This window comes from Coloeus monedula, assembly GCF_965178545.1.
Source record: "Coloeus monedula genome assembly, chromosome: Z".
Taxonomy (NCBI): Eukaryota; Metazoa; Chordata; class Aves; order Passeriformes; family Corvidae; genus Coloeus; species Coloeus monedula.
Window position 1 is genome coordinate 32,989,325 of NC_138822.1, and position 225,812 is coordinate 33,215,136.

The 225,812-nt window shown below is 41.0% G+C and overlaps 3 protein-coding genes across 7 annotated transcripts; 1 reads left to right on the forward strand and 2 right to left on the reverse strand.

The window, feature by feature from the left end:
- Window positions 1–89,247: 89,247 nt before the first annotated feature.
- TMEM252 (transmembrane protein 252) lies at window positions 89,248–93,057 on the forward strand (the record flags this gene model as incomplete). Its single annotated transcript, XM_082301311.1, has 2 exons — window positions 89,248–89,594; window positions 92,763–93,057. The coding sequence occupies 2 exons, from the start codon at window positions 89,248–89,250 to the stop codon at window positions 93,055–93,057; spliced, it is 642 nt and encodes a 213-aa protein (XP_082157437.1).
- Window positions 93,058–100,817: 7,760 nt separating this feature from the next.
- Window positions 100,818–182,407, reverse strand: PGM5 (phosphoglucomutase 5). Of its 2 annotated transcripts, XM_082301273.1 has the most exons (11): window positions 182,048–182,404; window positions 175,310–175,472; window positions 172,618–172,764; window positions 169,140–169,265; window positions 166,418–166,608; window positions 165,366–165,520; window positions 133,408–133,523; window positions 124,550–124,685; window positions 123,412–123,595; window positions 119,908–120,042; window positions 100,818–102,346 (listed from the first exon to the last, which is right to left on the reverse strand). In XM_082301273.1, the coding sequence occupies exons 1-11, from the start codon at window positions 182,306–182,308 to the stop codon at window positions 102,257–102,259; spliced, it is 1,704 nt and encodes a 567-aa protein (XP_082157399.1). In that variant the 5' UTR covers window positions 182,309–182,404; the 3' UTR covers window positions 100,818–102,256. The 2 variants fall into 2 exon arrangements, with proteins under 2 accessions (XP_082157399.1, XP_082157400.1); XM_082301274.1 differs by lacking the exon at window positions 169,140–169,265 and having other exon boundaries at window positions 182,048–182,407.
- A 13,810-nt stretch (window positions 182,408–196,217) lies between these two features.
- Window positions 196,218–218,018, reverse strand: LOC309585291 (zinc-regulated GTPase metalloprotein activator 1A-like). 4 transcript variants are annotated; one of them, XR_014227286.1, is made up of 15 exons: window positions 217,887–218,018; window positions 216,701–216,787; window positions 215,736–215,832; window positions 214,445–214,536; window positions 213,316–213,375; window positions 212,225–212,262; window positions 209,048–209,094; window positions 208,202–208,288; window positions 207,379–207,423; window positions 204,827–204,883; window positions 201,404–201,455; window positions 199,486–199,554; window positions 199,320–199,385; window positions 197,411–197,521; window positions 196,218–196,743 (listed from the first exon to the last, which is right to left on the reverse strand). XR_014227286.1 is itself a non-coding variant. In XM_082301933.1 (15 exons), the coding sequence occupies exons 1-15, from the start codon at window positions 217,996–217,998 to the stop codon at window positions 196,670–196,672; spliced, it is 1,113 nt and encodes a 370-aa protein (XP_082158059.1). In that variant the 5' UTR covers window positions 217,999–218,018; the 3' UTR covers window positions 196,218–196,669. The 4 variants fall into 4 exon arrangements, 3 of the variants coding, with proteins under 3 accessions (XP_082158059.1, XP_082158060.1, XP_082158061.1); XM_082301933.1 differs by having other exon boundaries at window positions 197,411–197,540; XM_082301934.1 differs by lacking the exon at window positions 208,202–208,288 and having other exon boundaries at window positions 197,411–197,540.
- Window positions 218,019–225,812: the final 7,794 nt, after the last annotated feature.

Below are 225,812 nucleotides of genomic sequence, written 5' to 3' on the forward strand. Positions count from 1 at the left end.
CCTGGCACATCTGCATTTTTGTGTAAAAACAGCAAGCATGGGCATTTTTTAAATTTTGGTTATTTCACTCCTTGTAATGAGGAGCATTTTTAGTTCCTTGGCAGTTTTGTTGTTGTTAGAGAAATAACAAGGAAATTCTCAAATAGTAATCTGCCATTTGGGGTCTGTGTCTTGCTCAGGACAAAACACTGCTCATTACCTTGGAGATAAGATGGTTATGAAAATTTGCACACATTTCTAAACCACAGCAAGAGATGACAATTCAGTTCAGGTGGTGACTAGTTGGTTTATTTGATCTCTTCTGTAAAGGGGAGGTCACAGACCAGGGGACAAGCACTGGCCTTGTGCTTCTTCCAGACTTTCATGTAGGTTTTTCAAGGCTGGGTGTACCATGGGCCTGAACCTTCTTGGTCTGGTGGAATTAACCCCATCATTTCACTGGCTGGGCTACATACCATCTTTGACTGGAAGCTTGTAGCTCTATTTTGCTCAAAAGACTCAGGCCAGATACACAGACAAATGATACTGAGCAACCCGAGCATGCGGCTCATCAGTGGTTATCCATCACCCAGCTGCACATTCTTACTGCTTGCTCTAAGTGCTAGGTGGCTTACAGCTACCACAGGCAAGCCATTACATGTGCCTGTGACTGTTAAAATCTCTCTGAGGTTTCTATTCATTTCTAAAGGATCTATTTATAGGTGAAAAATAATCTCCATATTTTTAGAGACACATTTGCTGGACCCTTTTAGTGACAGCAGCCAGATCTAAAATAGCCATCCACTTTAAAAGGTAAGAGAGTTTTTTCCATACCCTTCAAGTGAGATGGTGTTTTTTTGCACGTATTGAAATTCCATCTTAGGAGCATACACTATGCAGAAAATTCAGGTCTCTCATTGCAATCACACCCCTGTAACAGCTGTGCAGACTCCCACCGTGAAGGTAGGGATACACAAGAAGTGTAACCAAAAGCCAGAGAGAAAATTATCTAGTGGGGAGAGAATAACTTAAGGTAAAAACAAGGTTAAAGCTAAGGTGTCCTTGTGTCACATCTGGGGTACTTTTACTTAGGAACAAATGGCAGTAAATTTTGTAGCAAAAGCCTGATGCTGTGAATGCACATGTATCAATCTGTGAAAGGTAATAGGATGACTTTTCTGAGAAAGGTATGAGGTCTAAGCAGCAGTCTAGAATTTTCTTTGTTTCAGAGCTAATAATAAGGAGAAAAAGACAAGAGAATCTCTTTTTACAGAGATAAAGTATGGAAAAATTGATTTTTAAAAATGTCTTCTGGAATTTCCTTTACAAATAGCTGACATTTGTGATGACAGTTACATGTTTAAATGCAGATGGAGTTGTAAAAGCTCATATGTGTTATGCATGAAAAATGTATAGATAATTATCACAATGGGTTATTGTTTCCTTCCATTATGAGGTGCCTGCTGCTTTTAGGTTAAGTCCTAGAGAAAAAGTATTGGATTTGAATGTACTGCTACTGGAAAGGATGAAAGGCAATAGGTCACCTGGATTTAATTTGAAACCTTTGTGTTTATTAAAAATTATTTTTTTAAAAAGAAATTATAATAAAGAAGATATAAACTGAAAACACTAGCAAACCAGAAGGGAAGCAAACAACCACATCAGTTTGGGAGGTAACTGAAAAGCATCATGAAAAATATAATCTAAGGAAGATTAGGGATTCTTAACTGATAATAAATGACTTTAGGAGGCTGCACAGTGACAATCTTAAAGGCAGGTTGGACCCAAACACTTTTCTGAAGGGCCGCTTTTTAATTCCTATATCTTTGCCACTACGTTCTTCTCCTCTCTCTCATCACTGCTGTGCTAATGAGAGACCATCTCCTGTGAATTTGCTCCTATCACTGACCCTGACTTCTATGCTTGTGTACCATATATCTAATGTAATTGAATTAATCTCCTTTTACTGTAGAAAACTGAAATACTGCCCACTGGTGATTACTTCCATTTTCCCTCTGTCTACACTGTAAACTTAGCTAACGTGTCTTCACAGAGGACTCTCCCATGGAAAGAAAACCCATAAAAGTTATGAAAATAAATGAACAAGCAGGCAGATGCAGAGATTCACATGTGGATAACCACCATGGCTTGTTTTCATTAAGGGATTCATGCTGGTGGTAGTTGCAAAAGCTGATTAATTGAAGTGAGAGTGATTTTTAGCAGTCAGGTACAGGCATTAGATGGGCTGCAAATCTGACGTTGCTATGAAAGCATCATGGTGAGATGATTGACAGATAAATAGACATATAAACAAACATACAGATAGTCTCTCTGTGCTCATATTTATGGTATTTCCATCTGTGGCTTGGTGTGATCTTGCTTCATCACTTTCCCTGTAGATTAATTTCTGCATCTCAGAAAACTTGTGCAAACTGGTTTGTGAGAAGTTAAAGAGAGACATGCTTCTCCCTATTTCATAATGTCCTCTTTCCTTACTCTCCTCTTCCCCAGAACACACAAAATATTCATTCCTGCTTGAGAAACTTGTGTCACAGCCCGATGAACTCTCAGACTGAATTCTGCTGCTGAGACATCTAGCTGCAGATATCTCACTGTACTGACGAAAAATTACACCTCTGCTGTATTGTGATTTGTCTTCAGATGCATTCAGAGTGTTAAAATCCAGCTCCACAACTATCACCTGACAGATCAGAGAGAGAGGGCGAGCCTTAAAAGGACAGCAAGCCTCCCTGGCAGGGACATGTGTTGGAACACACACAGTCCTGAGAAGGGGCAGAAGGATCAGTTTGCTGTACACGTCCTGCACTGAGGACTGTAGAAAACATCCCCGAATTTAGGCAGAAAAATATGTCAATTTAACTTTTAAATAAGAAAGTGAAATACATTGTACATTTAGGTCTGAAGCATGGTAGCATGGTTCATACAATCACATAGAGAATCACAGAAATGTTACCTGGGATGGCACCCTGGACATCTTTGCTCTGATCTTCTGTCTGAGGCAGGACTTTCTCCATATCTCTGACAGGTTGGTGGGGCTGTGCCTAGCCAAGCCTTTAAAGCCTGTAAGGTTGGAGACCCTTCTGTGGAGTACTGCATCACCTCCTGAGGAGTAGGATATCTGTCCTGAGCTTGCAAGCTGCAACGCTGAGGCCTGATCTCACCAGCTGCTCCCACCCCACTGCCTTGGCAGTCACCCTTTGCACAACTGCAGGCAACTCTGAGACTGTACTGCAGACTCCTTTTTTCACACCAAGCCACCTCACCTCCTTCAGTCCTTCCATGTGTCTTAGGACCTGAAGTCCCAGCTAGACCCTCAGAGATGCCTCTTGTCCCCCTTGAATAGGAGGCTAGATGCCTTGTACAGCACCCTCAGTGCAGCCTCACCAGGGCCATAGAAACAGGATTCATAACTCTCCATGGTGCTCTGGCTATAATATCCAGTATGTGATGTGCCTTCATCATATAATGCCCACTGGAAAGGACAGTAGGAAAAATCTGAGAATGGAATTTATTTAGCACAATTACAAGTTATTTTCATACAAGCAGTACTTGCTGGCAAGCATGTTTTCTGCTGCTGTTCCTTCCTTCCTAAAGTTCATCAGACACAGGACAAAGACAAAAAACTGCTTTTGCAGAAATGATTAGTAGTGTGGGAACATACATGGTCCTCTATAACTTGTTAGGAACATAGATAAAACCATTCACAGTTATCTTTCTCTTGTATTTTTAAATCAACACGGATCATGTATTGACATGACTCCTAAAAACCAAAATTCTTTAGCCAGGCAGTGGTCAGGGGAGTCCATATTTCATGGGCATGGGACTTTCAAAAGCCACAGCTGAAGTAAGGCTAATACCTACAATTGTTTTTGAAGATTTGGTATGAGAAGGTATTGATAAAATTTTACTAGTGAATGATCCCTAACTGATTAATTACTTCAATTTCAAAAACTGGGAGCTTTGGAAAAGACTAGAAAGAGCTTGGAAAGTACTGTTTGAAATGCACAGTCACAGGGCTGCTGAAGGTGCAGGAGACTGTTGTTCGCAGAGGCAGAACTAGGCTATTGCATGCATTGGACATGCTTACAACTTTGTGAAATCTCAGCATCTTTCCAACTAATATGGCACACATTATAGGAAAAGATCATGGTGTTTCTTTATCTTCAACAAGAGCTCATGAAGATTTCTATAACAATTGTGCAACTCCTGTGCACTGCTGATTGACCTTTGTGTTTGCTTGGCAGAAACAGCAGCCCTTATTGAGGTGGAGGTGCTGTTCAAATGAGAGGTAATCACAGTATTTGTGTTTATGGAAAACCTGAGCACCAGCAGCAAGATACAAAACACTTGATAGTAGTTTTCAGACATGAACTCATGCTAGATGTTACAGACTGTGCACATGATCCCAGTGGAGAAAAGCCTTCCCATAAAAAAAAAATTCAAGACAGAAAAAAAATCATTTCATTCCTCATTCCAGCAGAATGTGAATGTCATGTCAGCTGCCTGGACCTGCATGCCAGATGTGAGCATGTCACTACTGCTCTGTATCCAGTTTGATATTGCCTGTCAGAAACGAAAGGCTGTCAGGTACTGATTTGAGCAGGTATGTGTCAGTGTGTGCAGTGTGTGTATGCACACATATGCAAAGTTTTGCTGGATACATGCACATATCGCATTTGTAAGTCCACCAGAAATGTTTCCAGTGCAGAAAGAAAGCAAGCCACTTTCACTTGAAATCCTCATCTTCATCTGTGTTCATCTTTCTGAATGAAATGTAATTTTGTGAATGTTTCATGGTCAGAACCTCATATCAGTGGTTTTCTTTCCTCCAGACATGTTAGTAAGATACCACACAGTTCAGAAAATGAGACTGCAACACTTAAACAGTCTCTTCAGATGATTCTTCCTGTTGACTTCAGCTAAATTTAGATTGTAATTTCTAAAAAATGAATGTAACTTTGTCATTGAGGATGAATTAGGGCTTATCAATGCTTCTATACATCAGGGTTCCAGCCCCTTTGAGGAGGTTACAACAGATTCCCTGAATTCAGTGCTTATTAAATAAATGCATTTGTTGCTAAGGAAAGAACACTGAAAAACATGAAAGAAAAGAAAATAGGGGCAGCAATGCAGAAAGGACATCCACAAGTCATGGCCAGTGCTCAGGAACTTCCACTGTCACCTGCCGTGGGAAATTGGAAATACGGGGTGCCTCTCTGTAGACACACCTAGAGATATGTGAAAGTGATGATTTGCTCGAAAGAAGTGCATGATTAGAGTAGAATATACCAGGGTTTTTAAAAATAGTTTTAGGCTGGGATTTTCATGGCTCAAGGGAAATAGACCAGTGCACACTAGGTCTTGTGATTCTGGTAGCGTAAATTTAAAAAAAAGGAATTATAACATATGTGCTTTTTTGAAAAGAGAATTCCACGTAGCCACTCATTAGTTTTGTGAACCTTCATTCTGAATTCACGATATTTTCAGCTTAGAAGACGCCACATGCTAGTGTAAAATACGTTGCTAATCAGTCTGTCCTTGGCATCATTTATGTATCAGTTGTGGACTCTACATCATGCAGTTGACCTCTCAGATACCATGGCTTTACCAATCTATGTGGATAATTGCAGCCTTTTAGCTCCTCTGACAGGCATTATGTTGTCAGGCCAGGGAGAAGCTTGCTGGTGAACTCACAAAAGAGCAACAGTGTGTAGTCTCAGACAGCTGTAAGATCTAACCCCCCACGCATTGCCAAGCATTATTCAATAGACTGTTAAACACATTTTAAATTTTAGCTAGAACTGTGACTTAAATTTTATTTTACAAGTACATTTTTGTTGCTAGACTTTCAACTAAGACCTTCAATTTTTGTTTCATGAAGAAAAGGACCCGCACTCCTATCTGAGGTTTCCGGAGAAAGGTGTACCAAGGTGCAAGGAGCACACTCTGCATACACTGCCTCCGTCAGGACAGTGAAGCTACATGATGCCCAATATGGTTTCAGGGTATGGAAGGGCTGGGGCCTGAGATCTGGTCCGGAGCAAAGGACTGGAGGAGGAATACCTGCAGGCACTGATTTTTCGGCAGGATATTCCCCAGGCAAGCATCCATCTTACTGGAAGCAAATAGCCAAGAGACACACCATGACTCCAGGCAAGAACTGAAATATCACACCTGGGTTCTAGTTTCTCCATAATGAATAAAATATGCTCTCTGGTCTAATCTAAACATACACATAAATGTATCAGTAAAATTCAGATGATTGAAGTGGGTGTAATCTCCTTAATTCAAATGAGAGCTACCATTCTCTGTGCAAAGCCAAACGTCACTGTCATGCTGCAGTTATGCAAGGTTTACCTCAGAGTTGGTGGGGGGTGAGAGGGGAGAGCATGTATGAGAGCTATCTATGAAAAAAATTAGACATTTTGTCTGAGTCAAATAAATCATAGCCCAATCCTACAGAATGGAGTATGCCTAACAAGCTATCAGAATACTAGTTAAAAACAAAAGTCAGCGAAATAGTACTATATTTCACAATAAAAAATGGCATAAATCTCATTTGTTTTAAATAATAAAGTATATTTATGAATAATACCCTTTTAGCTGCCTGCTGTGCCTATGCACTCTCATATCAGTGATCATGAAGCTATTTTCCCAGGAGGTTACTTTTCAGTAAGTCACTTCTGTGTGAAACATCACTTGTAAATGAGGAATGGGATCTATATAACCACAAATTTGATGGGAGACGAACTGCTGGGGGTGTTATTTTGGTGGTTGCTCTCTCTACACAGCCCAGGAAGGAGACGATGCATGACACATTATTTATAGACTCAGTGCAATAAAGTGTAAATAATCAAAAGCTTTTTGATATTATCCTGCCTTCTTTTAGAGCACATCTTCAATAGTTCAATTTTTTTTTTCTCTCTGAAGTGTTTTGTTACACATCTTTAGTAATTTCCATTGTTTTCTTGATTAACCTCAGGAGAGAATGATTTACTCTTTACATGCCTTTTCATTGTTGTGTTAGTGTTTGCATGCTCTGGGAATTTTCCTTCCCATACTCATCATTTTCCACTTCACATGTGAATTGTCACACATTCTGCCTCTAGTAATCACTGTTAGCAACAACAGGTAACACAATTACAGCATTCAGTGTTTTAAGTAGTATTATGACTTAAAACCTACAGTTTCTTCCTTCTTTTTACTGAATGTGTCCTTGCTGTCCCTGGAAAATTCAGCCTGATCCTCTGGGTGCCACAGAACATCACTTCCCTGATGCTCAGGCGACATATGATACAGGTAACATCCTTCATGAGACCAGACTGCCCCTGATTTATTAACCTCACTTTATATTTTATGACCTATTAAAAACAAAACCAAACCAAACCAAAATCAGAAAACTACACCACTGCCCCCCACCCCACCCCCAACTTTAAAAAGGTTTATTGCTCTGCTTGTAAGATGCTATCACTTTTTAAAGTTACAGATTTTGAGGGAGTGCTTTTTTAGACTAAAAAAACTCATTTCTGGCTAAAAATGTTTCATGTATGATCTGCAGAAATATGTATTTCCTTCACTCATCTTTGTGATTTGATTTCTATGCTTGTTTCTGCTCTTACTTCAGTCACCAAAATCTACTGCTTAAACAAATAAGGCTGGGCTCAATCCCTGAAAGTTTCATTTGAAACACTTTTAATTTTTAGGCTATTTTTACCGTGTTTTCCATGCCCATTAATTGATTCCCTTTCGTGTTTCTTTGGATAGAAATATTTTGTTGCTTTAGTACTTCAGAATGAGTTTCTTTGTTTCTTAGTCTTAAAAGACTGTTTCCAAAAACCATGAAGGAACAATACTGAAGAGGAGGCTCAGAGTAAGAATGGTTTCAAAATAAAATCTGTTAGGAAATTGATTGCTCCTCACACTTTTTAATTCGCACTTCACTAACCTTTGGGAAAAACAGACCCAGAGCAAGGCAGGATTCATCTTCCAAAGACAAAAATAGAAAGCATTAATGATTTTTCTATAATGTCTCATTTACATTTTTGCTGTGTTTCATAACATGCATTGGATATTTCTGTAATAGTAAGCCATTGAGATCATTCTGCCATATTATATTTGGTAATAACTTCTCATAATATAAATAATATATTATATTTATCTACCTAGATCTCTGTGTGTGTTTATATTGATGTGCATGACTGTGATCCAGCTTGCATAGGTACTTTTACATGTCTAAACACAACTCTGAAGTATGGCATATGAGATACAAAATACATGGTTTATTAAGTAAGTACATATCAAGCCAACTAAACAAAAAAATTCTATCAATTCTTACAAACATATGCAGTAGATACATTTCTGACACCTATGTTTTCTCTGATTTGTCACCTTTATCCAAAGTAATCAACTGAGTCAGACAGCAATATCTTTCTTTCATGATCTTTGTAGGGCCAAAAGGACTGATATTTCAATATTTATCCCATAAACTGGAATGTTTAATATCACTGAACACACCCCTAGTTATGGGTAGAGCAGGAAGTCTACTCACCATTGTTAAATTTCTTCCAGACTGACACTATATTTACTAAACTCAGACTGAAATGCACAATTCGTTTTCAGTAAGATCTCCCTGACTGGGAATTTAAAAACTCTGAAATGTACACTCTGGTAGTGTTAGCTGCTGTGCCTATACCAATGGGTATATGTTATTCAGCACACACAGGAACTTCTGTACAGCTGAACACATTTATGAAATGTGCCAGCTTAAACACTACATATATGACCTGCTCAGTGAGGGCATCATTCACCTAGACTTGACTTTCTTTCCCTAACCTGGCAGATTTTCTAGGTCTGAGGTGGCTCCAGCTAGATGTCTGGAAATGCCTACTGTTTCTATAAACTAATGATAGTAACAGCACTAAGTAAAATGCTTCCTGACATGTGTTAGTGCAAAAGATCAGGCAAGCCAAAGCAGTAATGGTGAAGCAAAGAGGGTGAAGAATAACTTTGAAATGGGGCCTGACACACTGAAGTCATTTTGTAAAAAATGACTTCATCCTGGATCTGAGGAACTTGTTCACACATCATATAGTCCTCTACAGAGCCAAGAAGAAATGCAAAATGATTTTGAAATGGTCTATTTTTTTGCACTTACTGCCTAAAAAATTTGTATTGGTCTTACATGGTGAACTTCAATAACAAATGTAAGCAACATCCACACCAGATGGAAGCAGATCATTTACCCCCTTTGTTTAAGCAGCACATGGTGGAAGGAAGAGCAGTGATTGATTCTGCTTTTTTGTAGATGATTACACTGATTGATAGCATAACATGAGCAAGAAGGATTGTTCTCAGTCTCACTTGTTGAACATGCAGAACAAAGCAGTTAATTTTAGAGCAGAAGTCATCAAGAGGAGAGAGAGGGAAAGCAATTCTGCTAGCAACCCACCTCACTGTCCAGAAGACCAAGGTCCTTCAGGGCTACGTGTCAGTGTTGGCTTTGAATTTATGCCATTTTGGAAAAGATCATCAAACTGTGCCATCCTTGGCCCAAGTTTTGCTGCATTGCTGATAAACAAACTTGTTTGTGGCATCAGGTCTTCAGGCTTGGTGAGGAGGGAGAGGGGTTTTAACTTCACAGGTATAGCTTGCAGTCAGCATGCTTTAGGTATGCTGCAGAAGTAGTCTTCCACACTGAACAGAAATGTTCCCACAAAATGTTTTTTCCCAGTGTGCTGGGAGAGGGCCCCAGAGGAAGCCTCCCTGTTAAGATAAGCATCGTGCATACAGCAGCTACCCAAACTCACCATCAGGTGTTTTACATTTCATGTTTATGTGAAGTTTGTGTAAGAATGAAACCTACAGGGTTTATAAAATAAATGATTAAAGGTACTAATGGGACCTCTGCCATCAGATCACAGTGATAGGAGAGGCCAGGGAGAAATAAAAGGTGTAAAGAAATCAGTAGATCTATTCACTAATCAAATACAAAGACATGCAGAAATGCCTGTCCCACCATCCAGACAGCACAACCAGTGAGAAGGAAAATAGGAATGAGAAATGCTATTTTCAGTGAAGGGAGCTTGTTTGGAAGCAAAACAGGATTCATGTTGTTGGGTTATCCCTGCCTGCGCACCCCCTGGACACATCAGCCCCCTGGACACGCCAGCCCCCTGGACTTCCTCTGACAGGGAGTCACCTTTAGACAAGGTGGCGGGAAAGACCCTTCTTGGTACGAACAGTACTGATGATTTTCTGGTTTTATACCTTCCTCTGTAATTGCCAGCATAATATTTGACCCATTTTGATAGAAAATAGCATGCTTAGTCTTTTCTTTCATTTGACTCCAGGAAACTGAATACAGACAGCTCTTCACTCAGAAGGTGTCAAACATATCAGAAAGAGGTGGATGGCTTGTGAAGTGCTGTGCAGATGAGGGTGACTTAGCCACACTAAAGGCAGTTGTCTACTAACCTGAAAGACCCTGACTGGGAGCTGCTAACATCGAACTCCAAGACTGCAAGGAGATCTCGAGGTTCATCGATAACCACAAACTCATCATTGTTGCCTAAGAGAAATAAAACCTGATTTTACATTGCTAATGGTCTCTGGGCTTTAAAAGCAAACCCAAGAATTTTGCTTGCACATAATGCAGTTCAGAATGAAAATGCAAAAAAACCAACCCCCAAACCAATCAAAAACACACAAACAGTCAAAGATATACTGCTCATAGTAGTTGTAAATGACAAGTTTGATAAACAGTTTCCACATGTAGAATCACAAATTACAGTCAGGACTGCAGATGTGGCAAAACAGGCCACTTGCCTTCACTGGGCGCTCCCCAGAGGATTTGGATGCATACTGTGGAAAGCTGCACTTGTCCTCCCTTGCCTTCCAGCTGACTTCCAATATGACCTTGGGCAAATAACTCCCCTGTGCCTCAGATAGATGGCCATAAAATTGTGCTCTCATTTTAAACATTTTACTGACCTTGTTTACTTACATTGTACACTTATCAGAACAGGTTCTGTTACTTACTCAGTGTTTGTACTATAGGCAGCAAACAGAAACCCTGACCTTGGCTGAAGGTCACAGGTGACCCACCATGTTGTGAGAAACCTCAGGGTGTATCTAATCAACAGAAACACAAATAAGGGTAATCTTTCTCTTGTCTCATACCCCTACTATAAAGAATTTGAAACAGTCTACAAAACAGTTCAACAACACTTTAGTTATGCATGGATCTTTTTCTGTATGACTTTCTAAATTTATGTCTAATATGGAAAGTGGAAGACAGTGGACTTGACTTCTCCAGCACATGAGAGTATTTGTTACACTCAGTTCTGCTGCTTCAACAGCAGATTCAGTTTGGCATGAATCCTCAATTACATGACTTGTCTCAGTTGAAAGAGATGTAAAGCACTAGTACTCCTGGTGCCTGTGCTAAATTTAGAGAGGATGTTCGATAATGTAGTGTCGTTTTCTTGTCAAAGGCAGAAAAAAAAAATCCCCATGTAAAGCAGAATTATACCAAGCCTACGTCTGTTAGTTCACCTAAGGATGGAGGCAGTGAGTGGCTTCTGGCAGAGGACACCAGTGAGATAGCCGGTGGCAGAGCAGTTTGCAGCTCCAGAAAAACAAGTCCCAGGACTACATAAGGAATGCTTCCATGTAGACACACATAAATTGCTTAATTTTTGAATTTTTATTACAGTGGTCACAGCACTCTGCTTCTTAGCATAGGTAGCAAAACTCTTGCTCAACTGCAGAGTCTGCAGAGTCCTGCAGACAGCATGTCCTGAGCTAAGTACTGCTCCTCCTTTTCTGTAAGGATGCGTAACCTCACCAGGCCAGAGTAGCCTTTTGTCTCTAGACCTGTGTTTGCACCTCTGAGAGCATGAAACAAACCTCAAGATGCATCTATTAGTTTCATTTACAAATTCTAGCAATTGTTTTCCCTAAATGTAATTTTTTCTTAGCTGTAAATGCCATATGTGAGGAGTTGTTCTTTCAGAGCATCCCTAGGTCAATCTAAAATTTGCAATAGGCAGTGCCAGTCTCATCAGGGAGAACAAAGCCTTTAACTTTCCTCCATATCAAAACAGTAGTACCCTGCTGTGAGAAAGGACTGCACAGCAGAAGCAGGGAGAGACACAGGGGTGCTCAGGGACCAGCTTTGCATTAGAAGAAATAGGGATTAATTTTGCCCTCATCCCTCACAGAAGCAGCAAGGAAATGCTGGAACAGCTAGAAAGAAAAGAATAACAGGAGGTGGGCTAGATCTCTCCAGTATAAAAAATAGCTCTGAAAAAGTACTGGAAACAGTATAACTGGGTTCACTGGAGTGGGTGGTTGAAATTTCCGTGTTGTAGGTTTTGGGACATGCAGCCTCAAGCATGCAGAGCAGCTCAGTTGGAGATGCTGAGGATTTTCACTTCAGTTAGTGGCTGCCAGCGGTATTTACCATGCACTTTCCACAAACTCTACTGATCCTTCTCTCTCTGATCTGCAGTAGAGAGTTGAGCTTTGCAGTTATGATGAAAATTCCTCTCCGTTTTTGGATAATGATCAAAACCCCACCCAAATTTAGCATACACACCCATCCTTCCCAAGCAGGCCAGCTCTGTGCAGAAAATGTCCTTGCTCTGTTTGTGAATGAAACCAGGAAGATCCAGGGGAAGACGGGACTAAACTCATTCCTCTCTTCTTACACAGCGCCTCCCCTCCATTGCTCTGCTGTCCCTGAAGCTGAAAGGAGAACACCACTGGAGCTCCTGCTCCACTGCAGGCAGGTCTCACCTCAGGGAAATCATGTCCCTCTTAGCCAAGGCACCCTGCTCTATAACGCAGCCATTGCTTCATGGGAACCAGTCAGTGTGCAGCTTGCTCTATGGCCATGACCATACGTCTCCACCCAGATGCTCAGCCTCACCTAGATTTTGCTTCACAGGACTTTGAATGTTGCAATACCAGGCTTCCCAGCAACACCTGGATGTGCAGTGTTTGGAAGCTGTTTGCTACCAGCTGTACTTTATGCATGGTGCTGTGGCAAAGAGATTTTAAAACCATTGAGGTCGTCCTGGAGGACAAATTTGACCTTAATCAGTGGCCACTTACAGACCAGGGTCCCACGTCAAAGCAGAATCAAAGAAGTGGTTTCTTTGAAATTCAGGGGAACCAAAATACATGGGAAACACAGAAAATACTAAAGCAGGTCACTGTGGGTTCAATTCCTGCAGACATAAGATATCAACGGTATCAGGAGGAACCCCCAGGAAAGGCAGTGCAGGCAGCAGGGCTGCAGACAGCCTTGCCAGGGGTCATAGCTGCCCTCACCCCTGTCATTTATCCCCACAGGCAGCTGACTCCTTTGGCAGCAAGAGGAGGAAGCAGCCCTAGGCCCAGGCAGGCATCCAGGGAGCCCTGCCTGTTTGCAGCCAGAGGCAAAGGCTCATGAAATCACACTGTGAAGCTGAAAGGCAGTTATTCTGCTCTCTTTATTTTTTCTTAAGACAAGGAAAACATAGGTCTACAAGCTGAAGACTGCTGTGCCATGCTGACAGCATTTCTTGTAGATGACCTCAGTATTTGCTCATTCTGACATCACTGTCAGGAGCAATATAATTCAGGCTGGTGTCCTGTGAAATGCTTCCTGGGCAGATTTACAAGAGAATAAGGGCATGTGCCCTTCTGGACAGCAAGCCACTATGTACTTTTCTTTCAAAACAGTCTGTGAATAGTAATGAGGGGGTTTTGAAACGTTCCCTCTTTTCCATTAAAAGGTTCACTGCTGATCACTTCCAGTGTATTAAGAAATGAGGGATTAAACCCTGAGGCCTTCATGGCATTCTCAGTAGACTTTTGAGGAAGAGAATTCTGGTGCAGAGGTCCTTAAATTTCAGAGCAATATCCATCTTCTGTAGAATTAGAAGTTATGTGTTCAACGTAACATTTTGCTGTGCAAAAGATATATTGGTTGGAAAAGGAAGTAGAAATGGCTTCATAAAAGTCAATAATTGCTTTTTTTCCTGAAATGAAAGGGAGTGATCTGAGTTCTAGATCTCCCTTTAAATCCCAGGAATAACCTTGTCCTCTTTGATAAATCCCATGTCCTCAGAAAAATTTCCATCCTTGTACAAGTGAACAGAATGTCATAAATGAAATGAGCGCATCAAAAGCTGGACCAAACTGATCCATACAGCATGACAAACATATTGCCTGAACATGTGTGATAGTTAACAGAAGATCAGCATGCATGCTATTAATAGGAACTGCCCTGCACATTTTGTTATCAAGCACTGAACCCAGCTCAGCACTCTACCTGTGTTTCAGACAACATGAAATCACTAATTGCATTTTGATGACATTCAACTGAAAAATCAGACTGTCTAGGTCCCAAGGACTGCATCCTGGCCAAGGATGCCGTACCAATTTATGCTGGTGCCAAGTTGCAGTTGTATTTCCTTCACTGTGAGCAAAACATGTAGAAGTGAGTGAGGAGAGGAGCCTAAATTGTGTCAGGGCATCTCTGTTGCAATTATTTGACATCCCTCTGCCACTAGAAAGGGCTAGTAATTGAGTCAAAGACCTCTCCAGCCACTGCCACTTAGTGCTACATGCCAAGACATGACTTGATTACTTCATTTTCCTGTTTATTGATCCATCCTCAAGGTGTCTTTTCTCCACAGTTACCTCAAGCAAAAATTTACAGGCAAGTGAACATACCAGGCAGTGTCTTAGTTGACTCTCTCAAAGGCATAGCAAATACATGACTGCCATCCGACTAAATGACCAGATATGATATTAAGGATGAGAAAGGCATGGAGTTCCAAAACTTCTGTGCTCTTTCATCCTATTTTCAAGCTTCCAAAGACTTAAAACACTCTGCCAAGTCACTTACAATCCCCTTCTAACTGGGCAATTTTTTTGTTGTTAGGCACAGCATGCGACCTGCAACATGATTTCTTCAAACAGGAGCCAAGACCTATACATTGACTTATTCTATACTGCTGTTGTTTTTGTGAAATGAATAAAGATAATCACCATTCAGGTTCTAGTGGCTTCAGAATTTTACAATTATTATCATCTATGTAGCTCAGTGGAGGAATTATATTAGGGAGCTCTATCCACATATGTGTTCTGCTTAAAAGGCTGTGTTCAAAAAGGAATTGTGCTTTTACATCACAGCATGTACTCAGAAGTTATTTGCTACTCAATATAAGTATAAAAAAGCCCATGTAAAAATTCAAAGCTGAAATTTCTTGAAAATTATCAGCTAAAGCAGCTGATGTATTTTCCTGGTGCCTTATTTTTTGCCATGCTTCTAATACCCCAGCACTACTGCAGCACTGTTAAAAGGCAAGAGCTAGAGGCTTCCTGTGCCTGTTTTTTGTTGAATTTGGTGGGAGTGATGTTTGAAATGGAGTCTTGGATAAATAAGAATAGTGAAGAATTTCACCATGGGGCTTAGGGGCACATGACACATTTTTCTCTGCATGGGCCACAGGGACCCCAGTGGGAATGTAGGGAGTAAATGCAAACTTTCTCCCTGCCTGCTCATTCACACCATCGTGAGGCACAGACAAGGACTCAGTTATCTGAGGCTGACCTCCGTCACAAGATAAGTTGTGAGAGATATTTTTGAGCAGCGGAACAGACATGGGTTTAGTCTTGTTAAACAAACAGCCTGTTGTTTTGCCAGTGTTGAACTGGGTACAGAAAAAAATCCACTTCCCACATGAAGTTGATCTACCATACAAAGGAGCAGCTCTGGTTCTCATCATTCCCACATATGCAAATCCTGCCACCTGTGATAAACAAGAAAGAAAAGGCTGCATTTCAGTTAATTTCTCTTCTGTCCTGTAAAAGCTCCTGTAATGAGCCTCCTTCCTATCAAACATGGTTTCATAAGAGTCAAAATGCAAAGAGGCTTACATATTACTTAGATTCTGCTCCGAGTCTTTGTGGAAAAAGGTAAGGCCAGCACAACCCTTCTTTCCTGTCTGCATGCTGGTATTACTACCAAACAGGTCACCACAGAAACAAGGGGAATGCTTGCAGGGCAGGCTGAGCTGCTTCTCTCTCCTATTCAGCAGAGGAGGAGGTTTGGAACATGTCACACTACTCAGTTCCAGAACCATCTTTGCTCTTGGGCAGATGGGATGCTAGGACAATGGGACAAGGAGTAATTCCTCCAGTTTCAAGATTTTAATGATGCTGTAGCTTTCTCCAAGCCAAAAATTAGAATCTCATGAGCTTCCCCAAACTGGAACTCCAGAAAAAAATTTTATCTAGGTCAACTGAAAGTTTTTTCTTTTCTAACATTGTATATTCTTTTCCATTTGCCTTTTACCTTTCTTACTGCAATTAAACAAATAAGACTGTCTTTCAGAACAAAAAAGAAATATATTTTTTCATTTGACAATTAAATTGATGATAAGCACCCTTTCTAAAGGAGAAAACAGCCCAGAGATCTCCTTTCTGTGATCTCTCCCCAGTGTACCAGTGAACAACATTACCATGTCACAGTCCTGCGGTAACATCCAGCTGTCCTCCCCCAACAAACCCGGCTTCTCTGAAGTTCCAGAAGTTCACTTCCTGTACTGGGTACAAGATCAGTCAATGCAAGCCATTCATTCCTCACAATGTGATTGATCATGGTTGGCACAGGACCTGGCTTCCTCTCTCTTTAGAACTTTAGAACAGGTAATTAACTGATCATAAGTCTGGAACTGGAAATAGGGCATGTTTGAGTATGAATTTTCAAATGGATGTCACTGATGCCTGGCTTTGTAACATTTCTCAGTTCTGCATGCATGCCTATTCATACAGCACCTCAGCCTACTGTGCTTATGCTAATCACACACAATGCAGTCAAGCTGAATTGTTATCCTTAACTTCCAGAACACTTTGGTGATACCTTTTTACACTATCTGAATTAGTAGTCCTCTCTCAGATTTGGCTGATGAAGAGTGGCTTTCATTTTCCTTATCTCACCAGTCATCTGTGGCTTCAAGCTTGAATTACATTTTATTTCTTAACATCTTAAGGGAAGGAGTGGAAAACCAGCAGCATTTAAAGCTGAGAGGTCTCTGTCTATAGTCAGCATCAGTGCCCTTCACAGAGAAAGGAATCAGACATCCAAATTTGTTTCATTCCCACATGACCCCAAATGGGAGTGTTACAATACAACACCTGCTTCTGAGCTGGAGTGGAAAGTTTAAAACTTGCTGAAGTTCAGAAGTGGCAGAGACAAAAGCACATCCGCCCTCTCCATCTGCTGCCTAGCCCTGGCACGGCTGTGTGTCAGTGCAGATGTGGTTGCCACCAATAGTCCCCAAATCCTTTATTCCAGTGGATTTAGGTCCTGACAGTCCCCAGGAACAACCTGACAGCTGACATTCTTCCCTAGGCTTTGTCATTTGCCTGATGGTGAGACACAAGGCTGCATGAACATCTCCTTTGGGACACCCAGTAACCTTCAGTGTTATGTGAGAAAGCTACTAATCTGAACAAAATGAAAAGCCTATTTGCAAGATGGTACAGTTACTGAGTGGCTGAAAATTTTCATGCAGATTTCATTGCTGTAGACTTTTAGGGCTACAGCTTTGCTTGTTTTAAACTGTGGGAACAGTTTAAAAGATACTACTGAAGCTCTTTGCAAAAGCCCTGCTGCTCTGCTGTGATTTCATTCATTCCTCATCTCCTATGATTGCCTTATTCATCTGTTTCTTGTCAGGCATTTCACATAATTCAGTATCTTTTAAAACTAGAGTTTGCTCTGCAATTATGCATAATGTTCATTTCTTAATCCTACCAAGATAACTGTAGCCTTCATGGATCAGGTTTCTGCACATTGCTTTCAATTAATATGTGATCTAGGTGTTGCTGATGCAGTCATACTTCTACAAGAAGCAGAACTTGGTGAATCCACTGGTCATCTGATGCATGAGTCAAGGATCAGGCTGATTAAAACAGTTTGGGTTGCCATCCTCTGGGATGCAAGGGAGCAAATCTTTCATGACTGAGGAATTTGCACATGTGCTATTCAATCCACAATAAAGGAAACAGCTTTGAAATAGCAGCTCTTGCACTATGGTACTTAGTGTAGCAGAAAGATTGCCTTGAAACCCATAAGGATTGAGGAGTGTAAGGAGTCTCAGCCCTAAGAACAGTAGAGACTAAACATTAGTAACAGAACTACCTGTTGAATGCCTGCAAACTGCTTCCACATAGATACAGGATCTGGTCAGACCTGAAAACCGGGAAAATAAAACATTTCAAGTACACTTTGGAGAGGCACAGGAAACTTCCAATGTTTTCTGCTTCCCTGCTTACCTCTTTAGAGAGGGCAGAGCTCATTGCAACAGTATGCTTCAAGGAGGTTTTTCCTACAGGGTACAGACATCTCTTGTAGCTACAGCTGCTTGTGACAAGCATGCCACTGCTTTTACTACAGAACGGGGACACGTCACAGAATCAATGTCTTTGAGCAAAGCGACCCTCCAAAAGCACGCTTATGCCCTTCATGTTCAAACAAACATTTTGTTCAGGTGTGAGTCCAGCTGGAACTGACTCTATGGTGACTCCAAGTCAAGTAAAAGCCCAATTTTGAAAATAAGTTGTTTTTCTATGAATCAGCACAAGCAATTTAACCTCTTCCCATAACAGAAAGATCACATTTGCAAATGAGTACCTTTGATTCTGAAACAAGGATAGCAAGGCTTTCTCTTCAGACTTCTAATGAGTTTGGTGCTGCAAAAAAAGCACTAATTTATTGTACTTTAAATGCAGTTTTCCACTGCCGATGACAAGGTGATTGCATGGCAAGGGCAGCACTAGACAATCTGAAGCAGCTCTATAAATAAAGGTTGCACATTAAGGTCATGCTGGTGTCATTTGGTGGTGAAATAGAAATCCCTAGAGCAGCAAAGACAAGTCAGAAAGCCATGGCTACAGCTACAACATCTTTGCAAAGCAGAATAAAAGCAGCTGTTTCAAATAAGAGTATGTACATGTTTAAATTGTGCCAAATGTAAAACAACATGGAAACACAAGGAAACCCCTCCTGGACTGCAGTGATACACCCCTGGTGTCACCAGGACTGTGGAGTCAGCAAAACTCCATGACAGATGGACTAACACCAACACTTTGTGCAGGTCTCACTTCTGAGTTCAGGTGGTTTTCCTCACATGAATTAACTGAGGTGAAAAGAACAAGTATCTGCAAAGTTTGCAGAATTCATGCAGTGTTGCTTGACAAATTTGCTTTCATGTTTCCTTTCATTTGCTCAGATTAGAAGAGGGAAGAAGAGGGGAGACCTGGTGATTCTTGGCCTACCTCATAGCTGAGCACTGGGAGCACAGATGCTGTCACTTTCACATTTCAGATCTGCTCCTCCCACAGCATGCTGGGTTTGGTGGACTTCCAGTTTCTTGTGGTAGGGATGCACAAAGCAGTTTCACAATCTCCAAATCTCCAGAGGCAGCAAGGAAGAAGCAGATCATCTGACAAGCAGAATTACATGATGGGGGAGACCAGTGACTGTAAAAAAAATTATTTGATTAGAAGGAGAGTCTTCAGGAATTAACAAGATGTTATCAGGCAGCGCAGAAAAAAAGTCCTCAGGAAAGCATTCTAGACACCTCTGTCCAAGGAATGGTTTGGAACTTTAAGGAAACTGTGTTTCTTGTACTGGTTAAGACACAGTATGAGCAGGTTAGGAAGTCTTGCCAAGCCCTTCCTATGCTTCAGTAAGAATAATCTTCTGAAAAAGAAAAAAGAAAAAGATAGAAAATAGGAAAAAAGAAAGAAGAAAGAAAAAACAAAAGAGAAAAGAGAGAGAACAATTTAAAGGGATTCCCTCTGTTCTGGGTGACATAAAAAGTCAAAATGACAGCCTTAAAATGAAAGTGTTGACTAGGTTTTCCGAGCTGGGTCTTGATCACAGAGTGTTCACCAATCATCTCAGTTCTTCCATGTGAGATATGAGACGACCAAACCACCTTGCCCATGGGAAACCCTACCCTGTGCTTTCTGCTTGCCCAGGCATCTTCAGGAGACATCTGTATGCCTTGGCAAAAATACTATCAGAGTGGCACCAAGAAGACCAGACAACTAGATCTCCTAGATCTCCTAGAAGGTGCCTTGGGCCACATGCAGAATGGTCAGAGGGGATTTATTGGCAACTTGACCTCAACCACACTCAGGTTGCCAGAGGCACCTTTGGCTGGGAGATGTTCGATTTGTGGTACCCGGTTTTCTGGTCGACAGGTCCCACTTTCCCTGCAAATGCCCGGCAGTCAATTAAGGAACATGCAGTAAAATCAGTAGGAGGTAAGCCTAAACCACATGAAATCCTTCTTTACCGGTTCACCTAGCAAGTAGTAACTTCCTTAATTTGCTGCAGGGGTCTGGGATAGATGGCATCATCATGGTGGGAAATGTTTTAGATGGGCAGATACACCATAGTTCTACAACAGGATATGGACAGGATGTCTCAGAGTTATCTTCACCAACATATCTTGTACCACAGTCACAGAAGGAAAAGAGAGGGAGGGCTGAGGCTACTTCTGTGCCCCATAAACTTCTCCTATCGCTGTGGCAGGACACAGACTTCAGGGCAGGATCTGCCAGCCTGATCCCACCAGGAAATCCTTGCACCCTTTATGCATCCTCATGTCTCTGTGCAAGAAGGCTCATCACATCTGGGTTTCAGATGGGCTGCTGGAAGTTTTCTTTATTTTGCTTTAAGACAATAGTTTCCATGTACTTTACATGCACCCTCATAACCCTCCTAGGGCACAGTAACATATTAGGCACTGATTTGCAAGCAGAGCATTGAGAACAGGAGAGTGAATCTCTGCCCTGAGGACATGCAAGGACTCTGCAGTCTTGCTTAGAATTGAGCACTGGTACCATTATTTAAGTGCTTCATTTTTCAAACCATTTAAACCAGAAGACTGTTCTCAAGCTAGGCTGGATGCAGTGTGTAAGGTGCACGAGAGACAAGAGGGATGTGCTGTGAGCTCCACACCACGTGACTGTACTACATGTGCCGAAGGCCATGTACTCTGACACACAGGACAAACTGTTGTGCAGTAGCAGCCAACAATGTGCTGCTCTAGAGGGAATCCCCACCAACTTGAGATGCTACATCACAGCACATTGTCTCTAACAGAGAAGGTTTCCAGTGCCTAAACAGAAAGAGTCCAGAGCTGCTGCAGATAATAATCATCAAAATGATGCTATCAAGATATTTACATGTATACAGCCTGGGGCAAAAAAATGCAGTGCTTTGACATGGCAATGATGAACCATTTGCTTCCTCAGAAGATGTAGCATTTCTGCTGTGCTCACCACAGGCTCACTGGCTGGGCACAATCAGATGTGACTCAGGGCTGTATGACTCAGCAGCTGTCCAGACGGCAGGTCATATGCCAGTGCCAAAGGTCTGCCACTCTGCACTCTTACAAGGCAGTACAGAAGGAATGCATGTAATCAACATACTAGCTCTAACACTCAGCTATTAATCACATGGGTGCGTAGAGCTTATCCTGGGGGATAAGACTGAATATGTGCATTACAGTTCAGCAGGAAAATATCTGTTCTTTTTTTTTGGCTTTTGCATTTGTGATCTTTTGAAATCTGACTTCCCACACTCACCTTACTGCAGCAAGTTGTATGGCCTTGTGCTTCAGAAGAATGATGCTGCCTGGCAGGGTGTCAGGGGCCCACTTGCCCAACTGTGTGAACCTTTGTGGCACTGACATTGGGTGGATCTTGTCTTGTGGGACCATCAAGTCCACATCTGATCCCTCTGAGCAAATACAGAATGCTCACCTAGGTCTTCTAGGAGCAGGCATAATTTTGGGTGTCTTCCTCAAAAAAGAGTCATCACTGCCCTATGCAAGATCAGATCTCTGCAATCTGTGGAGTTGGACAGCTTGAGGCACCCAAACTCACAAACCCTTTGTCAGAGTTTATACTAGTGCTGACTCACTTGCCTGCACAGTATGTGCATCAAGACAGAAACAAGAGATGTGGGCAGAACTCAGCCACTCCCAGACATGTTTCCTGTGGTAAACTGTTGAAGGCAGTTTTCAGAAGCCTTTACAATTCCAATAGGCTGGGTTCTCTTGCACAGGTATCACTGATATCTTAATGCCTTCACCTGCTAACAACTATCCTTGCTATCTCTTCATTTATTTGTTCAGCATTAACCATGAATTTGTTCAAATACTCATCAGTGTAACTGCACTGCTGAATCTCTGTAGTCTTTTGTTTACTCTGCCTAGATTTATTTCACACAGAAGATTGGCACAACTCCCAAAAGACACAAAACTAATGAAGGATTGATTTCCACTGTGACAATTAGTTGCCCATCCAAGTTATAAAGCAAGAAAGCCTGGCATGTAGGTGACATTGGGTGAGACTGTTTACAGTAAGTGCTTCAGTCTGGAGATTTAATGTAAAAATGTGATAAAAACAAACTGAACTTATTTTTTTGTAACAGTGAGGCTTCAACTGCAATATTCTTTTCAAGGCTGGCTATTCCACCCAGCAGTGCAACAACTACACAACTCCTATGGTCCTAAGAGATGAGCAGAGTATTCTACCCCTCTTAGCTCAATTCCTGCTGAGTACTGTGCTACAAATATTATGTCCTTCCTCACTTGCAATAATTTCCACAGATAACTTTATCTTCACTTGTATGTAGGCTATAAGTAACTCAGTAATCAAAGAGAAAACATCACAGTGATGCTGTAGATAAATTTACCTACACATCAGACCAAATGGGAAGGAGGATGTACTGTTGATTATTGATATTGTATCAGAAATCCTGTAATAACCAGATTAAAAATCATCAGAGCCATATGTCATCAAATGTGGAACTATTCTCCACTGGGGCATAAACCTTAGCTTCTACAATGATGACAATGTATTTCCAGTGATTTTTGAAGACCTAATGTCATTCAGCCATTACAAGTCTAGCAAAAACAAATGGCTGATAGCTCAAATATCAAAGTAACAGACCCCAAAGCCAAACCCAAAGCTCTGCTGGACTTTACTGCTGCTACCAAAGGCAATGGTATTTCATAGTGCAATGGACACAAGGGAAAAGATGTGGGCACTTCCTGCATGTTCCCATCCCTTGCCGTGCTCATGGTTCACCAGTGTATCCCACCCTGGAAGGGGCAATTGCAAAGTTCCTCATCTACTTTTTGAAAATCAGAAATCTTTCCAGTGCCAGTTCCTCACAGTTTCTGCACCCAGCCAAAGCTGCCAAGCCATTAGCGAAGGTGCCCAGATGCTCAGCAGGAATGTGAGAGGGGGAGCAGCCCCAGCCCCACCAAGCACTGGGTCGGCTGTTTGGCAGGAGCAGGGGTTGCAGAGGGCAAAGACAAAGGAGCAGCAGCTAATCCTGGCAGAGTGTTCCTGCCATCAAAACATCTAGGGCACAATGTGAGATCTTAGTAATAACACAGTTATTATCTATGAGCTCCATGTTACTGTCTTATTTTTTAAAAGGGAAAATCAGGCAATGCATTTTTCTGCTTTAAAAGAGAGAATATACTCTTCTATTCTAAAACAATTCATCATATTTTTCCCTTTTTACTGATTGCCAACTGTAAGAGACTACATGGAGTCAGATTCATACCAAGAAAGAGGATAGCAGTCCTGCACTGAACTGTGTTTCTTTGTTTGCCATCTGAAAGCAAATACTGATGTGTAATGGCATAAAATCTCACCACTGACATCACCATAGTCACTTGAATAGTGCTGTGAAAAAACGCAGCACTATCTGAAACAGAAATTAATTTCAGTTGAATAGTCCTTGATGCAAACGGTGCAAATCTCCATCTTCAAAGATAATGTAGAGGGTACATAGTGTAGGCCATCAACAGGAAGCCTTAGCCCTTGCCTGGCTCCTTGGTCACCATCCCACAATTCCCAAGGGGTCACAGTCCAGCATCCACTGGCTCTGGTGTGGGGTCATCCATGGGCTGCAAGTGGATCTTTGCTCCCCTGTGGACCTCCAGGAGCCACAGGAGAATCTCAGCTCCAGCAGCTGGAGCACCTCCTGCCCCCTCCTACGTTACTAACCTCAGTGTCTGCAGAGCTGTTTGTCTCTTCTCACTCCTCTCTCTGCCTGCAGTCGCACAAGGTTTTCCCCTCCTTAAATAGATTATTTTGGAGGTTCTACCACCATGGCTGATGTGCTCCTCCTTGGCCAGCTGTGGGTCCATGTGGAAGCCAGCTGGCACTGGCTCTGTTGGACATGGTAAACACTTCCGACCTCTTCTCACAGAAGCCACACCTCTTAGCCCCCCCTACCAAATCCTTGCCATACAAACCAAATACACATAAAGAGCAATAATTTCTCAAAGATACATTCAAACACACCACGTGAGTGTCTGAAATACTCTCTAGGACATGATCCGGGCAGGACTGCACTACAGTTTCTATTTCCTCCTGCAACTGGAACTATTAAAACATTATTTGAAAAATCAAAGGAGGGGTAATTTAAATATGCCAAGGAGTCAAGATAAGTCAATGTACCATACAATTTCCTGCAAACATGAGCTGAAGTGGATAAAGTTAAAAACAACTGTTTGAATTTGTGAAAGCAGACAAAACAAAACCAACTGAGCAAGGAAGAACTGCAGGCAACATCAAAAATAGGGCAGAAGTCTTAATGTTTGATAGCATTTAATTTAAATTAATGGGCTAATAAAAGTTATAGGATCTTGGGCATAAAATGTTGAAGAAAACAAGTTGTTTTTGCTGAACAGAGATTTTGTAATAAATGCGTTCACATATCTGTAACTTGTGCTTCTGTAGTCCTTCCAGTGTTATTAAAAGGCAGTCACTCCACCTGCTTTGAAATTTCAGGTCTTTGACACATCTGGTTATATCTAATCCCATACACTTCCTCAGTTGCTAGGAGCTCAGAAGAGTACTTCAACCTGAAGACACCTGTCAGCATCTGCAAATAATGAAGAAATATTTTAAAATACAGTTTTGTTAGAAACAGCAGTTATTTTAGTAAGGAAAATACGCCAAGGCCATAGTCATGTGGTCACTTAGTTTGGAGTAATTCATCAATACAGTGTCACCAAATTATCAAAGTAGTGAATTATCAAAATATTATTTATCTTGTGCCTATGTGTGACATGCACAGATGGTGTTTCTGTGCAAACTGAGCAGGTAGTAGGAAGACTACGATTGCTAAGTTTCATGGGTGCAAATATAGATATTAATTTGCAGTATGAGACTACTGAAATAGAGTAGTATAGTGATAATTTTGTGATTTAAAAAGACATAGCTAACAAAATCTGACATGACCATTATTTGATTTATTATGGATGTAATCCAAGGAATGAATAGAACAGCATGCTATGGATCCAGGTCTATGCTCTGTCCTTTCAACCCCCTTAGAAACCAGACAAAGGAAAATAATTAATTTGATTAATAAAATGAAACTTGGATATGTTCCATTAAATTCTTGTCTCAGGTCAATTTGGATATTTATATAAACCTTCTATCCACAACTGATCAAAAAACTGACTTTTTCTTTTAATTAAATATCTCATTTTCTTTATTTCTGGAAATACAGAAATACTGGAGCTTTGTTTCCCTGGTACAATCTAGCCTCCCTACAATGTATCTCAGTGAGATGAGAACATATTCTTGGAGACAGTTTTTGTAAACAAAAACATCAATTCTGTTTCAAACTTTTATGTGTCATTCAAATGGTAGAAGTAAAGAAGTATGTTTTATCCTCCACTGAAAATACTTTATTAGTGAGAAAAAATACTAGGTCACATGCTTAGATTTACTGCTTTGGTTCTAAATGATATCCTGTCACAAGACTAGCTTAAAATGTGTGAGTAGTCCTCTAAATTAGATATTAGATATGCACATAAATAATTAGTCTACATTATGATAACCAAAGAAATTAAAACAATCACTGACAATCAATCCAGTCGCCATACAAGCTACATGCAGAGTCTGCATATTTTTTCCACTTTTCTTGCAATTCTAAAAATTATTTTTAATTTATGAATAAATTCTAATAGCAATACATTAAACAGATGCAAAAATTATCAAGCAATATTTCCATTTTCTTTTATTGTCCTAAAACAGTATCTTCCTTAAAAATTAAAAAAAAAACCCCACCATTCAAATAAAAAACTTTTTACTACAGCTCTATTAAGCAGAAATAAAAATCCAAGCATGGAAATTTCTATCTACCTCTGGTCATGCTTTGCCATGGTAGATGATCTGTGCTATATGGAGGATGTTCCTCATGAACTCAACTTCCTGTTAGGTTTTCATTAATCAAGGTATCACAGTCATTTCAAATTTCTGTGTTTCAGTAAGGGGATTAATTTTACAAGGATCTGCATTAGAAATCTTGCATTACCAGTCTTTTATTCTACCTATTTCAAAAAGACTTCAGGCAGAAAAATATATTTTTCTCCTATTTGTTTCATATTTTGTCCTTTGCACAAAAAACACAGCCATGTGTAAAAACTGATTGCAACCTCAAAATTCTGCATTTAACTGCAAGAAAAAGGACTCAAAGGTCAGCCAGCTACAACATACACTGAAATGGATTCAAAACAGAGACACTGTTGGAAAAAGTAATAGAATATTGATGTCCCTACTATTAGTGTCTCAAGAAGGTAAAGAAAGTGATAAATTATCATCATCTGTCTTTGGAAGGATACAGTAAGCAAACGCAGAGTCTTCCTTCTAGACCTCTTCTGTTGCTGCTTAGTGCTGATAAAATATTACTTCTTGGACCAAGCCCCAGGACTGGAGGCAAAACATCAACACACAGAGAGCAGATAGAGGATTTTCAGTCCCAAGGCTATTTTAAGGGTACCTCTTACAGAAACCATTTGTGATCTCTGTGCATATGCTTGTGGATTGCCTGTGTCATGCCTTACTATAAAGCAGTGAGGGAGAGCTAAGACCCCTTTCTGATTTATATTTACAACTATATTCATCATCACAGGTCTGCCAAATTTTTTAACTGATTGTAAGCAAGTGTTTACCTTTTGGCTTCTAAACTGATTTTATGAGCCCATAATGCTCTGCCTTGCTATCATCAGTCTTTGCTGGTCAGCTCTCTACCAGGCTAATTCCCATGGCATGATCCTATGACTCAGCAAATGGACACAGATACTGCCCCCAGCCCATGTTGCTAGTGGTCAGTGCTGGCCATGAATGCACCCTCTTCCACTCAGTAGCCCATAACTTGCTTTCTCCATAGGGTTGCAGGGCAGATGAGCGGCAGCTAGTGAGAAGGAGAGAGTAACTGGGTGGGAAATCAGACAAAAGCCTATGAAAATCTGGGAGAAAAACTTAGCTGGAAGGCCAATGTTTATTATCATTGCTGTTCTTGCCAATGAACCTAATGCACATATTTAGTCAGAATAAATGAACAGAATGCAAATCAGAAAACTAAAACAGTCAGAGAAAGCCATAGACAGGAATGAATACATGCTCCACGAGCACTGACTCATCTCATTTATTCATTAAAATATTTATCCTCCAGAAGACACACACCTATGCACTCCATGCTGCCATCTGTTATAGTATCCCAAGACTCTACTCCTTCAGATAAGCTTCCAGTGCTTTTAAGGAAGAACTAAGCATCCCACAGCATACTCCAACTGTAACACACAATGAAAGCTGCCCAGACGTATAGCAAGGTGATAAAACAAGACAGCCCAGCCCCCAGAAGAATCACAGCAAGAAAAAAGCAAGAGATACACCAGAGGAGGGCAAATATGCCAAGCTGCACCAGAATAGCAAAGAAAAAAAGGTGGTTATGGACTTAAGTCGAGGTGAAAATAAGATAGTGCTGAGAAAGGGCTTTGGGGGAAGAAACCAGTTTGGCCAGAGGGTAGAGAGAAGGATCAGGAAAGCATAGTAGGGAAGAAGAGCAAAGTAGGAAAGAGATTTTGTGACACCATAGTGTATTGCCGCCGTCCCAGTCTTTGCATAGCAAAAACTTCCCTCGTTTTTCTGGTTTCAGCCCTTGAGACAGGTGGGAATCCTAAAAGCTTGAGCTTTTGTAAAGATTAAGTCAGTAAATGCCCAAGACTAAGCCTACTGCAATGGTGGTAGGGTGGTCTCCAGGGCCTTTTCTGTACCTTCCCAAGGATGAGACAGTATATGGCACTGAAGAGTACGCCAGTGCTCCTCAGTGCCAGCTTGTTCATTACCGCAATGACTGTGATGCACATTTCCTCTGGTCTACAACCAGTATTTATTAGCAATTACTCCTGTAAAAACTGGAAAAGGGTAGGTGATGTGTAATGGATTCAATATTGGTCCCACCATACCTAGAGATTGTAGACCACTCACTAGTTTATGAAAAGACTAACAGGTAGAGCCTGAAGTAAGAGCAAATTAGTGTAAAGAGTTTTTGAAGCAAATGTTAAATCACAAAAGCTATTCCACCTTCCAAACCACAAAGAATATAAATGTGATCTAAATGTTGCTTTGCTTTAACGCATCTTTGCAAATGGAAGATTATTATGCTGTTAATTCAAGTCCATGAAATGTATTGTATTCTTTCTTCTACTACACCAGACATCCAAAAATAATATCATTTCATATTTTCCATTTTAAACTTAATGAGCCAAATTTTCAAGTGACATCAAAAGGTCATTTTCAAAAAAACACGGAACAATTACACGCCTGATTTCTGTTCAGTTATCTTGACAGCACCTACATAGCAGGTAATCTGTCTTCCAGATGGGCAATTCTGTATCACACAGATACAGAAATGCAACTGATCTTACACAGACTGTAGCTCTTAGGGATTTGGTGCCTTTCTGATAAGTAGAAACAAAGGGCACAATGAAAACCTGTTTCCATACTCCTACATTACTATTAAATCCATACATGACTTTAACATTTTAAATATCTTCTGGAATTAGGTTTGGCTCTAGCATTTCCTGCAAGACTGTAATAAGAATGTTATCCACTAGCACTGAGTTTCTTAGAAACTCTACTGAATTTACTGTCAGGCCTGTTGTTCTCGTTCACATGTTTCTATGCAGATCTCTCTTTTTTTTCCTCTCCTTGAAAAAGCTTCTGCAATTTCTCTTGTTACCCATTGATCAGAGTGGTAAAGAATGCTGTGTATCATTGAGCAACATCTTCTGGTACAGTAACTCCATTAGCCCTGCAGCTGCTGCCGCAGATGCAGCATATGCACTCTCACAGCAAACAAGCCTTTCTTAAAAAGCTGTGAGGGTGTCTGGTGACGGCAGGATTCCTGCTCCCTGCCTGGGGCAGGCAGTGGGATCTAGACAGCCTCTTTGGCCCCTTGACTTCTCACAGGGCTTGCAGTGCCACCATCTTCATCCTCCCTCTGGAGTAGGATGTTACAGGGAGTTTTATGAATCACCTCCTTCTGAGAAATAGCGCCTTTCAAGTCACATTAGCAGCCATTGGAAGAGTTTTGCTTCTGCCTCGACTGCTCCCTGTTTGCCCCAGGGCTCCTGGAGAAGGGTGTAGAGACACTGTGAGTCTGCACCATCTCCAGCCTGCCAGGATGAGGGAAACACAGACACTCCAGTCTGTGACTGTTTCCTCAGTGCTGATGGCACAGCCCAGAGAGAGGGTCCTCACCTCAAACATACCTACAAGTCTTCAGACAAGCAGAATTGGTCCATTTTCTCAGGGCAATCATGACTCCATGCACTGTCCACAAGGCAAGTGTTTGCTAACTTGGGTCAGTAAGTCAGTTGTCCTTTTTCCTCCCAAGCAGTTCACTTACAATTAGTCATTTACAATGCAAGGGGCAAGACGGGGCAAAGGCTCTCACAGCTTCTCTAATGGCTGGGGAGCCCATGCAGGCCTGTCCTTTGAGGGGAGGAGGACAAAGACAGTGCCACCATTCCTGGGTGAAGGCAGCCATTGGAGGCCTGGGGGCACAGCCTTGGTCTGGTCTCACAGCAGCTGGAATGGAGCATGCTGCAGAAGCTGAGACAAAGCTAAGCCCAGGAACAGGTTCATTTTTGCCCTTTTGGTCAATGAGCACTCAACTCCAGTTATATGAAAACCCCTTCAAGAATTGCAGAATTTTAATTTTTACAGAAATTAAATGCATAAATAATGTACAGCAGCAGATTATCAGAGCAGGTAGGAGATATAACACAGATCTGAAAAAACCCACTTCTACTTTGGTATTGCAGGAGCTTGACTGAAAGTATTAGTTCTTTCTACAGCATTTTAAAATTGCCTTACTTTATGGTCCTTTATTCACATAATGCCACTGTCCTCTGATACTGCAAGGGAGAAAATAATATATATTTTCGAAATATATTTTTAAATTGTTTTCTAAGGGATATCAAGAGACAGAATGAAATCTGCTGCCCAGCCCCTACAGTACCAGCCATTTGGAGGGCTGACAGTTTCAGGGGCAGAGAAAGGCAGAGAAGACAAAGCTTTAGAGTTAATAATTGGTGTTGATATGATTGGTAAAATATGCCAAAAGTCTAAGTGGCCTTATGACAAAACAGATCAATTCTGCATTTATGCTGACTGCAGAATCATTCCCCATGGTTTTTGACCACTGAGCCCTGGCTCTTGTTGTTGCAGCTCCAGCTGTGTGGTACCTAAGAGAGAAAGTGGAGGCCTGAAAGCTGGGAACTGATTTCTTCTCCTATTAATTTTCTCTGTTTTGTTTCTTTTCTTCTTTGCCTCTGTTTCGTGAATTCTTTTATTCAGAGTTCGAATTAAAATGCAGGAGACAGGGAGTTTATCTTTGGATTTAGATGATTATTATATCTTATCTATAATACAGCTGCACAGAGTGTGCCTTGAAGTTAACAAGTTCTAACTTCCAAGGTCTTTTAAAGTCCAATCTATCCAATTATAGAATGGCAACTAATTTATTTTTACTTATAATCCAGTAACTAAACATTCAGGTTCCACACTGCGGGTTTTTGAACCAATACCAAAACACCCAGATTTGTGAAGAAGGAGGAGAGACGAGCTAAGCCCCACCCAAAATCCTCCATATTGTTACTGTATCCCATAAACCTAATTTTTCTACATCTCTACATATCCCACCCAGTGAATTAACTTAATTACACAGCAACAACCTCAGTGTTACCACACAATTTGGGAAGCTTTTCCCAAGGCCTCAGGTCAAATGCAGAATGCTTTTGAGGATCATTGCCTATCAACACTGAAAGACTGAAATTCTCTGAACTCAGGGTTCCAACATTCTCCCAGGTTAAAAAAAAAAAAGATTTCTTCACTTGGGTGAAAGGCAGATGTGTGAATCAATGCCTGACAGCATTGTCCTAAAAACAGGCAGAAGGCTTAAACAGTCACTTTTATGTGTTTTATGGCCTTTGATTTTTTTTCCCTGCATTATCAAATTTTTGCAGCACCAGGATTTTGCCAACTGTATGTGATACCAAGACAGGAAGTTCTGCCAAAGGATTGCTTGAAGGTAGGGGAAGAAAGAAGAGAGTGTTCTTCAATTTAATGTCCATGATGAGCAGTTTATAAGGTCTGCATATTTAAAGTACTTTGCATTGTTCCTGCATAATTCCAGCCTTGTTTTAGAAGCAAAGACATGACTGATCATCTCAGTTGGATTCAGAAGTTTCCATTTCTTGACATCAGCTGACATTTTGTGAATTATTTAGAGTGGGACACTAAAGCATACATTAAATCTCCCCTAAAAGCTTAACTCTTCAAGGTGAATGTCTGGGTTTCCTGACATTGGAACATCTCATCCAAAGACAGTATGCAGGAGCCAAACTCACCCTTTTGGCCCCTCAAACCTATTGCTGCCATTTTATCATTCTGCAGATTCAGACAATCTAATAAAGCACACTGAACCTTTGAAAATTAATGAAATCCAAAGACTACATTTTTTCCCAAGGCAGGAAACTGCCAGGCTCACAGTGAGAACCTTCGAAAGACAAACACTATAGGCTCTGCTGTGAACATTTTCCTCACCAAATATTCAAAACTGCTGTACCAAGGAAGACAATCCATTTCAGCAGATACCCACAGTCACGGTGCTAAACTACTTCCAGGAAATGATGTTCATCTCCTCTGGGATATGTGGGCAGCCGTGTGAGGCACCAGAACACGTGTCAGCAACAGAAACCCAAAGGCTGCATGCTGAGAGACAGTGGCACAGAGTAAGGAGATCTATTGAATGGGAGGGTAGAGGTTAAGGACTAGGACTTCCATTCACAGAATTGCAGAAACACAGAACGATTAAGGTTGGAAAGGACCACTGCTGGCCATATAGTCCAACTTCCCCACTCAAGCAGGGTCCTCAGGACTTTGGACTGTCTTCAGGTGGCTTTGGACCATCTGCAGGGAAAAAGAATCTGCAGCCTCTCTGGTCAATCTGTTCCACTGTTCAGTCACCTGCACAGTAAAAAAGTTCATCCTCTTGTTCAGGTGGAACTTCCTGTCCATCAGTTTCTGCCCTTTTCCTCTCGTCCTATTGCTCAGCAACATCAAGGAGGGCCTGGCTCCACCACCTGACACCCTCCCTTCAGACACTTACATACATTGATAAGAAATCCTCACAGTCTTTTCCAGGATGATCAGGCCCAGCTCCCTCAGACTTTCTTTGTAAGAGAGATGCTCCAGTGTTTTCATACTGAGGAGCCCAGAACTGGACACAGCACTCCAGATGTGGTCTCACCAGGACTGAGTAGAGGGACAGGATCACCTTCCATGACCTGCTAGCAATGCTCTTCCTAATGCCCCCCAGGATACCATTGGCCTCCTTGGGCACCAGGACACTCTGCTGGCTCATGGACAGCTTGGTGTCCACCAGGACCTGCAGGTCCTTCTCTGCAGAGCTGCCCCCCAGCAGGTCAGCCCCAGCCTGTGCTGGTGCCTGGGCTTGTTCCTCCCCAGGTGCAGGACCTGTGGTGCAGCCTTTGCTGAATTTCAGAAGGTTCTTCTCTGCCCATCTCTCCAACAAGCCAAGGTCCTTCTGCAGGGCTGCAGAGCCCTCTGGGGTATCAGCCACTCATCCCAGCTTTGTGTTCTCAGTGATTTTCCCCTTTTTACAAGTCAGGGATGAACAAGTTAAACAGTTCCGGCCCTAGGACTGAACCTTGGGGGACATCACCAATGACAGGCCTCCAATTAGACCCTGTGCCACTGATTTTGACCCTCTGGGATCTCTTGTTCAAGCAGTTCTCAATCCACCTCTCTGTCCACACATCCAGCCCACATCCCTGAGTTTGTCTATGAGGACATCATGGGAAACAGCATGAAAAGACTTTCCAAAGTCCAGGTAGACAACATCCACCCACTGCTCTCCCCTCATCTATTCACGTAGTTGTTTCATCACAGAAAACAATCAAGTTGGTTACGCAGGATTTCCTTTTGATGAATCCATGCTGACTGCTCCTGGCCACCTTCTTGTCTACATGTTCAGAGATGGCCTCCAGGATGAGCCATTCCTTCACCTTCCCGGGGATTAAGGTGAGACTGCCTGGCAAGTGGTTCCCTGGGTCCTCCTTCTTCCCAGTTTTGAAGACTGGGGTGCCATTTGCTTTCTTCGAGTCCTCAGGCACCACTCCTGATCTTCATGACCTTTCAAAGATGATAGTGAGTGACACAGCAATGAAGTCTCAGTTCCTTCAGCACTCGTGGATGCATCCCATCAGGGCCACAAGTCCAAACTTGTGGATGTCAAATTCGACTTAATGGTCTCTAACCCAATTCTTCTCAGCCAAAGGAAAGTTTTCCTTTCTCCAGGTCTTCACTCTGGTCTCCTGGGTCAGGGTTTCCCTAAGGGATGGGCTTGGCAGTAAAGAATGAAGCAAAGAAGCATTCAGTATCTCAGCTTTCTCTACAACCTTGATTGTGATGGTGCCATGATGATTTTTTGCCTTTTCTTTTATACCCCTTTTATATACCTTTTTATAACTTTTGTATTCTTAGTGTTTTTCAGCCTACATTCTTAGACTTATTTGTCAAGCTAGGAGACTAAACATCTTAGAAGCCTCATAGTTAGGGATCAGAAAGCCCCAGACCCCAAGGTCCTCTCCAGAACACATTCTGTAAACTAAGATAGAACCATCCAGGGGAAGGTTCCCTGGGGAGGGGGGCTCATTCAAGCCTCTCATTGGGGAATTTTTGATAGATATGCTAATTAGTAAAGCCTATAATGTTATACCCGAGCTATTGTGGGTGTGTACTGTGGTGTGCATTTCAGTGCATTACACCTGGATGTGGTGCACCTAAGGATCCTTAAAATAAATACAGAGGCAAAAATCCCTTTTTCCCTTCTAACCATGTTTGATTCTTGATTTTAAGACCAGGAAAAGGCATCAGTGAGGGTCCCTGTTCCATTCAGTAGCAGGCCCATATTTTCCCTAGCATTTCTTTCATTACTGATGTATTTGAAGAAGCTCTTCTTCCTGTCCTTAGTCAGATTTAATTCCAGCTACACCTTGACCTTCCTCACTGCAATTCTGCATACTCTGACTATATCCATGTATTCATCCTAGGAGTCCTGTTCCTACTTCCACCCCATGTCTGGGTTTTCCCCATTCCTTGCTCATCCATGCAGGTCTCTTCTTCCTTTTTCTCACTTGCTAGCCCACGGGGATGGATACACCTTCCTTGAACCTGGAGGAAGTAATCCTTAAATACTGACCAGCTTGTTGGACTCACTTTCCTGCAGGGCCATTCCCACAGCATTCTTCCATGAAGTTCCATGAAGAGGCCAAAACCGGTTCTCCTGAAGTCTGGGGTTGCAATCTTATGTTCTCCATCCTTGCAGGATACTGAACTCCACAACCCATGGTCAGTGCAACCAAGGCTGCCTCCAGCCTTCCTTGTTAGTTAGTTAAGGTCCAGCAGCACACCTTTCCTTGTTGGCTCCCTCACAGCCTCTGTGAGAAAGTTAACATAAGGGGTAACCTGAGAGAAACCTCAGGGATTTTTTAGGCCTTGCTGTGTTGTTCCTTCAACTGACGTCAGGGTGGCTGAAGTTCCCCACAAGACCCAGGACTTGTGACTGTGAGGCTACTTCCAGATGTCTGTAAAAGGGTTTGTCTACTTCCTCCTTCTCATCAGAGGGCCTGTAGCAAACACTCACAGCATGTCACCTTTGTCAGTCTGCCCTTTAATCCTAACACATAAAATGTCATCTCACTCATCATCCCCCCCCAGGCAGAGCTCCAGCTGCTTCTCTGCAGTTCTGTTCTGGGCTAAGCCTGTGGGGAGCTGAGGTCCCCATCCCTATTCACAGAACTCCACTGTAGCATCAATGTGAATATTGCCTTGGTAAAGGTGTCTGCACAGCTCCTCATGTGTCTCACCAGTATGGATCATAAACATAGGCCCAACTGTCTTTGTGCTGCTTTTCTGTAAGATAAGTGACTATTTTCATAGGAGGGGATTTGCTGTTAATACTTGTGCTTGGAAAAGAGAAAGTTTATAAGGCTAATACCCAAGCATGCCTAAGCACAGATTTCCCTTTTCAATGCAAGTCTCAAGAACACAGAAGATTTCTGAGCACATTTAACTTCTCTATGTCTTCCAGAAAATCCATGTGCCACCTGGGAACTGGGCACTGATCTTTTAGGTCTTTATGGATGTACAGAACTCTCCCACTCTAAATACAAGTGAAATCCTAGACAGGACGCCCTTCTTCAAGCACATGCCTTAGAAAAACAATATAGTGGGAATCATTCTGCATTAAATACAGGTAGTTCAAAAATTTCTATGCCCTTCAGAAGACATGTTGTGCAGTGCAGCAGCAGTGAAGGACAATAGTTACACTGATTTTTTTGGTGATTCAGGAAGGGCTGAGTTTCAGCGTAGGAAACAGTCACTTTCTCTTGTATTGATGGGCTACTACACCAATAGAACAGACCAAGGCAGGCAGATTGCAAGCCTTATTCCTCTGAGGTGAAAATGAAGGCCATTTGAGAGTATTATTTATTTGGATAAGACCAGAGCTTTGATGAATTCTCAGCCTGTTAGGTTAGTATACATTAAAATACTTAATGATCTTCCATCTGTTAAGTCAACGGCATAGAAATTCTCATCAATAAGGTTCATCACCATCAATATGTGGGAAACAGTGTCAGCTACCTGTCTCCTAGATCCCAGAATCATAGAATCAGAGAATGATAGAATGAAAGAGACCATAAAGATCATTTAGTTTCAATCCCACTGCCATGGACAGGGACATCTTCCACTAGACCAGGTTGCTCAGATCTCCATCCAGGATGAAGCATCCGCAACTTTTCTGGGCAACCTGTTCCAGTGGTTCACCACTACCACAATAAAGAATTTTTTCCTGATATCTAATCTAAACCTCCTCTTCTTTCAGTCTGAAATCATTCCTCCTTGTTCTGTTACGATGTGCCCTTGCAAATAGACTCTCTCCAGCTTCTTATAGGATCTCTTCAGGTACTAGAAGGCCACAGTCGGGTCATCCTGAAGCCTTCTTTTTTCCAGGCTGGACAAATCCAATTCTCTCAGCCTTTCCTAAAAGGACGGGTGCTTCATCCCCTCAATCAACTTGATGGCCCTCCTCTGGACTTGCCGCAACAGGTCAATGTCCTCCCTATGTTGGGCAGGACTACAAAAATGTTCTCTTCCCTGCCTAATATGCATGCATAGTCACTGTCACAATGGCATCTGGTGACACTTTCAATACTGTGTCACCACTTAATCCTCTTCTACAACCACAGAAACTGAGACATAGAAGACCTTCAGTTACAAGGGAATATCATGTACCAAGCTTCAACTTCAAACAGCAGATTTAAATCCAGAGTTACATCCTTAAGTCTTTGTCTTAATGAAAGTGAGATCTTTGGGAAATGAAAATGCAGGTACTCTTTTGAAATGTTGCTATTGGTGCCTTGCTCACAATGATGCAGGAAATTGGTCATGAAACAGCTCTTTGAATCTGGAGGTGTTGGAAGGTGCAGGATACCACTTTACTCTAGACATCCCTTTCCTTTCTTTTCAAAATGCCTATTTTCCAGCTGACAGCATTTGCTTAAGTCTGAGCTTCTGACTAAGGGATTTAATGGCTGAAAAACTGCCGAAGGGTCAGAATCCTCCAGCTCAGTTCATCCTTGGGTCACTGCATTGATCTGAGACTGCGGACAAGAGCCAGACCTCTCCAAAATATTTTATGCCTTATAGTGAAATGCAAGTATTGTACTTGATGCACTGTTTAGAAATGTAATTGATTTTAAAGAGCTCAGAGTCTCTTGGATGAAGCCACTAATGGCATACAAAGCTGTTATTGCCATTCTAAAACTTGCTGAAATAAAATTAATGCTATAAAGAGCAAGACCCTACCTAGCAGTCTAACTAAGGTTTCTTTTTTGTACATCCTGTTTGGAAAATCTACTTGAACAAGTATGAAATTTATACCCTCCTCTAATGAATCAGGCAATGTGTTGAGGATATTCTGGCAGCTAAAGGGTACATTGCCCTAAATTCATACCCACACAGGAAAGTGTGTGTGTGTCTGCATCAGTGTTACCTCTTACAAGCATTAAAGAGCGCATGGGTGCAACAAGGTAAATGCATGTATGGATTCAGCACAGGTTGGATACCAAACATTCCATGTGCATGTATGCAAAAGAAATCTTATTTGTCTTCATCATTCTCAGAAGATTTGCTCCACATATTCTTCTGCAGGAACAGCTGAAAAATGTCTTATGTATAACTATTTTACAGTATGCAGACATGTAAGAAAGAGGGAAATGGCTTTAAAATACTCCAAGCAATTTGGTCAGTAAAGCATGTTGTAGTACCCTGGCAGTCTTTCAGAAAGCTACGCTACAGGTTTAACTGGTCAGCCATCTGTACGAAACTTTAAAAACATTTTCAGCTATAAACCATATCATCCGTAGACCTGTTCCTTTCTGATAGAGCACAAGCTGTGACAGTCCCATATTTTATGCATAGCAAATCTCCTGTGTTCCTGCAGATCCATCCATCTGGTATAAATTAGAATCTCTGTGAAGGGTAGTATTGGCTCTTGGGTTTTTTTATTCATCACAAAGCAAAATGTATATATACTCTTTCTCCTTGTATTTTTTATTCATCACAAAATAAAGTGTAAATACACTCTCTTTTAAAACTGAACATGGAAAAAATATGGCAATGCAGCAAAGGAAAAGCAAAAGCACAGCATTAAAAACAAGCATAAGCGTATTTTTTTTCCTACTGTCTCACACAACATACAACCAGAGGGCATTTCATGTCTTTATATTCTCTGAACAGCACAACCATATTCTGCATATAAAACCCTGGGGAGAAATTACTATAGAGAAGCTCCACAGAGTCCTACACTAGCCTACCACGTGGCTTTTTGATCTGCAAAAGGGGCTTTTCCCATCATCACACAGCACCAGCCATCAGATGCAGAATTAGTGGCCCAAGCCCCAGCTGTTCCTACTCATGAGAACAGGATTTGGGCTCTGCACATGTTACTGTACAGGCTGAAGCACCCCGGCAAAGCACCACTCTCATACAGCTGAGCTATATAAAGGAGCCTTGTATCTTGTGCAACTCAGAACAAAAATAAGCTTTTGCTGACAAATGCCGCCATGATTTTTTTGTTGTTGCAGAATAGAGATTAGCTCAGTTGGTTAAAGCATGGTGCTAATAGCACCAAGATTGCAGGTTCAAGATGGGCCATTCCCTTAACAGCTGTGGGTCCCTTCCAAATCAGAATATTCTGTGACCCATGATCTCTATCAGTGAAGTGCTAAATAATGTTTTGACAGCAATGTTAAAGGACAGTTTTAAACCAACTCACAGGTTTTCTAGGACTAGAAATAGAAAAAATTACATGCAGTTTATTTTACCCATAGCTTATTGTCTCAGTCTACCAGTTCCTGAGAAGCATCGCGTTGATACTGCTGGTCTAAGCTGTAGCACTTGAGACATTCCCAGACACTTCACTGATAAAGATGCTGATCATCTCAGACGTAATTAATGCTGACAACAAATTGGTAGGATTGCCATAGACTTGCTGCCGTACCGTCCCATGGCTAGCGCGTTGTCCTGGTACCGTGCAAACTGCTGCCTGCCCCAAGCGGACAGATGGAGTCCAATTGCAGCGCGGGGGAAGCCGGCGAAGCACCTGCTCATGTTCGCCTGGCTCCCTGATGCCAAGGTGTGCGAAAGAGGTAGGACAAAGCAGAGGGACTCCACGTGGGGGAAGAGAGTTCATTGCAGGATAAGATACCCATGAGGAAAGACAAACCAGGTGGCCGGGTGGGGCAGTTTTGTACCCCAACAAACAGGCATGGAAAACACAAAGTAACCAATGATATATCAGCCAGGGGATGTTATTAGGGCGGGGAGAAGGGGTTACAGCAAATGGGAAATGGGGTAGGTGGGGAGGACTAAGAGAGACCAATCAGCTACCAAAGAACCTAGAGAAGAACCTAGATCACTCTGGGGAAGTGGCCGGATATGAGAAATACGAGGAAAGGAAGCTGCGGCTAAAGGTAAGGCACAGATTTATGTATTTTTCACAGCATTAGGAATGCTCAAGACTTTTGGGGCTGGCCCTGGGTTGGTCATGGTTCACTGCAACAGACTGCTGAAAGATATAGCTCAGGAGCCTGGAGCTTGCACAAGGGACAGAGACATTGCTCCCCCAGAGTGGCTGCACCAAGAGCTGCCACAACATTTCACTAATGAATTAACGCCTTTTTGCCTTTCAGGAAATGCAACTGTCTGCTCTCGGGGTCTCTCACCCAAAGACAGAGAGTGATTACTGCACCTTGCAGGACAGCCCTCAGAAAATCTGGCCTTGGACCCATGTGATCCCTGGGAAGCAAGGCTGGCTGAGCACACAGTGAAGCTGGAGTAAAGCATGCGATTGGGCTGAAGCATTTAACATGCATCCCTTCATGAAACACATGTGGGGAAAAAACCCTCTCATGAACATGCAGGCTTCTCAAAATTGTAAAAGACCATCTATGCTAAAAAGCCAAACGTGTCCTGGGCTGCATCCAAAGCAGTGTGGGCAGCAGGGTCTGGGAGAGGACTCTGCCCCTCTGCTCTGCTCTGCTGAGACCCCACCTGCAGTGCTGCATCCAGCTCTGGGACCTCCAGGATAAAAGGTTATGGATCTGTTTGACTGAGTCCTGAGAAGGGCCATGAAGATGATCAGAGTGATGGAGCACCTCTTCTAGGAGGACAGACTGAGAGACTTGGGGTTGTTCAGCCTTGAGGAGAACAGGCTCTGAGGAGAACTAACAGCTATCCAGTACCTAAAGAGGGCTACAAGAGAGCTGGAGAGGGACTTTTTACAAGGGTAGGTAGTGACAGGACAAGGGGGAATGGCATCAAACTGGAAGAGGTAGATTAGATATTACGAAGAAAGTCTTTATGGTGAGTGTGGTGAGACACTAGAACAGGTTGCCCAGGAAAGTTGTGGATATTCCATCCCTGGTGGTATTCAAGGCCAGGCTGGATGGAGGTTTGAGCAACCTGGTCTAGTGGAAGATGTCCCTGTCCATGGTGGGGGATTCGAACAAGGTGATCTCTAAGGTCCCTGCCAACCCAAGCCCTTTTAGGATTCTATGCAATTATTTTTCTGCAGATTATAAAATCAGATAGGGTCAGTGAGCAGTACAGAATGATTAAAAAGGTACATTGAAGATGGTAATTATATGTATGAAAAGATATATTTCTGTCTGTATGTGTATCATAGCTCTGATTTCCTCCCCACTGCTTGTGGTAATTACACACACATAGCAAGATGCAGAGCTCAAGGAAAGCTGCATTTGTTCACACTACTGCCTGTTGAGTATGGTTTTGCAGTTTTTTTGTATTAGTGTCTGACAAACAGTGTTGCAATTGCCAAGGATTCTGGTGACAGCAGCAGAATAGTTTTGCAATGTCACTCAGTGTGGCCAGGAATGGTTTTAATCTCACGGACGAGCATTTAACTTATGCAGTGCCCTTTGAATCAATGTACTCAGTACACACATTAATAATTAATATTGAAGTGCAATATAAAAATGTGACAATGCTGCACATTTAATCCAATATAGTTACACCAAAGCTGAATTTGGCCCACTGTATTGACTTACAATTAAAAACAGAGGCACAATTAAAAACAGGAGCTGAGAGAAAAAAGAAACTAAATATGTTGCTGTGGGGAAAATATACCCTACAACTAAAAAAATAACTTTATGAAAGAATAGATTAAAACCTGAAATACAAAACATTTATTTCTCTGTAAACTTAGCATTTGGAAAGTGTTTGTGCAATACTATGGCAGTATTTCCCTTATAGATATATGTTGAAGAAGAAAGGCAAAAACAAGCTTGTGGTACGGTGGCGTGAATCTCAGCAATAACCAGGTTCACTGCACAGAAATACATGCAGCAGTTTGGGGTCTTTTGTTTTAATAAGCCCTCTGAAGCTGGAATTTTCACAAGTGCTTTTAAATTAGCTCTGCACCCTCTTTGTTGTATGAGGACAGCCTGTGTGTGCATGTATTACCCACATGATGAATGTTAAAAAAGGCAGAATGCAAATTCAAGCTGCATCCAATCAAAACTGGACTGGAACACGTGCCAGGGGACTGTGGAGCAGCCGCAGCTCCCTGCTAGTTACTGGCAAACCCGTGGTCTGTGCTTTCAGTTGCAGACTCACACACATCCCCCTCCCCAACAAGTCCCAAAGCAAACACACCATGCACTCAGGGTTTGCCTTGCCAGGCTCCACCAAGGACCTGGTTTGTCAAATGCTGCATTTGGAGGGAGTGCAGACCCCAGCACAGCTGAAGTATGAGATCATTTATGGACAAGATGGTCCCAAACAAGGAGTGCTCACCACTTGCTTGGACGCATAGCTCTGGGAGAAAAATCATGTAAAAAAACAGCTTGTACTGAGGCAAAACAAAATCAAGCAACTCAAACCATCTGAAGCACCTTAGAGTTCATGTGGGCATCTTTATCTTCTTGAACCCTGTAATCCTGTCATCGACCTCCTGCATCACCACTCACCTTCACTTTCATGCTTAATACTTGCAAGTAGGGTCTGTTCTGACACAGTGAGTTACTGGGAGACAGAAGGCTTTGCCCCAGTCAAGAAATTGAATAGTCATATCTCTCAGCTATAATACAGTTTACTTCCCACAAATGTAATAATACCTCCATGTAAAATTATACGTACAAGCTTCCAATATTTCCTTACTCTATTCCCAGGCATCGTGTAATATTTGCAACCTCAAAGATGTAAGACATTCCAGCTGCTCCAAAATTTTCAGAAGTTAAGTCACAAAAGTCACTGTGGTCTTTACATTTTGTTCTGGAGCTTTTAGAGACACTGAACTATACACAGGCAAGAGCAGGATTGCAGAACAGAGGAACAGCAAACATGAACTACTCACTCTAAGACAGCACAGTAAGCAGAAATTTATTTCAAGACCGGTTTAATCAAGACAAAAGATCCCTGCTCCAGATATAACACTTGATCAAGATGGCATTTTACATTTGGATCACATTAGGCGGAGGAAGAAACCTTTAGAGAATAAACAAACCTTTCCCTATGGATATTTCATATCAGCATCTCTTCTTCTACACCTATATTTTACAATGGTCCAAGTTGTGTTACACAGCTGGCTTTTCTGAGAAAGGAAATACCATTGGACAAACAGTCAGAGGCATCCAGGGGAACCCTGGTACTTTTAAGTACAGATTTCATGCCCCTGCTTTATGATTCAATGTTCCCAGGAAAAAGGCTAGTGATGTGGGAACCTTGTGGCACAGAAGCACTGATGTCTCATGTTCAGTGAAAGCTGTGAAACTAAAATTTGCATCTCCTTTGCTAACAGCAGCCAAGAGGAATTAGGTACAAATGGATAAAGGTATGGTCAACTCTTACTGGAAGCTAATATGTCATTGCTGTTTGCTTATACAAGCAAACAGCTTCATAAAAGACCATCACACGCTCACATCTATATATCCAGCTCCAAAAAAAGTTTCTGCACATTTGTAATGGTGGGCATTGCTCCTCTACAGGTGGTAGTAGTAAGTCAATTAAAGGAGTACTGACACCGGGGCCAAATAAAGAAGCCAGAAGTAGAAGTTGGAGGCTGCTGAGAAGGGATAGTGAGCAGACGATGAGACCTGCCTTTCTGTAGGCTACCAGTGGGAGCAAGAGGAGTTGCCCATTGCCTCAGAGACATTTCAACAAAAGTACTGCTTTCTCTACCCTTCATGAAGCTTTGAAATTTCCCTTGCTCGGGAGTGAGCATTGTTTTTTGGGTGGACCATGGTGGTGCCATGGGTGGTGCCCCAGCACAGGTTTCTCCCATCTGTGGCCTATCCTAACTGAAATGGAGGATCAGAGAGTTCACAATGAGATGGGAGCAAAACCAGAAGAGATCTTTTGTTTACCAATGCACACCTTCAAGGCCAAGGCTTCAATTTACTCAGTACTCTGAGTGGATGCTCCTGGGGTAGAGGAATGTTATTTTTTATCATCTTCAGTAATAATGTTTCACTGCAATCTCCACAGGTTTCAGCATTGATTTGGCTGTAAAAGTAAAGACACTGTCTGGCCCTGCTCTAGTCCCACAGTTTCTCTGCAATTTAAGGACTCTGCTGTGTGGCTTCCAATGCAGTCCCGTGCTGGAACCAGCAGCAGCAGCAGCAGGCCTGGCACCATCATGGCATGATTCTGGGGCTGCTAGAGGAAGGAGGAAGTGAATGACACAAGGGCCTCTTGACACAAGGATGTTCAGTCAGCAGCTAGAGCACAAAGTTAGTACATGGCTGTAGAACCATGGAAAGCATTTTATGCATTGTCTGTATGAAAACTGTATGGCTATTTTCCCAGCCCAAAAGCTGTTTTTATGACTTTTGCAGCTCCATAATGCCACACAAATAATGCATTCATCCTGGGTGTGCGGGTTTTGTCTGGGGTGGAGTTACTTTCCTTCACAGGGGCTAGCATAAGGCTGTGTTTTGGTCTTGTGTTGAAAGCAGGTTGATAATATAGAATGTTTTTGTTGTTACTGAACAGTGCTCAGCCTGCTCAGCAGGCTTTTCTGCTTTTTGTACTGCCAATCTGGCAAAGAAGTTGGGGGTGCTTGGGATGCTGGGAAGAAGCACAGCCAGGATAGGTGACCCAGACTGACCAAAGGGATACTCCAGACACTGTGGCATCAAGCTCAGTGTATAAAGTGGGGAGAAGAATGTTGAGGTGACTGAGCCAGCAGTTGTGATGGCTGAGGGGCTACGGAGCCCTGAAATAGCAGAGGTCTGACGCAAGCCACTGTGTCTGGGAGAGGACCAGTGCTGCACCTCCCCGAGTGTCTGCTGCTGATCTGAAAACCTCTGGAGTCCCAGTCCATGGTTGGCGACCCTCAGGAGAGGCTGTAGAGCCACCACTCAAACACCCACAGACCCAGGAACGATGACAGGCCCAAATGCAAGTGGCTATGTCCAAGCGTGTACACCAAAGACACAGAGGGGTCTTTCATATGGGTTCTGAAGTGTTTATTCCAGCAGAGGGTCCAGGCACAAAAGATGTTGACAAGGCAGGGTCCAGGGGTCTTACAGGGGTGCAATTAACCAATCCGGTTTAGGCAAAGGGGAGGAGAGAATACAAACAGACCAAGCAGAGACACGGTGGGAGGGAGCAGGGAGGGGGGAACCAACGGGGTATCGAACAACAAAGAACTTTCTAGAACCTATACCTATTTAACAGGATACTACATATTCAAAGAGTCATACACAGAACAGGGTGGGGAAATAATGAACCAATCGTGACTAAGTAGTTAACACAAGGGTCTGTGGGTGCTCACCTTAACCGCCAAGGGAGATATCAAACCTCTGAGCTGGCCCACCATGAGTTTAATGCTGTGGTTCGGCCCTGTGGCTCACCAACAACTTGGGCAGCAGCTACCACCGCCGCAACAGAGGCCCGCTGGTGGACCAATTCCGAGGTTTAAGAACACCCCCTAAAGTCATGGTGAGAAAGGAAAAGCCTCTCCCATCAGGCTTTGTGGTGCCATGCGGACTTGGTCTGTTTGATTGGCTTGTTACCCTGCACATCCCCAAAGCTTCCCCATTGGCTCTCTTTCCCTAGTCCCGCCTTTGTACCGCCCCCGTGCCCTCAGATCATTGGTCTCTGATGCTCCCTCTGCTCCCGCTCATAAACCCTGGGCGCTGCCTGGCACGCTGTCTTTTGCCTCTGGTCTCCTTTGCGGCTTAGGTAATAAACTGTTGTCTGTGGAATGCTACATGAGAGAGCCCTCCTGACTCTTTGCTTCTGTTAACGCTGAGCAATCTGGCTTGAGTGTGTGTGTGTGAATCCGTGCCTTACAGCCAGGCGGGTGAAAGCAGTAAGCTTGCTGGAGTGCTGTACTGCACCCACCGGAATGATTCCTGGCCAGGAACATTTCAGGGAAACACAGCAAACCCTTCACGAACCGCATGCCTTGCATTAGAAGAAGAAAGGAGGGAACATTTGGAGTTTGTCTTCCCTGTCACTGTTAATGTGGGATGGGGCCCTGCTCTCCTGGAGATGGCTGTACACCTGCCTGCCCATGGGAAGGGCATTAACTGAATTAATTCCATGTTTTTTCTGCTTGAGAGTGCAGCTTTTGTTTTCCCTATTAAACTGTTTTTATCTCAACCCTCATGTTTTCCAGCTTTTACCCTTCTGATTCTCTCCCTGGTCCTGCTGGTGGAGGAGTGAGCAAATGGCTGTGAGGGCTTGGCTGGGGTTAAACCACAATATTGGGCCAGCTAGAAGGCCAGATACCCACCCTCTTCCATGGGCCCCTTCTGGTGCCATCAGCCCCTCATCCATTCCACTGCATTTTGGAGACAGGAAGAGCAGTGACACAGGCAGGCTTCCCACTGCAGACTGTGACAGAGGTTTTCCCTGACAAGTTTGTTGTGTTTGGTTATTGTTTCCATTGGTGCTTCACAGATCCTGAGTTAATGTATTTTTCTCCTGTCAAGTACAATGACTTGCATTAACCTTTTTCATGCAAATCAATCATCTATTTATTTCCCTTTGCACATGTTGCCTTCAACAACAGATTGATAATGAGAACACATAGACTGACAGAAAGCATATGATTAGGCTTTCATCTCAGAGGACATTGTAGTATCTGTCCTGATTTTCCTCCCTTTATATCTGTCTTTAAGCAAGGATATCTCCTTTCTCAAGGATAAAGGAAAAGGAAAGGAGAAGCAGGGGAAAAGGCTTCCTGAAATTTGGCCCACTGCAGACTTTTTATGCTTAGGCTCAGCTATAAAAATGATTTCTAGTACTCACATACAAGGCTACAGTAACAGATAATTCTTTGTCTTGGCTACTATGTCATAACAATCTCCCAAACTGTCATACCATGGGGCTGTGGTGCCTGGCATGTGTTGGCTGGACATGTTTGAGCACTCACACTTTGGGAGTGTCATAATTTAAATACACCTTTGTCTCCATAAAAGGGAAAAAATAGTTTCCTGACATGGCAGTGTGTTGTAGTGGGGATTCCTACAACATGTATATATATAGCAAAGCCCGTGGAAAAGAAATATAAGGACCAATTCTTGGTAGATGTTTCAGAGATGTTTATTTCTCCAGCCGCATGGCCGGAGCTCTGCCAAAGAGCTGTGGCAATCACGGGACCAGAGGGTCCTTTTGCCCACGCAGGGGAACACAAAACAACCAATGGGGAACGAGGCCAACCAGAGGCAGGGAAACGTCGTGCCTCCCTCCCAGGGCCCCTCTCCCAGGACCCCACGCCAGGGGGGAGGCACCCCAACAGCAGTGAAGCCTCAGAAGCAAATTTTTTGAAGGCAGAAGTGGCAGAGGGAAGGTTAATGAAATGTGTGAATCAACAGAAAGAATTTTCTATTTGCCTCCAGTGCTAATTGGGCATTTACATTGAAGGAAATGAAAAAAAAATTAATAAAGCATTAGATACCAGACATTGAATCAGAATTATAGTGCTGGAGCAGAGAATATTACACGAGTTAACCACCTAATTGCTATTGGGGTAGAATATGGATTTTGCACAAGATTTCTCTCTTCAGCACTCCTTTTGTTCACAGTTTGCCTAATTCAGCTCTTTTGTTAGTGGGAAAACAGTCTCATACTCTCATTGTTGCTATTTTAATGCACAAACTTACACTCCCCTGACAAAGGGGTGGGGGCAGAGAAAATACACCTAACACTGCATAATCAGGCATGGTGCCTTCAACAAGGGTGATGCATGGGCCAGTAACCCTTCTTGCTGCACATGGCTCATGTCTCCAGTAGCATCCAAGGGCAAGTGCTGGCCAGGGAATGACACCTGCATTAAATGTTCAGGGATGGGCTGCTGCCTCCCCAATGTGAGTAATGCAAGACATCACTCTCCTGCTGCTCATTGCTGGAGTCCTGCCACAGATCTGTGCATGTACAGCAGCACCTGCAGCTTGGAAACGTATTTAAAAATGTAAGATGAGGGCTTATAATTTCTGGTGTTTCTATGTTCCCTGAGGGCAAGGAAGATACCTAAAAGCTACATACACAGCTCAGTAAGGCAGAAGAATAGAGAAATACAAAGCCATGTTTGATGGGAATGTACGATTGTTTGGCACCTGCTATTAAAGTTTTATCATACCAGGAAAAAAAGGAGGAAGAAGAACATGTCTGGGAACACCTTCAATCTGGAAACACATAAATCATACAGCTAAGTGGTTCACAAATACCACTGTTCTTTAATGCTGTTGACAAGAAATCCAGGACTCAACTAAAATACATGTTATTCAGAAATAACTCATGAAGTAATTTTTGCAAATTATCTTTGTTCTCGCAAAGGGTTTGTAATAACTGCTGTTCAAAATTGTTTTGCTGTGTTTCACCCAGCTAATGAGCCCAAATCACTGCTTTGGTAATGGCAAGGGTTAGACTCAGATTGCTGTAGCAAATTCATAATTTCAAAAACAGTTTCCCAACACTGTTGCAAATTATTGACATAATCTCTGCACGTCTGCAGTGTGGAGCACAGCCTCCGTTTTCAGAGCCAAGCAGTGCTGCTCAGAACCAGCAGTCAGAAGCCACAGCAGCTCATCTCAAAGCCCCACAGCCTGGCTATCGCTGTCTCCCCCCGCTTGGGGAGCACCACTGGAGGAGCCAGTGGGACTGCTGAAGCTGGACAGCAGAAAGGTGGGGTTTCCAGTGCAAGGCCTGAGGGGTTGTGTGTTGTCCAGCTGTTTCCCTGTGCAGACAGCACAAAGCTTACCAGATGGTCACGGAAAGGAGGGATAACACACACCTCTGCTCCTTGTTGGCAGACAGGAAAGCCCAAAACGCCAATGCTCAGCTCAGGGGACACTTGCCATACCCACAGATTGGAGCTGTGGGGTGTCTTCGGGTCCCAAGACTGAGAAACTGAAACACTGCTGATACTCACCTGAGCTCAGATTAGCAGAGGGCCAAATACAGAGTGGGATCATCCACTAGAGAGACTCAAATCTGCTGATAATGGACTCCAACACTTCTGGCAGTAATTTCATTCTCTACGTTTTATATAAGATCCCAATGAAAATCTTATGAAAAAGAACTGAAAACAAGTGATGGGTGATAAGAAAGAATCAAATGAAGGCTGAAAAGAAAGCAGGGTAGATTTCCTGCTTCTTGCCTCCTATGCTTATATAAAGAATGGTATACTTTAAATTGTGAAACCATTTCTTAAGCAGTTTATCTCATAAAACTCATTTTGCAGATTAAGTTTAAAAAAGATAATATTTTAATTATAGTGACCTTCTTAAGAAATTCTTTGAAAATTACTGGGAAAAGGCATTATACAGGAGCTACACATTCCTCCACCATTAAAGGAAAGAGCTTCAAAGGATCTGAAACAATAACTGAACTACATGGTGAACAAAGATAAAAACTATCATTACGGTAAAACATTTAATTTAAAAAGCCATGAGTTTTGGCAATGTTATAAGCTTTCATTATTCGGGGCACACACCAGCTTCCCATCAAATGGGACTATAAAAAAACTTCTTTTCTGGAAAGGTTGATTTATGATTGCCCATGTCAGAACTTTTGCATGTGTGTCTCAAAGCTGTTTCATTCATTGCTGAATACTGGATTAGATCAGCAACTCATCCACTATCACAATTTTCAAGCTACTATTCCAAACAAATACAATAAAAAGGAATGCAAAACCAGCTTAGGTTCTGCTTAAAGAAACTGATTTTTGGGCATATTTAGCATGCTCATATTAGTAACTATATGCTTGAAAATTTGTCCATCACAGCATGGACATCCCTAACAAGGACATTATTTTCAAGGTATTAGTCAACACTGAAACATCCATTTCAACTGAAGCTACTTTAGTAGTTTCACTAGGTAATCAAGTGGTAACCCCTGTTACTAGCAGTGCAGTTGTCACGAGATGCTTGCCTTGGCCATGAGACTGACAGGGAATGTGTGAGAGTATTTGTTGTACATCGATCTTCAGCTATGCAGAAATTGAAAAATGTGCATTAACAAAATTACACTTTCTTTAATACTTGAGAATTTAACTCTAGCAAACCTACTGGCAAAAATGGCTAATTGTAAGATTAGTTCAAAAAAAGAGAATGTCATTATTAATGTATCTGATCACACAGAAATGCTCAAACTGAATATATGGTTCTCTCTACAAAGCCCCTGTATAAAGCCTTCCTTCATAAACATTTCTCAGTACTTCATTCAATATTTCTACCATACAAAGAATTAATTAGTATTCTTACAGATGTTAAATATTTAGAATACTTTTTAACTTCTCCGGAATGCTATTTTTGTACAGGCATAATTATGAAATATTTTTGCTTACTTATTTTACTGCATGCTAAACATAGCTGGTTTTGAGTTTCACAAAGTAAACCACCCCAAAAGTCCATTTGAAGACATTAGTGGTACAACCAAAACATAAAACTTGTCTCAGTTCGTCTTTTTCTTGGCCTGAAGTATTTAGAGCTGAGCTTCAATTGGCAAATGAGTCATCCCTTGTCTTGAGACTCTCTCCTACTTCTTTGATTTATTTCTTGGGATGGAAAATCTTCACTGACAAGAAACAGCCTCTCAGAGCACAGCTAAATTACACATCTGAAATGAAAGCTGCATATTTGAGATTTTGGCTATTGAGACATCATACCTCTGCTTTTGCAGCTGTGATGCTCATAATGGAAAGGTATGCAGAGGACAAGACTTACTGAGTGCCAGGGCCTGTGGATATGAGCACTCAGTGGAAATGACTCAGAGAGAAGGCTGCCAGGCAAGAGTGTGAGCATTGCTGCAGCCAGCTGCTTCCAGAAGGCTCACAAGCTGCCTGGGAGACTTTCCCAGAGGTCAGTGTTTGCCCAGGTGCAGCAGCCAGAGAGCAAGGGAAAGCTGGAACCACAGAGGTTCACTGCATTGCATCACTAGCCTCTTGCGCTGCTGTCATGTTGCTGGCCTTCAAAGACAAATTTGGAGCAGAGGGGATGGATTTACAAATTGTGTGGAGATCTCTGGTAAGGTTTAGTAGCTGAGGACATAGTTTTGTCCTTTTGGTCTTTTTGTCTATTGTATGGAAAAAATTTCAATCTCAAAAAAAATCCCCACCCAAACAAAAAACCGAAAATGAGCACCTCAACATCTGAAAAGTATTTTCCGAATAGTTACTGCCTGCCTAAAACAAATCCCTGAGAACTAAACTATATAATTTCACCTTTGGGTATCTCAGGCTTGTTATATCCCATACATTTATCCCAATCTACTCACTGCTTGCATTAAGCCAGTATTAGTCCAGTATGCTAAGTGTAGAGAACAGAGAGTGAGAAAGACCTAATATTAAAAATAAGTTCTATTTATGTATTTTCAAGTGATCAAGTTAATCTGTGTGTACATCTTGAGTGTGACAGTCACTAATCTGCCACAGCAGTTCAAACCAGACCATTTAAAGGAGACATTCTGCGCCTAGAAGGTGCAGTGAAGTGATTCTGCACAGATCTATGAAGATAACTGCCATAAGGCTTTACGGTAACTTCTCAACCATAAGGCGCCATGAAAATGGATCATGAAAGGTCATGAAAGGCATTCCAGCCTAACTTCTACCACAGTTTGTGAATGGGTTCTTGCTGAGAAATGTGAAACACAGAGTCACAGAATCACAGAATAATGAGGTTGGAAGAGACCTCCAAGATCATTGAGTCCAACCCATGCCCTAACACCTCAACTAGACTATGGCACCAAGTGCCATGTCCAGTCTTTTTTTAAACACATCCAGAGATGGTGATTCTACCAACTCCCTGGGCAGACCATTCCAGTATTTTATTATTTTTTCCATGAAAAACTTTTTCCTAATATCCAACCTATACCTTCCTTGACGCAGCTTGAGACAGTGTCCTCTTGTTCTGTCAGTTTCTGCCTGGTGGAAGAGACCAATGCCCACCTGTCTACAACCTCCTTTCAGGAAGGTATAGAGAGTGATAAGGTCACCTCTGAGTCTCCTTTTGTCCAGGCTAAACAACCCTAGTTCCCTCAGTCGTTCCTCATAGGGTTTGTGTTCCAAGCCCCTCACCAATCTTGTTGCCCTCCTCTGGACACGCTCAAGCATCTCAATATCCTTCATAAACTGAGGGACGCAGAACTGGACACAGCACTCAAGGTGCAGCCTCACCAGTGCCGAGTACAGGGGAAGAATGACCTCCCTGTTCCTGCTGGCCACACAATTCCTAATGCAAGCCAGGATGCCCTTGGCCTTCTTGGCCATCAAGGCACACTGCTGGCTCATATTCAGTTGGCTGTCGACCAGCAACCCCCAGTCCCTTTCCTCCCAGACACTCTCCAGCCACACTGTCCCCAGTTTGTAAAGTTGTAGGGGATTTTTGTGGTCAAAATGCAGAACTCGGCACTTGGACTTATTAAACTTCCACCTGTTGGACTCTGCCCATCCATCCAACCGATCTAAGTCTCTCTGCAGAGCCCTCCTACCTTCCAGTAGATCAACACAAGCTGCCAATGTCATCTGCAAATTTACTAATGAAGGATTCAATACCCTCCTCCATGTCATCAATAAAAATGTTGAACAGAACTGGTCCCAGTACAGACCCCTGAGAGACACCACTGGTGACTGGCCACCAGCTGGATGCAGCACTGTTCACCATCACTCTCTGGGCCTGACCATCCAGCCAGTTCCTGACCCAGCAAAGAGTGGTCCTGTCCAAGCCATGGGCTACCAGCTTTTCCAGGAGTATGCTGTGGGAGACAGTGCCAAAGGCCTTGCTGAAGTCCAAATAGACAACATCCACAGCCCTTCCTGCATCTACCAGGCAGGTCATAGAAGGAGATCAGGTTGGTCAGGCATGACCTACACTTCATAAACCTGTGCTGGCTGGGTCTGATGCGCTGGCTGTCCTGTAAGCGCTGTGTGATAGCACTCAGTATAAACTGTTCCATTACCTTACCTGGTACTGAACCTTACCTGGTGACTGAGGTCAGGCTAACTGCCCTGTAATTACCAGGATCCTCCTTCCTACCCTTTTTGAAAACGGGTGTCACATTGGCTAGTTTCCAATCATCTGGAACCTCGCCAGTGAGCCACGACTCTTGGTAAATGGTGGACAGTGGTTTTGCAAGCTCCTCTGCCAGTTCCCTCATCACCCTGGGATGGATCCCATCTGGTCCCATTGATTTATGAATATCCAAGTGTCTCAGCAGTTCTCTCACTGCCTCTTCTTGGATGACAAGAGGACCATTCTGCTCTCTGACACCATCTATCAACCTCTGAGGACAGTTGTCTAGAGGACAAGCTGTCTTCCCACTAAAGACTGAGGCAAAGAAGGCATTAAACACTTCTGCCTTCTCCTCATCTTTAGTTACTGGGTTACCTGCCTCATGCAATAAGGAACAAAGGTCGGTCTTACCTTTCCTTTTACCATTAATATATTTGTAAAAACTTTTTTCCTTACTTTTAACAGAAGTTGCCAATTTAAGTTCGAACTGGGATTTGGCCTCCCTAATTTTTTTTCTACATGCCCTATCAGCCCCCTTAAACACTTCCTGAGAGCCCAGACCCTTCTTCAAGAGATGATACATCTTTTTACTTCTAAGTTCCTTCAAATCCTCGTTGCTCATCCAGGCTGGACGTTTGCCTTGTTGACTCATCTTTCAGCACACAGGGACAGTCTGTTCCTGTGCCCTCAAGATCTCTGTTTTGAAGCACACCCATCTCTCCTGAACTCCTTTGTTTTCAAGGGCTGTTTCCTAAGGAACTCTCTGAATAAGTCTCTTAAACAGGCCAAAGTCTGCCCTCCGGAAGTCCAGTGTAAAGATCTTCTTGGTATTCCTCCTGATTTCACCAATTATCGAGAATTCTATAATTTCATGATCACTGTGCCCCAAGCAGCCTCCAACCTTCACATCACCCACCAGTCCATCTCTATTTATGAACAACAGGTCTAACATAGTTCCTCCCCTGCTGGGCTCACCCACCAGTTGTGACAAAAAGCTATCCTCCACACACTCTAAAAACTTTCTAGACTGCCATTTTTCTGCTGTATGAAGTTCCCAGCATGTGTCTGGTAGGTTGAAGTCGCCTACAAGAACAAGGGTTGATGATCCTGAAACATTCTCCAGTTGCTTGTAGAATAAGCTGTCCACCTCTTCATCCTGGTTGGGAGGTTGGTAACAGACGCCCAGTAGAATGTCAGCCTTGTTGGCCTTCCCCTTAATTCTTACCCATAAACATTCAACTTCATCGTCATTAGTTTCAATACCTATGACATCCAAAATCTGCCTAATATAAAGGGCCACCCCTCCACCTCTTCTCCCTTTTCTGTCTCTTCTGAAGAGCTTGTAGCCATGCAGTGCAGTGCTCCAGCTATTTGACTCATCCCACCATGTTTCCGTGATGGCAATCACATCATAGCTTTGTTGTAATACCATAGTCTCCAGCTCTTCTTGGTTGTTACCCATGCTGCGTGCATTAGTATACATTCACCTCAGCTGGGCTACTGATTTCATCCCTAACTCAGGCTTGCCACCCTTGGGTCTGCTTCCAGACAGCCCTGCTACATCCCCTTCCCCCTTCAAACCTAGTTTAAATCCCTCTCAACAAATTCTGCCAGTTCATGAGCTAAAATTCTTCTGCCCTTAACAGAGAGATGCAGCCCATCCAGTTCCATTAGGCCAGGTGCTGTAAGGGTTGCCCCATGATCAAATGAAATCAAAGAACCTGAATTTCTGCTGATGACACCAAACCTTGAGCCACTTGTTGATAATGTGGGCTCTCCTATTCCTTTCACTGTATTTTTCTGCCACCAGAGGGACTGAGGAAAAAACTACTGCACTCCCGCCCCATCAATCACCTGACCCAGTGCCCTAAAGTCCCGTTTAATTGCTCTGACACTCCTCTTTTCAATCTCATCACTGCCAGCCTGGAATATCAGCAATGGGTAATAGTGAGAGGGCAAAGACAATGACAAAGTGACTGAAGCAGAAAGACTGGATCATAATGCTATTCCTATTCATGTAATAAAGTAAGTTTTATTCAAGTTTTGCACGTAGCTGTACTATACATAAAAAGTCCACATATTGCCTCAATACCATACTCCCTCTTTTAGCAGAGGATAGAACTGGAGTTTTGTCTAAGGTGCACATAGTTGTCTATATGGGCACAGTTTGTCTGAAACTCTGGAAATAAATTTTTGCCTATCTGGTTTTTATTATAGAATTAAAAATAAATAATCCTAGGGTTTGGTAGGGTTTTTTGGTTGTTGCTTTGGGATTCTTTTGAGACAAGAGAGCTGCATATGAATTTTTATATCTGTAAAGACTGTGCTACAGCCAAACATCTTGAATCTTGACAACAGATTATGTTTTGCGGATGTTTTTGGAACATGGCATGAAGAAATACTATCTATTTAGAGATTAATAGAAAAGTCGGGTGAAATTTACTTCTAGATAATAGTTCCATTTAGATGATAAACTGTGCAGCAAAATACACCATAGATAGTCATAATTTAATCCTAAAGACTATAACAAATTCTGAAATACTCTTATTCATCTGCAGAAAGTTTTTCAGAATGATAAAAAATTCATTTTGTCAAATGTGAACATGCCCAAATACCAAAGCATCCTCTCACAAGACAATTAGGGCTTCATCCTGCTGCTGAAAGGCTAAGCATGTCTATCAGCTATTATATTTTACTTCCAATAATTTTGACCTGAATACCAGCTCAATTAGAAAAATCTGACTTTACATGCATTAACACACACAAACAATGCATTCCTTGAAGAAAAAGTTGGGGCCCAAAGCTTGCTTCAGCAAACTGATTTGTTCTAGAGTTAAGAAATTATTTGTCTGGGAACGTCTTATAGGCAAGTAGGGAATTGGAAAGTCATTTCATTCCATCACATATTCAATCTCAGGCCTGATTGCACTTTATGAACTGAGTTAGCAATTGAAACAGGTTAATCTTGCTCTATTCTATCCTATCCTATTTTTTATTTTGCAGAAAAATTTGCTGGCCTTTCAGTGTCTCAAGCTTGCCATCAAGCTTGGTAGCACTTTTCATATCCATAATATTGTAGGCTGAGAAACACAGTAGTGTTTGTGTATGCATCTTTAAAGACCTTTGCACCATTTGTATCCATCAAAGTACCATTTTAAACACTAATATGAAAATTACAATGACTGAACTTTCATTTTTGAAGAGTAGAAAGTAGACTTCGGTAAAGATGCATTGTGGAACAGACAGCAAGGAAGAATGAAGAATTCGCCTTAGAACCAATGACATGTAAAATACACTCACTCAACAGGACAGACTGTCGTCTTCCCTGTTCCTGTGTCACCTTCTGTACTCAACACCCAGGACAGATGTAGTCTGAATTCAGTCAGCCCACAGTAGGAAAATTAAATTCCCTCTCCATTGTAAAGGGATCAGACTGTGATTGCTTTCCTTCCCCCAGAAGCATCAGGCACCCCTTTTCTGTGGCTGGGGTACCTGGCCTTTCCTCCACATGTCAAACTGCAGGCACACAGGCTCCACAACAGCATACTCCCTCAGCTGTGGATGCTTCCCATTTCTCCTCTCCTAGCACATCCCACTGCAAGGTCTGGGATTGCTGGGATATCTGCAAACTGTTGTCTTGGAATATTTCATTGTCTGTGCAGATCTTCTCTGCATCAGGTGGCACGTTCTCGCTTCCTCCTAAACTCTGTGGAATAAACACCTTGCTTTGAAATGGAAAATGCTGCACTAGTTGTACAGACACTGTACTGGGCAATGACTCTTTTCCAATAACTGGAACTGGTAAAAAGTATTGCCCTGTGTTTACCTGAAAGAGAGCTCCATAGACATTTAATTACAGTTATGGATCTGGTCTGTGGGCCTTAGGGTGCTCAGCTGGCACCTATGTCATTCTCCCAGATGAAGAATCAGTAAAATTGTACCCTCTGCAAACTTTACTCCTTGAGTCTTGCCACTTTTTCCTTTAACTGTGATCTTTCCAAATGCAAAACTGTGCACTTGTGAAAACATGTCAGAAGCTTGCAAGAGGTGAACACTGCTCTACACTCTTCTGGACAGAACACAAAGCCCTTCCTGAGATGACATTGCTTGTCACTACCAGACACAGTTCATTAATTTGTGAATTTTATAGACAAAGGGACATTTTCCTATGCAAACCTTATTATGACAGGCTCTTTCCTCCCACCCTTTAGGAGATTGCTTCCAATGGGCCAGCAGTGATGCTCACTGCCACAGCAATCACAGCCACACTCACTCATGTATTTTTGCAGAATTAATGTTCAGAATATGTCCCTGAAGGGGATGTCTTTGAATAGCTTAGTCAGAATTGTATTTAGCAACTCACTTTTGACCCTGGAATATGGAGAACTTGAGTCAGCAAGTCTGCAATGACTGTGTTTCTACAGACTTTATCACTCAAAGAAAAGTCATGGACGGTGTGATGTTTGAGAGAGATACTTAATTATGGCGTTAGAACATCTCCCCTCATTTATCAGCAAACAGCTTAGCAAAGACCACAGCTGATGTAGCAGTTGCCTTATTTGGTTTCTCCAAAGTTAAAGCAGAAATCTAGGCCTTCCTTTAGATAAAGTGGCATTTTGGAAAAGCTGTTCTTTTCCTGGCAGAAGCACACAGTATATCAATAAATTAATTTCTTTTCCTCAGAGGTTTCTGTTACATCTAATTGAAAATTGAATTTTACAGATAAAATATGTTTCTGAAAAAAGATGTGGAGGGCCTTTGATTGGAGGGGCTTTTCTCCTCTGTTGTTTTTCCCTTCAATCCAGGAATGAGAAGATCACTGTAGCTAAATCCAATCACTACAGCCAAGCACAAGCTGTTCTCTTTTTTTTCTTTTTTGCTGTGGTGCCCCTTGTATTTCGTACACTACTGCCCAGCTCTGCAGTGCATATTCCCACACAACAGCTACCAGCTCCTGAATCACTGGGAAATTGAAAACCAAGCTGTGATTCAGCAAAATGCCGATCAAACTGGAAAATAATATAATATGCAACACAGAGTGAACCACAAGTAACTCAAAACCCTAAGGACAATAAATGCTGAAGAAAATCACTACTTTTCTATGGAAGAATATTCTTCATTAGAATTGTGTCATCCATCACCAGCTGTTACAGCAGTTAAAATAAAAACAGCTACAAATGCATCAATATCTCAAATGCTACTGTTTCTTTCTTGCTTGCTATACACACAACAAGCTTAAAATAGACAACTCTATCAATGCTTGATTTTTGCAATGGCTTGCTCCTGCCAGACCAAGATCTCACTCTCTAAAAGCTTTCTAAAATGCAGGCTTCATTTGAGCATGGCTTTGGTCAACCTGACAGCTACCTTGTGAAATTCCCAAGTTGGAGACTTTAGTCCTTTCCTGATTTCAGACAGCTTCCATGTAATGAGAGAGTTTTAACCTTCCCCGTATCTGGCCATCTCTGGCCATCTTAGCAAAGCAGGAGAGACCAACAACAGAGAGGACTCATTCAGGGTCTGTGGTTAACCTTTCCTCTTACAGGTTGGTTAAGAAAACTCTGAGCCCATAGTGAGCCTTTTAGAGAGAACAGGGAGTATTTTTGATTCCACGGACTAATTTCTGAGGACCCTGAAGAAGCCAAAAGGGTTTCCCCACAAACTGGGAGGGTGCCTAGTTAGACCAGCCCGTTACTCCCAACCATAAGCTTCTTCCACAGATTTCTTTTATGAAAAGCAGCACAGACCTCGCCCCACGCAGCAAAACATGTGAACTTACTCCTATGCACTGTCTAATTAGTCTCAGTGGAGAGTGAATCTCAAAATGTCAGCTCCTGCAAGTCATGCTTTCCTATATCAGCTGAGAATCTGCCTTCTAAAGGCTCTCAAGAGGATATTAAATGGATTCAAGTGTGACATTCTCTGTCACAGCTGCCTGTTCAAGGGGAGTGTAAAGGGTGAATGGGGAAGTTAGTGCAAGGTTACAAATACTAAGTACTTCAATGTCTAAACATTATCTTTTAGGATATTTCTATTTCAGCAGTACCCAAGTCAGCACTGGGAGCTGAGTGTGAGACATAGTCATTTCCCATCCATATACAGAGCAATCTGCAACACTGTACACACAACCCTTGCTTTTGTTCACTTTCTTTTTAGCTATTATTTTTTCCTTAGAGTTTTGAGTAATGAACTCAAAGATGAGAGAAACACCCTACTCTATCCAGAAAGAGCAAAATAAGATCAAGAGCATGAGGAAAGCATTTACAAGATTGTTCCATTATTTTTTGACATAAGTTTTCAGAATGAGTCTTATCTCTGACCTTCTGCATGCCACACTGGGGTGACATATACCTTCCACCAACCTCCATTTTGTGCTACCAGTGGCCATAGCCAGATACGTAAGTCAAGAGCAGTTGCTGAAAGCCACAGCTGGGCTCCTGTCCCTACTACCCAGCTGAGTCTCTTTGGGTAACGGCTCTTCAGAGTTTGCCAGACTGTCATGCTTTGCCACTGCCCACACGCAGAGCAGCCGCACTCTTTTGCATCAGGCTCAGAAGCATTAAAGGAGTCTGCTGCTGTGGTTTCCTTATAAAGCATACTCCTTGTCAGGAACTGCTGCAGACTCCTTATCTCCAGCTGGTGCTGGAGATGTTACATTTGATTTAACATCACTCACAGTTCCGTCATTCCAGATGAACAGCACCCAGAGTTTCTCTCTAGCTTCTCCAAAGCACAGGTAGCAGGGCTGAGCTGTGCCTGCATCTCTCATCCACCCTGAGTAACAGGATGAGGAAAAGGAAAAGAAACCCTCCCCTTCCTTCCCACCTCTGTACTGGGTCTCTGCCTGCCTCAATTCCAGTAGCAGCCAAATGGCACTCAGCTGCTTCTTGGTGTGCCCACTGCAAAACTGCTATTTAACATCCATGGGAGATGGATCTAAATCAAAGAACCCAAACCCCGAGCTGAATACCCCAGGAGCATGGTGCTTACTGGTCTGGGGTCTTTCTTCCATGTGCCACCAAGGCTGAAGATGCTCTGCTGCAAGCTAAGACTGCAAAAATTGGTATTCTACTTCTGAAATCAGCTGATTTCTCTTCCTTGGCTAGAGAAATGAAGGAGATTACACAATTTTTAGAAAGAGAGAGAAAAAGGGAACTTCAATGCCCCAGGCAGCAATGCTAAAGCAGATGGTGAGATGTGCTGCGGGGAGAGATAACCACAAGGATTATAACAGCAAACCATGAGCCCTGGCTATTATCAAATAACTACTGAAGTATTTGTCAGAAAGAAGGATTTGTCTGAAATTCAGTGACATACTAAGGCTGAAATTTTTAAAAGCAATTCTTTGTCGATGCTTCCACAAGGAACATAGACACAGCAACCACCAGAAAAAAATAAGAGTCAGCTGTGTAGATTCAATAGGCTACATTTTAAAGGATTTTTGGTGTCAGGTTCCAACAACCAGTTTCAAAAACTGGAGACCTATTACCTCAACAGCTTGTGGGAAATTAGCCTGGATAATGGCCATTTATGTTAATACTTGCAAAATGCCCTTGTGAAATACAGAATGCTCACCCAAAACCACCTGGACACCTGCGTCAGGGAGCAGCAGCAGATGATGATTTCTCTTTAAGACCCAAAGGCTCAGAGCACTAGCAGCTAAGCTTTTCCTGGACTTCGTTTAAATAAAGAGTGAGGGTGATTTTTATGGGAATCGTGCCCTCTGTTGATGCAGGTGAAACACTTTACTGAGTGGTGCTGGCTGAGGTATGGCTGCTTCAGTAAAATATGTTCATAGCTAGGAAAGGGTTGGTTTTGTTTCTTTGTATAGGTTTTTTATGGTAATTTTCTAAATAACCCCACAAGAGACATCTCCTGACAAGGTCTACATAGAAATGCACTAACCTGGAAAAGCTTTTCTGGTCACTACTTATGAACTTCCCTCCTCGGATAAGTGTGAGAAGAGCAGGCCCATGTGTCCACCTCCTTTTGGTGACTATACGCCTGAGATAAGAATAACAGTGTCTTGAGCAAACAAGAGCAGACAAGGCCGTGCACTGCCACGTGTGCGAGTTGCTCCATTTGCAGGATTTTAGTGCATGAGCTAAAAAACAGAGCAAGAATGAGAAGACTAATAACAAATTAAATTTATAGAATAAATTAAGCCTTCATGAAGTATCTGTATTTTCTCATTTGTCCCTTCAGACATTTGTCTTTTCCAAATCATACTTCTAACAAATATTGTCTCCCAAAAAAATTGGAGAAGGCAGCAAAACTGTTCAAATGTACTATGGCTTATTCAGCATACAGAATATGCCAATACAGCAATACAGAATACACATTAATTTTCCTTTAAGAGTGTTCTTTAAGCAAGGCTCTCTAAGCAAGTGTTTTATCTCCCTGGTGCGTAAGGCTGCATTATATTGGCTCAGGTTAGATGTACCATTAAACCATTGGGGCAGCCCCTCCAAGAACTCTTTTTGACCTTCTACCCTGTATACTTTTCTAACAGGACCCAGGTGTTGTGTTCATTAGGGAGATTTCTAATGGCATTCACCCCAAGCCTTTCAAAAGTCTCACTGCTTTGTGCTGGTTTTGGGTCCCTGCATTCTACATATGCTATATCTGTTTTCACGTTTGTCATGCTTGCTGGAGCTGTAAGCCACCCTTCCCAGCAACCAGCCATAGATGCATTATTTAATATCCTCTGATATGTATATTTTCTATTTTTATTTTTTTAAAAAATTCATTACAAGCAGTGATTTCAAATCTTGCTGCAATTCTTGGATGCGAGTTTCAAGCAGATTGGCTGCAGAGTATGTGCATAGATACACACTTGGATGGAAAAAAATCTGAGGAGTTCTGTAAAGGCTTGTTACTGCCATTTGAGAAGTGAATATGTTATCAGAGATCAAGACATAAAGCTTGGGAAACCGCTAGTGTGGTTCAGACTTACAAACTTAAAGCCAAGAAATCTGGCATCTGCCCAGTAACAATACTGGCTGATTCTCAACAAAAAGAGAAAAGTCTCATAAGGATCCAGGAAACTTTGGAAATGTTAATTAAATGTTGAAGTTAAGATTTTAAGTCAATGCACTTAGCCTGACCCCCTGTTTGCATTGCTGCCTCTGCCTAGCAAGAGACAGCCATCTGTCATGCAGCTGCGCTGGCTTTCCTAGGCCTCACCATTTCTCCATAGGGAGATAATATTCATCACCTAGTGCCCACATGAAGTGTCCCTGAAAGGGACAGGGGAGGCAAGCACCTTTCCCTCCTATGTTTCTTACCCACCTTGTCCTGGGGTGGCTGGGACTGCTGTCCCTTAGCCTGGGGACAAATCCTGCTCACCCTGCTCAGATAAGAAACGTTAACGTGGAGGCAGTTCCCAGGCTCAGGTCATATTCCTGCAGATTTACCATAGATGAAAGAGAAAAGGAATACCAATTCCCAGCTCCTAGAGGCTCCAATACATACATGTGGGGAGACCTTATGGCATTTCAGTACTTAAAAGGGAGCTGTAAGGAAGATGAGCATAAACTTCGGGGTTTGAGCACAGGGTCTGTTGTCACAGGACAAGGGCTCGTGATTTTAAAATGAAGGAGGTTCAATTTAGATTAAATATGAGAAATTTTTTACAATGAGGGTGATAAAACATTGGCACAGGTTGTGCGAAGAGGGATCCCTGGTCATGGTAAGGGCTTGGACTGGATGATTTTTAGGGATCCATTCCAGCCCTAACCCTTGTGTGATTCTATGATTACAGACAGAAATGTACCCTGTGTTGACAGCTTCAGTGGGCACAAATAATGAAATCCAAATGGAAAAGGAACCTAAAAGTTCAATGAGACCATGCAGTACCACTGAAAGTCCCATTGCAAAAGGATTATCTCTCTCAAACTAGCTCAAACATCACAGGTGCTTTTGAAGGTGGCACAGGAGCACTGCAGCAAGGGTTTTGTTCATGGAAGCCAATTATAGATGCAGAATTTCTTGGTTTCTTGCTCAGCTTGTCATGTTTGTGTACTTTACCTAAAAATGGATATAATCAAATAGTATGTTCACCACCAATTGTTATTGTAGAGCCCATTTACATTTGTTTATAATATACCATGCTACGTTTTGCGCAATTAAGCGTATCTATAGTCATTGTCATCCCCTCGCAAATACACATACTGGTTTATTTACACATTTATTTTGTGTCAAAATGTAAGAGTAATATATAAGGGGAGAAGCTAGGGACAAAACAGGCTTCTTAGCTAAGTCTTTGCCTGAGAGGAGTCTGATCAAACATGCTTTCCCATCTTCTGTATTAACTGGCTGATTTTTTTTTAACCCTGAATAGTAAGATAGTCTCTGGAAGTCTGAAATTCTCATAGAATAGTAAGTCATAACTTTTCAACTTACCTCATCAATATATTCATTAATTTTATAGATTGGAAGAAAAACCTGGAGGTTTCTAATCCAGCTCCCTGCTTGAAACAGAGTTGATACCAAAATTACATGAGGTTTTTTATGGCCTCATAAAAAACCAAAAAGGTTTGGTGTATCTCCAAGGACAGAGACCCCACATCATCCATCCCTCAACAGCCTGTTTCAGTGTAAAGATTGCCACAATGAGGAACCCTTTACTAGTATATGATCAGAATTTCCCTTGGTGAAAACTGTGTCCTTTTGTCCTTATATCTTGGAAAAGCCTCTGTCTCCATGTCCTCTATAACCCTCATTAGGTACCTGGAAACAGCAACTAGATCCCTGCCACTAGATCCCCTTTTAGGCTTTTTACCTCCCTGTTGAACTTGATTCACCTCCCAGGAAAGGCAAATTCAGATGTGTTGTGTCACTCCTGGCCTCTTGAAGAGGTGAGAGGAAATGCATTTCCATTCACCTAAACTGTCATTTTCAACTCCTAACTGCAGATGACTATCAGGAAGATTGACTTTAAACATAACTATTTTCCTCAGTAGCCACGATTCGTATTCTGGTCCCACATCAGGAGCAGCAAAACAAGCAGAGCACAAACCACTGTTATTTTTTGCTGCTTCTAGCTCAGCCAAACCCAGGAAACAGAGTTTCTCTAGGGACAGGACCACCCTGTGAGACTACCAGGCCAAGGAGCTGTGGTTGCGGATGGAAAAACAGGAGTCTTCCATGTATAGGGTTTTCAGAACAGCTTGTGCTTTTTCTACACCAGTACTGATCTGGTGTCTCCTTTTGTTTACCTCACAGTAGGAAAGCACTGAGAAAAAAAATCCCTGGGCACTTGATTTATAAGCCCTTTGAAGAAAGGACTGTCTCTCTTACACTTTCCATATAGTACCAAGCCAGATGCCAGATCTTAAACAAGAGATTCATAAATAGGTAGCTGTATTACTAGGCAGATAAGAAAATAGTACACATATAAAAAAGCCTTAAACTTGTCTTGCATTCAGAGTCATCAGTGGCTCAGCACTCCTCTCAAAAGAAATCCTGTTAATTTTAACATTGGGTTATGAACACGGGCCTCTTCCCTGTTTAACTTAGAACAGATGAGGCATCTCTGCATCAGCTGTTCACACTGCTGCCTGTGTTGTAAATGCCAGGGTGATCAGATTTCTCCTGCTTTTTTAGATCTTTCCACTGCAATTTCCTAAAATAATAAAAGCGTTTAAAAATTACCCAGTAGTATTACCAGTGGTCATCATTTTTAAAAGGAGATTAAAAAGCAGACTAAACTGCTTTTGGGACCGCTCTGTTTGCATTGTCTTTGCTGACCATGCAACTGGGCAAGTGCCTTGAGAATCACTGGGTGCAGGGAGACCTCTTCTCCTGCCCCCTGCTTGCATGGGGCCAGGCTGGCTTCCAGTGCCTGCACACTCCTGGGAGGCATGAGGAATAGCCATATGCCTCTGTTGCACTTATATCAGGGGCTTCCCACCCTCACCACCCTGAATAATTAGTCATATTATTCTTTGCAAAGGAAATAATCTCTTGGGATGACAGTAGCATATATCTATGCCTTATTTGGCACATGATGGGCAAAATTAAGTACCAGCAGACTTTTCAAAATGGGAATTTTCATCTCATGTCCTCTATAGCTCTTTCTTTTACTTGAGCTTTTTCTAAAGCACAGATGAGTGCTAATGGTGCCCACCACACAACGGTGCAGCAGAGACAACATTGTAGGTAACCACAGTGTGTACTTGTGGTCAAGAAGGCCAGTGGTATCCTGGAGGGCATGAGGAAGAGCATCGCCAGCAGGTCAAGGGAGGTGGTCCTGTCCCTCTACTCAGCCCTGGTGAGGCCCCATCTGGAGTGCTGTGTTTGGTTTTGGGCTCCTCAAAACAAGAGAGACATGGAGCTCCTAGAGCAGTTCCAGTGAAGGGCTACAAAGATGATTAAAGAACTGGAGCATCTCTCTTAGGAGAAAAAGCTGAGGGAACTGGGCCGGTTCAGCCTCAAAAAGAGATATTTGAGAGGGGATCTCATCAAAGTCTATAAGTATCTGAAGGGTGGGTGGCAAGAGGATGGACCAGGCTCTTCTGAGTGGTGTTGAGCAAGAGGCAGTGGGCAGAAACTGATGGACAGGAAGTTCCACCTGGACATGAGGAAGAACTTCTTTACTGTGCAGGTGACTGAGCACTGGAACAAATTGCCCAGAGAGGCTGTGGAGTCTCCATCACTGAGGATACTCCAGGACTGTCTGGACACAATCTTGTGCCATGAGCTCTAGGAGGCCCTTCTTGAGCAGGGAGCCTGGACCAGGCGACCACTGTGTTCCTTTCTGACCTGACCCATCCTGGGATTCTGTGATTCTGTAACCTTTAAAAAATGTTTGCTTTCCATCATCACCATCTGCTCATGTTTTGTGGTGTAAGCACCCACTTATGTAACAAACAGACATGCTCATGTGTTAGCATTTTTTCTTAAGCCATGCAGAGAACTTGAGAAAAATCACTAAAAGAATGAGGCCACATTCTAAATACTGGTCTCAAAAACCCATGAAGTTACAGGTCCAGTTAGAATTTGACTCCAGTTTGAGCTTGAGATTGGTCGGTAACCTAAGATCTGTAGCAGCTGAAATTTCTGCTTTTCCTTTAATTGGCCCTTATTATAGCACTCTGGTCAACACAGGGACAGGTTGCTTGATGAGGTTGTGAAATACCCATACCCATCTGTGGAAAGGTCTGGAGAAACCCATGGTTGGTGTTGAGCAGGGGTTTGACCACAGATCCGTGTTGTTCTCCGATCTGAAGCCTGCTGTGGCTCCAACACCTCCTTCCGATTCCCCCAGTTCCAGCTTGATTCCCAAGGCATTTTCTGTAGTTTCCTCTGACATGCACTGGAATGAGCATCACTTGTGCTTTGATGTAATGTCCCATCAGCATGTGCCCAAACTCTGTGGCAAAGGCACATCAGCAGCCTCTGGAGATGGCAGGGCTCGGTATCTTTGTTGTCAGCTCTTCAGTCAACACCGTTGGTGGTCAGGGGTAAGACAACAAGCAGAACTGTTTGTTTTTGGACTTTTTCTAAGTGTAGGAGGAACTTCTTTTTTAAAAAAATAATGCCTTGATGACTGCATTAGGCTAGATTTCAAGAAAAAAACCACCATCTTCAGGCTGTAACAACGCAGGAGCTTTTCTTGCTTTCATTGTGGTCAGAGTTCAGCCTGGGGCTGAGGCCAGAAACCTTCCCTATTCTCATGCTCTCTGGCTTTGCTTCTCCTTCTTTCCCCTTTATTCAGCTTCAGACACTCATATACACATTGCTGAAACTGTTATGGTTGCCATAACACCCCTTTCCTTCTCAACTACCTCTGCCTTTCCCCTTTCAAGCCTTCCATTAAAAACCTTCTCCTTCATGATTCTTATAGTCCACATCATTAGAGATACTACTACAGGCTGTGTTTTACGGCACAGAAATCAAAGAGATCTTCTTCTCAGGCCCACATGCCACTATCCCTGGTTATTCCTATTGGTCTTCATTTTCCATGGCCTCCACTCCCTTCACAAAGTTTCTATGACAAGGAGTGCAGATAGCACTTGACCTGAAGCTGTCAGGCCACTCAGTCCTCTTATGGAACTAATGGAGTGTCTTCTCAACAGTGATATTCAGGAGGAAAAAACATGCCCTTATCATTTCCCCATGACAACTAGAACCTGTAGAGCAGATGTTTCAGTGAGCTACACACAATGATGCTTAGGTCAGAAAACAGTAATTACGGTCTAGCATTATGAAATATGCATAGTAATTAACTATGACAGCTCTTTTTGGACTGAAGTAACCAGGGCATATTATGGGCTTTCTTTGTTTTCCTAGTCATCAGACAAGTCTTGGATAAGGTGAAAAATCAGCTTTCTTTTAAAATATTCTGGTCATTTTTTATGCAAGCTTTATTGAGCAACCACCATTAAAATTGCATTCCTTAACTATGCTTTAGGTTAGAGCACCAAAAAAAGAAGCAAAAAAACCCAAAAGAAACCCAACAAAAAAACCCCAACAACAACAAAACCCCAAAATACTAAATTTTGAAAAAGAACTTCAATAGCTCCAAAAAATATGTGTTGTTACTTAATTCAGTGGTAGCAGAAATACCTGCAACTCCATTTTTTCTAAGTGTCTATCAACCACACAGCAGTGATGCTTCTATGAATTATATGCTTCTAGCAATTATTCAGTTTGCAGTTACAATTTTTAAAAATACATTTAGGTAGCCATACTATTAAGGAGACATTCAAAAGTGGCTTAAAAGGGACAATCATTAGATATATTTCAAAATGAAATATTAGTTTCCATGGGCCTGCATACTGCTGGTAGCAATCACTTCAGCAACAACCACCTCTAACATGGAAGCTAGCTACTTGTAAAATGGCATCACTGCTTATTTGGGAATCTTCCAGCAGTGATGAGCTGCAGTTTCAGTGTGATTCCACATAAACTAAGCTTAAAGTTCCCTTAGTCTTCTTCAGAATTTGTCAGATGCAGAATTAATTCTATATTGTTTTATTAGTCGAAATCAGTAATATACTCCAAGTAAGGCTTGGGAGATGCTGAATGGGGCAGTACTGTTACAAAAAGCACATGAAAGGATATCACTGTAGAATCATAGAATCATTTATGTTGGAAAAGACCTTTAAGATCAGCAAGTCCAACCGTTAAGCTGGCGCTGAGGTCCAGCACTGAACCATTTCCCTAGGTGCCACGTCTACATGTCTTTTAAATAACTTTGGCCATTGTGACCCAACCGCTTTCCAGGCACCCTGCTCCAATGCTTGACAGCCCATTCTGTGTAGAAATTTTCCTAATATCCAATCTAAACCTTCCCTGGCACAGATTAAGGCCATTTCTTCTAGTCCTGTCACTTGTTACCTGGGAGAAGACGCCAAGCCCCGCATCACTCCACCCTCCTTTCAGGCAGTTGTAAAGAGTGATAAGGTCCCTCTGAGCTGCCTCTTCTCAAGGCTGAACATCCCCAGCTCCCTCAGCTGCTCCTCACAGGACTTGTGCTCCAGAGCCTTCCCCAGCTCCATTGTCCGTCTCCAGTCTTGTTCCAGCATCTCGATGTTTTGCTTGGAGTGAGAGGCCTAAAACTGAACACAGGATTCAAGGTGTGGCCTCGCCAGTGCTGAGTACAGTGGGACAGTCACTGCCCTGGTCCTGCTGGCCACACTATTACTGCTACAAGCCATGATGCCACCGGTTCCCTTAGCTAGCAATGTGTTTTACAGAGAACAATGGAACATAAAGAGGAATAACTGTTTGGTGCCATGAAGTTGTGCTGTTTTTTTGGTGTTTTGATAGCAATCTGAGGTATCCCAGTGAAGAGCTACCCCATCTCATGATGTTACTTCAGCTAAATGAGAAATTTGACAGTCCAAGAGGGCACTAGTGATAACAATTGGGTACTGCATAGAAATTCTTTAGAATAACCATACCAAGTGAGATGGGGCTTTCTGCAACCTGGTTTAGTGAAAGATGTCCCTGCAACAGCAGGGTGTTGGAAACAGATTAAAGTTGCTTTTAACTCAAGCCATTCCATGGTTCTTTGATAAGCAGAAGTGGTAAACTCTGGCCCCTCAATTCAATTCCCATAAATAAGGGCTGGAAAGACAGAGATATTTTTCTGCATTGAGCACAAATGACCACAAAAGCACAAGTAAAGTATTGCTTTCATCAACTCTGTGTGCATACAGATCACAAAAAGGACTGAGGAATGCCTTTTTGTTAAGCTATAAACCACAGACCCACATGTCTACTGACATCCTTTTGAAACCTTAATCAAGGAATATTATTACTGCATTTGCTGCCTCTCTAAATATGGATTATTGTCCTCACTCTGGAAGAGAACTTTCTGGCAACAAATGTATGAAGTGTGTATTAAGACCACACCACCCTTGTGCAAAGATATATAAACCACAGGTATGAAGAAGATTAATTCTGGTCACCATAGCATAGACTTGTAAAGCTGCAAGTAATAGCCCTTATTTAAGGAGAACTCACTTTTTACTATAACTGTGCCTTCACCCAGGCTCATGGCATACCTCTGTTTATTCTATGATATTAAATATACAGAGTGAGTACTATCATTATGATAATAGGTTACTTCAATCTAATCACAGAATTGTAAATACAACACGTATTTATAAAGTACTGGTGAGATGTCCAGATTAGCTCAGAGCAGTGCAACATTTAAATGGTTTTATTGTGCACACTTAATTTAATACCCGGCATTTTAGATACATCAGAATTATATGCACAGCCTGCTACTGCCATTCAGTGGGAGTTACTGATATAACACTGGAACAGCATACAGAAAAGGCTGCCAACACTGCCAAATAGGAGGAGTTCCTGACAGAGAGGTCCGTATCTATTTGAAGGTCTTGAAAAAGGTTTAAAGCATACAAAAAAAATCACTGTCGTATTTAACAAGGTCTATTGCAAACAAAGAGAGTGTCCTATCACCAAGAGGTTTTTTCTCTCCCAAGCTTTCCTTGCCAGAGGGCTGCTCCTAGACCCTCATTTCTTGAAAGCTGTGAGAGTGCATGTTTCTCTATTGGTATGGTAGCAAAGCCCCACCATTAACCAAACCTTTTTGTTTAAACTTTACTGGTCCCAAGAAGATCCTACAGCAATGCAAAAAACTTTTCTTTTTGTCTTACTCCCAGTAATGCTGTAGATCAGATACTGCTTTCCAAAACATGACAAATATCACCAAGAAAATGATTTTGAAAAGTTGTTTTTTCCAGCATCTAGCAGAAGCCCCACTACATACCATAATTCTTTCAAAATCCCATTTGCAATAAAGGGTTTGCGAATCAAAACTCCTGCAAAGCACACAAAACTGTGAAAGAAGGCTGGGGAAGAGGGTACTTCTGAGATAGGGAAAGGTACCCTTGCAGTTAATCAGTATGACCACAAATGATTGTCAAATGACTGCCATGATTTTCCTAGGTTTGGCTTCAGCTGGAGCTAAAGTTAGTGCACAGCTTTGTGTCAGGGACAAAAATGATCTTACAAGAGCTGTTGTTCTATCAAGACAGTCAAGACAATCACAGAGGACAAAGGCAAGGAAATAAATATTTCCTAATGAGCATGTGCTATATACGACAGTAAACGGCAAGTGGTGGTACATGAATGCCCCACTCACTTATTCATTTGACTCCAGCAGGGCACTGGCCTCATTGGTGGGAGTGTTGGGATGACAAGGGATGGTCCTTGCCTTGCCTTGCCTTGCCTTGCCCTTCTCTCTTTTATAATGATTCTATTATAATATTATATATATATATATATATATAAAATATTATATATATAATATAATATGTTATAATATAATATATTATAATATATATATATATATATAAAATATAATATATTATATGCCTGTAAATTAATTCCTACTATATTCTTCATGCATGTGGCACTGGTCTTACCAAAAATATGCATCTTAGGCATTGAAGTCATCCTATTTTGAGGTCAATTTATCCTAGCTTCATGTAAAACTTTTCATACAAGCAGCAGTTTGCCTTTGACAACCCAGTAACCCAATTAGAAATCCTGTATGTCAGTCAAGGGATTTCCACACCTGTGTCAGCAAAACAAACATTTAAAAGTTTATCCTGCAGGTAAGTTATAAAAACTGTGCTTCAGGTATATGGTTAAAAGGTACACGATTAAAATTGTGCTTCAGCCTGCGCTAAATGTGAGCCTGTGTTAACCTAAGGAGGTCTAGGACAGGGTGCTAGCAGTGTTATAACTATTTCAGCAGCACTTTTAACTGCAGTAGCAATGCAGAGTGTGCAACAGGTACTGTTCCCTCTTCCCATCCCGCTGTTCTCCTCATCACCAAAACCACCATCAGGCCAAAACCAGCTTCTGGATGGGCAGTGATGCTTCATGCCTGTCTGTTTCAACTACAAGGCATACTGCTTTGCCCTGCTCTTGATCTTGTAAAACACATGGTTAGGGGTGCAGTTAACACATGGTCAGCTTTTATAGAAGAAGGCAGAATCCCTAAATCACTTTCCATGGATAATTCTCCACCAGGAAAGAGAGAAAGACAAACCTCGATCTCACAATTTAACGTGTTTCACTGCAGCAGTATCATGAACATTGTTACTGACTCCTCAGGCAAAAGTCTGAGGGAGATAGTCTTTTCCAGAACGTTTGGGAGCTGAAACTTCTGACTTTCAGAGCATGAAAGCCTGTGTGCAATTCTGCCTTACATCCACAGGTGTCAGTGAAAGACCAGCACTTCTGACATTTACGGGGCAAAAAATCCCTGAGTTGGATTAAACCACAGAAGTTAAACATAGCTTAACTCCATGACTGTCGGCTCATCACCTGGAAAACATGCAGTTTTCAAAGACTTCAAGAGGCATTTCCTGGCAAGTTCAGAAACAAACATCCCTAGAATGAGGCAGGCTCAACAATTCAGCAGGGCAGTTCCTTTCCACACTGATCTAATCCTTTCCTTTGTGGCATAAAACCTCATCTCTTTTTCTTTAATTCCACAGGACAGACACCTCCAGTTTCCCCATCCCATAGCTCCTTCCATGTGCTAAATTCCTAGTGTGTTTTCCCTTTATTTCCCGGGACTCTGCAGGTCCAGGCTCATGTTCTCTGTCAGCACTGGATAGCTCTGCCTCATATGTACTTTTCCACACCAGTTCCATCCAGCCACTTAGTGCCTCCTGCAGCCCTTCAAATTAAGGCTTCCCAAACAGTTCCTGCTACTTTGAGCACTGCTGGAGGAGTGAAGGAGAGGAGAAGCACCTTAGATGTGGCTGTTCCACAGTCCCCACACCCAGCCCAGGCTCATGGCGTACATCTGGCTCTTGCAGTCATGAAGGCAAGATGGGTCTTAAGGAGAACTCTTGTGGCAAAGAGAAGGGATGGATCCTGGTAGCTGTCCTTAGGACATGTGATCAACTAAACAGCTGCGCTCCCCTGTCTCCTGCGCTGTCGACCTGTGCATAACGCTATTTGCATCTTTGTGACCTCCATTCAAGCAGGGTGCTCCTTCAGGAGATGAAGGACACAGCATCCCCTCGCAGAAACCACCTGGCACCGTCTGGGGATGTGTCCTGACGCATACCTCCCACACAGGAGTTAGAGATGTAAAGCACCTCTTTGCTGTGAGGGAGAAAAAGGCATATAGTCCTTCCCCGCAGATCACTGCTCTATATCATCCTAGCTGTGTGCGCAAATGCCTACTGATTCTTCATTTGTGAAAAAACCCCTGTGTCACACACCCCTTTCCAGGATGGTGTACATTATCACAACTTCCCTGCAGAAAATCCTTTCTGACAGGGAACATACTGTGGTGTTAAATCACCCTCCCTTGTCAAAACAGAGCTACAGATCAAGCTGGAAGACAGCTACATGGCTGCTCTGATCATTCCATGATGCAACTGAGAGTGACCTTGGCTTCAGATGAGAGCAGGGCTGCTACCAGCTGCTGAGGCTGGCACAATCCCAGACAAGCCAGGGCACGAGGGAGCTCCTTGGACAAGCACACTCAGCTGCAGGATGAGGCTAGGCTGCTTTGCCTCTGACAGACATGTCTGGAAGGGACGACTGGGTGCAGCTGTTTCAGACATCCAGGAGCTAGGATTGCAGTGCTTGCAGGTCTGTGGCTCTTCAGAGGTTTTAGCACTGCACTTCTAGAAAAACTAGTAAGAGGCATCTTCACCCATCCTATGGAAACTCTCACTTCTGTGAGGTCTTACTTTCCTTGATTTAACTTTTTTTATTTAAGGTTTACAAAGAATGTAGAGAATTTGAGAACTAGGAAAGAACTGAGGTGGTTGTTACCAGTGACACTCATGAAATAATGATTGTTGTGTGGTGCTGTTAGCATGTTGTTGAGAAGAATAGTTATGCATATGGTCACTTCTGAAGTGTGAAATTTCTATGCTTCAATCATGCAGGTTTCTTAAAGAAATGAGAAGATGGTCCTATGGAAAAACATGGGAAATTATTCCCTGAGTGAAGGAAATAATATATTAAGAAAATTTCTTGTTGTGCAATGAAAGTTAACGTAAATTATTGCTTTTAAGAAAGTATCAATATAATACATGAATGTATTTATATATGCATATATAAATATTATGGCACGGTGAAAAAATAATGTTTAAATCTGAAGTGTGGTAAAAGTTTCCAAACAAAAATGACTGTTCATGAGATTTTATGTCAAGTGTAAGCTTGACAAGATGTAGAACTGCATTATGCTAACTACTGTATCTTTTGAAAACTCCACTTAATTTCCAACTGTTCAAAAATCCTTCTGATGTAACTGAGAGAGCAACCAAACCAACACTACAGTCTGCACGGACTTACATTAATCTACACAATTGACTATCAGTGAAGTAGTTTCATGCCTAAAAATTTACAAATAGTTCTGGTTACTGAAAACCTCTCCAGCTGCCATTCTTCATCATAATCTTTAAAGCATCTACACAGTATTCAAGGGAAAAGTCATAATTATTTTATTGTATTGTTCCATTGAGCTGATTTGAGTTTTGGTGATTTTTTTATTTGGAGGGAAAAAGTTCCATTAGATCTAGCTCCAAACCTGTTAGTCTTGCAGACTACTCCAGTTATGTGTTAGGAAGGAGAACCAAGTTGCCTGTAACTTCTGTCTGAGGTTGTGTCTGAGTCCTGCAGCTCTGGTCCTTTGTGATGTTCAAGCTTGCACCTCCAAACAGCAGCCACCTGTGTGCACATATTGAGATGAGCCATGGAGCAAACCTCTGAATCCCCAAACAGTGCACAGCCCTGTCTCACCAGCTGGCTGGTTGAGTCAAGGAAATGCCTTTGTGTCCTACCACAGCTGCATCCAAGGCAGACAGGCGGCAGAACCCTCGGGTGGGAGAAGCGTACGGGAGACAGGGAGGCACTATTGCTGAGCTTCTGCCTCTGGGGAGGAGTAAAACAATTTACTGGTGGTTGCATGGGGCAGGGCATGTTGAGAAGTACATTCAGGGCTGCCTCTGTTGCAGATCACCCTTGTAGCTGCTAGTGTTTGTTGGCTTCTCAGCAAGTTGGTTTGAACTAAGTATTAAGGATTTATAAGTAGAATTCTATTTATTTATTTATTTATGTTCTACCAAACAAAATAATACATTTGCTGTTTCTGTACAGCAAATCGTGAAGATAAAACAACTCTGACTTCTGCATGGGCTGGCAAATACTGTGCAGCCTTACTTGTTGAATGGATGAGAGTGTTGAATTTTTGATATTTACTTCAAGGTGTTTGTTAAAGGTCTTCTGGACTCTGCACTTAATCAGACAAGGTTTCTTTTGAAGTAAGGAATGAGTTGGTGTGGATACAAAAATGCTGTTAGCAAGGAATTTTCCTGCTTCTTCGAAACTGTGAGATACTTTTCTCTCTCATGGAAGATAATAGCAGAAGTTCTGTAAACTATGAACACCTGTGACCTTGTAGAACTTTGTGTATGGTACAGTAGAAAAATATTTCGACAATGGATGTTTAGGACTTCTAGCCAGTCCACCCAGGGGGTGGCTGATCCTTTGTCCAATTAGACTATGAAGAAAAAAAGAGTTTGTAAAATAATCAAATAAATCAATCTTGCTGCAGAATTCCTGCCTGCTGGATCTTCTCTCCTCCTCCTCCCTACGGCTGCGGGACGCGGTAATATCAACAGTGGAAATAAGTTGGGATTTGTGGATTGTCTGTACACGGGGGAAGCAAATAGTAAAGAGTCTATCAACTACTTCTACAGATGTAGATATAGAACTATATTTTGTATTGTTTTGTAACAATATGGTGTGACTTATTTTGCATTCATGTTTTGGAAGAGTGTTAACACGTACACCAGTTGAATTCTACATATTATATGTGTATGCTTTTGGTTTCCAAAGAAACTAAGTGCTAGGCACTTTCTGCTGTGCTCAGCTTCTGATGTTTCTTTTTTTCCCGATATTATGATAATATTATTAGAAAGCAATGATTTAATTGATGTACATGTGTGATGTTTGTCAGAAGGATCACACACAATGAGTTTGCACTGAGTTGCTGCCACCAGTATGATGATATGCATGCTCAGAGATGAAACCACAGAGGGAAATCTGCTACAATAGTAGCCAAGTACTGGCCAGAGGCTTTCTTTTTCGCAGCATTCTCTAAATGCAATAATGTTTATTACTGCCTTCTAGAAATACCCAAATTATTTGGCCTATATATACCAGATGGACGCTTTTTTTTTTGCTGTTTTTGAAAGCAATGGAAGTACATTTCAGAGCTCCAAAAGCATAATACCTCAAAGTACTGAAGTAGCAAGGGGAACAATAAAAATTACTGTTGCTAGCTTGTTGATGGAGATGTCTTTCATGTTCGGCATTCACCAGTGTGTGAATCTCCCTTCTGCTGAAAATGTCCTGTGGCTTTTCCTGATGAGAATGCTGCATCTTTTGCACTACATCCTAAGTAAACTATCTCCTGCCTGAAATCCTACAGAAAAATAAATTATTCACAAAAAGACCTCTCTAGTGTGAAATGCAGGAAGAGCTCTCGAGCTCTTCTAACATTTCTAGGGTTGTTTGCACTCTTTTTGAACATACAAAGAATGAAACGAAACATTTTCATCTGAAGTCATACATCACCATGCAGTTATCTGGAAATTTGTATGATGCATATCTCTATAGTCAATTAGGTGTGAGGAAACCTTTCCCTTTTTAAGCTGCTCTTAAATATCAAAATACAGCTCACACACAAGTGCTTGAGCTGGATAGTCAAGTCTGTCTGACGTCAGCTGTGCCCCAGGCACATTCAACACAGATGGCATTGCACAGGAATGATGTTGTGCACCAGAATGGAGGTACCTGTCAGGGCCACCACTCAAACAGCCAGTGTGGCAAGTCCTGCCTGACCAATCTAATGGCCTTCTATGATGGGGTGGCATCTGTGGACAAGGGAAGGGCTACACATGTCATTTATCTGGATTTCTATAAGGCCTTCAACACAGTCCCTCACAACATCCTTCTCTCTTAAATTGGAGAGAATTTGTGATCATGTTACTCTTACTTATGAGCTTGACAGGCAGCTCAGGTCTTTTATTCTGTATTTAGTCTGACATTTCTTCTGCTCAAAGGGTTATCTTTTTCAATTCATGTTTGTGCAGTGTCTCACAATATTCTCATGAAGCCAAATTATCAGGTGGGAAACTGCATGGGATAAAAAGTTGCCAGCAGTGTATGAACCTATGAGTTGAGAAAGGAGGATTTCAGGCTAGTGGAGAAGATAAAGAGATTGATATTTATCCATAAGTTTTAGTTTTGTGAAGAATATCACCATCTTTTCGATTGTTATGTAAAAGGTGATGACTAGGAAGGTCATATGAAACCTTAAAACAGACATGTACTTCTATAAAAATGATGAAACTACTTAATTATCTTTAGCGGGGGTGGGGGCGTTCTGAGTGCTGGGGAGACCGGCCAGAGTCATGATACGAACACTGATACAATTTGAGCATCGTGCTCCCTTTATTGTTTACTTACACTCTCTTATATCTACTTTACAAAGCTTCACGCCCTATTCCCACGGGACAGCCTCTAAGCAGCAGGGGAGCCGACCAGCGTTTAACTTTTCCCAAGGCTGTTCAAGGCTGCCTGCAGCCAGGTGTCTTTCTGGCCTATCTGCAGCCTGAGTCCCTTCAGGGGTTCTTCTGCAGCAACCCTGGGTTGCCCAGAGTCTCCTGAGGGATCATATGCCCCTGTTCCGCAAGGAATCCCTCTACAATTATCCACTTATTTCACTCACCGCAGAAGATAAAATACTCCCATGATCATGTTTTCCCAAGGCCAGGGCTGAAGGCACAGTCTCCTTCTTTTTTTGTGGAGATGCAGCTAGAAAGCAGAAGTGAGAGCACTGCTAAACTCATGTCAGAAGTAGACACACTAACGCTGCTAGGCCGCAAACCGTGGCAGGCAGTAAGGCCTATAATGAAACAGTCAGCATAAAAGGCATGCTTGGTACGTACCTGTGATAGTTAGTGCTAGCTTCTAGTTTTGCAGTGTTATTAAGAAACATAGATATGGCTGTTATAGTGATTGCTGCTTATATAACTGCTTATATAACTGCTAAAAAGGTATAAATACTCAGTTCTGTATCAATAAAATTGGCTTATTGCGTCCAAGCAATCTGCCCCGTCTCTTTCATCGCCGACCGTCTCGCAACACTTTTTGCCTTGACCTGGAACATCAATTTAAATGTCCATCTTGTTAAGAACAAAATCTTAATTCAGATGGGAAATCTGCGGGCCGGGGAATTGGGGTGGTGTTACAAAGGCATATTTTGCACACACATGAGTAATTAGACTGCAGTGAGTATGGTGGTTCTCCTTTGCCTCTGCAAGATGACTCCCTTCCATCAGGTAAGCTTGCAAACAGAGCACAGCAGAGCCTTAACATTAAATTTCTCACTAGGAGTTCAAGATGTTTTGAGTTACATCAAAGGAAATAGCTCCTACAGTGAGATCACAGTCCAAAGTTGTCTTTGTTATTGCACAGGTGGGGAGAGATCACTGAAGTTACATTACAAGAAAGTAACAATGCAAAATTTAATCATTTATCTTCTAGCAGTCTTCTGTAGGTATGCTTTAGACAGTGAAGATGGATACAGATCTGGTCTTCTGCAGGGAACAGAAGCACTGACCAATAGCAGAACTGAAATTGTGTATGGACTATGAAATATTATTAAAAAGCCTGAATTGTAATACAGTCATATGCTCTTCCCTTCCTTTTCCACCTGTCTAAGATCTATATAGAAGCCTTCTAGTTTATGTGCAGACATTCTGTATTAAAGGATAACAAGAAATTTCAAAGAGCTCTCTTTTTCCCCTTAAAAAACACTGATGTTTGTTGACATTTGCTGAACATCATGAGTCTGAAGAGTAAAATGCTGCTACATGAAACTCAGGTGTTTTGTACCTGAGAATTTAAAGAAAAAAGTGAAATTTCCAATAGTGAAACCCCATAAAGTTCACAGGTGTACTTTCTTGTGAGAGTTTGTTCTCTGTCATGCTTCATGTAGATCATCTTTGCTGGCCTCAGCATTTCCAGTGGAAACAATCCAGGAGTAAATCAGACATTGAGATTAAATGAAACTGAAAGTAAAGCAATTTAAAAATGAACAAGGTACTGAAGGGTAAGTAGAGACTTCATCAACTTTGATAGCTGCATAGTCAAGGGTTAGGGATAAAGGGAAGAAGTATTCTTTTTCAGTAACCATGAACAGGACCTGTAGAGTTCAGGAGAGTGGATTGCAAGCAAATAGGATGGAGTCGGTCAGAAAAATGGAAAAGAATGAAAAATGTTGAAACCCAACAAGTACTGGATACTTTTTCTCTCTAAAATGTATCTGTTGTCATTAAGCAAATAACACATTATTTAATAGTAAAGGAGGATTAGTTTACAGTGTTTCCAAAGTGAGTTGTGTTATAATAAACTCTTTCTTTTCAGTAATCTCCCTCTGTTGAGCTTTTGACGGGGTACCCTTCCTTCTCAGACCAGGGTAAAAGAGCAGAGGAGGCTGCTGTTCTGCTAAGTTCTTTATTTCATAGTCTCACAGCTTTCTTGAGGACAGAGTTCAAGGGGATTGCATGATAAAGCCAAGCAGCAGCAGCAACAGCAGGCAAAACCAGCTTCTATATGTTCTATATGCTCCATATACTCTATATGCTCTGTACTCTGTATGCGCTATACACTATACACTATGTATACTATACACTATATACTATACACTATATACTGTATATATTTTCTTGTAGAAGTGTGGATTATATTTGTTAGTTGACCAATAAAATTAACACACGATTCTAGTTTTCCTTTTCTTAACCTACCCCGCTCTAACAATCCTAAGTCTTACACAAGTGCTACACAGGTATCACACAGATTTGCATATACAGTTTCTATCAGTTCTTATTGTTTATGTGAACACTCTATCTAAAAAATGTGAACAGTCTAATTCTATCTATATTTTGTCTAAAGTAAAGAATTCTGTCAAAAGGTAACACTGCTGCAGTAAGAACTGTGTTTAAGGTCTCTGCTACAGCTTTTTAATGTTTAAGGCACTTAGCATATATTTCTACTGAAGTTAAAAATCTATATTTCTATTTAACTTTGGTGTGGCTTTATGTATCTCAGCTTGTCCAAAGGTTTTAATTCAATCCCTGTGCTTTGGCTTCCCTCTGGGCCTGAGTCCAGAGGAGCTTTCACTCCAACATCCCTCCATGAGATGGAAGGCTGCTTTAGTTTCACCACCACCTCCTGCTCTCACTGGGCTAAAGAGGAACTCTCTGCCTAACCTTTTCTCATATTTCCTATGCTCCAGCTACAGCTATTTGAGTCATCCTTACCAAGAGTCATTCAACTATATTGCTATCTGTTTTGTAATGAGGAGTTAAAGTTGGACACTTACGTGCTGTTCAACTTGCAATGCTGCATGTTTTAAAGAAGAGCACAGGAGCTTTAAAGAAAAGTTGGATTTGCAAAGAGGATTGGGTAAGAGGAAGAAAAAAACTGGGAGAAAATGGTGAACAAAGAAGAGCAGGAAAGAAGAGAGCGAATGAGAAGCAGCAGAACTTCAGCCTGAGAAATAAAAAACCCTACTCAGAATATAGGTAGGAACTGTTTCTGCTCTGGGGATATAATCAACAAGTACACAGTTATTAAAAGGTGAAGTTGCTCCAGCTGCCCAATTCTAGGTGCTCCTTCACTTGGGTGGAGATGCTGAGCAGCTGCAAGCTGAAATGGATGAGTGAAAAAAAGGGAAAAAAAGTTCTTTTCTCTGATTCACACTGTGGCCATTTGCGTGTAAATGCTGGATCAAATAGGAAGGGAGAGGAAAAGGGGCTGGGAAGGACAAAAGGCAGTGACATCATTTCTCTCAAAGACTACACTATTGTTTTAATTAGAGTATGTTGTATGAGTTCACAAAACAGTAACTGTGGTTCAGATTAATCTGCTAAAATTAACTTCATAAATAGACCCTTACAAGGTCTATACCTTTCTTTTATAGAAGTCTTGGGAATACAGGACAGGGAAACTCATCACTGTGGCTAAGCATTCACTGGTATTTAGTCCCTTTCTATTAAGTTAGTTTCATAGCTGTTAAATTTTTTCCATGTTTGTTTCTGAAATGAATCAGGAATTTCCCTGTTCTAAGTCTACTCATTTTCAGGCTAAGTTTCTTTCTGGCGATTTTGAATCCTTTTTTCTTATGCTTCCATAGTCAATAATTTTAGTAGTTCTTTTCCTTCTGCCCTTGGTGTTCCCTTGTTGATGTGTTTGTGGACAATAACCATATTGCCTCTCAGCTTTAATTTTGCCCAGTACACCATGTCCAGCATCTTCAGTTTCTTCCTGTACAAAGGCCTGCTGATTCACTCTTTACTCAATAGCACCTCTGTGTGTCTGCTATAGGTTCAAAGGAACCTTGACCAGGATATCGTAAGTCATGTATGGAACCAGTGCCTTTGAATATGAATATTAACACTTCTTCATTCCTGCAGAAGAGATCTTTCTTGAGGCCTCCTATGGTTATAACTGTCTCTATTACGGTTGTGCCACTGAGCCTTGATTGTCATCAGCAGTATTGCAGATTTCTTCCCTCCCCTTTTGTGAAGACAGAAATGTTCTCTGTGAAATGTTACCTTTCTCTGTGTAGTCCTCTTGTTCCAAGGAACTTGAGTCACTCCAGTATGAACTACATTCCCTGCTTCTTCTTCTCCTTGCCAAGAATATATTTGATATTGCTTGGATTTACTCATCAGTTCCTCTTAAGTCTTAAATTCAAGGCAGAGTTGCTGTTTCATTCATCCAGACAATGCTTTTGCTTGACCCATGATCCAAAGGAAAAATTACATTTTTTTCCAGTTTTCTGTTAGCTTGCTGGTTTTTTTCCTGTGCCTTTCCTTCCTTGTGTTTTCAATCACAGAATCACAGGATCATAAAAGTATTTGGGTTGGAAGGGAACTTCAAAGGTCATCCAGTCTAACTCGCCTTCAGAGAGCAGGGACATCTTCCACTAGATTGGGTTGTTCAGAGCCCCATACATACTGACCTTGAAAGTTTCCAGGGATGGAGCATCTACCACCTCTCTGGGTAACCCGTTTCAATGTGCGCCACCCTCATTGTAAAATACTTCTCTCTTATATCTAATCTAAATTGACCCCCTCTTTTAGTTTAAAACCATTAACCCTTGTCCTATAATCAAATCATCAAAAATCCATCAATCAAAAGCAGTGGCTTTCTTATATTCTTTTTGAGTGTCATCGTATTATCCACCAGGTCATTAACGATTTGTTGAAAACAAAAGTCTGTGTTACACCCTATGGTCTCCCTAACACTGATTCTGCCTCACCACGAGCTACGAGTGGTTCTACTCGGTGTTTCTAGTATCAGCCCCATCAGCCACACTTTAGATGTGTTTAAAACATCCCTAAATTTTATACCCCAAAGAATAATGGGGGTCTTTGCTAGCTTTTTTTGTCTCTGAGTATAGAATCCATCAAGGGATTCACAGAATACAGTATCTTGTGGTGGAAGGAACCCACAAGTATTGTGAAAGTCCAAATCCTGGCCCTGCACAGGACACCCCAAGAATCACATCAAGTGCCTGAGAGTGTTGTCCAAATGTTTCTTGAACTCTCTCAGGCTGGTGCTGTGACCACTTCCCTGGGGAGCCTCTTCCAGTGCCCAAACACTCTCTGGATGAAGAACCTTTTCCTAATATCTAATCTCATCTTCCTGACACAACTTCATGTCATTCTCTTAGGTCCTGTCCCTGGTGACCAGAAGAAGGAGATCAGTGTCTGCCCCTCCTCTTCTTCTCGTGAGGAACCTGTAGACTGTGATGAGGTCTCCCCATTAATTCACTTGGACTTCCATGATGTTGCAGACCAGGTTGTATTTTAGATATGCATACATCTGTCTGTACCATTTCTTTGACCAGAAATAGGGTCTGCTCTCTCATTCCACACCAATGGAAGGACTTAGCCATTGACTTCCATAGAGACCCCTACTTTCCTGCAGAACCTTCATGACCACCCTAACAGATGCCTCTTCTGAGGTGGGAAGTGCCCTTTAGTCTTCTCTAAGTGAAAATCCGATGACCTACAAAGGAGACAGAGTTTGCACATATGTTGTGAGGAGTTGAAGATGTTCCTGTATCATGTATAGTAGGAGATCTCCAAATCATTAGAAGCAATGCCACTACAGCCTTCTGTAGCAACCTGCAAAGAGAATGGAAATGGTTCCCAGAGGGATGGAATTAGTCAGCTTTTGCAATGGGACTGCCAGCCTCTGCATGCACATGTGAGTCATGCATTTCAGATCCTGCAGAAGCTGGAGACATTTCTCCTTGAATCATCAGGGAGATATCAGCTTCCTGCACTCCATTTCCCTGTAAAGCAGCAACCTAAATGTAGGTCTCCTTGCTCCGTGCATTAATGAGCAGTGTTGTGTAGGTATTCCCTGCCAGTATCAGCAGTCTGGTTTACAAACTGAAAATTGAAGAGCCATGGGGGGTTCTGCTAACTTTTCTGAGTCCACTTGTCAAAACGCAGACCTTCACCTCTAACCCTCTAACCCCCACCTCCTAAGACATTTCTTATTACTCTGGCCTCTTTTTTTTTTGTTTGTTTTGTTTTGTTTTGTTTGTTTGTTTGTTTGTTTGGGGGGGGGAATGACTTACCTGCTCTCCATCAGTCTGCCCTGTTCATTTCCACAGAAGTGCGAAAGCTTTGCACAATGCAAGCTTTACACACGCTGTAGTTCTTGTCCCTGTGCTTTCCCAGTCAATTCATATTTGCGTGAACTGCTGCTTCAGCCACTGTGCTTTACTCTCTTTTTAAAAATCATTTTGCATTTTCTTGTGATATCCATTTTCTTCATTTTCTTTGGCAAATGAAGGTATGCTGTAAGTGCTGAAAACCTGGTTCTTTACAAACCTGACTGCTTGAAAGATAGACTATTGAGGTTTACTTGAGAACTGATTAACTTGTTTGGTTCAAATCAGAAATGAGTAGCCTTCTGCAAGTCAAGTTACATACCAAAGCAGGCACTGCAATTACAGAAACAAATACAGATAACTGTAATTTCTAACACCAGATTCACTCTGAAAATAATTTTGAAAAATATTTTAAGATCCTGCTACCTGAGACCATTTGTCATCTTTGCATAAAACTCTGCCACAGGATATTCCTCTAACCTAGAGCAGGACTTCTGCATCTACCCCACTTAAAATTCTTAAAAGTTACACCTATGACAATTACACTCGACTAATGTACAATATTTTATTGTAGTGTTCAGCCAACCTCCTGGAATGATGTCAAATAAGAAGAGTTTCAGGAGGTTCAATCTAACTGTGTTACAATATTTAACTGTATTTGAAAGCCAGTAGGAATTCTTGTTTTAATATTAAACCTTCCAGCACTGCTAAACAGCTAGCTCTAAGCCTTTTGTGCTTTACCAGAACAAGAGCTACCAGCACTTCAAAGTTCAGTTTTGATCTGCTTTTGACGAAACTGCTGAAGCCTTCAAGCCAAGACAGAATACCTGACTTTGCTCCTGCTGCCAATGCCAAATAGGCATCATTGCCAACAGGACTGTGCTTCAGTGCCTTCCACACCATAAAGCTAAAGACAGATTTAAAAACTGCTCAGGGCAGTCCTTGCCTTTCCTAGAGGAGGACAGCACTGTTCATATGGCAGTATCTATGCTCTCATGATTATCTGAGCCCTACCTGGAAGTATCTATAGAGGCTATATGTCTTGCTTTGAGTCCTCATACAAAAATATATTTTACTCCTAAACCTCAATTTAAAAATCCTTAGGACAACCATCTTCTGGAGAAAAGTATGAAGGAGCAGTAAGAGGTAAAAGAAGAGTGACACTTAAATTTTGAATGGAAAATAATGCTTGTTCACTTCCTCCCTAAATAATTTTTTTCCCAAGACATTTTATACTGTCATTAAACAATATAATCACCTAATTACCTATGATATCACTGTTCTTTAACTGGTAACTTCTTACTAAGTTATGATTGGAATTCTCCCAAAGTCCTCACATGTGTGGTGGTGGAATACAAATCTTTCTGTAAAATGAACATTTCAGCTGGCATATCATCTACACTATTGATGCATGAACAAAAGTGAACTTGTCTCATGTGCAGAGGATCCTTATTCTTTGGGGTCAAAGTTATCCATATTTGCTAAGCAGGGCTGTAAAATTATTTCCTACTCAGAAACTGCAGGTACAACCGTCCTGGAGGCACCACAAACAGCTGGAACAGAGCAGAACAGAGATGATGTCCCTACACACCCTCTAATCCACCCTTCTCAGCCAGGCTGTCACTGTTTACCCACAGCTCTGATTCTTGTGCTTAGGTAAACAGACACCAAGGCCTTCTGTTTGGTGGGCTTGGTTTTTCTTGTTTGTTTTGGGGTTTTTTTTCATTTTAAAAGCTTTCTATTCCACTGTACACATGACAATTTTTAACTCTTAATTCCACAGAAAGAACCATAGTGTCTGGTTCAATATATGTTCATATGCAGTTCATAGTTTTCCCAGGCTCCTGGATATCATGCAAGATGTGGTATTTTTAAAGATGTGAACATGAGACAAATACAGCATGCCTGTGTTTTCATTGGTAGAGCCTTCCTCTAATCTTCTTGCTCAGAGAAAAAGAAGAGCAATAGCTACTGTATCTTCTTTTGGTTTTGGGTTGTTTTTTTTTTACACAGCTAGCATTCTGGTTTTGCCAGATATAAATTAAAAGGGAAGGCCTCAGATCTGCTGATAATCCATCATGTTCATGTCAAAGTTTTACAAAAATATACAAGTTCTGATAGATATATCAATAGTCTGACAGACTAAAGATAGTTCCACATTCATTAGGGAACTGTCCCATTTATGTGTAATTTTTTCTGACTAGCCAGTTTACATCATCACTTCAAACTATTTAAAATAATAAAACATTAAACTATTAAAGTTTAAACTATTGTTAGTTATCACAATTGTTATCACAATTACTGTATTTCATTCTTTTAGTAAATAAATAAAACAAGAAAATTTGGAAAGAATACCTGGGAAAAAAGGACATCTGATTCACCAAAAATAAAGTTTAAATATTTGTTAAAATATCATCTGTTAACCTCAACATTTTCTCGGTGATTTTAAAACTTAGTATCTAAATTCTCTTTATTTTAAATATTTATTGCTTGTTTATGTTACCTGTATCCAGAGTAAACTATTCTCAACCATTTGGGGAAATTTCTCAAAAAAATCCTGCAGTGTACTCTCTTCAGTCAAATTAGTTTATCCCTTCTCTTTTCAAGTAGCTGTAGAATGAATTATGCCTATTTTCCTTTATGAAATTCAATCATTCATTCTCAAATAGGAGCCACGCCTCCTAAAACCATAATATCTTCAAAAACCAAGAGTAGCCCTGGTTGTGTTTACGCATCTTGTTTTGCATAGGCATCATCAAATTCTCAGACTGGGAACTGGTCTATGAAATATGATTTTGATGTTCATATTGCATCAACTCTCAGTCATTCTTAAACTTTCTATGTTCTCAAAACCACTGCAATTAATTCAGGTATGATATGGAGAAGAGACTACATCTGCAGAGCTTAAAATCATTTCTCATTACCTCAATTGCATATTTTCAATGAATACTGGAATTGCTAAAGAAACCCATTGGCTAATCTGCTCTGTATTATTGACAACAACATACAAAACCCTTTGAGTGAGTTATTACAACAAATCATGTCAGATAAGGATGTTAGAAAGTTAGAGAAGAGAAAAACAAAACTGGTGTAAATTCAGAGTTTTAGTTTTGTTAAAAATAATTCCTTTCAGACTAGAGCAAAACATATTCATATTCAAATTTCTGGTAAAACATCACTTTTTAGTAGCAAATATGACCTCTAATATGACATTATCTTCTATGATGTACTGTGATATGATATGCATCTGGCACTAACACAACCCAAATATTTGCAAGAAAAAGTTATTTTTTTTATTTTCTGATTATCAAGATTTCCATTTTTTAAGCAGTTAAAAAATAAGTTTGTGTTTCACAACTCTCATAAAAATGTGTATGATATTGTAAATTTCTTTTTGAGTAGCATAATTCTAGAAACTGGTCTGTTGAAACCTTACATGTTTCAACAGGATACCGGATAAGCAGTGACCTTTCCAAGTGAAATGCAAGTTGCCAAACAATCACAATCGTCAAATCATCCAGTGGAACATCCATTAAGTTCATCTTCAATCAGACTTCCTAAGACGTGTTTTTTCTGCATCTGGACTGCTACCTTTTGACCTTGGTCAGCAGCCAATTCTGCTCACTAACCTTTACACTGTGTTAACTATTCCCTTTTCCCACCTGATCTCATTAGAAGCAACTTTCTTCCTGTTTTTTAAGAGAAATAGGAAATCTGCTCATCCAGTCTGATGCAGTCCAAGACACTCACTGCCAATAAAATAATCAAGCTGCAAAATGTTAGGGAAATTGTAAAAGGTCAAGAACAACATTACAGAAAATATGAAGTGAGGGAAAGTAAGAAAAATAATGGAACCCTGATAATTAAACAGTGTTATGGAGCTATTCTCACTTTTCTTTGTCCTTTTCCATTATATACCCGCTGAGTGAGATGCAGTAATTTAGAATCAAATGCTGTTTTCAAGGATAATATATCCGTAGTCTGTTGCAATAGATTAAACTGACCTCTCAGAGAAATCACCAAACTTCTGCAGCCTATAAAAAAACCCTGCAAATCTCCAAATGCAAAACAAGAGGCAGATATACATCTTCCCCATAAAAGGGGCTCCTAAATATGCCTTCTTCTCCCACAGCATCACAAGGACTAACCCCTCATAGTCTGTGACCCCCCCAGTCCTCAGCTCCCGGGCAGTGCTGAGCTGGCCAGAGCACCTTGCAGCCCCTCCACAGGCCTCCTCCCTCCCCATGGGTGGGTTCTGCTTTCACCATCCTGTGGAGTCAGCAGCTGCCACTGACAGGTCTCACTTGCTTCCCTTTAATTTCTTATGGTTTTCAGGGAACTGGCTGGCATAGAAAATTAGTTTTTCCTTGGCTAAAGTTTATCATGCAATCCAGTTCTTCCCCGTAAGTGAAGTGTAGAGTAGTCGCTGGCTTTGATTCTTCTGAGAGTAGTAACATTTATTTAATCTTTTTAACTTCCTTGTTAAGGGTTTTTTTCAGACTATCTCTTTTTATCTCTTTTCCTAGTATAAAAAGGGAGTGTATTTGAATTCTTAGATTTTTTTCACATAGACAAAATACAATTTTCTCTACAGGTTTTCCTGTAACAATTAACTAATTCTCTATCACCACAGATATGATGCTAATGTTCCAGTTATAAATTTCAGTGACCAAACAGGTCAATAAGTACAGATCTGTATAGAAAACAAGAAGTAAAAATTATTCCTATCAACATCATTGTTTCAGAAATACCATCTTGTAGCAGAGGGAATAGCACTACAGAAGATGGGAATTACATTAATTAAATGAACTTTAGATAGCAGTCATGAATAACTCAGTACCTCTATTTAGGCGAGTTAAGATATGAAACATCTAAAAACCCAGATGTAATAAAAAGTATTTTGTAAAATAAAGTATGTTTAACAGATATGCAGAAAGTAGAAATTATACAGAAAAAAAGTATTATTGTAAACTCAGCTGGATCTGTTAACCTATGGGAAAACTAATTGCCGGAAGACAATTCATTAATATTTGAAACAACAGAGCATGAAGCAAAGATGTCCTGGAAAACAGTCCTGCAGCAGTAGGAAGATGAACTGGTGGAATTCATAGCTGGCAAGACAGATGTAAATTACTTGCCTATCGAAACTGTTTATTTTAATGTGTTTCCGTCACACTACACTTTCTCAGTTGCATTTCTGCAAGAGCAGCTGTTGCTGTTGAGTGGGCATCCAGCAGCACTGACTCTACCATTTCACTGTGCTTCACCTGCCTCTCATGTTCTCAGCCTCCACACGCACCTTCCCTGCACGAACTCCTACCCAACACATGAATTTACCCTCCTGGTTACCGATTTCCTCTGTCACAACTGGGCCACTTCTTGTAAAGACCTGAATTTGGTGAAGCCAGTGCCTAAAATAAGTTTTCCCTGACCCACCCCATCCCTGAGAAGCATGCACCTGCACACATGCTAAGTGGCAACTTGCATTAATGGGAATCTGCTCCACTTTATGTCTTTTCCAGTGGAGCAGCTCTTTTAAGTGAAGTGATCTGTTTGCTGTGCTCAGCAGTTGCTTTTGCAGTTGAATTTTTTGCTGTTTTTGCAGTTGATTTTTTTGCTGTTTTTGCAGCTCGAACCTTACAAAGCAGTATAGGTAGGTGTGAGCTGCCTGCTGTAATACCTATCCAGTAATAACCACCTAAGTTAGGGAGCTGGAGAGAAAGCTGTGAGGGCTAGTCAGAGCCCAGCTTATCTTTGGGGTAACTTCACGTCTCGGAAACCTGCTTACTAAGAGAGGTATTGCCTCCTGCTGCTTCTTCTGGGAGCTGTCCTGTGTCCCAGTCTGAGGTGCTGGACTACTTTATGTACTGCAAAGGTCATGCAAGTGCTTCATGTCAGCTTCCTAGGTTCTCTGGACCAAGGTATTGGATGGCAACAGCTAGTGCTTAGAGAAGTAAATCCTCTGTTGAACCTAGATTGATACCTGTCAGACAGTACTATTCTTTAGTGCTACCTTATCTTGGCAAGTCAGAGAGAAAAGGTGAGATGACATGGCCTCTCAGAGAACAGCAGTTTTTACCTATGTCCATTCCCCTCCCATGTCAATGTCTGCATGTATACAAAGCGTATTTTCCCTTCAAACTTTTAATGGGGATTTCTGAACAGCATTTTTTTGGTTGTTGGTTGTTTTTCTTTTAAAGTCAAATTTAACAAATCCAGGTCTCATTCATAAGCAGCGAAGTGTATAAACCACTGCAAATCATGCCATGAATGTAGCAGGCCAAGTTTACACTCCATAGATTACAGCAGCAAAGGGATGGTTCAGAAAGTTTCTGCTTCCTTCCTTAAAGTAGGTAGAAGGTTACAAATTAATCTCAAAAGGGTTTATAAGTCTCTCAAAGAGTTAATGAGTAAGTCAGAACTGCCTGCTTTTCTTAATTGTTTAAGGGCCAGTTGGTCCTGTAGTATATAAGGTACCCATACATGAAGATGAGAAGTACAGCAGAGAAAGCCAGCAAACAAACAGCAGACAGGAACAAAGTGCATTGTCTTCTGCAAAAGATGCCAAAATGTCTTTTTACTTTGATTCGTCTATTTATGCTCTTACTCAGCTTCTCCACTCTTTGCCTGGGAGTACTTTGCATGTCCACAGATTCCTCTATGTGCAGATGTGGAAACAACAAGATAGTGTTTTATTGCCTGTTAGCTTTGGGGCTCTTTCTCCTTGTTACTGGCATTTTCTGGAGCACTTTTCATGAAGCCCTGAAATACAGGGCCCTTGGCATCTTCATTCGGAATCCCAGCCACAGAGAACTACATGTCTGCACCATAGACAGGTATGTGTTGCAGATGAATTGGGAGGGAGGGATGCTATTATTAAAACATACTGTGAGAAGAAAGAAGCAATACATGACTTTTACAAGATGCAAATCATGTAGCCATTTTATTATTTTTCTGTGGAGAGAATTGTAGTCTGAATTTTTATTTGCTAGAGCAAGCAGCAATGTGCAAACAGCCATTCATGCAAACAATACGTAAGGTAGCGTATTGTGGAAGGTATCTTTTCAGCTTTATACCGGCTAGCGCTTGTATTTCAATGCCTTAGAAAGCCTCGAGCAGCCTTGAGAGGTAGCAAGGGCGATCTAGCACTTTAGTAGCTCTAAAATCGGTACCTGAATCAGCTGCAGAGCAAATACCATCAGCAGAAGCAAAGAGGGAGAAATATAGCTCTCTCTCAGCTCAGCTACTTTCCTGTGAACATCTCTGGTTGTCTGTCTCATTTGAAAGCTTCTAACTGCAGGGAATTGAGCGGGCAGGGAGCTCTATTTCTCCCTCTTTGCTTCTGCTGATGGTATTTGCTCTGCAGCTGATTCAGGTACCGATTTTAGAGCTACTAAAGTGCTAGATCGCCCTTGCTACCTCTCAAGGCTGCTCGAGGCTTTCTAAGGCATTGAAATACAAGCGCTAGCCGGTATAAAGCTGAAAAGATACCTTCCACATTTGGCGCCTAACGTGCTATCTCTGAACTCCGGTTCTGAGAGACTTTCAGGGTGTCCCGGCAGCTGTGTCTGCTGGAGTTAGCTCTGCACCTCCTGCTGTGCCAGCTCCGTGTAGCGAGCTGTCACTTTTTGTGTAACATCAAGCCCAGAGCCTCAGCCTGTACCCTCCCCCACACCACGTGGCGAGGGAACGGCTGGAAAGCAGAAGACCCTTCTCGCGTGTTTTTCTCCGGACCTGCTTTCCTGTGGTAAATCCAGAATTCTGGTGAGTATTTCCCTGCTGGTTTAGGGGCTCCTGTCTTAAGCTGGTGCCGGTGTAAACTTTCTCTTTTTTTTCCTCTTTTTTGGCGAGTAAGGGGTTGAGGTTTGGTGGTGCATTCATAATGGGATCTGAAGTTTCTGCACACCATAGAGAAATATACCACCAAGTTCAAAGTTACCTTTCTTTAACTGGGCATAAATACCCTAAAAATATAGTTCAATCTTTTGTACAATGGCTTTTTCAGTACTTTCCTAATCTGACCTCCGAGGGCATAAGATCTGCTGAATTTTGGGATAAGGTGGGGAGAAAACTCTCCTCTCTTAGGCGTGCAGGAGATGCAACAGTTTCAAAATTCTTTCCTCTCCTGTTACTAAGTTATACTTTGCCGGAGAAAAAGGCAATACATGAAAAGCCTCTGCAAAACCCCCCTGTTAATTCCCTTATACCCCTTCCAACCCCTGTGTCCCTGACCCCTCTTCCCCTACGCTGGAAAACACAAACCAAACAATGGGAACGAGGTTGAGCAGGGGCAGGGAGACCCCGTGTCTCCCCCCCAGGGCCCCTCTCCCAGGGCTCCATGGCAGGGGAGGGACCCCAACAGCGTATACCGAATGAAAGAGAGAAAGATTCCGAGTTTCCAAAGCTTCCAAAGTCATGCATGGAGGCAGCAGGTGGAGTTACACCAACCTCACTCAGGAGCATCCTGAGTTCCATCTCAGCAGACAATTTAAGATGCTGCTGTGGGGTAGATGCTCATGTAGGTTATCAAAGTTGAAGTATGCAGGGGGCCTCAGCTCATTCATTATATGGCTCCTGCTTAAATTTTCTTGTCTAATTGTCCCCCCTATTTGAAAATCTCAAGAAATTCAACCAGGCCAAGTGCAAGGTCCTGCACATGTGTTGGCACACATCCAAGTACAAACACAGGCTGGGCAGAGAATGGTTTGAGAGCAGTCGTGGGGAGAAGAACTTGGGTGGGTTTGTTGATGAGTAGCTCAGTGTGACCCAGCAATGTGCACTTGCATCCCAGAAAGCCAAACATGTCCTGGGCTGCATCCAAAGAAGTGTGACCAACAGGCTGAGGGAAAGGGTTCTGTTCCTCTGCTGTGTCTTTGTGAGTCCCCATCTGGAGCACCGCGTCCAGGTCTGCGGTCCTTGGCACAGGAAGGGCATGGACCTGCTAGAGTGGATCCAGAGGAGGGTCATGATGATGATCAGGGGAGTGAAACACCTCTCATATGATGACAGGCTGAGAGAGTTGGAGTTATTCAGCTCAGAGAAAGTTCCAGTGAGACCACAGCACCCTGTGTACATGAAGAGAACTTACAGGAAAGATGGAGAGGGACTTTAAAAGGAACATGTGGTGACAGGACAAGGGGGAATGGTTTCAAGTAGAGAAAGGTTATGTTTAGATTAGATATTAAGGAAAAAATGCTTTACTGTGAGGGCAGTGAGGCACTGGAGCAGGCTGCCCAGAGAAACTGTGGCTGCCCCATCCCTGGAATTGTTCAAGGCCAGGTCGGATGGACAGCCTGGTCTACTGGAAGGTGGCTGTGCCCATAGCTAGACCTAAATGATCATTAAGGTCCCTTCCAACCCAAAACATTCTGTGACCCTATGATTTTGTTTCTTAACAAAGTCTGATGTTTTGAGAGAGAGAGTTTCTTAAACTGATTGGCACTAGGCCTGGCAAAACTCTTTAACAGGGTCGCTGGATACAAATTACTTTTCCTGTACTGTTGTGGAAACCACACTAGAAACACTGACAATGGGTGCTCTAAAAGAACTATAAAAACAACATTCAGCAAATTTTGGTTAGATAAGCAGAGACATACCAATTTTATTTTAAAACTGTGGAAAACAATGGTTATTGTAATAATGAATAACTTTGAACACTGATCTCATTCTTCTTCCAAATTAAACTCTTCTCAGGCACTTGTTGAAATACTCACAAGCATGAGTATTTGTATGCCATGGTTGGGAATTTTCATGGGGAAGGGTTGTCTTTTTAGAATGCTGTGTTTTAATAAAATATTTTGTACCAAGACAAGGGAAATTATTCCACTTGTGCCTACTTTTTTATATTAATATAATCCATTACTCTGAACACGCTTAGGTGTCTGTTTACAGTTAAAGCCTCATCTAAATTTTGGAAACATAACAGAAAAAGCATCTAACCAAGCTCTGTGAGATAAATCACACTTTACCATGATGTGGGTTTTTTTTTGGTTTGCTTATTTTAGGCCTGACTTCTCTCCTCCCTCTTATGAAGACAGCATAGATCATGAAAAACTTGTGTCCCCACTGTCAGTTGCCTCCACACTAAAACAGCAAGAATTCATCAATATCCCTCCGCCTCCATATAGTGAAAGTAGTGCAGAGTTTGTCAGTGAAACAAATGACCAGGAACAGCCACCACCATACACATTCTCTGTGGAGCAGCAGCAAACAGCTGACCAAGACCCAAACCCCAGAGTGGAGTTAAATTCTCATCTATCCACACAAGAAATCAGTTGCCAACAGGACACAGACTTCTAGAAGACCTCATGAAGAGCAACACCTGTCAAAACATGAGAGACAGGCAGCCAGTAAAATCCTGCATCTGTGAAGCATGGAAAACTTGAAGAAGAGGGGAAGAAGAGCTGTGTCAATGATCCTAATAGTACACTACTATTGATACTATCTGTAATAGTACACTCGCTACTATTTCCTGTGAAATTGCACAGCAAAAATACTGATAATTTGCAACTTAGAGTGGAGTTGGAGGGGATATGTAAAAGTGCTCAATATTGCAGATTAGAATAAATCTCTGCAGAGATGGAAATGCTCAGGCTGTGTCTTGCAGAAGTCACCATCTCAGGCAACAGGAGTTTCTTATGCTGCAAGATAAATGAAGCATCATGGTGTTATCAGTCTTGTCTTGTGCTTCATAAGGAGTTTCAGATGAAAGCTGTCATTTATGGTTTTGAAACTTTAACTGATTTGGGAAACCTATTAGCTCAGATTTTGTTTGAAATTTGCAGAGTATTTGTTGCAACTGATTATTTTTGTATTGTATGCCTTTCAAGTTATTTGTTTTATGTGGGGTAAAAATAACTGCTATTTTACTAGTGAATTCATGAATAAATTTTGTATTTAAAACAAATGCCTTGTATTTGCTTATATGATTTGAGGTGCCCATGATTCAGGATAAGGGCACAATAAAATACACCACCTAGCTGCCAAAGAGAGAGCTCTGGTTATACTTACAGCTCCTCAGAGGGAGATAGCAATTGCAGGAGGAAAAATAATCTCTGACTCCTCTGAGCCAACTCTAAGAGCAATTGCTTCTGTCACAGCTTGCTCAAGACTGTGGGAACTGAAAAAGGGACCCTGTACCCTGTTTCTGACACAAGCGGCCTCATAATTACACAACACCAGAAAAAATACAGGTTTGGACTCTTCCTTCTTCAGCTGCATGTATACTTCCTCCTACAAAATCACTGAGGCAAGTTTGCATCCAGACCACTGTCATCTATAATTCCAGATTACAAGAAAAATTCCATGAGGTTCACTCAGATTTGGACTTGTAACATTTACTTTAGATGGAATTTTTCTTTTTGGGTTGGAAGGTTTGAATTAGAGGGGCCTTTAGAGATCATTCAGTCCAAGCCCCAGTGAGCAGGTACATCTTCAATGAGATCAGGTTGGTCAGAGCACTGTCCACCCTGACCTTGAATTTTTCCGGGGATGGGGCATGTATCATCTCTCTGGATGACCTGTTCCCGGTTTTGTCACAGACCAGCAAGACAGAAAAGCTAGCACACTTTCCAGATGCTCACATACTGTAAGACTACAAGTCAAGCATAATGGCTGTACATGCAAGCCATGATGGTAGCCATGGCTAAGGCCAGGAAACTGACAGTTGCATCAGTTTTGCCTTTCAAAGAATTTCATCCTTTATGGGAAGAACATACAGTTCTTCAATGGCTGTAAGTAGAAAGGAAAAGAATGAAATCGGGTGGAAAAACTACAGAGGAAGAAAAATCCTTTCAAGACATGTTGAGGATGAGAAATGTAGTAAAGTACCCAGAGAGAGAAAAATGAGTGCCTGAAAGAGAAAGAAGATATAAATATTTTTCAAAGTGACTGAGAAGCAGCACAGCACACAGAACAATAAGTCAGAGGAACAACACATTATTTCCAAAACAGTCGAAGAGAGGATCTACTTGAGTGACCTTGCTATGGTCTTACCTCTTAGCATTACCATACCCATCCCCCAAAACCTCTTGCATCTTTACTCCAGAGTTCCATATTCTGAAGACAGCTGGCATTGCTCAAGTATCAATGCAGGCATCAATCACGGCAGATGAGGCTGATTAATCAAGAGATATCCCACAGCAAAATGCTTGTCCTGTGCATGCTTAGATTTTTTTTTTTTTTTTTCCTATGGATATCTAACTTTTCCGCTAGGTGATATTAAAGCAAGACCAAATGAGTGGGAAATGGCTGGGACTACAGTTCTGGGTCATGCAGAGAGCAAATATTGCAGGAGCACCACTAAAGTTTGCTCTTGGAGCAGTTCACTATAGCAAATGCATTCAGAGCATTTCCACATAATTTATGAACAATCAGGAAGACCTAAACCTCTCTTCCTTTCTCCCAATTCCACGAGAGTCCTGCAGTGCCCCTTTTTAGCTCCAGCCCTTTGCAGATGGTGTGAAGTCATAATGGATCCAGAAATGTGAAACTGAAGATAAATGCATCTTCAACCTGCAGTATGCAATAAAGTATTTGATACAAAAAAGTTATTGAGATAAGGAGAACATTAAAGTTAATACCTAATATTTTGATACAATCTGGTTTTAAGTTTGTCTTTTCAGCTAATGAACAATTTTATTATGAATGGAAAATGGCATGGACAACGAGCTCAAAACTGTCAATCTTAAAGCAGCAAAAGGTTTTAAACACTTTGCTTTTGATCATACTTAATAGCATTAAATTATCTTTGCCAAGAGTAGCAGCTGGAAATTTTGCATTAAAATAAATTTTCTTTGGGCTAAAGGATATGAACCAGTCAAACTAAAGCTTCAGAGCAGAACAGATTCTTTCAGTGCATTGACAAACAACTTCCTGACACTGCTGACTGAAGAGCCAATCTTGGCACTCAAAACACCAGAAGAAATGCATGGGCATGAGAAGGTTTTTGCTGCAGTGATCATGAAGTGGTGAATTCAGAAATTTGAGAGGAGGGAGAACAACAAAGAGTGGAACCACAGGTTGCAGAGAAGACTTTTAACATCTTTAGAGTTGCTTGGAAGAGTCTGGCCCTGGAGAAAAGATTAGTCCAGGACAGCTGTTTGATTCTCACAGATCACCTCCTTCAAGCTCAGGAATGGTTCAAGTGACATGCAGAAATCAAACAAAGGCAGCAAAAGGCCTGCATGGATAGCCAGAGAGCTCCTGACTAAATTCGGATATAAACAGGAAATGTACGATAAGTGGAAGCGGGGACAGTGCAATTAGGAGGAATACAGAGCACTGCCCAATCATGCAGGGATGAGATGACGAAAGCCAAAGCCCACCTGGAGTTGAATGAGGTGATGTTGTCATTTAATACCAGCTGGAAATTAAGCTCCTAGCAGCCACTTCCTTTTCCCCCATCCTCTTCAGTGAGAAAGGGACAAAAAAGGCAGAGATTATGGGTTGAGACAACAATTTACTGGAAAAACAGTAATGAGATAAGGAAAACAAACAGTAACAGCAACAATAGTAATAATAACAATGTATAAAAGAGAGAGATTACATACAAAAAATGCTTATGGAAGTCCAACCGCCCCATTTTTACCATGGCCAGTGACATGCAGCATTTCCTGAGACAAAAGAGAAAAATGGCAGATGTTACCGCGGCCCTGGTGGCCACACAACTTTTCCCAAGACAAAGGAGAGAAGGGTGGACATTACCACAGTCAGCGTGGGGCTTTTTATCCCAAGCCTGAGACAAAGGAAAACAATCATGGACATGCCCCCCAGCCAGACCATCTGCACCTCTCCGCCCAGACCACACCAACTGCACCACTCTGTCCAGTGCTTTGCTCCCACAGGTAAAGAGAGAACAAAAATGGCTGTGCTCCCACTCTGCCATTTCTTCCATCCAAAGCCGTGTTCCACAGCGATGTCATGAGTCATATAGAATAAATCACCTGTGCACATCCATATGGCTTCAGTCTCCATGCCCTTCCCACACCCCCATCCCAGCAAATGCAAAAGTAACTCTGTCCTGGACAAAACTAGGACAGGTGAGAAATGTGAAGGGTAATGGGAAAAGTTTTTACAGCTACAGGAGTTAAAAGAGGGCATAGAAAAGCCTGAGGTGCTCAATGTTTTCTCTGCCTCCATCTGGTAAAAGCAGCCTCAGGAATCATAGGCCTTTGAGACTAGAGGAAAAATATGGAGTGAGGAAGACTTACCTTGGATGGAGCAAGAAAAGGTCAGGGACCACTTGAGAAAACAGGACATACACAAATCCATGGAATGACTTACAATGGCATGCACAGAGGTGAAGAAGCTGACTCATGCCATTGCAAGCTACCCTCTATTGCCTTTGGAAGATTGTGGGTGACTGGGAGCGGTCCCTGAGGTAAGAGAGCAAGTATCACTCCTGTCTTCGAGACAAGGAGGATCTGGGTAGTTACAGGCTGGCCAGCCTCACCTTAGTTCCTGGGGAGGTGATGGAGTAGCCAATGCTGGGAACCCTTGCCAAAGCCATGACAAAATCCTTGCCAAATCCAAGGACAAGAAGGTGATTAGGATCAGGAAGGATTTATGAAAGGCAAATAGTGCTTAACCAACTTGATGACCTTCTATAATGAGATGACTCGTTTGGTGGATGACAGGAGAGCAGTGAGTAAGGCTTTTGACACCATCTCCAAAAACATTTTCATAGACTGATAAAACACAATTTAGGTAAGAGGACAGTGAGGTGGATTTGAAAAGCAGCTATGCAGACAGCTGCTGTGATCACTGCTCCAAAGTCTATCTGGTGGCCAGTTACCAGCAGTGTCACCCAGGGATCAATATGGGAGCCAATACTGGCATCATCTGGATCATGGGGTGGGGCACATCTTCAGCAGTTTTGCAGGTGATACAACACCAGAAGGAGCAGCTGGCAATCCAAGCGAATGTGCTGCCATTCAGAGGAACCCGGAAAGGCTGGACAAATAGCCCAACAGGAACCTCATGAAGTTCAAAAAAGGGAAGTGCTGCCCTTGTGGATGAACAAACCCAGGCATCAACACATGCTAGGGCCAGTGGGCTGGAAAACAGCTCTGCAGAGAAGGATCTGAGGGTCACATGCCAAACAAAAAGTTGTCAACTCATCAGCAACTCACTTGCAAAGACAGCAAATGACATCCTGGGTTGCATTGGGAAAAACAGTAACAGCAGGTGAAGGAAGGTGATCCTTCCCCTCTGTTCAGCACTGGTAGAGTTAAGATACATCTGGAGTGCTTAGGGCCAGGTCTGAGCTTCCCAAGCACAAAACAGACATGGACATTGCAGAGTACCTCCAGCAAAGGGCCACAAAGAAAAATGGACTGGAACATTTGTCGTATGATGAGACACTGAGAGAGCTGGGAGTATTTAGTTTGGAGAAGAGAAGGATCTTACTGATTTCTAGAAATACTTGATGAGAAAGGAAGAAGTATATGGACTCAGGCTCAGTAACAGGATAAAAGGCAATGGGCACAAACTGAATCACATGAAATGTCATCTGAACACTCAAGGTTTTTGGTCTTGGGTTTTTTGTTGGATTTTTTGGGTTTTTTTTCACTATGGGAGCAGTCAACCACTTGAACAGTTTGCCCAGAGAAGTTATGGCATCTCAACCTTTTGAGATAATCAAAACCAACTAGACATGGTCCTGGGCAGCCTCCTCTACCTGACTGTCCTATGAGTTGGGACACAGACTAGGTGATTTTAGTCCTGATGAACTGGATGGCCCCTTGCTGGGGTTTTAAGAGTTCTCCCAGGTTTTTTTCCTGTTAAAGGAATTTTCCCTGTATGTGTTGCTAGGGGGACAAATTGCTGGGTACTTCAGAAAAACAAAAGAGCTAGCCATTGGGGTGGGGTGCATCTGGCTACTCTTTTGTTTCACCTGGGTGTGTGGACAGTCGGTCCCGGCATTTGGACAGAGAGGGAGGCTGTTTCGTTGGCTGCTTTTTCCTTCTGCCAGAGAAACCCCGGGATCCCAAGCCCACCTTCCCTGCCCCGCTGGGAGCCGGGCCGTGGCCGCCCTGCCCTGCCGCTGTTCCGAGCCTTCGCTGCGTTGTAGCCCTGCACGCCCTGCCTGCCCAGACCTGTGGGCGTTCCCACTGCAGCTCCACAGTTTGGATACATCTCCTCTGCCACCTGGGATTTGTGCTCGTCCCTGCCCTTCCAGCCTGCTGTTCCTGAGAGTCCGGGATCGGCTGCCCAGCGGTTTGTGAAGCCTTTGTTCCATCCCTTCCCGGGATCCCAGGCCGCCATTGCCGCGTGCTCCCCGAGCTCGCTCCGGAGCGCCCCCTGCAGCCGCGGGGGAACCATCGCACCTGCCCTGCTCACCGGGAGCCGCCAGCGCCCCTGCCGGCTGCGAGCGGAACTGCACCCGAGGGGAAAGGGCCCGACAGCCGAGAGGGCTGGCACTGGGTTTGTGTGTGCTGTTACTGCCATAGTTTTGTTGTTTGTTTGACTAGTTATATATATAATAGTAAAGAACTGTTATTCCTATTTTCCACATCTTTGCCTAAAAGCCCTGATTTCAAAATTACAATAACTCAGAGGGAAGGGGGGGTCACATCTGCCATTCCAAGGGATGCTCCTGCCTTCCTTAGCAGACACCTGTCTTTCAAACCAAGACACCCCTTCCTACCTTGAGGATTCTGTGATCCTGTGGTTCAGATGAGTAGTATATTGCCTTCCAAATTGTCTCTGAACAGAGAAAAGCTGAGGTTTTGGGAAACAGAATTGTCCAAGTAAATGTTAATGCAATCACAGCTGAGTAATACAGGAAATCTTGCAACTTCCAGACTTGAGGAAGCTGATAATTAAACAATAGCACAAAAGGGTGTGGGTCTCTGTCACAGTGCCTAGACACTGTGATAAGATGAACAATATTAATAATCGTTTTCTCTCTGCTAAATGTATGATCTGTTTTTAAAGGAGCTTTGCATCTTTTTTTAAGTTCATATACCTTGCTTTTTTTCCATGCATTCATCTTTCATGTTAATAATTAAAAGACCTAAGGAAATGCAGCACACTCTGTGAGACTGCAGCTACAGTCCTCTCCCACACACATCAGGTATAAAGAGCTGTACTCAAACCTCACAAAGTTTTATTTATCTTCTTGCAGAGAAAAACAATTAACTGGTGGAAAATACCAGTTAAATTTTATCAGTATCACCCACCACCATAAAAAAAGGGTTGGTGAGTGGATTTGGGGTTAGGCTACTTTCTGCAAGTCTGCTGTTTGACAGCTATTCAAAACCACACACAGGCAGCCCTTTTCTCCATTTCAGTACATAGGCACAACTAATGTTTCTGCAGCCTAGGACAAAGTCAATACAGAGATTTTAAAATATACACTTTGTTTACAATGACTGCCTTCATGAAAGCAGACTGCCATCTACTGCAGCTCTAGTGACACCTTTAAAAGCACGAATATGTGCTTCTTCACAATATATTCTTCACAGTCCTCACCTGTTTTTCTTGAGTCTTCCCACTGCATCCTGAAGGGCACCTGGCTTCAGTACATCTTTTTAAACTACATTCTCCCCATTCCAGAAAAGCTTGGCAAATGGGATACTCCATAGTATGAACAGCTAGTTCACTATGTGATCAAAAATCATTTCATTGTCAGAGAGTGTGCAAGAGATTTTAGAAATTTTAGTGGACTGACTTTCAGAATGTTCTTTCACACAACGCAGTAATTTGAACCATCATAATCCAGAGTGTGTCTATGCTTGACCATGTGTTATCTACTAGTTAGGAGCTTATTATCCTGCTTCTAGAGAAGTTTAATCTATAATAGTATTAGATAAACCAGGTTTTTGTGAAGATGAATGCTCTTACATTCAGAAGTAGATGTCCAAACTGTGCGAGAATGTCATAGTCATATAAAAGAAAAATCTTTATAAAAAGACCTGAAGTCTTAAAAATCTCTTTTGGTTTATGGGAACACTTAATCGTAAGGTAGGAAACTACGTGAGAACATTCATACCTCATTTGTTTAGAGTCAATTAAGTAATAATGTAATTGTAATAAAGGCAATTTTATTAGGATGCTTGAAAGTGCAGGGTGTCTTGTCCACAATTATATATTAAGACAGATATACAGCATTACTCTTTATTGTATACTAAGTGCCATAGCCATTTTTTGACAGAAGTGTTGAAAGAAATTGAAACAATTTCCTTTGCTGAGATATTATATAACTTGTACTAAAATTTGACAACCACAATGAATTGAAATACACTGCAAAGACGCAAGCTGCACAAAGCCACCTTGACGAATTATAGAAGTGACCACACTGTTTCCAAGGAAGCAAAGCTTTCAAGCAAATCACATGCATAAAGTGTTTGTGTTCTTTTTCAGAGCACAGTATTGTAGCTAGAACTGCTGTATCATTTCACAAGCAGAAAAATGCTGATGTCCATATCCCCAACAGCCTTCTCAGACCTATGCCGGGACATCTCTTGCACTCCCCAAATTTTTATTGCATGATCCACTGTTACCAAGAGTCTAATAGAAACTGTGTCCAGAGGGTGAATCAGACTAGTGTTTCTATTCAATTGATCAGTGTTTAATTCCCTCTCACTCACTCACTTTGTGGTAAGTGGAGCATGAGTATTCCAAAGACTTAAAAAAACTGTAACTCCTTCTTAAAGAATTGCTGAACTTGCAGAGAATATCCTTCAAACACAGTAAGCACCAGTATCATCTCCTGACATGAGGAATATTGTGGAAGACAGCCATACCCGACATATTGCTGGAAGGACAAAATCAGCTCTATAGCACAAAGGCCTCCTTTTGGAGGAAAACAACCAAAGAGTCAAAAAATATGGAAAATCTGAAGGCACAAGTCACATTGATATGTTTTAAAAGCAGGGGTAAAAATATATGGAATAACCCCATCTTTGGGAGCAAGTGTAAGTGTGTATACACCACTGCTGTCAGTGTGCATCTGTGAGCAACAGAACAGGCTGGAGAAGAGGCATGGTACCAGGGGAGGAAACACACCCTGTGCAGAGCTTAGTACATGGCCTTCTGACTCAGACATGCTCTGTATGCCTCTTCAGAAACCTACCAGAAGGTGATGAGAATCCCAAACAATACTCACCAAGCATGTCTTTGCTTTGCAACTCCTCCCTCTCTCTCCCTAACTGAAACTTCTCCGAGTTTTATCATAGCATTCAAAACCAAGCAGTTGTCATTTTCTGCTACATTACTGACAACATTTGAACGTTAAGGCCTTTTTTTTGGTTATACTGTTATCAGAAATTACAATACTGCAGGTAAAACAAATAAGTCAATATACTACTGCATTTGGAGATCAATGCAAATGATTATGCTCAATGTTATATTGAATTTTTCTTCCCACCCTACTTCTCTCCCCAAGAAAACTTTTAAAATCATACAAGGCACAAATGGCTAACAAGTCTTAACAAGGTTCTGTCTCTTCCTTGCTGTTCCTCTTTTGGCCCTGGTTTAACAATCTTCCATGGCTTCAGGTGATGACAGTGGGTCCCTTTCGGCCTGTCCTCTCATGAATCTGAGATATTTTCAGTGCAATTGCTATAAGAGGACTCAGCACAGCCTAAAAATGAAGAAATACATTGAATTACATAAAGCAGAAATATTGAAAGACATCTTAACACTTATAAATCCGTCTTGTAACTGTAGAATTATACAAAAATAATAGCAAATAATTTAATAATATCAAAAACTGACAGAGCTCTAGTGTCTATTACTGTTATACTTGACTCAATGAAGTATCATGCTTAGTATATGTTTTGTGAAGTGTTACATTGAGTGTACCTAAGTTATGCAGAAAAGAGAAACCAGTAAATATACACTGTACTGATCACTGTCTCTGTGTAACAGGAATTGTGGAGCTCTTTGAAATCTGCAGTCCAAAACAACCTAGAAATCACAGAGGTAGAATTGTTTCTATTCTGATGAGTGGAAGCCACATAGATGGTATTTTCTTCCTAAATACACTTAATAAGTGAAGCTTAGGGTCAGAAGTTACTGTAACAACTACCTTAACAGAATTCACAGATGTGTGTTTTGACTAATACCACCACATGCAATTGTATTAATAGGATGAATTCCAACAGAACGGCATGAACTTTCAAGTTTCAGGCTACAGACCTTATTAAATGGCCATTTATATACCTGAATGGGTGACTTACAGATAACAGCTATGGTAGTAACACATGAAAATCAAGCAAAACGCTATTTTTAAAATGGCAATTGGATCTTCTTTCAGTTAGTTAAATGATTCAGAAAGATAAAATGGCAGAGCTGAGTTTTGTGTGGAAACTCCCTTTTCAGAAAATCATATATTTAATAACCAAACTAATTCTCCAACCCCTGGAGATTTCCCCCAGCTGCCCCTTTCAAGTTAACTAATTCCAGCTTCACACACATTAGGTTTGAAAATCAAATGAAACAAAACAGTAATTCTAGAGAAATTTACAGACATCTTTTTTTATAAGCCTAATATAATCAATACATTGAATCTGTTTCAGCCACCTAACAGTTTCTGACAGGATGAGGTGATTGCTTTATTCATGCAAACAGTCAGACAGTTATATCAAGAGTGAAGAGACTAACTGTGCAAGCAGAGTCATGGAATAACACCATGAATGCCACTGGTGTCAAGCGAGTTTATGATTAAGCTCAGTTATGCGCAAGTGTGAGCATGTTATTGTTAAAAAAGCTCCATATTTGTAGATATCTATCTACTGAATAATCACTGAAGCAGAACACAAGTCTATTAAAGTCAAACATACTTGGAGAAGATTAATATGTAGAGCACAAATTCACATCCGTGAGCAAATGCTGCAAAAGTAAATATTAAAATGTGCCAATTCATAAGGCTGGAGACTAAAGCATTTAAAGTTCTCTGGCACTCCTCTAAGTAACCTCTTCCTTATTTAATCTAAAAAACACAGGACAAATTAAAAAGCAACTCTACTGACCCGCTTTATTGGACCCTGCTTTTTAGGCAACAAATGCATTCTGAATTTTAAAAAACCAAAACCACAAGCAACACTACACAATGCTGGAAAAAACCACAGAAACAAATGAGTTTATTCATTTACATAACAATTTAGCTTGCCAAATGATTCCAATTACTACTAAGTATTCTGCTTGTTGCAATCCTGCTTCTCAAGAGAAAGTCCTTATTTAATTGTCTTTTCACACTTCAATTTAATTTTTACACTTTCTTCATATGAAAGATGTAAAAAAGGCAAGAGTGCATTATATTTGGAATGGCAAGAACAGGACAGAATGACAAGAAACAAGGACTGTATATGGCTTTTAAAAATTCCTTTACCTCTGCCATGAATAGTTTACATTTCAGTTGCAAGAGATAAATCTTAGCCAACAATCATTTATCGCTAATATTCCTCTAGAAAGACTTCTATATCTCAAAGAGATCTTTTTAAAAAGTATTCTTCAATGGTTCTGTCTACTTGAGAAATTGTACATTGACATTTCAACTCTAAATGACAATTGAAATTACTCTGTATGTTAAATAGCACATTTATCTCTTGGAAACTGTTTAGGACACATGGTATGTTACACTTTAGATAAAATTTAAGAATTGAAAACTAACAGAACTGACTTAATAATCTTACTTTAGCAATCACCGAGAGAAGTTATATCTCTAAAAAAATAACTGGGAGGAATGATTACAAGGAAATAAATCAAGCAAGCAGATATCTAACATCAGGCAAATAAAGATTAAAAGCCTTTTGCTTGGGAATAATCTGTACCAGAGCTGCCAGACACGTATCATTCCTGCTTGGCTCATTAGCAATTTTTCTCTCTGTGATCTTGCAAGAAAATTCCATACAATGTCCTCTCTTCTAATCAAGGTCTCAGTTAAGATTTGTCCCATGATACATCCAGTTTATCAAAGATTTAGGCAGGGCTAAAATGTACAGGGCATGTGCCTGTACATCCTACAGGGCTTCTGTCAAAAGGGCTCAACACACAGCTCAGCACAGTGTGCCTGCTTTGGCCTCCCATTCCAAAAAACCCAGAAGTCTTTGGAAAGGTTTATGCTACAGCCACCTGTCCTAAAAGTTCTGTGGTTCATCATGAAACAAACTGAACTGACTCAGTAACTTCCACAGCACTGGTGGTGTTCAGCTGATTACCGTGAAGCACACCTTCCACAGAAAAAAAGGAAACTGACCTCTCTATTCTTGTGCATGGTTTGCCTGTTAACTCAAACAAAATTACAGTAAAGGTCAAGAAGCCAGTTGTTCTGCCGCTAGCAGCAGAGGAGGGCAGGCATGAGGGGTGAAATAAACAGAAGGAAAATGTAAACTGAGTGGTGCATGAAGACATCTGTGTTTGCAAAAGATTAGTTCTTTTCTGGTATATCCAAAGAGCTTTGGGGGAAGATCAGATTTGATCAACTAATTTCTTCGATTTGTGGAATATTTTATAATTACTGTCCCATGATTTATTTCCTTTGCAGTCCCAGTTGATCTAAAATTTTATCACTCTATGGTGTGACTTCGGGAAGAAACTGAAGCTGAATTACCTGAATAGCACAAACATGCTGCATTATCTAAGAGTATGTTCAAACAGATATAAGTCTCCACATTCTATGTGTCCTTTAAGAAAATCTTACGACTTTTAATAGTAAAGACAAAACTTTTATTATGGTTCAACTCCAGCCAGCAACTAAGTACCACACAGCTGCTTGCTCACACCCTGGCAGATCAGTAGAGAATTGGAAAAATGTAAAACCCGTGGGCTGAGATAAGCACAGCTTAATAACTGAAATAAACTAAGATACAGTAACAAAATGAATCAAAAAAGGAGTAAGAATAAGGAATAAAATCCAACCAAACTCCCTCAAGTGATGCATAATGCAGCAGCCCCCTGCCCACTGACTGATGAGCAGCCTGACCTGAGCAGCCATCAGTCCCTCACAGCTAACTCCCCCACAGTTACTACACTGAACATGATGTTCTGTGGTATGGAATATCCCTTTGGCCAGTTCAGGTCACCTGTCACAGCTATGATCCCTCCCAGATTCTTGTGCACCTCCTCACTGGGAGAGCACAGGAGAAAAGTCCTTGACATAGGTTAAGTTCTACTTAGCAACAACTAAAACATCAGTGTGTTATCAACATTTTTCTCATACCAAATCCAAAACAGCACCTTACCACCTACTAAGAAGAAAACTAATTCTAGCCAGATGAAACCAGAACAACTTTATATGATTTTTATAGACCATACTGTATGTTCTAATAGCTAACCCATGCCATGCTAAAAACCCAGTGCTTCAAAAATAAACAGAGGCAATAATTGTCTAGCAAACTGCCCTTGTGCTTAGTGTTGTATCAGTGTCTTGACAAAACCATAGAGATTCCTTTCGTTTTGTCACAATTAAGTTATACAGAACCCAGAACTTCTGAATTGTTGATTTTAGTTCCCTGCTCTTGGACCATCTTGCACCATAAACAATCACTTTATATAATCACTCATACATACAATCACATATAACGAAATTTTTTCATGTAACAAACAAGATTCACCTGAAAATCAGGGAATTTGTTCCTCTGCTGCTCGCTGTTCAAAAATGGTTTCAGAAATTCAGTGTTTGATGATCAAGACATATTTTAACCCTTTTTTTTTTCCTTTTTAATTGGCTTGCCTTTTTCAATAAAAACACAAAGAGACAACTCCTGCCCCAAAATCTTTGATTGGCTGCTACTAATCTAATGATTCTGTAGCTAACTAGCGCACTGTTTACTAGTCTTTGGCAAAAGTAATTCCAGCATTTGTGCATCCTGCTTAAAGAGTACCCAATACAGATGGCACAGGACTGAGGGAATTGGTTGATGTAGTTGCACTGCCCCTCTCCATGATATTTGAAAAGTGACTGCAGTCAGGGCAAGTCCCAGGTGACTGGAAAAGGGGAAACATTATACCCACCTTTAAGAAGGACAGAAAAGAGGACCCTGAGAAATACTGACCTGTCAGCCTCACCTCTGCCTGAGAAGATCATGGAACAGATGCTCCTAGAGCTGTGCACATGTAGGACAGGGAGGTGATTCAGGACAGACAACACAACTGCACCAAGGGCAGGTCCCGCCTGATCAACCCAGTGGCCTTCTGTGATGGGGTGACTGCAGCAGTGGACAAGGAAGGGGCTACAGATGTCACTTCTCTGGACTTCTGTAAAGCCTTTGGCACAGTTCCCCACAACCTCCTTCTCCCTTAAAATGGAGAGAGAGGGATTCAACGGGTGGAGTGTTCAGTGGATGAGGAATTGGTTTGACAGTCACATCCAGAGTCATAGTGGTCAATGTCTCAGTCCCAGTGGATATCAGTGACAAGTGGTATCCCCCAGGAGTCCATATTCGGACCTGTGTTATTAAGTATCTTCATTAATGATATAGATGAATGGATTTGCAGATGACACCAAGCTAAGCAGTGCAGCTGTCAGACTTGAAAGATGGGATGCCATCCAGAGGAATCTGGACAAGATGGTGAAGTGGATCCATGGGAATCTCATGAGGTTTAACAAGGCCATGTGCAAGGTGCTGCACCTGGGTTGGGGCAGCTCCTGGTATCACTACAGGCTGGGGATGAACAGATCAGAGCAGCCCTGCCCAGAAGGACTTGGGGGTGCTGGTGGGTGAGAGGCTGGACATGACCCAGCCATGGGCACTCACAGCCCAGAAAGCCAAACGTGTCCTGGGCTGCATCCAAAGCAGCGTGGGCAGCAGGGCCAGGGAGGGGATTCTGCCCCTCTGCTCTGCTCTGCTGAGACCCCACCTGGAACACTGCATCCAGCTCTGGGGTCCCAGCACAGGAAGGACATGGAACTGTGAAGCAAGTCCGAAGGAGGGACTCCAAGCTGAATGGAGGGATGGAGAACCGGCCCTATGAGGAAAGGCTGATAGAATTGAATTTGTTCAGCCTGGCAAAGAGAAGAGGGGGACCTAATCGCAGCCTTCCAGTACCTACAGGGAGTCTACAAGAAAGAGAGAAACTTTTTACAGTGACACAGCGACAGGACAAATGGGAATAGATTCAAACTGAAAGAGTAGTTTAGATTGGATACTAGGAAAAAATTCTTTACTGTGTGGCTGGTGAGGCACTGGAACAGGTTGCCCCAAGAAGTTGTAGAGTCCTATCCCTCATCTTCAAAGCCAGGTATGGACAGAACTCTGAGCAATCTGGTCTAGTGAGAGGTGTCCCTGCCCATGGCAGGGGCGTTAGAACTAGATGATCTGTAAGGTCCCTTCCAACCCACACCATTCTGTAATTCTGTGACTCTGTGACAACACCTATTTACTGCTGACAGAATTTCCATAATAAATAATACTGTACTGTAAACAGAGCTCATTAAGTCATTATCAGAATAATCTGGGCTACTGACTACACTCTTTCCAGGACACTTATCCTGGAACAGGAGGACATACTGTAAAAGAACACACTGGGTTTATAAGTATAACTATAGTGGATCACTTCTTTCATTGTCTTTGTGTATGAACTTCCTGTCTGAATCTTATCCAAGCTCAATAATACATCCATGTGGCTAAGACAAAGGACAAGACGTGTGGGGATGTACAAGTATCAAATAATGAGGTGACCTAATAAATTAAGGCTATAAATGAGACTAAAGGTCAATAAACTCTTATTTTAGTACCTCATGCCCATTAACATATCTCTACATTTTACACCCGTATTAAATTTATGACAACTCATAACTCTGTTCACTTAAAAAAAGATGCATGCCAATGCATAAAGGTCCAATGCATATAAGATGTCAGAGAGAAACATGTTGTTTGTTACAATGAACTGAGCTTTCTGAAATGCTAGTTGATGCCTATTTGAATAGTTAAAACCAAATAATTTTTGAACATAAATCCTCCATGTAAAAACTATCTGGAAAGCAATACTCTCAGGGATGCCCAGAGATGAGAAGGGCATCACCTGTGACAAGGCACATCAATGGAGCGGTCTTTAATTCTACAGCAGAACATTTCAGTTTTAGGGAAGTGTTGTGCATTGTTTTCAAGACTTTGTTTTAGATCTAGATTGCATCACCACTCTAAGTTACACTATTTTAAAATGCATAACACACTGAAATGAATTTGATTACTTTGAATTGAAAACATTGAATTGTTTTTGATACACTGCATAGAGAGTATGATAGTAATTTTTCTTTATTGCTCCTGGTTTTCACTGGTGATACTGGCTTACAGAAAGAACTGAATGGAAAAAAGTAGCCACCCCTTATCTCCCAGGTGTCCATGAAGCTGCTTCTGCAAATTTCTTTAAGGGGATCATTCAACAGCTAGAAGTCACTGCTGTTCACATTTATCCATGACCTCAGACTTCTAATTATTAGCGTATTTTACCACTTTCCCCTGGACTCTTGTTGTAGATCAGGAAGTTGCGTATGCTTTATTTGAGGTAGAAAGTATTACCAATTGATTGTATGAAAGATGGTACTAAAACATGATTTGGGTGACTCTTACATTCATTAGCACCTATAGTTTACAACACAGCTACTGGCCTACATAAGAACTGAACAAAAGGTCAAAAAGGTCCACTTCAACTCAGAAAATGCCATAATTGTTGTTCCAGAATAATATGCACATCTCGACACACACATTGGAAGATGTAGTTCAGATATTTGCTTATCTGTGGAATATTCACCATCAGCAGTTACATTGTCAAAGATTACAGAAGTAAACTAAAAGAACTTGAACACTACTGAAAAGTTGGATGTCCTGGGTTGCAGTGTATTCTATTACCATCCCCATCAGCCGTTGAAATCAGGTGGGGCAGTGTTTCCTTGCCTCCTCCCCCCAGACTATCTTGCTGTTAATGGCCCATCATTGTCCTGCCACCTGACTCATAGATAACTCCCTCTGGACTATCATCTGTTAATGGGCCCAATCAACACCTGGCCTCATGACTCATTACCCCATTGTGAGATGCTCCACCCAGAGGGAGGAACCAAGCATCCCAGCGTGGATATAAGCTGAGGCTGAACACCAGAGACAAGGCCTTTCCACTGGATTTCCAGAGGACAGGAGCTACACAGCCACCACTGGACCTTCTGAGGAAGAGCAGACCCTCTTTTCTACAGGATCACTGCTTCAGAGGACTGCAGCCACCATTCTAGCAGACTGCTACCACCACCCTGCCTAACAGGGACTCAGGTTGTATCTTGACTCTGTCAGTTTGAACCAGTGTTTTCTTTTAGTTTTTTTTTCTTTCCTTTTCTTTAACTTTCCCATTAAATTGTTATTCTGACTTGGTGCCTCCCACTGGTTTGTTTTCAAACTAGTACATAATTTGGCGCCCAATGTGGGGCAGCTCTGAGAGAAAGTCAGAATTACAATTTTGTGTTAACGGAAACCTATTCACCATGGTGCTCAGCTTGTCTACGTGGGTACTGTATCTTGCTCTCTATATTTTTCCTCACATGGGGAACTACCTGCCTGTAGTATTACTCCTGTTAAAATCAGGGAATGGTATGAGAATTGCTTTAATGGTTTATTATGTCTACAGCATAATAACCTGCGAGGCGATGAATACCATTCGGAGTATATACTCAGTTTTGTTTGGCTGTCCTAGTCTGGGCTCCTATGTCTGGGATCTCCTCAACAATCGCACCCAGCCCCTGGTGGGAGGAGTAGAGAGTGGTTTCTTCCAGCCTTTCAGGCCAGGCACAGCAGTTTTTGAAAATATTGAATTCCCTCTGGATGTCAAAGACAGCATAAACTTGCTGTCAGTTCTGCTTTGTCTTCTCTGTACAGCCTGCACCATGTACACCATGCTTAGGATCAGAGCCATGGCACAGCATCCTCAGGATGAGGGAGGGAAAAAGAGCAGAGCAACAAACATCATGCCTACGCAGACTGACACAGAGGAGAAAGAACCCAGATGCAAGACAACGGCGTCCATGTCTACGCAGACTGACACAGAGGAGAAAGAAACCAAATGCAAAGCAACAGTGTCCATGTCTACACAGACTGTCACCGAGGAGAAAGGACCCAGATGCAAGACAACAGCGTCCATGTCCACGCAGACTGACACAGAGGAGAAGGGAACCAGAAGCACTCTCAGTGTCCCCATGCAAACCATCACTGAATCAGAACAGCCTAAACCGATTGCAGTTGCCCCCGTGCCGAAGAAGAAATCAAAAAGCAAATCAGCCCGCATTGTGACTGACGAGGATGCAGCAGGACCTTCGCACCCAGCAGAAGAGGCAGAGCCAGAGATCATCACTCGGTCGCTATCCCTGGGTGAGCTGCGTGACCTGCGGAGGGAATTCACCCGCCAGACGAACGAGTCTATCCTGACCTGGCTGCTCCGCATCTGGGACGCTGCAGCCAATGACACCATTCTGGACGGAAGTGAGGCCAGGCAGCTGGGATCTCTGTCCCGGGATGTGGTCATTGACCAGGGGATCGGGAGAACCCAAGAAACTCTCAGCCTCTGGCGGCGACTGCTTACAAGTGTAAGGGACAGGTACCTTTGTAAAGAAGACCTCCAGGTGCACCAAGGGAAATGGAGCACAATGGAACAAGGTATCCGGTGCCTGAGGGAATTGGCTGTGCTGGAGATCATTTTGTCAGACGACGAGAGATTTCCTAAGAGCCCAGATGGTGTCCAGTGCACATCACAGATGTGGTTGAGGTTCGCACGCCTTGGACCAGAGATATACTCCCGTTACCTGGCAACGCTGCAATGGAGGGAAGGCGAGGACAGGGTGGGCGTCTTGGTGAACAAACTGAGGATTTACGAGGACACCGTCACAGCCCCGTTTCGCACTCATGTCTCATCCGTGGAAACAAGTCTTTTGGCTGAGCAAGTCCGGAGCTTGATTGAAGAAGGCCATCAGAAACTGAAAAAGGAACTTAAGGAAGAGATTTACCCGATCTCGCCAGAACCAACAAGAGTCTCTGCCATTAGGAGCCGGCGTCCCCTAACCAGGGAGAGAGGATACACCCCACGAGGTAACCTCTGGTTTTTCCTTCAGGAACATGGAGAAGACATGAGTAAGTGGCATGGAAAACCCACCTCCTCCTTAGCAGCTCGGGTACATGAACTAAAAAGAGGGACAACTACCACAAGAAGCGCATCTAGAGTCAATATTGCTCCGGTCTCTTGCACACAGAACTCCAGACGGTACCAGAATGATAATATGACCGATCCTCTTGAAGGGACCTCAGGAACGTATTCACCGGAAGGGAGCAACATGCAACATGACCAGGAATAGAGGGGCCCTGCCTCTAGCCAGGTAGAGGAAAGGGAGAATCGGGTGTTTTGGACTGTGTGGGTCCAATGGCCTGGCACATCTGACCCACAAAAATACACGGCTTTGGTTGACACCGGTGCTCAATGTACTCTGATGCCATCAAGGTATGTGGGAGCAGAACCCATTTCTATTTCTGGAGTGACAGGAGGATCCCAGCAGCTGACTGTACTGGAAGCTGAAGTGAGTTTAACTGGGAACGAGTGGCAGAAACACCCCATCGTGACGGGCCCGGAGGCCCCGTGCATTCTCGGCATAGACTATCTCAGAAATGGGTATTTCAAGGACCCAAAAGGACATCATTGGGCTTTTGGGATAGCTGCTGTGGAGACAGAAGATATCAGACAACTGAGTACATTGCCTGGCCTCTCAGATGACCCCTCTGCTGTGGGACTGCTGAGAGTTGCAGAACAACAGGTGCCAATCACCACAGCAACAGTGCACCGCCGGCAATACCGCACCGACAGAGACTCTGTGGTTCCCATCCATGAGATGATTCGCAAACTGGAGAGCCAAGGGGTGGTCAGCAAGGCCCATTCACCTTTCAACAGCCCTATATGGCCAGTGCGTAAGTCCAGTGGAGAATGGAGGCTGACAGTGGACTACCGTGGCCTGAATGAGGTCACGCCACCATTGAGCGCCGCTGTGCCGGACATGTTGGAACTTCAGTACGAGCTGGAGTCCAAAGCAGCGAAGTGGTACTCCACTATTGACATTGCCAATGCCTTCTTCTCCATTCCTTTGGCAGCAGAATGCAGGCCCCAGTTTGCTTTTACCTGGAAGGGTGTGCAATACACCTGGAATCGACTGCCCCAGGGGTGGAAGCACAGTCCCACCATCTGCCATGGACTGATCCAGACTGCATTGGAAAAGGGTGAGGCTCCAGAACATCTGCAATACATCGATGACATCATTGTGTGGGGAAACACAGCAAAGGAAGTGTTTGAGAAAGGAGAGAAAATCATCCAGATTCTCCTGGAAGCTGGCTTTGCCATCAAAAGGAGCAAAGTCAAGGGACCTGCTCAAGAGATCCAGTTCCTGGGAGTAAAGTGGCAAGATGGACGGCGTCAGATTCCCACTGAGGTCATCAATAAGATCACTGCGATGTCTCCACTGACCAGCAAGAAGGAAACACAAGCTTTCCTAGGCGCTATAGGTTTCTGGAGGATGCACATTCCCGAGTACAGCCAGATTGTGAGTCCTCTCTACCTGGTTACCCACAAGAAGAATGATTTCCACTGGGGCCCTGAACAGCAGCAAGCCTTCACCCAGATCAAACAGGAAATTGCTCACGCCGTAGCCCTTGGCCCAGTCAGAACAGGACCAGAGGTGAAGAACGTGCTCTACTCTGCAGCCGGGAACAATGGTCTGTCCTGGAGCCTCTGGCAGAAGGTGCCTGGTGAGACTCGTGGCCGACCACTGGGATTCTGGAGCCGAAGCTACAGAGGGTCTGAAGCCAACTACACTCCCACAGAGAAGGAAATCTTGGCAGCTTATGAAGGAGTCCAAGCTGCCTCTGAGGTAATTGGCACTGAAGCACAGTTGCTTCTGGCACCCCGACTACTGGTGCTGGGTTGGATGTTCAAGGGAAAGGTTCCTTCCACGCATCACGCCACCGACACCACATGGAGCAAATGGATCACCCTCATCACACAGCGTGCCCGTATTGGAAACCCGAATCGCCCTGGGATTCTAGAAATTATAACAAACTGGCCTGAAGATGAGACTTTTGGATTATCTTCTGAAGAAGAGGAAGAGCAAGTGACTCGTGCTGAGGAAGTCCCACCATATAATGAGCTACCGGAGACTGAAAGACGTTATGCCCTCTTCACTGATGGTTCCTGCCGAATTGTAGGCGCTAACCGAAAGTGGAAAGCTGCAGTATGGAGCCCCACACGACGAGTTGCACAAGCTACCGAGGGACAAGGTGGATCGAGTCAGGTTGCAGAGCTTAAAGCCGTCCAGCTGGCTTTGGATATTGCTGAATGAGAGAAGTGGCTGAGGCTCTATCTCTACACCGACTCATGGATGGTAGCTAATGCTCTGTGGGGATGGCTGGATCGCTGGAGAAAGGCCAACTGGCAGCACAGAGAGAAACCCATCTGGGCCGCTGAGATTTGGCAGGACATCGCTGCCCGAGTAGAGAAGCTGACCGTGAAGGTTCGACACGTGGATGCGCACGTACCCAAGAGTCAGGCTAATGAAGAGCATCGCAACAACGAGCAGGTGGACCGAGCTGCTAAGGTGAAAGTATCTCAGGTGGATCTGGAGTGGCAGCACAAGGGAGAATTATTCCTAGCTCGTTGGGCCCATGATGCCTCTGGTCATCAGGGGAGAGATGCAACATACCGATGGGCCCGTGACCGAGGGGTGGACCTTTCCATGGACAGCATCTCACAGGTCATCCACAGTTGTGAGACCTGTGCTGCAATCAAACAGGCCAAGCGGGTGAAGCCTCTGTGGTACGGTGGACGATGGTCAAAGTACAGGTATGGGGAAGCCTGGCAGGTTGATTACATCACCCTTCCCCAAACCCGCCAAGGCAAGCGCTACGTGTTGACCATGGTGGAAGCGACAACTGGATGGCTGGAGACCTATCCTGTGACTCATGCTACAGCCCGGAACACCATCCTGGGCCTGGAAAAGCAAGTCCTGTGGAGACATGGAACCCCTGACAGGATCGAGTCGGACAACGGGACTCATTTTAAGAACAGCCTCATCAACACCTGGGCCAGAGAACACGGTATTGAATGGATATATCATATTCCTTATCATGCACCAGCTGCCGGAAAAGTTGAACGCTGCAATGGACTACTTAAAACCACCCTAAAGGCACTTGGTGGGGGGACCTTCAAAAATTGGGAAGTGAACTTAGCAAAGGCCACCTGGATGGTCAATACCCGAGGGTCCATCAATCGAGCTGGTCCCGCCGAGTCTGAACCCTTGCACACAATGGATGGAGATAGAGTCCCTGCGGTACACCTGAGGGGTATTTTAGGAAAGACTGTTTGGATCAATCCCACCTCAGGCAAAGGCAAACCCATCCGTGGGATTGTCTTTGCTCAAGGACCTGGTTGCACGTGGTGGGTAATGCAAAAAGATGGGGAAACCCATTGTGTACCACAAGGAGACCTAATCTTAGGTGAGAACGGTGCGTAGGGTTTCATTGTATATATATATATATATATATATGTATGTGTGTGTAGAGTTTAAAGAAGGTATTGATTTGGGATGATGTAGATGGTAATAGAATAAGGGGTGGATAATGTCCTGGGTTGCAGTGTATTCTATTACCATCCCCATCAGCCGTTGAAATCAGGTGGGGCAGTGTTTCCTTGCCTCCTCCCCCCAGACTATCTTGCTGTTAATGGCCCATCATTGTCCTGCCACCTGACTCACAGATAACTCCCTCTGGACTATCATCTGTTAATGAGCCTAATCAACACTTGGCCTCATGACTCATTACCCCATTGTGAGATGCTCCACCCAGAGGGAGGAACCAAGCATCCCAGCGTGGATATAAGCTGAGGCTGAACACCAGAGACAAGGCCTTTCCACTGGATTTCCAGAGGACAGGAGCTACACAACCACCACTGGACCTTCTGAGGAAGAGCAGACCCTCTTTTCTACAGGATCACTGCTTCAGAGGACTGCAGCCACCATTCTAGCAGACTGCTACCACCACCCTGCCTAACAGGGACTCAGGTTGTATCTTGACTCTGTCAGTTTGAACCAGTGTTTTCTTTTAGTTTTTTTTTTCTTTCCTTTTCTTTAACTTCCCCATTAAATTGTTATTCTGACTTGGTGCCTCCCACTGGTTTGTTTTCAAACTAGTACATTGGATAATTAATCTTGCTGAAAAGAAAGGAAGGAAAAAAGGATGCTAGTATGAGGCGAACTCAAGCTATTTACCATAATGATCCCACAAAATGGAACCTCCAACACGAGTGAGCTGTCTGTCAAGACAGAGACATTTATTTCTTGTGATAAAAAGCAAAAAGATATATCAAGGTATTTTTGCCTTTCAATTCACGTATTGACTGGAATTGTCACCATGCAAAAACATGAAGCACTGCATTATCTAAATTAAGATGCTGGAAAGAGGTGGTGCAATAAGCAGACCCAAGTGAGTATTTAATTAGGCAGCCAACTATCAGATAATCTTAAGTCTTGGTTTATGATATAAAAGGTATGGAAGGGAGCTTTTCCTGATGAGCTGTTTCAGAAAGAGTGTAATAATACAGAAATTACATATAGTCGTCTCTTCAATTACGAAGATCAGTTACAGAAAAATATGCATTATTATTCCAAATGTAACAATTTTCTTAAATACTGTAAGGTAATACATAAAGTATGTATTTAACTCACTTCTTTATGTCAGTGCTTTTTCCGTAACTGACCACTTACGTATATGCTATGTTCCTATTACTGACAGCAAACAGACAACAAAGTTCTTGAAACTTCAAATCTGTCACAGCTCTTTGAGATGTGTGCATGTAGTACGAACTTCATAGCAAACCAAACGAAAAAAGCAATTAGAATATCAAGAAAACTGTGGCACTCCTTCCTAGAAATGCTGTTTTCTGAAAAAGGTGGTTTTTATTCCGTCTCTTTCACATACTCCACTGAAGACTATCAAATGTTCTCCTGGGTAATGTTTAGTTATTTTTGTACATGAGGATCTCCTAAAATTTATGTCCCACCTTGAAGTCTGCCATCTGCCTGTTGGATACACTCTATGACCTTGTTGTTTCTAATGCACTCCTGTTGTTGGCAAAGCATACAGCCAGGGCAAGGAAAGAGAAGCAGTGGGAACTGTGCAATAATATGCAATGAGAAACTAAATAAAGAATTTATTGTATAAATTGAGATGAAACTGCTATTTAGCCCAGATTTTGTGCACGTGGCAGGAGATGAGGAGGGTGTTTACAGTACCATGTATTTCCTGAGGAAGTCTGGATATTAAAATGCCTGTCTGCACTGTATAAATGCAGGAAAGTCCCTGTAACAAGTTTCAAGGCAATGACATTCCTACCCCTGGGATTATTATGAATATCCTGATTAAACAGAGCAAAAGTGTTGCGATCTGACAGACTCTGATACATGCACAGAAAAAATCCCTTCTAGCCTTTTTTCTGTCCTTGGGAATAACAGACCCTTTTTGGTGTGCTGAGTAAAAGACCAAACTGAAATCCTCAAGGGCAGTCATAAGCCCTACCAACCTGCTTAGGTCCCCTAAGGACCTTCTCCTGCACCCAGCCCATGGCACATTACAGCCTGTCCCAGGGGTGTTGGTCCCTGCCTGAGCTAAGCTATAGGAGTGCTTGTCTCCAGCCTTATCTCTGGCTCTGCTGCCATGGACCTCAGACTCATGCTATAGGCAGCTCCTTTCCCTGAAAAACTGCTTGGATATATGTTGTATCTTGTCTCCAGTTTTGACTTTTACCCTGTCTCCTGGGTAGGTCCACACTGTTGCCTTGTTTCCAGCTTTGTCTCGGGTCCCATCTCCTGCTGCTCCAAATGAACCCTGAACTTGATCCATCACTTGTTAAGGGAGCTTGTTACCAGAGACCTGCCCTGTCCTCCTCTCTTTGCTGCTGTGGGACTGTCCCTGGACAAGGAGGGCACTGCCTGTGGTGCAGCAGGTCTGGGTGTCTGGCTCCTACAGCCTTGTGCAGCAGACCCATTCTTGCTGCTCCCTGGAGATGGTCTGTATAGCTGGTGAGACTTTGTGTGCCTCTCTCAAGCAAATGCAAGCAGAACAAGAAAGAAATGTAACAGCAGGGCAGCACATTCCTCATTTTCTGAGGACAACCACTGCTCCCTCAATCTAGTCTCTTCACAAGTAGAAAAATCACTGAGAACATTTGCTGTTTTCCACTCATTTAAAAGAACGAATGATAAATACTGAGCATTGACCATACGTTACTTTAGGAGACACACAAGCCTAAATTCTGCCAGAGTATGACTTCTCTCAAAAAAAATAAAACAATCTGTTAATGCAGTAACAATTCCACTTTAAAATGCCCATGCTCATTTGCAATAAAATAGTCAAAAGTTTAGCTACATAATGTTGCCAGTATATGCTCCATTGTTTTCTCGTATTTTCTACTGGGATTTGTCAGACAAGAAACATGCTCAGATCACATATTTTGATTATGTATCACAAAGTTACTGTAAGTCCACTTCAAACTTCTAAAATCAACTCATAGCCTGTCTCTTACTGCGACTTACTTTCATTTCATCTATGCCTTATCTGCATAGCACAAAGAAGCATATTTAAAATGGTCAGTGCAGTCACAACTGATAAACAATTTGTGCAGTAACAAAATTTGATGTAACTGTGGTGCATTGACCTTGGCTGGTTGTCAGATGCCCACCAAACTGCCCTATCACTCCCCCTCCATTCTGCACTGACCATGGTGTCCGCAGAGTTGTCTCTCGCAAGTATCCCCCTTTCTCCCTTCCCTGCTGTTGTTGCACAGAGAGTTTATTGCCTTGCTTAAAGATGTTATCACAGGGGGCTACAGCTTTGGCCTGTGGTGCATCCATCTAGGAGCCATCTAGAACTGGCTCTTTTTAACACAGAAGCACTTCTAGCAACTTCTCACAGAAGCCACTCCTGCAGCCCCCAGATACCAAAACTTACCATGTAAGTAAGCATGTAAGTATAGCAGCAAGTGCAAATGGGGTTGTAGCAGTGTTCCTCCCCAGACAAAATATATTAATGATCCCGCTAGCTGGGCAAAGCTAGATACACGGAAAAACAATAAAATTGCTAAAATACAGTACTTTACTCTGTTGGAGCTTTAACATTTTAAATATTCTGTCCAAGAAGTTACTGAGGATGCAAACTGTTACTTTAAAAAAAAAGCAAATAAATTTAATAGATATATTTGCAGGCATGGACTCTGCAACATTTCTGTGACAACTGAAGCACTTTTCATGACTGATACATGACTGTTTAATAGCATAAGAAGAAACAAACTAAGTTTGTGGTCAGAAACTGATGAAAGACAAACATCAACCCTTACCTAGGGTTCAAATTCATTTGATAGCATATATGTTTTGGTAGATTTGCATTTGCATTCCAGTCATGAACACACAAGACTAAAAACTACAAGGTTTTTATTTACTACAAACCAAATGCTTGACCTCTTTTCCACAAAATATCCTTAGTCCTCTCTTGTATATAACAGCATAAAGAACATTTGCTGGGAAGAATCTGAGAGTGTGAAGTGTGATTTATTTTATTAATTGTGTAAGGCATCTGCTGGACAACCCAGCAATTTGCTCTCAACTTTCACTCTCCTTTGGAAAAAGTCTGGTTATGATATGACAATTCTTAGACAGCTGAAAGTCTTTCCCGTACAAGGAATCCCTACACTGTTTAGACTCTGGTACCCATATTTCCTAACTGCACTCTGATTGTGAGGAATCCTTGGGATGCCCTAAGTGGCTCGCAGATAATCTGCTTGAAAAACGGTTTTCTTATTTTTAAAATATTGTTCCATAAGTCAGATCACAACTCTAAAAAAATTCTGAAAAAAATTCAGCCTAGAATGGCTTCTCTTAATAAACTTGAAGTCACTGCCCAGCATTTAACATGAGGCATCTCAGCCCTTCACGTTCCTGTTGTGTTGGATTATTACACTAATGTATATTAAAACTGCTGGTCCTTCCTCAAAAGGTGCACATTTACAACACTAGGAAAATAATCTACAAACACAGGGTCAAAGCGTTGAGTGTTGCTTCTGATCAAAGGTGAAAACTTGTAGCCACTGCTATTACAGAGGTAGTGCTTTACTTACTGACTTATTACAATGCTGTTGCATTACCTGTGGTTCCTTGTTGTGTTGGCTAGGATCCTTCTCATAACTCTCTGCATAGATCCGCAGAGTAGCTCTCACATGACTAGAAGCACTCATTCTGAAGATGAGTCTGGAAGCATCTGAAAAAATAATCCGCAGCCCCTGTGAAAGAAGAAGGAACAGAATATATGTAAGGTGGCAGTACCTCTACAAATCACCATTCACTGCTTCAAAATAAAAGTGAAAGGAAGAGTCATTTGGACGCCATTCTTCTTTCCCCATAACTTTGGACGACTCATTCATTACTCTTTTTTCCCCTCTGAAGACTAGAAATGATGTTGTGCATTCCATCCCACTCCTCATAACAAATACTCTCTTATTGATGTTTTTATTCTTTTTACTTGATTTGCTCTTATTCTGTGTGGCAGAGCACAAAATCAATGGCTTGAGAAATAGGTATAAGATCACTAAAGATACAGGGCCTTAGAAACACCTACAGAATCGCTGGATCAAAAAACAGTTTGTCAGTAGTGAATACAAAAGACAGGACCAGTTGCTACCCCTCAAACACCATGCATCAATATATGACTGCAAGAATTTCAGTAAGTCTGTAGTACAATTTAGAAAACTTAAGGTGTTAATTAATCTCAAGTACACTAATTAATGCACATTAACTGTGTGCATAATAAAGAGGATTGAAAAATTTATTAATTAAGTAAAAAATTGCTCTTTGCTCCCATCTTCACATCTTTTTTTCTTTTCTCCTCCCCTCTTTTGTACTGCATATATAAACACTTTTTTTTACAGACCACAGACCATATACTTGGATCTACAGTTTCTGTACAGGAAGGCCGTTAAGGCCAGAGGACTAAATTGCACAGATAAATAGTTGTAGCGTTGCAATACTCTATCAGCTGTGCACTAATACACATTCTAGTTCCCTTTGTGTAAATGGTACCCTTAGACTAAAAGTGCGACCTCTGATAAGCCAGTGAACTTTTCTTCCCCTTAGTCCCTCCATTGACAAAGGTCTAGTGCACAAACTAAGATCCTTGCTACTTTTGTTTAAAGGGCAGTAAACCAAAAAATGAGAGAAGAGAATTAAAAGAGATGCATTTTATTTTTCCAGTTTTATCAGGAGCTTGACAGGACAATGATGTTAGAAACACAGTGTGCCAACATTCTAAAGTATAAGTAAAATGTAATTAAAACCTTTGTTTCCTCAGATATATGCTAAAACATCTTTAGCACCATATAAAGCATTGTTTGATAATCACAGAATCATCAAATGGTTTGGGTTGGAAAGGACCTCTGAAGGTCATTCAGTCCTGATGTTATCAGGTCATCGTGTTCACTGCAGTGAGCAGGGACATCTTCAATAGATCTGGTTGCTCACAGCCCCATCCAACTTGACCTTGAATGATTCCAGGGATGGAGCATCCACCATGTCTCTAGACAACGTGTTCCAGTGTTTCACCACTCTCATTGTAAAAAAAAGTCTTCCTTATATCTATTTTGAATTTGCTCTTTTAGTTTAAAGCCATTACCACTTGTACTACTGCAACAGGCTCTGCTAAAAGGATTGTCCTTATCTTTCTTACAAGCCCCCTTGAAGTACTGAAAGGTCACAATATGGTGTCCCTGGAGCCTTTTGTCTCTTAGTATAATGGCCAACCTGTACCTCTCATCCTCATAATTCATATTTCACACAAAAATGCAACTGGTCCCATTCCTGGGTTACTGGACCCTCAGGAGCAGCACTGTTATGTGCTTATGTGTGCAAAAGCACAGTACAGCTTTAAAAATTAAAAGAGTCTTCGAGAACAACAGAATGCTTAATTTAAGTCTTATTATTGCACTGTGATAAACAATATTCATGGATTTCAGGAGACAGAATTAATTAGAAGCAATAGTCTGTGTGTATTGTTTGCTGCCTATTTTCTCATTGCTGTGTTTATTTTCTGAGTATGTTGTTTATTAACACTGAATAATTATCATGTAGCCAGCTTCTCATTCATGAGACAGTGCAGTTGCACTGAATATAAATTTCTCTCCCCTACCTACTGGGGAACAAAACTTGGAACATGTTCCTGAATACTTAACTAAAAAATCCACATGAAGCCTATGATAGTCTGAAAGAGATACCTGCATTCAGATGATGAGCAAGCTACCTGAGGAAAATGGCAGCAGTGAACTGTTGTTTCATTTGCATAGATCAATATCCTCTCCACTTTCATTGTGCTTGGAGAATCCCATTGAGGCTGCAGACACATGGAGCTAGGAATGTGTCCTTGCCAAAGGACAAACTGGTTGAGCTGTACTCTGAATAAGAGCTTCTCCCTATGAAAGACTTTTCTTTCTGGTTTTATGGGCTCCCTTTCAGAGTCCGTCTGAAAACAAGCCAAGTCATGTTTCTCTGTTTGTGTTACATGGTGATATGATTAGCAATTATATTCCAACATAGAGTAAGTGCTTTGGATGAAAAAATTAAGGGAAAGAAAAGTGCAATGAAAATTCACAAGCTGCTTTTTTAAGCTACAAAGGTCACAAGTCTGCCATGCATGTAATTTTCCACTGGACTTGGATATGACAACATCCTCCTATCTTGTTTCAGTAGTAATACACAAAAAGAGAGTAGCTCAGTGGCAGATGGGCTGCTTATATTTTCTGGATGCAATGATGAATGGAACTATAAAGACTGAGCAGAATGGCATGACAGTAGTTTTAATGGCTTGTAATATCATTTGCTAGGGTCTGTTTACGTCAAATAATTTAAAAACCAGAGAAACCAGGACCATAAAAATATAAATACCATAAAATCAGGACAAGCTTTAATAGGAGTCATAGCTCATATTCAAGATACTTGAATATACATTTACACCTGGTAAAAGTACCTGGTTACTTTTGAGCACATCATGAATTTCCAAACACTAAAGGTTCAGTTTGAACTGCAGTTCTTGATAACCAAGGAATCGCAGTATAGACAGAATCCAGAAGGAACTGATAATTTGGGCTAGGGAAGTCAAATGTGCCCACATAGGTTACAACCTTATAAAGTCTTCTGCATGCTATTGGATACAGTAGGTATTGAGATATTGCACCTCAGTTATGTAAATCCTGTCAGTCACCAAGAGCAAGAATTTTTTTTTTTTTTTTTTTTTTTTGGTAATGTATAGCCAGTGGAGATTTCAGATAGCAAATAGAAAAAAGAAAGACCTTCTTTCTATATGACATTTTCTACTGTTCCAGAAAAGGAACCCTCCCTACACATGCATTGCTGTCAACAGGGACTTCATCCCATCCTATGTTCATTGTGACACTGTTGTCTCCAGTTACATACAGCAAGTACAAGATAAACTAAAGGTGGATTATCTTATCCAGACTGAGCTAATCTTAAATAGGAAATGCAGAATCTATCACAGCAAAGGAAACACCATCCCATAAATAAATGGACAGTCTTGCCAGCTGAACTTTAGAAACAACACTGTTGGAGACAATACGACAGACGCAAAACCAGCCCTACAGCCATACCTGTCTTTTGGTCACAGTGCCATCCACAGGATCTACGTACTCAAAGCTGTCTGTTCTTTCCACACTGTAGATATTGTTACCCACAGCAAACTGCTGATGGCTGAATGCTTTGTCAGTGATCAAAGCTTCCAGGTCTCTCATTATGAAATACGCTGTTCTGGGTTCCAGTGCTTCGTAATCAAACCTTGCACATATATAAAAAAAAAGGTAGAATCAGAAAGTAAATGCCCAGAGATAAGAGTTCTGCTTTCACAGACCTGTATATACTCACAATTAGCAATTTACTGCTTACTTCAAAAATCAGAAGTGTACCACTTAACTACCGATTGCAAATGAAACCAGCACACACATGCAAGTCCTGTGCAATCTAACCATTACATGTGTGTAACCACAGCTTTACATTGGCCACCGGACTCTAAATCAACAGAAAGCATCTAGAAAATGCAGTTTCTAAAGTAGCATAGAAAACATCACCAATACACAGTTAGATTTCAAAATTTAATGACACAATCAGTGCAGTGCTCAACAGACAAGTGAAATACAGAAAACTTGTTTTACAAGTTTTGAGGAATAGCTGCAAAACATGTTACAAATTGCAAACTGCTCTGGATTATGTCTGGATTGAGAAAGAGGCAGAAGCAAAGATGAAAATGACAGCTAGAACTCACCATGTTGAGACCTTAATAAAAATAAGTAAATATTTGTATCTTTGGAGGAGTTATCCTGAACTGGAAGCAGGCATAACTTTCAGTTCTCACTAAAACCCTGTCACATGGAGGCACTTAGAGAAAAAAAATGCAGGAGTAAATCTTGCTGGGATTATGTTTCTTTTTCAACATCATGTAACAAGTTGCACCTATATATTCCACAAGTAAATAATTCAAATCTTTCTGCCATTCAATATTAAAAAATTCAATTACGCATATGCTAGCATATACATAACATATACGTATAGCTCTTTTTTCTGACACTCCTCTGGAAAAGTCTGTCTATAAAACAGTGATAATCTGTGGCAGATTTTCATTCTGTAGGCACAGCAAATGCACACCTAAGTGCAGATGAGCGCATCTAAACAAGCAATGATTGTATCAGAATTCTCCTATCAGCTGCATAAGTGCCTTTTCCTCATTTTTCTCACCTGCAGTAGTAGTGCCGGCCAAATTTTGCCCAGTGATCCCTGACAATCTCCTCCACACTCTGCTTTCGAGCTGCTAGGATTGAAAGCCAAACTAGCACAGCCCACAGTCCATCTTTCTCCCGAAGGTGGTCAGACCCTAAAGAGAGAGACATTAAGCACATTATTTGGTACCACTGCAAATCAGAAAACAAGGTAAGGAGGCTGGGCAAATATTTCATTTAACTGTGTTATGTCACCTAACAGTAATCAATAGTACCAGCCCCAGTACCTCTGAGATGCTCCAGACAGAAAACCAGAACTAATGCTTAAAATGTGATCTATTTATGCATAACAAAGCCCATACTTCTAAGGTTAAGTAAAAATATGTACAAGTATTTGAATAGAAACAGTAGCAGTATGAAAACATTTTTAGTCATTATTCCTGCTTACTGATGTACAGAGTGTTTTCACACCTCTGCTACTGTTTCCCAGAATTGGGCTAGATATGCAAACCCCAGCCATGAGTCAGAATGATCTCCTTTATGAGAGTCGAGTTCAACACCCTCTCCTTATCTCTGCAGATGTTCACCTGCAGACGTCAAGCTGCAGAGAAAGAACCTTCCCATTCCATAAAAACTGCAGATTTCCATAATGTTCATGACCTCCCGTCAGGACAACGACCAAGAACTTAAAAGATTTTTTCCTGAGGAAAAAAAAAAAAACCAAACAAGCAAACCAGAGAGCAGGACTGTTCCCTTTTCTGTATTTCTCCATACGTCTCAGTGGTAAAGATGTTTGGATTCTCCAATCTAGATCCCTTCATAGATTTTATGAAGGTATTTATGAAGACAGGAATTGTTCCAACAATGAAAACTACAAGCAGTTTTGGACTACCTCATATGATTTAACATGTGAGTCTCAGATCCAAGTAAGATCCAAGACCCCTAGCACTCAGTAGATACTGATGGCAGTTATATAAGCTAACAGACTCAAGAAACTTGAAGAGGTATCAAACATGTAGCCATTGATCTGGCATAATACTACTAGATTTGGTTAAAGTTTGTTAGCTGCAGCCTTGTGGTTTTCTGTCTAGTCACACATTATTGTGAGTACAAAGCAATAATTCAGAAGTTTTGTTTACTGCATGAAGAACCTACTGATTATGGAGGCCACCAATTAACTATCCATCCTTAGAAGATACTTAATAAAATCCACCAGAGAGGAATCTAAAAACTCTTAGGTTGAAAACGTGTTTTCTGAAATATTCTCCCTCCCCAAACAAAAAAATCCCGTTGCAGCAAGACTGCTTTGCAGAGCTTGGTTTTACGTAACAGCCTGCAAAGTCCACACAGTCATCTGTCAAAACAGCTGTGTTTTGCTACTGGCAGAGGACAGTTCCCATAATATAAACTGATGCACTGAAGCTGTTAACCCTGTGAAAAACTGTCAACATATTAAAGGCATATAAGGAAAATAACAAGATGTGCAGAGAGACACCATGATTCCTGGGGTTCAGTCTTCCAATCACTGCTGTTGCCTTGAACTTGCAGTCTGTCTTCTTGGGTGAGAGCAACTATCAGGGTATCAGCCTGTGCTCATACGGATTTTCTAAGAGTCCATTGTCCTGGGTCTGCCACAGATCTGCCTGCCACTTATGCTTCTTGTCTTACATTCAACCTCAACACTCTGAATCTAACATTAATCTTAACATTAACTTAACTACCACAGGGTTAAATAAATGCAAAATACTATTCAGCACAATATTTAAGTTGTACAAGAATGATTACTGAACACTTGTTGATGAGGATAAAGATTTGCATGAAGATTATGTGTCTATGTCTATGCATTAGGCATTACAGAAAATGAGGACATCGAACACTGTAGACGGATTTAAGAGCTGAGACAGTAGCCTTCACATTTGCAAAGTAGCCATCATGACAGTAAGAATATCTCTTTTCTGCCACTTTTTATCTGCCTTGATCTGTAATCTGTGAACTCTCTGCAACAACAGCAGTCTCTTGTAACAACAGCCAGAATTTAGGGCTGGTGCTTGAGGAGCTGCTGCAAGAGGAGCCCCAGGTTACTCTGATTCCAGCTCCAGTACTGGGTGCTGTGAAAGCATGGAGTGCCAACCAGTCAGAAGAAAAAGGGCAGGGTTATTTATGAGCTCTCAAAGCTTTGCAAATAGCTTTGATAAGAAAGGAAAACAAATGTCCCTCTACAGAAAGTCAGTCCTTCAGACACTCAGGTCATAGAATCATGAAATTGTTTGGGCTGGAAGGGACCTTAAAGGTCATCTCTCACCTTTTCTACTCTCTCGTTGCAGTAATATGCTAGATTACTGTAAGGATATCTTCTACAGGAACACCAGCATTATGTCCTATGGATAATAAAGTCAGCTTACTTGTAGGCAAAGCAGACAGCAGAGTCAGAGTCATTGTCACCGAAGCCAAGAGTCTGTTCCCAGATACTGGTGCAGGCTTCTGCCCCTGCCACCAAAAGAGAAATCTAGAATAGAGCTGTCACTTCTCTCCCAGCAAACATTGTTCCTCTGGTAACAGCAGGAAAAGTCATCACATCGCCATGGGGGCTGGGGATGCTCAGGGGACTGGGAAGAGCGGGGCTTCTCTTGAGCAGCAGAGCACAAACAGCCAGGGCCTGTCCCAGTCCCACTGCCCCACAGCAGGGCAGTCAGAGACACCAGGACAGACCCAGCTGTGGGCAGCAGGCACTGCCTTGGACTGGGGATGGGAAAGGCCAGGCCAGGAGGTGGGAGCATTGGCAGGCCTGCCTTTGGGGGACCCCTGCCCAGGCACAGCAGGGCTGTGGGGAGCTGGAGACTGGCCCTGCTGCAGCGCTGTTGGGGCAGGGGCTGATGGCCCTGGTGGTGCTCCTGGGTAGAGTGGGGGAGCCCCAGGGGGCCAGGCAGGGCCCTGGTAACAGCAGGCTCACCCTGGTATGCCTGTTGCTTTCCTTCTTAACCTGCCTGCCTCTCCTTTCAGCCATTCATCCTTAGCACAGAAAAAATTCCATTTTGCCTAAAAAAGCCATCTCTGTTGCCGATTATCACCAGCCACTTAAATGGCTTAAGTGTCTCAACAGACACCAGCAGGAAGCGGAGACATGGAAATGAGCTTAACCTCTCAGCAATTTGTTCCTATATGAATGACCATTTATTCTCCTGCTATGTAACACTCTGCAGACTGCAGGCCAGCAAATCATACAGTGAAAAGCACTGCAGTTGTTCAGCAAAATGGTCTATACATCATGACAATGGGAGAAACGGGCTAAGCTGAACATCAAAGAGATGCATTCTGATGTAGCAAACACTTTAAGTACATTTAATTGAACCAAAATGTTCAAGTGAAACATGGACAGAATAATTTCTGAAGAGTTCTTTGCTGTGTTCTGAGCTTTGTTCTGGTATGGCTTAAGCTCATAAATCTGTATAAGGAGGGCTGAATAGATTATTCTTCATATACATTTAGCAGATTTGGTATATGTTCTGTCCTTGCATGTCCCTCAGAGGACAGAAATTGTTGCTCCTCTGGAAAGAGAAAGCAGTGGGAGAAAGTAATCCAGAGACAAAAGTCTGGATAGCTAGAAGCAACTTAACTGCTCCAGAATCAAAAGTCACAATTAAAAATGCTAGCCTGATATGAGTACAGGGACAATAATCCTGTGTGCCCAGAAGGTGTTTCAGTTTGTTAGTCTTAACAGAAGGGAAACTAAGCACATCCATCAGCATGGTTACTGTATGCAAATATGTTGTTGTATTTATTGCCCTTCCTTCTTTCAGCAAATTAAAATCAATTATTGCAATTTTGTTACTCTGATTTTCACCTACCAACATCTGTATGTGTTATTGCTAGCTCTGTCTTAACTTAGTCCTACAGCCCAGCTCACACTGTAGTGACTCTAGGGAGGGAGTTTATTCTACTGCCTCAGTTCAGCTAACTCCATTCTTTGCTTCACAGATCCAATCAATTTGCAGAAGGAGATCCGTCCTGTGCAAAGGGAAGAAGGAAAAGGTGCCTCGAAGTTCTGTATTTCTGAAATTGCAATACTGTATTCCCCAATTGCAATAGGGGCTCTGAGTAACCTCAGTATGATCCTCAGTGCTACTTTTAATTGAAACATCACAGAATTAAGGAATTCCTGATTCTGTTTAATGAGCTAAAGCAGAAAGAGACAACAGAACAGAGGAGGCAACAAATATTTTTTCTAACACTTTATATTTAATTTTCCATTGGTAAGGGAAATTATAGTAACTGCAAGTGTTTCAACAACTTATTTTTAAGTTAATTTGTTATTTCTCCATATAACAGTAGCAAAAGTTATTTTTTACTACAGTAAATTGCTACATCCAGACTCAAGTAAACAACCTGGGAAAAACTCTCAGAGCATGTTCCCATTCATAGAAAAGTAGCCAGCTTACACAGTTTTAGACTGAAAAAAGTCTTCAGAGGCAGTAGCTTGAGAAACAAAGTAAAATCATGCAAATGTGTTCAATTATGATTTTTCTACTATTTGAAAGCTGTCTATCTTTGTCTGTATCTGGGATATCCAATTCTGGATAGAGAAAGCAAGCTTTGTGGGTCATATGCATGAATAAAAGGTAATTACTTTTCCCTAGTTTAGTAATCCCTGTCTATCACTGTGTTTTCTAAATGTGATTTTAAAACAAGAAAATCACAGGAGTACACAAATTCACAACAAATAATTTTGTTTTCACATACTTGAGTCTCACAAATTTATAATCCAGCAGTCTGAAACTTAATGATATTTTAGGCAAATGGAGATTTAGGGACATTCTGATCTGATAATTTATTCAAGTTAATGAGATTATTTTAGATTTGTATTACTGCAACAGACACCACCAAACAGCTCTTTCGAGGCTTTCATTCATTTCAGTAATAGCACATTTTTATATTCTCCACTAGGTTCTTCCACCTAATCTTGCAGGAGAAGGGGGTTGATGTCAATAGAATCTGGAAATCTGGAGATGAAGCAAGCAAATTTAAGAAAGTTGAAAGTTGTAGCAATTACTGAAATGGCTTAAGCTGCAGAGAGATAAATCAGCCACAAAGTTCTCCTAACCCTGATTAATAGCTTGCTGATGAAATTTAGAAACTAATTGCTGCTGCTGAGGCCCTCCTTTGAACTCTGTGCTGGGCATTAGTCATAGAACCAGAAAGCTATTAACCTCATTTGACAAGCTCCCCACACTGCTACAAAAATGGAAGAAGTTTTTAAAGCATTGGTTGAGCTCCAAGATCAGCTGCCAGAAAACAAGTTTGGGAAATACAGCTGTATGGGATATTTTCAACATCTTTTCTCCTTTTATAGCAGAAAATTTGCTTTTATTTACTTGCCAGAGCAAAGTCCCTTTTGTTATAAAACCAGGGCTCTGTATTACTTGGTTCCAGCTAGGCTGGATTACCTGGGTACACAAGGAATTGGTTTCCAATGCAGTTTGATGACAGAAGGTGGATTTTTAAAACTCACTCCTCTTATACAAAGCAGTAAGCTTCCCACTCCAATCACTATATCATACACTTATATAAATATTCCACGCTGAAAGCTAAAGAAGTGCCAAATTTCAGTTCCTTAAATAGATATGATTGGGCAAAAGCTGTAAAATTGATTCAAATGCCCAATACTGGCAGAAACATGTGAGGGTCACACAGCTTAGGACATTACTAAAAGATTCGCAATAAGGTAAATATTTACTGCTAAAAACAGCTCACATTGCTAAAGTACTGGTCATCTACAAACCAGACCATGTTTTACAAATAAACCTCCTGGCATATAAGGACCCATTTCAGACATCTGCGTTGAATTGAAAGATGGTAAGGAAATCGAGGCAGTGAGAAAACCAAACTTTAGACATCGCAGCCATTGTGTAATTGCCCCGTAAGTATCACAGAATCACAGAACAGGTCAGGTTGGAAGGGACTACAAGAGGGCAACCAGTTCAGTCTCCCTGCTCAAGAAGGGTTATCCCAGAGCACATGGCACAGGATTGCATTCAGATAGTTCTTGAATGTATCCAGTGAGGGAGACTCTACATCATCTTTAGGAAATCTCTTTCTGTCACACATTTTTTTTTCACACAGCAACTACATGCAGACTGAGGAATTTAAACCCTGTGCTCAAGTTTTCTAGATGCCCATGGGATCGAATCTCGAGTGTCCAGATTTGCCTTTAGATGGAATTGGATAAAACTGGAGGTCAGGAGGCTTTCTGCACTTAATTGCTGCAGGTACAACAAAGTTAATCTGATCAGAACATACTGGAATGCCGAGATACTGCTGCAGACCAGCTCTCCATGATGGCTAACAATATGTTGTTTAAGCACCCTTAGCATTCACAAGAGACAGGATTTATCAGGAATCTGAAAAATTGGTGATAGGATGGAAGAACCAGATTAATATAAAGAACACAGAGTGCTAAGGAATGTAGAGACTAGTTTGAGGTCAGGAGACAGGAGCTGCAAATTTGGAAGACAGGCTGGAGTACAAGGCCTTACAGAAAGATAGAAGCAAAGAAAAAAGTCAATGGCAAGAGAAGAGAGAAGTCAGGGTTATTTTATTGCCTATCTAGAGGCAAACCCTAGAGGCACTTCCTTGACCTCCCTGAGTGCTTCTCTTCCCAAATTCAACCACTATCAGATACTCAGGATAATAAAATTAGACCAACAGAGATCACAATGTCCTCACTGTTACAGTAGATCAAAACACTTTATTTTTATTTCTATGTGACTTATCTCCAGGGCTAAAGTCCACTGGTACTTGGGACAGCCTTTTTAGCAAGACCTGAACATGCTTTTGCAATGTGAAAGGGAAATTTGATATTTGTCTTTTTTTGTAACTGCACCATAAAATTTAAATGGCAAGTTTCCTCAAAAAAGACATCGCTTCTACTAAGCAACCAATGATCCCTCCCTTCTCCCTCACACAACAGCATCTGAAAGAGTCATACTCAACATCATCAGATGAAGATGGCCTAGGAGACTAATTTCCCAAGCAGAGACAGATCTGTGGCAGGGGTTTGTCATTGCATATGGCACAGAGAGGCCACTCCTGTTTGTTTTACATACCTCTACACACAGGCCTGCATGCAACAGGAGGTGCTGCACTCTGTGGGCTAAGGTATCTAGATTACTTCAACCCATAGGAACTCATTATCAAAACTCTTACAAGCTCCATCCAGTTAAAAACCACACTTAACTTTCCTCAGCATGATGATGAAGCCAGGAGTTCTTGTCTAAATAATGTGGGTGCTAATGAGGTCATACTGATGTCTCTACACCCACACAAGTTTCATGAAAGTATCTGGTTTTGTATGAGCAAGAAGAACTTCAGTATTTAGAAGGAAGGGGTACATAATTGGCCCAGTGAAAAAGTATTGAAAAGCAGTGAGAGCTGATAACAACCTAGTTCACACCTCTCGTGGGTTAATGGAGATACAGTTCAACAATACACCACAACAAAGCAGTATATTCTGAAAGATACAAGATCTCCCTGCCCTTCTCCCCCCAAATTACATCTCTTTCAATGACCTCACAGAGCACCCTGCAGAGGAAGTAGCTGTTCAAAAGATACATTCAAGGCAATACAAACCTGTGCCACTCACAGCTAATTGTGAAGGCATATAGTTTGCTACACATGGGACATTGGCTCCCATTGACAACAAAAAGAAAATTAACATTCATTATTAATTTAAATTTTCTTCCTTTTTACATGTAAGACCCAAAGAAATCGAACATATTTTTGGTACTTCCATCACAGCCCATTCAGATATATACAGTAAACAAGATAACATATGATGTGGCATGTCTACGGCTTAAAGGTATCCTCATTTTCAAAAAAGCAGCATTCTGCTCTAACTGACCCCAACCAACAAACTTAATACTTGACAAAGTCAATTAAAGCAAATGAAATTTGTTATCAACTTTCACTGCATGGTAACAATTTTCTATGAAGAGCTGCAGCCAAGGAATTACACATTCAAAATAGAGAACTCCATAGAACTCACATCAAAATATAGAATAAACTATTAGCCAGGCAAATTATTATGTTACTCTGGTCTGTGCTTTTTCAAAAAGACTTGTAATATAGCCCTACTAATAAATAAGAAGGAAGAATTTCTGTGCCAGAATCCAGGAAAGAAATAAAGAAGCACTTTGAAATTTATTCAGTTATTGTCATGAACTAAAACCACATTTGTGCAGATTTACAGACTACATAGTTCCATTACTTGCTCTAATGCTTACTGTCAATACTATATTTCTGATGGCTCAGATTTGTCATTTATTCTGCATTCTGTTGTTTGATTGGTTCTTGTGACAGATAAGGGAGAAACACCTAGGGAAAACACCGATGCTGACATGTAACATGACACGAGCAATTTATCTGACACTTAAGCAATTGTGATGCTCCAAAAAGAGATGCCTGCAACAGTTTTGTTTAGATGTACCACCAGATATACCAATCCTCATACTTTCTACACCTAATTACAACAGGAAAAAATGTGGCTCCCATACAGGCAAAATCCCACCAAATGCCATTGCAGTCTGTGAAAGACTTGCAGTGGAACCAGTGAAGCTTTTCTGACTTATGTCCAAGTCAGAAGAGTGTGCCAGGCACCTTCAGAAGCTGTCTGGACAGTAGTTAAGATTGCTTGCCACTTCTCAATATCCATTTTTCACGCCTCAAGGTGCTGGACACCACACTTACAAGACAAACCTCAAGACATGAAGAACAGACAGTGGTTCAGCATGAGACAGAGCTAATTTGCTGATTCTTTTGGGTTTGACTTGAGGCATCCAGGAAAGATTTAAAGTCTGTGGTAATTTTTGATCATGTATTACTTACCAGTGCCAAAACTTTCCTCACCACAAAGGGAACAACGTCCAGAGTCCATGAGATTTGAAAAATATCTCCATCCTGCTGGTGTCTCATACACAGGAACCTTCATTACTTTTGCCACTCTGGAAAACAAACAATAAAACATCACATGATTAAGACAGTGCTTTTTTTACATATGGTCTGAGGTCAATTGAGGAATATTCTAGGTCTCATTACATCTCCTGATAGGTGCGCTAGAAGTAAAAAAAAAAAATCCAAAACCAAGAACAGAACACCAAGATTCAAAACTGATCCTTGTCTCAGCACCTAACTTCAATCAGAATCCAAGTATGTTTATACATTAAGTGTAGTATTTTGGAAAATGTGGGACCTCAGTTCAATTGGATTTACCAGTATCTTTCTCTTCTTACTGAGCAAGAAAATACATAATGTAAGGGTGAACAGTTTTGTTATACTAGTATTTTAATGGAAGTTAAAGTATTATGTTGAAGCACTTTCCTTTAAAAAATACAGGTGGGAATATCAAAATGTTTGAAAGATACTTCTACTTTTTGTAATGTGTTCAAAGGCAAGACAATACAGGAATGTTTCCATTATGCAGTATGTTCTTTAAAAACCTTCCCCAGTCTCAACCTGAATCTGAACTTACTTTCCCTGTCTCCTCTTATGTAATAGATTAAATTCTCCCACAATGTGAGTGATGTGCCAGTATTTTCAAGAACCAAAATTAACCACCTTATAAGCTGGATGTGCATTCTCTTCCCCAGCTTGTTAACTGGTAAATATTCCTGTTACAAACTATAATGTAAAAAAACCTTTCTTGGACTATAAAACAAGAAAGAAAGAAAACCCACCCAGCAACTCTAAAGAACTCTAAATCCCAAGATGGGATTTATGCAGAACGAGTACTACCAATCTTCTTGTTTCTAATTGTATTTGGTGGTTTTCATTGTGCACTTAGGGTTTTCAGAACCAACTGTTTTATAATATAGAAAGTAAGAATTAAGATACAATGAAGCAATCTGACTAACTACCAAGGACCCTACGACTGCTTCAACTAACATACCTAACAAGATTTCTTGAAGTGAGACAGTTTACTTAATTTTAACTCCAGTCAAGCCAAAGCAAAGCAGATCAATCAAAGCTGGATTCAACACACTTAACATAATCTGTCTAAAAGTATCAAGGTGAAAGCAGTCGCCTTTATGATCAACAGAGAGACATCTGTTTTCTGATGGCACATCTCTCTGTCTTAAATTAAGTGCATGAAGTAGATGGGATAAACTGTCCAAATATGCCAGCACTGACCCCTTCAAAACCTGGTACATAAATATATCCAAACTACAGAATCACAGAATCATCAAGGTTGTAAGAGGCCTTAAAGCTCATCTAGTCCAAACATCAACCTAGCACCACCATAATCACTCCAAGTGCCACTTCCAGACACCTCTTGAACACTTCGAGAGAGTTACTCTACCACCTGCATGGTCAATTTATTCCAATGTCTAGCCACTCTTTCAGCAAAAAAATCTTCCTAATATGGAATCTGAACCTCCCTGTGCACAACTTAAGGCCATTTCCTCTTGTCCTTTCACTTGATTCGCGGCAGAAGGGATTGACCCCCACCTGGTTACAACCTTTACAGGCAGTTGTAGAGAATGATAAGGTCCCCTTCGGCCTCCTCTTCTCCAGAAGAAACACCCACAGTTCCCTCAGCTGCTCCTCACAACACTTGTGCTCCAGACCCTTCACCAGTTTCATTGCCCTTCTCTGCACATGCTCCAGCACACCTTAGTATCATTCCCTGAGTACAGGGGACAATCCCTGCCCTGGTCCTGCTGGCCACACTGTTGCTGGTACAGGCCAGGATGCCATTGGCCTTCTTGGCCACCTGGGCACACCCTGGCTCATGTTCAGCTGCTGGCACCAGCACCCCCAGGTCCTTTTCCTGTGGGCAGCTTTGCAGCCACTCTGCCCCAGCCTGTGGCACTGCCTGGGGTTGTTGTGACCCAAGGGCAGGACCCGGCACTGGGCCTTGTTGAACCTCACACCACTGGCCCTGGACCGTGATCCAGCGTATCCAGATCCCTCTGCAGAGCCTTCCTACCCTCCAGTAGTTCAACACTCCTGCCTGATGGTGTTGTCTGTGAACTTACTGAGCATGAACTCTATCCCCTCATCCAAATGATTGATAAAGATGTTAAACAGGACCAGCACCAGTACTGAGTCCTGGGGAACACCACTAGTGACCAGCCACCAACTGGACTTAGTTCCATTCACCACCACAAGTGGTGACACGACAGTTCAGTCCTTAAGTGCTCTGTCTGAAATTTTTACACTGTTAGCCTGCACTATTATAAAGTCTCCAAATCAACTTTTCCTTTATGTAAGAATACCCATTGCTATCTAAGTTTCCTCCTATTGAGCCTACGTGTTCATTTTTGTACTTGTATATAACATCTAAAATTAGTGGTTTTTAAATGACAGACTAAGAATTGCTGATATTTATTTGAAAAGAGCTAAGAATGTACATGAAGAAAAGAGTATTATGAAAATGTTTAATCCTGAACTCAGATTTCATACCTCTAGTTTAGAGTTAGGGGTGGGTATGTACCTCCTTGTGTTTATACAGCACTACATATATTATTGACCCTTAGAAATGCTGCTGCATTAAGGAGGTTTCACAGGACACAGCTGAACAGGCTCTTCAAAAAATCAAGAACGTAAAAGAATTTCATTTCTGTGTGACAGTAACTTCAGGCTGGAAACAGGACTGTACTGCCAAGAAGAAAGAAAACAATAAACCAGAAGGCTATACCTAACATGCTGGAAGAGCAAAACCAATTCTCTTGAGGTAGCCTAACAATACAGCTGGCTTGCAGAACTGCTGCCATATCCTGGTACAGTTTTTGGAGAAAGAAATCCTCTCAGTTTCACTTTTCTATACTTCTCTATCTGGGGAACAAACAGCTGGTAAAGGTAAGATGGACTTACCTTTACCAGCACTAAAGCCTTCCAGAGGCTGTAGCTGTTTTCAAAGATTTCTATGCACTAGGCTAGCAATGAAAATACAAATGTTGTTTCTGTTGGCATGTGGGCCCACTTTGTACAGAGTTTATAGTATGAATAGTTTATAGTAGGAATATGACAGATGGTTCCATGCAACTTCTTTTTGTTGTTGTTGTTTCTGGCTCTTAATACTTTAACAGAGTAAGTAAGTAGAAGTACAGTGAAAATTAAGCATACTCCTTTTTTACTGACATTTTTCTGAAATAAAGAATCATCACTGGAAGTCTCAATAAATGCAAAATGTGCCTTTATGCAGCCTATAGACATTCAAAGTGAAAAATCACTCCAGAAAACATGAGGGAGTTCCCAGGGGAAGGTGCAAAAATTCTCAAAGCTGAAGACTCCGAGAAATAATATGCTGCATCAGATCAAACAAATAATCACACAAAATACAGGAAAACACCCACAGAGGAAGGAAACTAATATGTGACTGTGAAATTACTAGATCTTCAAAGCCAGGGAAAACAGAGATTATATGCAGGAAAGGGGAGGGATTATTAATGCTCCTACATCTACATCTTTCCCAACTAAAAATATGACTGGAATTACTTCAGTGAAGTAAAAAAACAAACAAACAAACAAACAAACAAACAAAAACCCCAAAATGAATCTTCATTTACCAAAACTTTTTTTTCACTTTATATTTACCAATCTGCTTTTTTATAGACAAAATTACTAAATCAGAGCTTTCAATCACTGCTACAGCAAGAAGCCAGATTTTTTTTAAAGAAGTTCCAGTTGAGACTGGTAGAATCCCTATGGAACAAAATATGGAAATTAGTTTCTGTGTACTGCTGAACTGAATGTTTCCAGCACTATTTAATGGAGCATATGGCTTCATGACAGGCTTGATAGATTCTAGGCAAATAAATGCTTAGGACAAGGGTTTCAGGAACTTGCAACTCTCCAAGAACTGCTGATGAATCACAGTAAGGATTTCTATCTCTAACACATCACAGGTCTGTTAATTACATTTTACAATATTTTTAGCAAGGTACGTTCACAGGGCAGTTCAATCAAGATTATGGATGTACAGCTTTTTAAGTTTCTCTTCTGTATACTTACACTAGAATCCCTAAATTTGGGGAGTTAGATATGTAAAGTCGAGTAGTTAAGAATTTTGTCTATATAAGATCTCTTGATGAGACAGGATACTACTTCTCTCAGGAAGTGAGTCTTGGAACCAGTACTGCAAAGGGTTTATATCATGCAGAGGTCTTTCACAACAGAGTAAATTTTATGTATCCTTATATATGTATAATACATCATCAACAAGATACTGATGCAGCAGTGCACCTCTAAGGGCAATACCTCAAGCTATAAGCTTTCATGTTGTAGGTATTGACTGTTAAAAGGCCTGACTTGATGGACGGAATATACTTCCAGAGCAATTCAAAATAAAAACTAGGAAAAAATATGCCCTATAAACAGGTTCATCTTCCTAGTCTATTTGAAGTGAAGGCATTCTGTTTATGTCTAATCACACAGTTGATATACCTGTATTTATATGTTCCATGAGTATGAACTGTGTAGAAAGAATACAACAAACTATGGACATTCTGGTTCTTGTCACCTTGGACATTTAATGGGACTGACTTCAAACACTACCCTTGCTTGCCTCCTTTTATTGTAAGTACTCACTACATCAATGAGATTATACAATAAAGTTTCTTCAGTCTGGATGTAGCAGTAATTACCCCTTGCTAGACTAGGAAACAGAGTATTTACATTTGGAACTAAACTGAAAGGTAATCTTAATTACAACCCTAGAATAACCTTAGCTAGTCTGCCCATATCAGAACTAAGGGCATTTATGTTCCCAGGATGCTGAAATACTAATTAAGGAGAAAAAATTAAAGAAGAGTGGACTGTACTTTTTGCAATTACACATGTTATTTCAAACTATATTTTTTGAATTTTTAAAAGGCAGGAGCAGATGCTTTTAAATGTGGAGATAACAAAATGAGTTAAAATAAAAGTATAAATTCTTGTACAGTTATGTAGTTAAATTTACTCTCCTGCTGTTTCACAGTTTCACTGTCATTTTTATTTTGAAGACCTAGTCCCACACTAGCTATACCAAATTCCCATTTTTTATTCAAACCTAAGGAGAATGCATACAATGCAATCCCAAAAAGTAGTTTGAGTTATTTCTTCTCTAGTAAACAGAATTATTGGAGAGTTTAGTACCAATATAGAATGTTAAGCCAGTTCTTGAACTCTACAATAAGTCTTGCCTAAGCATGAGCTGGCCAGTTCATAATAAAGGTAATAGTGAACACAAGTACGGCCTTCTAATAAAGATTAGAATTTTAAACATTTCCTGACAGAAAAAAAATATAACAGCTCATTCTAATACTACTCCTGAAAGACCTAAAAGACTAATGGACCTTTCTTTACCAGGCAACTGGACTACTTATTGTACAGCGGCACATCTGAATATCCCAGGTCTTCTTCCTTATACTTCGTAGCCATCTACATGTCACCTAACCAGGAAAACAGAGGGTACAGGACTCTTGATAGTCCTGATTATTTTCCTTGGAATTCTAAAAATATTAGCCTGCTTAAATTGTGTAAAAAGATAACTTTCCCTTAAAAAAATATATATATTTAAAAGTGTTAAAGATCTTTGTGATACCTTTATTTCAGTTTTCAGTAGAGACAACAGACTGTTTTTCACAGATAGGCTAATGAAACAAAGTGGTCCTTGATGGTATCTCCCAGACATGTGGTCTTGCACTAGCAAAACACCTCTGACATCAGCAGAATTACCGACTTACATTCACAAGAGTCAGAGGGAGGTTTTCTCCAACTACATCTCTACAATGCCACAAAAACATCCTGATGAATATAAATCGTTCAGATACAACAGCCTGCGGCAAGCTGACATTCTTATGCCAGGGAAACTCTTGTAACTTCCAAGAATAGATCAGTCAATCAGACAGAATTATCCTGCCAAAGTTGTAATGCCTGTTCACCACAAAGATAGAGATCACAACACTGGGGGAAGGGCTTTCTTTGACAGGTCTCCTGAACTTGCAAAGATGCAAGTGACTGGCTAGAGTTTCGTATTGTAGTGAAATGCTCTCTAGGGTGAACTGCAGCATCACGTTCATTCTGGAGTCTTAACTTGGAGGAAGAAATAGGTATTCATGAAAGAAACACTAGAGAAGCAGCTATTGCATGTCCTTGTCTCTCATCTTCCACCACCTGAAGATATCAGCTGACACGTGAAAGATGTTCATAGGGACCTGGGTTAACAGGCTTCAAAACACTGACTGGTATTCCATGGATACATTTATTTTCAATCTGTGGTGCCAGCACTTCGGTAAACGAGGTGCTGTAATTCAGAGAAGGGCAAGTTTTACTCTGCAGAAAGGTAAGCACTGACAGGCGCTAACAATCAGGAATTGAAGGAATTTGTAGGACAGGTATGTGGGCCACTGAAGGGATAGTGTGTTGCAGCAGCATTCCATAAGAGATCAAACTTCTGTAATGGTTTCTTTCAGAGCTACTATGGCTATAGAAGAAAAAGGCTTCTCACTAGGTCTTCTAAATCTCTACTTAGCCACTGTAGTAGTCTATGTTATCTGATCTCCAGCTGATAAAAGCCTCATTTGATTTTAGGTCTGAAGCATATTTTATTTCAAAGACAAGACTATTATTTGACTGAAACTAACAGTAACTGGTTTTCTTTCCACTTTTGTAGTCTTTCCTCGTGCAAAGAATTAAATATATCTCAATTAAGGATCTGCATCTGATTTATCAAGAATTATCAAAAATAATTTCTCTAGCTGAAAGTAAGTCTTCACGCAGTCTAACCTTAGCCTACAAATCTTTCTATTTGATATTTTACTGCCTGAGTTGCTTGGATTTTTTTCTAATACTCTGGACACTTCTGAGGTCAACACAAGTGATTTGTTTGCCTCCATCAATTTTGCTATCCCTTTATTAAAGATACTGGGTTGGCTGCTTTCTAACCATATACTACAGACTTTGCCTTAAGTGTACCTGCAACCAGACCCAAAATTTAATGGGTTCATTCTTTTGGAGCACCCTCTTCAACATTCAGATTTCTCCTGCAAAAAGCACCAAACTATTTTTTAACTTTACTGACATAATATTCATTGCCTGATTAATCACCGAGTCCCTATCCCATTCTCATTGCATGATATTTCCACTTGTTCTCTCTTTGGTCTCCTCTTCCTGATTCTGGAGAGCTCTTTGCTACTTCATTTTTCAATTTCTGAAGTCTAATTAATCTCACCTTTGGTCAGTTCTCTCTTCATTCTTACTATTTCTTAAGATGGAAGAGTCATGAACCAAATGGTTGTAACTTTTTTTTCAGTCCCATCGCTAAGCCTTTCCTTTTTATCTATGCAACTGCAATAGACCGTGAGAAATTCACAGTAGTAGCAATGACAGCACCAGCACTGGCACCAGCTATAACAAGAAATAGATGTTCTGCTTCTGGATGTTTTCACTCTGTCTGCACCACCTTCCCTTAAAAGGCTTCAACCGCATTATTGTGCAAGGAGCAGAACTAAAACAAGTCACCTCCCTTATATGGTCAAGTATTACAGTGTTACTCCTTCCCAGTCTTTAATTTATTGAGCAAAAAAGCAGTGGAATGTTAAGCCCTCGCACACAACACAGATAACCAGGACACATCACTAAGATAAGATGTAAGCTGTCACATCTGGCAGAGAGGCTGTCAGGACCATAAGGCAGAGAAAAAAATAGGTAGTAGAAAAGTTCCTTTACTTTTTGCTTTCCAGCATACTACATCTCACAGACAACAATCATAGTAAAAGAAATCAATAAAGAAAAAGCATCTGGAGACACTTTAACTATGAAGCATCTAAACGAGTTAGGATTTTTTTTGTTTTCCTTCTTCCCAACCCCTGCAATGTTTTAACTAAAATACTTATGCAGGTGGAATAAAGGTGTTCAGGGGTAGTTTCTGTCTTGAAAACCGGTAACTTCAAGCGGATTTTTTTTGGCTGACAGTAGTCCTGAGTAATGGATTGCTAATAATTGCAGAAATCATCAATAAATTCTAATCAGGACTATGTGAATTAGCTTTCTAACAACAGAGGCTTCTGGCATTCATGTAACATAACTGGTGCGAACAAGCTCTTCCGATATTTTCTCCTGCCTCTCAGTCTCACACTGGCCTTTCTTTGTTTTTGAAATCTTTCAACAGCAAAAACTAAAAACTGCCCTAGCAAAAAGGCAAAGTCATAGAATCACACAGTCACACAATCATAGGATGAGTTGGTTTGCAAGTGACTTTGAAGATCATCTAGTTCCAACATCCCTGCCATGGGTAAGGATACCACCCACTAGACCACGTTGCTCATAGCCCCATCCAACCCGGCCTTGGACACTTACAGGGGTGGGTTGCCCACAACTTCTCTAGGCAACCTGTTTCAGTGCCTCACTACCCTCACAGTGAAGAATGTTTCCTAATATCTAATCTAAATCTCTCATATTCTAGTTTAAAAACACTGTCCCTTGATCTATCACTTTGTGTGCATATGGAAAGCTGTTCTCCATCTTTTTATAGCCCTCTTTAAGTATAGAAAGCCTGCAGTGAGGTCTCCCCAAAACCTTCTCTTCTCCAGGCTAAACAACCCCGCGTCGCTCAGCCTGTCCTCACAGGACATGTGTTTCAGACTTCTGATCACCTTCACGGCCCTCCTTTGGACCTGCTCCAACAGGTCCACATCTTTCTGATACTGAGAACCCCAGACCTGGATGCAGCACTGCAGGTGGGGTCTCACAGAGGCAGAATGCCCTTCCTCGCCCTGCTGGCCATCCCTCTTATGATGCAGCCCAGGGCACAATTGGCTTTCTGGACTGTGAGCACACATTGCCAGCTCATGTCCAGCTTTTCATCCACAAGAACCCCCAAGTCCTTCTCCACAGGGCTGCTCTGCTCCCAATGAGTTCTTCTCCCAGTTTGTACCTGTGTACAATCTGGGATTGCCCTGACCCAGGGGCAGCACTTTGTGCTTGGACTTGTTGAACTTCACGAGAACCTCACGAGATTCTCATGGACCCATTTCTCAAGCTTGTCTAGGTCCCACTGGATGGTATCCCTTCCTTCTGTTGTGTCAACTGCACCACTCAGCTTTGTGTCATCTGCAAACCTGCTGAGGGTGCACTCAGTGTTACTGTTGATGTCACTGATGAAGATATTGAAGAGCACCAGTCCCCAGACAGAGCCCTGAGGAACACCACCCCTCACTGGCCTCCACGGGGACATAGAGCCATTGACCACAACTCTCTGTGTCCATCCAGCCAATTCTTTATCCACTGAATAGTCCATCCATCAAATCCATGTCTCCCTGGTTCAGAGATAAGATACCATGTTGGGACCATGTCAGAGGCATTAGACAAACCTAGGTATGTGACATTTGTCGGTCTTCCCTTGTCAGTCATTGTAGTCACTGCATCATATAAGGCCACCTGGCTGATCAGGCACAATTTGTTCTTAGCAAACCTGTGCTGGCTGCCTTGGATCACCTCTTTGTCTTGCATGTGCCTTAACATGCTTCCATGAGGATCTGCCCCATGATCTTCCCAGGCACAGAGGTGAGGCTCACCAGTTTGCAGTTCCCCCTGTCTTCCTTTCTCCCTTTTTTAAAAATAGGAGTGATGTTTCCTTTTTTCTAGTCTCCAGGTGACCACTATAACTTTTCAAATATGATGGAGAACGGCTTGGCAACAACATCAGCCAATTCCCTCAGGATCTTGGAGTGCATCTCATCAGGCCTTAGAGACTTGTAACTATTTAGCTTCATCAAGTGGTCTCATACCTGCTCTTCACTGTCAGTGATGGGAACTTTACTCCCTGAGACCCCACATGGAGGTTCAGGGACTTGAGAGATGTGGAAAGCCTGACTGCCAGTGAAGACTGAGACAAAGAACTCACCTCGGACTTTTCCATATCTGTTTTCATCACTTCTTCCTTCGCATTCACCATGGCGTTTATTTTCTGGCCTTTATTTTCTGACCTATGTACTTAAAGAATCCTTTCTTGTTATTTTTCACATCCCTTGCCAAGTCCCATTCCATCTGCGCCTTAGCTTTCCTGATCCATCCTTACATGTCCAAACTGTATCTCTGTACTCTTCCCAGGTCACCTGTCCCTGCTTCCACTGGCTATGCACTTCCCTCTTATTCCTCAGTTTGAGAAGCATATCCTTGCACAGCCATGCCAGTTTCTGCCCTGCACTCTTTGATTTCCTAAACACTGGGATGGAAAGCTTTTGTGCTCAAAGAACAGTGATCTTAAAGAGTTGCCAGCTATGGGTCTGCTCTTCAGTTCTTAAGGACAGTTTCCCAGGGTATCACATTCACTAATTCTTTCAACTGTAAAGTTTGCTCTTCTAAAATTCAGCGTCCAGACTATGGTCCTTGCCAGGCCAATGCTCCTTGGGATCATGAACTCAAACCAGGCATGGTCACTACATTCCACTCAGTTTCTGATCTTAACCTCTCTAATGAGCTCATCCACACTGGCCCCAGTCCAGTAATGCTTCTCCTTTGCTCGGTTTGTCTAATAAACCCCACGTATACCATCTACCCAGCTTGTGTCTCGTAATACAGAGCAGCCATACACGCATACTAGAAACTGAGCTACACGGAACTCATGTTCAGCAGAACCACCACCATACCCAAGGAATACTATGCGGAAAGGCAGACACTTGGCTTTAAACCTCTACACCAAACAAATTTAAAACTCAGTACTACCCTTTGGGCCCTTCAAATTCATTGGATTTCATTTGTCTCCCTTAGGAGCAGACTTGCACCATCACAAGGATAATTAAAACACTCACCAGGGAACTCAGGTTCCCCAATACCTAAAGTGAGGCTTCACAGTCAATCATATTCCTTGTTGCCACCTGTAGGTCATGGTGTGAACACACAGCTCCATATTTCATGCCATCAAGTTTTCCTACGCAGGCTCTGTAGTACCTCAGTCAAATGTTACAAGCACCTCGTGCAACATACAAAAAGGACAGCACTTTTAAAAGTACTTGAGACACTTTACTAAACAACGGAAACTAATTTGTGTCCCAATCCCAACAGGCAACTTTCTGATTCTATCCCAAAGGGTAAAACTAAGTTCATATGCCTAACTCCATAGCCAGATGCAGAGCCAGGGGAGCACTGCAGAACTGAAATGCATTTGTAAGCAGGCCAACAGCTGCAGCACAGCTCTGCTCTGAACCTCTGAGAAAGGACTGCAGAAAGCCACTGCCTCTTCCGTACTCTTCAGGGAATTAAGTGGTCAAAGTAAAAATAGCCAGCACAGCTCCTTGCTGAGTCTGCCTTTGCCTTCCAAACTAATGTGATAATCCTGTCCACCATGGGCAGGAGGTGCAAGGATACTTTTTATGGACACTGTACTTTAGCCTAGTCTCACTAATTTGTGATGGCGTGAACTGCCACTGATGCAGATCTCACTGGTGAACAGGGATAGGTAAATGCACCTTTAAAAAATACATGAAGCAGATGGCATGCAAAGCTGAGATTTATCACCCCACACTTGCAGGTGCTGCAAATAGGTTGCTGTTGTAGTGATCAAGATATGAAATTACTGCCTGTGTTAAACTATCAAGAGCATGCAAATTACATACATATTATCATAGTGAGATTGTTACCATCCCAAATTTGGGAGCACTATGAGGCATTAAAGAATCTGCTTTCCAGAGCAAAATCACTTTTAGGAAGTTACACTGGTGGAGTCATCATATGCAAGCCTAGGTTTTAAGGCCTTGAGTACAACTTTAGCTTAGAAGTTCCTCTGAAATCTGAATGATAATACAGAGTTTTAGCCGTGAGATTCCATAGGAGAAAACACTTCTCTGAACAGCTAAGTGTTTAATTCAATTTAATTGAAGTTTGTATATACAGAAAATGAGAGCTATCCCTCCTTTAAAGGAAATATAGCCTTAAAAAAATCCCACCATGGACTTTATGAGTAGCCCCTTACTTCAGACGTGAAACTTCCCAATAAGCCTGTGGCACCTGCTTATGCTCAGATTATTATGGTATGGATAGTGCTGTCAGCATGAAAGCACAGTAGGTCAGACTACAAAACACGCAATTCCTTGCAGCCTCCAGAAAATAAAAAACATCACAACCTAAATCTCTTCTGTCAGTTTTTAAAAAAAATCACAGCACAGATTTTAGCATGGAGCAAAAGGAATCAGAAATGGATGCAACTCCTAAACAATACCCTTTGGTACAATAATAATAAAATTTAACTGAGTAAATACTGACTCTGTGGTGTTTGCTATGAGTAGAGCTACTAAGGAGCACAGTCTTGTTCATCTCTATTAAATACATTGCTAGGTCAAGTAAAAAAACAATATTCCTGCCCTTTTTTAAAAGAAAAGTTAATTTAGCCATAATGCAAAACCCTTAATTTCAGATTAAATATTTGTGCACTCATTACAAACAATGGAATCAGATCTTAAGTGAATACACTTCTAACTGCTAGAAGTTACTCTTAGTTACTTTTTACTAGGAATAAGTTGATTGTAAAATTATTTTTCCAAACTATTAAAAAGTTTACCCTTTTGAACTTAACACATTACCAACAGTTATCTCTTCTTTCTCTTCCCCTAAATGATAAAATTCAGAACAAATCCAGTGTGTTTAAAACTAACCCAGACCATCAACCTGAATGCCTGTATCTGGACTGAGTTTGCTAGGAGCAAGCATTTATTTTAAGTACGGTATTTATAACAGTGTTGTTTTCTGCTGTGTTTGAGGGAAAACACAGACATGACAAGATGAGAATAAACAAGAAAGGAGATCAGAAAAATTGTGCAGCATTTCTCAGGGGCAGGTCTACAAAGTTCATAGCCAAAATTTTTGTGGGAGAAGAGGACTAGTGATTTAAGTCCTGATGGATACTCACCCATCTTAGGCACCTCTGAAGGTGCAAATACTAAATGTTACATGGAGCAACAGAGCATGGTGCAGGCACCTGTAACCTCGGGGTGAAGGAGCTATCTGCTGAGCAGGAAGCAGTCTGGGCCCATCAGCGTGGCACTGTGCCCCGTGTTGGCTGGTCTCCTTCACAGGCCAGGTTTGGTACTTTACTGGCACAAGCACACAGGCAGTGGGACTCCGCAGAATATCCCTACAATGCTCTGCATGATACCATGTAGACATATGGGCTTATCCAGGCTTCCACAAAAACACTGCAACGTGTGAAGAAGGTGTAATTCAGGCTTTGCTCAATCTGTATCTTAACTGCAGCAGTGGTCAGGATGCTCACAAGCTTTGCATGATTTCACATTACAGTACTGTCTGTGGACATGCAACCCCATCTTCCGAGTTGTGTTCTTGAGAACTCTTCCCCCTCCATGTCTTATGTCCTTCTGGCCCAGCTTCAGCATGCCACCCACACTGAGATTTATGAAGAGAAGCAACCTAGGAGGTTTGTGCTGGGGGATACTGACTCAATCACAGCACAGCTTCAACTTCTCCTTTACAGGGCAACAAGTGTTTTATACAAGGGCTCAGTGCCAGAAAGAAATGAGTACGAAATGAAATGGATGAAAATGAAAAACAAAGGAGTAATAGAAAAACCAATATTTCTGTGCAGATCTTGTTTTCTATATTCTCCATCCATTTATTTTTTTAATACACTTCTACAAAAGGCTTTCTTATTTCCATTCAAATCTCTAGGCATTCTCATGAGTCCAAAAGTTAAATGTGCTTAATTATGTTGCTGAACTGGTACCAAGAGGAAAATGTCAACTACTTTGCTTTACTGTGTATTAAACACCCATTACAAAGCAAGATTAATTATGTAAGAGCTGTTTCCAAGAAATCTGCTAACAAATTCAGTACCTTACAGACAGAAATACCACTCCCTAGGAAGAGGGGGGAAAAAATTATGCCAAGGTAATAGGTCTGTGTAAATAAAGATAAGTTGGAAGGTTTACTGTTTTAAAAGGAGGGAAGAAGTAATTTCAAAGTACAAAATGGATGGGTTCATCCTCTTGCTTCTGATTTCTCATCATCGTTTCAATCTGTACAGAAAAACAGAATGATGTGGGCACACTGTGTAAAGAATCCAAACGATTCTGCAGTGTAACTGCAGCTAGCTGAGAGGTTTTCCTGCGCTGAGACTACAGATTGCATGGGTTCCTCCTGCCTAGCCCCTGCAGACTCCTCCTTTGTCTTTAAACAGAAGTACCAATAGGGAAATTCTATTTTCTAGAGGAAAAACTCTTAACATTGCACTTAAAGTCCATCAAACCAATTAGCTTGACCAAATATCAGTCATCCCTGCTAAGTTAATTGTACCCGAGATAGACTTCAAAGCTTACAGGAGGAAGGTCAGTTTGTCAGATCCACATGAGGAAAGAAAACCTTCTAGAATAAACAGCTACTGAATGTTAAGAAGTGAATTTCCTTCACTGAGACTCTGCCCATACGGATTCCACTCACTTGGGGTGACTTTCCAGCACCCTCCCAAGTCACAGGGCAAAGTTTAAAAGATGTAAAGATAGGTAATTAAATAAGGAGCATGTAAAACAGCTCAGCAACATGCACGGGGAAACACAGTAGACTCCTTGCCCATTTTGTCTCAGGTATGGAAATACTCTTAGACATGCAAAAGCATTGCGAAGACTCTCATCCATTCATAACTAACAAATTTTAATGTGCTGAATGATTCATTTGAAGAATTTCTAGAAATTATACTGCCAGGCTTTCCACAACTCTGTCCAGTGAAACAAAGAATTGACTAATCCTGATAAAAATAACAAAGTTATCTGAAAAACATGACATGTGGGCCTTGATACATCCCACTTTTAATGGTGGCTGTAAGGATAGAAATTGAAGGGTCTGATGGGTTAGTTCAAACTGCAGTTAAGTATCAATACAGTAAACTCAGCAGGACAGCCTACTAATACGTCATTTCAGTGAGTTATAATAACCTTAATTAGCTCTCTAATTATGCTGGCTGAGTGATACCCACCACAGAGACAATTTTTGCAAAGATGCAAAGTCAGATTGAAAACGGACAAGGAGCATACAGCTCACAGACTGGTAATAATGACAGTAAAATCCTCAAACTGGCAAAAGCAAGAATGAATTGAGCATCTTAAGCATTTCTAAATAATGAAGGAGAAAAAAGAAATGGTATTTGTGCAGAGATTTGACAAAAAGAAGCAAACAGATCTTTAGTTGTACCTGATAGGGAGTTGATGCATTTGAACAAGAGAAAGTACTCTTTGAGATCTAAAAGCTCACAGCAGTGCTCCTGAGACCATATTCATTTGACTTCAGACAACAATTTCTTCTGTTTTTGAAGAGCAATCTACTCAGTATTCTGTTAACTAGGAGGGGTGTAGAATTAGCTCTTGATTCTGGAAGACTCAAGACCTCAGCGATGGTGTGACAAGGGCTGACAACCAACGCTGACTGGCCCACAAAGGAGCTATCCTTATGGTCTCATCATGTTCTGTCTTCTCTAAGAAATCAATCTGCCCTTGAGAGGAAAGATACTGATAAAAATATGACACTGGATGACTGTAGAGATAAAACAACCCAGCAGGCTATTCCAGCACTGAGGGATCAGCCAGTCAGGAGCACCTGCTTAAGAACTTAATTCTACAATTTACAAATAAATCTATGACTAAGCTAAGTTCCTAATACAACTCAGCAGTAAGTGTATGGAGACATTTGCTGTATCTGTATTATTCCTCTTTGGAATCACAGAAAGATTCTGCAAGCCAGCCAAACCATCCATAACTACACATACCACACCTCAGATCCATAGTGCCAAATGAAATAAAAAAAAAGAGCAATCTTTTAAGGAAATTCACAGACTGTGGCTTAGTTTACACTGTACTAATTTGGCAACCTCATGATGCTTCAGTGGTAATAAATGCTACTTGGACAGTAAAACCATAGTAAGTTTCATCAACAACAAAGCCCATACTCCTCATAAACTCAAATGAGTGATATAATTGATAAAAGTGATGAAAACACGAAAATTCTCACTGGGTTCTCAGTCAAACCAGATAGGCTAAAAAACTACTGATGTATGACAGTCACAAACAATACATATGGGCAACATATCTTCTCTTTAATGTAAGTAACATACTTCCCCACTTACAACACGCAGGTTTGTGAAAATGCCATAACTGCCTTTGACGTGTACTTTTCCCCAAACCCCAGTGTACAAGTCTGATAACTTCTAACAAAATGTATTACAGCAAATAATGTTGTTTCCAAGAGTTTCTCTTGGTTACAAATGTACTGGAAACCTTTGCACAAGATGCAGTCTGTGTAACTTTCTTATTATGGGGTTGTTTTCCTCAGTGTGTGGGATGTTAACAGGTGTACTCATCATGATGTTCCACATCAAATGCTGTCTCATGTTGCTTTAGTCATGAGTTTAAGATTCAGATCCAAAATGCATAACTTTGCACCCTCTTCTGTGTATGTTTCAAGAGTCAACTCCCAAAGGAAGTATAACCTTCAGGACAGAGTGCCTCTGACTCCATGCCTTATGAAAACCTCATTGTCCTTTTCATACAAGCTCTAACAGAATGATTAGAAACAGCTGTTGACATATACAGTATTCAGCTATGGCTGGGCTAGAAGTAAGGATAAAACAAGAGACAAAAGCTCCTTTGCTACAGACAACTAGCAAACACACACATTTCTGTGAGTATAATGAGAGAGAGATGTGCTTTGGCAGCAACATATCCCAACAGAATTTTGTCTTTCACATAATAAAACCAGCTGGCATAGTTCTCAGAGTCCTTGTGAGGTGAAATTAGAATTGTAAAATATCTCAGTTTGGAAGGGACCCATAAGGATCACCAAGTCCAACTCCCTGCTCCACACACAATGACCTAACAATTAACCATATGACTGAGACCATTGTCCAGATGCTCCTTGAACTTTGAGAGACTTGGTGCTGCAACCACTTCCCTGGAAATCCTATTCCAGTGACAAATTGCACACATATGTACTGTATATCCACAGAGAATGAGGTTTGATTGCAGAGTTCACAGTAGTAATGAAGAAAAGTCCAACCAGATGGAAAGCATGTGGCCATGCTCTCCAGATGTACTGCAGTAATCCCTAGGGATCATGCCCCTCCTGGCTGAGATAAAAGAATCACTTTTCATTATTATTTCAGCATTCATATGCCTACAGAGTAAGTTAACTTCTCATCAGTAGGATGAAGAGAATGCACAGTGATCAGACATGGTGACTTCTAGCATCTGGTGAACTTTTACACAACAAATGTACTTCCTTTAAAAATTCCAAGTTTATTTTAGCCTCCAAATTCTGCCATGGGTCAGCAGCAGGAAGATTATGCCTTGTTCTGGAAAAGACACTGTCCACTTCTTTTACGACAACAACTGACTTAGTGTCAGACAGTCTGTCTCTGCCCCATTCCCAACAGCATGGCCTGTGACGAGCTAAGCTCTGCAAGCAAAGGCGGGGTTTTCTGAATATACATACAGAAAAACAGCTGTCACTGCTATGCTGTAGTATGCTGTGTTAACAGCCTGACTTGTTACTGGTTTCCTGAATAAGACAGGAGACCAATCTTAATGCATGGAAATAACAGAAACAAACAAAAAGGCTGAATAAGCAAGTTGGTCCCTGGAAAATGAAACTTACCTAATAATACAAGACTCACCCGAGCATAAAATGACACAAATGAATTCTAGTAGTGGGCCTTGTCTCATTAAGGATTTGGTAAAAACTTCACATTTAGTGCAACAATGAAATATCAGCCGGGTCTGTAATGAATACAAACTACAGAAAAACAAAAAAATCCCAAAGCATGAACAAGGGCAAAACACTACTTAAAGCCTTCTCAACTCCCCACCCCTGAACAGTGACCTTTTCTATTCTAGTCTCAAGTCCTGCACAGTCACTGCTGCATACAGAACCTATGGGGTTTTCAGCAATACAAAGGTCTACAAAGGCACAGAAGGAATGCTTTGTAAGTTCTCTAGTTCTACAGAAACTGTCAGGAAGATTTATTATACTGGAAAAGAAAAGTGATGTCATAAATTATAAGGTATAATAAAGAGGTACTCTCCTTACATCCTTCTGCAGATACTTAGTGAGGTGAACCTCAGTAATGTCAGAACTAAAGACTGGCAAGACCCACGGTCTCTTTCAGGAAATGCAGCAATCCTATGAACTAAGCACAGGGAAAATACCCTCCCATTAACACAGGAGTACACATGTTTCATATTCATTAGCCTTTCCAAGCTTACTACAGTGAGGTCAGCTGGTTCACTGTGCCTATGCTCATTGACAAAGATGCAAACCAGATGTGAATATAACCACTATATGTATTACAAAACTGTACTGACAGTGATTCAAATTGGGTTTTCAGTACTCTGAATTATCTGAATAACAGAGAAAGAATGGCTTTAGGTATGTATCAGAAGTCACCAGTTGCCTCCACAGCTGCTTCTTCACCTCCTAAGGACTGTAATACTACTTCCATCCTCTCATGCAGAGTCAGAAGGATAGCTCAGAAAATGATCAGGATAGAAACAGTGCAGTTTCTCCAGATGGGCAATTTCTTGGTTTTGAAAAAAATTTAAAAATAAATAATTTTTAAATTTTTTTTTGGCAACATGAAGGTTTTCTATACATCACCTTGCTGCTACACAGTAACTACAAGAGTGCAAAGGTGCGGGCAAGCTCAACAACTATGGTGGTGTAAGGACCTTCCAGCAAAGGTCTCTTCATAGGGACACAGTATTACAACTTAGATTGGAAGCAACCATGGAGGTCTCTAGTTCAACATCCTGGACACTGAAATTCCTTCTTTCAAACTTCTTTGCCTCTTGTCCTCCTACCATGCACAGCTGTGAAGTGTCTGGCTCCAGCTTCTCAACAGTCACTCCATGGGTGTAGGCAGCTGAAGATGGCAGAGAAGCCATCTTTCTCCAAGCAGAACAAACCCAATTACCCAGCCTCTCCTCTTAGGGCCTGTGCTCCAGCCCCCATCTGTGTCAGTGATCCTATGCTGAACTCACTCCAGTTTACTGATGTTTTTCCTACAGTGGGGATGCCAAACCAAACACAAGTATCTGGGTGTGGTTCCACACATGGTAAGCAGAGAAGAATCACTTCCCCCACTCTCTGCACCATATTCTTATTCATACAGCCCAGGATGCCACTGGCCTCTTCTGATTCCAGAGCACACAACTGCTCAGAGAACTGTCCCCCAGGATGCTGGGCTGTCTCTGTAGAGCTGCTCCTCAGTTCCTCTGCTGCAGCCTGCATCACTGCAGGGCTCTGCCTCTCGGAGGGCAGGATTCATGGTTTGTCCTTGCTGAATTTCATTAGGTCCTTGCCATCCATTCCTGCCAGCTGTCCAGGTTCCCCTGACTGTATCAACAACAGTGTGGTGAGCAGGACCAGGGCAGAGATCATTCTCCTGTACTCCTCACTGGTGAGGCTGCACCTTGAGTACTGTGTTAATTTTTGGGCCACTTTCCTCAAAAAATATACATTCTGGAACATGTCCAGAGATGGGCAACAAGGCTCATGAAGGATCTAGTAAACATGTCATATAAGGAATGTCTGAGGGATCTGGGTTTGTTTAGTCTATAAAAGAGGAGGCTCAGGGGAGACCTAATCACTCTCTTCAACTTCTCTGCAAGGAGGTTGTTATCTGGTGGGAGTCGGTCTCTTCTGCTGTGCCTACAGTGAGAGGACAAAGAAAATGGCCTTAAGCTAAGACAGGGGATATTCAGATTAGATACCAGAAAAAAAATTTTTTCACTGTTAAGAGTGGTCAGGCACTGAAACAGGTTGCCCATGGAGGTGGGAGTCACTATTCCTGGATATGTTCAAGAGGTCTCTGGATCTGGTCATGGATTCAGAGGTTTAGGGGTGACAGTGGCAGTGCCAGGTGGGCAGTTGGACTGGATGACCTTGTAGGTCTTTTCCAGCCTTGATGATTCTGTGACTGGTTGACTCTGCTCTCCAGCACATCAACAGATACCACACACATAAACCGGTGTCCTCTACAAACTTGGTTTGAGTGTTCTCCATCTCCACCACTGACAAAGACATTAAACAAGACCACTTACCAGTTCATTAACCAATTGCCCATGAATCTGAGCATCAAACCAGACTTTTACCTACCTAGTTGTCCACCCATCCAAATCATAAAGTCCTGAGTTGGATACAAGAATAATGTGGGACAGTTTCAAAAGCCTTGCTAAAATGGCAGAAAATGACATCTGCTATCTTAATCCCATCAACAGATTCCATCATTCCATCAACCCAGGCAATCAGGTTGGTTAGACATGATTTATTCTAGTAGCTCCCTAATGATGCCATTTAGATTTCTAGGATTGCCTGGCTTTGCAGTAATTTTTTTCTCTCTCTTGCAAACTGTTCTGTCGATTTTAGAGACTGCAAATCAGTAAGCACTCTGTTTGGTCGTAGGACTTGCCTGGGAGAGGAAAGGAAGAAAGCATTTCACAACTATATAACAGTGTTCATGGAAAAAGTACAGAAAGAAGAAGAAAGCACAGTATGTCATAGATAAAGACTGTTCCTACAGAATCAAAGAATTGTTGATGTTGGAAAGATTTTAGGCCTTTTTCATTTCCCCACAAAAGGAAACACGAGACAATGTTTCTCCTTCAAAATTAGTATCACAATTCAAATGATTATTACTTAAAATAAGATCTAGTCTAAAAGGACTCTCAAATTTCTTCAAATAATTTTAATTTTTAAATATTTAATTTATAAGACTATCTGCCATAGTCTTATAATGATCTTCTTCAAAACACCCAGAATGTAAAGAACAATTTACTTTCCTCCTAATTTGTAAACAACCTAGGAAGAGTATACTTTAATACACACTAGAAGTAGAATTTTAAACACACAGTTTTGAAATTCTGTGCCAGAAAAGTTTTCTTTTAAATCAGTAGGAAGCATTCTTCATGAAGGTCACCCATTGACAAAAAAATCCTTTGATGGGAGAGGTTGCTCTTGGGTTGCTACCAGCTGTGCTGTCCAGAAAGGGCAAAACATGTTCAGACATGCTGATCCACCAGGGAGCCTTTTTAAGTTGAAGCACACAATAAGACTACATAAGATCTTGAAAGAAAAGGGGCCTTTAAACTTAAGTAGTCACAAAGTCTTCTGTAACTGCAAAATTCCTCAGATTGTTTTAATTAAAACACTTTTGGACTTTTTACCAGTACATCTGTAAGAATTCCTGCTATTTATTCATAGCTGTATACTTTTTGAGATGTAAGACAGATGCAGCACTAAGAAACCTGTGACTTTCTGTTACCCAACATCAATCTATTGCACAGTGCAAGGCCTGCTCCAGGCATTTTGCAAAATGTTTCTTTTTCTCAGGTAGTTTTTCAGATATGGCACATTAAGTTAGACAAGAGTCTCTTTGTTTGTGAGAACTACGAATTCATGTACTTCTGAACAGGAGTCAATCAAGGTTACAAAATATATTTATTTCTCACCAAGCACTGAATCTTGCTCTAACTGTGGCTGACAAACCAATCTCATTCTCAGCCACAGATTAAGCTGGAAACAGAGCACTGCATAGTTTTCAACTCCTCTTCTTACATGAAGAAAGCTTTCAATACAGCTTTATGTACTCAGCCCTGCAAGCTTCACATTGCACAGCCAATGAACCTGCTCATTTTAAGCTAAGCAGCTACCACAGTCTGGTCCACACACAGGCCAGAATCCAACTACCTTTTTATAAGAGTAAGCTGTGTGTTGTGTAAGGCTGCTCTGCAGCTTGCCATTCTCAGTGTGGAACAGCTTCCTTCAGGCCCAGAACTGGCCAGGGAATCCCTCTCAGACTGAAAAGCTTAGTTGTGTGCCAAGTAAAAGAAGGCAAGCCATGGGACTGCTTAGCCTCTCTTGCCATTCATCCATAACAGACAACACAGATACTCAGATGTGATTGAAATATCAATATTCTACTGGTATTTCACAGGACAGGACACCAACATGTTTTCTGTCCTTTTCTTCATAAGCAGCCACTGAGGAAGACAAGATCAATTCTCTCCTGTAAATGTCAACAGTATGCAATACATTGATGTATGCTCATTGTCATCTTTCACTGAAATAGTGTTTGAGTATTCAGCTGCTGTTGTCCTGTAAAGTGTCAAGAATAAACTTTTATTCCATATATATATAAAATGTATATCCCTGTTATGACTGTAGCATGTTTTCACCAGTGCCAGCTAGGAAAATGAAACACTGGATAGTCAAGCACATGGTGGATTTGCAACAGTCAAATATGCTGCACACTATACTAAAGCATACCAAATCCAGCATCAAAGAAAACATAAAGACCAAGACAACTCCCTAAGGATATCTTTGAAAATGTTTGCAATGAAAAATCACCTCCACTGCTTAAAAAACATTCAAGGACGAAAGGGTAGCAGCTACATTACAAGCACACTGTAGAAATAAAACTAAGAGGCATACCTAAAGAAAGAACATTAAAGCCTTGTAATGATAGTTGGTTTTTCCTCTGCAAGGTTTCTCAAACATGTCATATCTGTGTAAATAAAAAATTTATCTGTAGAATATATCTGAAAGCTGATACAGAAAAAACTAACATTTTTTACTAAATATGCAGGTATACAGAGGACATATGGATACTTTTAATACTGCACTGTTACTTAAAAAGTTACAAATCCTGAATATCTTTCCCATCACAGTGCTCCACAATTTCATATTATGTTTCAAACATGTTAAATTACATTCATGAAGGTTTTATGCAGTTGTCCTTCTGCAGCATTCCAGAACACAAACCGTCCTTCTGCTCTATCTAATTTAAAAACTGTTTGTACGTGACATGGACTCAGTTTGACAGAGGTGTCTTAAAAAATTCACAGTGAGCCTATTTCAGATAAGAGGGCATGAGACTGAATTATCCTGCTGAAGAAAGATAAAAAGAGTAAGGTCATGGCTGGCATAACTTGAACAAATCACAGTCACAGAGTGAATGCAGTATCAACCACATAGAAAGATGTACTTATGACTTGGAGAAGCCTTTATGTTGAAAAAATCCCTTAAACTCAACAGTAAAGGATGTCCATGTAGAGAAAAAGAAACACACAGTGCCTACCCTGCTTCTGGCACACACTTTTTCAGACAATCAACAACACAGAACAAATGTGCAAGAAAAGACAGACAAAAATCCACGCAGGATTTGTATCTTAAGAATTCAAGTAAATAACTACAAAGGCACAAGTGGAATGTGGTGTGCTGTTCTCCATGGCCTGAGGTATCTATTTGAAGAAAAAGAGCAGACACGAATGGGAAGGAAGTGGGAAAAGAGGAGTAGGGGAAGAACATAGGAATATGGAAGGTAAGAAAGAGAACAAAAATAGATAAAAATAAAAGGAAGCGTTTAGCAAAAGAAGAGAAGAATAAAAGCTGGAAGGGAGGGAGAGAAGGGAAAGGAGGGGAAGAAGGGAGGGAGGGAGAGAGGGAGGGAGGGAAGGATGGAAAGGAAGGAGGCAGGAAGGAAGGCAGGCAGGAAGGAAAATGTTTCCAACCTAAATGTTTCTGTGCAAAGCAAAGCTTCTTGGTGTGCTTCAGACAAAACACACCACACTCTAAACCACAATGTTTCTTACTGCCAGGGTCAGCCTCCTTCCTGCACCCAAGACAGATTGGTTAAAGCCCATAGCATCTCTGCCCTTCACCACATCAGGACGTTTCTTTAAACAAGTCAGAACACTCACTGTCACTCCAGCCCCCCTTAAAAGCTGTCTCTAGATGACCAGACAATAAACAGACAAACAGCAGACAGAATACTGATGTGTCTAAGTTGCATTAAGGGACAGGCTCCCAGATGTAAAGTGGCAGGGTGCAGCACAATAAGGTGCTTAGCTTTGCCCAGGCTAAGTGTAAGCACATACATGCTGTTGAAATAACCTTGCTGTAGAAACAAACTATCAGATGATGCTAGTCAAAGTAGTATTCTCCCAGAAATCCTTTTCTCCAATATCATGACTGGTATTTTATTCACACACTCAACTTCATATTTCCTACAGAAACAATTTTTACTCACCCTTTTGATTCTCATTTTGTACACTGTTAGCTAACATCTCAGTATTTCATTTCCCTTCCTGTTACACAGGCATCAGGTAAATCGGAATACAAGGATATGAAACAAAAATAGTTTTTTGAACAGGGAACATGGTTTGCATTCCCCAAAACAAAGAGAATACCAGCCTTAGGGTACATATTGCCAGAGAATTGAAGTCTGGAGACGTACTGCCACAATCCTGTTGATGTTGGAGCATATTAAAGCAGATGTTTCCTGTCAAGTGTTACCCTCTCCCTACAGTACATACTAGTATATTCCAGCAGTCACCTCAAGCAAACACATGCAACACTAGTTAAATATTCTGAGTGAATTCTCTTGTAATTCACTGCTCCATTTGTTAATGACATATTCCGCAGCAACATTCAGAGTCCTTTGGATTATTGCTTCCCTCTTTTTAAGTTTAAAAACTCCCTTTGAAAAGGTCTTAGCAATGCATCACGCACACAAGTTAAAAAGGAACAGAATTTTTAAATCCTCTCTTTAAATTACTGTGCATAATTTTGTTTTTCTTTAATACCATTAAAGGTGGTGGGTGCAGGAATGGTATTTCTTTAATACCATTAAGGAAAAGCTCTAGTTCAACTAGAGTTCAACTTAGTTTGGCTAGTTCAACTTAGTTTGGCTAAACTGCGGCCACACAATACGGACACACCATACAAAGTGGTGGTTTTCATTTGTCATCTAGCATAGACTTCAGGGAAGACCTCCATGACCTCCGAAGACAGTAGCCAAGTGGACAGGAATTGATCCAGTTCCCCCACAGGAGAGCTATTCTAACTACCAAGGTTCAGAAGCAGGCCAAAGAGCCAGCTGAGTACACTACAGTACCATTAATTTTGTAAACACAAACCAAATTACGCCATTCAGATAATAGTGGGGCTCTCATGACCAAAGAACTGTTATCCCACAGTCATTGGGATGACATCATCAAATACAAAAGTACTCCTAGCAGAATTCAGCTTTCTCTCAAGCAAAATCATGAAGGATATTCACATACAAGATACTTTCAATCGCCATTATCTCTGTTTCCCTACTCTGTTAATATCTCTTGGGAAAAAACTTCCAATTGTTTTAGTTTCCTGTGGAGTAGTGACCGTATTATTAAATCCTAGTTAGATGTGCTTAAAGTTAGCACTTCCTAACTCCTTCAGGAAGACTAATAAGTAAAACATAAGCTTCTTTTCATTTCCTAGGTACTATTTCTGCCATTCTACTGCACCTACTATTATAAATGTTGCTGTGCCCTTTTCAATCCTCTTTATTTTAATAGTTTCTCTATTCCCAGAATTAGAACAAAATACAGAAAAACAGATATATCGGCACTCAACAGCACAGCATAATTTTTTTAAGTACTCTGTTTATTAAATATGCTTTCCCTCCCCTGTTAATCAGATGTTGTTCTTATTCTTGTCCATATGGTTACATAATGTAGGTAACAGTTGGCCTGGAATTCCTTTTCTTTTATTTATTTCTAACAAAATACACTTTCCAAAGTACTTTTAAACAATTATTTCCACAGAACTGGATGGTACTAAATATGCATTAAATGCCAAATTATAACTCAAACTGTCATACTTAAGATTAAGTCTACCACAGTAAGTGAGACATGTCTAAGAAACCCATGGATGTAGACTGGTATGAATATGAACAAAGTTTATCCCCTAATCTCTGAATTTATGAAGATCTGCTATGCATCTTCTACCTCAAATGGGATAAAAACTAACTTGAATGAATGACAGATATGAGATAATATTTAACTATTTAAGAGATTTGGTTTAGATGTTGTACTGGGTGTACATGGCAGGGTTTGTCAGCTGGGGGCTGCAGGGGTGGCCTCAATAAGAAGAGGCCTGGGCTGCCCCATGCCAGACACAGTGAGTTCCAGTCAGCTCCAACAGATCCCAACAGGCACAGATAAGCCTAGCAGCCAAGCTGCTGCCCTTCTGGGAAAACACACTTTTAAAGGGCAAAAAGCCATCCAGCAGTGGAGACTGAGGAAGAAATGTTGGAACCCTGGGTTCAGAGAATTTCAGTCTCTCAGTGCTGACAGGCAATGATCTTCAAAAGCACACTGCGCTTGACCTGAGGCCTTGGGAAAGGCTTCCCAGATTATGTAGTAGCACTGAGATTGCTGCTGTGTAACTGAAGAGAAGTTTGTTGTATCACTGGGTGGAATATGCAGAGATGCAGAAAATTTAGGTTTATGGGATATAGTAATACGTATGTAACAAGATGGAGGATTTTGGGTGTAGGTTGGTTCTTCTTTCCTCCTTCACAAATCTGGGTGTTTTGGTATTAGTTCAAACAACCTGCAGTGTGGAACATGAATGATTACCTACTGGATTTTAAGTAAAAATAAATTAGTTAGCATTCCATAATTGGATAGACTGGACTTTAAAAGACCTTGGAAGGTAGCACTCGGGGGCCATTTTCACCTTGTTAACTTAGAGGCACATTCTGTGTGGGGTCAGTAGTTCTGACCCAGGAAGAGGTGACCGGTTCGGAGAGATGGTCCTGAAAGGAATCGCCTTCCCAAGGCCCGGTGTCTTCCCTCAGCTGCTGGCCAGGAGGGCCCCTGCAGAGGCTGTCAGCTCTTTAGTGATTGTCAGCTCGTGATTTCAGCTCAGCTCTGCAGGGCAGCCTCCAGGCCAGACCAGGGAGAGAGACGAGAGGCTCGTATAGCTGTTCCACACAAGGCAGCTTTATTGGTCCATACTCTGGTGAAGGGGAGCCAGGGACGAGCATCTCTCTCTGCCCTGGCAGGGGCAGGGAGCTAGCTTTTATAGGGATACAGGGGGTGGGTGTCAGAGGGTAAAGGCCAGTGGGCTACAAAGGATCTGCATAGGGTCTCCCAGAGGATTCTGGGTCTGTCTTCTTCTCCCTGTAACTGAAGAGTAGCTCCCTTTCCAGGGGAGGTCCTGCTGGGAGATTGCTCAACCTCCTTATCTTAGCAGACGTCCCTCCAGGGCAGTGGCTGGGCATACCCAACACTGTACTATAGATAAGAAATAATAAACATCTGAGTCTGAAGAAAAACTGTGTCTACTGCATTTCAATCCGAACTCTGAATAAAAGAACTCACAAAACAGAGGCAAAGAAGAAAAGAAACGAAAAAGAGAAAATTAATAAGCCTAGCAGCCAAGCTGCTGCTCCTTCTGGGAAAACACACTTTTAAAGGGCAAAAAGCCATCCAGCAGTGGAGATTGAGGAAGAAATGCCTGGGAATACTGAGAAGGGAGAGAGGAGAGAGGCAGAAGAAAAGATGCTCCAGGCACTGCTTCTCCCTGCAGCCTATGGAGAGAACAGTGGTAGAGCAAGTGGATATTTTCTGAGAAAATGCAGGTGGTAAAGAGCCCACACTGGTCTAAATACTTAGTAGTTGCAAAGAAGGCAAAAGCCAAAGAGTTTTGGAAAGGTATGCAAACAGTGTAGACTACAGGAATCACGAATGCCTTATGCATATTCTTTTACACCACTGTCCCACTGTAAGATGCCCTTGACACTTGTGGAACTTTTCCTTATGTTTACAGACACATGAAACTGGAATTCACATCAACATGAAACCTATCCTGAGAATCAACCTCTCCATCAGCCTCTCCTTCAAGCAATAGAACAGATTTCAGACAACAATATTCTACAGTTTTACTGAAAAATGTATCTTAATAGACAACCATCTTTCCTGAAGGTTACCAGTTTCTTATGGTGGGCTTCCCTGGTGTCATGGGTTGGCTAGCATAGTCTTGGAAGTGACGTTCTCAGAAAGGGGTGCTTACAGCTTCCCCCCATGACCTGACAGAACCTATCAGCTGGCCAGTTTGAATATGAACAATTCTTTAAGCCACTTAAAGTTGTGACCGCCTCTGTGATCCACACTTAAGAATAGACAAACTCCCCCTCCAAGCTCTCTCTCGTTTCCGGCGCTGGCACAGGTGGCTGCGGGCCCCGTGTGGGGGCCAGCGGGCCCGGCCAGGCCCTGCTTGGGCCAGGCTGGGCCGGGCCACGGCCATCCTGGAGCCATGGACCTGTTCCAGCCATGGAACCCCCCCCACTGCCTTGCCGTGGGCAGCCGGAGCGGCTCGGCTCTCCCCCCTCTCCACTGCGATAAGAAAAATTCAACATTCCAGCTGCAAAGCTGCAAGGCCGAGGTGAGATTAACCCTTTTACTGCTGTGAAGAGCTGAAAACCTGAGGGAAGAGAGAGAGGAGATGCTTAAAGCTGAAATTCTGTTGTGAAGCTATGACATATCAGAGTATCCCGTTGTAATTTCATGAAGATATGGGGGGTGGAGTGTTCAACTCGTAAGCAAAAGCACCTGCACTGAGATAGGCAGATGCTGATGCAGCTGTAATTTCATGAGAAGTTTAAACAGGGAGAGATGGAAGCGATGAGGACTTTTGCTCCAAATGGGAAAGGAGAAAACCTCAGTTCCTAGAGATGCTCCCAGAGATAGTCCTAACAATGAAGATGAGGAAGACCCTTTGCTCCCAGGGAAGGAGAAGGGCCTCTGTTCTTAGAGATGAAATGCTCCCAGAGATGGGTGAAGAGAACTTCAGTTTCTGAACGGCTCAACCTTAAAATTGTACCCCAGTAATTTCAAGAGTGGACCCTCGAAAGCAGTTGCAGGAAAAGCCGCAAGTTGGGGGAAGGGACTCACATGTGAGCAGAGAGACTCCTCTTCCTAAATGGACTGAACAAAGTTATTTGGAAGTGGGCGGCTGTCTCGTTGTGATAATGTTTTTATAGCACGAGCAGGAAGAGACTTCTCTTTCTAAATGGACTGAACAAGGTTATTATGGAAGTGATAAACAGACTGAACATCTTAAGGGTTGTCTTTTTACATTGTCAGTGGGAGAAGGGAGGAAGGTGGGGGGAAGAGAAGTGTTCTGAAGGCGTGGTATAATTTTTTTTCCCCTCTTTTAGGTCTGTTAATAAACTTCTTTATATCCTTTCAAGTTTGGTGCCTACTTCGCGTTTCTCCTAATTCTTATCTCACAGAAGATAAACGGTAATGAGTATTTTGGGCCAAACCACTACACTAAATTGGTGTTTCTGCCCAGTTTGAAACCCAACCCGCTACACCTGGGAATTCTGGAATACCTGAAGACTCAATAACTCATGCAGTGAACCTCCAAGGAAGGTGTCTATGATACTTCTAACTGTGTTCCAATCCATGTAGTCAGCCCACTTACACCCACCCACAGACAGATAAGGAGCTACAGAGAGCTTATGGGTGAGGATTAAAGGGAGAGCAGGGACAGGAGACATTACAGTGAGGGTCTGCCACAGGCCACCTGACCGGAAAGACCAAATGGATAAAGCTCTCTACAAACAGATAGGAGCAGCCTAACATTCATAAGCCCTGGTGCTCATGGGGGCTTTCAGTCACCCTGGTACCTGTTGAAGGGACAACACAGCAGGGCACTAGCAGCCCAGGAAGCTCCTGGAGTGCATGGATGAAAATTTTCTTCTCCAAGTAACAGAGGAACTAACAAGGAGACATCCTAAGCTGAACCTTGATCTCACCACAAGGAGGGGCTGGTGGGGCACGTGACATGCAGTGAGCATGAAATGGTGGAATGCAAGATCCTCAGGGCTGTAAGGACAGCACACAGCAAGCTCCCTACCCTGGACTTCAGGAGAGCAGGCTTTGGCCTCTTCAAGGATCTGCTCGACAGAGTGCCATGGGATAAAGCCCAGGAGGAAGGAAAGGCCCAAGAAAGCTGGGTAACATTCAAGGATCACCTCCCTCCAAGCTTGACAGAGATGCATCCCAACAAAGAGGAAGTCATGTAAAAACACCAGGAAGCCTGTGTGAATGAACAAGTTGTTCCTGGGCAAACTTAAACACTTGAAGAAAGCCTACAGAGGGTAGAAGCAGGGACAGGTAGCCTGTGAGGAATCCAGATTAACTGTCCGAGTAGCTTGGGGATAAGGCTAGGAAAGCTGAAGCCCTGACAGAATTAAATCTGGACAGGGATGTCAAAAGCAACAAGAATAGTTTCTGTAGGTACAATGGTGATAAAAGGAAGACTAAGAAAAATGTGGACTCTCTCCAGAAAGAAACAGGAGACCTGGTTACCCAGGACAAGAAGGCGGCTAAGGAACTCAGTGGCAGTTTTGCTTCAGTCTTCAGCAGCCACAGTGCCTGAGTTGCACAACTAGTGGAGGGTGTCCCTGCCCATGGCAGGGGGGTTGGAACTAGATGATCTCTGTGAAAACTGCATGATCTACACTGAACTACATGACAACATGTAACTTGTAAGTCTTCAAGAAAACAAGGAGAACCACAAAATGAAATAAAAAATAAATAAATCAACTGTCCTGGATACAGACTGAAAACTGCATAACCATAAATATTTGTAGGAATGGAAGGGAAAATATTTACATCCTTCCATCATTATCAGTTGCTCAGTTTTATTTAATAATCAGGCTTAGCTCCACAAAACTAAATAAGGCAGTAAGCACCATGAGACGATCTTTGCACCAGAAGGTCAAGTAAACATTGCAAAGAATATAATTCAAACAGTCAGTGTTATTGGAGGGGACTTGAGTTCATGCCTTCTGACATATTTATCAAACTTCATGAAAAGAAGACAGACAAACATACGTAAATGTCACTGTTTCTTCAGTTCTTACAGGAATGCAGATATGGTGTTTATACACAAAATTAACTCTATGTATTTTATATTGTATTTTAACATAACGATAATGAGATTTTTGGACTGCTGAACAGAATAAACAAAATACATCAAACACTGACCTAACCATATTTCCTTAAACTAGAGTATCTACCCACGAGCAAGGAATATATTCCCAAAGACCCTGTCAAGTATTAGAGGAAGCAGAAAGCTCTGAATTTAGTAACTTTTAAAAACTTCCTGAATAAGCAAACTGTAGATACAGCGATCAACCTTTTCACACAACCTACGTTTCACTTTAAAATTACTGTTTCCTGACTGGACACATTTAAGGGGAGCAGTAGATCACTCTTGTCGTAGTAAAGCTATGCAGCCAGATGAACATCGAGACACAACTGATTTAGCCAATGCTTTTTCCACACAGAATATATTAAGGCAATAATATTTAATCATCTTATCTTGATATTTACAGAAAATTTAGGCCTGGATGAGACTTGTTCAAAATTCAGCTGCTAACACAAGATGCTCATCCAGGAAATCTTTAAAGAACAGATTGGATTTATCAGAAATAGTTTTAGATATACTTTTAATCTGTCTTGAAACTGGGAATGGATTTGTCGACTGCCTGCAGCCTCTTACAGGACATTTTATATCATAACAGATCATATATTTCATCAGTTTGTAGTAAGAGGAGGGTTTTAATTTTTTGAATACTTGTTTAGTACTGAATTACTACTTTATCTCTTTTAAACTTCCATGACTTTCATAAAAAGGGCTGCCAGATTAGGCTGTAAACCATTATTTACTCATAAAAGAACAAAGTTTTCTGGAAGAATTCCATCAGACAACTGTACATTAGATTTATCAATTTATTTCCTTTCCAGACTGAATTAAACTCTTTTAATGCAAGTAAAGATGGGAAAAATTAATCTAGGTAAAATCAAAATCTCATCAAAAACCAGTTTAAAAAATAAAGCACATAAATACTGTGAAAATTAGAAGCTCTTATCAAAAGACTTCACAATTTTGGAATTGCTATGTAATAAAAAGTAGAGATAACTAATGTAATGATCAAGGTGATACAAACAAATATTTCATCTTACTTGTCCAGAGCTGTGCTGGTAGGCATGCTTCTGCCAAATCCTCGGACACCCATCTGACAAAAGTATGGAATGCAAGACAGATTGGCAGCAATTATAGCCAGTGAATCTGATGCATTAACAAAGAAACCATTTTGGCCAAGGATCATGTAGCGGTCCTGCAGGAGAACAGAAATTTAAAATAGCATCCTAAATTCCACGTATTGAGGACACATAATTTCTTTTCCTAGATCTACTGGAGGTAGAGAAAAAAAGGACAGGCTTTAGGTTACTCACATCCCCCTTTGGGCAGAAAAATTTACTGGCATCATTCTGGCAGGTTTATAATCTCACTATCACACCATCACTCACTCCTGCCTTGCAAATCAAAGCTCCGGATCAGTTTCTAACTTCTGCCTCCTACAGTCACTTCAGCAGCTCTGTTTCTGTCAAGAGAATGCTTGTGTAGGATAATCTTTTTGCCAACGACATGCACTACTATGGAGTAGGAGAGTGTTTTGTGTTTACTGAGAACAGAAGTCAGCTTATTTTTTCAGAATCTTTTCATCCTTCTCCTACCTTGTCAGGGGAGAAAGTTGCTTCTGTAATACATTGCTTTTTATAATCTGATAATATGACATTAGAAAATTTAAATAAACAGAGATTATGATTCAGTGCTTTGTTTAGCTAAAAAGCTCTTAATTTATGATGCTAACCAAAAAGGACTTAACATTGCTACTGTTTGCTTTGACAAGTCTGTATTATCTACATGCTGGTCTGTTCCTAACCAGGGAAAAAAGTGTTACACCAGCACAAGACAAAAACCAGCCTGTTATTTAAATAATTCTCATTCTGCCTTCAAATCCTGCTTAATTTGCAGTCAACTGCAGAGACAAATTACAACATATGTGTCAGATTTATGGGTTGCAAATGTAACCATCTGTACCTGAAAGTAATACCATTTTCAGCTTCAACGACTTACTGAAAAGCAAACAAATTATACTTACATGTCCTATATCTGACCCCAGACAAAACAACAACTATGGTGGAACCTCAAGACAGGTCTAAATACTTACTCCATCAGCATCAAAAGCAGCTCCAAATCCATACTCGCCACCTTTCATAGCCTCCAGCAAGGCAGTTGCATATGTTAAGTTTGGATCAGGAGGCTGTCCACCAAAATCCTCCAGAGGAATACAGTTTATGGCAGAATTTGCAGGAGCTCCCAATTCATCACACAAGATTCTTCTCACATAGGGTCCCATAACTGTGAAAACAGAAATCTGTCATGCAGTCACAAAAGTGTATGCTTGACATTCAAATCTTTCACAGCACTGTGGACATTTGATACAAAATATACTTTCAGCAATTCTATACATCTGTCCTTGCAACAAACCCCAAACTATTATTTCAGAGAAGTATGTGATTGTCCTCACATTAAATAATTAATCAGTATGACAATAATCAATTCAATATGAAAATCACAGTTCCCTACTACTGGAAGTGAAAAAGTAATCACTGAATGGTGAAAGACGCTGGGTTCTTTTACCCATTATTAAATAAAGAAATTATCGTACACATAAAGGAGTTTTTCTCACTAGAATAAAAATAAAACACTATTCTATGTGTCTAAATAACACACAATAGCAAGGAAAGTAAACAGTAGGGGAATGCAAATGGGAAATATACCTACCTTAACATCCCAATGCATGTGAAAATTGGAATAGATTCGTCCACCAAAGCATTTTACTACATTTTACTTGCCGAGTAACACAGAGAATAAACTAAAACTTTCTCAAAACTAACTCCAAAATACTTCTTTATTTTGTTAAAGACATGACCAGTGAAGACTCCATGCTGTTATATACCATAATTATTACATGCATTTGGTAACTAAACAGTCACTACCTGAGCACTCTGCATCCTTGGTACAAGTGTGAATAGGTCACTCAGAAGTAAAAAATGCGTGAGTGACTGCTCTTTCAGCTACCTTACTCCCAAATCTTGCTAAGTGGAGCAGCTGTGACCTGAGGTAAAATTATGTAAGAGAAACTTCTTTTCACGAAAATGTAGATGTTAACTCTGTAAAATATACCATGATTTCTGGTTCTTTTCTAAAGAGTACTCCTGTCAAAGTACTCTTTTTGTCTGCCAATGTTAAGCTACCAATGTGTACAGGCATAAAAATATATTCCAGAGGTGCAGAGCTAAAATAAATTTCAGAAGAGAGTCTGTCAACATATACATGTGGTCCTTTGTAATGTCACTATATTGTGGCTAGTGGCTCACTTCTGGCTAATGTATCTCATCTAGAAAGTCTTTTGATCAGATGCCACCAAGAAAAGGGCAAACCCCAATGATTTTTGATAGATTGCTCCAACGGCTATTCACTGTTACACATAAACATGTGAGCGACATTTCAATCCGAATTTGCCTGGACTCATCTCTCTCTATTGGTTCTTTTTGGCAATTTTCAGAAAAGAAGACCGAAATTTTTTTTTTTCTGAGAAAAAAAAACCCCAAGAAACTACCTTCTTTGTCGTACCAAGAAGTATTTGTGTATACACTTAATCTACATGTACTTTAAATTATAGTACGGATATCTCTCTACCAAAAAGCAAGGTCATAAAGCCAATTCTCTGTCACCTTGTAAATAAAGTAAACAAACTCAGTCCTTTAAAATGCTTATGATGCATCAGCTTTCTAACCCTAAGACAGACTACGCATCTTTTTGACAACATGTAAAAATTCTTAACAGTCAGTAACACACCTGGATATCAGAGCTTTTTAAGGCACTTTAGTAACATTCTCTCCAGTATGGTACATGGCAAGAGGCACTGCCTTCCTCACTGCATTGTTCAGGGACACCATATATCCTCTGGACACAGCTTGGCAAAACTGGGTGTTCACACTCATTGGATGCAGACTATAATCCTTGGCCACAGTGAACTGTGTGTTCACACTGACTGTGAACTCACTATGATATTTTGAACAGTGACTGTCACACTGTACTAGATAAAATGCTTTACAGAAGTTTTCTAAGTCTATCCAGCTCCTTTTATGGGTCTGTTTTCGTAAACCCATTAAAGAATTAAACCTGGTTTGCTTGATAGAATCTGTTTTCCATATGATAATGTTGAACAGTCTTACTTACACTCCTACCCTTCAACTTATTATCTGCAGAAATCTTTATTTATATTTTCATAATGTAGCCTAAAATAGATCCTGGTCTGTGTTTCCCTAAGTGACACAGCTTATATTTTTTTAATATCAGCATACCACTGATCCCCTTGCTGTCTTCTGTGACATTTTCACCTTGTCTGGAGGACACTGAACTTTGTTCACTTTTAACATTAGTGAGACAAGAGGTCTCAGCTAACTCTTTAATTTCTTTATTCAGACTTAACTAGTTCTATACCATTTAGAATTTCCTCTTAGTAGAGAGATTGCCTTGTAACCTCCTCAGTCACTGGACACTGCAATATACTTCAGGACCCTGTCATGGCAAGATTACCTCATCCTGCTTGCTTCCAAATGCAGAAAGAAAACTTTTATTGGACACATATGCCTTTACTTATTTACCAAGTAAGATAAACCTCTTTGCCTAGTACGGCATCTAACCCATTGCCTTTGTTGGTAGTGTAAGGTTCAAATCTTACTACCCTTAACTTTTATTACACAAAAGTCTGACATTTATATGCTGTACTGTTATTCAGAAATCAATGCAGTGTACAACTTTAATTGGGAAGTTATTTTAGTGTACCTACAATTCTGCCCCAATAGCACTTAAGTTCATACCTCCATTCATGGCATCAATCCTTATTTTAATCTGATTGGGTCCGGTCAGCAAATTTCTGATGGCATTGAAATCAAAAATAGTTCGAAGGAGATTGAGGTAGATTTCCACAGAATCCACAATTTCCACTAGAAAAATCACACAGAAAAGAAGTGACTACAGCTCACAAAAGTTAGGTTACTTCTTCCAGCTCTCTTCCACCCAACTCAACTAAAGTCAGAGTACACAACCCCTATATGACACAGCTTTGCTTTGAAGTCCACAGAGGAAGAGTCAAGGTCTCCCAGTGCCTTCAGTGTGGCTACCATCAAGCTTTAAGCCTTGAAAAGATCAAGTTCTGCCTGCTAAAAGACTGCAGAGATAATGTAAGTTGACAGTTCCTATTTCACTGAAGACATCAATGAGCATACATTATATCAAAGTAAACTCTTTATAGATCATTCACTAAACCACCGGAAAACTTTGCAAGCTAAATAGGTTTATTCTCAGAGGAGGAAGATGTCCATGACAAGTTGACACAAGAGGTTCTATTCTTGTATCTGACAGCAGTATTTCTCTGCATCATTTCTTCAAGAGAGACATACAGTCTATTATTCTAAATTCTGGCACCAGGAATACCTGTGTTCAGTTTGTTGCAGATGGACAACAAACCATACTTTTGCAGTGTAAATCTCATTGATTCAGGAAAGTAAGGCTCAGATGCAACACGTTTTTTTGCTAAGGTCTTGATAACTTGAAATTTAAATTCATAAAAGCAGAGCACTACAATTTTTTAGTTCTTTTGGATGTAAAACACTAAACAAAAATGAATTAATGAAAATAAGTCTGTCATAATGAAAGCAGTTACAAAACAAATGTCAAAAGCCATGATTCTCAGTCTTCTTGGAATGAATTACATTTCCTGATTAAATTAAAAAGCATATGTTATACAAATATCTTTTCATCTGGTTAAATGAGTATCTTGAAATACTTTACTTACAAGTTAAATTATTACTTAAAATCTCATCCAATTTTGCTCAGAAACACTAACCTCACACTAATGCTCTTCTTTAGAGTAACATGAAAATGACACAGACATTTTTTGAGCCTGAGAAAAACACTTAGAATAGATTGTGACAATATGCTTGAAGAAACAAAAAAAAGCTCTCAAGGCTGAAAAATAATCTAAAACGTATTTGAAAAAGAGCCAATTCTACTGTATATATTAAAAGTCTCAAACACTCACTAAGGTTATAGTATTTCATCTCTTCTATGCCCTGCTCCTAACAGCACTTTAGTAAGCCTTAAGCTTTACATATATGAACAAATGTGACAACTACAATGGAGTTCGTCACACATGTGAAGATAAAGCACATGTAAGATTAAAGTCTAAAAATTATTTTAACTCCTGCCAAACCTAACCTCAGTTGTTTCAACACCTCTGTAGCCTGATTCACAGGAATTAGTTCATACAACTGAAGAAAAAGCAGAAGTTTAAAATACATTCTCTTTGCTTTTTGTTTGGCGAAAAAAGCCAAACATGTTCTCTGCAATAAAATAAAATACTCCAGCAAAACCAAAATTTAAGGACTTTTTAAAATGAAAAACTTTATTTCTCAAAACGTACATTGTCTTGAAAGGTGCAGTTTGGGTGAAAAACAAAATTACTTTAATTCTAGGGCATCAGGAATGTGGAAAAGTTCTTGAGGCCACAATAGAGTCTTACAGTATTTGAAATATATGAAATATACATGAAATTTGAAATATGTGTCAGAACCCTTATTTATTTGTTTTTGACTCCTTCAAGAAAACAGCTGTGTTAGATAACTTTAAATCAATTGTAAGCACAGAAGTATTCACATGCTTAAAATTAAATATGTGCTTAAGCAATCCCTCTACATTTGGAGTCACTGGATGTACAAATCCCACAACTTTTCAGAAAGCGTGAGCAAAGGATGAATAAACTGAGAGTCTCATTTACTTTTTTGTCAATTAGACTTCAATAAGCAAACCATTCCTAGTCCAAAAAAGCTTGTGTTTGGTGTTTAACTACTAGAAGCATAAGAACATAAATTTGGCAAAGATACTTGGCTGAAAGATGAGGCCTGATGCACTTAGAAGTCTGTAACTCAGATTCCTTAAGTGCAAAACAAATGTAACAGCTATAAATGCACACAGCATTAGACATAAGCAAGAGGAGCTGGAAACCATGGTGCAATTAGAAAACTATGACCTAACTGCTATCACAGAAACATGGTGGGATGAGGTACATGACTGGAGCACTGCAGTTGAGGGCCACAAGGTTTTCAGGAGACAGGCTGGGAAGGAGGGGGGGGGGCACTGTGCTCAATGTTAAGGAAGGGTCAGATCGTGAAGAGCTCCTCTGGGAAACGGCCACTGAGACCCTGAGGGTGAAAATCAAGCAGACCAACATGGCTGGGGTCTACTACAGGACACCTGACATGAGAAGTCTCTTGATGAGACCATCTTCTTTGTTAAAAAAAAAAAAACAAAACCAAACCCTACCTCCACTGGCAACCTCGAACTTCCCTGCAATCTTTCCTCCAGGTTTCCTGGGACTGTGGCAAGCTGTTGGAATAATTCCAGCAGCTGCTTTCATCTTTCAGATGATATATGACAGACCAACATCATCTACCTAGCTTTCTTTAAGGTCTTTGACACTGTACCACATGGCATATTATCTCCGAACCAGAGAGACATGGATTTGATGGATGGACTATTCAATGGATCAAGAATTGACTAGATGGACACAGCCAGAGTGTTGTGGTCAACAGCTCTATGTCCAGGTGGAGGATTCTGCCCCTCTGCTCTGCTCTGGTGAGACCCCACCTGCAGTGCTGCATCCAGCTCTGGGGTTCTCAGTATGAGAAAGACATGGACCTGTTGGAGCAGGTCCAAGATAGTGCCACAAAGATGATTAGAGGGATGAAGAACCTGTCCTGTGATGACAGGTTGAAAGACCTGGGGATGTTCAGCACAGAGAAGAGAAGGCTCTGAAGAGACCCGACAGCTGCCTTCCAGTACCTAAAGGGGACCTTATACAAAGAATTTCAAAACAGGCAAATAGTGTTAGGACAAGGGGGAAGGGTTTTAAACTGAAGGATAAGAGATTTAGGTTAGATTTGAGGAGGAAATTCTCTAATGTGAGAGTGGTGACGTATTTGAACAGGTTGCCCAGAGACACTGTGGATGCCCCATCCCTAGAAGTGTTCAAGGCCATGCTGGATGGAACTCTAAGCAACCTGGTCCAATGAAAGGTTTCCCTGCCAATGACAGCAGGGTTGGAACAAGATGATCCTTAAAGTACCTTCCACCATAAACCATTCTATGATTCTATACTTTGCCTTTTATTTTGATAACTTCTAGTAAGGCATCTTAAAGAGCTGAAGTTCTGCTTATATAATTACCCATTATAATTCTGCCACAATACTAATGTTTAGACCCAATGGACTTAGTATGCATAAAAGCATACACTGATACCTCGGAAAGGTTTGAATTTGTTCTCCAGATCAAATTCTTGTCTTCCTAGGCGTGATAAATCAACTCTGAGATCTGGACAAATTGCATATTCCTCCAAGGTTTTGCTGATTTGATAGATCTTTTCTGCAACCATGTCTGGAGCGGGTCCTATAAGAGAAAATAATGTGGTGGGTCATTTCTTTCAAATGAAGATTTCCTATTTTAAAAGGGAGTGCTATAGCAAACATTTTTCTGAATATATTTGAGTTACTATGGAATAAATAAAACCAAAGTACTGTAGTAAATAAGGTCTGTCTTTTCACAACACAAGTTTAAAACATTTTTCAAAAAAATAAAACATGGAAATACACTGCATTACTCACAACATTTTGATTCACATAGAGTATTTAAATCAATTCTTATCCAGGGGCAGGGAGAATGAGGTAACCACAGTCATATTTGTTTGGGTTTCTTGGTCAAAGACTGCCTTTCTTTTACTCTGCATGGAATCTCAACATAGCTATTAAAGGAAAGCCTGTTCTTCAGCAGCAGGTTCTGGTGTTTCACAGGACTTTCTGCAAATGCACACCTGTGAAGATCACATAGTTTGGTGTTTCCCATTATTTCATTACAAAAACATACCATTTTTAGAAGTCTTACCAGTTTTACAGTGGTACTGTATTGCAGTTTCCCTCCACTACCTGAATGAAATTTATCTTTGTTAGAAATTCGGTTGCTCAACAATTAGCAATTACAACCTGGATCAGTTATGTCATTCAGAAACAGAAAACACACCTTACTTGTGAATTACTTTCATTGCCAAAACTTGAAAAATGGCTTTATTTTCACAGATTTACTGTAAACCAAACAAAAGTTGCAGTCTTGATGCAAAAAATACTAGATGAACTATGCCATATGCAGTGCAAAGGTTGAGTCTGAGTTGTAATTGAGTATGAATTGCAACAAAGTCCCTTCTGGCTGATCTGACTCTTCACAGCTTATATTAAAGCTACACTTTCACTCTAAAAATTATTTCCTTTATTCCCTTTTACATGTTCTCTCTCCTAATCCAAAGTGTCTTTGAAGGTGTTTTCAGTGCAAACTTCTCATTCCTCCAGCAATGCTGCTAGAGCAGTGCATTGCCACATAAATTAGTGTCTTCCATCTCAGATGCAGTGTACCAGATGGTCCAATACAACAAAAACCAGCTACTTAATTCTTCGTTTAGCTTAGAAAATTACTTCTTACTTGTCTAATCCAAACCCAACCAAAGGGTGAGGATGTCAATAGCTCCAGATCCTCCTTGATAGATGGATGTATTGTCTACTGGTATTTCCAGCTAAGGAGATACCCCAGAGTCACTCTACATTCTCTTCTACAGCTACAGAAACAAACCACTTCTGCTTGACCTGGATCTGCAAATAGACTGAGCAAGAATATAGAGCAACAATAACCTTCCCTAGGAGCTTGCTGCTGTGCCTAACCACAGTCTTAATTCAAACACCTTGCCTAATACTTAACTCACATTTTCTCAGCTGGAACTTAAACCAACTACTTTTCATTATGGCCCTGTTGATTAACATACATAATTGAACCTTGTGACCTCTGTTTGAGCAGTGTTTCATATATAAAGCTTAACAGCCTTTTTTGAATTCTCTTTAAAAAGGCAAAGCACACTAGAAAGACTGCACCACCAACTGTTACCCATCTACCAAGCAGATTTTAAATGCACGTGGTGTTTTAAAGTTTATAGAGTGCTAATGCATCTAATGGTTTGGCTCTGGTACATGTGTGCTGTGACCCTGGCTTTCTCACTGGCTGACCTGACACAGTCCTTTTAATCTCTCTGGGATTCCAGCCTATTCTGTTTATAAAATCACACTCATTTAACCATGCACGTTTTTCAATTACACAAGGGAGAGGGGAGAAAGCACTCCTTCTCAAGTTCTCCCACCTTCAAAATGGGGAAGGAAACATTTTATAAGCCCTTTCAGTTCTTTTTTTCACATTGAAAGCACTCTACATGTGTGAGGTATGCAAGGTGTCAGCTACCATCACATAATGTTATATGAGTGTACACAGATCTATAATGTAAAACATACAGAATGTATAACATACCTACACGTGTTAGTTGTCAATCTTGGAAAACAAGACTTTAGCTATATACACAAATTCCACTATTCAGTGGTGGACTTGGGCTAAAATGGTACAGCTCTCTACCTGGGTAAGACCAGTTACTTCCTGGATAAACATAAGAAGTGCTTTCTTCCACTCGAGACAATGAGTTATACTGCTTCTGAAATTACATGCTTTAAAGTAAATGCCAAGACAAGCAACACAGAAATATGAGGAAATCAGAAGTCCCTCACAGGCATCTTTATAAAAGGATCAGAACCATTACGGTGATCTGGATGACTATACAAGGTACTGTAAAAACAGGATGGCAAGTCAGTCGTTTATAGAAATCTTACAGCTACCCCAAGGTCTTCAATGAACATTTAATGCTTATTTTTCAGACCAGTGGAGGCAAATACACTTCTATTATTTAAAAAAAAAAAAAAAAAAATAGAGAGATAGAGAGATGCCTATGTTCTTCACAGTTTTAACAGAGTAAATGAAAAACACATAGTTACAAACACCTAGTTATCCTTGTAAGAGTATTTCCAGCATACCAAGATGGAGTGTTGTAGTGTGTTTTAAAAAAACCCCATACCTCCATTGGCAACTTCAAACTTGACTCCAAATTCTCCTCCAGGTCCCCCAGGACTGTGGCTAGCTGTTAAAATAATTCCACCAGCTGCTTTGATCTTTCGGATGATACACGAAACAGCAGGTGTGGATAAGATCCCATTCTGTCCAATAACCAATCTGCCGATCTATGTGGAAAAAACAAGCCAAAGTACTCTGAATAGTACCAAATTTTTGAAAATCAGTATATAAACACACACACATACGGGCATGTATGTACAGGATTGAAATGGTAAAGTCCTGGTATGGAACATATTCTTTTGCAGAGAAATATACGTACATGAGTTGGTTGCATGCTAATCTTGAGCACTGACAAAAAATACTGTATCCTGGCACATTTAACCCCAGTGGCCTGGATATGACAGCAAAGCAAGAGCACAGCAATGATAGGGATTTGCAAAGCTCCCAAGCGTAATACTAGGCTGTCATCCTGCAACCAAAACTTGCCAGGTAACCCTGCAAATCAGCAAATCCCCTCAGATATCAGCACAGTTTAGGGCTGACTCTGTGGATACATTTGCAGGGCTGGGACTATAATAGAAAGAGAACAGAAAGAGAATTGCCTTTCATAGGGCAGCCTTCCAGTGCAATCACAAGTTATCACTCCACACTAGGACCTGCAGTCTCTTGCAGTTACACTTCTGCTGCCAAGACACCCTTGGATGTCTTGCCCCATAAAAAGCACTGCACCTCCTTCAGCCATCAGTGACTCCTTGGCTATTCCAAATGAACAGGGTGTGTTTCCCAGGGCACAGCTGAGCAGGGGAAGTTCCCACCATTCTTAAAATAAAAGAAAACCTTTCAGGTGGTGTTATTAAACACTGACTCAATGTGTTTGGTATTACATGCAGTTCCACTGCAAGGTTCCAATTTCAAAACCATGCCTTCATCCCCTACACCAATACTACAGTTTCAGCTTAACACAAATAATCTAGGAGCCAACAAGAAATGTATTTACAAAGAAATACAAATGAGTTCAAATTTCTGGGAAACAGAAAGACCAAAAAAAAGCAAGGGGAAAAGGGGAGGTTAAGAGTTACAGATGAGAACTGAGGCAGCTGTATATGGAGCTTAAAATGATACTGTCCAAGCTTGGAGTTTCTCAATAACATCAATACAAAAAAAAAGTAAAATCAGCCCACTCACCACCACCACTACTGAGTAGTAGTTTGGAAGGTGCAGGGCAGTTAGGGGAGGCAGAGGGAGAAGCGGAACACTGAATCCCTCCCACTCCCCATCTAAAAACAGACTCGGAGTTGAACTTCGAATTTCATTCTCTAGTTTGAAGGAGATTTGGTATCTCTACAGTCTGTGTGGCAAAGCAACAGCACAGGAGGTGTTACTACCTGCCTCCTGTCCATGAAGAGCTGTTCCTTCATATACAGATGACCTTCTTCTGGGCACTCATGTGAGCACCTTAATGATTACTTAGAAGTGTGCTTCCAAATAACTTCAGAAAAGCAAAGGATTAAGAGATTATTTAACCTGGTTTTGTGAACTATTTTAATAATTAAGACTACAAAGAAATTATCAACTTCAACTGCAAGCATAAATTACTTTTTTGATAACTGTCACCAATCAGAAACTATGTCTATCCATTTCTCTTTCACTGAGAATCACAAGACCTGCTTTCAAATTTTAAAAAATGTGCAGTCTCCTATCTGAGATTTCTACCTCAAGCTCTCATGAAAGAATGATTGTTTGTCTACCTGCTTCTCTTTTCAGAGTTTTTGCAGATAATTTTGAAGCCTATGGAATGTTGCTGGAAAACAGGAGAGCTAAGAAGTTAAGAAACAAACAAAAAATTATAATGGAAAGAAAAATACTATTTTAAAAAAACCTGAAATCGATTGTTTTGAATATTGTCCCTCCCTTTTTTTAAACTATGAAGCATGTAGAAAGCTAGAGCAATGACTCAGTCTTCCAAATACAGCTGTCAGAAATGTGTGCCAGCTCTTAAAACAGTATTGTGTATGGGTAAACAAAAGGAATATGACAGCAATAGCATTTAAAAAAATACTTGAAAATAACCACACAATCTATCTGGAGGTACTCAAGTACAAATGCATTTATGCTTGCATGCAGGCTTATCACAAACATGTTTTTGGTATTTCCAAATCTAAACTAGTGAGTTTTAGTTTTTGTCTTCATGCACAACACCCGTAGTTTTAAAAGTTAGTAGAATATTTAAATTCTTCACAATGCACGAATTGCCTAGGACTATCTCTTCACATATTTAATTTCTTCCCATTCAGCAGATGTTGAACAAACTGGTTTTTCCATTTTTCTGGATGCTAAATATTAATATAAATATGAACAATCTGATTTGCCTTAAGCATTTGTCATGATGCTACTATTTCTATACTACATAGAAATATTATTTATTATGCTGATTTCTGTACTATAGAAATACTGCAATTTTTAGTATGCTAAATTAAGGATCCTGCAAATCAAATTACGTAAGATACATTGGTATATTATTTGCAGGGAATACTATAAAGTTTCACCTTATAGTAAGGTCATCAGTACTTCTACACAACTGCCTGAGGAGAGTGTAGGCCTTAGAGGTGTAAATGTGCTACCCATCTTCCTTTGCTTTCTTCGTTTTGGTGGCAGGAATGCACAAGGTCATCTTCTCCTGGTTCAGAATCTCTTCATTTTGAACCAAATACTAAACTAGCATTTAATTATTTCTTTAATTAATTTAATTAATATCCGATTTTACAGACTTCTTGCAATCTGGGCTAAAACAGTAACCAAACTCTACCCACACATTGACTCACAATTAAAGTTCCAGTAATATCCTTCTGAAAATCTTGGACAATTTCATAGCGCAGAAAAATTATCTTTGGAATTCAAAAACTTGCATGGCTACAAGATCACAGGCATGTAACATCCCTTCTAATACTGTGTCCCTATGCCACATTCTATTTTGTCACTGTACTTCTAGTAGCAACAGCAGAAACAAAGAGCCTCAACAAACAGTTACAGCTGAAAGAATAAAGTACCCTAACAAGTACTTTACAAGAACACTTTTATGCAATATTACTGCTTGCAGCTGTGCCTTTTTAGACGATTCAGCTGATTACCATGGAGTCACTTAATGCTTTTTAAATTCTTTTTCCCAGTAATCTCTCATATGCCTCAGTCAATTATACTTGAAAGAACATGAAGCAAGCAGATTACATCCTGAACAACTTGGGGCTGTGCCTCTCTATCTTTTACTATAGTATCCTAAAGATGACTGAAAACCTCACTCAGTGTAGAAGAAAATAAGTATCACACACAGCCAGGGAGGGAGGGCAAGATTTGCATGAAAAGCCATGGAAAATAAAAGCAATATGGTATTACATAGGAGACAACCAGAAAACTCAACTCTCCGCCATCTCAAACTTCTACAGCATTACTATCAATATTCTGCAATCTCTCTAGCATGTTGTCATGACTTTCCATATTCAGTGTAAGATCATTAGCTTCTCACCTGCCACTGAGACTCACAAACAACAGCTTTTCATTTAAACCTATCCTAAACTTTCCAACAAAAATGAGACACTCCATCCAGCTGGTGAGTCTAATATTTGCATCTAATTCGTAGAGGAACTGTATTGCAACTGCTGGAGCCTTCTACCTCAGTTCTTCCAGACATTAAGGCTGACAGACACTACTACTGGCAGGACACAGGTGGGAAGGGAAATAGAGCCTCAGATACTCTCCTACCACTCCACTTTGTCAAACTGCTTGTTGCAACCCAGAATGGCACAGGACCTCTGTCTGGCCTTCCTCATGCTCCCCCACCTTCCCATGACGTGCACTCCCTCACCCAAATGCGTTTGCTACAGCCCCAGCTGTGTGCCCCACAGAGCTGGTGGAGCATGTGCTGCTTGCAGCTGCAGAGCATGGGAAAGCTGTGCAGGCTGCAGCTGTGGGGCATGTACCTGCAGCCCTGAGCTGGAGGGCATGAGCCAGCAGCACCCAGGATGAGCAGACCAAGCACTGGCAGCTGACTGAGCAGGGGACCTCATCTCACTCCTCGTACCAGAGCCTATGCCAACCGTGCTAAGCTGTTAGCACAGGGGGAATGTGGGATGAGTCACCAAGTTAGAACAAGAGGAACCTAGCAACTCTAAAGGGCAATCCATTTACAGTTGATAATAGAAAATCACTTTTATTTTTGTACTCAGCAGGCACAACTAACCATGACACTCGGTATGTATCTTCCAGGAAGGAGATTAAAGTTCAGTTTATCAGCACTGTGTGGCTATTCCTCTCCTGGCACTCAGGGCAGCTGAACATTTTCAATGCACCTTCAAGCCTTCCCCACATTTTATCTGATCCAGCCTACCATCAGTTCACTTCTTTCACTGTCATACTGGCTACATGATTTCTCATGATACTAACCTCATCCAAAGGGAGAGATTTTTGCTCTCATGAGTCTTCTCTTCCTCTCCCCCTGCTTACATAGCACAGCACTAAGCAATGCTATCAAGTAGATTCAGATATTTTCCCAGCAGGTGTATTTTAACAGCCAAAAAATAACACGTACAGATAGTACTAAGTAAGTAAACATGAGACTTATACATTTACACTGTGCTTGAGAGAAACAGAGGTGAGGGTGAGCAGGGTGAAGACGTTACAAAGAGAATAGAGGATGAGAGCACGCAAATGGGAAGCCCTTTCAGTAGCTCCCTACCAGCTGGGCTGCTGAATTTCTGAGGACTGTGTCACTAGTAAGATAATCATGCGTGAATTCAGATCTTTGTGAGAACTGTAAGCAGAAGAGTTTGGGGTTTGGCTTCAGAAGACGCTAGGGAGAAACTGTGTTTCTAAGAAACCTGCAGTAACTTAAGAAAGGGGAAGCATTATTACAGCACGGTGCCAGAAACATGTCAAACTGGAAATCTCCTAAGGGCAGAACGATATTCAAGGAAGACGGGGCATGTGACAGTAAGAAGGAGGCAGGCTGATAGGAAAAATTAGTCGGCATAACTTGTCTGAGAAGCCCCTGCTCTTCTAAACCCTTAACTTCTTCAGCACCTCAGCCCTTGTGGTCACCCTGCACTGTAACTAACCCATTCCAGTAGCTCCTACTAGCATGCAAGGACAGGCAAGAACTTCAGCCTCAGCAGCGCAGTTCTTTCTGCCAGGCTCTTGCTTTAGTTGTTGCTGCACTTCATCTCACCTGGTCAACAAGTACAACTCCATCAGTGAGACTATCTCCACTGAGCTACATGGGCAATGAGGCTAGGGAGCAGCACTCCTCAGCATCCTGTCCCCCTTTCTTGCAACTCCCCACACACCAGCCCACTTCCTCTGCCCTACACCCACTCCCTGCATGCTCCCTTCCCTGACACTGCAGATGGAACCATTGTGTCAGTCTCGCCACTGTCCCCACTTCCACCACTGTACCCCCCAGCGCCCTTCCACACCCTGGGCCACATAAACCCCGGCCTCTGCCAAGTCCCTATATGAATGGTGATTTTGCACTAGGCAGACGGTATGTAAGACAGTCAGTCTGACATCTCAGACATCACTCAGCATCTGCTTGATACTATCAGCACATTGAGAACATGTTTTAGAAGTAAATTTAAAATATTCATTATTCATACAAGACTGACTGGTCTATATAGCTTGTACATGACAACAAATCAGCAGGGAAAATTCAAACACATATGAAGATTCATTTCAAAATGAAAGATCTTCGACAACAAATCAGCAGGGAAAATTCAAACACATATGAAGATTCATTTCAAAATGAAAGATCTTCTGAAAGCACTGCCTTTGAAGCACTGAGCTTTTGCAAAAAATAATCCCTACAAAAAGAAACCCTATAAAATTATATCACTCCTGCCAAATCTAGAGGATCAGTCTAGGCATCACAACAAGAGACAGCAGTTTCAACTCTGCTTTGAAGTGGAACTTCAAGCCTGCATTATCTGGTGTTTCCAGCTTTCTGTACACCACATCCACACACTGACATCCACACACGCATGTATCTAGCAGAAGACATAAGTCTTCTTCCCAAGTTCTTTCCTACTTTCAAAACTGCACAAGAAAAGTTTGTATCCCATCTGACCACAGGTTTCTGCCACTGTTGTCTTCCTGGATTTTACAATTTCTTAGCAAGTGACCAATAGAAAAGAACTATCATTTTCCTAAGATGTAGATAAAATGCTGAATTCCTCTTCCTTCAACAATACAATTTTCCTTAAATACGTTTAAAATATCCTGAGCAGCAGATGCATGTCTGATACCTTTGTTTCCCATGTACCTATTTTTAACTCTGCTTCATTTTCTCCTGCAGAGTGAACCCTATGTTTCAGCTCCCATGCCTTCCTCCTTCTAGAATAAGGTGTGAAACAGCACGGCACGGCTGGCAGTCTCCTGAGGTTGCCACCATCCCCACCGCCACACCCCGACAGAGCCATCACCTCTCCAGGGCCCAGCGGCACAGCCCAGCGGACGCACGAACCGGCACGCGTGGGGCTGGCTCGGGCACCTGACGCGCACAGCGCTGACATAGAGCCGCACGCGGAGTTCCTCCGGGCTCCATCTGCGTCTGGAGCGCTGTCCGGGTGATGACATTGGAAGGTTCTGCCCGTGCTTCCCGCGGGAGCGCCGGCGCGGGCAGAGCGCGGGTGCCGCTGCCAGGGACGGGGCGCAGAGGCCGTCGAGGGGGCGGCGGGGAGGGTGAGGGGCCGCTTACCCCGTTGGCCGCGGCCATCTGGACGACGATCTCGATGGCCGTCTTGCTGAAGTACCTGCCGTCGCTGCCCACCACCATGGTGCAGCCCTGCCGGTCGCGGAGGTCGACGGAGGAGAGGAGGCTCTGCACGAAGTTGGGCAGGTAGTTGCGCTGGCTCTCGAAGAGCGCCGTGGGCCGCCGCAGGCCCCCTCCGCCCGTCGGGCGCTGGTCCTCGTAGGGCGCCGTCTGCACGGTGAGCACGGGGATGGGGGTGCGCTCCATGGCGGCTGCCGCCCGCCGGGCTGTGGCTCCGCTGGGGAGCGACGGCCCTGGCGCAGGCTGCCGAACCGGCCGTGGGCAGCCCAGAGGCGTTCCCCGGGCGGGGCCCGGCGTCGCGGGGGAGCCAGGGCGGGCGCGGGGTGCGCACCGCCCCTTCCCCGCCCGCCCCGCCGAGGGCCCCGTCGGCGCCTCGCTGCCCGCCAGCCCGCTGCCATCAGCATGCGGCGGCCCCGTCCAAAAATAACCCTGGAAAGCGAAGCCGAGAGCTGCGGGCTCCTGCCAGGGGTGTAACTGGAGGCAGCGGGGATCGGGCGAGCCAGCGCCGCACACTTGCTCGGGGGGATCACGGTCTGTCAGCGTCGGGCCCCGGCAGCCGCGTACCCCGGGCACGGCGGCAGCACCTTCCGGCCGAGGGCAGCGCCCCTGCGCAGCCAAGAGTCCGGCTGGAGTAGGCCGGGCAGTGGTTCTGTCCCAGGCGAGGAAACAAGGGAGCAGGCAATTAAAACACGAACAAAGGGAATCGATTTTTTTTTTTTTTTTTCCTTACTGTATTGCTCAAAAGCAAGTTTTTTGTATAGTAAGTAAACTTGAGCAGGGGCTTGCTAAGTAAGCGTTCTCTCCGGGCTCATTCTTTGTAAGGCCGACTCTCAAGGTGCCTTTCCCTATGACAAACCAAGGTATTTCATAGAGATGTATGGCAAGGCTTAGTTCGTGGGTTGATTCTGCTTAAATGAAATGCAGAGGTGGTGGCACTAGCGACTGTGAAGATGCCTGACATTTCCCCGTATAAAGGCTGTGTTTATAGATGCCTGTGACTGTCAAACATCAGCTGAATGTTTCCATCCAAATGCTCTTTTCACACTGGGCCCACACAGCACTTTTTTGCCAGGGCAATTCTTTTGGTAGGAGAGTTGGAAAAAATAGTCATGTAGCCTCGATGTCATTCTTGTGCTTAGGAAATCCCTGGTGTGGACCTGCATCTGAGCAGGCAAAAATAGTTCTGTAAGGCATTTTTCTGGTTTCTTCGAAGGAGTCTGCTCATACACCACTCAGAAGCCCAGTGGAGTTGTTACGGTTCAACAAAGCAACGTGTTAGCTGCAATGATAAGAGGTGGCCAGGCAAATATGGTGTAAAATGCTTTTGTCTTTTACAGAGGCTGCAAGTCCATTATATAGTTCGTTCAGTAGTTCATTAAGAGTCAGTGAGAGTCACCTGATGAATGGTAACCAGAGGAACTCAGTCATGATTTTGAGCCCTATTTCTGCAGGCTTTTTAGTGGTTCATAGAGCGTGACAGTTTAATTTAATTTTCTGCTACCCATACATCCCTTTTGCAGGGATGGCTACCATCACAGTAGAACACTCTACGGTAGGCAAGGCCCAACAGTTTAGTTTAAACGAAGTAATTCATTTAAGCAGGTACAAGAATTCTAGCTCTGTTGGGAGAACACCTTTAGCAGCAGAGAGCCAGAGCACATACAGGGAAGCAGTAATCGCGTCTCTCTCTCTTTTGTTAGACCTCGTAGCCTGTAGTCATGATTGTGGCTTCCTGTACTGATTCAGAATGCATTTTAAACAGCAAAAAGAAAAAAATCTGCCCTGTGGAAATGCCAGTTCTCATATTCCTAATGTAAACAAGGTACAGTTTATATGAGGTAGCTGTATCTTAAACAATATTGAGCACTGCCAGCAATGAAACCAAGACATACAGTGTGCCTTAGTGAAAGCTGAAATAAAATCAGATAACTGCTATCTACCATAGCAAGTACCCAACAAGGAAACAGCAGCAAAGATGGAAAGCATTACAAAGAACAGATAAGATCAAAATAAAGGAAAACACATGAATGACCAAAGTAAGAAATTTGATAGTCTTTGAAATAAAGAATTGACTGCATTTTTCATATGGATAGAGGAAATGTGTTCAGCATTTGGAAGAAAATATATTAATTTGAATCAATTTTAAAAACTCTGCAAACACTGATATTCTCAGAATGTGTATTTAAGAGTGACAATTTTCCGAAATTGCTTGTCTCCACCCATATAATTTATGTACAGTAATGAAAAAATGTGTTTTACAGTCTTTTCAAGCATTGCCTTGACAAAGGCACGACCAGAAGTGTAATGGGTTGTAATGAGCACTGTAAATTTAGTTCAAACTCAAGCTCTGCTTTAGGTAAGTCCAACCAAAACTTTATGTAACCCCTCTTTCATTATGATTCTTGAAATACTTTGCAAAACTCAGTGTTATTAAGTCATACTATTTCAGAAGGACCTCAGGTTTTGTTTTAAAAAATAAATTATCAGCCTTCTCAGTGGCGGTGCAAAGCATGAGGAAGGTAATGTAGAGAGCCTGAACATTTTAGGATGAAAGCTGTAGAAAAGGAACCATGTTTTTACTTTTTGAAATAAATTCTTCAGTTTTCCAGCACCCAGATTAGCATTATGTTGATACATTTATCCATGGATAAGTGCTTCAATTTCTGTTCTATAGCAATACAAGTCCCACAAGCAGTCCTGTTCTCAGCAGATGTCACTGAGAAGTGGAGGTCTCTGTAAATGGCTAGTATTGCAGTGCATTAGCTGATTACTGGTGTGTATCTTCAACAAATGAATAATTATCAGTTTGGGATGATATTAAAAGTCTGGAATGTCTTCTTGGAAAACAACAGCTAAATATATTCTTAGTATTACCAAACTCTGTTGTGAGTGAGTTTTTTAAAGGTTGTTAAAATAAAAACCAACTTAATGGAGTGACAGGATACATGTTAAATTTGTTCTGTTTCCAACTAAAACAATTAGCTTTCTGAATGCCGATTTTAGAAACATGGTTTGACATATGCAGTGTCGTTCAGGAACATTTTCACCCCCTACTTGGGTTCTTATTTGTTTCTTAAAGCTTTTTAATTCCTGAGCCTTAAAATGTTTACCATAACTCATTTGTCTTGTGACAACATAGCAGTATTAATTACTTTAAGATGTATAATTTTTGTGCTTGCCCATGTTTTTTTACCAGCATTGTACTGGTGCCTTTGTCCATTTAAGTCCGGTTTTGTCATGCACTAAGCTGGGCATTGGGTTGTTGCCTGTGTGGGCTTGAAGGACAGAAGTCTGTCCCATTGCAACAGAAGCCCTTTATAGCCACACAATTACTTTTAATTCAGTTGACCTGGTGACCTGAAGTGTTGCCTCTACAAGATGGCAGAAAATACTAATGGATTTTCTTGAAGGTAGGTTATGGAAGCCCAGCCCAGCTCTGATTTGATGCCAACATACAGGAAATTGCACTGGACCTAACACTTCCTTTCTGTTAAGGAAAAATATTTTGTATTGGCTTGCAAATGTTGTAGGAGAATTGAACAAGTGCCATTAACTAAGCAAGTTTTGCCATTGAGCTCACAGTTCATCACTAGAATAATACCTGAGTTTTAGACAAAAACATATTTTTACAGTTGTTTCATGCAGTATGTGTTTGAGGTAGAAATGCGGATACTCAAAATTAATTCAGGCATTCGCCATGGTACCATATTTTGAAGTTCAAATTCTCATTCTGCCATGGAGCTGGATACTCCAGTTCCTCTTGTAGTGCAGTTATCATATGAAGAATGGCATACACTTATTGTAAGTTGTTAACCCGTGCTATTGAAACAAAAAAGTTCTAAAAATAAAATGTCAGCTTCTTTAAACCACTCAAAAATTGCAACTCAATTAATATGTTTTTTTGTCAATAAGAACAAAAACACTTTTAAACCCCTGTGCTTCCAAATGAAGCTTTTTCCACGTTGTTTTCTTTGACTTGCAATGATTTTGTTTCAAAATGTAAATTACTTAGGAGTTAAAAAAAAAATTAAAGAGAAAATAAAATAAAAAAACTGGTAGATATTTTGACTGACTTTATCTGTCTTGTCTTTCAGCTCACAAATTAAAGTTTATCTATGCAGGCATTTCTATTATGCTAGAAAAGGCAGAGAAGGATAGGAAGATTCTTATAGGGAAGTTAGTTCCCTTGTTGCAGAATTTTATTGAGAAGTAGTATCTATGATCTCATGGATACCAGTCAAGTTCTTTTCTGGAAATCTTACTTAATCCCCAGAAAGGCTATATTTCGCTACAGCTGGAAGTCTGTAATTACTGTGAAACAGAGTGTTTGTTTTAAGGAACATTTTCACACAAACTTACATGAAAATTGATTTACAAAGCCCAAACCAGAAAAAATCCCTGAAAACATATTTCTCATGATTGATAACTGATTTACTGCTATGCCAGCAACTTGTGAAGTTGTGTAAGTCAGGTCTGACTTAAGAAATTGCCTGTTACTATCCATCTAATCAGGAGAAACCAGAAGGAAGAAAAGGATTGAGAAAAGGAACCGGGACAATCTTCAATCATTAACGTAAGAGAAAAAGCAACTGTTGTGAAAAAAAATCCTCCAAAATGTCCAAATGGTGCAGAAAGTTTATTCAAATAGTTTTGGCCACTGTCAAGTGTGTGATACTCTTTTTCTAACTGAAAATAAGTTAGTTAATCTTACTCTATGTAAAATTAAGTGTGCAGTCTCCACAATCTTGCTAGACAGTGTGACAGAGATAGATATGTTCGGTTTAACGAGCTGTTTGTACTGCCAAGTAAGCACTGTGTTGTCAAGGCCTGATTTAGCAGGAACTTATTTCATGTACACTGTGGAAGCCTTACACTTCCATTTATGGTTTTTAACAATTATGTCACCAGTTAAGAGTGGAAAATTTATCCATACGATTGTCATTGCAGCACATGATATGGATAGAATAAAACACAGACTGTTCCTCCTCCTGCAGACCTGCAGATTCCCAGTCTGATTTTCAGAGATGCAAGAAGTAGGTACTGCCACTGCATCCAGTGAGAGTGACACACGACAAGGCCCTCCAGGCTGTAATGCTCAGATGACATCACATTCTACAACCATGACAAAATACATCTTACAGATACTGCCAATTGAATGGCCTCTTTCACATCATCACCCACTTGTGCACTGTGGGTTCCTGGCAAACAAATTCCTTCAGGGTCTAAAGTCCACTCCTTACAAGCAAGCATGTATTCTGTGTATGTCCATCCTTCTCAGTGGCGGAATTACTGAGTAAAATGAAAACCTCAGCTGAGACATAATGGTTTGATGCTGGGAGCTGGGCAGTGATAACACAGAAATAGGACATGCATTCTCAAATTTATCCTGCCTATCTCCTAGCTCAGGGATGCAAGGTAGTAAAGGTTGCAGAAAAACTGCTGGTTTTCTTGCTGTACAAACAGATTAGTACCTGAAAGAGAGACTGAGTTTATAGTAGAGATCTATTGCTCATCCATTTTAAAAGACTGTGATTTTCAGCATTAAGTCAAAGCACATGAAAAGTTTAAGAATGCAGAGAAATAAATGTTCCCACAACACCTCTTCGCTATATCTGAAGGAATATATACACTCAACATAATGATTGGTACAGGGATTCCTTGCCTTACATATGTTGGCCTTCTACAACAAGAAAGCAAGGTAACGAAAGCAAAATGCCATCACTGCTCTGAGTCACAGCATCTCTGACGAGAACTCAAAGCTAAACTTCTCAGGAACACAAACAGAAAACCAAAAGCAAACAAACAAAAAAGGAAGAATAAAGCAGCATAGAAAGCCAGCTCCTTCAAATGGAGGAGGATTTTAATAGCAGCTTTATTTCTGAGTTTTTGGGAAAGACACAATATGTTTGAGTTTCAGTTCAACAAACAAATGCACTGGCCTTTTAGAGAGCATATTAAGACCTACGGATTAAAAAGCCCTGTTTTAAGGAAGAGTCCCAGACATAATTCCTGTGATTCCTTAATAACTGTCAATATCATGGTTTTTATCATTTTAAGTAGTTGCTTAACGGGGTTTGCTTTGGGGTTTTTTTGCACCCACTGAAAAATAAATAGTTAACTTCACTATGCCAGCTGTGTCTGACTCTGCCACTTAAGGGAATACTATTGGACAAAGCACTTGAGATTTTTCTCTTTTCAAGAATTATTCTCTCTCTCATGTCAAGGGTTGAGTAATTTTTCAGCATACATAGTCTAAATTCTACCTGACAAATTGCTTTTGCCAGGGAACTTGTTTTATCTTCTGACAATAGCTGATGAAAGGAAGAAAATTTCTCACACCAACATGCCATGTCTGCTAAACAACCTTTCCATATTCAAGTGATAATCATTGTTTCTTTTAAAAGCCTAGACAGACACCAGAATAGTTCCTAAAATTATAAAAATAATCCAGAAGAAACCATTGAGTAAGGTCCACGGAAAAATCATAAAAAAATGAACCAGAAGTTTAATCTCAGGATAACTCAAGACATTTAGATCCTGTCTCGCAGCTGAGGACGATGCGCGACTGGAGGTGCCGCTGAGAGGTGTGGAAAGTGGTCGAGCAGCGCCTCCTTCTGTGGGTATATCTGCTCTGTCAGCCTCTGTGGAGCTCTATCCACAGCCGAAGTCTGATTTATTTTTCTGTTATGTAAACTACCAAATCTGCTGGCTCATTTCTGAGGAGTTTGCCCTCACTTCTCCCGACCTGCAAGCCAGAAAGGATGCTTATTTAGAGATATCCATTTGTATGTACACCTTTGGAAAATTGTTGTCAGACAAACTAGCCTTTCTGTTTTGGTGTAACTTCCGTTCTTGGTTTTGCCTGACCTTTCATCTGGTTTGTCACAGGGTAATTTAAGATTTTCTTATTTAGATACTGTGAAAGTGTAAGTGGAAAAAAATTGATGTACTGTGGAAAAAATGAATGTGATTGTACTTCACTGTCACAATAGAAAGTTATCTAAAGTAAAACAATAAGATGCAGGTGTGAAGTAGGGCATTTCCTTACGATTGCCAGGGACACTGACTTAATGTATATATTTATACCTGCAGTTGACACCTGGGTTGAGGTCTTTGGAGTCTACCACTGCAAAAATTAATCTGTAATGGAACTGGCTTGAATGAGTCTGTCTTATTTAGACCGTAATGCTTTCAGAGAAGTAACATGCTGACTTAGTTACTCTAGAATTACCAGTTCCTTTTCCCAGGATGCTCCTCTTGCATAGAAGTGAAGGGCTATTTCAACCTACCTGTTTAACCAAGGGTGCTGGTTTGACTTGCTCTTGTTGACCTTTACCTATCAGGTTTTATTTTTAATTGGATTATGTCAATGATGCCAATTCCCATCCAGTCACTTTCATGGCCATATGATTAATCAGCAACACTCTCCATCCTGAATACCTGGGGAGGTAAAAAAAGAATCCCCACCAAACTAAAAATATGTCATGGAGACAACACTCTGCACTCTGACCATTCTTTTTGAAGAATCTGATTAAAGTTATCCCTCTTCCTTAGGTTTTAACTTTTGTATTTTTCAAATCCTGTACTGCCTAGTGTGTAACTCTAAAGTTCCTTGTAGCTTGTTAATTTCTGCTCTCTCGTACTAGGTAGACATAACAAAGCCTCTCTGGGCCTGCTCTCCAAGGAGACTCAGACCATCCAAGGCCCAAAATGTAAACCAAAGCCTCTGAAAGGAGGGGCAAGCTTGGGGAAGCTACATCATTAACTGAAGCTTTAATTGGAGAATTTACCCTGACATGCAAATGAACCAAACCTATAAAAGTGTGAAGAACTCATGACCTGGGGTCCATCTTGGGATCCATCTTGGCAGTAGCCTCTGGCACTCCAGGGGGTACGTTTGAAGGCCTTTCAAATAAATACCTACCTTTATCCCCTTATTTTTTTTTCTACTATTCTATTTTTTCACTGGTTTTAGGTGGCTTCTCAAGGCATCACTATGGTGGTGGGGTTAGAAAGCTAAAACTTACCCTCTCAGGCACTTTTGATATCATAATTCAATCTTACAACTACATCAACAAAGTCCTCCATCAAAAACATGAAGTCAGTATTCTCTTACTTTTAGAAGAAAGAGGAAAGAATTTGCAGGGAAAAAAATAATCTCACTCTGATTTTAGATTGAAGGGATACAGATTTTTTTATTTTTCATCAACTCTCTCCTTTATCATCTAGAAAAGACCTTAAGACCAAAATCAGATAGAATTTCCTAGAAGACTACATCTGCATCGTTGAAGAGCTAACAAAGTTGCTGGAACAAATGTTACCGCTAGATGACAGCAAATACTCATTTACTGTGACATTTTCCTACTTGTGAGCAGATCAGCTACTAGAAGATAAAAACCAAGAAGTGGAGGCACTGGGACAAATCCTCTTTTGGAACAAATTCGGCTTTCCCCTGGAAACATCAGCAGAGTTCTTCACTGAGTAAAATTTGCTTACTTATTGCATATTAAAGTCATTATTTCAGCTCAAGTAGCATGGTGCTTTACAGTCATAACTTTGAGTTATCCTCTGAGATAAATGTCTTTCTCATATTCCTGTTTGCAAACCAGAACTCCAGCCACTATGTTGGTTTTGATTTTCACTCACCTTCCTCCAATTCCTTTAAGGCAGGTGCTGATCCCACAGGCATGTTTTGAGAAACAAGTAGCAGAACATTTACACAGAAGCAAATAAAACCATTATGATTTAAGAAGTTTTGTTTATCCAGGCTATTATTTATAAGCAACTGGATCTAGTTGAAGATGTCCCTGCTCAGTACAGGGGGTTGGACTAGATGACCTTTAGAGGTCCCATCCAAACCAAACTATTTTATGGTTCTGTGGTTCTGTGGTTATGACTGAAACCTCCTGGAAAATACAGCTTAAATGTCATAGGAATGTCAAGCCTTTGCTTAGGTAGCCCCCAGTACACTGATAGCAGCCATATCAGTTTACAACAACCAGGCCCTTTCATCTTGTTACAATGTTAAAATGGCATTATGTTGTTATATATTGTTAGCAGGCAGTTGTAGTATTTATGTAAGGGTTTTTAATAAATTTTCTCCATAAGATGAGATTCAATGCTGTGATTCTGAGCAACCTCTTGTGAATTAAAACAAAATTCTGCACTGGTCAAGACAGAAAGAGGTAGCCTTGTCTGTTGCATTTAAGTGAAATTATTAAAAATACCAAATGTAACAGTATAAGATCATTATTAGCTGCTCGTTCCAATTAAAAAGAAGCTTGAAACTTTCAAGAACAGTACAGAGAAAGTAATAAACAAACCAAATAACAAATTAGCTATGCTTGTAGATTGCAATTGTTAAACTGAAAGAGATGCAACAGATTTGAGTCCTATTAAGAGAGCAATGTGAAGTTAGTAGGTATTTCAGACTAGGTGAGTGAGGACAGTAAGATCACTGGGACTCTCCATTGTGCTTAAAGACTGGAAGCAGTACAATAAAGCCACACTTTAGACCAACATTTTTAAGTAAATACAAATTACAAGTGTTTTACTCATTCCTTAATGGGCAATACACGTCCTAGACTGCTAGACGCTTGATCAGTTACAGCTGCATTCTTTTCTGAAAATTTCTGTGGATGTCAAGTGGGTGCGGGACTGAGGCCAAGGTGCACTCAGACCTGATGCCTTGAGCAGACTGTCTCTATGAAGCTGCTTTCATAGCCAGACTTGGATTTCCTCTTTGTTCCCTTTGCCTGCATGTACACGGCTGGAAGAGCAAAGGACTACATGTCGGGCATTGGAATGGTAATGTAGCCTTGTCATCCTGCAGGATGCCACTGCCAGTAACAGGCCCCAAGCTTTGCACTGAGTGTGCCACACCTCAGGGCTGAGGTTTGCCACACCTGGTCTGGCCAATCTTTTCCTGACCTGCTGAAGCTCTGAGTCTTTCAATTTATTTGTGACAGCAGTTTCTCTAACTGGCCAGGTGTAAACTGCTAATTTGTTTTACTTTTTTATCCTTGGATGTTACAACCATATATTTTACAGCTGGTAGTAACAAGCTGCCATTCTGTGTAGGGTGAGATACTTATGGCTTTAATGTAATGATGTAGCCTAGAGAAACATTCCTGATACAGTATCAATGGCCTTGAGCAGTGGAGACAAGGATGTGTTGCAGAGGAGTACAGGTGTTGGGGTGACCCAGCCCACTGCGGGGCTGGGGCAGCGAGATGCCAGTCAATCCCAGCCCATCCCCTGGATCGAGTTTCCCGAAGAGGCAGACTCAGAGGGTGGGTCGAGGGGCGGCTCAGAAGCCTAAGCCGCATCCTCTGGGCGGTGCCCGGGTCCGAGCCACCTCCCCCGGGTTGGGAAAATTCCCGGTTACTCGGTTGTTCACTGGTTCTCTGTTATAACTCCCGCCTCTTGGTTTACCCCCAGTGGTTCCTGTTACATTGTATCCTCCCCTTGGCTTGTAACTCAGTGGTTGTTTTCCCCTTTCCCCTCGGTTTTCAAATTGCCTATAAAACTGAGGGAAAAGCCTCAGTATCCCATCCCATCACAATCGCATCATTCCCATCACATCGGATTCCAGCCTTCCCAGCTCGTTCGAGTTGTGAAACTTCTAACAATAAACCTGTTAGGAGGCAGACCAGAACAGCCTCTCTCTTCCTTTGTCTCCGAGCTAAGTGAGCCGATCCCATCGGCTCCTGCCGTGTTTCCTCTGCCGAGAAGCCAGCGAGCTAGCCCAGCAAGCAGCTCTTTTCCTGATGCCGAAGTCGCTTCAGCGACGCGTGGAGGTAACGCAGCTGAACTGACTCTGACCTGGGGCATGCCAGAGTTGGTGCCTCGAGCACCAAAAGCTGAGTTATACAGACATAAGGGGTGATAAGAAAGGGGGCACAGGCTTAGCCCTGGAATTCCACTGCTATAAACAATTCACTACAATCAGTTAAAAGCATGCAGACCGGAACCTGCATATAGTGTAGACAACGTGTATGTAATTCATATAACAAATTCGGATGCAATGTGAAGCTGCAGAGCAGTGCAGGATCAGCAAAGCATGGTTGCAGGGCCAATGTTCCTGGTAGCAGAGGAAATGCCCCACAAGGAGAGGCGGATGCTGTTGCTGTGGGCTCTGCAGGGCAGCTGGGCTGATGACAGCAGCAGAGAAACAGGCTGGTTCATGAGAACAGCAGGTGGCTGGGGCCCCCACCCTATCCATCCTGTCCCCTCTGGCAACATCCTGCCTACAGGAGCTCAGATGGAACATGGACAACAACCTGCTCCAGCAGGTGGGAGGTTATACATATGGATTAAAAAGCAAGAATATAGTAAAATACTACCAAATTCAGAACCACCTAAATTTTAAAGGGCGTAATAAATTAAACCATGATCACCCATTCATCTTCCTGGATAATTCCTGGAGATTAAACACAACAGATGATACAAACAAATGGAACAAGAGTGCAAGAATATAATTTTTGTTAGTTTCAAGTTTAATGGAGCTCATAAAAACATGTGGAAAGTAGAATACTGTGGAGAAAAATGCTTTTTGGAAATAGACTTTGGAAAGTCTATTTCTGTAGATGTTTGATATTCATGAAGGCACAGAAGTGATCAAATCATTGCAATTTACCTCTAGGACAGAAACTCCTCTGCCTCTGCTAGGGAACAAAATGTATGGAGTTTGTTGACAAGATGACTTCCTACCTAGTACTTCATGTGTCTTGGAGGAGGGACTGAAGCACCTTAAGTGGCAGTTACCTGGCTGGGAAGTAAGCTCAGATCTGGATGGCCGTAATTTCTTCAGAGAAGGTGTGGCTGTGCCCCTTTTGGGACCTGCACAGGGAGAACTGCTGATGATTTTCTTTACCAGATCCCTCCTCACCCCAACCTGAGCATCCCCCAGCTGCCCCACCATCCACACCACAACCCCAAGAGAGGGGTGAGTGGTGTCTGCATGTCCCTTTCACCCTCCTCCACAACCTCACTTCAAACCAATTCTAGTTCCTTGGAGAGGGCCATCCTAGACATAGCTAACACAAATATTACAGCAATTTCACTATGGGCAACTTTTACAGAGCCATCATTATCTTTCCTCTTTTCATTCTGTCATGATGCAAAACAAGACATAGCACCCCAGGCTGGGCATGTAAGAACAGACCAGAAAAAGTTGGTTTAATAAATATCCAAGAAAAGTAACCAGTGGTCTTCTTGGGAGATGAGGATAAAGAGGCCCTTGGCATGCTACCTGTGTCATTATGCGTGAACAGAATTAGAGGACAAAGCACTGGGGCATCCTGACAGCCAGCAAGGACAGAGGAGCACAAACTCCCACCCTGCCCAGGAGCTGCTTGCTCTCCATCCCAGGGGATCCCTTGAAATATGCAGGCAGTTTACAGAAGACAAGCAGAGACAAAGATGTGCATACTGACTAAAGCTCCTCTGGCATCAGCATTGCAAGCAGTGCAGGGAAAGTCCTAGCAAGGGTAAGTAGTATCAACAAGAGCTATCGAGTGCAGAGCATGTACTTACACCTGCAGAGATGCCCTCCTCTACAGCAACAAAAAGCCCCCAGTATATTGACAGTCGTCACGGGAATTTCAGAGTGTGGAGCAGTGTGTGGTGTGTGGTGAGCAAATATTAAAAAATAACCATGTAAAATATGACAGTAAGTCATCCATGGCTTTTTCCCTTATGACTCGTGGTTGAAGCTCTTCTTATTAAGTCTCTGAACTTTTATTCAATTCAGAAGTTAGTAAAATTTCAGAGATTAATCTTTCTAAAGAGAATTGAGTCCTTCCATTACATGAGGCATTTAAAAGATAAGAGGTATTTTGATCACTTTTCCTGTGGCAAATGGAAGCAAAAGCAGCAAAAAATACAAATGTATTATCCACAAATTTGCATTTATGTGATCTTATTACTCAATGAGTCACAGTGACGGCAATCATTTGACAAATCTTCATGCAGGACTGTGTGTCATTTATGCAGTCCAAAACAGTGTGGGAACACATATTAGTGTTCTCCCAGTGTGAGAACATATATTAGTTTTAAAAATGAAGAGATGCAATTGCTAAGGGAAACAGTCACAGTTATCACTCAGCAATATACCCAGTTCACTCAAATGCCACTGAGCTCTGCTAAACAGAAAACAACATTGTGTAAGCAGATTGTTCTCTCTTTACACCACGCTTTAGAGAAAAATTAAATTCTGAAAACTACTTCAAGCTATCTAAAACTACTTCTGATGTGAGGAATGAAGTAATGCCTGCTTATGTATGTATCTACCAGGAGACTAAAGAGTTCTATAGTAGCTAAGATACTTGACTTAAATATTTTCATCAACTGAGACACCAGCTCCTGGCAGTGAAAGATTAAGACATGTCTCCATCCTCAGCTCTTTTGAAAACAAATTCCAAACTCATATATTCTAGTAGAAGCGAAGTGAAAAAACTTAAGACTGCTGATGAGGGAATGGCCCACCTTTTTTTTTTTTAATGAGACAAGTAACACACTTCTAGTACTGAAAACAGATTTCTACTTACTCAGACACAACACCAAGCATCCCCAGCAAGTACTATAGCTAGAAGTCCATTCTTCAGAACTGCATGTCCTAGAATTTTATTTGTAAACATTTTTAAGTCTACATTATCTTCTTGCATTCACTCATTTTGCTTTCACCCAGCTGTAGTAAAATATCCCTCTAAAGCTAAGAGGTGAATGAAGAGTACTGGAGAATAAACAGGGCAGGAAGTTCAACTCTAAATTGCAATGAGTAGAGAGATAGAAGCTTCAGAGTAGGTTTTCAAAGTAGTGTCACAGAACCCAGTAACAAATCATGCAGGGCAGCCTGAACACAGTGGAAATGTCCAGTTCCCCAGATCCTGAACTGGCCTAGAAGATCTAAGAGTTCAGCTACATCTTTCAAACTGCTGACTATGTGCCCAAACCTGCATTCACAGCTTTTATGCCTACAGCACATACTCCAAGTGATCTTGAGCCTCTGCCACCTGTGTATTTTTAGTTTCATTATACAACAGGTTTAGGGGTACCTGGGATGGGTGCATACATTCAAAAATCACAAAGCAAGTGGAAAGAGATGGAAGACAGTTTAATAGTAAACACTAAACATTTTGTACTGTGATTACATCACTGGCAATAATCACTATTGCTTCATTCCCAGTGGATGAGAGTTAGCAAGAGAAAGCACTAGGCTTCAAACACGTTTCCCATATCCCCACAGTAATGATTCATGTAGAACGTAACAGCCTTTTGCGTAGCTGCATTTCTGCAAAGGTACGTGATCTTGCTAACATACTTTCAGCCAAATCCAAAATAAGAGAATTTTGTTTGATTCTACACTGTAAGGGCTAATCTTTAAGCAGTAGGTCAGCTGGAGTTCTTAGGAAGACTTCAGGGTTTAACTGTTGCATAAACTGCAAGAGGATAGAGAAACTACTATAGCCCATGCCATTCAGTCTTTTCTATCATAAAAACCTTGCAGGATGAAAACAGACATTTAATCTTTTTTATACTTTGATGTCAACTGTTTCCTCGTTCTCCTCTCACAGTGGCTATGAATACTTCTTTGATGGTCTCCTTGTCCAGGTTCCTGCCTGTGAAGAGAAATAAAATATCTAACTGTATTTTACAGAGCAGTACAGAAAACCACATGCAAGTAGCAACCTGCTTCTTCTCAGCTAAGAAAATGTCTATTATACCAATGAGTGATAACAGCAGTATGAAAATTAAGGCAACAACAGACTTCAACCTGCTCAAGTAAGGGAAAGGAGAAAAACGAGGTTATTTTTGGTCCTAAAACACTTTGCACAGCAAATAGAAATAAATACAAAATAGAAACTAGAACCTCAGCATTGCAAGCTTTTCAGAAACAAAACTTATGTAAAACATTTTAATGGCTGTAATAACCTTCCTTACAGTTACTGAATATTTGATCCAATATTCAAACTATTCCCATCACCCAATTTGTAATTATAGATTTAAAAAATAACATTAAATATGCCAACATAATTTATGAAAACTTAGTATTTTATTTTATTTTGGTGGCACTCATAGAGATAGTGTAGACTCCCCTCAGCTGCAATTTTGAACTGCAGGAAGTTTTGATGGATAACCCTTTGAGTGAGGGTTATGCTGAACATACTCTCTGCACTTATTCTAGCCAGGTTAGCCTAATTGCTTTTCACTGGCCAAGTCAGAGGACTGCCTGTGAAAAAAACGAGCTTCTTAAACTCAAGAAGGAGGTGTGTAACTTCCTCTTACCAATTAGGACCAGTCTGTTTGTTCTCTTTTCATCTTCTTTCCAGGCTACAGAAGTCTCTTCTAGGTCATAGAGCTCATGGACACCTTGGACTATCACTTGATGAGATTTGCCTTGAATAGATACCAGTCCCTTATCAGAAAAATAACTGTTAGGGTATATAAATAAAACTTTAAAAATAAAATATATAAGAGGGGAAACAAAACTTTCAAAGTAGTTCAAGCAGGGAATAGTATTTCTGGCAACTATGTACTTGTTAGTAAAAATAATCATATCACATCAATCATCACTTCTACTCATTAACATCTATTTTCACATCTCCTTATTTTGTTAAAGGCTAAGCATTACACTTTACCTTCTGCTCCTTGTTTGGTCAGTACCTAGCCTGCTCAAGCAAAAATTAAATGTCATCATCTACTATGCCTCTTTGAATACATATGTGGAGTTTGACATAGGAGTCCATGAAAGCCTGCCTGCCAACAAGATGGTGTAAAATTAACAAGAATGTCTGATTGCAGATTATTCCAATTAAGCTCTTATGCTCAGCATATATACTTTTCTGAAACAGAATCTCTGAATATTGGAGAAAGAACAAACATTTGTGAAGTAGAACAACTAGCAACAGAATTAGAAGGGATTACTGTCAGAGTGAGTCCATTAACCCACATATCAAAAGCTCTATTAAAATAGTTTTCATTACTTCACAGTACAATGTTCTAAAATATTTTAGTGGAACACATTCTGTAAAGCATGTCTTATAATTCCCTAAAGAAAAAAAGAGTTAAAAATATTTCATAAAAATAGTCTCCACTTGACCTATTAGTTGGAATTCTATGACTATTACTGCCGAAAGGGTTATGATTGCAGATAAAATAAAAACAAAAAGCAACGAACTTTGAAACCCATTCTGTAATTAGTTGCTTGGGGTTCATTTGCTTTGGTGTATTTGTCTGTGAGGAACAGCACACATCACAGGCCTCACACCTCAAATTATTAGTTTGATTCTAATGCTCAATACAACAAAAACGTACTTGTGCCTGGCATTACCATTTTTCAGGTAGCTTCAGATACATCAGTGACTACTTTCTTCCATTTGTCAGGAAGGGGAAGAAAAGGCTACTCTAATTTTGTTGCTGAAAAAGCATGAAAACAACTTTCCTTCCAATAAAATTAAAATAATTATGTCGCTATCTATGATGCGCAAGTGTTCTCAGGAAACAAACCAGAGCTTTACTTTCTTTTATTTCTTACAGCCTGCCAAATGACTGACTGGATTCTCATTTTTTCATTATTTATTTGGCTGCTTGATATAAGGTAAATTAAAATAAATCCTGAATTTTCACCTCTACTCCTCTCAAAACCAGGCAAATGAAACACATATGAAGTGCCCATGAAGATGAATACTTATGAGCTGCATCTTTAAAACTACAGCCTGAAAATGCTGTAAAATGTTAACTGTAGACCAGAACTACTATTGCAACCCTATGTGATGCCAAATTGAATTTCTGCATATTATGGTAACAATTTTAAGTACACCTAGCAATCTACAGGATCCAGTCTATAGTACCCGAACACCAGATATGTAAGATGGATGATATCTTTCAAAGCAATGGAGGTGGAAAATGGAAAGTAATTTAACTGTGTCTTGATTTTTAACCCTGCCACTGATGTTTGGGACTGTACATCTGCCCTCTCCATTCAAAACAAGTAGGATCAATGTTTGCTCCTCTACCTCTTCTTGCTATCTTCTGAGTCATTCATGGAACAACAACTTGCTACTCACCACTTCATCTGCTCTGCTAGAGTGATCCAGCAGCACCTTTGATAGGTCTGTAACTTACAGCACACTGCAGTTTTTTAGGTGTAAAGATGAAAAGTACAAAATAAGGAAGCTTGGAATTTCTGACTAACCTTCAGTCTTATGATATCCATGGTGCACCCATTCTTATCTTTCAGAGCCTTCTCCCATAGAAGATTCTATGAAAAGAAAAGTTGTTTCCATAAACAAAATGGCATGGGATGAGTTTCCATAAAAAGCCACAATAATTTTTTGAGTTGACAGTGATGTATCACTTACCTGAATAAACAGATTTAAGTTTTCTTCTTTTATATTTCCTGGAACTTCAAATGTTACTGTAATTATAGCCTGCAAATGAGAAGACACACTTATTATTACCACACTGAATAAACATCTTGTTACAGTAATTTCAAAAAGCGTTCTTTATAACCTGGCCTCATAAAAAGGCTAGTATATGACAACATCAAATTAAAAAAAAAAAATCTCTACTTCTGTTCTGCTCTAATTTGCTAAATTAAGCTCTACTTTTTGTTTCTGTTTGGGTCTGCACTTACAGGGCATACACAATGCTTTGAACAGTTGAATGCCATTAGCTGCTACCATGTAATTCTTTGCTGTAGAGACTATTATGATCAAGCTTTCAAATATGGATAAGAATGCTATTTTCTTGGCATACTGATCTTCATCACAATTCTATAACAAAAAATAATCAACATATATGAAAAGCTGTATATGAACAGACTATGTAGGAACAGATCTAGAAAATAAAAATGTCTGAAGTTTTGTTCCAAAGCAACCTCCAGCTTACTGCTCAGGATCAATTATTATCAAAAGAAAATATAAGAATAAAACCTGTAGTTTAAAATTAACCATTTTTTAAAAGACAAAATAAGTCTTGTTTTTGTAACTGTAACTGCTCAATGGTACAGAAGAACAGAAAGAGATTTACTTCCTGTAATCCTTTCACACAACTACTTTCAGATGACTAGTCTAACTTAAAGAAAATTGAAGCACCAAGCAGCAAATGTTTGTCTAATGACCAAGTAAAATTATCTAAACAACCAAGACCTAACACTCTGCGCAGCTTCAAAACACAGCAGACAGAAGTTCACTGTGCTCCAAGCATAGTGCCGCTTGTTCCTGTTGACCTTCTACACGAAGATAATAAGCACACTTTATCGTCCAACAAGGACTTGCAGCCTACTGTGAGAAGTGTTCTGCCCTCATTTATGCCTCAAATGTCTGAACAAACATCTTAAATATGTGGGTGTTAAACTAAACAGAGATAGTAAGAATGAATTATCACTGGAGAATGGCTCCACGCTACAAAACTAACAATAATCTCGTTAATAATACAAGGATGCTGTAACTCATAACATTCAGGAAGACTTCTACTTCACTTTTTTATCTACTTCAGTGATCTGTTAAGACTCTATAACTGAGCTTATTAAGAATTTTAATTAAACAAAAACTATCAACTTAACATTGTCATTGTAATTATAACTAAGCGTGAACTGATTTTATATTTAATATTTAGTTCCAAAATTAGATTATATTTGCCTTTTCCTGTTTTCAGCACTAGCAACTTCACAGTTAAAATACGCAGTTCAAGAAGAAAAATACAGGCATTGTATGCATCATATTTTGATCTGAAAATTAAATTTAATCATCGAAACTATCTGAAGGAAAGCACACTTTTCTAAGACACTTAGAAAAAATAGAAGTTTTTACTTTTTGCAGCCACTCATGGGACTTGTGGCCTATGGGTGAACCCCACCCACCTAGTTTGGATACCCCAAGGAGGACTGTGACCCATAATTCAACCAGAGAGATTTTGTTTTGGACAGAAAACTTACAGGACAGACTGCCTACAAATTTAAGACTTTTTTCTGCAAATACTTTAAAAAAAAGTAGTCCTATTTGTTTCACTAATACTCTCCATGTGAATCAACAAATGACATGACTGTCTGGAGCACTTGAAGCTTATAAGCTATTTTTGAAAGTGAGACTCAACGTAGCCATTTAGAATCTATCTACAACAAAGCACATTCCTTTTGTGTAATCTAGGTAACCTTCCAAATACCTTAGAATACGTTACCCCCTTACTGAAACCTTCTGAAATGGTAACAAAATTAGCATGCAATATCGAACAACCCCGTTGCTGCAAAAACAGCAAAGCAGCAGTTTTGGTAATTACCTTATCTAGATGCGCATGTGTTGTCTTTACATGCTCAAGCTTTTTCTGCAAACTGAAAATAAGTGAAGTTAAATGTCGTATTTGAGTAGGGTGGGCAAAATGTCATTATTATGAAAATTTAAAAATTCCAGTATTGCAGAGCAAAACTGAAACATCAAAGATAGACTATATATTCAGAATAAGATTAAACTGTTAATTCAGTTTTAATTTCAAAATAGAAATGTTTAATTATATTTCTTCGATATAGTTAATTGTTTGTGTTAGAAAATTAGGGTTTTTAAAACATAATGAGAATTATAGTCCTGATTTGCAGTACCTTCAGCATTAAAAATATTTATACTTCAATGAATACAACACCCTTGGTACTCCTTTGTGCAAAAAAAGGGCAAACTACATCATTAAAGCAAGCAAGAAAAAATAAATCACTAGAATTTATTAAGTTAATAGATGTTGATTGTTTTAAAAAACTTTACAATTATTTGAAAATCAAGAAGAAAGGAATGTACAAAGCTGTTGCTTGTGAGAACAAAATCTCTAACACTAAGTGAAATGCTATATACCAGCTTCCACTTCTCAGCTGTAGAGCTCATTTCTAGTGTGCAGCGTGCCTGCTAAGTTAAAAGAGATCCTCCCTACTTGATAAAGGAACTTGGGGACTTCTTTCGTTAACTAATATATAGGGTCTTAAGGCATCTTTTTGGGTGACAACATGTAATTTTACTGTGGCTTTAGATTTCACATCCACATCTGTCTTGATTAATCAAGACAGCACAAAATTTCTTCAAATACCATCTTCTGTACTATTTCTGTTTTCTCTGTCTTATGAATAACATGCAGAGAAGAAATACTGCAGCACAAGTCACTATGATGACAACTCTCTGCCACTTCAGAAAAGATTGCCCATAAAAATCCCTCCTCCTAATTTGATGACTGTAAATTTTAAGAAGCCCTTATGGTGGGGAAAAAAGGCACTGTCTGCTACAGAAGTAACATTTCACATTCCTACCTCTCCCATCTGCCTTGTTTTCCTGTCTTATTCTCATACTGCCCTTCACAGAATCCAGAATTCTTGATGTGTTTCCTGTGACTTCAGGGTATATACAGCCTACAAGGTTCTACCGCTCAGTCACACTAATCAGATGTTGTATCTATCTGCTATGCTGACAGAAATCCTTACTGCTGTTAAAAGAACAAATTTATTAATGTACTGGTGTGTAGTTGTGTTCAAGTGGTGCTGGATGCAAACAATTTTTCTGCTCTGTCTTGGGGTGACTTTATGTTGTATCCCGTATCACTGCCCCATGCCCAGAAATTAATTTTGTGCCTTTCTATGCCTTTAAACTGAGCCTGAGAGGGGGGAGGAAAAACTGAGCAGAACTTTTTCAATCAAAGCAGTTTCGCAGTTTTGTTTTCATGTTTCAAGGACACAGAGATAAGGACTTCTCTTGCTTCTAACAGCATCGGTGGAAGTGGGAGGAGGCAGCTTTCTTTCCAGCCAGCTTTCGGCCAGTTTTTCAGCTTCTCTGTTCTCCGGAGAGAGACGGAGAGTTGGACTTTTGGTTTTTTCTGGAATTTCAGATTTTTTTCCCTTTTTCTGCTGGACTGCTTCAATATCAGAACACATTGGGAAGGACTTTTCACCCAGCACAGAGGGCCTGAGCCTGGGCCAAGTCCCAGCTCCGAGGAAGAGGGAAACCAAAGGGAGGACTCTTGACATTTTCCCAGGTTTTTCTCCACAGCGAGCGATTTTATAATTTAGCATTATTTTCCTTTTCCTGTGTGTTTGTTAAATAAATGGTTTTTATCTCTTTCACTTTCCTTTGAAGAAAAAGTTTTTTTTTTCCCGAACCTGGTGGGGAAGGGGTGGTTTGTGGCTGCCTTCTCTCAGATGATATATTTCTAAATTTGTCCAAACTGGCACATGCTCAGATGATGGCACAGAAACCACCACTAATATTTTATGTAGGACTTTCTGTACCTATGAACTAAAAACGGGGTAAGCAATTTTGCTGTGCAAAGTTCAAACACATAACAAAATAAAATAAACTTTATTTAAGTAGTCTACAATCTTCTTGGTACTTCTAGAATTTGTCTTTCAATGCTGACATTTTAGAGTGTTTTCTCTGTTTTAATACCAAATATTGAGAAGCTCTAAAGCAACTGAGTGAGATAGGAGAGAAGACTAGACTGAGGACAGCAATAAAGACTTTTTGTCAGCTCCTTAAGGACTTTCTCAGAAGTGCTGTGGACTGCAGCACTTCCTAGCAAACTTTGCAGAACACCACCTAATACTACAAGTAATCAGATCAAACTGTGACTTGCTGTTATAAAGAACAGTCCTTTTCTGGCTCACATCTTCTTACTGCTTTATCCCTGCTGTGTGGCTCCAGAATTAATCAATTCAGTTAATCGATCCTTAAGCATGAATTTAGGATCTGGCTTATGAACTACTAATTATCTATTGCATCTAAAGGATGTATCAGCCTCCCTCCTCCCTTAACTTTCTTTTGGATGCCTAGTTTGGTATTTCCCTGATGCTGCCATTGGCAGCAATTTTGAAACAAACATTACAGTATTTCACTGATCAGACAAAAGCCAATGCCAGCAAAAAAAAAAAAAAAGAAAAAAAAGAAAACAGCTATCAGTTCAGAGGCAAATCTCACAAGTACATGTTATCTAATTTGCATGTCCTGCAATTTCTCTCTTCTGTGAATGAGAAAGTGGCTCCATTCCATTATCTGAAGTGAAAAGTGTGCATCCAGGAAGAAAAATGAAGCTGATAGTGCCCTCAACTGCATATTCCCCCCTTTCCTTTATGATTGCTCCAGTACTCCTCCCTCTCTTTGCTGAGCTTCAGCACACACAATGAACAAAAAGACCTTTTCCCCTTCCTTCCCATTTTACTTCTGCACCCATCTAGGATGCTGAAGCATGCATTTGGCATCAAAAAACCCCAGGAATGAGAAACACAGTGATCAGAATTTGTAGAGCCTCTGTTTGCTGTGGAACCTCAGTCCCTCACTCTCTTCTGTGAAATCTAAGGAGGCCTCCAATCTATCATGATACAAAGAAGAAAAATTTTGAAATGCTTTAAAAGAACCAGAGAAGTATACAAATCTACTCCAATACTGATATTTAACAAAAAACTTGCATTTTGGGGAAAAAAGCCAACCAACCACACACACTCTGTCAAATTTACTTTGTAAGATCAGAAAGGTTTTTTGCAGGCATTTGAAGAGGAAAAGAATTCCAACTGGTAATACCACTTACAAAGCAATTATGTGACTATCCTGGTCTAGACACAACAGACTAAACTAGAACTTGTAACAGAAACTCAAACACAAATTTGAGCCAGGATTTGCATGTGTCTGTTTCATACACAGATATTTTTTCTAATAGAAGATAGCAAAATTATCACCATACCTTACTCCAGATAAACTGTCGAAAGCGTGTAAGTCCAAGACATTAGACAGATCAACTCTAAACAGAGGGGAAAAAAGAAAGCTTTGTATTTTTGGTGTATTTAAATATCATGTTTTAAAGATGTTCACTGAAGCTTATGTTTCTTTTCCTGTCTATCACACTAATGCCATTAATACTTATCCTTATTTTTGGATATCAGTGGTTGGTACTGTCTTCTACAAAGAAATGCTGTGTTTATTTCCACAGTAATATGTAAGAACAGAATTTTTTTTTTTTAAAAATACAGTAAAATACAAGGTATTTCCAAAAAAGATGATAAAATCCCTTATACTGGATGCCTGAATAATAAATGATTTTCCCTAAATGGGAAAAGGAACCTTGAGCCTCTCAAGACAGACACAAACCCCCGGAATATATGTAGCTTATACTGACACACTGTCAGCAAATGAAACTGAAATAACTTTATGAAGCAAGCACAACTACGAGGAATTTAAACTCTATGATTTGAAACAGACAAATGAAAAGTGTTACACAGAATAGGCAGTGCTGGTAATACCTGCTTACAAGAATGGCTACCTATAAACTTGCATAAGAAATCTTTCTTTACAAAGCAGTACAGACCATAGATTTCAATGCTAATAGCAACTGATAGCTTTTCAGATGCAGTTAATGATGTGACTAAATAAAAAGAACATGAGAGGTAAAAAAAAAAAACACCTCTGGAATACAACCAGAATTATTAAACTTTCACATTCAACAGTAGTTGTACCAAGCAGTTTCTAAGACGAAAGATTTATAATGTAATATGCAAACAATTCCTGTGTAAAATTCATGACCACCTCAGTGCCAGTTGTTCTCAGCAGTGTTCTACAAAATCACACAGAAACCCTCCCTTTTAAGTGTGGGCTTTTGCAGGACAAACCCCCCTTAAAAAGGGTATGTCATAAATAACATTCTAATAAATTAATTTTGTGCTTATTTCACTTTTGGAATGTTTAATAATGGAAGAGACCCTATGTGACATTTGCAAAAGAATATTTACAAGTAACTAAGAATCGTCATCGAGGACTGAATCTGAAGTTCACGTTATCTCACACCCAAAACATAGCGCTAGCTGGCATCAGACACCATAGAGTATTGTGAAGAGATGACATATTGGATCTCCCACTAAAGGACATTTAAAACACAAAGCATGTAGTTTAATATCTTCTTCAAAATTAGTCCTATCTGATGACCCAACAACAGCAAGTATTTTTCTCTATTTCCAACTACATTTGACAATAACTTTAAAAAGCCAAGTATACTCCATTAAGGTTATGACTATTATCTTCCCTTTAAATTTGCTTAAATCAAAATCCTGTATTTTAGGAACATTTACCACAAGAATCCACTAATTGATGTAAAAGTGCACAAATCAGTCCTAGCAGTCTGGAAGATACACTGCTCTCCTAATGCTCCTGGGAATACAATATCCACTTAAGTCCTTATTAAAAAAGAAACCCGAGTCAGAATTTCAATTAAAAATAGCAAAAACAGTGCAATGATTTTTCTCATTCTTATAACTTCCTTCCCCTGCTTTCAAAGTCATTTTGTAGTAACAACTTATTTGCAGCAGCAATCATGAGAATAATATTTAAGGTGACACCATAAAAGGAAAGCACTCTAGTGCACATGACCAATTATTGGCTCAAAACCAACCTGGCCTTGCAAGCTGCTCTTCATTTACAAGACTGGTTGTGGCCAAGAAGGCCAAGGGTGTCCTGAGGTGCATTAGCAAGAGCACTGCCAGCAGTTCATGGAAGGTGATCCTGCCCCTCTAGTCAGCTCTAGTGAGGTTGTGCCTGGAGAGCTGTGCCCAGTTCTGGATTCCTCAGTACAGGCAAGATATGGAACTCATGGAGGGGTCCAGGGGAGGGCAACAGAGATGATTAAGGGACTGGAGCACCTCACTAATAAGGAAAGACTGAGGGAGCTGTTAAGACTCAGAGAGATGACTGAGAGGGAACCTCCTCAGTGCATACAGGTGTCTGAAGGGAGGGTGTCAGAGGGTGGAGCCAGGCTCTGCTCAGCGCTGCCAGGCAACAGGACAAGAGGCAATGGGCAGAAACTGACACACAGGAAATTCCACCTGAACATGAGCAAGAACTTCTTTACTGCGTGGGTGACCAGGCACTGGAACAGATTGACCAGAGAGGCTGTGGAGTCTCCCTCATCAGGGATATTCTAGAACCATCTGGACACAATCCTGTGCCATGTGCTCTAGGATGACCCTGTTTGGCAAGAAGGCTGGACCAGATGACCTACTGTGCTCTCATCCAACCTTGACTCATTCTGGGATTCTGTGATACGAACACTAACAATGAAAAATATAAATTAAAAAAACATTTTTACTTCCTCAAAAAAAAATTCCAGATGCTTATTAATAAAATAAATTTTGGATTAAATATTTCAAATTCAATAGTTTTCCTTTAATCAAGCTGATCTAAAAGAACACTTTAAACTGTCACAAAAGAAGCAGGATCTAGTACCTAGTAATAGTGGCCATTTAATACCTTGATCTTTGTGTCTCTAGAATTTTAACAAGTCCATTTATTGACCTAAAATAAAACAGAAAAAATTTTAGATGAAAATACAACTGTGGTATATTGTTTGAATACATTAAACATGAACAGCATCATGTGAAATAGCCCAACTCTGTTACCAACTTCTATATCCATCAGATATTTGGGTTGAGATATTTCGTTTCCACCCACAGCTGGGGAACTTCATGAGTTCTGACAGGATATCACCAGTGAGAACATCATTTTCCTATCCAAAGCTCTTACCAATACACTCTGCTACATCTAAGCATTTTTATTTTCATATAATTTTCAACTAATACAGCTGTAAAGTATTTAAAAATGTTTGTGTTTAATTTGGCTTATCATGTTATTGATAGGAAGAGTCATCACTAATGTGATTCAGACCAGTGGTTCTTCTGCTCCCATGACAATTGTTTGGGACTTCCTCCATATATCTCTGCATTTGCTACTGGACTCATATTTACCAGTAGATTTTTTTTCCACTTCTGCTAATTCTGAAAAATGGCAACAGCTGCTCAGAAATGGAAAAACATGAACACTTAAGACAAAGGCCTGTACTTAGTACATAACATCAAATCTTACCTAGATAGGCAAAATGCGAAGGTTGTGTAAGCACACAGAAGTACTGGAATACCTTTAGAAAGAGGCAGTGTCTTCTCCCTTATAAGCATATCAACTTGTCTCAATCTAATAATGAAATCTAATTTCTATTCTAAGAACAGGAAAGAAGTAACTATGTTTAAATTAATTTTTGAGGCAGTACAGTGTTACAGTTATGCCAAAAGTTTCATACCTCACAGATGTTCTGACTTTATTCAATTCTTCCTCTGAAACTAAATCTGTTTTATTGATGATTACAAGATCAGCTAATGCAACCTGCCTATGTATGCAGAAAAAAAAAAGAGAAAAAGACAACACGAACAAATACTTTATCTGTAAGGCAGAAACATCATCTCTCCTACAGCCCCAGAAGATAGTATCAACCTTGTTAGTACAGAAGGGCAAGCATTAATCAAACCAGAACATCATGGAAAATGATTAAAGTACTACTGGCTTCTCCTCAATGTGTTCTTCTGTGCCCTAAGAGACTAAATCAAGGCTTGCTAGATTCTTTTGTTTCAGGGTTGGTTTTTTTTGTTTGTTTGTTTGGTGGGGTTTTTTATGTCATCTAAATCAAAGTGCTTAGCGATTTAACAACTTCACAAATTCCTATTTGTCTTGCATGTAGTCCTTGGAATGCAATTATTTGAAGTCTCTTTGCTTTATGAAGACTTCAATTGTTACAACGACCCTTAATTATTGTGGCAACAAATCTAGTAAAAAGTATTCCTCTATCTCCAGTTCTACTTCAAGCATAATAGATCCCAACATGAAACTTTTAATTCCCCCCAACACAGGTGCTTCCCATTCAATTAAATAAAATCCCACCACTATTAAAATAGAAGAGTCAGATCTTGTCAGAGAGATCAAATGGAGCATGAAGTTACTTTTCTGTATTTTACCTCATTACACCAATCTATCTTGGTTTAAGCAAAGCAGGAGAAAAAAGCTCTATAAAATAAAAAGAATCCATCTCCAATGAATTTCTACACAGTGCAATTCCTAACTGTGATATATAAATTAATTTCTACATCCATACCGAGATGCTTCATTGATAAGGCCTTCTGGTTTCACCTCTGTCAAGTGCTAAACAAAAATTAAAATAATTAATCAAATTCAAATTAAATTTAAATTCATTTGCAATTAAAGAAAGTCAAACCCAAATCAGCTGAGGTCTGTTTTTCAACAAAGTATTGAGGAAGATGGCATTTAGAATCTTTCTGTTAAATTACGGTGAAGAAGTACATTTATACATTCACCATTACAGATATTGTAACTACCTTAACGCAAACTCTTCTAATTAATTTTATTATTAGAATACTAAAGAGTTGGAAAACTTTATAGTATTTATTTTAATTCCTTTTCAGCTTTACAATGAAGTAAAAAAGTCACCATGACATACAATAACAATGAAAAAATATATCTGGAAGAAAATGAAGGTTCCGTAATTTTACAAATGAGTTTGAACTCAACCATGTTAAAACCCAGGCTAGGCTTACAATACAGCATTTCATATATGTAACTTCACACTCTTCTTCTTTGAAGGACTGTAGAAGACAAACTGTACTTTGATAGTAAAAACTGGTAACTTTTTCCAGGTTTGTATGAATAAACCACTGCTCTTTGGCAAGTTTGTCCAAGATCAGAAGCTGCAGGAGTCTCAGTATCATCTCCACTTGACTGCCCAAGCTAATGTCTTCACAGAAGAATTAGTAAAAGGGAAAAAATACCTGTATCTCAAGCAGCAACATAAAGTTTAGCAACACAAAGCCTTATTTAATTTAGGCACAGCAACAGACGACACTGAAGCAGCAAAGGTCTAGCTACAAGTTATTTTCTGCCCACTCTGCCATGGAGGCAGTAATCTGAAGGAGATGAACATCACAGGCATCTGGAGGAAGTAAAACTTCAAACTGGTGCTGTAATATTAGTAAGAACTTGCCACTTATGCTTAAATCTCTGGGAAGATTAGAGTCCTGTGCATTCCTTCATCAGCTCTAAACACATCAGGAATATTACTTTAAAATTTGGGGTTCAAGTTACAGAAATATCAAATTAAAACTGGAAGCAATTGTCACGGGAAATATATAGATTTTAAAAAACCTAGAAAACTTATTTTTCCTTACTGGAATTATCAGGCATCTAACAGTATATTACTTGAAAAACAAAAATAGGTTATTGCATATAGTCGGTCTCTCATGTTTAAAACAAACAAAATTATTTCCTGATTGTGCACAACCTAAGTGGAGCATAACAACAAAATAAGTGTCAGGAACCTCTCCTCTGACCTTTTCTTTGTAATCCTCTGTGTATTGATTCCATTCAATTAATGTTTAGGTTTGTCGCCCTGAAGAGAACAAATGTTAGTAGTCTAGATGTCAAGTCCTGGAAGTTGAGGACTGCAACTTCACCTGTCCAATTGTTTGCCCTCGATTAAAAAACTTAGTATTTCAGACTGCTGTGTGACAAACTCATTAGAGTGATAACCCATGGTATTAATTACCACTTCAGTTTCAATTTAGCTGACTGATCAAGGGGATGTTTGTCAGCTTTTCTTGTGATGGGTTAGTTCTTTGAAGCATGACATACTTAAATTGCAGCCTATTATCTCAATGTCATTACCATGCTTTCAAAATTCTTTGAATAACAAGCAGTTGTTGAGGTCAAGCTTTGCAACTAGAGGAACTGAACAAGTTAGCAAGTCCTTTCATACAAGGCAAAAGTTGTTTACTTAGTACACAACTGAGAAAGTCTGAAGTTCCTACTATTCTGAGTAGAAGTCAGTGTTTTACAGGTTTACTGATTAGATAATGTTTGTTTTCATCGAACTGTCAAGGGTAATAGTAGATAGAAAATGTGAATGTTTCAAAGCATTTTTGAGTTGTTTCTGTTATACTACTTGAAAGTTTAAATATTTAAAAAACTAATTTTCAAACAGTAATAATTTAGTGCTGCTGTGTGGAACACAATTATATTTGACTTAAAGACAATAATTCAGCACTGCATAAAGAAAAAGATAAACAGAACAACATTTTTGCAAGCAATAAAACACATCTGAATGAGTAAGAGGGAACCCATCTGAAAAGGGGTTGACCAAAAACATGATATGATTTCTTGTGCTAGTTGAGCTGATTTAGAAGATGGCTCCTGCTTAAAAGGGCCAGTCAACCCTCCCCCTCACTCTTCTACCAACTTCTCCACAAACATCCTTGCAGAACACAGTGAATGTAACTTGCCAAACTGGCTCGCTATGAGGTTAGAGTTGTTCTGTCCCAGTGCAATACAAATTGATGAGAAGACAGGACTGCTACCCTTTTGGTAACACAGCTATGAGATCAGCACAAATAAAGGAGAAACTCAAGTAACCCAAACAAAAAAACAGGAAGAATCACTCTCTTATTTTTAAACCATTATTCTTCAGTTCTCTGAACCATTTGCAGCCATTGTAAATGCAGAAATATTAAAAACACTTCTACAGCATGTAATTTTTATATGATGAAGGCATTTTTTCTTATGGTCACTTTTTTTTGAATCCTGCAAAATCAATACCCAATCAAAGCAGTAACCTTCTAAGTTACTAAGCTGTAAATAATTATATTTACACCAACCTATTAAAAAAAGAAAACAAACAACTGAAGTATTTGATTTAATCAATATTTTTGCTGACCCGAGGTCACTGTTCTGTATGTCTGTTCTTACATTATACTTCATATACAGATTACTCTTATTACCTGCTGGTTTTGTCTGCTTCCATATAACATTTTTATGTGAAGCAGTACCAGGACACCTGTGCTCTCATTCCTCCCCACCACAGCTGCCATTACATTAGCACCCTTCCCAGTCTGAGCCCTAACTCAATTGTTACTACACTGTTCTTAGTCCTCTCCTTCAAGTAACACAGACCAGTGACCAATTTCTCCAAATGCCTGCTTGGAATAAAAGCAAGATTCCTGAGTGAAGTGATAGAACTAGAAGGAACCAAGTACTTAGCAAGCTGACAACTCTTGTCAGACATGTTGCTGTGTCTGTAAGAATCTGAATTCCTGCAAATATTAGTACTCCTTGTTCCCACTCAAAACATAATAATGACGAAATACATCCTCATTCAATGTAAGAATTATAGCTATTATAAAAATTAATTAACCCACATGAACATTATTGCAATAGCTGTTCTAATGCCGCAGTTTTAAACCATGTAACAAATCCAGTAACTTACGTTCAATCCATGCTTTGCATCAACAACAGACACAATACCTAAAACAAAATATTAAAATTTAATAGAAATGTGCTGAAAGCAGCTGGCAGTTTAATAACTTGCAAACCTCCTGTACAAAGGTAACAATATCAGCACATATACAACTAGCTGTAATAAACTGAAAGCATTGGAAGTATCTGCACATGTTACCTACATATTCTTTTATTCATTATCATATCTGTGGTAGTAAAATGTCTACAGAACCAGGTGAGATAAATTAGAAGGTAGATGCCTCATCTTCCACAACAGCAAATTAGCTGAGGTATGCTTTTACAGAATATTGAAACAAATTAAGGGACTAACTGATGTATGCAATTGTATTTATTGTAAATGACCAGGAATTTGCAAGTCTCTGGAAGAAACTTAGGAAGCTCTTTCTTATTGAACTTAATGTTTCCTTCCTTGGCTAGATGGTTATTTCACAGACAGACCAAAATGTTAGTAGGGCATTTTTTTTAAGCCACAGTTACTTTTCTCCTATATTAAAAAATTGTTCTTTATATCATATCTTTATATGCTCATCTGCATATAATGATGATTTATCTTTCACTACTCTCAGGTTTTATCGGAACACAGCAAATATTAGAGCCAACAAGTAAAATAGGCAAAAGGCAGAAGCATTCAGGTGTCGATACGTTACAAGTTCAGAAAAATTAGAAACCCTTTAGGAAACACTGCATTGCAGGAGAAGGGGGGGAAGGAAGAAAGAGAAAAGAAGTGTGCTGTAATATTACTTCTAAATAAGGTTCTATAACATCTAGCTAATGAGAATTGTCCCCCCCTTACAACACAATCAAGATCTGTCCATATCTGATCCCTTAGAGAATCATTACCAACTTTTGTTGGATTTAGCAAGATGAAACATCTCACCAAGTAGATAAAAAAGCATCAGAATAAGCAAGGATACCTCTGTGACCAAATATGGCAATGTGAAAACCAAGTTCATGCACTTCGAACATTTTCTGAAACCTCGCCTTAAACACCAAGAATACATTACTCTAAATCCAGATATGAAATGCCAATACACAGGAAAACAAGCTTGCATTTCTTACCATCAAGATAGATGTCACTTCCCAGCTCAGAATCCACCCAGAACATGGAGGCCACAGCTCCTAAGAAGTACAGTATATATACAGTTGCAAAACTGAGATTTTTCCAATAAACTACCAACATTCAGATATTTCATAGAAAAACTGTATTTGTAGTGCTAATAAGATGAGTAATTAAAGTCATTTCAACACCTACCACTGTCCACCTGAAGTGATCAGATGCAGTCTTTCAAACACCACTCTGTATCAAACCCAAATACCTTTTTGTCAGTTGTTCACAGTGCTTACTCATGCAAGATGCAGCAAGGGCCACAATATGAAATCGTTTTCTGTTATCTATTGACTTTTTTTCCAAAAAGCTTAATAGTTTTCCAATTTGACTCAAGCAGAATTTGTGTGTAACAGAGGCCAAATCAATGTCCTGTCTTTTGAAGAAAATTACTTTATAATGACAACTATTTAGCTTTGAGCTGGGAAGCACCAGTCTCCTGAAGGGGAAATAATTGAATTTGTGATGAGAATTTCCCTTCCTCTCCATCTACAACACACTTTTAATGTAGATGTTTTAGAGAAAATTGTTTTAGATAGTTATTCTTAACATGAGCTCAAGTTTAAACACCTTTTTATAATAAGTACTACTAAAGAGCACAGAAGGATTTTCTAAAATCTATTATTGCTCTTTAAGAAGAATGTATTAGTCTGTTTCGCAATATATTTTAGCACTTCACAAAATATAAAGCCTATCACAACCAGTGTATCATACATCAGATGCTAACAATTTAGACTTTAAAAGGAGGAATGTAGAACATCAAAAGTTTACTGAAAACTACTAGTTTCAGAGTATCCTTCTCTTTGCTAAGCCTAGTGTCTTCTCTTGGTAGTAATGTATTTTAGCTGGATTTCTGCTAAGCTTTAGATTCAATTTAGAGCAAGATCAACCAAACAATCCATCCACAACTTCATATTTGCACCTTAACCAATTCATTGGAGTCTCTACAACAATCAAAGCATAGGTGCCTGACAACTCACCACTTTATATTACAACTGTCAAACTGAACTAACTGGTGAGCAAATAAGCACTTCGTAAAAACAGAATAATTATCATGGTTATGAAAATTGTAATGTGAACTACCTGGATCTGCCAAACCAGTTGTTTCTAACAATATATAGTCAAATTTTCCTCTCCTTTGCATCAGGTTCTCAATTGCTTTCACACCATTGTCCCTGTAAGAAGAAACAATTAAACCTGAGAACAGAGAAAACATGCTAAAGCATATATTTAAATGTATCTTCTGATGCAGAACACAGTGTCAGTATCATCAAAGCAAAAGCTCTGAGTCAGGACAGTCGCAGATTTACAGTCTACAATGAAAATTCAGTTATCATGTTGCTGGTCTAATGTTAGGCAAATTTTAGCTTGCTGCTCCATTTTAGTCTGGAAATAGCAATTTGCCTAATCCCACCAGGTGAATTAAACAAAGATTTGTTTTCAAACACTGAACTGTAAAGGACAGTACGGCCGTGTAGATACGTAACTATTTGGTTTGGCAGCTGAAATTACAGAAAGAAGGGGTGAGGTAGAAGTGAACCATGTTGCCCTGCCTTTCTACCTCACCTGCAACAAGATCAACATGTGCCATTTACTTAAATTAGAGCTGATGTCAGCCTGAAGCAGATGTATAGCATTTATATAAGAAACCAATGTATGTAAAACATAGCAGCAAGACAGCATTCCTTACACCCCAGAACAACAAAATGCAATAGGATCTTCTGTTTTCCACTTACTACCTATTACTATTTAAGGCATAAGACCAGTTCTCCCAAATTTTCAGGACACACAGGCCATGACCTTTATTTACAAACTTAGCACAAACAATCCAGCATTCAAACAAACAGGGTAAAAAACATGTCAAATAAGCAAATACTCTCTTGCTTTTTAACATGACCATCAGTTTACAGTTTTGGATATTGTTTCACTAGGTCACAAAAGGTTTTCCATTTTCCCTTTCTGATGTATGCAATATTGAAGTAGTAAGGAATGTACAAAGAAAGCAGCAGAGTAAGTATTTAATGAGGAAACTGGGAAACCCGAGTCCTAGTTCCAGCCTACCTGAATCTTCAGCTCTCTACATGGAAGCATATAATAACTAACAAAAGAGGGACAGCTCCCTACTCTACAATACCCCAGCGGTGTATAAGTTGGTATTTAGATTACTCTTCTGAAAGACACCAAGTCCAAATCCCATAAGGCAGCAATAGGAAATAAATTTCTACCTCCTAAATTCCAGTCCTGGTTTCATCTGACAAAAGAAGTCTCAATCAATTCTACCATTAGTTTCAGGAATCAAATCCTGGATGTCTTCTCCCTTCCTCAATTCCCCACAATATCCACTGTAAGAACTTGTACAATAGTCCTTCCTTACTTTACTGAACAGCACAAGCAGCCATTTCTGAGCTCCAGCCATTCTTCATAGAGCTCTCCCCCTTGACTGATTGCCAGAGATTTCTCCAAAGCACTTCCTGAAAATACAAATAGTGCTATATTTTTATTCCATAATCTTGCATGACAATGCCTGTAAGACAGAGATACATGGATTATGCTCTTTTCTCCTGAGACCATGTTTCTGACATGTTCTTAAGAAATTTGTATTTTCCATTTAATGAGAAATTTAAAAGCCAAGACAAAGCTCATTCTACAAAGATCAAACCCCACAGGATGATGGTACATCACAAGTGCCACAAACTTTGTCTAAAAGAAAGGGATGCCAGCCTGTGCCTCCATATCAAATAAAGGCTCTGTCTGTATATTTCATTTTAGGCTCCATGACCAGAAAAGTGACATACATCTTTGTTGATGACAACAAACACACAAAAAGCCCCCCACAAACACAGTGCAAACTGTAAGTAATGTAAGCTTCTGACTGTGGTACAGATATGAAATTACAGCTAGAGCAATTAAAAATCCTGAAAGCAAAGAGTTTGAAGAACCATAGTCATCAAGCACACATCTCCCCATTTTCTTGGTCAAGGGTAATTTGTCATCTGTAAATGGCTGAGGGGAAAGGAAATAAAGGAAAATATTATCTACCAACACATAATTTTCATTTCCATTTGCTTGAAATGAGTAGGACAAATTGAAGTATAGCACTTCCAACAGGGTGATATATTAATTTACTTCACTCTGAGGGCCTAAATTTATGTTCAGAACAGATTAATGCATATCACTATTTTATGAAAACCAGCAAAAAGTCTTTCTGCCCTTCTGAAGACTCCAAGGTACGTCAATAATTTCAGTAATGGATTTAAAGTGACAATAGTGTTGGTTTCCAGCAGTTTTAGGTACTTGTCATTATGTGGCAAAAAGAAAGGTTTCTGCACACTTACATACCTTCTCCGAATTCATTCAGAATAACTGCTATTCTTTTATTATGCTGTTCTGTCAGTATGTAATTTAGAAGAGTTGTTTTTCCAGCTCCTAGAAGACAGACCATATTTCTATTAAAATAATATTTAAAAAACCACTTAAATTTTCAAATAAAAACAAAATACTGTTATGCATGCACATGCGTACTTCAAGCAAATCTCTTCTAAATATCAGTTTTTATTCTAATATCCTACATTCTATTCTAGTGATGTAGAAATTAATTTGTAGAGACATTTGACCCCATGGAACTATCAGGACATTAAATGTCAGTCTTTAATGACTCACAGTTTTTTCATTCAGTAAGTGTCAGTACTCGATACACTTAGAAGTTCCTTACTAGCTAGGCAGTCTTTTCCTAGAGAACTGACTTGCATGCTTCTCTTAACAAAAGGCACACTTAATCTTCTCCCTCTCAATGCCCTTTCTGACCAGTTCTATCACCAGCAGCCACGGAGGTGCTATTAACTGCCTTTAAACGGGGCATTGTTAATAAAGGCGTTCACAATCTCTGCAATACTCCCTTAGGAGCAGCACAAGATCACAGAATTCTCAAGGGTGGAAGGGATCTCTGGAAATCATCTAGTCCAAACCAGGTGATCACTACAACTAGGGAACCTTCCTTACTTGTCCTTCATTGGTTTTTTTCTGAAACAGTGTGATGCAGCACGAAGTTACAACTTTCAGAACAGTGACGGCGATCCTAAATTTAACCAGCTCCTTACTGTCCATAACTGTGTGTAGAACACAGTAACTATACTGGTCGAGAGGTACGGGAAAGACGCCGAACCTCACGTTTTTCAGACTGCAATGCAGTCTGCATTTAACTGAGCCAAATATGTTGCACTATTCCGACATTAAGTGGCCAAAAGCCGTTTGTCAATCGTGACCTGAAGGAAGCGGCCCCTGAAAACTGAGAGATAAAAGGAGAAACGGAAGCTTACGCTGCTGCTCAGAGTGGTCCTGCAAATCCACCTGGACCGGCCGGAGGACCCCGCGCTGCTCAGCCGGCCCCCGGGGCGGAGGCCGCCATCGGCCCCCCTGCTCTGCCCGGCGCCGAGGGGGCCGCCCCTGCAGCCCTGGCCCCACGGCAGCCCGCCCGCTGGCCCGGGCCTTCCCTGTCTGCACGCAGTCCCTGCCGCGCGCCCCTCACCTAAGTACCCCGTGATGATCGTCACGGGGATCTTCCTGCCGGAGCTGGCATCGATCTCCTCCGCGCTGTCGGCGCCTATCGGGATCAGGTCGGGGCAGTCTTCGTCCTCCATAAGAGCGCGGACGGCCCCGACCCCGCCACGGGCGCCCACCTGACGTGTGACGACACGCCTGACGTCGCTCGGGTGGTGTCGCTCGAGTGGCGTCACCGGGTGACGTCACGCGCCACCACGCCTGGCCCAAACGGCGCCTCCCCCGCTCGGGGTTCTGCGCAGGCGCAGCACAGGGGGGCGGGCCGGGGCGGTGTCCATAAAGGAAATTTTGGTTTACGGCGTGCCTGGGTGCATTGGAGGGGACTGTAGTGGTCGTGGGGTCCAACCTCTCTGCTCAAGCAGGGACATCCCAGAACACACGGCACAGGGTTGTGTCAGATGGTTCTTGAACATCCCCAGTGAGGGAGATTCCACAGCCTCTCTGGTCAATCTGTTCCAGTGCTCAGTCACCTGCACAGTAAAAAAGTTCTTCCTTATGTTCAGGTGGAACTTCCTAAGTTTCAGTGCATTGCCTCTTGTCCTGTTGCCTGGCACTACTGAGAGGAGCCTGGCTCCACCCTCTTGACACCTTCCCTTCAGACATCAATAAGACATTGATGAGGTCCGCTCTTCTCGTGGGGTCATTTCTTCTTGAGTCTGAACAGGCCCAGCTCCCTCAGCCTTTCCTCATAAGAGAAACACTCCCCTTCAATCACCTCTCTTGCTCTCTGTTGGACCTGCTCCAGGAGTTCTATGTCTCGTCCTGAGGAGCCCAGAACTGGGCACAGCGCTCCAGCTGTGGCCTTGTCAGGGCTGAGTAGAAGGGCAGGATCACCTCCCTCAACCTGCTGGCAAGGCTCTTCCTAATGCCCCCCAGGATACCATTGGCTTTCTTGGCCACCAGGACACTCTGCTGGTCATGGACTTGTTGTCCACCAGGATCGTCATGTCCTTCTCTGCAGAGCTGCTTCCCAGCAGATCAGCCCCAAACCTGGTTCAGACACACCAGGAGCACTGAAGGAGCCCCAGTGTGATGAACAAACCCGCTGCAGGGTGCATGCGCTGTCATCTATCTATAATCAAATAATCAGCAAGGCTTTCTCTGCTCTCCATTAGGGACTGTGAGGGGGCACCATGTGTAAGACACAGCTACAGTTAATTTTAACAGTGTTGTGTGCTCCCCAACTTCTTGTGGGCCATAGGTTTAGCAAATGGGTTCCATTTCTCCATGTCAGAAGGCATAAATGTAACAGCATTGGGGAGGCACAGAGAAGAGATTGGATGCATGCTGATACGTGCACACACCCAAGACCTAGGTGGGGTTCTCTGCTCACAAAACAAGGTTCAGTAGCACCAGTTTGAGTACTGCACTTCATCTTGTTTGTATGTCTATTGGCTTGTATGGTAATACATGCCATATGTAATATGAGAAATACTTGGTATTTATCCTTGACTCTTCCTATACTTGTATAGGTTAAAATATTGAATACTGATTATGTTTGATGATATTCCAGTCTAAATAGTTGGCTTCTCGTTTAGTCATTCTAATTTTAACAAGCATGTGAAAGTCTGGTTTAAGAAATTATAAAATAATTTATTTAATCAATTGATTCAGCTTGTCCTTGGAAATATAGTATACAGTAGTTTAGAACCAATGCATTATAAAATGCATCTTTTTGCATTCTTGTTTCAGCCACTCAGGTCATCCCCTTGTATGATGCATCCTATTTTAAAGGAAAAAATCTGATCAGCTTTTCAAAGCTGTATCTGCTAGAACTCCGCCTGATGATAGATGTTTTTGCTGTCCAGCGACTGCACAGCTTTATATAATTCTGTTTTTAAGGTATTGATTTAAAAAAAAATACAAGATTTTCATGGCAAGAAGGCTATGGTGTAAAAGAGGAAAAAGAAAGGCATTGGGAATGAGCAGTTTTGCATTGCAGAGCATATTAAAAAATAGGTGCAAGTTATCTTTCAAAATGAGACTATTTGTAATACTGAAATTTCGGTTACATTTCAGTGAGACATCTGGTACTGGGAAAGAAAGGTGATTAAACCAGTGTCGTGGTTCTTTAAGTGGTTCTGCTTTTCATCAGCTCACATAACACTGCTCGTTATTTTTCCTTTTGAACAAAATTACGTAAAATAAATACTATGGTTTCTGGGTTTTCTTCTGGTTTCTTTAAAGTTTATATTCAAATACTACAATTTTGCTGTAAGTGTTAGCTGTCCTTTCATTTCTGCTGACCCATGTAATAAAGTCTGCTTTGTAAAGATAGATGTAAAACCTGCATAGTTTATTGTGGTGGCAGCTAAATGAGCATTGCAAACTTAAATCTGGGTGGCAGAGTTGAAGTGTTTTATTCTAAGGTATTTGTAGACAAGACATACAACAGCAGAAAACAGTGAAGTGCTGCTGGGTACCAGGAAGTTGTATCTAATTATTGCTTTAGTTGGCTGCGCTTGAAATAACGTAGTCTCTTCCCAAATACTGAAGATCTCAGTGCAAGCAAAGTCGTTTAAATGATGGACCAAAGACTGATTTTAATGTTTGACTAAAGTGTTTAAGGCTTTAGGGGAGGATTGGGAAAGAAGGCTATAACAGGAAAATAAGGAAGAGCAATACTGCGACTTGCTGATTCCTGATACAGTATTAAGAGGAGCATGAACTGAGCAAAACAGCAGAAGAAAATCATTGGCATTTCAATATGTTATAAACATATATTATAGTATTGGCTTCTCGCAAAGTATTAAAGTAGATATTATATAATGTTAGAAATGCTTTTTGCTGTGTGGATGTAGTTTTCTCTCGTTTTAGCAAGAATGTTAGCAAGTGTGAGCAAGTAAGATAACCTCCAAGCGAACAGAGGATGAGGCCCGAGGAGCTGCTAATCAACACTTTGTCCAGAGAACAAAAGGGCCCAAAGGCTGCTCTGCCCAGAGCCCTTATCACCGCTCTGCCCGGGGGGCAAAGAGGCCCAAAGCTGCAATCAGCCCTGACTGTCTGGAGAATTAAGAGATCCACCCTACCATCGACTCTTACCTAGCGGGCCCAACCCCAAGAATCAAAAGAAATAAAACCACAAGGCAGAAGACTACGCAAGCTCTAAAAAGGTGGACCCAAGGAGTGGCCATGCAGATCAATTCCTGGAAAAGTTTTAATATGAATAAAGAACAGACAGTAAAAATGGTATAAAAAGGACTCACCTCGAGCATCAGGTGTGCTCTTGGCAGAGCGCCAAGGCACCCGGCCATTATCCCTTTGCTTTATTTTATGTGTCTCTTATTGTCTTTATATTAAACTCTTTAAATTCTAACAGGAGAGTGAACCTCGTTTTTCACAAATATTATGTGGAATATGAGCTTTAAAGCCTAATAGCCCTGTGAGAAGGAAGTTCCCATATGGTACTACTAGCCAGTATAGCACAATATAGTTCAGCACCTCAGAGAAAGGAATTGCAAATTCATACAATGATACCAGTTAACCTGCAAAACAATAAGGAAACAGGTATTAAGTTCAGTTTTATGATCTCAAAATATAAGCTGGTAGACAGATGCATAACTTCAGTCAGTATGATTTGCATATTCCCCAGGGTACATTTACTTCTTTCTTGTCTGTTATCTGTTTAACTATTCCTATATTATACTATTTTTATTTTCTTATTTGTACTTGTATTGACAGTTCCTCCTGACAACAAGACTTTATTTTTCTTTGAAGAATGTAGATTATTCATGTGTCATTTAAGAGAAGGAAGATCTTACTTCAGCCAATGCACCTGCTTTTTAACACTGCTACTTTTTATGGCTTATGTTCTCAATATGCTGGTATAAGGTGAAACTTACTGGAACTAAGAACATTAGAAAAAAGGTATGGTTTACTGTCAGGATTTAAATGTCAGACCTCATCTAGCAAGTTGCCTCATTGTATGTAAGAAGATGATATCAGTAAGGGAAAATTTTGTGAGTGTTGTCTCTGCTAGAGTTTTGGTCACTGTGAAGGTGAACAAAGAAACATTTCTGCTTGAGAAACTCTGATGTGAATCTGGCCAGTAGCATTTGTGTTCCTCCAGAAGAATTTGCAGACAAGTGGAGAAAGAAGATATGCTTTCACATAGACTGTTTTTCTTCTTTAGATTCAAGTGTTCTATTAAAAAAAAAAAAAAAAGGCTGCAGAGTGATCTAAGTTCCCTTTCTTCTGTTTCACAAACACAAAAACGAAACTCAGACCTAGGAGTGACTTCTTTTAATTTATTTTTTTAAGGGAGTTCAGTATTTCATTGCCAATCTATTTAAAACATTAATAGGAATAAAAAATTACATTTATTTTTTCTGAGATTTAGCCTACAAAATTTCATGTAACATTTTTTGTTTAGAAACAGTTTTGACTACATCACTTAGATTTTCCTGGATACAGTTGAGATCTGTGCCAGCAAAAGCTCTGAACTTGATGGCATGTCAGCTTCCTTTAAGGAAGGAGTATCTAGCTGCGCTGGCTACATTACACTCTTCTAGTCAGTGATGTGGTAGGAAGGTGGAGTATGAGTAAATATTAACAGGCACTGGGTGCTCCTGGCACAAATTGCAAACTGAGATCATCACAGTCTTGGTGTGAACCTCCAGATATTCTTATGGGGTAATCAAATCACATTTATTCATTGCTGAAGTTACATACCACTGGTGTTTTTTGCCAAGGATGCAAACTTAATGTTATAAAAGATACTGAGAAAACTCCCATGGACATAACTCAATTGCTGGTCGATCAGCAAAGGTACATCCTCTACAAATAAGCAGGTGACACTTAAGCAGGGCTTGGTTGGGATACAGACCATGACTGTGGTGGGACATGAAGCTGTGTTTTAACAATGTTTATGGTGCCTTGATACTCTACCATGCAGTAGCATTCCTTGCAGGAATACCACTGCCAGTGAAGAACAAAAAAGATGTTTGGAAATGTGTGCCTTAAAAAAAAAAAGAAATCCTTGGTAGGTGATGTGTAGACATGCCAATCATTATTTCTTCCAGAGTTTCTTTAATCCCAGCCTGAAAACTCCTTCAAAACAGTATGCAGCAGTATCCGTTCTGCCCAGGCACCCATAAAGAACCTGTGCTGTCATTACCACCACTCAGCTGTTCTCTGTGGCTGGGCCTGCAGCTCCTCAGCCTGCCCAGGTACAGCATGCAACCGGCTACGGACCCAACAGCTCCCAGTCAGGTGCAGGAGGAAGACCAAAGTAGGGTGAGAGCATTTGAAGCCCAAGAGAAATTAGAGGGGAGCATAGCTTATAACTGATTCTAGGGCTGAGGTGGTGAAGCAATGATTAGGACTACCATTTGGGATGTGTGTATGTGTGACAGAAGGATGGGGATAAGGAAATGGGGAATGTCAGCATGGTTTCCACTGTATCTTGTGGAACACCTAATACCAGCTACTGACATCCAAGCAAGCAAGGTCTGGAAAACCATGGTCTGTTCTGAATTGCATTGTTTTCTTTAATTTTGACTTTTTGATGCCTTGACTGGAACCTGGTTTCATATAATTTTTTTAATCCTCTGACTGGAAGGATCTTGTTCTACTTCTTGTTAGAAAGGAGTATTTAGATTTCACTACCTTGTATTTAGTAGTTGGTTTGTTGCACGAATTCAAACGATAGTGTTTGTGTAGCAAAAAACTGGAGCACTCATTCTGACAATATTGAATTGGATAAGATAGTTTAAAAAAATCACCAACTTCTCATCTGGTAGTTCTCCAAGTTAAAACCATGTAAACTTTCTTGATAAAAATCCATACTTTTTTCTTTTTTTTTCCCCCTTCGAAAAAGGTAATGTAACTGCTGACATAATAGATTAAAAGGAGTATTTGATGAGTTTTGCTGCTCATATGCCAAAGTAGGCTTCTGATAATTCAGTTCATCCAAAAAGATGAGAACTTAAAATTATCTAAGTGTTTGTTCTATATCTGCTGAATATATGTGCTGGTTTTGGCTGGTTTGGCTGGGTTTTGGTAGAATAAATTTTCTTCATGGTACTTGGTCTGGTGCTGTGTTTTGGATTTGTGCTGGAAAAAGTGTTGATAACACAGGGATGTTCTTGTTATTGCTGAGCTGCACTTGCATAGCATCAAGGCTTTTTCTGCTTCTCACCCCAAACCACCAGTGAGGAGGCTGGGGGTGCACATAGAGTTGTGAGGGCACACAGCCAGGAGAGCTGTCCCCAACTGACCACAGGGGCATCCCAGATCATATGGCATCATGCTCAGCATAGAAAGCTGGGGGAAAGAAGAAAGCAGGGGGCCTTATGACTGATGATATTTGTCTTCCCAAGTCACATTACGCAAGCTGGAGCTCTGCTTTCCTGGGGATGGCTGAACAACCCACCTGCCCATGGGAAGCAGTGACTGAATTCCTTGGTTTGCTTTGCTTATGTGCGCAGCCTTTGTTTTCCCTATTAAACTGTCTTTGTCTTGACCCACAAGTTTTCTCACTTTTATCCTTCCAGTTCTCTCTTCCCCATCCCACTAGCTCAGAATGTGAGACATAGTTGCCAGTTGGGGTTAAACCATGACAGTACCCTCTCTCTCAGTGTATATATATATATACTAGCCAAAACTATAAAGTTTTGGAAACTTTACTTTTGTGTTTCTCCTCAGGCATTTTTTTCCTGCATGTGGCAAAATATTTCTGAGCAATCGTTTTGTCCATGCTTACCAAGAATGTATGAAGCTGCAAAATAAACAATTGTATCATTAATAAACGGATGTATTTGTGCACATTGGTATGTTATCTGCATTTCTGCTAGCTCTATTTCTATGGCAAGACTTAGCAATCAAAGAAGGTCCTATTTCATGTCACATGAGCTACTAAAATGAAGCCTGGACTCTTTTTTTGTAGCTTCAGTGAGGTAGTGTCTTGCCAGAGCCAGTATCTGTGGCATTCAAAAGTTTTTCTTGTCACCAATACATGTCAGACCACAGCTACATATCAGTGATTTGTAACTAAGTGATATTTAAGTTCAAGTTACATGTAGGTAAGTGGCCTTAGCTTTAGCTTGGTGACGTAAAGACAGGATGGGTGTGGCAGGTAAGTTCCATGCAATAAAGTGTCCAATTTATTCTCCCAGAGCAAATATTTGTTAGGTAGCAACATCCTATTAATAGTAGTTTTAATATTTTCTTTCGTGAGTTTCTTTGAACTATTTCAGGTCTTGTTCTGCTGTAGATCCTTGTGGGTTTTTTTCCAAAAAGATACCCATATTTGTTTCAATTTTTGACTTTTTGTTTACCCCTGTTTCCTTTTTCTTAAACCTCTTCAGCATCTCTACATTTCCCTAGGGGCCCTTAGCCAGAGGTTAACCTAGAGGTTAACATTCATATTTGAGACCACACATACTTAACAGTATTCTGAAGAATGGTGAATCCTACAAAGAAAAAGGTAATTGTTAGTAGAAAATTTTAGGCCCTCAGTGTTTGACAGTCTTCTGTTCCTTGCCTCATATCTCACTGTTTTCCTCTAGATTGCCTCCAGCTTACTGGGAATGGAGAGATAGGCTATGACTGCCTTCCAGTAGGTGAATCCTAATGTTGATGCCATCAAAGCACAGATTTAATAAAAACAAGACAACCTAAAACTGAATTGCCTCTACTACCTCAGAATTCATCTGTAGAAACCATGTTTGGCTTTTGTTTCTCCTTTCAAATGAAGGGTTAGTTCTCCTTATCTGCAGAAGCCATGAAAACTGCATCAAGGCAGAAAGAAAAATATCCATCAGGAAACATAATTTTGTAACACAACCACGAGATACTTAATAAAAATGGCCTTTTCTAAAAGCTGACCTGTAAGTGCTGGTAAACAGAACACCAGTGAGGTCTGCTTTGTGCCAAGCTGAGCTGGTATCTGGTG

Excerpts from the sequence above, each read along its gene's own strand:
- PGM5 (XM_082301273.1), bottom strand. The coding sequence starts at position 182,308 with ATGGAGCGCACCCCCATCCCCGTGCTCACCGTGCAGACGGCGCCCTAC. Across the intron at positions 123,596-124,549 it reads GGCCGGCACTACTACTGCAG|GTTTGATTACGAAGCACTGG; the intron begins GTGAGAAAAATG and ends TATATGTGCAAG. Across the intron at positions 102,347-119,907 it reads AACACAACAAGGAACCACAG|GCTGTGCTGAGTCCTCTTAT; the intron begins GTAATGCAACAG and ends CTTCATTTTTAG.
- LOC309585291 (XM_082301933.1), bottom strand. The coding sequence starts at position 217,998 with ATGGAGGACGAAGACTGCCCCGACCTGATCCCGATAGGCGCCGACAGC. Across the intron at positions 204,884-207,378 it reads CTAGAGACACAAAGATCAAG|AGTTGATCTGTCTAATGTCT; the intron begins GTATTAAATGGC and ends CCCTCTGTTTAG. Across the intron at positions 197,541-199,319 it reads TGGATATCATAAGACTGAAG|GGACTGGTATCTATTCAAGG; the intron begins GTTAGTCAGAAA and ends TTTTCTGATAAG.